Source organism: Vicugna pacos, chromosome 3 (assembly GCF_048564905.1).
Source record: "Vicugna pacos chromosome 3, VicPac4, whole genome shotgun sequence".
In the NCBI taxonomy this organism is placed as follows: Eukaryota; Metazoa; Chordata; class Mammalia; order Artiodactyla; family Camelidae; genus Vicugna; species Vicugna pacos.
The window spans coordinates 113,360,089-113,648,446 of NC_132989.1; the positions used below are offsets into that span (position 1 = coordinate 113,360,089).

General features: G+C 44.5%; 5 protein-coding genes and 1 non-coding gene across 16 annotated transcripts; 2 read left to right on the top strand and 4 right to left on the bottom strand.

Annotated features, from left to right (window-relative positions):
- Nucleotides 1-70,308: 70,308 nt before the first annotated feature.
- ROPN1L (rhophilin associated tail protein 1 like) lies at nucleotides 70,309-86,837 on the bottom strand. Of its 2 annotated transcripts, none has more exons than XM_072958851.1 (6): nucleotides 86,729-86,837; nucleotides 86,213-86,387; nucleotides 82,540-82,663; nucleotides 81,242-81,403; nucleotides 74,296-74,499; nucleotides 70,309-70,491 (listed from the first exon to the last, which is right to left on the bottom strand). In XM_072958851.1, exons 2-5 carry the CDS (start codon nucleotides 86,341-86,343, stop codon nucleotides 74,320-74,322), a joined length of 597 nt encoding a protein of 198 aa, XP_072814952.1. In that variant the 5' UTR covers nucleotides 86,344-86,387; nucleotides 86,729-86,837; the 3' UTR covers nucleotides 70,309-70,491; nucleotides 74,296-74,319. The 2 variants fall into 2 exon arrangements, with proteins under 2 accessions (XP_072814952.1, XP_006198366.2); XM_006198304.4 differs by having other exon boundaries at nucleotides 74,324-74,499; nucleotides 86,729-86,836.
- Nucleotides 86,838-91,443: 4,606 nt separating this feature from the next.
- Nucleotides 91,444-174,200, bottom strand: MARCHF6 (membrane associated ring-CH-type finger 6). 4 transcript variants are annotated; one of them, XM_072958853.1, is made up of 26 exons: nucleotides 174,110-174,200; nucleotides 143,410-143,506; nucleotides 142,564-142,637; nucleotides 139,325-139,468; nucleotides 137,341-137,413; nucleotides 133,208-133,376; nucleotides 131,534-131,723; nucleotides 130,014-130,075; nucleotides 129,378-129,410; nucleotides 127,193-127,244; nucleotides 123,401-123,459; nucleotides 121,655-121,735; nucleotides 121,327-121,395; nucleotides 121,172-121,246; nucleotides 120,205-120,339; nucleotides 118,251-118,370; nucleotides 117,395-117,495; nucleotides 114,762-114,899; nucleotides 113,265-113,469; nucleotides 111,294-111,363; nucleotides 108,372-108,553; nucleotides 106,589-106,723; nucleotides 101,096-101,185; nucleotides 98,939-99,071; nucleotides 97,864-97,999; nucleotides 91,444-95,126 (listed from the first exon to the last, which is right to left on the bottom strand). In XM_072958853.1, exons 1-26 carry the CDS (start codon nucleotides 174,183-174,185, stop codon nucleotides 95,036-95,038), a joined length of 2,790 nt encoding a protein of 929 aa, XP_072814954.1. In that variant the 5' UTR covers nucleotides 174,186-174,200; the 3' UTR covers nucleotides 91,444-95,035. The 4 variants fall into 4 exon arrangements, with proteins under 4 accessions (XP_072814954.1, XP_072814953.1, XP_072814956.1 ...); XM_072958852.1 differs by having other exon boundaries at nucleotides 131,528-131,723; XM_072958855.1 differs by lacking the exon at nucleotides 174,110-174,200 and adding an exon at nucleotides 161,704-161,950.
- Nucleotides 174,201-174,457: 257 nt separating this feature from the next.
- Nucleotides 174,458-219,310, top strand: CMBL (carboxymethylenebutenolidase homolog). Of its 5 annotated transcripts, XM_072958857.1 has the most exons (8): nucleotides 174,458-174,543; nucleotides 184,676-184,766; nucleotides 194,360-194,561; nucleotides 209,419-209,652; nucleotides 212,036-212,143; nucleotides 215,578-215,720; nucleotides 217,739-217,830; nucleotides 218,555-219,310. In XM_072958857.1, exons 4-8 carry the CDS (start codon nucleotides 209,438-209,440, stop codon nucleotides 218,732-218,734), a joined length of 738 nt encoding a protein of 245 aa, XP_072814958.1. In that variant the 5' UTR covers nucleotides 174,458-174,543; nucleotides 184,676-184,766; nucleotides 194,360-194,561; nucleotides 209,419-209,437; the 3' UTR covers nucleotides 218,735-219,310. The 5 variants fall into 5 exon arrangements, with proteins under 5 accessions (XP_072814958.1, XP_072814960.1, XP_015107187.2 ...); XM_072958859.1 differs by lacking the exon at nucleotides 194,360-194,561; XM_015251701.3 differs by lacking the exons at nucleotides 174,458-174,543; nucleotides 184,676-184,766; nucleotides 194,360-194,561 and adding an exon at nucleotides 197,714-197,916 and having other exon boundaries at nucleotides 209,376-209,652.
- A 5,268-nt stretch (nucleotides 219,311-224,578) lies between these two features.
- Nucleotides 224,579-236,265, bottom strand: CCT5 (chaperonin containing TCP1 subunit 5). The gene is made up of 11 exons (XM_006198299.4): nucleotides 235,938-236,265; nucleotides 233,528-233,588; nucleotides 233,158-233,322; nucleotides 232,152-232,350; nucleotides 230,333-230,525; nucleotides 230,108-230,257; nucleotides 227,925-228,044; nucleotides 227,169-227,354; nucleotides 226,435-226,572; nucleotides 225,831-226,011; nucleotides 224,579-224,777 (listed from the first exon to the last, which is right to left on the bottom strand). The coding sequence occupies exons 1-11, from the start codon at nucleotides 236,040-236,042 to the stop codon at nucleotides 224,650-224,652; spliced, it is 1,626 nt and encodes a 541-aa protein (XP_006198361.1). The 5' UTR covers nucleotides 236,043-236,265; the 3' UTR covers nucleotides 224,579-224,649.
- Nucleotides 236,266-236,272: 7 nt separating this feature from the next.
- ATPSCKMT (ATP synthase c subunit lysine N-methyltransferase) lies at nucleotides 236,273-251,464 on the top strand. Of its 3 annotated transcripts, none has more exons than XM_031676890.2 (5): nucleotides 236,273-236,487; nucleotides 240,649-240,935; nucleotides 242,999-243,136; nucleotides 244,456-244,506; nucleotides 251,014-251,464. In XM_031676890.2, exons 1-5 carry the CDS (start codon nucleotides 236,427-236,429, stop codon nucleotides 251,344-251,346), a joined length of 870 nt encoding a protein of 289 aa, XP_031532750.2. In that variant the 5' UTR covers nucleotides 236,273-236,426; the 3' UTR covers nucleotides 251,347-251,464. The 3 variants fall into 3 exon arrangements, with proteins under 3 accessions (XP_031532750.2, XP_015107200.3, XP_072814961.1); XM_015251714.3 differs by having other exon boundaries at nucleotides 251,094-251,464; XM_072958860.1 differs by lacking the exon at nucleotides 251,014-251,464 and adding an exon at nucleotides 249,171-250,065.
- A 15,452-nt stretch (nucleotides 251,465-266,916) lies between these two features.
- Nucleotides 266,917-266,992, bottom strand: TRNAV-AAC (transfer RNA valine (anticodon AAC)). Its single transcript has one exon. It is a non-coding gene; the product is annotated as a tRNA-Val (tRNA).
- Between the last annotated feature and the right edge of the window lie 21,366 nt (nucleotides 266,993-288,358).

The following is a 288,358-nucleotide window of genomic DNA, read 5'->3' on the forward strand; positions in this document are numbered from 1 at the left end:
CGGAGCCCGTTTTTTCACCCCCCAGGGAGCCTGGGCTCTGGGGCCGACTTCACTCCAGTCTTAAGACCCCGGGATCCTCGGGGCACACCGGGCACGAGGACAAGTGGATGCATGGAAGATGGTGTCCACCTAGGGGACTTGGACCAGGGCTGCGCTGCGGACCCTGCCCCTCTGAACTGAGCCCTCTGGGCTGCCACGGGAAAGTCCCAACCCGGGACGCAGAGTCCCCAGGTCACTCAAACCCGGGCCAACTGTGGCTTGCTGGTTGCTCCTAGAAAAGCGACCCCGGGGAGGTGTCCAGGAGCCTCGGGGTAGACGGGGTGGACATTAGACTGGGAAAGGACGGCTCCAGGCCAGAGTGGTGAAGGGTTTCCTCCTCCCCCACGCTTGGCCAATGTCACCGTGCCTGGATCTGCGGAGCCGAGACGGATTAACGGGGTGAAGCCGCGATGGGGCGCTGACTCTGCAGCTGGCTGCCAAACCCAGAGAGTAGACATGCAGGCGATGGCCGTGGTCCGGTCCCCGAACCCACCCGGGCCGAAACTGGGCCTCTCTCCGTCTGTCCCGGTTCGCGTGTGAGAATCTGCTGCGGGGAGCCCCTCACCTCCGGGAAGAGGGCGCACTGTGGGCCAAATCCTCGTGGAAAAGGCTTTGCATGGAGGCGCAGTGTGAGGACGCGCCCCGAGCCTGGATTAGGGGTGTAGCATCTTTGACAGAAAGCGTGGCCGGTCCAGGGGCGGATGTGGAAACCAGGAGGGAGACACTACCTCTTTCTGTCCCCTCTCCCTCCTTTCCCTCTTTTCTCCGCGCCCCCCCCCCCACCCCCAACCTTTACAGCGTGTCTACCAGGTACCAGCCTGTGAGAGGTCCTCGGAGTACAAAGGTGAACAAAACTGGGTGGACGCAGGCACTGGGGACAAGCTTGAAGACCCCAGGACTAGGCGGACAAGCTGAGGGGCACAGTGAGGAACACGGTCCAAAATACCCGGTGAGGGCGGTGGAGGCCAGAGCGAGGTTTGAACTGCAGAGGCCTCTGGATCTTGGGCCTCAGGTGTTACACTGCGCTGAGCCGACCCACTGTGGTGACCACCCGGGCCTCCAATGCCTTCTGGGCCCGCTGGGATGTCGGCATCCCGGGGGCTGAGAGGGCAGGGGCCAGAGAACAGCGACTTCTGGTAAAGAACGATGGATGCCTGAGCGAGCCCTTGAGCAGAAGTGAACTTGAGCACACTGGCCCCTCCTGTAGTCCGGGGCTTTCTCTCTGAAGGCAAAAATACCCCAAATCAGGGTTTGATTTTAACTTTTTCCTCTAACTGGTCCCATTTACATAAATTCCCACTGGAAATTTCCCCCTTTCAAGGTTGTTGGTCGTTTTGGTGTTTCCAGAGGCCTGTTGATGAAGTCAGGGGATTTACAAATGGAAGTGACCTTCCCCCACACCCCTGCCTTTCTGATGGCTCAGGACAGTGTTGGGTTTGCTAGCTCTCCTTTTCTCCCAGCCAGAACCGGCACTGTGTTGTATTAAAGAAAGAACCCCAGCGGCCAGCAGGTGACAGGGTCCCCTGGGGGGGTTGGGGGGGGGCTTGGGGCTGCAATCCTGGAGTGGAGCACCACTTACCCTCTTCTGGAGTCCTTAGGTCCTCATCCCTGGTCACTTAGCAGCAAAATTCAAGCTCTGTCTTAAGAGTTCACCACTTCCTCCTTTCCTTCCTCAGTAATTTGGGTCCAAATAGCACTAAATGGTTTCACCTTTAAAGATAAACTTTGGGAACAGCCCTTCTCCAAAGAAGAGCTAGCTGTTTGTGAGTGGTTAGACTCCAAACCCACGCTGATTAATTTCACTTTTAGAAATGCACCCCTTTTTCCACAAAGACTAGACTCTCAATGTAAACCAGTCACATTTTGCAAAATTGTATTTTATCCGTGACTTGTTCTGTTTCAATGAACTATTTTAATTTATGACTTTTTAAAGTTTACATATGTATGGTGATTAAACAACTTGTTGATTTAGTTGAATAATTTGTCTTCAAGCCATTAAAATTCACACTTTAGTTATGTTTCTCAAATAGGCCACCTAACTGTAACACCTACAACAGGAAGATCTTTTAAAATTACAAGCAGTGTATTTAAAGACTGAAAACCAAGTGCACCTGTAGTGATTTCCACCCCCACCCCTACCCCCACCGCCCAACTTTGTTTGGAAGGGAAATTGAGTGGAGGGGAACCTAACGGTGAAGCAAATGGTGAACCCACCCCACTGCTCATAAAATAACCAGGGTCCCACCTCCCCTGGTAGACTGAATGCCAGAGTGATTTTAAACATTTCACGTTGTCTGGAATTTAGCACACAATAAGTGTGAACTTTCATTATTATTAAAATGAAGTATCCATTGGCCTTATGATATAAACTGCTCTACAGAAGCTGCTTCTCCAAATGTGTTGCCCTGTTTGCCGAGAGAATAGCCCACGTGGGGTGAATGAGAAATGCATTTTATTTTTTTCTTTTCGGAGGCAGTGTAGCTTGGGATAAAGAGCGGTTGTGATATCAGATAGAACCATCTCCCAATTAGGGCTCCTCCACTGTTGGGTTGCAACCATAATAGTTCTAGATTTTGGCTCTGTTACTGGGTACACCAGTGTTTATTTGACCAATCCCCTAGTCTTGATATTTAAGATATTTATAGCATTTTCTCACTTTATCTGTAAAGGGGGAAAAAATGTTGCCTGCCTGCCCTTCCAGTCCTACAAGAATCAAGTCAGTCATAAGCTACTGCAGTCACCCAGCAACAGAGGAATTAAGGATGGGGAGAAAAAAAGGGGGGAGGATTCAGTGCTTTGGATACTGGCCCCTAGATGATTAAGATACACATCCAAGGAAAAATTTCAATGATCCAGATTCTTGCTTCTTCCCAAACATAGAAAAGCACAAAAATCACGAACTCTGGGTGTCTGTTCTCCGTGACTAGCAGTGATCTTTTGATGTTTGACTCCATGTTTTTTCCAGCAAAAAAATTGATATATATCCTGTCTCTTCCCCTTACCTCTTTCAGAGAAGTCCTTCAGAGCTGTCTGAGAGGCCGTCTCCCAGAGGCTGGGAGCAGAGGTTTTCCTACCTCTCAGGAAGTTCCCCGAAGAAAAGTCAACTCACAACTTTTATATTGTGCATTTTTATTTTAGTCGACATATCCAAATGTACCCTTGCCTGGTATTTCCTTAAAAGAACCTCTCACATCAGGTGGCTTGAGCGTCTTTAACTCCAATATTTTCTTCATGGCTGTATTCAAAATGGTAACCCAAAGTCGAGGCACCTGGGAAAGAAACTCAAGAAATGTGCTTCTGAGCTACCCCCCACCCCTGCCCAATGATCTCAAACAGGAAGTCTTGGCAGAAAACATTTCTTGTCTCTTGCTGTTCTACAAATAACCAAATTCCAGTGGAAAACCCATAGGGTGGGGCGGTGTAGACATGGCAAAATGAAAGCAAATTTCCTGAGATAATACACATCTAATAATTTCCTTTGTTTCTTTTTTTTCAATAGAGGTACTGGGGATTGAACCCAGGACCTCGTGCATGCTGCCCACACTACCACTGAGCTAGACCCACCCCTGCCCCCAATAGTTTCCTCTGCTGTTGTTCTTCAAGCTTCCCAGAGTTGGTTTCCTTATTAGCAACTAAAAGAGCTTTAATTCTGGGGGAGAAAAAAGCATTTTTAAAAACGACACCAATACAAGCCAATGGGGAAAAAAAACAATCGGAAAAGAAATAGGAAAAACATTCATTGTGCTGTCTGTTACAAGTGGTTGATGGCCAGAATATACAGAGATTGCTTGCAAATTGAGAAGAAAAAGCTGAGCATATTTATCCATTTTGTTAACCCTGTTGTCCCCTGGTGAGTGGCAATAGAGCTCACCAGGGGACAAAAGCCCATCAAGATGAAAAGAGCTGTTTGCTTGCCTGGGTAGCTGCGGAGGAGGGCACCCCAGGCAGGCTTGGGTCCTGCCTTCTTGGAATCTAGACTGAGTGATGGCCGTAGTTAAAAGGTAAGGAAAGTAGCCCAGAGCCTAGGGCTGGTGTCAAAGAAAAAATGGGGGCTCAAGGAGACCCTCAGCATGGCTTGTGAAGGCTGAGACCATCTTCCCCACTTCCTCTGAGAAAACATCCTCAAGGATGGAGTTTGGAGAAGCTCGTAACCTCCCGAAGTTGGCCGCAGGCTCCTCCAGCTCTCTGGCTGCCCATGTGAGACATAGACGTGTGTGGGGGTTGGGACATCTCTTAGTCACTCACTGAAAAACAAAAAAAAACGAAGAAACCAGTTTAAACAAACCAAAATTATCTGGTCTGAAATTTTTGGAGATTTCCCTTAGTTAACTGTAATAAACAGAAACAACCTAGAGTGTCCTGAAGTCCATCTACAAAACGGCTGGGCCAGATTACTCTTCTGATCCACTTAGAAACACAAGGAAAAGTCTCTTGTGTATTTCTGGAGCTCCCTATTAAAGAGATTAGCGGCTCTTCAGCCCTTCAGCTCCGCTCAGTTGACAGCCGCGAGATCCCTCCCAATGTCACCTGGATCTGTGCAACCATTTAAGAACTTCTCTCTCTTTTAGGGAGGATTTTCTGCCTTTGTGGTTGAGTATTTGGCAGGAGTACATGCATGTGTGCACCTAACTGCCAGTGCTTCTGCCTTTTTCCTGCTCTTGATGGGAAGTAACAGTAAAAGGCTAAAACTAGAAAAGTCACGTTTACTCCAGGGACAAAAAGGCCTTGGATCCTCATCTGAATAAAAGTGGTTGGATTTTTAAGGCCAGTGTAGGGAGCCTCATGTGATATGAACAGCTATTAAAAGATCTACTCAACAGAAGGCTTCTCCCTGACCCACCCGGGCCCCCCTCACCCCAGGTGCAGGGCAAACTCCCCCTACTTTCCCCATCCCACCCCTTTGTTCATGACCCTGAAATAGCTCTTATTACCCTGTTTCCAACAACTTTTTGCAAGACTGTCTTCCTTCTTATAACCTGAGAGTTTACCAAGTTCAAGGACCACTTCTTCTTAGTGTATTTTAATCCCCAGCACCTAAGAAGCTGTCTTACCATTTTGGTAGATGCTCAATAAATCCTTGTTGAATGGAAGTAAAGGCAGGGCCTGCTGGACCAGGCCCCAGCTGTCTCCGAGGACCTTCTGAATTTAGATCCAATCAGGCACAGAGCAAGAATCTGAACTTTCTTTAGCCAGCGGTACTTCCAAGTCTTTGGACCTTCAGGAATTAAACAACACACCATCCAAGGCAGGAAGACCTAGGACGCTGGAGTATGTCTGGATTCTGTACCAGCTCCTGACCATCACTGGTTCCCTATAAAGCCGGAGCATTACCCTGCCGTGTGTAACCACCATATGCAGACTGCTGGGGCCACGCACCAAGGAGACTTGGGGTTCACCCAGGGCTGGAGGTGCTGTTTCTAGATGTCCCTCTTGTGAAATAGGGGGGATGGAGCAACACACACAGCTCTGAGCCTGGACTCACATGTGCTTAGGGCAAGGTGTCCGGCTTGTGGCCCCATCACTTTCCCTAACTGAGCATAAATTCAGTAATCAAAGCAAAGACTAAATCAGAAATTTTAAATTACTATGATGAATCATAAAGTTTGGCTTACACCTACCACTTGGCCTAATTCGCCTAGGTGGATTTCATGTCAAAAATACTCCCAGGGGGACAAAGCTAAGGGCAGAGAGAACCAGAGCCGCACATGCAGTGCATGATGGGAGAATCATGGGGCAGATATTCTAAAAATGAAGTGAAAGTTAATTCCCTGCCACATTAGCTTACTAGTATTTTTGTAACAAAACATCACAAAGTGGGTGGCTTAACCACTAAAGATTTATTCTCTCCCAGTTCTGGAGGCTAGAAGCCTGAGATCAAGGTGTCAGAAGGGTCAGTTTCTTCTAAGGCTGTGAGAGAGAGAATCTGGTCCATGCTCCTCCCAGACTCCTGGAGGCTTGCTGGCCATCCTTGGCGTTGATGCTTGTAGAAGCATCACCCCATTTCTGCCTCCATATGTATGTCTGTCTCTGTATCCAAATCTCCCCTCTTTTTAGGGACACCAGGCATACTGGATAAGAGCCCATCCTCATGACCTCATCAGAACTAATTACATCTGCCACAACCCTACTTTTAAATAAAGTGACATTATGAGGTACTGGGGCTTAGGACTTCCAACATATGAATTTTAGGGGTACACATTTCAACCCATAACCCCTGCCCTTGCAGTGCTTCCATTCTGCTGGGGAGACACATACTGAACAACATACATGGAATGCATAGCGTGTGAAATAGTATTACGTGCCAAGAGAAAAATAAAGCGGGGAAAGGATGCAGGGGTTACAGTTTCAGTTGAGAGGGCTGACACCGTCCAGCTGAGGAAGGGGCCTGTGAACAAAGAGCTAAAGAAAGAGGGGAGCGAGCTATGCAGGTAGTGGGGTCCCTATCCATCCCGGCCTCCTGTCCTCATCTCGGTCCCCCTCTGGGGGGTGTGCTGTAATCCCTGTCCCACCAGCCCCAGGAGCTGGGAGCCTCAACCTCTTCCTGTCCCAAGCCCGGCTCAGCAATGCGGGCTCCCCAGGGTGCTGGACCTGCCACCCTGTCCATCTTCCAGTCTCCACAGTGGCCTCAAATTCCCCCACTCCCCTCAAACCTAACCCACCGCCCTCCTCAAAAGCCTTCACCTCCCGCTCTACAGAGAAATGGGACCAGTCTCCTCCAGAGGGTGTGCCCGGGACCCCCTCTCCGCCAGCTGAGATTCACTTGCATCCCTGACCTTTCTCACTTCGTCTCCAGGGGAAGAGGGCCCCTTCCCTACAGCTAAACCTGGATTCCTCCTCCCTGAGGACTCTGGATACCATCCCCCGAGGTGCTCGTGTCATCACGTGACAAGCGTGCTCTGCCATCCACAGCCCAATTCAGCACTGCATCTTACACCAGATCTGCTTTCCCCTCCACCCTTCTCCACCTCCCCGCAGCCCCACCTCGCCTTCACAGCCAAAACTTCTGCAAGAAACATCTCCTTCCACAAGCTCTACTTTTCATCTTTTATTTACTCATTAAAAACTAATTGTTCCTTTAAAATTGCAAAAGTAATAACGTGCTTTTTGGAAATGGCCCTCCTCTCATTTTGAGTCTATAAAGTAAGAAGACAATGGCTCCCACCCCCGTTCTCCCTGTTAGTCTGAATCGCTGTCATCTGCTTCTCCCTCCTCCCCTAGTTGTCTGAGGGTCTGGCAGGGGCTTCTTTTCTTTTGAATTCAGTGCACAATTCCAGCTTGACCCAAATTTGACATCAGCACCAACCCCGTACTCTGTCTAAACAGTGACACAGATGCATCGTCTGGACTCACTGTGGCCACCCGCATTGTAGCCACCCAGCTGTCCAGTGCAGGGATGGGAAGAGCCACCCACCACCGTATTCCATGTCCCCTGGCCTTCCTGAGGCTCCAGGAAGAGGAAGGAGGTGGGAGTTCTGCCCACGAGGGACTGCAGAGGGCAAGGCTGAAGGCTTGTGATCCACATTGCGATTTTCAAGAAGAGACACAGGTTCAGCTGTATCCTAAGACAGCAAGCTGCCCAGACGATACTCAAGAAACATTCCCAAATGAATAAATGGAAGAGATGGCTGAGCAATCCCAGCTTCCTCGTGATCCTAAACCTGAAAAAAACAACCCATCCTGTCCAGCATGGAAGTGATTAGCTCATCTGTTCCAAAGACCAAACAACCCAGCACAAAGTTGGTAGTAATTACATCCACCCCTTACAACATTAAGTGTGGTGGAGCTCACAGTTACGACTCTTTATTGGCACATTTTTGCACTTAAATACCTGAATAGTCTCTGGCATTGACTCTCTCAAGAATTCACCAGAACATTTTGGCATTTTATTCCTGGCCAAAAAATATCCCCAGTTTATGATGATGAAACTCCCATAGTTCTATTCTTCCCTCTCCTGCTCTGGAGTTATCCAGTCAACTGGTTTCCTGAAGGAAGCAGATGCACAATCAGGCTCTCAATATGCACATTTCATTACAGGTCCTCCCCTCTAGTGACTCATGCCCACGTTCCCGGTGGCAACAGTTGGCTCCTGAGTCCCCCTCACCAGTCTGCAAGGATGCTTTGGGGAGCAGCTCCCCTTTGAGACCTGGCTTCTGGTTTCTTGTTTTATTAGCACAGAACTCTTCCCCTCCCACTCCTCACAAACACCTTCTTGACAGAATTTATTAAGTGTTGATGGAATAGGAGGGGTAGAGCAGCAATCCAGCCTGGGTCTGCTCTGAAAAACTTGTCATGATTCTGATGATAAGATACCTGCCACCTGCCGATGTGCCCACGACCTACGTAGCCAGTGTCCCCTGACAGACACCAACCACTGGGGCTGCAGCTGACTTGGATTGGAAGAGTCAAACAATGTCACAAAGAGAGCAGGACCTCGATATATTTCTTAAATTTATTTGGGAGTGGAGTGAGTACCCAAATCCTTTATTTGAAGGGCTGGTATAAGGAAAGAATTTAAGTAGATGTTTTGGTATAGCTTATAGAAAAGATTAAGGTAACCTCAACACGCATGCACTGCCTTGGTGACCAGGAAGTCACCCTCGTGGCTACGGGAAGCCAGCCTGAGGCTTAGCTCTTGTCATCACATCTCCCAGGATGTGCTGTCCAAATGGCACTCTCCTGTGCCAGGTTCAGGACCCCCATCTTGCTCAGGTGGGTTACGTGGTCACCTCCTTCTTAGATGGATTTCACCTGCTCGTTCAGGTAATGAGTCTCAGTGAAGTCACACAAATGGGGGTCATGTTTGTCAGCAGCCAGTTTGTGCAGTTCCGGTAGTAACTGATTCATGCTTTTTTCACTTAAATTCTTCTCTTATCAGACTCTGCCTCCAGATCTTATGTTTGACTTTCCACCATCCAGATAACTCCTCCCCCAGGATCATGCCTACCACCTCCCTTCTGTGACCATCACCCAGGCTGCTGAGTCCCGCCCACCAGAGGTCCTGCAAATGTGAGTGTGGTTTCTACACTGAGGTTGGGGGGAGGGGGATGTGCATTCTTGGTTCTTGCCATTTTAGACCTTCACCACTTTCTCCCCCTCCCACCCCACCTGGTCTTAGCAGGCAACCTGACCCTCCAATGTCAGTGGTCCACAGGCTCTTCACTCTGTGACCATCCTCCTTGGGGAATCTCATCTTATTGCCAGCTTTCCCCATACACAGGGACCCTGAGTTAAGCTTTCACAGAAGCTCCCTTCATCATGGGAAAGAGGAGGAGGAGGAGAAGGAGGATGGGAACAAAACAAGAACCAGAAGAAGAAGAGAAAACAAATGGTCAGCAACAGGAGATTGAATAAGTGAGTTGTGGTACATCCATACAGTGGAACACTACACTGCAGTAAAAATGGATGAACTATGCCACTCTCAACAATGTGGACAAATGTCACAGACATGATGCTGGCCAAAAGAAGCCACACACAAAAGAGCATGGGCCATATGATTCCATTTATAGAAAGTTGAAAATCAGGCATAACTAATCTCTGTTGTTGGAAACGTGGATAGTGTTGACCTTTGTGGAAGAGGAGGGCAGTGGCTGGGACGGGGACAGGCAGGTGTTTGGGGGCACTTAGAATGTAATGTCCTATCTATTATCCTGAGAGTTGGTCGCATAGATGGGTTCACTTTGAGATCATTCATCAATCCATACACTTGGGATTTTTCTGAATGTATACTATACCTCAATAGATTTTCTAAAAGCTCTTTTTGGCTTGGGCAAGTTATTTAATCTGTATGGGGCTAAATATCCCTCTAAAGGGATAGTAACACCTGCCTTATAAGGTTGCAAGAGAAGGTTGAGAAAAACAATACAGGAGAAGGGTTTAACATGGAAACCGTAACTGAGTAAGCACTGCATCAGACTAATCACACTCGGTAAAGCTTGTGAAAGGAACGATCAACCCAGAGCCCCAGCTCGCTCCCCACCCCAGAAATTCCTTTAATCCCTGTAGCTGGAGGCTGTGACCCTACAGAGGCTTCCTGGGAACCCTCTGGAGTGGAGCCCACCCCCTCCCTGACTTCCCACTGAGAGTGGAATTCCACCCTCCTCCATGGTGTGAAGAGGGACTATCTCAGCTCCAGATCTTCTTGAGATCTCGAATTCAGAGCTGTTTCTAGTACCACTCATGGTTCAGGCATTTCTCTTTGGCTCAGAACCTTAACCATTACTCATATCATTGTTTACCCCAAGTTCCCCATGGCCGCATCACCCACAGGGGGACGCTCGTTCCGCGTCCTGCTGACCTACTGCTGCACATTTTAACCTGAAGAAGGACACTGAAGATTGAAGAGTGTGCTCTGTAGCTCCCCATCCCCAACATGCTAGCCAGAAGTAAACACTGTTCTTGGAGATCAGCCTTGTTGGGGGGACGTTATGAACCCCAGCCCTGACCCCAGCTGAGGGAGCAGTGAGCTTCCCTTGGCAAGTAGATAATCTATCAGCTACTGTTTAACCTCCTTATGCTTCAGTTTCTCTGTCTGTAAAGATGGGACTAGTAATAGTGCCTTCTTCACAGTTTTGTGAATGAGGATTAAATGAGCTAATTTATGGAAAATGCTTAAAACAGCGCCTGACACTGCAGAAGCATTACATGTGCCAGTATCGGCATGAGTGCTGGTCTTTAGGACATGGGCACATCATTCCTTCAGTTTAACTGCCCTGAAGGATGAGTTGTGGTCCTCCTCTGCTCCAAATAGCCTCCAGTCACACCAGATTCCAGAAGAAGAGACTGGAGCAGGAGAGGGGAGCTTGGCCAGAGGACCAGCCGCCTAAGACCCAAGGACAATTTGGGAAGATTAAATGTTGAAGCAGTGAAAGATGGTGAAGAGATTCAGCAGGAAGGTCCTCTCCAAGCCTCCAGTGCCATAAGGTGCCACAGAACAGAGGTGGACCCATCTTGGGCCACCTCCAGGGAGCCCATGGCCACTGCCCAGCCTCCCAGCAGCTGTGTCACAACGTCACTTTCTTTAAGCAGGGTCCCCTTTTACGTAACCACCAGTAGCCCTGCCACACCTGGCTCAGCCGTGCAGTGGGGCACGGTCACCTCCAATCTGCCTGCCTTCTCTCCTTGAGGCCCAGGACAGAAGCACAGAAATGCATGGAAAAGCTTCCAGAACCTGACAGACTTCTGCAACCACAGGCTGATGCGGAGTCGCCAGCTCGCTCCCTCTGTGGAATGTGGAAGCCCCACTGGCTTTGAATGGGGCAAGTTGAAACTTCCTATAATTCAATACATGTGCATAGGACATTGGTGAGGCACCATTTATGACATTTTGTTTGATGGAGACATGATTCTACATGCCCCAAAATATGACTGACAAATAGCATTTCAATGCAAATCTTGGTTCATAAGCTGAGGGCTGCCTATTTTATTCTAGCTTTATTTTCGTTGAAGTATAGTTGATTCACAATGTTGTGTTAGTTCTGGTGTACAGCACAGTGATTCAGTTACACATGTATGTATTCTTTTTCATATGCTTTTTATTATAGGTTATGACAAAATATTGAATGCAGTTCCTGTGCTATACAGTAGGACTTTGTTGTTTATCTATTTTATATACAGTAGTTTGCATCTATAAATCCCAAACTCCTAATTTATCTCTCCCCCCGCCTTTCCCCTTTGGTAACCGTAAGTTTCTTGTCTGTGTCTGTGAGTCTACTTCTAGTTTGTAAATAAGTTACCTGTGTCATTTTTTTTTTAGATTTCACATATAAGCAACATCATGTAGTATCTGTCTTTCTCTTTCTGACTTAATTTATTTAGTATGATAATCTCTATGTCCATCCATGTTGCTGCAAGTGACATTATTTTATTATTCTTATGGCTGAATAGTACTTCATTGTGTAAATATACCGCAACTTCTTTATCCAGTCATCTGTCAATGGACATTTAGATTACTTCCATGTCTTGGCTATCGTAAATAGTGCTGTTGTGAACACTGGGGTGCAGGTATCTTTTTGAATTAAAGTTTTCTCCAAATATATGCCCAGGAGTCGGATTGTTGGAGCATATGGTAAGTCTATTTTTAGTTTTTTGAGGAGTCTCCATCCTATGGTCCATAACGGCTGCACCAAATTACATTCCCACCACACCCTCCCCAGCACTTATTGTCTGCGGACTTTTGAATGATGGCCATCCTGACTGGTGTGAGGGGATACCTGTTGTAGTTTTGATTTGCATTTCTCTGATAGTAGCAATGTTGAGCATCTTTTCACATGCCTATTACCCAGCTGTAAGTCTCCATTGGAGAAATGTCTGTTTAGGTCTTCTGTCCATTTCTTGGTTGGGTTGTTTTTTTTTTTGTTATTGAGTGGTATGAGCTGTTTGTATATTCTGGAAATTAAGCTGAGGGCTGCCTATTTTAATATTTTTGTTTTTCATCCATTTAAGAAAATCAGAGTAGTTGAGAATCACAAAATAATTCTTGCTTCTCTCAGATTCATTGTTGGCTCATTCCATGTTAAGTATTCTTTCTTCGGAAGTATTTGGTGGGCGTGGAGGGAGGAACGTCAGAACATGGATGGCAGGGGTGTGAAATTTGGGGAGACATATTATCTTAGTCTAATGTTCTATTTGGAAAATTAAAATCATGTTTATTTCATAGTACAAACTACAGAGAATAAATAAAGTCTCCTGAGTGGTGCGGATAAGCAGACAGTGAAGCAAGAAAGGCTTTAGAGGATACTCATGTATGAACACAACGTGTTATATTGTAAAATCCAACTTGTTCTGCTGCTTTCTACTGCACAGTATATGCGCTTGCTCTTTAAATATAAATGTGCATATATTTGAAAAATATCATTGGATTTTATAGATACTGTAATAAAGGATAAAAATAGATTCTGGGACAGTCCTCTGTTTGTGTAAGTTAGTGGTTGTCCTTGACCTTGTGCGGACAACTTTAGACTATCGTCCAGAAAAATTATTTAAATCTTGCCATGGTGCCATGAAAGGACCCAGTGCTCAGAAACACTGGGTGTCTCAGCATTCCCAAGTTTAGACATGCCTGGGTGTCTGGACCACACCCCTCACCCCTCCAGAGCTGTGGGACCAGGTGTTTATGTCAAAATCTTTCATTTTTGCTTACTCTTCTTTTTTCTTTGGGTAGTTGAAGATGGCATCATAATCTTTTGGCAATGTTTCTTGTCATATAGGGATTCAAGCAAAAGGACTGAGTATTTTTTCCCCAGAATGTTGGAGTTCCAGAAATGCTTGATTTAAATGCTATTTTGGTCAAAATATTTTAAGAGGACATTTACGTTTATACATTTGTTTTTCCTGCAAAGGAGAATTTTCGGCTGCGTGAGATCGGACAGAAGTAGAATGTAATATCAGGCATCTACAAAGTGCTGAAGGTTTTGTATGATTCAGCTTTTTCCATCACTAAGATTAAAACAACAATAACAACAGAAGCCAACCTTTCATGGTGAAGAAGCACTTGTGAAAATTTGCTTGCTGACAGCTGCCCAAGTTTCCTTTGGAGAAGAATCCAAGAAAAAAATTCAGACGACTGTTTCAGCTAGTCCAAATTTTCAATCAGATAATCATTAGCTGAATTAGCCTAGGACATCAAACTTCAAGTTTTGCAAAAGATCGATTTAATGCCCCTTTTCCCTATTACTTGTGATGAATAAACCAATCGAAGAAATTGGGCTTAATAATTTGGTTAGGCACAATGACTCAAGATACTGTTGGAAAAGAAATGTGGTTTTCTCAGGTCTTAGAGACTATCATGAAAGCTGATGATGGTTTTGAGGCCGTGTGAAAATTCTTCAAAGTAAATTAGTCAAATAGAAAAAAAAGCACTAATGGGGTTCTGCCCCGATGGTGCTCTCGAAATGCTGGGCTTTGCAGATAGTGAGTGAAAAACCAAAGGAAAACGCTCATTTCTGGAAAGTGCTGTATTCTGCATCATCAGAGTTATGTTTCAAAACTCTGCCCCGGAATTGCTAAGAAAGCCTCAACTAATGGTAATCAGTTTACATGAAAGGCTTTATATCAACCCTCAGATGATTCTCTTTGCTCGGTATGAAGATCTGAATGCCAATCAGAAAGTTCTCCACAGAGGTTTGGCGCGTGGCAAAAGGAAATAAACATTTTTTACCTACTGGAAGGGACAGGTGTCCTATTTTTGGAATCCTAGGGTGAAAACATACAGCTGTAAAGTTCTGAAAATGGTCTTTCAGCAAATCTTGTCGTATATGACAGCTACACTTAAAAGCTGGAACATAAACTTCCTCTTATTAAAACACTTAGAGCCCAAACTGAGTCATGGGTGCTGAGAATCATTGCTAAAACTGTCTTTTTACACATTTTTTTCAATCTAAAACTTTCAAAGACAAGGTTTTTGAGAAGTATTTCATAGAAAAAATAAATGTGTATTTTCTGTGTGTATAGGTTGAATTCAAGAACTATTTTCTAGATGTCATGGCTGAAAAATCTCATTTCAGAGCTTATCAAGAAATTCTCTTTCTCCTAAAATTTCATCTGAGCTGGAAAAACATCCCCAGGAAGAAATTTTGAAGTTCCACCTTTTGCCAAAGGTAACTTCCAGAAAATGACAACAGAGGTCCTTGTACGGGGCTGGCTGAGAGCAGCTGTTGACCTTCACCCTTCCCTAGGGTAAGCAGATTTCATTTGGGTGCACACCTTCTGCCCTAGGGAAGCCCAGTGTTGGGGGTGGGGATACCATTTTGAGTTGCCTGGGTTGGGCTGCAGTTGACTTCTGCCCATGAGCTCAGCACAGCATCCTGGTCACATCATAGGTCCATCAATGATTATCTAATGAAATCTCTCCAATCAAGTGGCCTTCTGATTTCATAAGGATTTGCAGACAAACCCACTTGCTGGATGTGAAGGACGAAGTAGATGGCTGTGACTTCTGCAGGCCCACAAGGGAAACAGGTCTCAGGATAAAACCGTCTCTATAAGAGGACGATAGCTGGGCTCGCACATCACACAACTGAGTCATCACGTCAGCCTTCTGGGAACTCTGCCCACCTCCAAACTTCACCATGGGAGCCACAGAATCCTCTTTGCCACTTAAGTTGAATTTTGAATTACTTGCCACATAAGAAACATTTGCCAAATCTGAATTTCTTGCGGAGAGGAAGTCGTGGTAAGTTAAGAAACCCTAAGACGCTGAACTGCCCAGAGAGAGAAGAGTAATGTTGACTTTAACCCAGTTTGGAAACTGGCATCTCTTGCTAGATGTTTGCAAAATGGTTAAACTGCCTCCAATTACATCTTGGGAAATAGGCCATGTGTCTACCAAGATCGTTTTGGGGAACCTGACAGGCAATGTTCTGGAATGTGTTGGCCAATTTTTGGAGCCTCTTGTAAGGTTTTAAAAGAAAAAACGAAAACAAAAAAACACAATTTGGGTCGAAGGTGGCCCAAAAGGAATGAGAGCCAATCATCCCTGTTAATCATGAATCTTCATTAATATGATGACTTTGAAGATTTGGAAGGAAAATTCCTCTCCTTAAAACAAGGAGAAAGGTGGGGGCGGGTTAGCTCAGTGGGAGAGCGCGTGCTTAGCGTGCATGAGGTCCTGGGTTCCATCTCCAGAACCTCCAATAAAAAAAAAAATAAAAGAGAAAGCATTTTTATTGTGATGTTGTTTTTCACTCACATGTATCTGATTTTTTCCCTTACTATGGGCTTTGGAAAAAAACAGCCCAACAGAACTGACGTGGGAAGGGCCATGATGAACTCGCTTCCCTCCCCTGCAGGAGGGACAAATACAAACTCTTATTTTATATCAGCTAATAATTTTTAAAAAGTATCTTTAGAGAGAAAAATGTCATTTTCTTCTACTATTACCATGTATTGGGTTTTATTTATCATGTTCTTTGTTTTGAAATTTCCAATGACGTTAAAGGAAAGCATATACTTTTTTCCCCCTCAAAACGGGAGTCAATTTTGAAATTTGAGAATATTTTGCTGGAAAATCTGGAAGCAGAGAAAGGAAAGCTGCTCAGATAGACTGTCATAGGGAGCCTAACCAAAAATAATCGAACGATCACAGAACAACCATGTTTGACAGAGGAAGTAAGGGAGAATTTGATGTACCAGAAAAAAAAATCACTTATCTTAAACTTTTATAGAACTTGTCTCTTTTGAAAGGAGAGAGTAATTGAACTGATTTCCACTTACATCCGCCTTCCTGCCAAAGTTTTCAAAGCTTGTTTTTTCTCTCATGATGATGATACCTACAGCTTGCCTTTCAGTAGCTCCAGGGAGCTCAGTGTTCTGCAGATAGTATCTCATTAGTCCCGATTCTGTCCCCGGATCCTTCACGCACATTATGCTGCCTTTGTGAAGTGATTGTAACTCAAAGTGGAAAATGGCACCAAATCTCCTGCAGCTCTTTTCTTAAACGCTGTACGTAAATGTATGTATTAGTCTAGGTTCTTGGTTGCAAACAACAGAACTCCCACTGCAGCTGGTTTAAGCAGAAAAGGGCTTTGTTAAAAAAGATACTGAAGAGCTTGTCAAAATACCTGGAGAGCAGAGATCCTGGTTCACAGACTGGTCATCCCAAACCTCATTCCCGCAGGGTTTTCCAGGTTTTGAGTTTTAATATTTTATATTTTAGAACAGTTTTAGATGTATAGTGATGTTGAGCAGAAAGTTCCTATAAGCCTTGTACCCAGTTTCCCCTATTAGTATAGAAATTAGCAAGGTACATTTGTTACAAATAATGAACCAATATTGATACATTATTATTAACTGACAACCACAGATTATTCAAATTTTTTCAATTATTTTACCCATATTCATTTTCTGTTGAAGGAGCCCACCCAAGGACCCCACACTGCCCTGAGCTGTCACGTCTCTTTAGGCTCCTCTTTGGCTGTGACAGTTTCTCAGACTCTCCTTGTTTCCAATGACCTTGACAGTTTTGAGGAATTCATCAGGTATACTGTTGGACACTCTCCTATCAGAATTTACCTGATGTTTTTTGATGAGTAGACAAGGATGATAGGTTTGGGGGAGGAAGGCTATAGAGGTAAATTCCGTTTTCATCACATCTTATCAAAGGTCCTCACTATCAACATGACTTATCGCTGTTGATGGTGACCTTGGTTGTTGGGCCGAGGAAGCATCTGTCGGGCTTTTCCACTGTAATGTTACTCTTCCCTTGTCCACCTTCCCACTGTGCACTGCGGGGTTCTTACTTAGTCTCTTTGCTGAGATCAGAGAACTGTAAGCAGTAATGTGCCACCATCACTAATGCAGCCTTTGGGGACTCCAGGATGCCTGCATCCCCTACTGTCTCCTTCCTGTGTTTCTCCTGATGGAAGCTGGGTACCACACCTATCATCCTGGCATCCTCCACAGGTCCCACCTGCACACAGTAGGCACTTGAGAAATCTGTAAAGACTTGGAATAGAGTTGGGTTTCACCTGAGAGTTAATAGAATTACTCGTGGGATGCCGGTAGGTGTGTAAGGTTGAGAGCTGCAGGAGCCAAGATGAGTACCCACCCCCAGGAGCCACCAGGCACCAGGGCTCTGATCTTGATTGACTCTGTTCCATTCTGCATTTTAAAAACCTTGGCAGAGGCTGATTTTTCTTTTTACTGCCCCCTCCAGGGGGCAGAGGCTCTCTCAGGCCCCTCAGGTTCAGGCGTAGAGTGTATAGTCATAGAGGTAATAGGATCTTCCAAAAGTCAAGGCAGTACTGCAACTGACCTAGGGTTGTCTGTCACAGGTCAGGCCATCTCTGTCCTGTCTCCTGTAGCCGTCCCCAGGGCTGGTTTTCTTACCCTGTAACCCCCATCCTTCTCTGGTCATACCAACTCCCCACTCACTCTGATGGGCCAGGGATCTGTGGCCCCTGCTCCCCTAGGGGACGATGCCTTTAGCTCCTGCCTGATGAATTCCAGGAACCAGGAAGCTGATCGGTTCAGTGATCTCCTCACTGGTCAAGGCACTCTGTGCCAGTTCCTTTGCAGGCCACGCAGGGATCTCTCCTGGGTTGGCTGCCCACTCACCCTTGGCCAACTCAGCTGAGGCCCAGAAGGCGACCATCAGGGTGTGGGAGTGGGGCAAGTTCCCCAAGACACAGCAGGGGCACGCCCAGCAGCAGGGCTTGGAAACAGGCTGGCCTAATTTGCAGCTGAAACAGGGCCAGGAAAGTTTCAGAGTCAACTGGAGAAGTAGAAATGGTGGGGACCAACCAGCACAGTGGTCCCGGATGACCTGCAAATGCCTCAGCTCCAGGTACGTGCCTACTCAATTTTCCACAGTGCAAAAGTGAGACGCCTCATTCAACCTGTTTCACCAGACTCAGCTTTTATAAACTCTCCCTAACCTAACTGTCAAGTGCGTGCTTCTCCAGACTGAATTGTATCAGTCTGTTTTTATTATTTTTTTCTTTTTAAATTTTATTTATTTTATATGTGTATGTATTTTATTGAAATATAGTCAGTTTACAATGTTGTGTCAGTTTCTGATGTACAGCATAAGCTTCAGTCATACATGAACATACATATATTCGTTTTCATATTCTTTTTCACCATAAGTTACTACAAGATACTGAATAGAGTTCCCTGTGCTATACAGTATGAATTTGTTGTTTATCTACTTATCAGTCTATTTTTAAAGGAACTGGTTCGCATGTTTGTGTGTAGAAGGGGGAGGAGGACACAAAGCAGTCCTAACGCTAATGTTTATCCTGACTCCCTGGAAGCAGCACAACATGAAAAGTAATAAGCAATAACTTTAACGATGAGCGAGGGAAGCGTGGACCGGGCTCTCCGCGGCTCCGCGCCTGCGCTCTGCCTGAAGCCGCGGGGGCGGAGCGGGGGCGGGCCCGTTTGTTCCCGTCCGACTCACATAGCGTGTTCTCCTATCAGGTACTTTATTCCCATCTTAGAATCAGCGCTTCATCGGGGGCAGGGGTCGGAGACCCTGCGCTCCCGGCCTGCGCCCTCCCAATGGGGAGAGGAGACGCGCTCCCAAGCCCACCCCTTTCCTGCGGGACTGGCCCTGCAACCCCCTCACCTCCTACAATCTTCATTTAGTTATTAGGCAGGAAGAATAAAAAGGGGTCGGTGCAGGGGGCACACGTGGTCCACATCTCAGCTCCTCAGCTGGGCCTCAGAGCTCCTCCAACTCGGCCTGTTCCCAGCCCCTCTTACCGTTCCCTCCCTTTCCCCCCTCCCCTTCCCTCCCTTTTCCCCTCCCCCCCCCGCTCTCCTCCGTTTTCATCCTTCTCCCCTCCCTCTCCCCTCTCTACCCTTCTCCTTACCTCCTCTCTCCCCGTCCCTCTCCACCACTCCCCCTTCCCCCACTACTCCCCTTTCGCCCTCCTAACCTCGCCTCTCCCCCACTCCTTCCCTCGGCTTTCTCCATCCTCCCCCCTACTCCTCTTCCCCCCAACTCCCGTTTCCTTCTCGGGAGGTTGCTGCAGCCAAACTTCCTGAGTCACAAGGATCTGAACACATCGTGTCTTTCTTCCTCCTGCCTCTGTGTTTGCCACTCCCCCCACCTTGAATTTGCTCCTTCTAGGCTTTGCTGTCCCAAATCCCAGCCTCCTCGGAGCCCAGCCCACATGCCCCAGGCCCGACCGGCAGGTAGGGGGCAGAGCAGAGGAGGCTGAGCTCAGTTAGGCATGTATTTTACGGCAAATGACAATAGGACTCTAGGAAGGATGGAGGGGTAGTGCTGTGGGAGGGGCTCGGGGGACAATCCGCATGATGTGAGTGTCCCCATCTAGAGCAGCAGCACTGAGTCAGAGACTGGGTCGCGCGGGACCCCGCTCTGTGCCCTGCTGGTTTCAGGACCCCTGGGAATGTAGCCTGGGCTGGTCCCTCCTTGAGGGGATGGAGTTGGATTCCCCCTTGCAGGCAACTCCCCCAGGCCTTGGCGGGGGGGGGGGGGCAGAAAGGAGGGTCCCCAGGAGAAGACTATCACCGGACTAGAAAGAGAACTTCCCGCTGGGACCTTTGTACACGACCACTAGGCGTACAGGCGTCCCTCCGGAGGTGTTTGCTTCCCTCTGTCACTCGTGGCCCCAGGGAGATGTCACCCTGCTCCTCTGATGGGGGCTGTGAGTGAGCAGGGCCGGCACCGAGCCAGCTCTGCATTATATAAGCGCTTGCTTTAAAAAGTCCAGGAGAGAAGCACCAGCAGGAATGATGTGCCGCGCTTTCCGGTTACAGTTTGGTGGAACATGTGAAATCTTTAATTAGCAGTAATGAGAGCCTCATTCCCTCCCGACGCCGCCATCGGCTGTGGGGCTGAGGGGCCCTTCTCCCGGGAGGGGGCCGCTCAGTGCAGTCGTGGTGACCGTCCAATCCGGGATGAAAAGACCTTAGATACGGCAGGAATTTTGCTTAGAACCACCTGATCTAAATTTGGAAGTGGACTTTGATGTTTGGGGGTTTGTATGTTTATTGTAATCATACCAGCCCCAGGGAGGCCCTGTAAAGCACATTTCGGGAGGCTGAAGTGAATTCAAAAGGACTCAAGACCATCTCCAGGTCTTGACTGGCTGTCAAATACAGCAATTTTCCCAGTTGAAAATGAGATAAACTAGGAAGTATATTTTCAAATATTATGGCTGAGTTTGCTTCTCTTAAAGCCTGGAAAGCAAAATTAAAATAAAGTCTGGTTTGGGTATAAATAATATCTTTAAGCTTAAAAAAATACTAGAGGAAGGATAGGAATCCTGAGAAAGCTGCTCGCCAGCGACGCAGTGACTGCGACAACGTCCCTGAGAGAAGCCAGGCTGGGGTGGGGGGGACTTCAAGATGGGGGTTGCAGGTTGGGGAGGGCCACCTTCCAAAGAGGCGTAATTATGCAGGGAGGGGTGGGCCTGCTCTGTGTCTTGATTATGATGGTAATTCCATAATTGTACATTTTTGTCAAAAATTATAGACCAGTATATGGTATAAACTACATAATCCTACAAATTACATTATACTGTTTGAAATACTATATATAAATATGTATTATATATTTATAAATTTTATCTCTTTTTTAAATATAAATTTTATCTCTTAATACTATATATAAATATATATTTATAAATGATACTAGATAATTATTATCCTGTATATAAAACCAAATTATAGTATTATAAAATGCTATTAATTCTATTATGTAAAGTATAAATGGTATTACACTTCAAGGGACTGAGTTAGAAAAAGAAGACATCAGAGGTGGAGGGAGGATTGTTTGTGGGGGCGCCACTGTCCCTCCACCCCACCCACGGGACACTGGGTTAGCACTGGATTTGCCTCAGGACACTCTGACCCCTCTAGTTGCTGAGGAAGGGTAGGCTGTTGGAATAGAAGCCTACCCTCAAATGTCTCCCTGGCTGAGCTGTCCTGGTTCTGTCCCCTCCTGTCCCCCACTGGCTCGGCACCCTCCCAGGCCTGTGTCTGAGAGGACAGGGTGGCCTCAAGGCTCGTCTGGCCAGGGCAGGGCTGTCCTGAGGCTGTCCTTCCACCACAAGGAGGTCTTTGGGCCAAGAGGCTCCCCCAGCCCAGGAGTCCCTGTTCCTAATTTCAGTGGTGACGACTGATCATCGTAGAGTCTGTGGGCAATTCTGCACCTCTGCTGCCCTCACTGCATTCCTGTTTCCTCTGCCCCAGGGACTTTCGTAGCATCACGATTTCATTTGGTAGCTACACAGCAGGTTTTACCCCCCCAAGTGAATGTCCTGGAATTTACCACCAAGAAAGAGGAGGCCTCCTCACAGGGAGAGAGGTTTCCAGGGAGGAACAGCGTGGCTGATGCATTAAAAGGCTTCTATGATGGGGCAGAAAAACAAGTTTGGGGTGAATCTCCAAAACAAAAAGCCAAAAAAAAAAATACTCTACCTCTTTTCTGCCCCCAGAGTGGAGCTGAAATCGGTTCCCTCAGGCTCCTGAATTCTGCATACCTTATTCACTCTGGAGCTGAGAAAACCAGAAATTTCTTCTTCAAGGCATGCATGCCTGTGTGTGTGTCTGTGTGTGTGTTCACACGGCTGCTCTACAAAATTACTTCGCTGCCCAGTTGCTCTCTCACGCATAGAGATAAGAAAGTAAGTGGAGTTCCTTTTCCTAGCCAGCTTCAGCATTAATTTTTGCACCACAGAGCTGCCTCCTCTTTGGAGTCCGGTTGCATGCGGAGTGAGGGAAGGCGGGTGTCTCCCAGGCCTGCTCACCCCGGCAGTCGCCCACCCCTCCGGGGCACCCTCTGTCACTGTCCACCTAAGGATCCCTGGGCCCCCACCGCAGGACGGTCAGGGGTCCTCTCCTCCCGTTTCCCTCTCTGACCCTAGACTCCTAGAAGGATGGGGCGCATCTCTTTAAAGGCGGTGACCCGTTTGGAGGGGCCTGGGTGTGGCAGCCGTGTCCTCTGTGCCCTGAGGTTGGGTGAAGGGGTTAGAGAAGCTGGAAAAGAGGGGGCACAAGAGAAGAAGCGTGTGCGGAAAGAGGACAGATGCCACTGACTTCATCATTTTTGTGTAGGAAGAGTTTCTAAAATGGCTTACTTTTAAAAAACTAAACAGATCTCAAAGCCTCTGCTTTTAATAGAACATCAGTCCCTGGTTCCAAATTAGCAGCCCTTAATCTTCCACCATCTAGTTCTGAAGTGACTATTAAGCTGCTGGGTTAGGACGATCATCCCTGATGAGCGAGCTGCGGGAGGAAGGGAAGCGGCGGGGTGTGGGCGAGAGCTTAGGGAGGCGACCCAGCCCCCGAGGCGCACGTGGGAGCCAAGAGGCACAGCCGGAGAGGGTGGCTGCGGCCCCGGGTGCCGCCTGCTGCCAGCCTGGGCTCCAGCCCCTCCGCACCCCGGCCCCCACCGGCCCCCCACCGGCCAAGGGAAAGGCCTGCTGAGTCAGCATCATGCTTCTCACCTTGAGGCATCTTTACTTCCTCTCTCTTTCTCTTTTGTGCATTGTTGGGGGCCAACTCGGATCGTGCAGGCAGGGCATCACGTAGGTCAGGAAGGATTCATTTTCCATGCAAATCGGAAGGTTTGTGAAGAAAGGAACGATGTTCTCAGAAAGCTGCGCTCCGCCCCTGCCCGGGGCTCAGGTGCACTCAAGGGGCTGCTTTGTCTCCTTCAGGGCAGCCGTGACTGGGGCCACTCTCCCCAGAGCCTTCCTGGGGGCCGGGCAGGGACCAGTGCCCATGGTGGGGAGCTCTGCTGGCCTCAGCCCAGCGGCCTCGGACCGTGTATTCCTTTCTCAAGTGCTGTAACGAAGTGCCAAAAAATTGGGTGGTTTAAAAGAAAAGAAATGAATGAATTCTCATAGTTCTGGGGGCCAGGAGTCCCACATCAAGGTGTCCACAGGGTTGATTCCCTCTGGAGGCTCTGAGGGAGTACCTGCTCCCGGCCTCCCTCCCCGCCTCCGGTGGCTGCTGGCCATCCCTGAGCCTCCCTGGCCTACAGCCGCACCACCCCAACCTCTGCCTCCGTCATCCCCTGGCCTCCTCTGTGTGGCTCTGTCTTCACAAGGGCGCATCCTGCTGGGTTAGGGGCACACCCTACCCCAGCGTGATCTCATCTTAGTTACACCTGCAAAGACTGTATTTCCAAATAAGGTCACATTCTGAGCTTCCAGGTAGACGTGAACTGGGCAGGGGTGGGCGGGACACTGTTCAACCCCATACACCCAACAGCAACACCTACAGCCCCAGGCCAAAAGGTGGCTGGCTTCCTTTCGCAGGATGTGTCCAAGAGGCAGGATATGCCCAGAGAAGTTCTCCCCTTTAGATCGCAGTGGATGGAGGTGTCCTGAAAACCCAGCCACCTAACGGCCAGGGTGAGAGGCCGGGCCCTGCAGTAGCCAAGGTGCCTCCACCCTGGGCTCCCTCCTCTGGCCAGGCCTCCCCCAACACCCTCAGGGCTCTACTCCTTGTTCCCGCTCCAAAGAGATGACATCCCCATCTTCAGAACTCCTCCCTCTTTTAAATTGAGTGAAATGATTACATCATATGTGTTCATTGTGCAAACCTTGGAGAGAGTCTCAGACTGCCACAGGCTGCCCACGATCCCTCGCTCGGCCCTGTGATGAACTCCACCTTAGCCACACACGTATTTAAAAATTATATTTTGGAACTCGGATGTACAGAGTTGGGTTCACCACCACCCTCAGTTCATCACACATCATCATCATTGGCACTTGCATTGCTTTTTCTACTTTATGTTTGTCATGCGTCTCAAAGTATAATAGCTTGGCAATATGGCTCATGTTTATCTTTCTTGCTCGGCGCTGCTCAGAGTGTTGTATGCACATGTTCATTTACTCTTCACAGTAACCCCGGCGTGGTGTGTTCAACCAGCATCCCCTCACCCCTACTAGCTTGTGAAGGTGATTATTAAGTTCTCAGAAATTTTGTGAGTCAATTATTAAACCATTGGGAGTTTGACATTGGTTGTGATGGAAATATTATCTCCATGGAAATCAGCAAATTCCACAAATCAGAGCTCTTCGTATCGAGAGCTCCTTTGACATCACACCATGGCCCACAGGGTTGGCACTCTGGCTGTTCCACGTTACAGATGAAGAAGCCAAGGTAGGAAGGAGGGTGGGCACCCACACAAGGTCATGCAGCCAGCAAATGGTGAGTCTGAATTTGAACCCAGGAAGGTGGCCAGGCTCCCAAGTCTCAGGACACCACAGGCACTGTTTGAATCCCAGTATTTCCCACCCATCACAGGCAGCCTCCCCAGGCATTAAAAATCCCTCAGAATGTAACTTCCAATGGCTACATAATATTCTGTTATGTGGACATACAGCAATCAATTAAAGTATCCTCAACTGTGAAACAATGAGGTCTTTTCTGACATTTTTCTTGTAAAAATGCTTTGACCATAAGTTTGTTTTCTTTGTCTGTGAGTCTGTTTTTGTTTTGTAAATAAGTTCATTTGTATCATTTTTTAGATTCCATTTATAAGTGACATCATATGATATTTGTCTCTGACTTACTTCACTTAGTATGATCATCTCTAGGTCCATCCATGTTGCTGCAAATGGCATGATTTCATTCTTTTTTATGGCTGAGTAGTATTCCATGGTGGATATATACCTAGATAAACAACAAGGTCCTACTGTAGAGCACAGGGAACTATATTCAATGTCTTGTAATAACCTGTAATGAAAAAGAGTATGTATATGTATGTGTAACTGAATTGCTACGCTGTGCACCAGAAACTAACACAATATTGTAAATCAACTACACTTCAATTTTTTTAAAAATGCCTTGACCACCCTCTCCCCTGTCTCACAATGCATGTTCCCAGAAATCTATCCCCAAGGACCACCCCCATCAGCAGGCCCCAGGGGTCAGGTTGCAGAGGACTTAGAAACGCTTGGCCCCTCTGCAGGCCCAAACCTTCTCCAGAGACAGCAAGACCAGCAAGACCCCCGCCCCGGCAGGGCGTAGCCAAGAGACACTTCAGCGAGTTTCTTTTCCTCTCTCCTTCAGCCTCTCCTTCTAGAGTGACAGGGACAAAACCTGTGACAGATTTACTGAGAGAACCCCCACATGACTCGCACACACACACACGCTTCTGCAGTCCCCCAGCACTAAGCATGGAGACAGCCTTAATGACATATCAGGTTTGGGGGCTCTTTCTCTCCCCAAGAATAAGGACTCCTGGGGGCAGGGAAGCTGTGATCAGTTTCCTAAAGGGCTTAGCAAGCTCCCCAACTTGTATCAAGGGCCCAAAAACTGTTCTTTAAATGAAGGCAGAAATCGGGAAGAAAGGATCAAACATTCCGACTTGGAAAACTCCTTGTAACGTCCTGGATATTATCAGAATCTGTTTCTCTGTGGGGTGTATAGGTTTACTCGAGCTGCTGTAACAAAACATCACAGACTGAATGACTCAAACAACAGAAATGTATCATCTCCTAGTTCTGGAGGCAGAAGCCCGAGATCCAGGCGTGGGCAAAGCTGGTTCCTTCTGAGGCTGTGAAGGACAATCTGGTCCAGGTCTCGCCTGGCCTCCGAGGGCTTTCTAGCCATCTTGGTGTTCTTTGGCTTGTGGACACTTCACCCCAGATTCTGTCTTCATGTTCACATGACATTCTCCCCATGTGTGTCCAAATTTCCCCTTTTTGTAAGGATACCAATCTTACTGGATAAGAAACACACCTTACTTAGTATCAGGTCATCTTAACGAATCACATCGGCAACAACTCTATCTGGATAAAGGCACGTTCTTAGGCACTGGGGGTTAGGACTCAACATACAAATATGGGACGGGGGGAGGCAATGCAACCCATAACATGGAGCACCTCACCTTCTGCCTCCCCCCTGCCCCCTCCAGGGGTGGGCCATTTGAGACAATGACACAGAAGACACCTGTTTGGGGGAGCTCAGTGGTAGAACTCATGCTTGGCCTGCACAAGGTCCTGGGTTCAATTCCCAGTACCTCCATGAAAAAATATTTTTTTTTACAAAAAGGAAAATGCCTGTTTAGAATTGTTCACCTCTTATCTGTTCACCAGCTTTCCTACACATATCCTGAATCCACCCACTGGGCCACAGTGCAGCTTCCAGGATTCTTTTGGTAGAAACGAAGCTAATTAAAGACTTCAGGGTAATGGATATTTCTGTACTATGCCTGAGACTCCGACCTTGAGCTCTCTCTCCACCCATCTGACATGAGAAAGACTACGGTGTAACTGTCTTCGGGGTTACTTAGTCATAATTCTGCTAAATCCTCTCAAGAAGAGAGGAGGATTAAACAGATGCCCCTTCAGTCTGTTCCTTATGAACACAGCCTTAGTTTAATCATGACAAAAATTTCACATCTATTAATGTCTCTTTCAACAGTTCATAATTCACATTCTCTGTAAATATTCCAGAGAGCAACAGAGCAATTTTCTTAAGCTAATACATCAAAGGAAAAAGTTCAGGAGCCTCTAAAGTCATACCTTTTCCCCCCACGCCACCCCCAGAAGAAATCGTATGCTTCTAAGGTTGGGACTAGGCTCTTCTCTGCTTTTTTCCATCAAAAATTTGTGACTCAAATCTAGTTGTGTACGAGGAATGAGGTTGGGGCTATGGCAGAGATCTGTTCCACCAGCTCTGTGACTTTGAGCAAATGACTCAACCTCTCTGAGACTTGTGTTCAACATGTGTAAAGGAGAGCGAGTAAGACCTTGTCATGGTGAGGGTGAGAATTAAATGAAGTGATGTCAGTGGTGTCTCCCGTCAGCGTGGGCACAGAGCCGGCACATGCTGAACACCAGATTCCTTTCGTCCCTCCCCTGGGCATCTTAACCAGCATCCCAGCCCCTCCCCGCCACCCTCAAGAAGATTATGGCTTCCTAAGCACATGAGTCACTTGCAAATACAAAATGATAATATACAACTGCCTTAATGCATTTTAAAGAAGAAAGTCGTAATTATTTTAGAACTATTGGTTCCAGAATTCTACCAAGGCGAGAACTACCAGCCTCGAAGATCTGTGGTTCCTCCCACCCCTCCTCTAAACAAACAGACTCAGCTCAGGTTGGGAAACGCTTCTGCTGCCCATGTCTTCCTGCCTGCCTGCCGCACAGCCGTGCTTGTCATGTGTTCGTTATGTAAAAAAGTGACCGGTGTGTGAGTCTGGGCCAGGTCTGCCTGCAGGAAGCAGAGAGGCTGACCACTGGACCAGACGGCCTTGTGGTTCCTGTGTGCTGAGAAGCCCAGAGATGTAAGACTGCTGGCCTTGCTGCCACTGTTGGACAATACCATCAGGGACCCAGGCTTATCCTCATCCTGTCTGGCTATTCATCCTCAGTCTTGTCTCCTCTTGGTTTCAAAAGGGCTGCTGCAGCTCTAGACATCATGTCTTCCTTCAGAGACAGCAAGAAGGGGAAGAAGAGGAGGTTCTGGCCATGCTTGTGTCTTTTATCAGGAAAGCCAAAGATTTTGCAAAAGCCAGGTGACTTTTGCTTTTTTTCAGTGGACCTCCAGCTGCAAGGGCATATACTTAGCTGGATCAAACAGTGGTTATCAGCTAACAAGGTGGAGGGGAGGCATGGATTTTGTATGGATTTCTAATGGGTCGGCCATAGAGACTCAGAATGCTCTGAATGCATCCGTTTAGGAGAGAGGCTGGTAAATACCCTAATTCGGTACTTTTCTGAGATGCCAGGAACCAGGGCTGATCCTGTACAAGAAGCCTTGTGACTCAGGGCCTCTTATTTCTGTGAGGACAGAAAGAAAAGGAAGTGGGAAATGGTCAACACATACACGAATCTGTTACTTTCTCAAGCAAGGACACTTTTAAAGAATGGTGGGCGCTACCTTGATCATTCTGGTATGTTCATGTCTGTTTTGTAAACAGTACTTGCTGTGAATAAATCATTGACTAGGTTTTCAAAAACATGCCTCGATTTGCCCATCTGAATAAAGGTCGTCATGGGCTCTCTGGGGAAGTCATACTTTTAAGTAACACAGCCGCCTTTGCCAAGACATCTGCGTGGTGCTTACAAAATTCAGGTCGAGTCACATATGAAAACTAGTTTGATTGCTTTCAAAGCAGTCCTCATTTTTCACCTAAAAATGCCTTCTTTATCCAAATTTAATCACTCCCCCTGCGCCCCAGACTCAGCTTTGAGTGACTTGGCTTTTTCTGGAATTCAAAGCAACCCTCAGGTTGTGTGGTTGTGTGTGTGTGTGTGTTGTTATTGTTGTTAATGCAAATACTGGGGACTGAACCCAGGACCTTTGCATGCTAAGCACACACTCTACCACTGAGCTATAACCCCTGCCCCCTGTGTGGTTGTTTTTAACAAGAATATATAGTAAACAATTTGCCACCAGATTTGAAAGCAGTTTAAGTGTCAGGGACACTGAAATATGCACCTTGCTTCTCCAGGTGGCTCCTGTTGGGGTCCCCTGCTTCTGCAGGTAAACTTGACGGGTACCCCTGGGCTGAGGGGGAGGCTCGAAGCACCTGCCTGGGGCTGGGCCTTCTGGTGGAGGCCTGCACTCCCATGGGAGAAGCATTCCGAGGATGAATCAGTGCCTTGAGGCTTAAAAGAATTTCCAAATGAAAACTGGAAGAAGGGAGTGGCAGGCTGGGCCCTGGAACAGCTGAGGTGGAGAATGATGCACTTCCCTGCTTAACTGGACAAGCCATCAGGCTGGGTGCCGAGGCCCACCTGGCGTCAGGAGCTACCAGCGCAGGGGCCAGGCACAGGGTAAGGTCAAGTGTACTAGCCCCCTCAGGCCAAGTCTGCCACTCCTGTGCTGTTTCCAGGGAAACAAGTTATTCCACTATTGCGTTCTGAGACATCAGAGCCCCTGGCCCACACCTGGGGGACCTGGCAGGAGTGATGCTGAACAGGGCCCGAGTGGCGGATGCCGCCAGGACGGGCCAGACCAGTTGCTGAGGGGACAGGCAGAATTCCTCTGTCCCTCAGTCTCATCTTTGCCCCTCTGTTTGTAAAACCTGGGCCCTGAGCTACATGCCCCTCTCATGGGTGGTGTTGGAAATCACAGCTGCTCCAGGCTGGGATTTTTAAATTAGCAAGATTTTAATTAGGTCATCATCACTGCTGGTGCCTTTTATTCAGTTACTCATCCACTCTCATCCCACAAGCATTTATTATGTACCCACTACATGCCAACTACTGGCACAATGACGCTTAACTGTTTGGGAACCAGAAGTGACTGTAACCTAAATCTTCTCTGGCTGAGCCTGAGAGCAGTGACGGGGGTCCTTTGTGGGAAAACCATCAAATCATCGTCTTTAATAAAGGCAGATGGTGCACACAGATTTACGGGTGTGATGGGAGTTTATTATAAGTATCACTTCATCAAAGTACTTTCAAAGTCTTTAAAACTATTATAGCAGCCCCCTGGGGTTGGAGTTTCACAAGCCTGAAAAACGTTCGCTTGGCGTTCAATGCTGGCGGCTCTCGGCAGGTGTCACAGCAACCTGGTGACAAGGGGACGGTTGTTATTTGGTAACCAGGAAAAGTGAAGCCGACTCACTCACCCAGGAAGAGAGGCCAAGAGAAAAATTAACCTGGGAACCAAGTTCCGTGTGTGTGTATATTCATGGGCAGGGAACTGGGTTGGAGCGCTCCGCCTTGGAAGACGTGAGACAGGGTTCTCCCACCGCGGGCAGAGGACGTATAAGGCACCGCGCTCTTGGGAACCCTCGTGGGTGTCCTGCCTCTGCTTGGTTCTATGCCCTTCCCGGTCCTCCTCCAGCCTGCCAGAGACGCTTTACACACCTGCCATCACAATCCCTACCACAGCCTCGCTTAAAATCCCTTTACTCACAGACTCCAGGGCACATCCCTAATACCTAACATGCCCTACAGGGCCCTTCAATGTCCACACCTGGCCCACATCTCCAGGGGCATCTCCCACCCTTCCCTGGGGTCACCCTAACACACACACACACACACACACACACACACACACACACCCCAACTAAAACGCCACCACCCACTGGCCCAGGCCCCGGTCTCTTTCTCTCCAACTTTTTCACCTGCCTCTCTCCTGCCTGATTTTACTCTGTTCTACCAGTGTGCTTGTCCCTTGAAACCCTCCAGCCCCTCTTTGTCAGTATACAGCATCTTTCATTTTTGTGTATATTTTAATATGTGACGGGGAGAGGTAACTAGGTTTATGTAATTATTTTTTAATGGAGGTAGTGGGGATTGAACCTGGGATCTCGTGCAGGCTGAGCACTCGCTGTACCACTGAGCTATGCCCTCCCCACAACCCCATCTTGCAAAGACTGTTGGCTTGTCTCCCGGCATGAGAAGGACGCCCTCAGGGGCCCCTTAGAGCTGCTTCCTATAGGTGACTCAACGTACATCCCAGGACAGGCTCAAAACAGAGCGAGATGTGTGTTTACCTACTAGGCTTTGACTCAGAGGCTCAGGTCCCAGCAGCAGCTGTCATGGTGGAGTGGCCTTGGGAGAGTCACTTGACCTTTCACTTATAAATAGGAAATGATGGAGAATCTTCCTCCCCGGGGTGGTTGTGAGTGTTAGGGGTTAATGCTGGTGAAATATTTGGCACAGAGTAAGTAAGCGCTCTGAAGTGTTAACCATCAGCCCACTGTTTTGAAATGGTTTCTGCAGAGGAACTAGGTTGCATGCCCCCTCCCCCCATCCCAATGAGTAATAACCCATAGCATTGCTGCAAAGCTCTGCGGAGTTTGCACACACCTCAAACACACACACACACAAACACACACACACACATACACACACACACATGCTTCCCAAGTGGCCTTCTCACTTCCACAGACTTCTACACACAGTAGGTGCTCAACCTACACACCTTGACTTGAGGTCACATGGATCTCATTACCTGGAGCCGGAAGGGGCAGGTATGGGAAGCCATGGCCAGTCTCTAATGCAGAGGGCACATTCAGTGTGTCATCTAGAATCTCACTTCGCTGCAGAAGTGATTTTTCTCCTCCTCCTCATCTTCTGCCAGGAAACCATCCTCTTGTCTCCCAGGCAAACTCCAGGCCTCAGGGACTCTTAAGTCAGTGTCGGTGACAAGTGGAATTTGCTCTGTTCGTAGCCCCCCTGGCCAGGGTAAGTGACATCGGGGTGGGGGGCTGCACTGCCTCCTGTGGGCTGGGGGTGATCTCATCCTAAAGTTTTTACGGCAGAAACTCTTGTTTTTCTAACTTATAGACATATTTTATTTTTATTAAAAAAATTTTACTTACTTTTATTATAATCTTTATTATAATTACTTTATATTGTATAAATATTTATATTATTATGTTATAAAAGGATATAAAATACTATAATTATTTTAACTTTTTATTTTTAAGTAATAGCAAGCTTACAGAAGAATTGCACGAATAGAAGAAAAAAACCCCACAGACCCTTCACCCAGATGCACACCCATTGTTAACACTTTGCCCTGTTTTGCCACATCAGCTCTCTTCCTCTCAGTAAATATATATATTACTTTCTTCCTGGTCCATTTAAGAGTGGGTTGCAGACATCATGCTCCTTCATCCCTAAACAGTCCCACATATGCCTGCTAAGAACAAGGGCAGTCTCTCCTGCAACCACAGTGCAGTTACCTGAGTCGGGAAATTTACCATTGATGGAATACTATTACTAATTACCAAGTGCCCCAGTGACGTCTCCATAGCGTTTTTCTCCCAGTCCAGGATCCAAACCAGGATCACACGTTATATTTAGTCTCCAATTTTCTTTGATCTGTTTTCATCTGACATCCTTGTTTGCCTTCTTTTTGTCTTGAATAACAATGATATTTTTGAAGGGGATATAAAAGTTGTTACCTAGGAGATTAGCATTAAAAAAAATTCTCATATACCTTCAACAAATCCCCTGAAATTGGGGTTTATCTGAGGTTTTGGATTTTTGGTAAGAATGTATACTACAGAGACTTCCTCAGTGCCCGCCCCCAACCTGAAGACCCATGATGCAATTTTGTCCAGTTGTTGGTCACGTTGACTTAAGCTTAAGTCATATCTTTGTATGGGCTTGTTGTCCATTCGTACATTATGTTTGGGAAAATGTCTATGCAAGTTCTTTGCTCATTTTTAAACTGGGTGGTCTTGTTGAGTTGTAAGAGTTTCATATATTTGGGATACTGGACTCTCCTCAGATCTATGGCTTGCCAATATTTTCTCCAGTTCTGTCAGCTGTTTTCCCACTTTTTCTAGATGAGCATCATTTTCATCACGATAATGTGCAGCTTATCTGCTTTTTTCCTTTGTTGCTTGTACTTTTGGTGTCACAGCTGAGAAAACATCGCCAATTCCAATATCATGAAGGTTTGCTCACATTTTCCTCTAAGCTTTATAGTTTTAGCTCTTACATATAAATCTTTGACCAGTTTTAAGTTAAATTTTGTATAGGTGTGAGATAAGAGTCAAAATTCATTATTTTGCATGTGGCTGTTCCATTTGTTGAAAAGACATTCTTTCTCCCATTGAATGCTCTTGGCACCCTTGTTGAAGATCAGTTGACCACAGACTCATGAGTTTGTTTCTGAACTCTGTACTTCTCTTTTGTCAGTCCATATGTTCATCCTATGCAAGTACCACACTGTCTTATTGCCATTGCTTTGAAGTATATTTTGTAATCAGGATGCACGAGTCCTCTTACTTTATTTTTCTTTTACAAGATTGGTTTGGTTATTCCAGATTAGCTTTCATTTCTGATGCAAAAAAAAATTATGATTGGATATTTTTTTGGAAAGCAAATATACTTGTAATTGTTCAGATATCTCACTTTTTGAATGTTTAATTGGTATTTATGTCTATGATTGAGCTCAGACATTTATACAAATAAAAATGTTATAGGTAAACAACCAGAAAAATAGATATAGATAGACAAATAAATAAAAAAGAGAGAATGGATTTGAAATTTGACTATTCAGAGATGATAGATAGATAGGTAGGTAGGTAGATAGACAGATAGATAGATAGGTAGATAAAGGGAGACAGAATGGATTTGCAATGTGCTCCTGGACTGTGAGACACAGGTATGCACACATAGAGAGGGATTTGCAGGGCTGGAAGCTATTTTGACCCAAAGTACTTGCCTGGCTGGACCAGTAATGTGTAACAGAGGTCTAGGGGAGTCCTTGTGGCTTTGACTCCAGTTATGGAAATTAACTTGAGTCCAAAAATCGCAGAGATTCCAAAAGGCAATAAGCCCTGAAATTTGCCCCCTAAGGAACTTCACCCTCCCTAATCCTTCTGCCATCACACTTTCTGGCAGCATTTTCCAGGTGGGTAAACCCTGGGGCTTTGAGCGAAAAGGAACCTGCCTCCAAAGGGATTATCTTTTGAGCTCCTGCTCTGCCTGTTCTGTTCTAGCCCTGGTTCTCCCAGCCTGCATTCAAACGTGGAAGGTGAGGGGCTGGGTGAGAGTGTGCGTGGCCCGGATCTCAGGTCAGGCAGTGTCCAGCAGAATAAAGAGGAGCCAGGCTTCCTTGTCTCCTCTCCTGTGTTGGAGGGTCCACATCTCCCTAAGTCTGGGGATTTGCTAGAAAGATTGACAGGACTCCACTATGTGAGTTGAACTTGGGGTTGAGATTTATTACAGCAAAGCAGAAGTGACTGGAAAAGATGGGTGTTGGCGAAATAAATCCACAGAAATCCAGCACGGGCTCCCCTGCCATGCCTCCTCATCTGAGCCCCCTCGGAACGTGCTTTTTCTCTGGCAGAGAACTACAGGGTCATGAGTGGAAGGCCCCTGGCCAGGGAAAGCCACACAGGTCTGCAGGTCCATGGCATTTATGGGGGGTTGGTCACATGGACACATCCTGCTATCAATCACCCATGGCAACGGAAACTCAGGACTCCGACGATGAAACCAGGTATGCATCATCAGTCTTGGTGTTTGTGCAAAGCCATCCTGACAAGCTTACAGGGCACGGTCCACCGTTCCAGGTGTATACAACATCATCAATCACTGACTCACAAACCTCCCAAGGGCCACGTTCCCAAGGCTGGGCCAAGGGTATGTCACAGCTCCAGGTTTCCTTGGAGACATGCAAGGAGCAAGCAACCAGATGGGCTGTGCTGGCTCTTTCCAACATTTTAACATCATTACATGGTAATCAGCCTACAGTTACGGAAACATCAGAAGGCTTGGAGCTTAGACAGCCTCAGGAAACCAGCGGGCTGTTGGGTTCCATCACTGTGTCCCCAGTAAAGGTGAAGTGGGAGCATGTGCTATAAAACCACACAAAGTGGCCAAGATTCAACTCCAAGCCTATGATCTTATGCACCCCACCCAAAGGAATGGTTGTGAAGTTGCTGTGTTACGTGACCTGCCATGTAATCAGTTCTTACTTTTTCTAATTGTCGCATTTGTCCAACATCTGTCTTTCCTGCTTCGGTCCCTCATATCTGAGAGGATCTGGAAATCCATAATCCTCACTTAAGACTGATTCAAGAAATCAAGCCTCTGGAGGTCATTTGCTGATCTGTTTTAGAGGATTTAGCTCTGCTAAACTTGCCCCCTTAGCACTCTCTACTTGCACAAAAATCTCTATTCCTTTTTGAACAAGTCTGTAAATCCAGTTTGTCCCACTTACTGGTAATGTATTATAATACCAAAAACAACTCGTTTACTGGCAGGGGGGCATTCGTTTAGCAAATATTTACAGAGCCTTTCCAGTCATCATAATAATTTTTGTTCAGTGAGTATTTATTGGATGCACACTCTGTGCAAGACACTATGTCTGAGCAGAGATGCAACAGAAAGAGCAGATTCCAGACCCAGGGGCCCTGCTCACAGAGACTCCCATCTGTCTGCTAAGTAGGGGGACCGGCTGTCCTGGTTTGCCCACGACTGAGGGGTCCCCCAGATGCAGTATTTTCAGTGCTAAAATTGGGGAAATCTGGGACAAACTAGACAGGTCAGTTACCCTATTCAGCAGACAACTGGTCACCCTATTGCTGAGCCATACTAAACAAGGAACTTCACAGAGAATTGCTCTTTGGAATTGTTGTCGGTGCTGTGAGGGTGAAGCAGAGGTGCTGTGAGGCTTCCAACGGCCCCATTGAAGCCACTGCCTCCTGTGCCCCCATAGAACCACCACTGGGACAGACCCTTCCTTTCGTGGCCACCAGAGCCTGGGACCCCAAAGCCTGCTGCTGTTGAAGCTGAGGCCAGAGCCTCGGTGTATCAAAGCTGAGCGATAATCAAGAATCACAAATCTCTCCACTGAGGCCACTGCCACCATGAGCACTGCCCTGACTCCCACCAACTCGTGGGACAGTCCCCCCAGGTTGCTTTCCACCACCCAGAGCAGAAAAACCTCTTGTGATGGTGTCTGCCTGCCCCTGCTCTAGACTCAGCGAGTTCCCTGCTGCTCCAACAGCAGAGAGAGTAAGGACCAGGCTTCTGTACAAGGCTCTCTTCCCTGGGGTGTGCTCCTTCCCCGGGGACCCCCCCCAACCACCCTGCTGGGCCCACTGGACAGGACCTCACAGAGGTGGGTGCCAGGAGAGCCTGACCACTCACCCACTTCCCAAGCCTCAGCCCTGCGCAAACTTACATTCACCCATAAATGGACTTGTCTGTTTCTAATCAGAAGAAAGTTTTATTTTAAATGAACAAAACGGAGATTTTTGTTTTCCCAAAATATACTCCAATTTCCAATTCCCACTCCTCCTGTGGCTGTAGCCACCGAGAAGAAATAACATTGTTGTCTAACCAGTTCCCTCCGTCTTGAATTATTTATTGATATTAAGATGAACTATGAAATAAAATTAAGATGAGTTTGAGAAATAAACTCCGGACTTCCTTTTTTCCTTCTTTTTTGTCACCCGAGGCTGTGTCCTAGCTGACTTTCCCAGACTCAGCCTGTGCTGAGCCGGGCAATCCGCTCTCCGCGCGGCTTCACAGCTGCGCCACCCCCGGCGCCTGGCTTACCCGGGCTTTTCCGCTCTAATCCTGAGTTGAGGACGGAAAACACTGGCTGTTGCGGCTTCATTAGGCCAGCAGACTGTGTCTGCAAATCACCTAGACAGTCTCTTGAAGGTTCCTGTGATATAAAAGCCGTTCAACGTGTTTGAAATGACCCACGATTCGTTCTGATGGATCAGGTTCCGTGTTCCGGAACAGAAAGGCAGGAATGGCCCCGAGGAAGCCTATGACTTGGCGACAGGTGCCTTGGAGCTCTTCTAGTTCATCCACTCAATAGTCACGTGAGGTGTGGTGTGTGCCTGGCCTCTGGCCACCAGCTGGGGATGAAGACAGGATGATACACGGTCTTTATATTAGTGAAAGCTTCTGGCTGATGGTGAAAGAAACCCAAGGGAAGGCTCCTGTCACCCAGGAAGGGCACAGGGCGTAGCTGGGCCTCGGAGGTGTCTGGGACTACACTACTCTCTGCAGGGTTTATCTCTGCCTCTGAGTTCCCTGTCTCCCACCCCAGACCACAGTCTTCCTCACCACCAGAGGGCAGCCGCATCTGCTGCTCCCATCGAGGTCCCGAATCTCAGGGAAGGGCTCTGATTGGCTCTGCCGGGGTCAGGGGCTCAGCTCTACCAATCAGTGGTGGCCATGTGGGTGGGGGCTGCGTGCAAATCACGGCGGCTTCCGTCGGCATCTTGCGGTTATGGCGGAAAGAAAGCGCATATCCCAGAAGAGGGTTGGATCCATGCCCACCACAGCCCTGCTCCAGCACCCGCCCAGCCTGCCGGTGGAGGGTCGGATGCAACGGGAGGCATGCTGTGACAGCCTCGTGCGCGGGCCCTCTGTTGTGGGAAGCGGGCATGCTTCTCTTTACCACCACATGGCTGCCTGGAAGGCTTCATCCAGGATTTGAGAGCCCAGCTGAGCAGTGAAGATAGTGATGAAGAGCTGGCCTTCCAGGAGGCACCTGGGGGAAGAGGATTCCAACTTATAGGACGATTTGGTGGATGTGAGAGGGGTGGGGTGGGGGTATTAAAGACCCTTTTATCCTGGTCAAGGGCCCGTCTTTTCCCTGAAATAAGCAGGACTGGAACAGCTCCAAGCCTACAGAGCTAACCCTCCACTATGCCAGGGGAAAAAAGGGTGAAGTCCAAGCAAGGCTACAGCTTAGCTAATCGCCTTGGACCGAGGCTGATTTCCTGGGTTTGAGCGTTGTGCTGCAGCATGTAAACGAGTAACGTTACAGGAAGTGGTGTTGGATATCAGTTATACTATTTTTCCAAACACCACTGTCTAAAATTATTTCAGAATAAAATGGTAAGGGGGAGGGTCTAGCTCAGCGATATGGTGTGTGCTTAGCATGCACAGAGGTCCTGGGTTCAATCTCCAAGACCTACATTTAAAAAAAACATAAACAAACAAAACAAAACAAAATAAAATAAAATGTTAAAAACATCCGTGGGGACATGAATCTCTGCATAGATAATGAAAGAAATTAGGAAATAGATTACCTATGTATATCTTGCTCCCAACCAATTACTGATACCAGCTCAGGTGTTTACAGCATAATTCAGCATTTATCATGCATCTCTTGTATACTGAGGACTCTGATGGTTTTCTTAAGGAACCAGTAAATAAGCATTATTCCTGCAGACAGTCAAATAATCAAGTAATCTTTCGGTGTCTCAGTCACCTTCTTACAAATGGGGATGAAAATATTTTGTAAACTAATGAAGTGTGCCACCAGTGGTAGATTGCTGTTAGGAAGGTCTGTTGACTCAAGTGTCCAGCCCTGCTCTCACCGGTTGCAGTATCCTTCCCATGTGTTTCACTTCCATGACTCTGCTTTTCTTATCCCCCCAAATAAGGATGTCACCAATAATCTATATTTCGATAAGAAAGATAAAGCTGAACAGAGGGTTGGATTCTGCCCTGGAATTCAAGTTGCAAATCTTTCCTTCATTCTTAGAAGGGCATTCTGTACCTCTTTAGGTTTGTTTTTCCACTTGCCCCCCCCCCCCACTGAAATACAAGCATAATGGAAACAGAGAGTCTATTGTCTTGTGTGCTGTTGTGACACCTATGGCTGGAACAGTGCCTGGCACTCAGTAAATACATGGTGACTGACTGAATGAGTGTCTCTCGGCCACTGAGCCTTTATATTGGTATGGCTTCTTATAGCTCTGGAGTGTTGTGTCAGAATTTATACATTCCTGCGTTGGAGGAATGCTCTGTGGAGATTTTTTGAAATTAATATAGATGTCTATACTCAAATCCTATTGGTAATATAGTAGCTCAGAGAGGGCAAAAATAGGTACTTTGTGTGTGGGTCACATAACCAGCTATAAAGCAGGAGTTACAGCTTCTGTCCAAGGCCAAACAAGGGTGTGAACACTGGAAGAAATGAAAGTTCTCCCAGAAAGCCCTGCCATCGCAGACTGAATGACCAAGATAAACTGATAATACTAACAATGGGCGGTTAATTGCTTTCTTAAACCAATTTACAATTAAAATTATTCATCCTGGGTAGTTATACATGAATGCCTTGTTAAGCACTGTAAGACCTCAGTAGAAATTGACCAATACATTGCTAGAGCTGAATAAAGAGTCTTGAAACAGATTCATGGAGGAAGGACATATTGTTCAATAGATGGCATTGGGACAATTAGGTAAGCATTGGGAAAAGAAATGAAGCTAGATCCTGACATTACACCATAATTGTGGTTTGAATTATGTTTCAAAACATATGTTGAGTCCTAACCCCTGGAACTTGTAAATGTGACCTTATTTGGGAATAGGGTCTTTGCAGATGGAATCAAGTTAAGATGAGGTCATTAGGGTGAGCTCTAATCCAATGGGTCTGATGTCCTTGTAAGAAGAGAAGAGACACAGACAGAAACATGCAGGAAGAAGGCTACAGGAAGATGGAGGCAAAGACTGGAGCAATATGTTGAGAAGCCATGGGAGGCGAAATGTTGCCCACAACGTCAGAAGCTGGGAGGGTGGATGGAACAGATTCTCTCCGAGAGCCTTCAGAAAAAGCACAGCCCTGCCAACACCTTGATTCACACTCCTAGCATCCAGAACTGTGAAAGGATAAATTTTTTAATTGTTTTATGCCACCTAGTCTGTGGTAATTTATTACAGCAGCCCTGGGAAATTAATACTATATACAATAAAAGATTCCAAAAGGTCAAATAATTAAGTGTTTAAAAATAAAGCATGAGTAGAAATAATGGAGAGGGTATAGTTTGGAGACAAGAAAGACTTTCATCCTACCACTAATGTCTAAAATTATGAAAGAAAAGATGGACCAACCAACTACATAAAAATTACATATTTCTGTAGAGTTCACCAAAAAAAAATTGAAAGAAAAATATCTCTTTTCAACATGTGAAAAAAAAGCTTATATGCACAATGCATAAAGGCTTCTATAAATCAGGGAAAATGTAAATGACCCAACATGTACATAAACAAATTAAATGACTAAGCAAACTATAGAAGAAATCCGAATGGCAATGAAGCCTGTAGCAAGCTGTCCTGATTCACTGAATCAAATAAGTTAAAAGTAGGCTAAAAACATGTAATTTCCCCTAAAGCATCCTGGCAAAAATGAATCAGGTTGATGACCTCTGGCACTGACAGTAGCAGCTCCTAAACTTCCCAGCCAGAGGGATTTAGGCAGGCTGGTTGTGCCATGAAGGAGTAACTCAGCAGACTCAACTTGCCCAAACCCCACACATGGTTCTTGGTTGGCTACTGGGAGATGAGCTCTGAGCCCTTGGACTATCCTTCCTGCTAACAGTGCCTTTGCACGTCTGAGGCCCTGGGCCGCGCCAAATAATTAATGTTAATGATGGGACTTGCAGTGAGCACATGTTATTTTATGCCTGAGGCTGTGGGCTACGCAGTGTCATTTTGACTTCTGGAGGGCTGGGGTTTGAGTAGCTGTGGTTGGCCATGGAGCACAGCATGGCCCTGTGACTGAGCCCAGCAAAAGCCCTAGACCCTAAGGCTCGGGTGAGCTTCTCTGATTGACAGCACTTGGTGAGTGTTGTCACACTGCACTGCTGGGAGAATTAAGCGCTGTGGCTGCCAGTCCCAGGGAGAGGACGGCTACTTACTTGTCCTGCTCGCTCCTGGATTCTGTCCCATGTGCCTTTTCCCTTTGCTACTTGTAATCTGTGAATTTGCTGCTATAAACCACAAGCATAAATACAATAGCTCTTCTGAGCTCTGTGAGCCCTTCCACTGAATATTGAACCTGAGGGTGGACTTGGGGACCACCCCCCCAACACAGTGGTCTCTTTAGAAGAAGTTAGAAACTGAGTTTGCTGAGCACTTTACATGAGAATTATCCATATGAAAGAACGGAGGGGAAAGGTTGGGGGGGTGCTGTCAGAGATGGGGGAAGACGGGGCGGATGGCCCACACCTGGGCATGGCGGTGAGCCCCTGGGGCATCGGGGGTGGCACCCAAGCCGCCAGCTCTGGCCAGCCCAGGGCGAGGTGGGGGCTGATCTGGTAAAGCAGCAGTGCCAGGAGCGAAGCTGTCTTGAGGCTCCACCTGGTGATAGATGTGTTCCTTCCGCGCCTCCTTATTTAAATGGATTGTGACACTTCATGTGCCTGGTAGCAAGCAACAAGAGTTCAGACATTCTACCCAAAACACAGCCTTGGTGAGCCACTTGGAAGTTATTTTCCTCTTGTTATGGACTGAAGTGTGTGTCTCCAAAATTCATGTGTGGAAGCCCCTAGTGTGACCGCGTCTGGAGGTGGGGCCTTTCAGGTCATAAGGTCATTACGGTTAAGTGAGATCATAAGGGCGGGGCCCTAATCCAGCTTGACTTGTGTCTTTATCAGAAGAAGAGACACCAGAGGGGCACATGCAGAGGAAAGACCGCGTGAGGACACACAGAGAGAAGGCGGCTGCCTGCAAGTCAGAGAGGAAGGCCTCAGGGAGCACCACCCCTGCCAACACCTTGATCTTGGACGTCCAGCCTCCAGGCTGTGCGAAACAAACATCTGCTGTTTAAGCCCCCGGTCTGTGGAATTCTGTTACAGCGGCCCGAGCGAGCTGATGCAGCTCTGAAATGGATGAAAAGTCCTCAGGTATCATGTGGCCCCGCAGCCTCGTCCTCTGTTCTTATCTCGCTCCCTGAGGGCCTAAGGCACTGGCTTTGAGCAGCACTGCCCGAGGACGTGGGGAGCCACCCGGTCCAGGCACGGGGACTTCGTCGCCCAGGGATGCAGGGTGGTGGGAAGAGCTCCTTCTGCTCAGGCTCTGCCCCATCTGAGGGTAGAGGAGGCTGACGGTCTCAGCCAGGACGGGGTGTCACCCCAGTGAGCAGTCAGGGAGACCTTGTGTCCCTGCAGTCTTCACCCAGCCTGGGCCCCTCTGATCTGCCCCCCGTGGAGCCTGCCTGCTCCCCTCAGAGACGAGAGTGCCCACTGCCACCCCACATTCTGGGGAGCCTGGGCCCCAAACCCACCCATGAGGTCTGGCGCCGTTGGGCCTCTGCAGCCTGTCCACCTGGGCACCCGGGCTGGGAGTACGCCTGCTCGAGTCCGGGTGCGGAGAGGATGCGGGGCCTCGGGTCCAACACCTCGGAGCACCCCTCCCCTGGGATGCGGGCTCCAGGTGCACATGGGGGGGCTCTTTGATTTCTCCTCCCCAGACCCAGCCTCTGCCTCCACCTGCCCTGAGGACCAGACTGTAATTTTCACAGCGATACCATGTCCAGGTCAACTGGGGAGGCAGCCCTCTCAAGACAGGCGTACCCACTGGAGTGTCTCCACCAGCGTGACGGGAGATGGAAGAAAGTTCTCCAACAAGGTAGCTCCGATCTTACTATTTTCATTATTATATAATTACGTATATCATTAAAGTGATCTTTTTATCCCACATTCATTTCATGCCCAGTAGTGTGCTGGGCACTGTGCAAAGGGTAAATGATTGCATTTTATTGATGAAACCACACCAAGTCATGGGTTCCATAAAAACAGCTATGTTGAAACAGGCATGAAGTACTTTATGTAATAAAGAGGATATAGAAAGACGATTTGGAACAAGTCAATGTTGGAACAGGCCAAGGAGGGGCCGCTTGGAGTGGAAGCATCTCGCTGGGTGACGTTCCTTCCAGAATCGTGGATGAAGCACTTCCACTCTGACTTAATATGACCCTGTTTTTGTTTTCAGAGCAAATGTCTCGGTGCCCCTGGGGCAGTGTGATGCAACCCTCTGTTCACTCTCTGTTTACAGTTTCTGAGAAACAAAGATGTAATTGAGTCTTGCAGTTTGGGCTAATTACTTATCTAATGCCCATGGAGGGACTCACCTCTCCTGTCCCCTGGAGGTGGTGGCGATGGGGAGGCAGGACCCTCTGAAGCTGCGTTTGGATTGCAAGATTTTTCTTAGAGGCAGTGCTGATTTCAGGTGACGGGTAGGGAGTAGGGCTGGGAGTTCCTGGGTCTGTAAGCCTTAACAATCTGCAATAAACCACTTACTGGCATCATTACCTTCCTTCTAGGGGCCACTGCTGAGTCTTCTAAGGGCCAGAGAGGAGGGCCCCTCCTCCCAATTCTCCCCCTGGTCCTTCTGATGCTGAAAAGTCAGCTTCCCCACGGGGCGGCAGGGACCCAGCCCTCCTGCCCCCGCAGCCGTTGTTTCAGAGGCCCTCCCACGGGGTCTAACCTCGCACCTCCACTTTCTGGAAGTTTCTGGCCAGCATTTCACACTGCCTTCCACGAGCTTGTCCATCTCCCTCTATTTAAGGATCTTTTAAAGCATTTAAAACAAAATTAACAGTAAGGAAATTGGAACTTGTTCCTAACATTGTGCCAAGCACTGTATCAGGCGCTTTCGTGTTCGGCAACTCACTTGGGCAAGTTACTTGGCCTCTCTGTGCCTCAGTGTCCTTGTCTGTACAAGTGAATCTCATGGTACCTGTCCTTAGTCACAGGGCTATTGTAAAGGAGGGCGGATGTTATACACGTAAGATGCTCAGAACAAGGGACGGAAAGTGCTCAATAAAGGTGAGCAGTTGTTTCACTTACCATCCCCCTCCGCATCCAGATGGTTATTTAGCCCATTATGCAGATGAGAAAATGGAGGCTCATGGAAATAAAGCAATCCTCGTGAATCCCTCCTGGGGGAAGGGGTCCGGCCACAATTCAAACCAGGCCAGGCTCCTCCTCCACATCCCACATCCCTCCTGCCAGGCTGCAAAAGCGTTTCTGCAACCTAGACAGTGGTTATCACCTCCCTGGTGTGTTTTCATCACCTCCTTTCAAATCCTCCTACACAGACCCGGGGCTTGCAAATAGTTTTGATTGCAACCCTTGGTAAGGATTGTTTTACATTACAACCCGGAACAGATATGTATGAAAGTTTCCTGAAGTGATGCTTTCTCATTCCGTGTTCTGAGCAGCCCACCCAGTATTTTTCTATTCGGTTCGGCTTTGTTTTGTGTTTAAAAGCTAGCTTCAACTCAGCCTCACGTGGCAGTTTGAAAACCACCAGTGGGGAAAGTATGAGAGAGTTTAACCAAAGCACCTCTGCCAGGTGAGGTCCTGAGTGCTCCCTCTGGCTCCCTCAGCCGGCCTCTCCCCGCCAGACCCCAGTCCCAAGATACAGGGTCCCGGCGCTCCTGGTGGGCACCTGCAGGTACGTGACGCTCATCTCCAGGCCCACGTGTGCCTGCCGGCCTGGGCCATCTGGATTCACTTGGGCAACATCCAAGAACACGTTTCTTTAGGATTTTATCCATTCGGAGCCCCCTTTACACAGGAGATGATCCTTTGCTGTTTGCATCTTGGTGTCAAAGGGGCTGGTACTAAAGGCTAGGGAGACTTGAACCTCTGAATAGAAACCATCCAGGGCTTAGCAAGGTGGAGAGAAGAACGAGGGAAGACGCTAAAGGAAAGCTCCACCCGGGAGGAGCGGCCCCCGGGCGCCGTCTTGACTTGCCAGTCCAGCTGTGGTCCCTGCCAGCCCTGCCCCTCCCTCCCGACCCACGGCCGCGCCGCCCTTCCCAGCTTCCTGTGCTCCTCGGTGCGGCCCGTGCCCACAGGATGTACATGGACAGGGTGGGCGACATGCCCAGGCCTGGCCCAGGAAAGCTGCCCTCCGTGCCCCTCCCTCTGCAGCTTGGAGCAGATAAACACAGGGACCTTGGAACCCTGCATGGACGGGGAAGGAACTTGGATCCCCACAGCCTGCTCAGGCGGACACCCTCTGCTCACCGGGGTCACTCATTCTGAGCGTCACATGAGTTAGAAATCAATGTACACCATGTAAAGCCACTAATGTAAAGCCATCACTCCAATACACAGATGTTCTTGGAATTTCAAAACTATCCAAGTTCAAGGCAGTGGAGCAAGAGATTCTTAAATATACCAAATTTTATTGAGCAGAAAATTTACTTTGCAACGTACAGGGTTGAATGGTGTCTCCCCCAAATCCATTAGGAAATACGGTTTTTGCAGATGGAATTAAGCTGAGATGAGGTCATCCTGGAGGAGGGTGAGACCTGACTCTAACATGACTGTCCTCATGAAAAGAGAAAAATCTGGACACAGAGACACAGACGCAAGAGAAGGCCTTGTAAAAACAGAGGCAGAGATTGGAGAGATGTGGCTTAAATCAAGAACACGAAGGACCGCTGGCGCCCCCAGAGTTCGAAGAGGGAAGGGAGGCGCCTTCCCGAGAGCCTTCGAAGGGGACGTGGCTCTGTCGGTTTGCGGCTTCTCACCTCCAGAACTCTGCCAGAATCAAATTCTGCTGTTTTAAGGCCCCCAGCCTGTGGCACTGTTGCGGCAGCCCCGGGGAAGCTAACATGGTCTGTAATCAAAGCTTCGTGTAATTTTAAGAAAATGCTCTATTTTTAGCCCAGTTCTAGGCAGTGTGCGCCTACAAAGACAGACAGCATGCTCAGTCTATGCTTCCAGCTGGAGGATGTGAGCACAGACTCCAGGGGAGACCCCGCCTCCTCTCAACCTTCCGGAGAAGTCCCCTTGGGGTCCGGATGCCTGGAGGCTTCTGGGCAGCCAAGCTCTCCACCAGCAGAAAACACTGTTCTTCAGGCTACCAGTCGAGGCTTAACTGCCCTTGAATGTGGTTTGTCCCACCCTCCGCGGTAGTCTGTGCCGTGTGGTGACAGGGAGGCGGCGGCGGCCTGGAAGATAAACACCTTGAAAGGCCAGACACACCCACCTGCCATTCCTAGAACCTGACCCAGTTGGTGGACGCCCACTTATCAGCCCGGGCCACGTATATCGAGGTTTGCTGACCAGAGTCACCCCCCTTTATTATCATCCTAGTCACGTTTTAACTTCACTTCAGTTATTCAGAAAAATAACAACTTATGCATTCCGTGGCTTCCTGAATCAAAGGCAAAGTGTACTGCGAGCACAATGGCTAATCAGGCCACCTCCAGGATGCTGTGATGAGCATTCCTTAGCAAACGGGCATCTTTCTAAAACCGGACAATCACTCCACGTGCTAGTTTGCTGGGGCTGCAGTGATAAAGTACCATTAACTGAGGGGCTGGTGTCAGCAGGGTTGATTCCTTCCGAGGGCATGGGCGAGAGTGTGGCCCACTTTCCTACTGGCCATCTTTGGCCTTCTTTGGCTTGTGGGCATATCAGCCCAGCCTTTGTGTGGCGTCCTCCCTGTCTGCGTGTCTGTGTCCACATTTCCACTTGTACAAGGGCACCAGTCGTACTTATCAAGGCCCACTGTATTGGTATGAACTTAGGTTAACTCACCACATCTGCAATGACCCTACTGACACGGTCACATCCTGGGATTTCAACATATGAATCCTCAGGGTGGCCGGGAACGTAATTCAACCCAAAACACTCCATTTCAATTATTTTCGTTCGAACCTGTACCTTAATGTATCAGGTTTGCTTTCAGTGGGTGTAACCTCCGAAATGGCAACGTAGGGGTTTAAAGCATCACTTGGTACCATTTTGGAAAACTGTTCAAAATTTTTTACAAAGCCAAATAGAGACTCTCTGATCCCTAAATTCACTCCAAGACACACGGTGAAGAGGAATGTGTGTGTGTTCACCGAACGCAGGTGCCGGGATTTACAGAGCAGCGCTGTTGCTAATTGCCAAGACCGGTGACTGTCCCAGGTCCCACCAGCGGGGGGGCTGGTGGTTAAATGCTGGTGGGCCCCTCGGAGGAATTTCACGAGGCAGTGGAAAGGAGCACACGCCAGCCTCACGTAGCAATACAGACGGACCTAGCGACTGTCATGTCAGCCGGAAAAGTCAGACACCAAAGAGAACAGAGTTTCATTCTGTTTACTTGCACTTCAAAACCAGACGAGGACGTCAGGGTCAAGCAGGCGGTTACCCTTGGGTGGGTAACCAGTGGCCCATGGGACTAGGGGAGCCGTTTCTCTGCTGTTGATAGTGTTCTGTTTCTCCATCTCAGTGCTGGTTGCTAATATGGTCAGTTTGTGAAATTCACTGAGCTGGATTTACAAGAAATGCACTCTTTCTGAGACGTGCACTTGTTTTATAGGTATATTGTGCTCATTGGAAGCTTTAATTAAGAAAAATGTACCCTGTCCTATTAACTACAAGCACAGTGATTTAGGGTCAAACGTCTCTAAGCTCGATTTCTTTTCACTTGTAAAATGAGATTATAAGAGTTACTCCCATTCCGATAGAATCACTATGAAGAATAGTGTAAGTATTGCTCCTGGCTCATAGTCATTGCTCAATAAATGTCAGCATTTTTTTAACTCGGCATAAAAATCTTTGGTGATGGACAGATGGTGGTCCCCTTTGGGGGGCTATGACTGGGGTGGGGAGTGAGGGCCTCTGGGGGGCAGGTGATGGGTGGAACTGAGCCGTGGTCACAGGCATTGCTCACTTGGTAATCATTCTCCCAGCTGTGTGCTTGATGTGTGGGCTTTTCTGGGCATACGTTTTACTTTAATTTTAAAATAGTTTGCCAAAGGTGAAAAGAAAGGTCTCCATTTTGTAGATGGTGAGGATTGGATGAGCTAGGATACATAAAGCACTGAGCACGGTGCTCAGTCACTGTCTGCTGGTAAACTTGCACAATTCCTCATCCAGCAGCATTCTTTGGGTTTGGGCATTCAATCTGGGGGGCCTTAGGCAGATGGGGCACATCCTGAATATCATGCACCGCCCCCAGCAGCCTGAGATCGTGCCTTACGATAAACACGGTGTTGCTACTCACACCACGGGGGATACACTGCCCTGCACTGGTTCAGATCAGGCTTGCTGCCGGATACGGGTTTTGTCTCCAAACTCACCAAAAAGTGTCTTTCTCGGGCTTTTTGGATTTCAGAATTGTGGATAAGGGACTAGACACCTGTGTCATCATTATATGATGATGTGTTTTTTTCTGCAGCTGGAAATCAGATCATTTGTGCCCCAGGCTTGTCCTTATCAATGTTAAGCCATGTTTCCCACTTGCAGAGACTTGGAAACTGGAAAGGAAACAGGAAGTACTTCCCAAAAGGTACAAACATCCTTGGACATTTGTCACCTGGGAGCTGATCAGACTTCCAGAACCTCAGGTCCTGCCCAGGACCTACAAATCTGAATGCATTTTAACCAGGCCCAGGTGAGTCAAGTGCATATTCAAGTTTGAGACTCTCTGCTCCAACCCAAAGCCTTTGTTTGCTGATGGGAGGTGAGGTCTGGAGAGGACAAAGGCAGAGCCCAGGACCCCCACAGCTACTTAATGCGAGAAGCTCTAGGAACTTGTGCTTGGCTGCTGTCCAAATGTCTTCTTTGCACCATTTGATGATCTCAGTAAAGACCGTTTATTTCTCTGATAATTATGACTGCGGGTAGTGTGTAAAATGTCCCTCTCCTATTACATTTAATTCAGGCACCAAACCAAACAAAACATGAAAAGGTAGGAAAGAAAGGAGCAGAAAGAGGGATTAGTAAAATGTAAAAATTGGACAGACACAAGGTGCATTTTTCTCTGACCCTTTGGTGAAAAAGATCAGATAACAGGACACCTGTAGGTGAGGGGCCTCCAGAAACACAGCGAGGGAGAGGCTCAGCGGGGAATTTTGGATCATTCCTGTTGGAAGAATAATTGAGAATTTAGCCCATCCCAGGGAATGAAACTTCCCTGGCCTCTCTCAGGATAGGCGACTTTCAGCCTCGTGGTGAGACCGTAAAATAAGACAGAGGCGTTAACCCAAAGGAAATGCTGTTTCCTCTGTTTCTGAGCCACAAGCTGCTGTGTCACAAAGCAGACCAGGGAAGCGGGGGCCCTGACGTGAGCCACCAGGGGAACGTGACCACTTTTTAAATGTTTTCTTAAAGGTCAGTCTCCACCTTTCCAGCCTGGAGTTGATTTTTGGAAATGGTAAAAAATTCATCAGAATCAAGTCAGGTGATTGAAGTGGTGACCAAACTGAGTTCCATTTTAGGAAGCAAATCCAAACTGTGGCCACAATGTGACATTCTTGGTTTCTTTGTGTGCATTGTCATGTGGGTCTAAAGGCAACTCCTTAGGAAAGTCCCAAGACAGGTTTACGTAAGGCAGCAGCATTGGGAAAAGCTTGGAGCTTCTCAGAAGTGGTTCTGTCAAACCTACGGATAGGAGAAAATATAAGCAAATGATATGACCAGTAAGGAGTTAATATTCAGCACACATAAACAGCTCATACAACTCAACACCAAAAAAAAAAAATCAACCTAATTAAAAAATGAGCAGAAGAACTGAATAGACATTTCTCCCAAAGGAGATATACAGATGGCCACCAGGCACATGAAAAGATGCTCAGCATCACCAGTCCTCAGAGAAATGCAAATCAAAACCGCAACGAGGTACCACCTCACACCTGTCAGAATGGCCATCATCAAAAAGACCACAAATAGCAAACGTTGGCGAGGATGTGGAGAAAGGGAACCCTCGTACACTGTAAGCAGGAATGTAAATTGGCGCAGCCACTGTGGAAAACAGTATGGAGGGTCCTCAAAAAACTAAAAACAGAACTACCGTATGAACCAGCAATTCCACTCTTGGGTATTTATCTGAAAAAACCAAAAACACTAATTTCAAAAGATACATGCACCCCAGTGTTTATAGCAGCATTATTTACAATAACCAAGATATGGAAGAATCCTAAATGTCCACCAATAGATGAATGGGTAAAGGTGTGGTATACATGTAAGTGGAATACTACTCAGCCATAAAAAAGGATGAAATTTTGCCATTTACAGCAACGTGGATGGACCAGGAGGGTATTATGCTTAGTGACATAAATCAGGCAAAGAAAGACAAATACTGTATGATATCACTTATATGTGGAGTCTAAAAAGTAAAACTAGTGAATATAACAAGAAACTGACTCACAGATATAGAGAACAAACTAGTGGTTACCACTGGGGAGAGGAAAGAGGGGAGGGGCAGGAAGGGGGAAGGGGATTAAGAAGTACAAACTATTATGTGTAAACTAAATAAGCTACAAGGATATATTGTACAGCACAGGGAAAAGGCCAGTATTTTATAATAACTATAAATGGAGCATAACCTTTAAAAATTGTGAATCACTGTGTCATACACCTGAAACTGTAAGATTGTAAATCCACTGTACCTCAATAAAATAAAATAATAAAATCAAAAGTATCACCAAAAAACAGTGGTTCTGTCAAAAAAGCAGTTTCCTCATCACGTTCCCTTTGTCAAATTTTACCTTCACCCCATTTCCAGTTTCAGACACAGGACACCCATTTTCAGACACAGGACAGGGAGGGTGTTGCTGGTGTCGAGGAGGAAAATAGGGTCACCACCGGGGGGCCAGGCCACGGCAGGTGGCAGAGGGCCAGGCAGAAGAAGGGACCAGACACAGCTGTGTACCTCTCCTCTGGCCGCCACGACAAAGTACCACAGAATGGGGGCTTAAACAACAGAAAGGCACCGTCACAGTCCTGGGGGCTGGGAGTCCGAGATCCAGGTGTTGGCAGGGCGTGCTCCCCCTGAGATCCCGTTAGAACCCTTCCTTGCCTCCTCCTGGCTTCTGGTGGTTGACCAGCTGCCTTTGGCATTTCCTGGCCTACAGCTGCATCACTGTGACCTCTGTTTCCAACGTCACATGGTGTTCTCCCTGTGTCTCTGTCTTCACATGGCTGTCTCCTTATAAAGGACACCAGTCATGCTGAATGAGGGCTCACCTGACTTCAGTAGCACCGTCGCTCAGCTGCTTGCATCTGCAGTGACCCAAATTCCAAATAAGGTCATGTTTTGCGGTGCTGGAGGTTAAGACTTCAACATATTCCTTTTGGGGGAGACACAACTCACCCCATAACACCACCTTTGTCACAGTTGCTTCTGGGATGGTGTTAATTAGACTTGTTCACCCAATCTTCCCATTGGGTCCTGTTTTTACTTCTGTTGCCTTCCATTAGCCATAGGAATCCCAAAGGCACGAACAGATAGGGTTTTTAATTCACACACCAAGCTCTTGAGAATCAGAAGGAAAGGCTGTAAGGCCATGGAGCAGCTGGTTTAAATCCTAATAAAGACCCCGGAGGGGGAGGGACACCCATGGCCCTGCCCATCGCGGACTGCATGGGAATCATGGGGGTGCAGTGGGCTGAGGCCACACCGTGGAGGAGGTTAGGGTCTAGGCGAGTGGGGTGGAGGGGGTTAGGGAGAGAAGGAAGGGTGTGTTCAGTCTGGCCAGAGGCTGAGTGGGAGCCAGAGGGAGCCAAGCCATCTTCCCAGCACAGATATCATTCTTTGGGGGCTGGGGTCAGCTTCCTGCACAGTCTTTTCATTTCCAGCTGCCTGGACCACCTGCAGCTCATCCCCTGAACATTCTCCACGCCTTGAGCCTTGGCTGCCCCACGTGGACACCCCTGTTGTCAACAGGTCAGGACACCCAAAAGCATGAAGGTGAGCCTTGGCTCGGGAGAGACAGTGATGGAGAGGAGGGGGGTCTTCACCAGCCCCAGGGAGGGTGCATTCACCTCCTGTGGCCACTGCAACAAGTACCACAAACTGGGTGGCTTAAAACAACAGAAATATATTCTCTCCCCATTCTGGAGAAGCCAGAAGTCTGAAATGAAGTGTCAGAGGAAGGGACTCTATCTGAAGTCTCTGAGAGAGAGCCTGTCCTTGCCTCCTCCAGCTTCAGGAAGCAGCCCACATTCCTTGGTTTGTGGCTGCATCATTCTGATCTCTGCCTCTGTGGTCACATCACCTTTTTCTCCTCCACGTCAAACCTCCCTCTACTTTCCTCTTCTAAAAATGCATGTGATGGCATGTAGGGCCCACCTGGATAGTCTAGGCTAATCCCCCCCCTCAAGATCCTTAATTTAATTGCATCTGCAAAGACAGCTTTATACAGTCAGAGTCACATTTACAGTTTCCAGGGTTTAAAGCCGATCTCTCTGGGGGTCATTCTTCACCCCACAATAGCAGCAAGTGTGGGAACTGGGCCACCCATCCTTTTGACAGGTAGCAGCTCAGGCTCATCGGCCCCTCCACCTCTCACCCCTGAGGGGTGCCTGAGGGGGTCCTCCTGAGGCTCTAACCCTCCTTCCCCACTGGCTTTCCCCAGGTTCTCCATCTCTCCATGAGTGGGTCTGAGTGTCCTGGGAAGGAGACTGGTACAGGCAGAGAAGGTCCATTCACCTGCCTGGCTCGGGCACATCAACTCTGCCTGCCCTAAGTAAACCATGAGTTGGCCATCTTGGTGGTTTCCATAATAACCAGCTTGAGCATCATCCAATTCTCATCCCATCCCCAAGATTCTATGCTTTAAATCCTCACGGGTCTAACTCGGGGGTAGGGACCAGAGCATCACCATCACCTGGGAGCTTGATGGAAAAGCTGGCTCTCAGGCCCTGCTCCAGGCCTCCTGGATCAGAATCTGCATGTTAACTCGATTCCTAGGAGATTCCGGGGGCCACTACAGTGAGAGAAGTGCGGGTCTAAACACCTCTAGGATGGGCCTTCTCACCAGCACAGCAGCTGCGTGTCTCCCCAGGGGAGGGGAGCGGTTTGGCAGCAAAGCAGTGCTCATTAGTCTATTCATCTTCTTGAGACAATCTATTTTGAATTTCAAATAACATTCTAAACCTTGGCTTGGGTCGTTATTCTTACCCAGGGGCGGGGTAGGTGCCCTTTCTCCTGACCAGCTCTTAAACAGCAGTCCCCGCCCCCACATGGCTGCCTGCCCAGTCATCTCCAAAACCAATCTGATCCAGGCCCTTCCTGCCAGAACATCTGTTGTTTGTCCACAAGCATCCTTTCCCTTTCCTTCAGAGAAGGTCTCCTCCTGTGGGAAGGGCTGCCAATCACAGCATGCTCATCTCCCTCCCTTCAGCTGTCACATGACCCAGGTCCCAGGGGAATCACAGGACTCATAATTGCTTACATAAAGTACTCTGTGCCCCCGGCCACAGAGATTGGGCCAGCATTGGTCATGTGACTGGAGCTAGACCAATCAGAGTTCTTCCCAGGGGCTTTTCATACTGCGCTAGGAAACAGTCTCTCTTCTTCAGGGATCTCTAACGGCCACACCAAGGTACTCCCTCCGGCCGCCTGCCACACGGAGGTACAGTCGTCCCTCAGTACCTGCTGGGGGTTGGTTCCAGGCCCCACCGCAGACACCGACTTCGGGGGTTGCTCAAGTCCCTCATGTCAAATGACGTGGTGATACCGAGCAGGACCCTGTGCCCTCCCCCGCAACCCCTGCCTCTTGTTTACAGAAAAGCTGGTCTCCGAGGCCTCCCCACGTCACAGAAGAGCAGGCTCAGTTGATGAGGACAAGCCTGCAGGCACTGCGGGACAGCAATGACTCCGACCGCCTATCTCAACAATTAACTGGGATTAGTCCTTCATCTCCCTTTGGAAATTTCATGGCTGAACAGAGTCTTTGGAGTTTGTTTTTGTTCGTTTTTGAGGGAAGGATGCTGGGTCCACCAGATTGCAGTTATGGCTGATTAAAAACAACTTTCCTTTTTGTTACCAAGGCTGTTGCCCCCAGGATCATAACCCTGCCCCTCCCTCGACTAGAAACCAATTACTCTTTTCTAAAGTCTCCAGAGGCAGCAGCAGAGAAGAAACAAGAACTGATTAGAACCCCCAGAGTTGAAGATGGTGGGAATTTGACTTCCAGCGAACCTTTAGCCTCATTATACGCTCACTGTAATATACTAACATGCTGAATGACACACCCACCAGCGCCGTGACACTTGACAATTGCCATGACAACAAGTGGAAAAGCCCATGGGAGGACTGAGAAGCCCATACAAGGCCTGATTGGCTCCATCACACTTGAAAGGAGGCCATGATGGCGGGAGCCTCCCATAAACGTTCGCGCGGCCCGACCTGGGCTGGAGCTGTCCCTACCGGTCCTCTCGGCTGGTGGCTCCCCACCCGGGCACTTCTTCTCCATTCACGTGCTTTTTGTTCATTCTCCCTGCTCAAGCACTTTCCTTCCTTTTCCTCTTTTGAGAGATGAAAACAGTTTTCACTCTGTCCCTCTGTCCCTCAGCTATGAATTCTTTCCAGCCAGCAGGCAAGGACCCTCTCTTTGCTGGGCCTCCTAATTCAGGGGCCTCACTATTGGCGAACAGTAGTCTTTGCGTATAACCTACACACATCCTCCTTTATACTTTACATCATCTCTAGACTACTTATCACACTTAATACAATGTCAGGGCTGTGTCAGTAGCTGCCAATTCACAGCAAATTTAAGTTTTTCTTTCTGGAACTTTCAGGAATTTTTTTAAAAATATTTTTTGATCCAAGGTTGGTTGAATCCATGAATGCAGAACCCATGTATTCGAGGGCTGACAGTACCCTGTGGATATGATTGCCTTGTGGCGCCCTGCCCCACAGAGGTGCCCTGCCCCATGGGGAGTGCCCACCTGCAGGGGGAGGACTTGCACCTGGCAGAGAAGCCTAGATCAGAGTCAGAACAGAAGGATTCCTGGCTCCCCTCAGAAGCCCTCTTCTAGTCCTGAGGTCATTAGAGCCACTTCCCCCAGAGCCCGTCTACCACATTCCTTTTCCTACCTGAACTAGTTTGAATTTGGTTTCTGTCCTTTGCAAATGAAAAAATCCTAACTTACACATCCCCTTCTTGAAACCTTTCCATGGCTGCCATGCAGAGGGATAGGGTCATTCTCCTCATGTTGGCATCAAGAGACCCTCCCTATCAAGCTCCAAGTCCGTGATTTATTCCCACAGAAACGAGGCCCTTGCACTCAGAACTCTTCAAATGTGCAGGTGCCTGCTGCGAAATTCCAGGCCCTTTGTTTCCTCCCGGTGTGTCAGAGTCTGCACCTGGACAACCACAGCATCGCATTGCATTGCAATAACTTGCATCTGTGTTTCCCCTCGCTAGGCTGTGAGCATCCCAGAGGGGTCCAGTGGATTCCAGAATCAAAGAACTCGCTTAGCAAATACCGTGGACAGACATCCAAACTCCATGTGTGGCTTCTGAGCACTGTGTCCGTGAACACGTTGTGCTTCTGTGAATATTCACGAACAGAGTTCATTCCCCCTTATCTGAGGTTTCATTTTCTGCAGTTTTGTTCCCTGTGTTCAACTACAGTCCAAAAACATTAAATGGAAAATTCCAGAAATAAGCAATCTGTAAGTTTTCAATTCTGTGCCATCTGAGTAGCATGATGAAGTCTCCAGCCGTCCACTCCATCCTGCCCAGGATGTGAATCACTTTGTCCAGCACGTCCCACCCGCTAAGACCCTTAGTAGCTGTCTCGGACATCAGCTCCACCGCTGTGGTATGGCCGTGCTTGTGTTAAAAATAACCCTTATTTTACTTCATAATGGCCCCAGAACACAAAGGCAGTGATGCTGGCAGTGTGGACAAGCCAAAAAGAAACATCAAGTGCTTCCTTGAAATGAGAAAGAGAAACTTCTTGATTTAATTAGGAAAAAAAAATCATACACTGAGGTTGATACGATCTACAGTAAGAATGTAGCTTCTATCCATGAAATTGTGAGGAGAAAAAAATTCCTGTTAGTTTTGCCGTGGAATCTCAGACTACAAATTTACAGCCACGGTGCATGATAAATGCTTAGTTAAGATGGAAAAAGTATTAAATTTGTGCAATAAGATATTTTTGAGAGAGAGGGAGAGACCACATTCATACAACTCTCATTACATTATATTATTATGATTGTTCTGTTTTATTGTTAGTTATCATTGTTAATCTCTTACTGTGCATAATTTACAAATTAAACTCTATCACAGATATATATGTATAGACAAAAACTTAGTACCTATAGGGTTTGGTACTGTCTGCAGTTTCAGGCATCCCCTGGGCGGGGGGTGGGTTCTTGGAATGGGTCTTAGAACTTGTCCCCGCAGATAAGGGGGGACAAGCATACTGTCAGAAAGGCCACAAACTGCCTCTGTGCCGCAGACTCCGCATCTATGAAAAGGGCAAGATCAACGCTCCCACGCCATGGGCTTGTCAGAGGCTCCTGTATCACAGTGCCCATGAGGCGTCTGGGACGGCGTCTGGCCTCCAGGAAGTATCCAGAGGATTAATTTGTATTATTTACACTTTCTCTCCCCCTACCCACTTCCTCTTCCTTTCTCTCCCCTTCCCCGTGTCATCTTCTCCTGTCACTTCCTCACCCCTTCCCTGTCTGTCAGCAGAGGGGTTACTGGGTACCACGTGTACCCACTTCCACTATGGGAAGTGCTTGGGGCTGGTTCTAAGGCAGCTGAGATCTGCTAAGATCTAAATAGAAAAAAGGGCCCCCTGTGAGTCCATTTCGTTGGCTCCACTCCATCCCACCTGCTGCCCCCACTTTAGAGCCTGTTTCCGGCCAGGTGCCCCAGGGCGCGGATGTCCTCATCCTCTAGACGTGATCCTCGGTTTATCCCCAGCTTGGCAGACCTGCAACAGCCACGATGCCCGAGCCCATCAGCTCAGCTCCAGGGTGCTCTCCCCACTCCAGAGAACGGTCCCTTGAAAGGTGGAAAGATGTGTTTCCTTCTGCACGATAACTTTTCCCTCTGATATCTTATTCCCCTCAGCCAGATTCACTTCGTAAATTTACCATTTGAATAATCAGTTCTGAGCATCTGGATTTACTCTCTGAGACGCCAGGCGGGTCATTAAATTGTCCTCCAGGTCGACAGCCCCCGACACCAGAGTCGGGGCGTTCAGGCAGGGAGGGGCCGCTGGGACGGACCCTGAGATCAGCAGCAGACAGCACATCTGGGAAGTTGCTTCTCCACAGCGGGATCATTCAGCTGACTCCCGCCGTGCTGCGCACTCAAAGCTGCACCGTGTCGTCATCGTGGGTGAAAGAGCTGCCATCAGGAGGGACACGGCGGCAGAGATGCAGAGGACAGCTCGGTCGCATCCTTCTGTTACTTTTTGCTTGTCTGTATCCCTGTCTGCTCCCTAACGTCCTTGGGGAGGCCCCCTGTCCCTTTGTCAGTCTTGGGGTGTGAGAGGGACCCAGGTCTGGCTGCTCAAAAGGCCCCCCTCCCTGCTGCTATGATTCGCCAGGATGGGGTGCGGGTCCCCAAAGCGGCTCCTGTGCTTACCAAAACCTCCACTGAGTCTACAGATGAAGGAAGGAAAGTTCTAGATGGCTTCCTCTGAATGACCCGATTTAACCACTTCTGAAGCTGATGCTGGCTCGTTATTTCAAGAACAGGAACTAAAGAATTCTCTTTTTTGGGCAACTGGTTAGACTGAGATTCCTGACTTTTCAACAAGGAGACCCTGACTGCTTCCCTCTCACTTCTTCACTTGTTCCTGTTCCCCCAGGATCCTAGCCTTCAGTCCAGACCTTTGCCTGCAGCCCTCTGTTAGTGTCCTGTGGGCTGCCCCAGCAAGTTACCACCCACCGGGCGGCTTAAAACAGCAGGAGTCTAGTCTCCAGCAGCTCTGGAAGCCAGAAGCCCAGTCCGTGTTGGCCACACCCCCCGGAAGGCTTTAGCGGAGCATCCTTCCTGCCTCTCCCAGCTCCTGGAGGCTCCCGGCATTCCTTGGATTGTGGCTGCACTTCCCCCAATCTCTGCCTCTGTCTTCACATGGCCTTCTCCCCTGTGTGTCTCTGTCTCTGGCCTCTCTTCTTCTAAGAACATGATTTTAAATCTAGATTCTTCGCTAATTACGTCTGCAAAGACCTTATTTCCAAATAAGGTCACATTGACAGGTTCCAGGTGGACTTGAATTTTGAGGGGAAACAAACCCACTACGGTGCCCCATTCCTTCTGGTGCCCGCAAGGATCTGGATCCCACCATCCCCAGACTGCTTTCATGACTCTAGGGCCTTGGCAGTTAAGCCGGTTAGTTCCAGGGTCCCCGTCCCTCAAAAATTGATCTCCCATTCCAAGGGCCCCTGTATACCACTAAAAAATTCCCAGAATTTCTGGAAAAGAAGTGTACGCAATATTGATGTTATCCAAAGGTCCATGAAATGACACCAGCTGCATTTTTTAATTTTCCTTTGGATCTGGTCTTTAAAACACCAGAAAGACCTGGGAAGGCATAATTGTTTATAGTAAATAAAAGAAGCATTTAAAAAAAGTCTGTCTTTTGGGGTTTTTTGGCTTGGTTTGGTTTGGTTTTTATTTTTAGTTGTGGTAAAATACATGTAACATAAAATTTACCATTTTAACCATTTTTAAGTGTACAGTTTATTCAGTAGCATTAAGTTCATTCACACTGTTTTACAGTCATCACCACCACCCATCTCCAGAACTTTTCCATCATCCCAAACTGAAATTCTATACCCATTAAACAAGAACTTCCCATCCCCCACTCTCTCCCTTCCGACCCCTGGCAACCACCACTCTACCTTCTATGATTTTGGCTTCTCTACGTACCTTATGTAAGTGGAACCATATAATATCTGCCTTTTGTGACTGGCCTATTTCGCTTAGAATAATGTCGTCTAGGTTCATCTATGTTGGATCCTGTGTTAAAATGTGCTTCCTTTTTAAGGCTGACCTTCCGTTGTGTGCAGAGACCATATTTTGCTTATTCATTCATCTGCTGATAGGCAGTTGGGTTGCTTCCACCTACTGGCTGTTGTTAATAATGTTGGAAAGAACATGGGGGTACAAATATCTCTTGGAGATCCTGCTTTCAGTGCTCCTGGGTGTATAACCAGAAGTAAGATTGCTGGATCATATAGTCATTCTATGTTTAATTTTTTGAGAAACAACGAAACTATTTTCCACAGTGCCTGCACCATTTTACACTCCCAGCAGTGCCCAAGGGTTCCAATTTCTCCACACCCTCGACAGTACTTATTTTCTGCCTTTTCACAGTGGCCAGGGACGGGAGGGGCACCTGCTGCTTCTGGGTGGCCGGCCCCCCAGGAATGCCACTAGGGGGAGTCCTGCAACCCAAGCTCCAGCTTCTCCAAAAGGTGGAGGGAGGTTTGAGGCCAGAGAGGATTTGTCAGTCACAGCGGTGGAGTTCTAGAGCGAGTCCTCCCAAACTCTAGTCTTGCAGGTGGCTCGTGAAAAGGCAGATCTGGTCCTCGAGGTCTGGGCTGGGCCTGAGAGTCTGCAAGCTCCCAGGGGTGCCCAAGCTGCTGGTCCTGGGACAACACTTGGAGCAGGGCTCAGGGACGCACTCAACACAAGGCCTGCCTTTACAGGTGCGCCTGGAGGGTCGGGCCCGGAGGACTTCCTCACCCCGCCACCTGCCCCATGTTGAATCCCGAGGTCCCCAGCCCAGCACACACAGCTTCAATTCCAAAGTGTGGATTAATTCAGCAACCAAAATGGGGCACTGGAGGCCGTGACTCCCACAGGATCTTAGAAATTTTCTGGAACGGAAGAGGGGGTTCTCAGAATGGCCCTGACTCCATCCCCTCCTAACATCCGCAGGAGGATTTGCCTCAAGCTACCTCGAGCCTCTCAAGAATCTGGCTGTTACATCTATTGCCCTGCGCAGAGATGAGGTCCAGAAATGCTTTCTGAATTAATGAAAAATCTATTAATCTGTATTTGTGTGTTTTGTAGCTCTAGGGGATAATTGAAAGAAAAGAAAACTGGCAGAAATAGCTACATTTGTTTATGGGGTATTTATTCATTGATCTGCTCTTGCAGAAGTTAAGAAGTTCCTATTTTTGGCACCTCCCAGGCTCAAGTGTGGATTTTTCTTTTTCCGTCAAGTCTCTTAAAAAGTTGACCTTTCCCAGCCTGTAAACTGCAGTCATGTCACGCATTCAATAGGGGGGCAGCAGCTCAGGGGAGACCCCCCTCCCCAGGAAAGAGTCACAGGGCAGGAAAGGTGGACAAGAGTGGCCCGGAAGTCACAGGGCTGGCCCTGGAGCAGTCTTCCAGCGAAAGTGCCAGCTCCTCTGGCCTTTGGGGACACTCTCTGCTGTCTGTGGCTTCCAGGGAGCCAGGTACGAGGGGCCCACCTCTGCCCACCTGTTCTGTTCCCACTTCCTGAGAGAAGGTGTCAACTCCGGGGCCACCTCCCTGCATTTGCATCTCTGCCAAGTGCACTGGACCAAACGGGAGTTTATAAGCCGCTCACTGAAAAATGAGGGATGTGTGAGCCGTGCATGAACCCCGATGATAAGCCTGTAAAAAATTTGAAACAGGGTCGTCCTTGCAGGGGGTGCGGGGCTCCAGAGTTTTCTAACGCTGGCTCACTCCAAGGACTTGGGCAAGTCTTTGAATTCTCTGGGTCTCAATTTCTCCGTGAATGACATGTGGATCATAATTTTAGCTCCCTCGCCTCCACCAGCACCCAGTTACACTCCTGGAACTTGAAAGAGCTACTGCACACTCCAAGTGACTGACTTAACAGCTTAATCATTCGTGAAATCGTTCTAATGTGTCCACACCAATTACTGTAGTTACAGCCGCCACCCCAAAGTGGGAGCATCAGAATAATCACAGTAATAACAGTAATAACACAGCCCTGGAATATCGAAGATGTCCGAGGCATTCGTCTTCCTGACGCCTCTGTGAAGACGGGAGGCGGCTCATCCACAGAAACATTGCCATTGCCATTGTCGTCAGCATGCGTCTTTGCAGGGCATGGCAAATTCTTTCCAACACCAACAGTCATTTTACCATCTTTCCTCACTCCTGAGATAAGGAGAAAACCTGTTCTTATTTTCTCCAGTTAATACTTTTTTTGACACGAGAATCTAGCAATATTTGGGTAACGAAATGTATGAATGGAATCACGTCTCCTCCCAAAAGGCACGTCCTGCCAGAACCTCTGATTGTGACCTTATTTGGAAATAGGGTCTTTTCAGATGTGATTAGTTAAGATGAGGTCACCCCGGAGTAGGGCTGCCAGTGACTGGTGTCCTTAGAAGAAGAGGAGAGGACACTCATACACACAGAAGAGGAGGCCATGCGCAGAGGGAGGCAGAGATGGGAGGGAGGCGGCCACAAGCCAGTGAACACTAAGGATTGCTGGCAGCCACCAGGGCCTGGAAGAGACAAAGAAAGATTCTTCCCTGGAGTCTTGGGAGCACAGCCTACAGACGCCTTGATTAGGACCTTCTACCTCCAGAACTGCTAGAGAATCCATGTTTGTTGTTTTAAGTCCTCCGGTCTGTGGTACTTTGTTATGTCAACCCTAGGAAACCCATACAGCGGGGCACTAGGGCCTGGGAGCCAGAAAGTCCACAAGGGAGCTCCCACAGGCTTCAGGAACGCTCCGGGGCTGCCACTCAGGCACGTGGAGAAGGCTCAGGGCTCCTCTGGTCCCAGCTGATCCATCCCAGGAGTCAAATGCTATGGGGACCAGCAGAACACAGTCAGCGTGATGCCAGTCCTCTCTGCTCGCCCATCCCGACCAGCCAGCCCCGCCCCACACACATCTCTGCTTGTACCCGTGGGGGAGAAGCATCATCTGACGAGTCGGTGGAAGGCCCGTGTGTTCTCCACGCGCTCACTTTGGACCAAAGCTTCCTCCAGCTGTGCGTTCTTCCCACGGGAAATCATCGAGACGACTAGGCACGCATCCTTTCCTCCCACTCTGCTGTACCACGAGCCCTCCCTTTCCTCTTGTTTCTACAAGACCGATCAAGAGAAATTTTTACCGTTTTTTCCAGATCCCTGATTGCCATCAGCTGTGGCTGATGGAATGGCAGAGACATGGCTGTGCTTCTGTGCTGGAAGAATTTGCAGAAACTTGCCCTGTGGGGTGTGGGGAAAGCTCTTGGTGGGGAGACCTGCCACTGGAGGTGCTCTGCTCGGAAACCACCTGGGGGCTTTTGGGGGAAGCTCCCGCCACAGAGGACGACAAGCCGGCACCTGCCACGGGTCCTTAGCGCGTGCTCATGAGTGAGAGATGATCAGCTTCTGCTTATCCTTTTTCCGCGTTCTTCAGAGACGTTCAAACTTTTTTTAACTCATGTGTGATGCATCTAAAAATACAACTTAAAAATATATATCCGTTTTCAAGATGAGATCATGAAAATACTCCCACGAAGTCAAGGCTCGGGCTCAGCACCGTCCATTCACTCATGATTTGGGAGAAAGTTTGGGAAGCTGCATTTATTTTCTGTCATTGCATCACCCACCATCACAAAGTTAGCTGCTTAAAACGGTCCACGTTCATGATCTCGCTGTGTCCCTGGGTCAGGAGTCCCAACGTGGGCTGGCTGAGTCCTCGCTTACCCGGCAGAGACACCTCGCCAAGGCAGGGCTCACCTCCAAACCATCCCGGGCATTGACAGAATTCAGTTCCTGGCGGTTACAGGGCCGAGGTCACCGTTCCTTGCTGGCTGTTGGCTGGAGGTAGCTCTCGGTTCCTGGACACCTGGCCCTCTCCTAGCGAAAGCTAAGTTCTCAAAGCCAGCAGGAAAATCTCCTCTAGCTGGCACCCCCGAGCCGTACATGGTGTAACATTAGCAGGGGAGTAGCCATCCCTCTGTATTCGCAGGGCTGCCCACACTCAAGGACAGGAGATTCTACAGGGCAGACGTTCCACGGGGAGGGATCTCAGAAGCCAACTCAGAATTCTGCCTGCCACAGAGACTCATAGAAAGTCTGTGACAATTAGAAAATTATCTGGAGCAAGGCTAGCTTCTTCCCATTCTAGAAGTCTCTCTGACCATCTACACAAGCCAAGGCGCCCTCACTGCTCTTCAGCCTCCGCTGTCCTCAACCCCTCCCCGCCTCTGGAACCCTCAAAGGGCTTTTGTCTTAGGGGTCAGCGGAAAACCCTAGAATCCAGACCTCACTCGGAACCAGCCCGGAGCTCTGCTCCATTTCTGAAGCCCCCTCTGCACACAACTGGCAAGAAAGGAGGAAATGGGGCGTGTGAGTTTCCCAAGGCTGCTGTATCAAATTGCCACAGCCCGAGGGACTTCAAACAACAATTTGTTCTCACAGTTCTGGAGGCCAGAGGCCTAAAGCCACGTGTCGACAGGGCCGTGCTCCCCCAGAGTCTCTAGAGGAGGGTCCTTCCTGCCTCTTCCAGCAGGTGTTCCTTGACCTATGGCTGCTCCCTCCAGTCTCTGCCTCCGTCTTCACATGGCCTTCTCCCTGTGTCTCAAATCTCCCTCCATCTTCTTGTATAAAAACCCCAGTCATTGGATTTAGGGTCCACCCTAAATCCGGGATGAGCTCAAGATTCTTAGATTAAATACGTGTGCAAAGGCCCTTTTTCCAAACAAGGCCCCACTCCCATCTTCCAGGGTTAAGACAAGGACATGTCCTTTTGGAGGGCCACTACTCAACTGCTTACATGAGGAAACTGATCTAGGAGTCTGGTTTTATCAGTTGCAAAGACTGGACATTCCCATTGATCTTGCTTGCGCATGGGGGGCCTTGATTGGCAAGTATCACTAAACAGAGAGCCCGGCGTGGGTGGGGGGGTGCCTCAAGAGAGATGTGAGGCCAGGATCTTCGCCCCTCAGGACACCGCCTGTCCTCTGCACCGCAGCCCCGCAGTGCAGGGAGACTCTCACACACGACAGCCCCAGGGGCAGGGGGCAGGGGGGCACGGGGGACCCTGGAGCCCCACATGAGAGGTTCAGCCTCTCTCCTCCTCAGTTGTCACATCCATAGTATGAGGTTAATAACAGCAATGCCCACTTTACGGGGTATTGTTACAAAGCTTAAATGAGTTACAAAAGGGATTAAAGACCTAAATATAAGACCAGATACTGTAAAACTCCTAGAGGAAAACACAGGCAGAACACGCTCTGACATAAATCGCAATATATTTTTGGAGCTGCCTCTTAAAGGAAAGGAAATAAAAGCAAAAATAAACAAATGTGACCCCAGGACTGAAGTCGGACTGCCAGGGTTTTGTCACAGCCCTGCCACCTTCTGCCTAAGTCACTCTGGGCAAGGTACTGCTCTCATCTGCGAAACATGAGTGATGGTGGTACCCGCCTCCTGCGGTTGGTGTGAGAACTTACTGAGCTGTTAAACCCTTAGCACACGGCCCAGACCTCGTAAGTGCTGGATAAATGCTTTCTCATCTACGCTGGATGTTATCCCAGCCCAAACGTCCCTGAGACCCCACTGGACAGCCTGTGCCAGGACACTTCCTGTCCTGCCTGGCCATCCTGGTCACACCGCTGCTGATTTCACATCACGTTAGATTCAGACATGAGTTGGGGTTTGAGGTGGTGACAGAGTGGAACGTGCATGACCCATCACGGGTCAGTGGTGCCATCTCAGCGCTGGAAAGTATGGGACCCCTGCTCCATCTTAGTGGAGTTACATACTGGACATCCACGAGGCCTCTGGAAGGACCCAGCTGTTCTGGGGAAAGTTGCACGTGAACACATCAAAGTGAAGCTATTTTGTTTACTTTACTGGTTGGGTCTTCTGACGTCATGGAAAGCCTGCGCCAGGGAAATGGGGTGGATCCTGGAAGTGCTGGTTGATGTGGGAAACGTCAATATGGACAGAAGTGTGAGGTTAGGTGGGCGTGGCTGAGCCCGGGGCAGGAAGAGGACCCGGGATGCCCCCAGCCTCTTACAGCTAGCGTTCAGTCCCCTAGAAAAGGGGTTAATCATACTTCTGCAGTCCACTTCATGGGCTTCTGAAGAAATCCACTTTGATAACCAAGGAGAACTAATTCTGTAGGGTGACATCATGAAGCTGGAATTTTCCTTAGGGAGCGTCCCAACTCCTTTCATTCTGGAAGCTGAGGCAGAGTCTCAGGCCTTACGAGTGTTTCAAGGACCTTTGAAAATGTTTAAGCCTTGGAAAAAATTATAGGCTGCAAATTACAGTAAGAGCAAAATCAAACTCAACAGATGATTTATTTATATAGTCATTCTTCATTAATTGTTCAATTGAGTATACCGAAAAATCTCACTACATTTGAAAGCGATTTGTAAAGGTAGATTTTTGTCATGTTACAAGAACTCACAAGGATGCCAGTGACTGGCAGGTGAAATGAGAGACCTGTAGCCAAATCATTTTAAGAACAAAATCGCTGGCTGCGCCCAGCCACCCGGGAGCTCCATCCCGCCGGGTGATGGCATATTTCCAGAAACAGCGCTACTTCCGCCTTTTCTTTTTCTTACACACCACAAACACTAACCAAAAACAAAACAAGCCCAGTTTCTTTAAAGGTGAAAATTACAGAAGATGCCAAATAGAGTCAGGTTGAAAATCAAGTGACTCGCTGGCGGCCCTGCAGGGCCGAGGACTTCGGACGTGCGTCTCAACGGGACAGGCAGTTCTGAAGTCCTCAGGCTACAGTCACCTTCGGCTGGTTTGCATCTTGTGGCTTTTCCCGTCTTGTTTTCCCCCAAACCACTCACCTGCAATCAAGGGAGAGCAGGCATTTTCTAAACCCACAGCTCACAAATGCCAGGGGTTGTTGTTTTTTTCATGCTGAGTCTCCATCATTGTCAAAGTCTCTTCTCTAAGTGACGTTAACTGGAAACATCTTCTGTGGCTCTCTAGGGGCCAAGTCCAGGTGGGGCCATCTGCCCCCTCTGCGTGCGAGCCGATCGCGGCTCCTCATCCCTCAGCCCCTCGAGGTCCGCGGCCTCCTGGACCCCACCCCAACCTCCTGCAGAAAGGGGGTGGTTTGTGCTGGTCTCCATCTAAGCTCCTTTGTGCAACAATTCCAGTCACTTGAATGGTTTATTTCACCCACCACGTTGATTAGTTAATGGTACTTGAAACAAAGCTTGTCGTGATTAATTAAACCGTTTGAGCGAGCTCCCCAAGCACAGCTGACAATCTGATGGAAAGCCAGCCTCCCAGCGGCTATTTTAAAAAGAAGTGACTGCAGGGCTTGAAGGCGAATAACAAGGACTCAGCTGTGTCACGGGAACATTCCAGATCTGCACGCGAACAGGAAGTTTCCCCTTGAATGAGAGGAAGCCCGCGTCTGGACACTAGGAAGTCAGTCACTGAGCAGCAGGCCGTCCGCTATGGGCACTCGGCAGCATGGTGCCTGGATTAGGTGCCGGAACACCGTGCTTGAGGCTCTCGGGCAAAAACGAGACAGAAAAGTGCTTTCCCGTTATGCCCTGTTAATGACAAAGTCAGTGCCTGCTCCACCTTGCCCAGCCCAGCCTCTCTGGCCCCGTAGGACCCCAGTGCTGGCACTCAGCGCCCCAGGGGTGGCCGTCAACTGAGGGGCACAGCCTCTGTGGGGCGGGAGCTGAGCTGAGAAGGACCCAGAGGAAGACCCCACGGTGCACGGGGGAGGGATGGGGACAGAGCACTGAGGTCGGGGGCTGCTTCAGGATCCTTTGCTGGGATGTCCTACGGGTCAGCATTAAGGAGACATCCAGAGTCAACTCTAAAGAACGTTCTGGAAACCCAGCTTGAATCTGGCTGATGAGACGTGCCTCTACCCTCAGAAACAACTTGCATTTTGGTCGCAGACCTCCCCTCCCGCCGACAGATGACATGTGTATTCAGGTGGCCTCAACTAGAGAGAGGCAAGTTCATGCTTCCGGCTCAAGTTCCCTTTGTCTGAACTTTAGAGCCTTACATCAGACCAAAACAATTTCGGGGACTGGAGATTTTTAAGGGAACGCCATTCGCAGTTCCCTGACAAAGTCACTCTTAAAAAAGATCGGCCTTTTAAGACCAGGGACGGACCCCAGAGCCCGCTGGCCGGCAGGGTGGTCATGGGCACCCGTGCTGCAGCCAGGTGTCAGCGCTTCGTCCCGCGTGACCCCTGCACAGACGCTCGCATAGCCTCCCTCCACCACCGTCCCCACCAGAAGGTGCATTTGTTGCAATCACTCAACCTGCATCGACACACCACTGTCAGCCAGAGGCCACAGCTTACCCCAGCGTTCACGCTCCATGTTGCGCAGTCGTGGGTTTGGATACGTACCCATCGTTACAATGTCATAGAGTAGTTTCACTGCCCTAAAAGCCCCCTGTGCTCTACCTGTGCGTATCCCCCAGCCCCACCCCGACGACCACCGATAGTTTCACTGTCTCCACAGTTTGCCTTTTCTAGAAAGTCACGCACACACGAAGTGTCCTTTTCAGCTTGGCTTCTTCCCCTTAGTGAAGTGCGTTTAATGTTCATCCGTGTCTCTTCGTGGCTTGACAGCTCGTTTCTTTTCAGAGCTGAATCTTGTCCCATCGTGAACAGTCCTCCACTGTCTGGATGCACCCGAGTTTATTTACCCCTCTACCTCCTCCATTCTCTTTCATTACTGACATACATGATTTTTTGATAGAGTGAAACTGGTCTGTGCTTTTTTGAGCTCAGATGTCCACATTAGCAAGTGTATTTACGACAATACTCATCCATTCTCAGTCTTACAAAACTCCATCCAAATTTCTCTCCTTGACCTAACCAGTTTGGCTGGTCAGTGATTCGATGAGGTTCTTTTGGTAAATGGGGGTGGTCCCCAGAGACAAGAGGAGGCGGGGGCCCCGTGTCCCTCTCCTACAAGACGGTCGCAGGGACAGCAAGTCTCCTCCCAAGTTCTGCCGAAGGGACAGACACTTGTCAGTAAGCAGGCCCCACAGCTGTCGCGGGCCCTGTCCCTGCAGGCTCGGTGGGGGGCGCTGTTGGTTCTCAGGCCCCTAGACCGCACGCCCTCTGGGAAGCAGCAGGCCCGGGCAGGAACCAGGGCGTAACGGGCAGAAGCCCGGCTCCTGGGGCAGGATGACGCGGGAGGGGCGTGCTCCTCTCTGCAGGGGAGTCCGTTAGACACTAGCGGCCCTCCCTGGAGAGCACATTTTTAGAGGGAAATGGAGAAGAGGGAGGAAACCCAGGGAGCCAGCCAAGTGGCTGGAATCTTCTAGAGCAGGGCAAGTGGAAGTTCATTCAACTAGACCCCAGGTCTTTCTGACATGAACCTAGAAGCCTGTCACCACTTGTTGCCGGGGTGACACGCTGCTCCGGGTCGCCCCGCGTACACTCCCCGCCCGCGAGCCGGGATCAGCCCTGCCGCCAGGCGTCCTGCTCCTTTCCGCGAACAGAGCCATCGGGGACCGCCTCCTGGCCGCTGGGTGCTCCCCCGGTGCGGGCTGCGCCGCTGCATCTAGGCCTTTCCAGGGCGCAGGGATGATGATTTCCCAGCGATGCTCCAGTGGTAACTCAGGACCACAGGATTCTGACTTTACCTTCTCTTTCTTCACTCCTCCATGACGCAAACCTAGGTTCTCCCTGACACCAAAACACTCACTCACTCGCCCCATTACCACCGTCACTGGTTACTGAAAAGAGCCTGGGACTTTCAACTTGGCTTCTGTCTATTCCACCAGGAACATTCAGATGACTGAGCTGTAAAGCCCCTTGGAATAGTTCCTGTGATTATGCTGACTGGATACACAGTTCATCGGTTTCATTTTACTTTCAGTTCTCAGGGACTTTTCAATGTAATTTTGTTCTGCAATTATGTAAAATACATGGAGGATTCCAGTCAACAGAGAGGTCGGTGCAGAGGAGTCCGGGTCCAGCTCTGCCTCCTCCATCCTGTTTCCTCCCCCCGATAAACACTTTCTTTTTTGGTTCAGCTGTCAGCGCTCTTTACCTCCTACCGGTCTGTTTCTGTCGGTGTCTAGGAAGGTCCACGTTTCTGCTGTAGCGGTTGCCCTCCGTGTCTCTGTGCGACACCCTCCGTCCTCTCTGGTGCTGGTTGTCTGCTACGGTCAACACTGAAACTGCCTGGAAAACTCTTCCCTCTCCACCCTCTGTATGTCTGATATGAACGTCATTTCACCTCCAGTTAATAATGTACACAAGTAGCAAACAGACGCTTTTCATGTGGACCTCTGGGTCTCTGATACTCGTTAGATGTCACGCACCTCGTCGTCAGAGCACGGGCATTACATACAACAGCCTGGCAGGATCACCATCTCGTGGTTCAGCCCTCCGGATAAATTATGCATTCGATGCTCCATACTGGTCCTTATGCTGACCTCTCCGACCTCTCTGGTGGTCTGAAACCCTCTAGCTGCTTCCCCAGGAAGGGTTCACTGGAACAACATCCCCGAGGATGCCTCTCTGGGCCTTTATACCTCCAAGTCCCTCATGAGCTAGCTCCACGCCCGACTTTGACAACAGCCTAGCAGCCTGTTCACCCGGGTGCCCGGCCACATCCGACAGGCCCACCGACACTCCGGGCAACTCAGCCCTGCAGACCCCGCGGGCCACTCTCCAGAGCTGCGCCCCAACCGCGGGCAGGAGGCCCTCCCAAGTCCTTGTGGTGCCCTTGCAGGAGTGGCTGCGAATCCCTTATGTTAAATTGTCCCTTTTCTGTTTCCCAAATGATGGGCAGGCCAGCGTCTCTTTGTCACATGCACACGTCCTGTGCTCCCCACCAGTGAGCCCCCTGAGGTGGCTGATCATCTGGCTTAAAAAAACACAAAACTCTCTGTGTCTGTCATCAGGTCAGTGTCATATTCACGGGGATGTCCCAACGTTCGTGTGTCTTCCTTTGCACACCCTTCCTTTGCACACCTTTCCTTTGCACACCCTTCCTTTGCACGCTGCTTCTTGCTGCAGTGCTTCCCCTGCACACACCCAGTGACTCCACACGACTTACCACTGCTCTTATGCAAAACCTAAGGTGTCTTCTTTCTTATCCCCGTGTATAGTAGTATCATAGAAGGATAAAATACTAAAACTTTAGGGGGAAGTGAGTTTTGAGAAGGTTTAAAGCAACTCAAAAATTATAAAAGCTTTTAAAACTCCGACTCTGAAAAGTTACTTGTAATTTGATGAAGAGTCTCCACTGTCCATTCCCGGGGCGAAGGCTCGGCCATGAGCCCAGGCAAATGATCACCTCAAGTACCGCAGTTTCATGTTCAGATGAAAACTATACCCCATGCCTCAGTGCAAAACCTGAAATGCATTTTAGGATAACTGCCAATGCGCCTCCTAACTCTGGGTTTTCAAGGTATTTGAAAACCTGTATCATTTATCAGCACGGTGTGTGATAAATGTGCAGAGAACCAGTAAGACAACCATTCCCACGTTCTCAGAAAAACAGTCTGAGATGTACTAATTGGCCTTGTCAGTTTGAGACTTCATATATAAAGAAAGCAAGGAAGGGTCTCGGATGCTTGCCTCCGTCCCGCAGACCACGTGCTGGTCCAAGCTGCTTGTCCAGTTTGCTTCCCAGCCCTGCTGCTCATCCAGCCAGCGAGCCCCAGGCCCTCCTGTCACAGAAGATCCGGCTTTGGCAGGAGCAGGGAGCAGAGGGCATCGGCCTTCCTGCTGGTCAGACTTTCAAAGGAAGAGGAGAAACAGCTGGTTTTGAACTGCTCACCCCACCTCCGCACTCTGCCGTGGCCAAAGACTGTTCTACTCAAAAAGATCACTCTGCTGCTGAGGATGTTTTGCATTTCAGGCTCTCAGAAGGACTCGGTGAAGAATAATCGTTCAATAGGCCCCCAGGACGCATCGGCCACATTCTGCTACGAGAAAAAACTCACACTTCGTATGTATGTGGTTAATGACAAACTGTATTTGGTGCCAAGGTTTTAAAAAGCACTATTTTGACATTAAATTGTGTTCCTGTCTTTATTAATGGCCTATGTCTTCTGAGTTTTCTTTTTGAGGTTTTCTAAATTTTCCTCTGTAGAACGAAGAAATCTGAAAGTCCTATCATGCCATTCTTTTTAGAGTCTCTAAATTGGAAACAGATAAAGGCACGTATTAGTAACTTCTTATAGCACACAATACAACTTCTATGGAACACCGTATAATTTGTAAGTTTTACCTTAAAATTTTGATTATTTATGGGCTCCAATCGTAAGTCTTACCTCTAAAAATAAAGTATTCTGTTTTCTTATATTAAAAAAAATGGGTGTTTATTCCTAGGCAAAAAAAGCAGTACTATGTTATGGATTTTTCTTTATTGACGACTCAAATTTTAGTCACTAGTATAACAAAAATATCCTTCTGTTTAAAAAATTGGTCCAGTAAAACTCAAAGGACTGTCTCGAGTCTGTGAAACTTTGGCATTGACAACACTATCTCTTTTGATTTTTCTCTTTGTCTATAGATAGTTGTACCTCTTAAAAGATGGTGAACATTAGTAAATTTCTACTGACAACATCAGCAGATGTAAAAACATGGAACCATAACAACGTTCATTTTCAATGTCAGTGGGAAAATGAGAACTGCCTTGAGGTCTCATTTTTAAAAGTAAAAGGAATACAAGTTAGTGATTCTAAAAGATATTTTACCATAAAAAGCAACCTCCTCTTACAGGCCCAGGGGAATTAACACCTGTGGAATAGCCCCCAACTGTGGCCGCCGGGAGGTGGAGGGGGTCTCGGAGGAACCACACCGGTAGCCCCGAGCACCTGCGCTCCTGGGTGTGAGGACTCCCAGCCTCTGCTCAGGCAGCAGGAGGACCCGCTTACAGTCCCTGTTGTGCTGATACTGAAGGAAAGCCAACCGGAGCTCCCCACAGGCGGGGAAGAGCCACTGACCACGTAACGAAAGAAAACCATGGAGTAAAACTTTGCTTGGCCTTTTCCTGCAAAATACAGTAACTCCTCCCCTTAGGTACCATCCGTGGCTTGAGAACAACCACATCAGCATCCTTCTGCTGACAGCAGAGGTCACTCTAACCTGCTGGGGCCTCCCCAGCCTCCCAGGCTAGGTCAGCCCGGGCGCCCCCAGCCCAGAGCTTCTGCCCCCCAGCTCGGCCTGCCTCTCCACGGGCCACCGCCAGGGCTCTCGCCACCTGAGTGGCCGTGAAGGCAGTGCAGGGCAGGGTCCAGCATCACCCGCTAAGGAGATGTTGAGGGCTCTGAAACGCTTTGGGAACCAAGGAATGAATGAGTCATGGAATGAATAAAGGATTGTTGAATCGGCCGAGACAAAGAGGAAATCACTCCTGCTGCACAAAGCAGCCGAGTTAACAAGTCTACGTTGGTGGAGTGGGCGGGGGGTCTGACCCAGTGACCCAGGCCGGGGCATCGGGGCGGGGCGCTCCCCACTCAGCTCGCGGCCTCCATCCGGCACGCAGGCCAGGCGCTTGCGGGTGGTGGGGAGCGGGTGGATTTGCTCTCAAAGGATGACTCAGAAAGCCCAGCTCACGCACCCTGCCCGCTCTGAGGACTTAACCAGGGTGCCCAGGTCCATTCAGGTGCTTCCTGGGAGCCTTGTGGGGGGCTGTCCTCAGCTGGGGTGCACAAGGCACCTGGTTATAGACCAGGGCCTCCCACCTGGCAGGTAAGTGTGCTTCTTTACCTTCAGCCCTCCTCCTGGAGGTCAAGCCGACCTCCCCCTTCCCAGGGGTCTGTAGCCAGACCCCGGCAGCTGGAGGCCACACTTCATCTCCTCTGTCCCCTGAAGTCCTCTGAAATCACTGCTGCCAGGGACACAGTGACCACCGTAGCCAGCGTAAGGGACAGTTTTGGGGTCTGCCACACTGGACAAGGCCCTCCTGCTCTCTCCTGCCCAGGCCCTTCCGGGCCTCACTTTCCCCAGCTTTCCTCTTCCTGCTCCAGCCCCTCCTCACTCACTGCCCCCTCCCCAAAGGCTGTGGTCTCCTCACACTGGGATGTCCAGCCCAGACCTGAGCTCCCTGACCCACCCTGGGCCTCCCAAGTCCTGCCTCTCCCAGGTCCTTCCTGGGAGAAACACAAATGTCCACTCAGGAGGCCACGACAGCCATCTGGGGCATTCCTGGATGTCTCTCTCCTCACTCCTCACATCCAGTCAACCACCGCAATCCAAGCAGCACTGAAAAACCTCTCCCTTCTTTGTCATTTCTTGTCTGGACCTCTGCAGAAGCCTCCTAACTAGTCTCCTTACATCTGCGACTCAAGGAGAATTCTAACCAAAAATAACCACTATGTTCCCTCTCTAAGACCTTCTATGGCTCCCTAGTGCCACTAGGCATAAGCCAAACTCCTCAGGGGCTCCCACGCCCCTCCACCTCAACCACCTGTGGGGTCCATCCACACATGTCCCCCCAGCACCGCTCAGCGTGCAGACCCTACCCCAGGCTGGTGGAGCAGCCCACGTGGCTGTGCTCTGTACACAGCAGGGAAGATGACTTCACGGACAGACAGAAGGAGGAAGGCGCTGCTTTATGGCAGAGCCCTTTAGGGGAGGCCTCCCTGAGCAGAGGACACTTGGTGATGGTGCAGGCAGGGGGAGTGGGTTGCATGTGGGGATGACACTGGAGGGCTCAGGAGAGAGGAGGGTGATGCCCTGAGCTCAAGGAGTGGAGATGGCTGAGTGGGGGGGCAGATTCCCCCAGGGTGAGGAGGGGCCTGAGGGTGGGATGTGGGTGGGAGATAGGCATGAGCTGAGGGGGCCCAGGAGAATGAGGGAATGGTGGCCAAGAGATGGGGGTCAGAGAGGGCAGAGTGTGGGGCCAGCCGAGGTTTGATGGTGTCCAGAGGGAGTGACCGAGGAGTCATAGCTTCGTGGTGGGGAGGGATAAGGAGAGGGTTAACATGTCAGTGGACAGGAAAGAAAGACTGGATCACTGAGTCTGGGGGCATAGCTCAGTGGTGGGGGTCTCCAAGAGGGTGCAATTTTGAAGGGAGGAGAGGAAGTGGTTTGGAGGGACAGGAAGGCTGGAGCATGAGGGGAGAGGCCACGGAGGCAAGGGCTGCTGGTGGCCAGGGTCCCGAAAGGAGGAAGTGAGGTGGGGGCTCATGCCGCATCCCAGATGGGGCAATGGGGGAGGCCGAGGGGACAGGAGTCTGGGCTCAGGCTCTCAGGGGCCAGGGGAGCGCAGCTGATACAGCCCCATCACCTTCACTGTCACTGTCACCGTCACCATCACCGTCCCTCAGGCCCTAGCTCTCTTATGATCCAACCCACCCCCTACATCCCTGCACAGAGGCAGCACTCTGTAAAGGTCTTGGGCTTAAGATGGGAAGTGTGCGGCTCGGACGACTGTTGAGGGCACTTGGGGTGTGGCCGGGAGGGGCTGGGAGGCCCCGGGGGCCTGGGGGAGTCACCTGCTAATAATCGCAAGCCTTCCTCTAGCCTGACCTCTGGGCGGCACCGTCATCACACTCAGAGCCGCCTCGCCAGGCGGGGCCCCAGCCGCCCCCACCTGCTGGGCCGCTCTTCCTCCGTGCCCCCTCCTCCAGGCAGCACGGCCCGGGGGCTGGGGGCACGGGGTGGCTCCACACTCACTCCCTCCACTCATTTCCATGTTTCATTGTTGAGAAATGAATTCTATCTTACTTTTGAACATGCCCTGGTTTTAAACCATCCGTTATCCTGTACTTAAGAATCAAGACACATTTCCCATAACGTTTCTTAACGGCAGATAACGTTTCCTCCCTCTGAAGTTACCCCTCCTGCGGCCCAGCTTTGTCCAGCACCACTGAGCCACATCTCGGAGCCCAGAGGAAGCTACGTTCCTTCTGCGGGAGGCTGGGTTCGCTGGAACAAAGTCGTCTGAAGACAGAGGAGAGTGGGAGGAAGGGAGCCCCCGACCCCCCGCACACCTGAGCTGCAGGGCGCGCTCACACTCACACGTTCTCCTTCAGAGAGGCCAGGTAGGTCTCCGTGTCCGAGGCAGGTATGTCCGAGTCGAGTCCCGACAGGTAACGGTAGACGTAGGAGAAGGTCTCGAACGGGATGCAAGCGGGGCCGCCCTCGGGGTCGCTGGTCAGGATCTCACACAGGTGCTTCATCGCGGTCGTCAGCGACTAGGGACACGGCAAACCGGGTGCGAACACGGTTATTACCGGGCTTCGCTAGCGAGCAAAGCCGGCAGCAGGAGAAACACTTGTTGACGTTTTACGGAAATTTTCCCCAAATTCAGAACCAGGGGAATTTATAATTGTCATAAAGAGAAAGGAAAGGTTTGATCAAGATGCGATTAATTCCCAGATTTTATTTTATGAGGAGGAAGCAGCTACCCTGTTGACAACGGACCTCTCAAGCCAATGCAGACCCTCCAGCCCCTTCGGCCCCATGACATACCTACAGGGACGGAGCGGACTGTCCCCAGTCAGAGACCACCTGTAGAGGGTGGGGACTGGCAGGGCAGGGCCCACTGTGCCCCGGCTCTGTGCAGGCTTCAGGTGGGGCTCAGCCTGGCTCTGGGCCTTGTCGCAGGTCCGGAAGGCAGAAGGCCTGGGTCAGCCACCACCCCCACCCCCGCCAACATGCCTGACTTTCAGCAGAACGCTCGTCCTCAGAGAAGCCTTCCCATCTCCACATGGCACAAGCTTCCAGAACATGCTGACCACCCCCACCGTCAAGCCACAAGGGTGCGAGGAACTGTGCTCAGGGTAGGGGGAGCCACCGCCTGGGTCAGACACACCGGGAAGGCCCACGAAGCTGAGGGGGCTGGTCTCAGTGTTAGCTCTCATGCTGACCTCACAGAGCATCTTGGACGAGTGTTAGGATCCATCACTTGCACACATGCAACAGAGGAGCGGGGAGCAGCCCCCGCGAGCTGGGTTACGTTTCCAGGAATGTTGTGAGGTGGCTGATCTCACGGCTTGACCTAAGGAGGAAGAACCTAAGGGAAGACGAGGAGCCCAGACTGCGAGCCTGTAGGACAGACTCAGACCCCCCACGAGAAGCTCCTGAGGGAATGAATCTGGGCTGCACTCACAGGAGGAAAGAGCAAGGAGGGCTACAGAGGACAGTCCCCAGGGAAAGCCGCAGACTTAGGGAAGGTCGCACACAGCCCTGCTTGACTGGGACAGAGACCGGGGGGAGGTAAATCCAGCGTCCCTGAGGACACGTACAGGGCCGGAGCCAGATCTTTTTTTTTTTTTTTTTTTTGGAACACATTTATTATTTCGCAGTTTCTGTGGGCCAGGAGCCTGAGCACTGTCAGCCTCCAGTCAGGTGGTGGCCAGGGTTCAGTTCTCATCCTGAGGCAGGACTGGTGGTGGAGCTACTTCCAACCTGCCTCAGGGTATTGGCAGAACTCACTTCCTGTAAGACCGGTCCGGGGCACTGGCTTCTTGCCGGCTGTTGGCCGAAGTCCCCCCTGAGCCCTTGAAGGCCACCTGCAGCTCCCTCTCTGAGGTCCTCTTAGAACACAGCAGCTTGCTTCTTCAAAGCCCCAGGACTTTGGCCAGGTTCTCACAGTAAATATCAGAGAAAAATCACCTGTGCTTCCGGCAGGGGGAGGGGAAAGGCAGCTGGACTGAAACAAGGTTCACGTCCCAGGCACGAACGGGCCTCTCATCTACTGGTTAGAGTAACTTTGTGAGATGAGGTCAGCGGGGCCCAGAGAAGCTGAATCACTTGCCCCAGGTAAGCCAGCTGGGACCCAGTGCAGGCGGTCGGCCTCCTGAGCCCAGTGGTGACCACACATTCCACCACCGCTAACGGCCACTGGGCTGGCTCAGGGAGTGAGTGACGGGCAGACTGGTGCCTGGATTCCAGGCGTTCAGCCGGAGGATGTGAAGCCACCTCCCCCATCACCATCAGCCCAGGGCTTTGGGCGTCTGCAAAGCCACTTCCCACCTGCCCTGGCCGGGACTCGTGCCCCTGCTGTGCTGGAATTCCGGGCCGGGGACAACACAGTTCCGACGTTAGCCTGACACTGGGGGCAGAAGGATGCTCTAATTAGAAAAATGATGGCATTCATTTCTCCAAGGACCACCGTGCACACCGATGCCCCTGAAAGGCTGTCCTGAAGGAGGACTTGGAGAAGACAAAGTTGTGTCTTTCACAGGTTCCTTGCTCGAGATGTCAGAGATGGGTTTTTTATTAGACTTTGCTGTTTTACCCAACATGATGGTGGAACGTCGTCATGTGTGTGGAACTGCGGGGCCTCACTGAGGGAGGAGAGGAGGCAGCAGCTGGTGAGGAGCCCACAGATGAAATCTGAGTGACGTGATGTTCAAATGCTTCCGAGGAAGAGGTATTTAAGGAAGAAATCCATCCAAACATCCTGGCATCACTCTGCAAAGGCGCAATGACGCTACCGGTGTTAACACTTCTGACAAAAAGATTTGCAGCAATTTTTAAACCCAAAAGGATTCACAAAGCAACTTGCTTGGTTTGGAGAGTTTCTTTCCCTGAAACAGACTTCTCAATTCCAGGGGGTCGTGGGTCCTAAGGCTACAGCTCGCCAGCCACAAGGACCCCCCCCTTGGCAGACGTCCCTTTTGACCTCCTGCAGATTTTTCCTCTGGTTTGTAATCCATCCAGGAGGAGGGGACTGCACTGTTGTCAGGCAAGTGTTCACTCCTGAGCCGCATGTGAACCTGGAGACGCATGAGAAACACGAGCATGGAGGTCCTGTGGCTTCCTGAGCATCCTCGGCGCCTGTCCTGTGGGTCTGTCATTTCAGAATTTCAGCGGTTCTCATGACGATGAGCGCCTCACAGCGCCCACAGTGTCCCATTTAGCTGCAGAGAATGACAACACGGGTGATACCCTGGCTGACCCTTTGATGAGAGTAGGAACAGATAGGGACTCGCTCCTGTGGTGTGGCCTGAGCTCGAGGGAGACCGGACTCTGCAGCCTGCAGTGCCATTGACCCCAAATCTCCGTTTTAACAGCCCTTCTCATTTCCTTACCCTCACAGATTTCCTAGTTCACAACGCGGTCGTGGGCTTTGTGACCGATGCAGGTGGGAGACCCACACTCTTAGGGGGTGGGGGAGCGGTGTGGGCCTGGAGTGAAGCCAGTCCATCAGGCTGAAGGGATGGACGGGCCACCACGTCCAGCATCCGCCGCTGCCACCTCCCCCTTCCCCACGGAGGAGACGCTCAGCTCAGGGGAGGGGGGTGGGATGTGAGCCCAGGGGCCCACGAGCAGCTGCTTCCTCTCGGTGGGAGGCAGGTACTAAACGTGCCCATGGCCGGAGGCTCACTCTCACGGCTGCACCGGCTGCAGGGGCGACAGAGAGCCACGTGGGCATCTCAGAACCGGCTCTAGGTGCTCAGCGGGGGAACCTGACGGGGCGGAAAGAGGCTGGGGAGTGAGCGAGACGTCGCCGCCACCCCTAGGACAGGGGCTGCCACCCCCAGCCCACCGGGCACCTCGGTGGGTCAGGGACACCAGACCCAGCACGCAGAAGCACAGCTGTGGGCGGATGAGGGTCCGAGAACCGCAGGATGAGTGCAGCTGGGAGGCTGACACCTAGCGCTTTTTAGGGTTGGGACCACTTTAGGAGTCCTGCTCCCTGAGGCCACATCCCAGCCTGTGGGCGGCACGCTCACCAGAGGGGCCCCTCCACCCCAAGCCCGTACTCCGCTAGTGGCGGCCCTGGAGTCCGCGGTCTGAGTTCAGATCCCCCCTGACCACTTCCACCTGCCGCACCTCCCTCTCCATAGCGCCCTATCCCACGATTCGGAGAACAGGACTTTCCTCAAAGCATTGCTGGGAGGACTGAGGAGAAAGCAAAGGGCTCCAAACACGCCCGCACCTGGGGAGAACCCTGGAAACAATGGCCATTCGTAAGCAATCCGCTCGGATGGAAAAGTATGTTACGCGCGTGTACATTTGCCACTGTACACGCAGAGGGATGCTCTTGGGAAGGATAAAGTGCAGGTGCTTTCCAAAGCCTAATCCGAGTCAGGCCCGTAGTTTGCCATTACGTACTTTCTCCGTAAGTGTGTGTGGAGCCGGGGAGGAGGACTTGGTTCATACATTTTTCATGTTATGAAAAAGATCTCCATGCTTAAAAAACAAAATGAAAAGTGTTGATCCACCTCTTTAATGTTTAGTATCGCTGATGGTGCTGCAGGAACGTAAGGTGGAGGTCACAGCATAGACCTGTGATTGCTTCCCCGGGGCAACACCACACAGCCAACCTGCCTGGGGCCCCTTCGCCCTGCGCTTCAGCCCAATTTGTGGCTTTCGATGTGAGAACCAGAGCAGCGCTCAGGGCTTCGGGGATGTCACAATGTCGGCCACACAGGCACGGGCTGCCTCCCCGTCTTGCTTGCTCAGAACCCCCAGCACCCAGAGCGAGGCCCCCCAGAACAGGGCTCGACAGACATCCATGGGAGGAACGAAGGATGAACGATGCGTGTGGCTCAGAAATTTGAGCAGGGGTTCGAGTCTCTGCAGAGAACTTAATTCATCCAACTGGAGTGACCTGGAAGAGAAACCGAAGAGCTCAGACAGCATGTCTGCCACGAGCCGGGAGACGCCGCAGCCTGAGCAGCAGGACTCACTCCGTCACATCGACGCAGAGCAACTGGATGCCAACCTGACAGCATCCTACGTGCAGAGAAGCCACTGTAAATTACTCCTGCCCACCTCGCTTCACTTCTTCATTGGCTCCTTTCTGGAGGTTGGGGTTTTTTTGTTTTCTTTTGTTTTTACGCATAGATGCTAAGATGCCAAACTGCATGAAGCACCGTACCCCAGAAATCACAGCGCCAGGTAAGAACCTCCTGGCTATTCCCCAAACGTGGGCACACAGCACAGCACCAAAGCAAGCCCCAACATCGCGCCTGGTGCCCTCCGGCCCCTGCGGCCCCAGAGCATGGCTGTTTGCTCTGCACTTGGTGGGGGCGGGGGACGGGCCAGGGCGGAGGTGGCATCCCAGGCTGTGAGCTTGACCTGGCAGAGGAGCAGGAGGCTTTCACACTTGAACCTCCTCCCAGAGGTTCCCACAGCGGGAAGGGGCCCCGGGCCCAGGAAGGAGTCAAAGGCCAACAGCAGAGACCACAGGCAGAGAAGGCTCAGTTAGGGGACAGGGTGGGATCCCACATTGGCTGATGGGGATAAGCGACAGGTGTGCACTGTTTATCCATCCCTTCCCGGGTATTCAGTTTAGAGGAGGCTCCACCCTTAACAAATGTCTCCATCTAGCGTCACATACTGCCCGTGCATAAGAGGCCTTATCTTGCAAAACAGAGTTGGTTTGGTTTTAAATTTAGTGCCTAATTCTCCTGATTAGGGAGGTAGAAATTACAAAGATGGATCTCCCAAATGTGAAATATTCTGATTTTTTCATCACTTATAAAAGTCTAAACTTCACAACAAAGTTTAGAGGCACAAATCATAAAATAAAATATTAGTTATTAATTTTGTATTATTAAAATCACGCTTTCACAGAGTTCCAGATGAACAAAGCAACATACAATTTTCTCCAATAACTAAATTTGCCTTTGCCCTTCTCAGTAACACCCCCTGGGGTGCTCCCCGTGACTTCTGAGCCCACAGGAGGGCACCTGGTGGGCGGTGACCACCTCTCTGGCACAGCCAGCCCAGGGCTGACTGGAAACACCCGCGGGCAGTTACACAACAAAAGTCATCGCAGCGCTCAGCCTAACGCCTGGCTTTACCGGGGTCTCCGCGCTTCTCCCCGGGGCCATGAATGGCACCGCTGAATTGCAGTGAAGTCACACAGCGGATACTGCACAGCAGAGGAAATGAATGCAGTACAGCGGTCAATAATGATCCAGATGAATAAACAGAGAACTCTAATTGGGAATGAAGAAAGCTCCAGGAGATTAGTAACAACATGATTACCTTTCCATAAAGTTAAAGCCAACTACAATTAAATACTGTATTTCTTGGAGGACGTGTGTGATCCCGGAAGCATGAGCCCGGGGCTGAGGGCAGTGGGGTCTGGGGCGCAGGTCAGTTGCAGGTACTAGCTGTGTTAGCGGTCATGGTAGGTAGCATTACAGAAGGTAATTCTGGAAAGTTAAAATGGAATTAAGGAGGTTTAGGCATGGACCTGGGATGAGGGCATCCAGTGAAGCAAGGACTGTGAACTGTTCAGTTATGTGCTCTGGGCCAGAGACTGAAGGGCGGGGGCAGGAAAGTGTGCTGTGTCTGCAGTGAAGGGAGCTAGCTCTCTTTTCTCAACCCCTTTCTTTACAAACTTAAAGTGGTAACTCTCCCCGCACTTGACCCCATGTCTCACAGGGCAACTCAAACACTTGAGCTAAAGAGAGATTCCAGATTCCAGATTCCTGAAGGAAGTCTTGCCAAAGTCCTCCCAGCCCCATCCGTTCCCTCCCACCCCACCCGCTCAATTCACGCCGGCAGGGACGCCTGCGCCTTCATTCTGAAGTCGGATGGGTTGTACTTGAACATCAGCAAGGTGGCACCTTATCTGTTAGTTACTAATAACACATTTTAATTAAAAACCAAAATAACTGTACAAAATAACTTTGCACAAGATGAGGAAACAGGTATGACCAAAATGATGTGTCATTTAATAAAAATCATTGATGCATTCTCTTCTAAGACCTAAATGTATTTTAACAGCATCTATATATTTTGTCTACTGTTAATATCTTTTAAATTGAAGCATTCCTATGTATTGAACTTCTGTAAATAAAGTAACTATAAGCCTAAAATACAATAAACATCTGGGAAAAAAATGGTCTTTGGAAGACAAAATTACTAAAGTAATGAAAGTATTCCTTCGGTTTCTTAAACACCTGTTATTTTAAGCTGAGCCTATGATTACACAGAATTATCAATATGCCATTTATAGGTACGTACCCCACCAAGCATGCTACATCCAAGCGCTAAAAATTTTATCCATTCGATTTTGTTTTTGCAAGGATCCAACTCCAAGACAGCTCTGAATTTTTCCCCTGGCAGGCACAGATTTTTCCATTTCTGCTCAAGATCTGCTAATTCCACATATTCCTTGTGGCTACACTGTTGAGAAAACAGAGCATGACAATCTAGGTAAGTTTAAAAGATCCACAAAGTAATATAACGCTTGTGAATATTTGAACAGAGTTGGAGCACCCATCCCTGTCCAGGGAAGAACTCTGAATCCACTGCACCGTTAGTCCAGGGGAGGAGGGGTGGAGAGAGGCAGCGGGGGAGGGGTGCGCGGGGAGGGAGGGGGGTTGGGAAGTAGAGATCAGCAACAAGTTACTTCTTAAAAGACAAAAGGGCTGTGAAGCAAATACGGCCTCGTGTTATGACTTAATAACATTGCGGGCGACCAGGCATTAGGTACATGATTCTCTATGGTCTGAAACACTTCACAATAAAAATAAACTTCAGGAAATCAAATGAAATCCAATCCCTCAACATGTGAACAGTTAAATGGGAGTAATCTTAAACCTGAAAATCAATGTATTCCTCCTATTTTAGACAACCTATGAAAATTAGTAACTTCTGTGATCTGCTAGCGCTCTCCTGTGTGAGAGAGCTTTGAGCAATTTCATCATGTCTTTTCCCAAACTACCCCTTTTCAGTGGTTACTCATTTTCCCTTAAAATAGGGAGCCATGGGAAAATCCTGTTTTCAAAAGTCACTGTATCCTGGACAGGAACACAGGACCTCAGGACGTATCATGGGGACGAGTCACTTTAAAAACCAGGGCTGTTCCCCTGACGTTGCTTTTAGCAATGCGGCCCAACCATTCTGATAAAATACACTTCCTATTAACCCTCCACGTGAGAAGGTGGGTCCCCAGGGCCCTCAGGAGGGCAGTCGGACCTTCAGATGAAGAAAGTGGCAGATTATCCCCTTAGCACTGTTTTTATATTTCAAGAACGATCTTAGCAACAACCCCCATGCCTGGAATTCCATGTTTTCAGAGCTTTTTTTTTAAGTCCCGCAGCACCTAGCGTCTTAATTTGGTATTTAAAAGAAACTATATTTCTATATAACAAGGAACAACTATTTTGAGTTCCTTAAACCAGAGAAAGGCCACTGAACGCAAAATTCCTTCTTTGAATAAACCGTGAAGTTTTATCGGTGGGCTTGTGTGGAGATGGTGGAGGTTTCTGCCAGCCTTTGCCTTAAGTTCAGCTGGCTGGTAACAAAGACCCTCATACCTGCTTGTGCAGAACTTTGAGGAGTCCTTGCGTCAGGCCTGTGTCTGTTTTCTGAGTGGCCACCGGCATTTCGATTCTGTCCTTTACAGGAAGCGGGTCTCCTCTTGACAAAGCTGAGAAATACCTAACAACAACAGACATTGCTGAAGCGCCACAACAAGCCGTTGAAGTCACCCGCTTTCATCAACAACTCCAGAGGGAGACGGTGATCAGGGAGGAGCGCGCTGGGTGCGCTCCCCCAGCTGGGGTCGGGCTCCTCCACACAGCCCTTCGCCCTTCCTGTCTCTGCGGGCCTCAGGTCCTCTGCACAGCGGGGGTGACAGCCCCAGTCTTAGGGACCCCGCCCGGCACTCCTGGGGCTCCCGTAACATGTGGTCCTCTTACCCAGCAAATGCCACATGGGGTCTGAGATGCTTCCAGAGGTGGTGGAAGTCAGGGCCCCACATGCCCCAAGTGCAAGGTCGTGGTCTAATCATGCCACTTTGACAGTTGGCGTCTCAGCCCTGCGTTTCGAGGGGTTTGATTTCAAGCATCTCTGCCTACTCAGCTCCAAGTCGCCCAGAGCAGGAAATCTCCTGATTGGCTAAATCAGGTGTCGCCCTCCCCAACCCTTCACTTTTCCTGCCTGTTTTTTCTTTGTTTGTTTGTTTGTTTTTAGTGCTTTTTCCCCTTGATCATTCCTTTCTGGGACATGAACAGCTAACAGTGGGACAAGTGGGGCATGGAGACAGCTTGGGGCAATAAGTCAGGATGGGGCAACGACCAGGGGGCACCGGTTAGGGTAGGGCTGGGAGTGCCAGCAGCGTCTTCTGCAAAACTCACCCCCTTGGGCACATGCCAGTGGACGCAGGCCGCTAAGTCACATCATCTGCCACCCTCGTGACTTTACCACCACCAAAGAAATGACATACCCAGGAAAATCAAACACTGAATCGTCCAGGGCCACAGGTGACCACTGAAGATAAGAGTAATTAGAAACATCTCTGAATAGGTAACAAAATGTAGATAAATAGGTGTCTGATAGGCTAAAAGAAATTTTACATCCCATTCCTTTTTTTTCTCTCCATCCCTCAAATTCAGCTTTGCTTTCCTGCTGTTAAGACAGTCCAGTCATATTTTGTTAACTTAATGGTTCGAGGGAAAGTCAAAAGGAAGGCAGCAGGTGGACCTGAGGATCGAGAGGGCCAGGGTCAGGGACGGGTGCCTAGTTTCGCCACGTTCCTAATTAGAGTTTTCACCTATTTCGTGGACTTTACTCCCCATAATCCATCAAACCCATCACCCGGCTGACGCAGCCTCTCGAGCCGTGCTTCTCAAGAGGGGGCGATCTTGGTCCTGCCCCCACCCCCAGGAGGCACTGGCAGCGTCTGGAGACCATTTTGGTTGTTCACAACTGGGGGTGGATGGTGTTACGGGCATCTCATAGGCTGCTGAGGATCCACAATGCACAAGACACCACACACCCCGCAAAGAGCTGTCCAGTCCAAAGCGTCAATAGTGTTGAGGCGGGGAAGCTGGCCTGAGTGGCCAGGCCAACTAGGGCCACATGCTCTCGAGTGTGTTGTTTCTCAAGGTGTAGGTGAGCAAAAGCCTTTAGGACCTGACTGGTTCCTGCTGCCATCACAGCATCAGATCCACAATGGCATTATGTCACAATGATGACAAAATAAGGTCCCGCCTATTAGTTGCTGTGACACAGCAGAGGCTAGGGGCCCAGCCTGACTCAGTTCTGCCTCCTGCCAACCTCACCTGGAAAGAACCCTCCCCCGAAAGCCTGCCTGGGCCTTCCAGGTGGAGTCACTTCCACATGCACCCTGCTTTCCTGCTTTGTTTTCAATTGTTTTTTCCTTGCCATGGCCCCTATGTTCATAAGCTGTTTCCTCTTCTGCCTGGTCTTAACCCCAATCTCTGCCTACGAAATCTTTCAAAGACCAATTTACCTTCTTCTGAACAGCATCTCTCCGTGACACATTCTACTCTGAGAGCATCGGGACACAGGGAGCCCACTATGCACACACTGCACAAAAATAATGCTTTAAATATATTTTAATGCTTTGGATATATTTAAAGACAAAGCATTAAATAATGCTTGCTTTTTCTCCTAAACTCCAAAATTGTTCTTGAGAGAAATCAGTTGCATGGAACATTCAGAAAGTTCTCGATTAAGCCTTTTAACGTGAAGCTTAAAATAGTTTTCTCTAAAGCGTTACCAAATATAATGTTCCAAGAAAAAATGATTACATCTTGGAATGTTTTGTAGAGTACGCCTAAACTCTTCTGAGCCGTATCTTTCATTTAGGCTTGAATAATGGTTAAAACCAGAAGCCAAAATTTTGGGCAAGAACCTTGAGTCTTTCAGAAGCAATTAACAGAAGCACTTGTCCCAAGGCAAAGTGCTGGATTAACCAGTAGCCTCGCATGGTAGGTACAATAAGATATCCTGGTCCAAGATATACCAAAGACATCTTGGTCTTAATCCTGGAAGCTGGTGGATCCTCTTTTACATTGTAACAGGGAGTTTGCCAATGTGAGTGAAGATTTTGAGATGGGAAGATTATCTTGGGTCATCTGTGTGGTTCCTAAAAGCAATCGCAAATGTCCCTAGAAGAGGGAGGCAGAAGATGTCACGGTACTTCTAAAGATCGAGGAAGGGGTCAGGAGCCAAACAATACAAGAAATGCAGCTCTAGGAGCTGGAAAAGGCCAAGAGAGGGACGGGTTCTCCCGGGAGCCTCCAGAGAGAGCACAGCCCCACCGGCACCTTGACTGTAAGCTGGTGAAACTGACTTTGGCTTTTTGGCTTCCAGACTGTAGGAGAATAAACTGCTGGTTTCAGCCATTGTGTTTGGTGGTTATTTGTTACCGTAGTCACAGGAAACTGATTCACTTTAGTCGTACAGTATAAAGAAGGTCAGCAGAATACAACATGCTAGTTACAAAAAAAATTAAGTTAAATTTATACTGATTCTTGTGATTACAGAATTGTCTAAGTCTGCTTACTGAAAAAGGGCAAGGAGCTTTCCTGTAAAATCAACAGGGTTTATTTTAATCGTTCTAAGGTCTGTGGACTTGTGACTTTAAAAAGGTTAGTGTCTGTTCCTGGAAATGGTTAGAATGTTTTACTGCAAGAAACTGTGGAGCCTCACATGCTGTGAACTAAGCTGGGCAGAGTTTAACCTTATAGTAGCCTTGGGATGATTACCCCAGCATGACCTCCGTCCCTCTGGTTCCAATAAGCTCAACTGGCACCTAGTCCTGGGACGATTCTCTGAAGACAAGGAATATAATCGTAAGATTCCTCCTTGTAAAAATCATTTTACAAATAAAATAAACGGACAGTGATAGATTTTATATGATGCTGAAACTTTTCACCCAGTGTAACCTTTATAAATTTTAGGCTCCTTGAGTAAATACCACTCTCCAACGACGGAGTTGTCATTGCTTTGTACATAAATGAACATTTTGCAGTACTTTCTGGTCTCGTGGTCAGTAAACCACGATGCTTCCTAGATAGATACTTAGGTTGTAGATACCATCAATGCTAAAGTGAAAGTTTCGCCGGTACTCTAAGTGTCCTGAGCGTTGGACCACTGGCCCAGGAAGGAGGATTCACTAGGCAGGACTGGGCACGGGGACCGGCCGGCTCTCCCAGGCGCTGGCCCCGGGGCGCTTACCCCGCGGACCACTGCAGCACGTCGGCGGGCTGGGTGCGGATCGCAGCCTTGGTGAACTGCTTCAGGATGTCCGGCAGTTCCGGGGGAATGTGGATCTGCTGCGCGCAGAACATGGTGTCGGGAAGCGGCATCGCTCTCCGCAGGCCAGGACTGGGCTGGGAAGAATCTAGGTGTGCTGCGGAGGGAGGAAGGGCGGTTCGGTCAGCCTGGGGCGCCCGGACAGCCGCGACGGCCAACGGGTTCAGAGGCCGGCCCGCTGGCTCTCCTTTGGGTTTGGGGCCAGGCCGGGGTCTGGGCTCCCGATTTTGGAGCCTAGTCGGGGACGGTGGTCAGGGATGGGGCCCGGGCCTGGGACCCGGAACCAGGCTGCGGTCCTGGGTTTAAACGGCGCCAGGCCCGGCTACCCGCCTTTCCCCGGGTTTGGGGTGGGGACGGGGGCCAGGCAGGAGTCTTAGGTTTGGCGGCGACCCAAGAGGCCGGCTTCACGAGGCATGGGCGACTGGCGAGGACTCTTACCCGCGCCTCCTCGGGCTCCTCGGAAATGAGGGCCAACCGCCCGCTCTAGCTATAAGCTCAGACCGGCAACTGGAGCGCAAGCCGCGGTTGTTTCGCAGCGGTATCCAGGCAACCGAGACGCGCGCGGGCCCCGCCCCCTGGAGCCGCACACGCGCACAAACCCCGGGTCGAGGCTGGTCTCCCTCCAGCGCGGGTTGGGAGGGGCAATGCGTTTGCGCAGTTTGGCTTTGCTCCCACCCCGGCTTAGCATTAATAGTTTACAGCTTCACAAGGGGAACGTTTCACTTACGAAAGGTCCATTTGATCGATTTTCCATTGCCAAATGTGAGCAGCGAATTCACAAAGGACCCTCCCCCGCCCCTTTCCTTTGCTCAGTCTCCGCGAAGCTTTGAAACAAGATATACCTCGTGTCCTCCAAAGTAGGAAGAAAATGGTGGAGGCCTGTCTGTGCACGCGGCACGAGCCTCCCTAAAGGAATTTGGCCCCTGCCTTCCCGGCGGGCTTGGTTCATCCTGCAAGTGCCCCTGCAGTTTGTCCAAGATGTGTGCGACCTCAGTGCCTTCGCACGTGCTGTTCCCACTGCCCAATCGGTACCCCTTAGTGTACTCATTTTTCAGATCGCTATTTAAAAGCCACTTAGTGGGCAGTTTCCAGCCAAAAAGAGGATTCTATTTAACTTGTTTTCCTAAGTAAGATAGGTGGTTTAGCCAATCTAATTGGGTCTAGGAGAAAATAAGCCACCTTTTCCCAAACGGTTACTTTGGGTAGGAGAAACTGTTCCATTCTGACCAGGACAGCATACAAGGTGTGAACCTAGCCTGGCCAGCTGCTGCAGCTGCCCTTAACACTCACACTAAATGAAACAAGCCCTGAGACCCACTTCCGCTTGACAAGAGATAACTAGAATGAGCTATTTCCAGGAGGGGCCAAGATGACAAGCCCACGTTCCTTTCCTAGAGACATCAAGCTCTAAACACAACTCCTCTGTCTGGGCAACTTACCTACCAAATGAAGACACACACATTTCCAAATTAACGGTTATTTGCAAAACTGAACACAGGCACTATTTAATGTTGATGATGATATGGGAAAACGAGGAACCTCATACACTGAGAAGAGAGGAGTGTTAACTGGTATATTTGGGGGCCATGTGGCACTTTAAACATGTTTAATGATTTAGCAGCCTTACTTCTAGGAAGTTATCCTACAGGAATACTAGCCTACAGAAATACTAGTAAAGTAATATGGACAACAATGTTTACTGTAGCGTATAATAAAATGAGTTAACTTTCAGAAAACTTAAATCATAATCTTACCCGCACAATGGAACACAATACAGCCAAAATTTTTAATGGAGTAGCTACTTATGTACTGACACAAACAGATGTTCAGAAACGGTGAAAGAAAACTCCGTGCAGTGCAGCCCAGGGCGTGTGCACCTGTGTGGATAAAAGGGTCCGTGAACCTATGCTTATGGAGAGCACAGCCTGGAAGCAGACACCACACTACCGACAGTGCTCACCTCTGGAGGATGGCTTTCAGATTTTATTTTAATCATATATACATTATTTTGGTTCTGATTCATTCATTTATTTACTCAACAATATTTATTGAATGCCAAATATATCCCAAGACTGCCTGGAATACAGTAGTAATCCCCAAATAATTAAGGGAAAACGGGGAAAAAAAAAAAAAAAACCTCTGGAGCCTACATTCCAAGTGAGGGAAAACATGCAAATGTAAACAAGATAAATAAACTGTACAGCATGTTGATAAATATGAAAGAGAAAAATAGAGTAGAACAGAGGAATGGCCCAGTAGCTACAATTTTAAATAAGCCTCCCTTAAAGACATTTTAGTAAAGAAATGAGGATGGGGAGACATTAAGGCATGGCAAATAGAAGTGCAAAGGCCCTGATGTTTGAAAAGGAGAGGCTGCCTGGAGCAAAGTAAACACCGCGCCTGATGGGCCAGACAATGTGAACTTGTGAAAAGTTCTGCTGTGATTGCTTCTAAGTGAAGTATGAATAAAAATCATCAGCCAAAAGTGAGAAAGGAGATGGCACTCTTGAGGTAAGAGAAAGGGTAGGTTGGAGAGAATGTATGAACATATTACTTTAAAAATTGAGGTGTAATTAAAATGCATGAATTGCACGAGTATAAACTCTACAATTCTGTGAGTTCTGGGATGTATATACATGTCAAACCAGAACACCGTCAAGATGGTGAACGCGTCCATCACACACATGCATCCTTCCGCCCCGCTTATGTGCCTTTGAAACCCCTCCGAGTCCCTCCTTGCCAAGCCCCACCCGCACTGATCTGCTTTCTAGATTTCCGTAGGTTACTTTGTATTTTCTAGAATTTTATATAAATGAAAGCATACTATACATTTTTAGTATACCTTCACTCAGCACAATCATTTTGAGATCTGTTCATGTTGCATATACCAATAGTGATTTCCTTTTTGTTGCTGAGCAACATCCCACTGTATGGATAATCATTTATCCATTCACCTGTTGATGAGCACGTGGGTTGTTTCCAGCTTTGGGTTATTACAAATAAAGCTACTTTGAACACTCATGTCTAAGTCCTCATAAGGACTTACGTCTTCTTTTCTTTTGGTAAATAACTAATAGTAGTAAGTACATATTTTAACCTTTAAAGAACTGCCCAACTCTCTTCCGTAGTTGTACCACTTTACATTCCCTCTAGCAGGTTATGAGCGTTCCAGTCTCTCCAGGTCCTCACCATCACATGGTATGTATGGTATTTTTAATTTTAGCCATTCAAATATACATGTAGTGGTCATCTCACTGTAGTTTTCATGTGCATTTTCTTTATGGCTAATTATGTTGAACATTTTCTCATGTGTTTACTTGCCATCTATTTTTCGTTTGCAGTGAAGTACATTTAAATATTTTGTCCATTTTTTTAAAATAGGAAAATAGGTTTTCCTACTACCAAGTTTAGAGACTCCTTTACTTCAAATGCGTTTCCTTTATCAGAAATGTTTTGTAAACATTTTCTGCCACTCCATGACTTGTCTTTTTGTTTTCTAAACCGTGCATTTCAAAGAGCAGAGGTTCTCAATATTGATAAAGCCCAATTCGTCAAATTCTTCTTCTATGGATGGTGCTTTAGGGGTTGTAACCCAGGATTATTTTCCGCTTTGTCTTCTTCACATATAGTTACGGATCTTACATTTAGGACTACAGTCCATTTGGAGTTAATTTTTGCAAATTTGAGATATGGATCAATTTTTAATTTTGCATCTGGATGTTCAATTATTCCAGCACCATTTATTGGACTTCTGCACCTCTGTGAAAAAGCAGCTCTCCATGTATGTGTAAGTCTATTTCTGGACTGTCTATTATGCTCCATCAAACCAATGCATCTGTGAGGCTAGCAGAAGGGACTGATTCAGATAAGCAAAGAACAAAGGAGGGAATGAATTGGGGTTCCCAGATATAAAGCTTCTTGTCCTTAAGAAAAGTTACTAAACAAACACGGAAAAGCAGAAAGACAGTGCACTGTTACTCATGTAAAGGAAATTTCACAAAGATGATGATTAAACAACGTGAAGTGCTATAGAAAGGGGCCTCATCAGGTTACTGACTGTTGACATATGAAGTTTTAGTGCCACATGGGACTGGCAGAAGCAGACTGCAGGGGGTGACAGAGGACATGTGGGGTGTGGGACGAGGGGTGACGACATATACAAAACAGTAATCAAGGATACAGCCAGGTTAACACAGACTCCACAGGTGGATCCTTTCTCTGTGTTCCTCGTGGCATTTTATCCCTACCGACAATAGTATCTTTGGCTCATTTTCCTGTTCTTTTCCATTCTAACTGGGCTCCCTGAAGGCAGACCCCATACTTCGCTCAACTACAGTACTAAGTACAGCGCTAGAAACAAGACACAAAACAAAACAAAAACGGGGTGGATGGGGGAATGCTACCTCCTCAGAGCCTTATTTCACTTGTCATGTTGGTTCTGTCTGCAAGAGCGGCTGCACACTGCACAGTGGGCGGAGGGAATTAATGACCACTTTCTGAGATTCACTGTACAATTCCCTTTGCTGTAAAATTTCAACTTCACAGATTACAAACGCTCTAGGTTCAAACAGCATTTCGCCTACCACCACTGCATTTAAAGGAAATAAAATAGCACTTGATATTTTAAAAATCATAGAAGAAAGTTTTGAACCTAGAAACAAAGAAAAATCAGAAACAAAAGACCTCTTCACAAAGGGCACTCAGGAGGAAAAGATCTCACACGAGCCTCTCCTTTTTCTCTGACACACGTGTATGATCAGCATGTAAAATGGGCTTGATTGGTTTTACCCTAACCAAGTCTCCATCTAAGACACAACCCGGTGAAGCCTGACACTTGGACCGCACAGCGGAGGCGCAGAGGTGAGTGGCACCTCGCCTGCAGCACAGGAAGACAGGTCTCACTCTGCTCAGTGAGGATGGTCTCCAGGCACAGCAGATGGAGGGAGGGGGATGGTGTGTCTTCTGCAACTGCACTTTCAAATTCATACTTAGAACAGAGGGGCTATAATCATATGTAACTTGAGTTCTTTTTCTTATATAATTATTATTTTTTTAACAATCTGGATTATCTACCTATGCCAGCTAATAATGCACATTTCTGTAATTCTGAAGCAATCTTGCAACAAAGCAAAAATAAACAAACCAAAAAAAACTAGGCTACAACTAACATTTTTATTCAATTTTTTTCTCTCAACTTGGAAAGAAACAAACGACCACATAAAAAAGGGAGCACTTTAGAATATATACACATGAGGTTGGTCTGGGTATCTAAGGTGCTTAGAAAACTGACATCTAAATAAGTAAGTGTTCTATTTTTTTAGCTTCTACAACGGTCATTTCTAGGCCTTATGGTCATTACATTTTCAGTTAAGGTACTATATTAATTTCACGACTACAAAATGAAGCACTCAAACAAAATAGATGGGAATGAAAACATGTATCCTGTCTTACCTTTATGTTGTATTAAATGCCAAAGATATTGTTGGGGGTTATCTGAAAGAAACCCTTACTCCTGATGGCTGTTCTAAAAATGACAAAAGGCGGTAAAGCATTGAAAGGAAAACATCCAACTAAGAGGCAAATAAATGAAGGAAATACAAGGAAGTTAGACAATCTATACAAATGAGGCCTCTAATAACACTTTAGTGGTAAGACATTTGTTTTCCTCTTGGCAGCGACTGAATAGGTGACATTCTGAAGGGGTACTTTAAACATAACCATTTAATTTACAATATAAAAAACATCACAGTAAGTAGAGAGCGCAGTCCTGAAAATGAGAATAAGCAGCTCACTTGCAATGTTCAAAAAAGTGCCCACGTTCCTGACTGGTGCTACCTTCTCCACAGCGCGTGAGGGAGGGAGGGAGGGAGGGTGTGTGTTTGCAAACACAATACAATGTAAAAATGTCCAGGTTCCTATTTGTTTTGTTTTAAAAAGGTCATCAATTCAACCTAAATTCAACAATTACACTTTAAGAGTAGCATTTTGACAATACAGAAGTGATATCTAAGATCAAATCATTTGAGAAAACGTTATTCTCTATTATTTGAACAAGGGAAAGAAAAAACACAAGACAAGAATCCACAGTAATAACAGTTATATTAAATGTTGAAATAAAAATTACTTTTCATTTACATCTGGAATTGAGATGTCCAATCTCCATTGTTTCTCCAGAAAACAGGAAAAAAAATTACCTAAAAACACGGAACTTTTTTAAGGCTAGCTATAGACAAACTTCACATTGGCATTTTCTTCAGTTTTCATCTCAACTATTAGTACTTAATAGTTTAAAAATCAAACATAATTTGCTAGTAATGCACAACTGCACACTTCATACTATGACCATTTGATAACTGGTCATGTAAAACTAACCCCAAATGTTGATTTGTCTTCAATTTATAAACAGTAAAAATAAAGCAAAAAGGTCTTTTTTCCTAACTTACTTCCTTGAAGACAGTTTTAGCCCAATGTAACATGAAGCAAAGCTACACTATTATTTTTTAAAAATTCTACATGAAGAAGGGCAGCAATACTAGCACTTTCTGAACTAGAGATTTTAAATATTTATAAGACTACTGGTTAATAATAAAACCTTGATGCTACCCAAGTAAATAGTATGCCAGCAAATGCTTTCCTTATGAAAGTATTCACCTTATTGAAAACAACAGGACAAAGTACAACTGGAAAACCAGGGGAAATCCTTAAGACAAGATAAAGTTATCTGCCAGTGAAATGGAGGGCAACTTTTTGGCCATTCTTTTTTTTTTCCTTTTTCTTTTTTTTTTTTTTTTTTTTACAAAATATCTGATAAGATTCATTTAAAATTTTGTAGAATAACAATTTTTAATCTTTTGTGGTATCTGCTTAGATCTCTTTCTGGTAAAACAGATAAATGTGTTTCAATGACTTTATATCAAGATCTACAAATTCTCTGAAAAATTAAAAAAAAACTTAAAATTGACATAATCAATTTAGATGCCCAATTTGGTAACATTTTTCTCCCAAGGAGAACAATTTATATAGACATACGCCATGACAGGTGGCATTATGTTTAAAACGCTCCTAATTTTTACAATAGGACTAAATTTCTAAGTAAAGGTAGGGCTAGCAAAGACCTTATTTCAAATATGAGAAAGGGGCACTACAAAGTGCCAAAACCTGTAACACTGAATCCTGTATCAGACTTTTTTTTTGATACTGGTGTTTTAAAATATGTTTTAAAGTAATCGCTTACCACTTTAGAAAAAACTGTTGAAATATAAAGCAACTAGAACACGTTGCTTTTGATTTTGGTAGCTTATGCTTGACTGACTCTTGTATTTTAAAAATCCCTAGACTTAAGCCTAAGGGTTTTAATACTATATGGAAATTCCTTTATGGTTTCTTAAGACCTATGCTGTCCCTTTTTTTCTGAGAACTTCTAAATTATCACTCAAAAGCAAACACTACGCTTACAACATACCAGTACCATTAAACACTCGGATCACATGCCCATTCTATTCCCCTACACTTCTAATTTGAAGCTCTGGTTATAAGAGAAAACCAAGTTTGTAAGTGTTTAGTTTTCTGAGATTTTACAGCATGTTTCCAATGAAATACACTCTGTACTCCTATGTAAAAAGGCCAGCTCAGCCAGCTTCCTTCTGGTCAAATAAAATCAAGTTGGTTTTATTTGTAGTTTTATTCTGTAAACAAAAAGCTTTGGAACCTTTGGAGAAATGCACTGCCCTAATCCTCACCTAATGATGCACGAACCAGCAGGACCAAGGGTTCTAACCAGTCTTCTCTAATGCTGTCAATCTAAGATCACAAACCTCATCTACAATTAACAAACATTTCAGTACATCCCTATCCCAGGCAGATGCAGTATCACTGATGGAGTTATTCAAAATTTATGATCTTGCATGAAAGACAGCTGTGTGTGGAAAAAAACGGGGCTGGGGAACCTAAAGAAAAATCTTCTTTTGGACTTTTTTTTTCTCTAAGTACAGACATGCCCCTAACAAGCACAAAAACCCAACTCCCAATGCTGATCACTAGGAATATTAAATTATCAAAATTAAAAATAATTTCCTCACCTAGCACAAGATACTATACAATATTACAAACACAGACACATGAAAAAAAATCAGGCAATAGAAAATGTACAACAGCTTTGGTGTTACACAGAACAACCTCCAAAAACGACTGACAGTGAAGCCCAAGCTCGTGTTTTCTTACCACAGACACTCCGCTGCTGACTTCTACTTGTTTCCTTTTACGTCCTTGGTAAGGTCTGAACAGCCAAGAGAGACAGAATGTACAGTTTACTTAATAAGAACTGCTAATAACACCGTGACAATGTGTTCCAAAAGACATCATGGAAGTCTTGCCTCTGCCCTATGGCTCTGTGGCACATTTCCTGTCAAGATCACAGCAGGTCCAAAATAAAGTGACAACTAGATTTAATAAATTAATATACATTTTGTTTAAAGATGTACAATGCACATTCTGTTTAATCCCAGGTTTCAGGGTATCCAGGAACTTCTATTTACACATATACAGACCTCAGACAGCAGTGATGTCAGGAGACACGGGAGGGGCAGCAGCCCTGGTACTGCTGCTCTCTGAATGCTGGGAACGCAAGTCAAATACATTTAACTTAAAACAATGCTGAGAGATCACTGGGAAAATCTCCAAAGAGAGAAGTCCACAAAAAAGGACACGTGAAGGCAAGGGGAAGGTCAAGGCAGCCGAGACACCGCTTTATTCTTGGGACGACTGTGGAGGTGGCGGAGATGTGCCCTGTTTGCCAGACTTCCGTTCGTAGTTAACGAGGCGCTGGCCCACAAGGTACCTGGGTTGGAAAGACAGGGTGGTTACTCTCTGACATGATCTTACTTAAACATTCTTCCGGTACATTTTTTACAATGTAAATTAAATCACTTCACTCCCACTTAAAACCCTTTAACAGTTTCGCAGGTAGAAAGGAGTCTAGAATGAACACCTGTAAAAGGCACAGAAGCAGGCTCCGCACAGCAAGGTGCGGCTTACGGGAAGACAGGAGAGCAGCGGCGGTCAGGAGGCCCCAGATGCAGTGCGGTAGCCGCAGTGCGGGCTCTGGGCCCGGGTCAAGGGCTCCCAGAAACTCGGGTACTCAGAGGCCAGAGTGAGGCTAAGGCAGTATCAACTTATTTAAGGGACTTATCTGTGTGGATCATGTTTTATAAAACAGCTTAGTGGACAGGGCTGAAGAAATGGACTGGAAATATGATAATTAGGAAGCGGGGCAGGGAGGAGAGGAAATCCTGAAGAGCTCCAGTTCTGGAGAAAAGGAAGAATCAAAGGACAAGGTTTCACGGGGATCAAAGGGAGATGGCAGAGAAGTGAGTGAGTGCGAGCAGCTGACACAGGGTAGGTGGTTATGGTCCAAGCAAGAGTATTAATAAGTTGACAGGTAGATCAGCCGGTGGACCAAGTTCTGCATTTCCACATTTCCAAACTTAAGTGATGTGGTTACAGGGAGGTTATGGCAAAAGGCACGGGACTGTATAAACAGAGACAAGGCTGGAGGCCCCCCCATCAGGATTCTCATCCCCATGATGATGGCAGGAGTGGGGAAGGAAAAGCAGTGATGTGAATCCCTAACTTCAGGGGAATGGCCTGGAGGACAGTGGGTGACAAAAATGATGCCAACAAACTGGAAGGGGCTGGGGTACACGTAGGCACTGGGTCCAGCAATGCAGATCAAGGAGTGCCCAGTAAGACTTTACACATCTGCGTGAGAGGAGAGAATGAAGCCAGCGCGTGACAGGGCTGCCAGGGAGCTGAGGGCTCTGAGACGCGGGCTGCTCCACAGTATGATGAGAACCGCAGCCCTGTGTCCTGCGGCTGCTCTCGGGAGCAGAAGACTCGCCAAAGCTCTGGTAACAAAGGCCTGGCAAGTGCTGAGGGCTCGGTGTGCCAACTTTCACTTTTCACCATGATGTTCTCCACCCTGGCTCTCAGCTATCACTTTTCTGTCAACACATAAAAGCCTAATGAGGTGCTTTGGCAGTTTATGCCAAGTAGCTTAACATCTCACCTTTTAAAAACATTCCACTAATCCCACTGCTTCTATATCCATGATCCCACTGTTTAATCCCTTTTCTTTTTGTCTTCCTGATTCTATTCCTGAAGCAAACTGTTCCTTACCCTACTGTTCCCCAATCAACCAGTTTTTTTTCAAAGTGTGAGAATTCTGTAAATGTTTTGAACAATGACTACTCAGCAGTATCTGACATAATACACTTGGCACTACTTTCACACACACACAATCACAAATCGTATCAAAATATCAAGTGTAGAGAAAAGCAAAGTAAACTTGCCCAGGACCAAGAAGTAACTCAGTGGCAGAAAAAGGAGACTCTACTCACACCTAGCTCTATTCCCTAGCCCCTTCTCGTGCCCCCCACCCCACACACATGCACGCTCGGTGCCCCTGGCGATCAAGCACTGTGAGAGAGTGGACAGCCAGGGGCAAGAAAGACAGACCCCTGATGGAGCCTGCAGTTCAACCGCTTTCTGCAGGAAGACAGAGATGGGGAAACAGAGCGTATTGGGCTTCAGGAAGCTGCCGAGGGTGTGTCTCTTTTGCATTACTGCAGTATTTACTGCTGCGCCAAAACAAGCGAAGTGAGAAAAACTGACTTTCATCACTGAAATCCCCCTCCCCATTCTTTCATGGTTGACAGAACTCAGCACTCTAAGTGTTCCAGCGTTTATTACCATCAGTACAAGTGCTAGAGAAGCCCTGAACACTCTAAATTTCATTCTCAAAAATACTACTCTTTAGAGTCCTCAGAGTAAACAAGGTGACCGTGTAATTCGCTGTCCAAAGCCGGCACTCAGGGGTAAAAGAGGGCGCTGTTAACAGTGACAGGAAGGCGGCATGCGTACACTGGGGCTCTCCTGGGCAAACCAGGATGGATGGTCACAACTTCCTTTCTCTGTGAGACACCATCTAAAGCAGAAGAGGATCCAGCCTCCCATCAGGACATGGAGAGTCAAATGGCTGTTATCCCCAGAAGGTGCTCTCTTTGGCTGTTCTCAATTTCTCCCTGAGGTCAGGCAGCAGTTTCCTCAGAACAGGGGCACCATGACACTTCTGCAGTAACTTTACAGCCTCTCTGGGCAATGGTCAGAGTGAGCCTATGGCCCTTGGTTGTAAGAAGGGCTTGCAAGAAGGCAGGCGCCGCTAATTCCTAACGCAGCCTTCTTGTTTTTACCTAGAACTAATATACTGTCAAGACAAAACATCTGAAAACAGACTGAAAATTATTTGAAATGGATATTAAAAATTCTTCTTCTCTAGTTTTTCCCAGTCTTTTTCATCTCCATAAATGACAACTCATATTGCCAGCTGCCTGACACAGCCAAGCCCTTGATAATCCTCGTTCACATCCTACATCCAACCTGTTAGCAAATCTGTTTACCTCAGAACATATCCAGAATCTGAGCACTTTTCCCTCCTGTGATTTATTACTTTAGACACAAAAATTAAGAAATAAGACATCTTAACAAGAGCAGCCAGATGAGGAGAAGTCCAGACTTACTTGTCATTTTTAATATGTTCATAAAGGCGCTTAAACTGGCGGACCTGAAAGGACAGGATTCCCATCAGTACCACGACCATCAGTAAAAATGGGTAGATCCGCCGGTGGACCAAGTTTTGCATTTCCGCAGTAACACCTGTAAAACCAAAGAAGGAAAACTCTTAAGTGTATACAGAACAACAGTGAAATGAAAACATGTCCTTCCATAAGTAGAGGGTACTGGTGGTGCTTAACTGAACTCGTCCTGTATGAAACGGGGTGCGGCAAGGGGCACAGTGGAACCTGAGACGGCCACAGCGAAGAGGAGCCCTGTGAACTACGTGCGGAGCTGGGCTGAGTTTTAAAGGCCACAGAGGAACCAACAAAAGGAGGTTCACCAGAGAGGTCTGAACAGTGAGACTCATGCTTTTGAAGGTCATCGTGGCCACAGTGTGGAGAATGAATTAGTGTGGAGAGTTCAAAGCAGGGAAACCAGATGGGGGGCAGCTGAGGTTAAGGAGAGAGCCACCGTTCACCTCAACGTGGGCCACGAGCAAGGGCTCCAGGTCAGATCAGTGGGACTCGGAGACCACGGAGAGCAAAGAGCCTGAGGTGACGCAGATGACCTTCAAGGTTTCTGACTTATGCAACTTACTAGTGACCTACAGAGGGAATTCAGTAGAAGAAAAAGATCTGCAAGAGAAAACTTTGTGCTTGTAACTGTGAACGTACGTTGGCTGTAAGGTCTTGTCAGGATTCCTCGGTACACAAGTGATGAGGTAATGTCTACATGTTGATGTGTCACAAATGAGCGTCTCTTTAGCATAAAATGTTTCTTTATGCTAAAGAACATTTTTAAAATGTGAATATTTTTCTCACCTGCCTAGAGAAAAAAAACTGTAGCAAAAAGCTTAATGATCCTCATCTTGCCCTGAGTAGTGAAATCTAAGAAAAAGTCTTTTAAAATCATTCTTTTAGTGGATTTATATTTACAAACAAAGCATTTGGAGCCAAGTAGCCTTTGATACCGGAAGTGACAAGAACATAACAACGTTAGTAAAGGTGCTCACTTGAGCTCCCAGCCAGCATCACCCACCTAGTAGAGGAACAACGCCTGACGCAATGACGTACGGGACACACAGGGAGAGCAGCAGCACAGAGATCACTGGCGCTGCCAGTCTCCGGATGATGTAGTGAAGGTCAATGTTGCGGATGCCATTTGCGTAAACCTGAAACACAGGAGGAAAATCAGAACCAGAATACAAGATGAATTCCTCCAGGTTAACAGAGCAATCTCTACTGAATTCAAGACACAGGGAGCTGCATCCACCAGCCCAAAAGGATTCAAATGGTTCAAGGGGAAAAAAATGATTACTTTTTTTTTGGAACTCAAGGTAAATTCTGGAACACAAACTAAGTATGGTATCTGTAAGTTTTTAAAGAAATGCATTTACTTCCTTACACTTTGCAGTTAACTCTGCTAAGAATGAAATAGTAAGACATTAATCTAGAATAATAATTACATTAGCCTTGCACTATATAATACCAGATGGCATCCTATAATTTTAATTGAAGATCACATAACTTGAAGTAACTTCATGTATAAACTGTATAAGAGTGATCTGTATTATTACTCAAGACTGCATTCATTTTATCTGAATATAAGGAAACATTATAAGGGGAAGCATGTTTTTAAAAAGCTTATATAAATCAAGTTTCAACACGTCAAAAGGATTTTATGTAATGATTTACTATGAAAGAATTCTATAGTGGACTTCTTTTTAATTCAAGAATTTCTAAAATATGTCCATCATCTTATCCAGAAAGTTCTACTAGATAGTAATGCAGAGGAAAGAATGGATAGAAGTGGGGAAATCTTGGGGATAATGGAAAGTGAAGATGGCATGCAAAAGGGGACAAAAACAGAAGAGCACTACTCGTGTCTTCTCCCCAGCACCGAAGCCTCTCCTGGCCCAGTCACACAGTGTGGTGTCACTCATTCCAATCCCTCGAGCCCTCATAAGTGGGCCAGAGCATCTGGATATGAATGAAAAACAGGCTTACTGTTCCAAAGGCCCACTTCTGATCCCCACAAAATCCTTTTAACTCAAATGCATTTAAATGAATGCATTTGAGTTAAAGGCATCCCAGTGTTTCCAAACCATTTCATTTAAACTTATACACATGTAGGAGAAAGAATGCGTCAGAGAGTAAGGTATTATAGAGATCAACAGTGCTCCACAGCTTCCACCTCTAAACAAACCCTTTCTTTCCACAGGGGCCAGTCTCACCTGGCAACTCGAACCTAGGCTGGCCTGTACTCCCAGCCTGAATGGGTGGACTGCCCTTCACCCCACAACCGACCTCCCTTCAGAATGTGCCTGTACTTGAGAGATGCAGGCAAACATACACCAATCCCCTGGCTCTCCCTGGCCCCAAGCAGCTCCAGGTACAGGAATTTCTGGATGATTTTCTTGTGCATATTGGGCTGAGAACTGCTGTCTTTATTTCATATACATAGAGGAGGCGTACCTTCAGTGCTACATAACCGTAACACTGCATTCATTTGGTGCTACCCTTTAGGGATGAGAGGGCTGCCCACAGTACATTCTCCAGGTAACTAACATTCTCTAGGCACATTCTCTAGGTCACTAAAACATCAGTAAATACTACTACGCTGGTTATTTTGGAAGCAATCTTCCTAAAGTGAATTATCCTACTGCTCTAGCCTTATAATCAGAGTACAGAAACACAATCTATCTTTTTCAAGGTTATCACCACAATGACCAAATTATCTGATGGTTCAATAATACAAAATAGTCTTAGATGCCATGTAGCTAGAATATTCCCAAATAGCTCTGCTTTTTAAATCTATTATCTTTTTCTTTATCTATTGCCTTGAACAATAACCTCTTTTCTCTACTACAGGCTCACAAACCTGAATATCAAGCCTTCATCAGAACTCCTGCTTAAAAAAAAGCACACATGCTAAATTTTGCCTTTACTTTGGACAGGGTTCTATGTATTTTAAGATACTGGTTAACTTTCAGATAAGGGAAGTTTTAAGAGTGGCTGATGAAAATTCATGGTGATAAAAAAGCAAACTGCCTTTCTTCTTTAAAAAAAAAGTTACATATGTTCACTAAAGAAAATGTAGGAAAATCAGAAAAATGGGAAAATGGAAAACAAGAGCCCCATAAGCCAAACTTAATCACTGTCACTTTGACTTTTTCCGAAAACTGATTTTGCTTACCTGCTCAATTACAGTTTTCAGCCACCACTGAGGACCCATCAATGTTATAGCTGCAATGATTTTGGCGTGCAGGACTCCAAGCGCCCAGTCCTGGGGTAATAAAAACCACTTTGATTTTTTGTTTGCTTTTAGCAATAAACCAGAACAGAGGCTATACCATCTTCTTGCATTAGTTACAATACATTTCAAAACAGAAGTTCTGCTGGGTAAGTAACAATCTTACAGAAGACTAACATATGTTGGGAAACCCAGGGAATTTTTTCCAACAGCTCAAGTTCAATGTTTCTATCAAAATTCATTCTTGTATCTTTCAAAAATCTGCATTATTTTACCAACAGAATCCAGAAAAAGTGTTTACATTAATAGTGATTTCAACAATCAAATAAAACAGTGCCCTGATTTTATTTCACTGAACCTTCCTTAGGCTGTTTTATTGGCTTTGACTGAGCTACTTATGTCAAAAGAACAGTGGAGCCACGTCTGATTTACAGAAATTATCCCAAAGGTGCAGAGCTTCCACGTGGGTGCACTCACTGTGCTGCTCAACTGCTGTGAGAACCTCCAGTCACACCGAGCTCCTCACTGTGCCTCCGGCCTGCCCACCCCCGTTCTCACCAGGCAGTCAAAGTGACCCTCACCCGCACCCACCACCAAGAGGTCTCTTAAAGTGCAACTCAATTCATTTAAGGAGACCTCCCTGCTTACAACCCTGAACGTGGCACACCAAGTCCTTCATAACCTATTCTCTGTTTATCTTTTTAAAAAAAACACAAGTATTTTTTTTAAGTATCACATAACATTTAAATCTATTCTTGTTTTTTGTTTTTTTTAATTTAGTGGAAGGACTGGGGATTGAACCCAGGACCTCATGTATGCTAAGCATGCTCTCTACCACTGAGCTATACTAACCTCTCTAAATCTATTCTTACATAAAACTGAACCCTTTCTAGAGAAGGCTGGAGTCCTCTGTGACCCCCGGCACAAATCCTAACCCCTCCCCAGCAACAACCACTGTGGACATTAAGTGTGTACCCTCCACACTTTCCCCTACACACTTCCTATGCTTACACACGTATGTCCCACAGGAATTACACAGTATCAGTTTTACATGGATTTTGCTCATACTGTTTTCCCTCCTCTTCACTGCCCATTATCTTGAGCCTGATGTTTTGATTTTCTGGTTTGGTTGGTTGGTTGGTCTTCTAAAAGATCTTCAAGTTGAGTCAGAGGCTGATGCACTGAACTCTTGCATATTCCCAAATATCCCTCTTCATCCTGACAGATGAACAGCTGGATGACATTTGGTCTGGGTACAGAAAGCTTAGTTTTTGTCTGTTTTATCTAAATGGCCTCTAATTGCCCTTCTACTTACGGTTTTCAGTGCTACAAAGTTCACTGCCAGTGTGCTTTTTTTTTTTCTTTGAAGCTTATGATTTCTCTTTCAGAAATCATAAATTCAGAAATTTTACTAAGATATGCCCAAATATGTGTTTTTCTCACCAATTTCCATTTCACCAAATAGGATGAACCCTTTCAACCTACAGAATCAGTTCTTTCTTCAATTCAGCTAAAACTGTCTCCTATTTTTGTTTCAGTGGTGCCTCATACTTTTGCATTGTAGAATCCTTATTATGGGTATATTAAATCTCCTAGATGTAGCCTCCAAGACACTTCCTTTCCCCTTAATTTCCTATTCTTCAGTTTTGCCCTGTGCATTAGTCATCCAGGTCTCCAACCTGAGCCTCAGTGGTGACTATTCACCCAGAATCTGTTTGAAATCCACGCTGTGTGACACCACACCAACCTCACCTCGCTTGACGGCTGCTGTTGTGCCTGCATGCACACACACCTCAATCGCCTGTGTTTCTATTCTTCTATTTGGATGCTTGTGGCTCCACAAGAGTTCTCTGTCACTGGGCATGTGTTCTGATGGTTCTGCCTGATCTTTCTTTCTGTGGCTGCTGGAAACCCCTTACACAAAGCATTTCTTATTTTTCTCTGTAGGCTCAGTGTGTCTCAGAAGCTCAGACAGAATATCCCATAGGGCTGCAAAAGGATCTGTTACTCGTTAGACCTCCGGGATAGCAAGCCAACAGTCCCCCAGGAAGAACATGGAGAAAGCCTCCTCATACTTTCTGTATCCTTTCAAGGCTCACAGGCAGGGAAGATTCAATCCTCCCAACTCAGCCTTCTCTTGGCCTTTGGGAGTCCAAAAGGCACCCAAGTGAGGTTAATGTTCACCTGAGGAGGTCCACAAATCACTGAGGTTCCAGCTCTTTCAAGATCCACTGCTTTCCAGTCCTTTCCCACAGGACACACCACAGTAGTTCCCCTGCTAGAATTCCAAAAGAGCCCAGACTCCCATAGATCTGCAGTCGTTCGATGCAAGAAAGGCAAGTAGCTTCGAGTCAGGGATGGAGGAAAAGCAAGATATTCTTCCAAACCTTGGGATTTTATCCAGAACATTATGGCTACCATGCTACATGTGCTATCTACAACTTGTGTTTTTCCCCTACTCAAAAACATGTCTAAGTGCTATCTATATCAAAACATACAGCTTTACTTCCTTCTTTTTAATTGCTGCACTGGATTCCAAAAAAAGATACACCATATTTTATTCAGTCATGATGGGCATCCGGTTTGCTTCTAATTTTTTTGACATTATAAAAAATGATACATATTAGAACAGCCTTGTTCATGCCTCCTGCACACAGGTAAATGTTGCTTTGCAGGAGATTCTGAAAAGTGAAACTGATAGGTCATAATATATAAGCATTCTTAAAACTGAGTAATTTCAAATAATTCTCCAAGGACGTGAAATTGGGTACTGTCAAGACCACCGGAAACACAGGTCTAACTGAACAAGCTGCAATGATACTGAGTACAGTGAGGGAGACCACACAGTACGGGGTATGTGGAACCCTCAGCAAGGAGAGTGTTAGAAAAGGCTTGATTTCAGTTCTTCAGCTTGTGTGAGGTCATCTGGGGGGGATTTAAGGAAGCAGAGCTTTGCTCCATACCACATGCTATTTAGAAAGTATAGATAATCTGTAGTTGGGTCCCTTAAATCTTACCCAGAGGGGACAGACTCGGGGTAATAAATCTGTAGTTGGAAATGAAGGAGCAACCAATCATGTCAGCCAGGGCAGGGTGTGTTTGGTCATTTTTGTGGTTTAGACAAGCTCATGTTTTGCCTGTGTTCACACATGATTAGACAGGGGTCTTGCTTTTGTCTCAATCAACTGTGGTCAGAGTGGCCTTGTGTAATGATGATGTTCTGTGAGTTGTTTACATCCAACAGGGAACACCAAGGCCTAAGGGGTAAGGCCAAGCCAGCTCCCCGATGCCAGGGGCTGCTCTGCCCTCTTCCATGCTGCATACCACACGATGTCAGGAGGCATGTACTGTCTGCCTGCTGCATTTGCAGCGACCACTGGGTTAAGGCAGCATCTGCCTAAGCCCTCCACTACAAAGCTGTGCGTTTCTCTTTGAGGTATCAAGAAATCTGTGACACTTTCCCCGTATGCAAACAACTCCTTCTGCATTGTAGTGGCATCAAAACATGCCAGCAAATTCTTATCCCATGGAGTGGAAGGGGTCTATGTCCCCTTCCCTTACATCTGGGCCAACCTTTGTGACTTGCTCACGTCTAGTAGAATGTAGTAGAGACAGTGCTGTAGGACTTCTGAGATGAGGTCATAAAAGGCGTTGTAGCTCCTGCCTTGTTTGTTGGGACACTCATTTCCCTGAAGAGCAATGTGAGAAAGCCCAAGTATCCTGAGGTTACCAAGCTGAAAGGGTATCCAGCTGACAAGCCCAGATGAGGCGCAATCAACAACCAGCATCAACCCTCACACGAGTGATGGAGTCTTCAGATATTCCAGCTGATGCTGTCAAATCGAACAGCCACTGTGTCTTCCCAGATGGGATCCCAGACAACAGGAAACAAACACAAGTGGATACCCCTGCCTTAATTTCTGACCCACAGACTCTGTGGACAAAACAAATGTTTGTTTTAAGCCAGTAAGCTGTAGCTGGGAGGTAACTTGTTATTGCAGCAACAGTAACTAAAGACCCATCAACCTTCACCTGACGGCTTCAGCATCCACTGACAACCCTTCTCAGAATCAATTACTTTATTAATTATTGCAAAATAGGGATTTTTCTAATTCTATTAATTCTTCTACCTTTATTAGTTGGCACTATCCTGTAAAAACAGCTTTCCTTCAATCACCGATACCGTTAGACCACACTGCAATACAGCTCCCACAGAGACGCATCCTATATGCTTTTTAAAAAATTTTTCTATTTAGGTTTTATTTACTTATTTTATTTAAATGGAGGTAGTGGGGATTGAACCCAGGACCTCGGGCATGCTAAGTATGCGCTCCACCACTGAGCTGCAGCCCCCCCCCAATATGCTCTTTGACTCCTGCCCACTCCTGCTCACTTCCGCTCCAGTTCTAACCTAGGAGCACACCTCACCTGCGAATAAGAGGCAGCTCCCCCCGTACGTGTGCTGTCTCACTTCAAGGTCTGTCCACTCGATCCTTCCGGAATATGCTTTTTCCTTTCTTACCACCCCTCTGCTCTCTACTAGCCTGTCCTAGACATTCTCTCCTACGAAAGACCGCATCTGAAATCCCCCAAGATTGGGAACACCGCTCCTACACGGCCTGCAGCTCCTCCTGCCTGCCCGCATCACAGCACAGTCTCCTTATCTTTCTGACCCGCCGGTAAGTCCTCAAGATGTTCCTGCATTAGCCTTACTTCCATCTAAGTCAAACAGTACAGGGCTTTGGCACGCATTAAAGCATTCAAGCAAATATTTGCTATTAAATGAAGTTTATGGAGGTTCTTCTTCTGGAAAGTAGAGGGTAATTTTCATTTCTGGAAAATTCATAATACACTAAGGGGAAATTTTTTAAACAGGCTGAAAAGCCTTTGAATGATTGAAGTTAATACCTACGTCTTTTCCCTAACACCTCTTAAAAACCCAAGGTCTATAACGTTAACCTCAGGCTCTAAGCACTACAAAAAAGTTAAATTTCCTTTTCCATGAACTTTCGGTCGTTGGTTGTGACCTGCATAGGTTCCCTCAGAATGTTCTTTTTAATAAGTCTGTGATTTTGTGGGAAAACATTCTGTAACTACCCAAAAAGTAAGTTACTGCTTAAAGTCTCAAAGCCAAAAGGAACAAGATATCTCACCCTAACTAAAGGTGAAAAGATCAACACATTAGTTTGTATCTTTAAATACTGGTGAAGCCTAAATAAATAGTGACATCCTATAAAGTAAGGTCTTTTAAAGGAGTTATATGCATTATTTTGAAAGCAATAGATTAAAATCCATTATCTAACTGATTTTACAAGGGCTCCTAGAATAGAAAAAATTAAGGAGTCCTTCTAAACAACCCTCTTGAAATCACTTTAAAAAATTAAGGATTTTTCTGATTCCAAATACATAAAGAAATACCATGAGACACACACTTACCTGCCACGGGTAAAAAAGAGGAGTCTGATCCAAGGGGACCCTCAGGGGAGCAACAATAACCAGCTCAAACAGCAGCCCCAGGAGAAGCGGGACAACCCCAGCCAGCAGCACCGCAACAATCAAAGTCTTCATTATCTATCAGGAAACAAAAGGCCACGTCATTAGAAAGTCTGTCCGACTTTTAGCCAAACTTTTTATCTCATATGGAGATTTATTCTTCTTTGACCTGATGCCTAACGGAACAAATACATTACCCTTAAACAACTGACATTTTATGTTACATGTTTAAATGAAATTTGAATGCATAACTATAAAAACTCTAGCTATGACAAAAACATGAAATTATTATGCATTGTTGCTACAAAATTATAGGAAATTCATTTTATGACATATATTAACCAGGTGGCTGTGCTGTTTTTCTCAATCTCATTCTCAGAAAGAAGCTTTTGTCTGTCCAAGAAAAGCTACTGATTGTCCCAGGCCCCTGACCCAATGGTGGCCCACCCACAGGCTGGCCTGTGACCCCTGAGACGGACTGGAATAGTGGAAGGGCTGTACATAACCCTAGTTAAAAGTAATTAACTAAGTTGATCCTGAGAACAGTGCAGTCCAACAGAACTCACTGATGATAGAAATGTCCTTTTTATCTGTATTATGCAATATGGTAGCCATTAGCCACATGGCTACTCTACTGGCACAGCTCTAGAATCTGGACAGAGTGACAAAATGAAAATAAAGTAGACACAGGAGAAAAGAAGAATACTATTCAAGAGCCAGTCTTCAGAGTGGCCTTGATGTCCCTTTGTCTTAAGGCAGCCTTAGTGAGTACATTTGTTTCAACAGCAAGAGACTAAAATGGTGTTAAGATGCAGTACTTACTTATTTACAAGGCAATATAATATGGAAGAATATCAAATGAAAGCTGGTATTAGCCAGTTTCTGCATTTTAAATATAGTTAAGTGTCTCATTATCTTATGGATTACACAGCAATTAAACCCCTCCATTCTTAATATACAATGAATCTTTTGTTTTTCTTTCAACACTAATATTAAATGGATATTAAACTTTCAATGAAATCAAAATATAAATTCAGACACAAAACTAGAGTTGATTATACAAATGAAAAGGCATAAGCAGTTACCTAAACATGCTTATCAGACACAGCCAACATTACAATCAATAAACTGCCATACTTGGACAATCAACGTCCAGGGACGTTTTTCCCCCACCTTTGTGGCAACTGAGTTCTTTATTGAGAGTAGTAATTTCCACTACTTACTACACTTTCACATTAGGCAAGACACTCTTGAATTAGCAACAAACTATAATTAAAGGAATTCCATTTATATGAAAAACATCGACTCAATTCTGAAGTCAAGATTTTATGTATTTAAAAAAAATTTTTAATCAGATTTTAGGGAAAAAAATGTCATGAAAGGAAATTTCTACTTAAACAAATTGACTTTAAATTCTACAAAACATCTTATTCCTTAAAAATGTAAAACATCTCCAAAATAAGCTTTCTAATTACATTATTACTCAAGAACCTTACTGGATCACTTAAAAGCATGATTCTCTTTTAACCCTCAAATACATCTGACTATGTTTCTCAGGATGAACCTGAAAACTACTGTCTTAAAGGAACACTCTTCTTAATTCAAAAAATCAACTCTCTTGACACTATCAACAAAGTGAAGAAACAAAAGTGAGAAGATTCAAAGTTACCGGGAAACTATTTACTACTCCTGTCAGACAAGGTCAGTCTTTATTAGAAAAACCTACCATGAGGGACCACTCCTTAACCTTCTGGAAGATCACTCTGCGTCCCTGTGGCATCCATGCCACCAGCACCGTTACCGCCCGGATGGTTAGCCAGCAAACGTACAGACCACAAGCAGCTGTGTAGAGCTCATGGATTTTGGCAGTCCCCGTCCAAAATGACATTAACCAACGGCCAGCAAATACTGAAAATAGAAAGGCTGATAAATGAGACATGTGGTCATGTAAAGAGAACTCTAATCCTGGTGTCAATATTGTACGATCAGTATTTTCAATCATTTTAAGCGATCAGTAGAAAGATACCACATTTTGATATGTCAGTGTCTTCATTAAAAGCAAACAAACATTAAAAAATGTTAAAAAAAAAAGCAAACAAACAAAAACAAAACCCCCCAAACTCTAAAGAATGCAGTCATTTGAGACACAAGCAAACCACAGTAAGTCAATGGGGACAAGCTCTCCTGTGATGTGTGCTCCGACTTGCCAGGCCAACTGCTTGTTGTCTGGGGACTGAAAAAGCCTGAGGAGGATGTTTTTGCTGTTTGTCTCATTAAATGGTATCATTATACACATAATAGGACAAAAATGGATAATTTATTTCCTATTATTTGTGCTGTCAATATTTTTAATGTTTAGGAACATTACAAATAATTTACAGTAACTTTCCTTACACTGGCTCATTCATCAAGATAAAAAAGCTAAGCTTATTTTAGTAACTGGGCACAACAAAGTTCAATAACAAAGAATATCCTATTAATTTCCTTAGGAAAAAATTAAGATCTAAATATACTGAAACTTGGGAAACATGTAAAAGTTGTCTAAAGGACAGCCTCACACAGAGTTATAAATAAATTCTACAATGTACCCACAAAAATCTATCAGGCAAAATCATCTATATAGTAACTTTCTTTACATGGCTACCTCTTACTAAGGCTGCACAGAAGAGCAAGACCCAAATTTCCAGTGTATTTTTCTATGGACTGATTTCTCCCTAATACAGTCTGTTATTTTTGAATACCTAAAATGCTGTGCCAAGCATTTTTCATACATTTTTCTTATTTATCCTCCCAACAACCCTGCAAGTAGCAACTATTTCCATTTTGAAGACTAAAAAACCAAAGCGCAGCAACAGAACCTTGCCCAACCAAGGTCACACAAGGGTGGAAGCTGAATTTGACTTCATGTCAAAATGACAAAGCTCATGCTCTTGACCACTGACCCACACTGCCTCCAACCAAGCCAAACCAACAGTCAAGTCTTGTAACAGTCAAGTCTTATGAGCCATAATGCTGATAACCACAGAGTGTTCCACAACCTTACAAACCAGTTTTCGAGTGAAGATAACTCATTTTTACAAATACATATAAATGTTACATGAAATAAACACATATGCATGTTCATTTAAAGATACTAAAGTATCCCTGATACTTCTGTAGAAATGCCTTCTGTTCTATATATATATTTCTACTTCAAGGTTGTTTTGTTGTTGTTGGTTGGCCAGTTTTTAAAAAATGTAAAGGCCATTTTTTATTCTATGCTTCACATACTTCTGATCAAAAGTGTGTCTGAGAGGACAGGTTAGTTTCCAGTCTGTAGAAACTTAAATCAGTTAAAATGTAGATACAGGACAGTAACCTATGGGGGGAAAAGCAGCCTCACCACCTTGTGTGTGTCTGACAAGAAGCATTCCTACGGTTAAACGTAACTGCATTCTTTCCACTAGATGGTGGGACAGGAGTAAGAGGGAAATAGTTACTTACGCACCAATGAAATTAAAGTAGTTATATTGCCAAATTCAAGTACTAAAACTAGGTTTCCTTCTTTTCTTAACTATTTAATATTTCATGAAGAAAACATGAAAATAGAACATAAAAACCACAAATATAAAGCTGTCCAAAGTTCAAAAACTAAGTTTTCTCAGCAATCCATTTACCACACAGCACCCAAGAGTTTAACTAGACTTTGTCATTTTAAGAGCTGAGATGTGAGTAGTGAACTTAAGAGCGAAGTTCTAAAGGTCAAAAATAACTGTGCAGAAATAGAAAAAAAAAACAAACTTTATTTTTACCAGTTTAAGGGAAATCACAATTCTTATCAATTAGAAAGTATTCTTTTTTTTAATTACTTGAAATTAAATTGACTAGCTGATCCTCCTCAATCTTAGCCTGCATGGGAAAACTCAAGTATTTAATATAAATTTGATTTATAAAGTTGTATGAGTTAGTGCTATAATCAAGACACTAACTCAATATACATTTACATGCCGCTAAGACCTGAAAATTACCTTTTGCTATAAACACTAACTGGGAGAGGAGGGACAGCTGTGTCTACCACTCTGTCACTGGCTTTGGACTCCACCTCCATTTACCCCTGAGCTCTACAGAAGATGGTAAGCCACTAAATTCATCCGTAGCGTCTTACTTGTTAGATGAAGAAATGCTATTTAGCTAAAATTTACAGATTTACAGATTTATAATTACTAGGTGACAAAGGGAACAGTCTGGCTTCATAAGGGTCTCTAGCAACAACACGCAGTGTATTGAAAAGATAATTACATAATGAGGCAAACATAATTAACATCAAAACACTGGTTTGAAAAAATGACTTAAGCCACAGAGAAGACTTTTTGAGAACCCATACTGCAATAAGACAATGTCCATAAAAAACTGAGTGACCATGAATACTCTACTTCCAAAAATGAATCATAAATTGTATCTTGACTCTGTCCCCCTCTGCTCCAATGCAAATGAGTCCAATGAGATGGAGAGCCCTACACAGAACAACACCCCATAGTCAATAAAGAAATGAGGGGAAAACTACTTCAAATTTATATTTGATTAAAGATCACATCTCAGCAAGATACACCTTTTAAAACAAAGCATCTTTTCATGATGTCATTAGCAGAGAGCTAGCATAAGCTCATACCTGGTAGAGTAAGGCAGATGAGGCTGGCGATCAGTAAGGTTATACACATGAAGACAATCAACAAAAATATCTGCAAGGCAAAACATAAGAGTCATAAACAGTGTTCACATGTGCTCAGTGCGTTTCATGACACCCCTCAAAGGATCAACACTATCCTCCCAGTAAAAAGAAACTGCCTCTATTTGAAATCCTTCCATTTTACACAAAAAGGAAATTTTTATTATAGGTAAAATTACCCGTAATTTTGGTCAAAAGAAAATTAAGTGTCCACTTCCATATAATCGATGCATCAGCAAGTAACAAATATATTTTAAATCAGAGAACACAACAATAAAACATAATCAGCTTAAATTTTCCCTCATTATTTATTAAAACTAAAAATATTCACTTTTTAAATCAAATTCACAAAATTAACTTCTCACAAAATGAGGACTTATTTTCTAGCAGTACTGTCCGATTAGAACTTTCTGTGATGTCTACACCCACACCGCCTGACACAGGAGCCACCTGCACATGCGGCCACTGAGCACTTAACATGGGGTCAGTGTGTATGAGTAAAGGAATGTTAAACTGTATTTACTTTGAATGTGTGTTGTCTACCAGGAACGTACTTTTTCTTTTTTCGGCTTTACTGAGGTATATAAAATTGTATATAGACTTAAAAATATAAATTGTAATGTACTTAAAGTGTATCATATGATCTGATACACACAGACACTATGAAGGGATTCCCACCACTGAGGTAATCAACACATCACTCCACACCGTTATAAACTGTGTTTATTTTTAATTAAGTTTACATGTAAACAGCTACATGCAGCTGTAGCTGGTGGCTCCAATATTGAGAACTGCAGATAAAAAGGAAACACACAGAGACAAGAGAGAAGCAGCTACCCTGGACAGAAAGGCAGAGACTGCTGCCTGCCTCTACCTGAACAAACCCCAGAGAGCCGAGCTCCAGCAGGAAGACTGAAAAGGACAGATGGCAGCACTCCAAGAGGGGCCTGGAGCCTTCGCCAGCTTTCCCTGCCCAAGAAACCCCTTAGTGATTTTCTCTCTAACCTGGACCAGAAAGTACCTTTTGCTTAGAAAATAACCTTTGCTGATCCAAGAGCCTCATCTCTCAGAGTTCCCCTCATCTCTGACGGCCCCCTCCCCATCTCTCTCAGCTTGCCTGCGTATCCCGCCCCTCTGGACACATTCACTCCCCTGCAATTCCACCCCTATGTCTAAACCGCCTCGGTCCTGACACAGGCCTGGAATGCCCTTCCCACTTTCCTTTTTTAAAAATCTGCCTGACCTCTTAACTTTAAAGACTTAAAGTTAACAACTCCTCCATGAAGATTCCTAAATGACTTTGAAAAAAATGTTTTGTAGGGCAAGGAGTGACCAATCATACTATGTGCTATTAATATAGCAAGTGAGGTGAGGACCAAGACCTGACCATCGAATTTGATACCATGAAGGTCACTGGTGACCCTTGACAGGAACAGTTCCGGAGGAGTCTGGGGGGAAAGTCTTACTGAGGCAGGTACTTCCTTAATCAATCTGGTCTTCAGTTTTATCAGATGGAAACAAGAGATTAGTGCTCGTATCTTGCAGTACTGGGATTAACACTATAAGGATTGAAGAGAGAAAAGCACTAAAAAGCCCATTCAAGTTCCTGACACAGTTGAAATGAATGAAGAATGTCAGTATCTCACTTGATCTAGGGTCTTCCATGTTGTTCCTTTCAAACAGCAGAGAGCTACAGCACATGGAATCCCAACTCCATGGCCCACCTCTGAAATCTGATAAACTTATCTGACATTTACAGTCTATGCTGCACAATGAGAGGACTGAAATCTGGGATCTTATCAGGACTATGAGGTATGTCTCAAAGAGAACTACATACCAACAGCACCAGTAACAGCAGCAAAACTTCTCAGCAGAACTCTGACTCGACTTCTGGTAAGTCTGTACAGTACCTACCCTGAGTGGAAAATGTAAAGGCCGGCGGTAAGGCTGAAAGCCGACAGGCCCGCCCTGCTGGAGTATGGCTTGGTGGGCTGCGTGCAGGCCTTCCCCCACCACGGGAATTGCGTTGTTATTTCGAGCATGCTGGTTGTTGTTAACTTGTTGGTTCGCACTGTTCTCATTTTCTTCCTGGTCTCCCAACAAATAGGAATGAAGATCCCTGCGTAAAAATTGCATCAGTGAAAATTCTCACCTCAGATCAGAATAAAGCAGCAGATATCAGACTTACTTTCTTGGTAATTATTACTTAGGGTAGAAGATGTCCAAGTAGAATCCATATACAGCACCACTACCTCGATCTACTCTAAATGCTGGTGCTTGCTTTTAATAAAATCTTCCCAAGTTTAATGGTAATTAACATTCAGAATACCCCTCAATTTTATGTTTTCTTCAGCCAATATCTGAGAAGAAATCAAAAACTGAAAAAAAAAATGTACAAGATACTCTATGTGAAGAATTTTAGGGGGAAAATATTCCTTCTCTTTTCTGTAGATGACCGCTGTGTCTGCTGTGACATGCAGCTCAACCAACACATCCAAGCCACAAATCAGTTGAAGCAAAAATGAGACGGGGAAGAAGGTGGCTCATGGTAGGGCACAGGGTGGTCAGAGAAGGCTAAGTGCTCAATCAAGCACAACCAGATGCATACAGACATCTCTCAGAGATACTGTGGGCTCAGTTCCAGATCACTGCAATAAAGCAAATATTGTAGTAAAATGATCACTTTTTTGGTTCCCGAGTGCATATAAAAGTTATGTTTACACTATACTGTAATCTATTAAGTGTGCAATAGCATTATGTGTTAAAAAAAATGTACGCGCCTTAATTTAAACAGACTTTATTGTTAAAAAATGCAAATCATCATCTGACAATGCAGGGTTACCACAAACCTTCAATTTATAAAAAAATGCAGTATCTGTGAAGCAAAATGAAACAAAGTATGCCTGTACTTCACATTAAGGAATCTACAAGATGTCACGTATTTTCTGAAAAAAATGTTTAAACTACCAAGATTCAACTTCTAAATAAACATGGAATATATAAAGCCTGAAAAAAATAAATGCAACATGCTGGCTAAGTGACTAGGAAACCAAATCTGAGAAGAGCTCTTTTACCAGGTCAGGACTTCTAAAATAAAGGTAACTTGGCTTGTTTTTAATGCACTAAAAAGTATTTTATTTTTACCTTGTGTAATGAAGTGAAAGAACCTAGGCCAGCAGCAAACCCTCTATAGAAAGGTAAACATGCATATATTCTCCATAAAAGGATACAAAAGAATTTAAAAAATTAGAAAAGTTTAAAGCTTTTATAAATGAATATTATACATACCTGTAGATATTAAACTCTCTTATTAAAATTAACTTTTTCTGGCAGGGCATGGGACACACTTTTTCAGGAAAGTTATTAAACTGACACATACGCCACGCCTACAAGTCATCTGCCTGTACTTACAGCAAGTATCCAGCAGTGACAGTCCACGCTCGCACAAGCCCCTTCAGCCACTGCCGCGTGTGTCCCTGTTCAAGTAATGCTGGTAAGACCACCTGAAGGAGAAGCAGCTCAAGGGACAGTTCACTCACTGGAGCATCACTGAAACAATTACAAAAAGCCGTAATTCACAGTATGAATTCAATTTTCCATTATAATTGTTATCATATTAACTAAACACCCAATGGAATGACAGCAAAACTCCTTAAAGAGTGGAATGAACTCACTGTCTTCATCACCTCACGTCCAATCTCTCCTGAAGCTAGCAAGGCTTCCTTCTCAACCACCACCCGAACTGTTCCCAAAAAGGGTTGCCACGACCTTCATGTTGTTTAAATCCAAAAGTTAGGTCTTGGTCTTCACCTAACTTGCTATATTACACAACTGGTCACTCCTTGCTCCTCAAAACACTTTCTTCTTGAACACCTTTCCAAGACCTGCTGGTTCCTCTTCAAGTCCCCGCCCGACCTGGAAACAATAAAGGGTTCATGTTCTGTCCTCTCTCCCTATTATCTACATGTGCCCTCTGGATGAATGCATCCTCCTGTGGCTTAAAACAGCACCTTTCTGTAAATTTCTGTGTACTATTCAGACACCTTTCCTAGTTCCTAACTTATATATCCAAAACGCCAACTCAATGTTTCATGCAGAAATGAGACATCTTAAATTGGTCATGTTCAATATCAAATTCCCACTCTTCCCCTTAAATCCTGCTCCTCCACAAAACTCATCTTAGTAAATGGCAACTCCATCCTTCCAGGTGCTCAAGACAGAAGCTTAGATCCTTGACTACCTTTTTTCACCCCATATTCAAACAGCCAGAGAACCCTAGTGACTACCCTAACAATACCCTAATCTAACCACTTCTCATTACCTCCACTACTACTTCCTTCATCTCAGCCACCCTCACCTCCCACCAGGATGGTTGCGTTATCCTCCCAGCTGGTGTCCTGCTTCTGCCCTGGCCATCCTAACCTAGTCTCTTCTCATCACAGCACCTGGAGCGATCTCTGTTAAACCTAGGTCAAATCACTCCTCTGCACTAACCTTCCCAAGATCCTCCTACATCATTCAAGTTAAAGCCAAAGTGCTTACAATGGCTCCCAAAGTTCTCTAGGACCTGGCTTTCCATGACCTCTCCAACCTCACAGCCGACTACTTCCTTCCTCCTTCTACTGCAGCCAAACTGGCCTCCCTGCTGCTCTTCAAACTGACCTTGATGCCCAACCCCCTGCAAGGAAGCTCTCCCTTCAGGGACCCACATGGTTCACTCCCTCATCACCTCCTTCAGGGCCTTTCTCAACTGTCACCTCCTCAGGTCCTCACCAGTCACTTCTTTGTTTCATTTTTCCCCACAGCACTTATGACCCTCTGACATACTATATATTTTATGTTTTATTGGTTGTCTCCCCTACTGAAATATAAGCACAAGTGCAGAGATTTTTTCTTGCTTCTGCTCTGTTCATCGTTATATCCCTAGTACAGAGAAAAGTGCCTGGTGGATAACGGGCCCTCAGTTTTGCTCAATGAAAGAACGGATGAAACACTGCTATACTTTGCTAGACTCCTAGGTATAACTGACTACCAAAATGGGTCTATTTCAACAACAAATAAAGCCGGAAACTATGCTTCCTGGTTCTATGACGACCCAAATACATAAGGAAGGAGGAATGACTTACTCTAGTTAAGGAAAAATTCAAAGAATAAAACCTCAGTTTGGATTTTGAGGAAAGGCAGCAAAGCATGCCAGGCAAACAAGGGAAGACGGTCATTCCAAACAAAGAGGGAAAGCCCAGGAACAGCCAGGCATTTACGGGGAGCCTCAGTGGAAGCTGAGCATGGCTGGAGAGCAGAACTCAAAGTCTGACAACGCAAGATAAGGAGCTCGGAAGGCAGTGTGAGACTATGCCAGCCTCGTGTATCATTCTAGATGACCCAGTATTACCGTGTACATTATGAAGGAAGAGACAGGTGTGTTAAGGATGGATCATAAATAAAGAACAAGAGGAAGGCCTAAACTAAGTTATTAAGTAGTAAATCAAGTTGGAATAGATAAAGAGATCATAAAGAATTACAACTGACAAGATTTAAAGACTAATTACAAGTAAATTTGAGGAAGAAATCTAATTCTCCGGTATATTTGGTGACTGAAGGGATGATGCAAATCTCTGAAAAAGGGAGAATGGGAGGAGTGAAAGAGACTGTTTCCAAGTGATGTGAGATTTAAATTAAAAAAAAAGACTGTCCATTTATAAGCCTTACATCCTAATTTTAATCTATAACTAAATGCGTAACTACGGCTGCATTACTAATGATGTGCTTCTCATTTAAAGATGACGCGACCAACACACTCTTATTAGGTACGTTAAACATTTCAATGCTAATAAGCAAGGGCACACTTTGTTTGCAAAAAATAAATCTTCCTTTGGAAAATAAAACTGCTAAACTAATGTTTATGTGATTCAGAACATAGCAAAATTTAGTTATCAGATGATTTCTAATATCTGTAAGAAATGAATGTTTTAAATGTATGTGCTCTGAATACCAAATCCGTAACAGAGTTAAATTGGTAAAGCTTTTGAATTTTAAAAACTTACCTATAAAGCATGACATTGTATGGAAGAAAATTAGGCAGCAGACTCTTAATTATCCGTATAGGTAGCCAAAGCATCAGCAGGACAATGGAGCCAAAGACGATCTGCAGTAAGAAAATGGGCATGGCATCACTATAAATCACTCCCATGAGACAGGCTGACTTCCCAACACACTCGATACACAATCCGTATCTATATGCACCCAGGCACCAAGGGTCCTCACCCAACACTGTACTTGGGTCACTCTATGTAAAGACGGCATTTCTGGGACACTGCTGCTCCCTCTCTCTCTCAAAGGACAGAAGGGCTCAAAGAGGAGCCACAAAGGATAATCACTGCATGGTATGTGAGGAGAGAGTTAGAAACTCACAATGAAGGATCAGAATTATCTGCAATGCAATAAACCACCTGTAACAAGTATAAGACATGAGCCATATTAATGGCTACAAAAGCTTCTAAAGGGCACACAATACTGCTTTTAGAATTTTATTTTGGAAAAACTTAGATTTAACTAGGCAATTTCGTCTTCCAGGCAGGGAAGAAACTTTGAGATGCTTCTGTTAAGAGTTTAATTTAAAAGCTATTAACAGGTTTCCACTGCTTCAATGTAAATTAAAGGTAATTCAGAAACCCGTAATTTGACAATCAATTATACTAGTAAAGAACCAGAAGGCATTTTTGGTTACTAACATTTTTTTTTAAATCAAAGTAACCAATTAAAACAGCTACTTGATAACCAACTTCCAAAGGTTTAGATAAACCTAAATTATTCAGTCCACACTACCAGTGCCCAAGACTGAAAAAAAAAAAAAAAAACGAAAAATCATTTTACTTCAAAAACAATAAAAGTTATGCTTACCACTGACAAAATGAATCTTCGGAGATGCCTATAAATAGGCAAGTGAATCATTTCTTGTACTGGATTAAAATCTGGATCATTCAAATTCCTTAGAAACCACAAGACACCAGGTCGAAGTACCTGCAAATATATTTTAAATGCTATAAATACTCACCAATGTCTTCAGGCTGTGTATATGAGCTAAAACATTAACAGAAAAATAAGCTCTTAAAATTATTACGGCATCTTATAAAATGGGCCCTACAAAATTCACATAGCATTCCTGGGAAAAGAAGTTCCTAACCAGAACTTTATGAATCAGAATCTTTATGAAAATATCCCATGTTTGATGTCCATTAATGTTTTTAATCACTCAAAGAAAAAAAATTTAAGTATATAATCTATCAAGAAATCTAGATCTCCAAGATGAAAAACAAATATTTTTATAAAAATTATCTCTATATATTGTACGATCTGGAAAGGATTAGGCTGCAATTTATAAATGTTCTAAGCAGAAGATGTGATTTCACTCTCAAACTTCCCAAGAAGGGTTATCTTAATTAAGAAACCCTTCAGCTTCTCAGTATCTTCATTTTACTACCTACTTCTTTTTCTCGTCGCTCAGGAGAAATCATCAACCCTAGAGGCTGTGGGTAATGGGGCAATGAATGAGTCTGGGGATTATTCTGGGCGGTCCAAACTCACTGAGTTGCCCTGTGTAAAGCATCTCATCTACCCGAACTCTCTCACTCCATCTTCCAAACAAAGGGGTTATACAATACATGACCTCTAAGGTTCCACCTAACTCCAAAATGTCAGGATTCTGTTATCAACAAAAACACACTACACTATAAAACGAAAAAACTCAGTATAAAATGTTATCACTGAACAATGTAATTTAGTGGTCATATATAATTATAATTTAAAAACAGATTAATTTAGTCTTAATCACTAGTTTCAAAACAAGGTTTGCAAACTTTATTTGCAAGTAGAACTTACTGAATTTACACTATATGATTCAAGAGAACATTCTGGCCCCCAGCCCCATCTCCAACCCCTCAAATCTCCCGAACAGCAAAGTTCACCAAGAACAGCATTGAGCCTTTGTGCTTCTGTATTCTGTCCACACTGGACTCGCGTCGGCCCACTCCTTTAGGCCCTGCACGGTTCCATTACCACTCTCAGGAGTAAGCAGACCTGTCCTATGGCTGCAATTCTTTCCCAGGATGTAAAATCAAGGAGAATGAGAACTGTATCTTTGTTTCCCACTGTCACCTCAGCATACAGCACAGTGTCTGCCACGGAGTGAGCATGCAGTAATATTTAAGGAAAGAATGCACACCAGCAAGTACACTTAGCAGAATTACTCAAGTTTTATACTTGCTTTTGCACCAGAATGAGTAAGCATGAGATGTATACTAGTCAAATACTGACCCTGCTTTCACTGTCTTCAAATCAGTAAGGACTCTATTCTGAAAACAGGATTAGCACAAGTACCCATCTGGCAAGTGAACCAGAGTCATAAAGGCCCCTCACTGTAATTCTACACTCCTAAGCGCCTGCTTCAAGACCATCTTACATATTTAATCTTGCAAAACCCTACCCTTTGGGTATTTCCAGCATTAAATGTTCTTCAAGTCCAAGACAGGCTTACACCACATAAAATTCCAAGAATATGTATTTGAGGATGGTTCTGATATATACCAAGTAAAACAAGAGCTTTTAATCTTTTCCCTCCATCTACTCATCTTTTGAACTCATAACAGAATAAAACTTGTCAATTTTTGAGACAAATGCCTAAAAACTATTTAAAGCAATTGAGCCAAACTAGTCAATACCTGTTCCTTCTTAGAATAAAATAACAGAAAAAATGATTTAGTTAGGAAATCATCACAGCCTTTAAGGCATGACTTGTGGTTAAAACAAAAGTCCTTTTTATAAACGTATAGTGTTGACACTTCCCTATAGAACTCACCTCTCTCAGTAACAGAATGAAGGAGGCGAAGTAGAACACATACACCATCCCCACCAGCCAATGCAGAAACATGGTAGTGCCTGGAGCTGACTGAAAGCTCAATTCTCGATCTTTCAGAGTAGCATCAAACATTTCCTAAATCAGAACAGGTGAGAGAGGTCTGTACCACTTACATCTGTCGAATTAACATCTTCTAGGAAGTGAGTAAATCACTATGCATGTAGGTTCTGATATTTCTAGGACTACAATTCTCTTAAAGCCATTTCATGATATCTCAGAAATACAAATGATATAAGGTTGGATACTATTTCAAAGATGTACATGACACTTTAAAAATTTTAAAGAGGCAAGACTGATAAAGCAATTGGTGAATAAGAACTTTACCAATATTGCTATTGTAAAAAGAACCATTTTTGGTTAATACATTCTCTTCTTGGTTACAGGTCTGAATTCATGACAAGTTTTATAGTAAAGTATGGAAGAAAATGCTCTCTCAGAACCAAAAGCAGCTTTCCTACATTTAAATTTTTTGAAAAGTCAAAAACTGATTATCACTGACAGTCATTAAAGATTTTACTCAAGACTGATCATCTTAGTTAAAACAAATGGTGAGGGTTGAATTTATTACTACAAAGGCAGCCTTTCTACCAGATTATTCTTTTTACGTATATACTGTCTTGGCATCTTCAGAAAATTTAGAAGAACAAATGAGTAAGAAAATTCTCCACTGGTTATTAGAAAGGTTTCAGTCAAAAATACTCTGACATCAAAAATGTTCACAAAGCCTCAAAAAAATCAAGTGCTTAAGAAAAATTAGCAATATTAAGACTCTACAATGATACACTCAAAAAAAAAAAACCAAATTATTATCAAGTACTGACTTTCCATTAAAAGGAACCCATCCCAAAGCCCACTTTTTTTAAGCTTTAAAATTATTAGATTGCATGATAATGAATAATAAACTCACCAGGGAACAGATATCCAGCCACCAGCCACAAATGAGAGGGAACACTCCAATTTCTACCACCACTAACAAAGAAACCTTCAAGTAAAAATAAAGGTCATCAATATCACCCAAATGGGGAGAAATCGTTTCCAGTTTTAACTCATAATAGGAATTACCTTAACGACAATATAGCAGACTCCGAGCAAGCGACGAGACCTATGAAATTTAACAAGAGTGGCCAAGCCCTACAGCATCTAGTCAAGGAAAAACTGAGCATTTAAAGAAAGATACAATGAAACAGGTGACTATTTAGGCAACACTTAATATGATCTGACAGACAGAATTAATTTATTCCATATTTTTTCTGCTGTCATCCTCACTATAAATATCTACAACTTTTACTAAAAGGATAAGTGGAGAAAAACAGTTTTGTCATTAACAGGAACAACTCTTGGGTATGAACAATAACATTGCTGATCACCAAGCTGGTTCACTAAAGGATACATGACAAATTATCAATGTTATTGCTAAAAGTATATACCCAACTATGGTTGTGATTAGGCCTTCAAAATGAGATGCCTGGACCTAGAAATAGGAAAAAGAAAAAGAAATTTAATTTTACCACATGGCCTATACCCCAGTTTAACAATATTTATCAAACAATCCAAACAGACTAAAAGTGAACTATCTAGGGAATTTATAACTAAAAAACAACCAAATAAATCCCCTCTGGATGACATCTCTACAAACCAGGACCTCCCACTGCCTACTACATATTACAAAAAGATGAGGGAAAATTTTAAAATAACATTTACTCAAGAAGAAAAAATAAGAGTAAAATGAATTAAATTTTACAAAAATAAGGGAAAAGCTGTAATAGTCTGCACTCTATTCTATTCTGAAGTGGACTTGCTAAAAACTGAGCGCTGAAAGCAGTTGCAAACTGCCCACGCGGTCCAGCGGCCAGATGCATCCTAGCCACCCTATCACCCACCACCATGTTTCAGTTTCCCCTGTTCTCCAAATGTGTTCCATTCCCAACTTACAGAAAGTAAGAATTTAAATAGCGACAAATACTCCCTAACTTTTTGGTTCCTGAATTTCAAATTGTAAGTGCTGAGAGTCTAGAAAGTCAAAATTTATCAAAGAATTTATCTGAGCCTTTCAAGTTCTTGCATTCAACCAGTGAGAATTCGGAGAGTTGTATTAAACATTTGAATGTGTCTCTTTGGCATTTCAGAATACTTCAGAATGTGATCATGTGATCTCCCAGGATTCACACGTACAAATTGACCAGAATATTTCAGATGTCAGCTTGTCTTAAAAGACTAAATACTTCTGGAGACCCCCCCAAAATAGTAGTAGTTGTCCATCCAAATACTTAACTACCTCAGAAAGACAACAAAATGTCAAAATTAAAGCAAATTCTTTAGAAAATACCACAGCCCATCATTCCAACACAGATCAACATTTCTAAAAATCGATTCATATATCACTACTTTCCAAAATTCACTATGGGACAACTAGGGAAAAGGGAAAGGAGCACCCAAGCTATTAGAACAGGTCAAAAACCAGCCTATAAGAGTGGAATTGCTGGGCCATATGGTGGTTCTATTTTAGGTTTTTGAGAAACCTCTATATTGTTTTCCATAGTGGCCGCACCAATTTACATTTCCATGAACAGTGTATAATGGTTCCCTTTTCTCCATATCCTTGCCAACATTTGTTATTTGTGTTCTTTTTGATGATGGCCATTCTGACATGTGTGAGATGATATCTCACTGCGATTTTGATTTGCATTTTCCTGATATTAGTGATGTTGAGCAACTTTTCATGTTCCTGTTGGCCATTTGCATTTCCTCTTTTGGAAAAATGACTGTTCAGTTCTTTTGCCCATATTTTAAATGGCTTGGTTGGTAGGTTGCTTACTTTTTAACTTAAGTACAGTTGATTAAAAAAAAAAAATCAGCTTGTAAGAAAACTTTCCCATAATATGTCTCTGGCCTGCCCAACAGTAAGGAAGGCAGTGCGTCATGAGATTCAGGGCATCTTCCTTAGCCAGCAACGTCTCCTACTACATCTTGAGCCATTTTTAGTTTAAAAGAAATGAGCAAAATGGCGTAGACAACTATTCTTTTATATAAGACAGGCTGAAAAATGAAGTAACTCTTTACAACATTATAACTTACTCAACAAATATCAAATTTGGGGAAATCAATGTAATTAAGTTTGTAAAGATATTATACTCACATGTTCTTCAAATCCCAAACCAACAAGGGAGAAATGACCAATGTGGTAAGGGCAAAATGCTAAAAGGGGAGGAAAAAAACTCAATGAAAAGTTCAAAATCAAAACAGTAAACACTCCTACTACCCACCCCACTAAAAAGAATAAAGGCTTCTTGGAGAAATGGAGAATTTTAGAACTGACACCAAAAATATACCTATCACCTATGATACTCTCTATAACCAGAGAACAAAAAAGTTACCAACCTCTAATAAGTTCATGGTGAAAGGACACAAGAACCATTGTGAAAAAGGCCTCACAGTCAGAGAAGAAGATATGAGCATTAAAAAAAAATGATCAAAACTCATGGAAACACACTGAATACATGCAAATCCATCAGTTCATAATACACAAAAAAAAGAGAAAGCCAAAAAAAAAAAAAACACAAAAGGAAAAAAAGCAACATAACAGAAACTACTTTTATTACCAAAGGAAGTAGTCAGCATATCAATTCCTTACCCTGAAAACTAGTAATTAAAGGAAAAGAACTATACATCTGCCCTGCTTCTTCTGAACAAACAAATGCAGGTTAACTAAATAGTTCTAGAACAAGCTCTTTTTTATAGAAAAGCCAGCCAATAACTGTTTAAAAAGAAATGATGGAATCTGAAAATCACCATTTTGCAATGCCTAATAAACAATAAATTACTTCAGGCAAGTATCAAGGGATAATAAAATGATTTAGTAAAAGGCTGATGAAGCACTAGGTATTCGCACAATACTAAAATATCACCTCCCACAGATTACTTTCTGACAGTTAACAGAAAAATGAAATCTAACAACAGAAGCTTCAAGATACCATCACCTGAAGCACAGATAAAGCTGGATTAACCAGGTTTCTTCCACTTCTTCATATGTCATATTAATAGGCAAAGCATGACCAGTGAAGGTTCTGTCCCAGAAGCACTGCACCTGAATCTAATCAGGCCCTCAGATGTAACTTCCAGTTTAAAGGAAATATGGAGATAAAGGAGCGAGGGAGCGGACATCATCAGGAAGTATTCAGACAAACACAGAAGTGAGGTACTTAGGAGACAGCTGACCTAGTCTCTTAGACAAATCAATGGCAAAATAGGGTGGGGACAAATGAGGGGAGCAAACAGAAGACTACTCTAGATCAACGAGAACTTAAGACTTAACAACCAAAAGTAACAGTAAACTGCTGATGTAAGATGTCTCAAGGATGCACTGTATGTATGACACGGGGAATAGAGCCAGTATTCCGTAACAACTGTAAATGGACAGTAACCTTTAAAAATTGTACAAAAATTTTTAATTACTATAGCTTAAAAAAATTTCAGTATCTGGGCAATGCAAGCCTCCCTCAGTACACTTTCCTCAAAATCTTTTTGACTGTTCTCTCCTATGTTTTAAAAACAGATGGACTTTAGTGTAATTTAATAAATTTTTGTCCAAAACTTAAAAAAAACAAAAGTTATGCATAGACCTTATCTGAATCCTCATTCAAACAAAGCAACTATAAAATGACATTTAAGGAGACAATCTAGAATTTTTTATATGATCTATTGATAGGTAACATTAAATTCTGTTAATTTTGTAAAATTTGATGATACTATGGTTAGATTAAAAACTAGCCTTAAAATTTTCACACTGAAAATTCTTAGAGTCTCTTTTCCTCAAGTCTTTCTTGCCATGTTAATAAAATTATAATTCATTCTTAATAAGATTTAATTATCTTCCCTTTATGGCAAAAACAACTGAACAGTATAGATTCAAAGGGGGAAGAAAGAATCATGAAGACAAAATCAGAATCAATCTATAGATCTGGTTGCCAAACCTTCGTGACCAAGTATTTATAAGCAGAAATCTTCTTTTGAACAGGTATTCCTAATATTTTTACATTTGTTTATAAATTACACATATTTATTATTTTACTAATATATTATGTGTACTATAAAGCATAAGAAATTTTTTAAGGGTAAGAAAAAACAATATGTAGAATTTTTCCTATTTTGTTCTCACACCCAACTCTCAGGATGACTCAAGCAGGCCCCAGGGAAAGGTAAACTTTCAAATTCAACTCTATTTATATATGTAAACATTAACTTGAAGCACCAATTTTAACAATCTATTCCTGTCCATTATGCAGCAACTACTAGATACTCGTCCTGAAATTAAGGTCAGTCTTTCAGGATCATTCCCTTCTACTGGAAGACAGCAGCATTGTAAGGTCTTATTGCTGCAAAGCACATGACCACAAAGGTCTAAAAATGCTAGTGAAAACTGCAACAAAGCAATGCCAAGTAGGAAAGAAACGAGTGTTGCTTAATCCCAAGGACTATGTCCACCTAAAAGAAAAAGTCTATTCCTAAAAAGAGGAAAACTTCCTGCTTCATTTCAAAAGATCCTAAGTATAATGTATGTAAGTTTACTAAGGTGAAATTTTTTCCATAGTATAAGCTTAGGAGATTGGATTAGAAAAAATTTATTTAGTTGAGATTTGCTTCGTATTAACGAGTTCTTACTTCTATAATTCATGCTTTAAAGGTGACTTGTTCCTCCAGACATTAATTCAGCATTAAGTTTTTCTTGTAAGAACAAACACTGAAATCTAAAGATCATTTCTTCTCTCAAAGAAAACTCGGTCATGATCAAAACGGTTTCACATTCTATAAATCAATTATTTTATATAATGGAAAATAAATGCAGAATTACCTGCAGACACATTTTTATACCCATATGCATGGAAAAACAAAGAATGGGCTTCCTGTTAATTTGTACTATCTTAAATACCTATTGAAAATTAAGAATCAATGGAACTTTTTTTAAAAGATAGTCTGTTTCAATAAGATGAATGTAAATTTCTTTTGCTCTTTTATAGAAAATATTCAGAAAATAATTATTTTTTGTCTCATCCTCAATGTACTTATCCAGTGTCTTTTTGACCACACAGCCTATTGAAGACACCGCTTTCTGCTCTCCAACAGAGCAAATAACCAGGAGTTTAGCAGAAGGAACTTGGGAAATCTTCGCCTGTCCTCAGCAGAGGTGAGGGTAACTCACATGCACTAGGGAAGGGATTTCTAAAAGATCCTCCCTATACAGCGATCTGTAGCCTGAAGTCTCTCTAAGAGAAATAAATCACAGCACAGTCTAACAGTAACCCAATTCGATCAGGCTTCACCTTGAGAAATGCAGGAACTGAACTCTAAAGCGCTGGTTTACCTGCCTCAGTCTCCTTTAAGCAGAAAAACCTGTCAGCTGCATTTCAACCCTTTCTCTCATGACTCCCAATGGAGCCCTCACAGCTGCAGCTGTGAAAAGTGTCTGGAAGTGACCATATTCCTGGAAGCTGGTTCTGAGGGGAATTACACTTGCGGAAAGTTCAGTCTTCTCTCAAGCCTGCATCCATCTCTGTGACAGCTCCCGAGCCAAGGTCTCTGTAAGACTATGGTCAGGATTTTAAGAAATGAAAACAAGATCTTCTGCCATAGGGAAGAACACACAGATAATTATTACAAATTTAATTTCGGAGTGGGATACTGTATATTTTCAAGTCAGTGTAAAATCAGCTTCTATAAAAAGGAGATAGAAATGCCCAACAGAAGCAAAGGTGGTAAGTACCTGCCGTCAGCGCTGCTTAGGAAAGAAACTGTATACCTGGGGCCATACTATACCAGGTGACTGTCTAAAACTGTTTCACACATTCCTATGAAATAAAATCTTTTTAACAAGGCTCCTAGAAAACTAAACTTCTACCATAATATCATAAATTAAAGCATAAACACCACTTACCAAAAACAAGAATGAACAGTGTGTTTAAAGACACCACCCAGAAGACATGTTCCTAAAGGAGAAGAGCATTAATAAAACATATTCATCTCCTATTTGATTTATGTTTACATTCAACCCATTTATTTAGTTACAAGATTGAAACTTTCACTATAATTTTGAGAATTCATTCAGAAATCATGTCCAACTTTTCATTTTTCATTAGAGAGCTCATAAAACTAAACTTAATAAAACTCGAAGTTCATAATGTTATGTATAGAAAAAAAAAAAAACCAAAGAAATCAATCCATACATATTTCCTCTTCAGAAATCAATACTCTACACCACAAACTACAAAGATTCTCATAATCATCAGACTTCATTTAAGTCAAATGACACTAAAAAATTCCAAATAAAGAAAAATTTGAAAACCACACTATTTCTGAACAACATATTCATGTAAACTGTACAGCACCTCTTTCAGTGTGCTCTCACTTCTTCCGCAAGGTCACCTGATCTTCTCTGGTCCCTCTCTCCCCTTGGCCACTGATTAACTACACAGTTGTGCATTATCATCTCCAAGAGGACTCCTACCCAACTACCCCCCAACATGTACTTTTGTCATGCTCCACACTGACAATCACCAGAACATCCAAGCCCACTGGTCCAGACCCACCACCTCGCCTCCACCATCAAGTTAAATGATCCTTCCAAGGGGGCGATGGAAGATTTTCATGAATCTTAACATGGTAAGATTTTCTTTTTAGAAACATTATTGTAACCAGGCCCCCAAAATGCCACAAATCCAAGTGGCAAGAAGGGTGATCAGTTTGTCTAAGAGAAGAATACTACATTCCTTACCATGTGAGCTCCTATCACTTGAATTTTTCAGCTTCTCTGCCTTAAGGGCTCCCAAACTGTCCTTATCCCCAACACCTTTTGTGCCTCAATCTCTAATTATCTTCTATAAAATTCCCTGCTGACAAACTCCCCTCTGCTAAGAAAGACCTGACTAAGCCCTCTTCTGCACCTCTTGTGTCCTATGCACACTTTTTGTCACTGAGTCTTTACCTAAAGTTCCTTGTTTATGTGTTCATTTCTCTCTACTAAACTGCAAAGCATCTCTGAAAACAGGTGTGCTCTATTTCATTCACCTCTGACTCTCCCAGGAACTATCATAAGAGCTGGCACATAGCATATGCTAAATAATGTTCAACAACTGCAGGAAGTCATCCTGTGGTTTTTTTCTAATAATTAGAATGGGTTTGAGTCAACACCACTACCTCAGCGACCTCTATCACTCACCTATGAGGGACTGACAAAGTACAAGACAGACACGAGGATACGGACAGGTAAGACCTCCTACACTGACTGTGAGCAAGCCTTGAATAGGAGCTCACGAATATCACATTCTCACTAATCTATGAATTATCATCAGATATGTTCCTTAAAAACCTCACACTACTAACCTCAACTTCCTATTCTGGCTGCCATCCAGAGCCAGCCTGAAGAGGAAGCCAACACTGTGGACAGCAGAGGAGATTGAAGGAAATTATCTGGGTCTTCAATAACACTGCTGGGCCCCTGGATCAAGCACACCTGAAGCCCATCCTTTCTCTGGACTTCCTCTTATGTTACTGTTTTGGTCAGTTGGGGTTTGGCTATCTGCAGCCAAAGTCATCTTGATTCCCAAAGCTACTTAAAAATCCCAAATGGCAAGTCATTTTATATTCCAGAACCTGAAAACAGCATCATTGCTCCTTAAAGAACAGGTTCTTTGAAGAACTATTCTTCACCTTACAGTTGCACTCTTTACTAATAAGGTAAGGACAGGTGAGGTTCAGCAAACAGTGGGGCCTCTCTGTGAACACTGAAGAGCTGCTCTATTTTCACTAGTTCAGGAATCACTGCAAGGTGAGACTTTAAAAGAAAGCCCAAGTTTTCTTAACTACCATCAACTTTGTATTTTTCTTTTCTAAAAATCAAGTATTTTTAATAATTTCCTTTTTAAATAGCATTACCTTTATGCTTTGCCAATATTTTCAATACACAAAATGGACTTTCTCCTACATATCAGTAATCAAAAATCAAAGGACATTTTGACCTTTAGGATAAAAAGCCAGCATATACTGTAAATTTGAAATCACCGAATCACTAAGACAAGTAATTGAGTCACAACTCTATTATTAAAAAGATCAGCTTTACTTACTAGAAAAACTAGTGATCCATCAAGTCCTAGCATCTAAAATAAATAACATGCATTAGTTCAAGATGCAACAGAATTTTTTACTGTTTATTAAAAAAACCTCATTTTTCTTTCAACATCTTTAAACATAATATGTACCCAATATCTTCCAATATGGTCTATCATTTTCAGAGAGTGAAAAACTTCTGTTCATGGGAGTTTTATAATTTGGATCTCCTTTTATTCCAAATCATACAATTATAAAGTTAAAAAAACTCCATCTTGGGTTTAATTCTTACATTAGATATGGAGCCAGTAAAGATTTCATGATACAACTGTATTATTTTGTCAACTGAAGCATCAGAATAACACTTCATTTTTGAAAGTCCACAATTTCAAGTTAAACACTCCCTATGTGGAGCAAGGTGTGTATTAAAGGCAGAAGACAGAGAAAGTCTTCAGTAGATCTTCATCATGTATTTTTAATATTTTCATCCCAAATAATACATCGCTTAATTTTCCCTAGAAATTAAAGTTCTGGTAACTGTTTTCATCCAATGTAACTGCAAAATTAGTGTATACACTGAACATACAGCCAACTTTAAGATACATATTAGGATTAAAACTCTAGGATGCTTAATAGAAAGAAGTCTTACTCACTCTTTCCCATGTAAGCTCTTCTGCAGCTCGGTCCCATTCTAAAGCATTCCAGTTCATGTCATCTGCAAATATAATTGTTAGTTTAAAGATTACTGATGGAACTTGAATTACAAATATAAAACATACTCTTTTAATTTGGTGTTTTATAACTGTTTTTGAGAAGTTAAACCACATTTAAAACTTTTCCATACTGAGTATTTACTTACTTGTTAGGTAATAAAGAACAGATATAAATAAATACAACATTTAAAATAAATTGGATGATTCTCGAGTGTGATAGTGTGAGAAAGGAAATAATGTGAAACAGGAATTCAACAGCTCTGAATCAAGAATGAATCTGGTGGCTTTGAGAAAAGTAAGGAAGCCAGGGGACCAGAATTCTCTGGGCAGAAGATGTGGTATGAAAGGCAAACAGGGAGCAGATCACACAAGAGGAATGTGAAACCTGGATTTTATTTCATTCTTTAGTATAACGGGTAAATCACTGACAGATTTTAAGGGCAAAAGAGCAATCCAAATACCATGTGGAGCAAGAATACAGTGCAGCAAGAATACAAGAAGGAAGACCAGTTAGGACCTACTGCATTAGACTAACAGAAGGAAATGACGGCCAGCACTAGGGTAGCAGCAGTCCACATTCTCAGCGCCTAAAACACATCCCTGCCTCTCCTGCAAAGGCCTCTTGCTCCCATTACACAACAAGCTTCTTCTCATCCTTCAAGTCTCAGCTCAAAGATTACTCTAAGGTACCTGGGGAATCCTGCTTAAAATAGGTATCTCCCCAGTAGCATCCTCAGAGCAACCTGCACATTTATTCCAGTATGTAACAACAAGTTTGTTCACTTGGATACTCCTGCTTCGTCACTAGATCAGAAACTCCATGAAGGCAGGGACCTGGCGTTTTGAGTGCATGGGACACATGAAACACTCAGGTACCAGCAATGATAAGTGGACCCAGAGACAGTGCAACACTTAACAGGAAAACTCTAGTGCAGGAGGAGAGAAAAGAAGGCGGTGAGCTACTGACAGCTGACTGCCAGGCTGGTCTCAGTATTCTTTTATATTCCGGAGTTTTACTCCAGAAAGTGAGAAATTACTCAGAAAATGAGAAATTGGTTTCTCTGGGTGGTATCTGGCCTGTAGTATACACTTCAATTCTTCTTCCTTGGTATTAAAAGTTGCACTGACTCAATAAAAATGGCCAAGAAGTAAGATAAATCTGGATCAAATTTTTTAAAAAACAGAATCCATTCCAACTTACAAATAATTTCTTCCTATCCATCCTATAAAAAGATCTGTGTGAAGTAGAATTTTAAAACACAAAACATGCCCTGCTTCATAGGAAAAAAAATATATGCGTATTCACACCCATAAATGCAAGTTTGCCAAAATACAGTCAATACAGGTTAGAGACAGAATTTCAAACCCATTAAACTTTGAAAACTCCAGTCCTCCCCAAGGTAAGCTGGGAATGGACTCATGGTCACGAAGGAAGGGTGAGGACAGGCCAGCACCGTTACCCTGCGCCCCGTTGTTGGCATCGGCTGCATCCTCCCCGCCTGCGTCATCTTCTTCCTCGTTCTCCTCTTCCTCCTCCTCCGCCTGGTCATCCTGGGCATCGGGGTTCTCCCCCACCACCGCGTTCTCCGCTGGTGGGTTTGCAGGCTGCTCGGGGGCCACATTTTCAGCACCATTGCCTCCTGCGGGAGCCTAAATGACAGAGGAGCACAGAAACTGCCTACCTTGTCTCAGTTGTACTCTGTTTCCAAATTGCACTCTCCCTGCTAAAGAAACAAACTAGCAGATACAAATTTTATTAAAAATCCAAAAATCAACTCTCAAGGGCATCTCTTCTTAATGTATGTGAACTTGGATCAACTTCATATATGAGAATTCAATAGCGTACATATTCATTCAGCATAATTCAGAGATTAACATTTCGCAGAGTATTACAGAAAATGGGTTAACAAATCTGGCTATCCTGAACACGTCATTTCATAATCCTTCTTTATAAGGCATCTCTTGTCTTTACTGACCACTTCAGGCCTGAAAATATATTTGTGTGTCTATTTATTTGTTTGCACACAAACTGATATATAACTTAATTCGCAGTTATCAGTGAACACTTGAGGAAAGGTTTCTAACTTCTGCTCAGTGGGGAAGCCTGTCCATATGGACCTTATCAGTTCCCACATGTACACTTCCCTGGCTCTTCCTGGGTTATGCTACCTACCAAACACAAAGACCTAGCTGCAATTAATTAAAACACTGAATGCCTATGGGGTCAATGAAGATTCTAAAAGAACTGCATTAAATGCTTAAAAATATGAGGTACAATGATAAAAGTATTAATACTAGGTAAGAACAGCATCCTTTCTTTATGGTCCCTTTTTTCATACACGTGGTTTTCAAAGGAGAAGCTGTACTCTTAATTCTGTAGAGAAAAGGTATAGCGGAATTTGATGAAATTAATCTTCACATTAAGAAAAGCAGAGAAGGTCCTCAAATGAAAAATTAAGTCATTATCATTTGAGTTAACTTTATAGTCAATTTTTCCATAATAAAATTTTATGTAGTGCAAATTCTTTTTGTAAATAGCCAATTCTTTTTTTCTTTTTTACATTTTCAGCCCTATAATTTCTCAGCAAGCAAGATACTAAAACTCATTTATCATATCCTCTTCTCAACACCTCTTGCAAATGCTCTTACATCTAAGCATGTCATCTCTCATGCAGGAAAAGTAAAACTGTAGAAGACTGTTATCAACAGTGTTTTAATTTTTCTATTTTTAGTAAAGTTTCTACTAAAAGCAACAAAGGTGAAGCATTTTACACATGAAGAAACTAATGAACAAAGAGGGTAGGGACCCTCCTTGATATAATGCAGCATGTCAGAAGCATCTGTAAGGAGGTGTGTCTCTCAACTTCCAAGCCAGCATGAAGCAGTTAACCCAGGCAAAGGCAATGAAAGAGCACTCCAGTACACTCCCTAACACTAGTCCCAATCTCGCTAGAAAACTAAGCCACAATAGCATTCTTTTGATTTTCCACATCTTCCTTACTCTTCTCCCAAACCTTGTCACTGTCCTGCTTTGCAATGAGGGACATGGGAGTCAAGGGTTTGGGTCTCAGAGGGTGCCAATAATTCTTATGTCTTACCCAAATTAAGACAAACTCAGGGATGCAGGGGGTTACCTCATTCTGGTGATGCCCAGCAGCGTTGAAGGGTGGGGCAGCATGCTCCAGCCAAATCGGGGCTCCCCCGTGGACTATCTGCTCTCGCAGCCACACAAGACTGATGAATGCGCACAGTGTGCACGTCACCACAAAACAACCCTGCAAACAATCTGCCAATAAATTGTCCCTATTTAAAAAAAAAAAGTACGTAGAATTATTCCAAAGAATATTTAAAAATTAAGAAACCAAAGATAGCAACATTTCATTTTACATAAAAATCCCAGAAAGAACAGCCAGAAAAGTCAGTCACACTTTCTGGTAAAAATCAGTCTTTCAAAACAGAGTTATTTCTGAGGATGGTGACATTTTATCTATCTTATAAGATGGACAAATGTTTATTTATACATTTGTATTATATGTGTTTATATTATAGAAGGTAAAGAATAACATCAGATCTACATAAATCAGCTATCCAGCCTCTATTTGAGCATGACTGAGAAAAAAGAAGGCAGCAAGCAAAAAACTGAAAGTAGCCAAACACTGGACAAAAGCCAAGCATTAAATATATGTAATTTACTAACAGTAAATGACTTTGTCCAACCCTGACTAAGAATTTCCTTGTCCTTATTTTACACACGAGTTTAACAAACTTGACTAGCTGATACCTAAGCCCAAGAAAATGAACAGAATCAGCAACTCAGAAAGATGCAGAAGGGCCTCTAGAAAGGCCCGAGGACAAAGGCAAAGGAATCTGAGAGACAAGCAGCACACGATGCATGAGGCAAAGAAGCCTGTGGCACCTCTTACAAATGTCTCAGAAAGCAGATTAAATTTTGATGCTAACTGCAAATATACCAAAAGTGTATTAGTTCCTCAACAAATTCAGACAGATCAAGTATGGTTCCTTTATGACGATAGATGAAAATACACGGAGTATTGTAATACTGAAGATTTCTCTCTTTTCCTGTCTGAAGGCATATCCTTCCCTGGTCTATGGTTTCAGAATAATTCAAAGGTAACTCAGGAATCTTTGCAGCCTTCAGAAAATTCAGTATCATAATGGAATGACTTTTTTCCTCCACGGAGAACCTGAGGAAGGGTAGACCTCAGCCTAATAGCTCCAAACTGAACTGATGTTGCCCTCAGATATTATCTGGAATATACCTTAATCAAAAGAGGAACAGTAATTATCCCCTTATTAAAGAACCCTCCAGACCATTAAAATTTTGACAGGTCTGGACTAAAACACCCTCTTCCCTACTCCTTCCCTTGTCATCAGTAGTAAGAATAGCAATTGCTTGTTACAGATTTTAAATGGTGACAAACTTTGTAAAATCCTTTTCCTTTCCCTCACACCTTGAATCTGGGCTAGTTTGTGAACTGTCTGGACCAGAAGTGATATTTCCTAGGTTCTAGCTTTTGAGCTTCCACCCTCACCCTTTCGGAATTCTGCCAAGACTACCATGTAAAGAAGCCCCACTAGCCTTCTGAAGATGAGAGGCCATGTGAAAGAACGAAGGCACCCCATCTTAGACCATCCAACCTCAGTGAAACCCATGTCGAACTGAGGCAAGTCCAACAGATGAACTGATCAGCTGAGCCCAGCCCAAACTGCTAAGTCCCAGAATTAGGAGTAAATAAAATGGCTGTTGTTTTAAGCCACTACGTTTTGGGGACAGCAATCGTTTTAATAGCAATAGCACATGTTTTGCAGCAATAGTTAACTGATGTACTGTGCCAACAAGTGACCAGAAGAACTGAGCTACAGGATATGTAGGAGCTGCTGAGATATTAAGAAATTTTAAGTAAAACTTCAGAATAAAAAGTATTCTATAGAGAAAATAAAACACTACTCAGAAAAAATTAACGATTTTGTTATAAGTGCTTTCAGAAAAACTGGCTCAATTCTTCAAATTCTAAAAGGAAGCATGAGATTATAAAATCAACTTATGTTTACAGTTTCTTTCAACTATCCCCACCAAGCCTCCAGCATTCTTCCCATGTCAATGAGTAAGCGCATGAAGGCAATTCAGGTGTGTTCCAATAACCAATCACGTCAGAGAGAAAAGCGCATCCTGCCAACATAAGGCAAACACCACCTCTCAGTTCTGGTGATAATTCTGCTATATGTTAACATAGTGCTCAAAATTCACATACAGTTTTTACATATATTTGTGAATTTAGTCTTGGAACAGCCCACCTACAACCCTGAGGCATGAGCTTCCTCATTTTATAGATGAGGAAACAGGGTTCAGAACTATTCAATGATTTGCTCAAGGTCCCCAAAACCTGGCAAATGCAGGAACTTTTTTATTCCATTATCAGGGTTCCCCCCCACTTTACAACAAGCTACCTCGCTGCATCACCTAAGTGATCACATCTGTCAAACAACCAGATGTTTAATGATTCCACCAACAAGAAGTGAAAGTGGTAGGTAAGTGGAATACGGCCTGTTTATCTGGCATTTTCACTGACATAAGTGTTTTTCACAAAGCCAAAGCATACCAATTTAAGTGCTGGTAAAATTATCATATTCAACGATTTAAAACAGAAACCATTAAAGAATTAACATATCTCCACTTTACTGAACAGCACAGATGGGACTTTGAGTCACCTTTTCTAAACAACTGAGATACTTACTGACTGGCTGCTACACTGTTCTCTCAAAAACTACAATGATAAAATACAACTTCAGCCTCGAGCTGAACGGAAAAAGACTGCCTATTTGAAATGGTTCTTTTATGAGTTCATAAATGCTAAAATATAGTTTCCATCACTCTTAGCAGTCACCCCTTGCTTCCTTCTGACCTCCCTCGCCCATTCTTTCATGTACTTTTATTTCCTATGCAATTCCTAAATGGAAGCCAGGGCTAAGCTATGTCACATACACAGAGATGGTACTTCACCCATTTAAGACTGATTCTCCTTGCCAATATACTAAGACTGTGTTCTGGATGGCTGAAATAAAAACCTGATGTCCAGAAATAGGACTACTGTCTTATGTGTTTCCACTGAATCACTTCAGAGGTCAGTATTTTCATACAAAGCGTTATCTTATTACATCATTTCCAAACTCTCAAGTGTGTCAAATTACTGCTTCTCCTTTTTGTCACAGCCACAGCCATTAGTGCCCTATTCTCAAGATCCTTGTCTGCTTCTAAATATTACTTCAAAAGCTGTTCTAATATAAGTAAGGTTCAAGTTCAAAATCTTTTATCTTATCTATTCCCTTTACTGTCAAAGAAACAGAGATAAATTAAATAACTTGCCTGCTCTATCCAAAAAGGTGTAACCAGCAAATAGGAAAACCAAGTTACAGACACGCATAATGTTTCTAAGTATTTTCAACCATGACTAAAAATAATGATGCAGACACAAGGCACTTAAAGAACTCCTTCTTGATTTCTTTTCTGTCAGAAATGCAACATGCTCTCCTGCTCTCTTCTATTGCCATCTGACTTATTTTTACGGTAACATACTCTGAATGTTTCTGTTCTGCAAGAGGGTCTTATATTGTTCTTTGCCTTCACTGACATGGAGATCAGAAACCTGAAGTCAGTTGGGTACAAAAGAAGATTTAGCAGAGACGCAATCTTTTACAAGCTTAATATTCTAACGATTTTGATACAGTTAATCATTTACAGCATTTCTAATTCTAACATCAATAATAAATGAAATACATATGTCTTCCCCAAGAAACTGCAATTACAATGCTTCACATCAAAGTAAGATACAGTAAAACAACTACAGTGAACAAGTTTTTAGAGTACATATTCTAATAATAATCACAAAAAAAAAAACCACTTAAAGAAATTTGAATTCAAATGTCTGTGCTGTTAGAAACACATGTTTAAATGAACTGCCAGCACATGACTATGTGGAATACAACACTTCTCACACTGCACGACAGCTTTTCTAACTAGCTGTCCCACCATTACCAAACAGTCCTTTAAAAGACAGGTATGTTTTAAAACATCATTTATGGATGCCAGCTACTTCCACTGTAGCTGTAACTGCTGGAATAGGTAACAAATTATATTTGTCCTTGCAACAGAAGGACTTCTCACATTACAACAAAAACAAGTATGGGAAGAAAAAACGAGCACCCTTTACACTGCACCGCCTTCCACCAGCACAAGGTCAATACTCACGTGGACAGCATGTCTAGTGGCAGTGTCAGGAGTGAGCTCACAGAGCCAGTAAACAAGCACTTGTAGATACGGCCTACCAAAAAAGGGCAAGACAGCATACAATCACAACTCTCGTCATGAATTCGTACAGCTGCTCAGTTAAACAGAGGTAAAGTGGGACACCATGAATGCCACTGAAATAAACAGCCTTTTCAAGTTTGAGTCTCAAAATACTAAACTAAAACACAGTCAAGCATTAAAAATAGTGACAGTAAAGAATAAATGTTACACAATAATGCTAAGGTTTAGATTCTTTCCAAATTTATTTGTTTTTATTAAATGAGCTTAAACATTTGGGGGGGGGGGACTCAAGAAAAGATCTCCAAAACTGCAATATGGAGAATTTTTTTTAACCTAGAATTCTAAAATTCATTAAGCCTGCTCATGAAAACAAAGTTTTGGGGGTACACATTTTTGAAATTAAGAGGACTTTTCAGTAGAGTACATGCCTCAATGCTATGATTACCAAACTAACAATGAATTTTTTTAAAAAGACAGATTCAAGGGTCCTCAAAAGGACAAAATCTTAAATCTGGCCCTGAAGGGAAAAGACAAAGTATGGCTGAATACACAGCCATCCCCTTATCCCCTCAGTCAGAAAAAGTAGGAACAGATTTGGATTTGGTCTTGCACCCAAAATTTAGTGACTTTAATGGCTATCTTCAAAAGCCAAGTCAAAATGGAAAGATAGGAAAAGATTTTCTCTAACAATTACTTACATATGTGTGTAAAATAGTGAAAGCAAGAATGTCTGTAACAAAGTAAAACTGACAACAAGTCAACTGTCTGCAGATAATAACATTTACAGTCATAGTGGAAGGCTAACAGACTTCTCTGAAATCACTAGATCAAATATTGAAAACTAAGTCAAAAATTAAATAACAGTTAACAAGCTTGATTTCTCTTCTGACTAGTTTACATACACACTCATCCACAATTAAAATCTAAATTATATCACACAGTACACATTCTGTAACCTTTTTCCTTAAGTTAGCAATGTACCCATGGTGTCTTTTCATGTAAGATGTTGAGCTACCTTATTTTTAAGCACTCTAGTAAGGAGGCCTCTAATTTATCAATCTGTTTTCTTGTCTACACAAAAGCTCCCTCTCTTTCAATCTCTTTTACCTTCTGGAACCACTTATAGACAGATACTAAAACATATGATGTAGTCTCCAGCTCTCAATTTTTTTCTCTCAGACTTGCAACATCCTTTCTCCGAGCTACATCCTAGAGAGGCACTTGCTCAATCTTCTAGCTCACTAATTCACTCTTCAACAGTACCTATTCTGCTATTTGGTGTATCTCCCAAGATATTCATTTTCATAAATGACTGAGTTTATTCTAAGAAGACATGAGGATATTAATTATACTTATTCAAAAACCTTGTTTGTGTTTAACTCTAAAGAATCATATCTATCTACTCTGGCACCTAATTCGATCGATCCCTCCCCATGACCTCAAGAACAACAAAGAACCTAAAAGGAATCTACTAATTGTGAGCATACCAATCTCCCAGGGAGCCTCCTATGTTTCCCAATTATTCAGGATCATTAGATAGCTGTTTTTTAAAAGAGGATAAAACAAATCTGAAAAAGAATCCATCTTTTGCCATCTTTGAAAGCTCTAATAAACTTTGAGGAATAAAATTCAATTTCCATCCAATTATGGTTTCATTTTGCTTTTCCAATTCTTTCATGAACCCTAATTTTTAGCCTCTGTATGCTGTTTTCCTTTTCCACATTCATTCAAGAAACTGACTAGTTAAAAAAGTTCTTAATTCAGGTTAATAATGTTCTCTAAGTGAGGCTTTCCTCATATATGACATTATAATATCAAATTATTAAATGTCATTCAAACAAGTATGTGATACATTATCACTTTATAATATTAAATAGTTTTGCAATGTTTAAACAACTCCAACCACAGAGGAACAAATACTCACATGCTGTAAGAGGAACGACTCCCAACCATGCGAAGGCCACAAGTGTATAATGAAACCAATATCGTATTGCAGTGCCAATACTGGTAACCAGTCCAGCAAATATATCTTGGATTGGAAGCCGTGAAGGCATATCTGGGGAATAAACTATAAGGGGGAAAAAGGTCATATAATTTCATGAAGATTAAAAGACAGCTTATATGCTAGGCACCTAGAGCTATCTTAGCTTTCAGTATTTGTTTGGCACTGAAATATTTTTCCTATAAGAAAAGTGAATCAAATAATTACAATACAGGGGGAGGGTACAGCTCAGTGGTAGAGTGCACACACAGCATGCACGAGGTCTGGGGTTCAATCCCCAGTACCCCCATAATAAATAAGCAAACCCAATTACCTCCCCCACACTCACAAAACAACAACAACACATATATACATATGTATATAATACCACATTTACCCAGAAGTCATTTAAGAGAGCAAATCACGTAAGAAATGTGGAAGTCAACAAAAAAGGCCTCTGAGCAGGCAAAAAGATTCAAGAGAAGTACGCATCCCTCACTCACAGCCAGGAGCCTTATGCAGGGCTGATTTACACGTATTTTAGAATTCAAACATAATAATTATCTGGTTTCCCAAATTATAAAAGATCACATAAAGTGACTAGGACCAAAAGGTTGATAGCATGTCATCAAGAAAGAACACTGCCTCCAATTCCAGCCTTAGAAATAGCACTGAAAACACGCAGCCATCTGCAGCACGGCTATTTCCTGTAGGAGCAAACTGACGTTTGTGAGCCAATCGTCCTCACAATTTCAGCACAACAATTAACATTCCAAATGGTAAATGCAGGTCTTCCCATGCCTCTGCAAAGGTGTGGTTCAACACTCAGAAAAAGTTTCTGCCACAGGTAATATTGTGATTTATAAGAAATATATATTTAGTCTTTGTCCGGTAGTTCCTAGCTCACAGCACCTAAAACCCTAGGAATGTCCTAAGCAACAAAAAGGTGTCTTTTGTTATGTTAATTAGGTGTCTTTTGGGGTGTGGGGAGAGCTTGGAGTGGGTTCTCCAGGAGGAACCTACCAAGTAATTAGAGGGCTGGGACTTTAAGCCCCACCCTCCAGACCTCCAGGGAGGAGGGGAGCTGAAGGTAGAAACAATTGTCAATAGTCAATAATTTAATCAATTATGGCTATGTGACGAGGCCTTCATAAAAACCCAAAAACCCACGGGATTCAGAGACCGTCCAAGTTGGTGAATACATGGAGTTTTGGGGATAATGGTGTGCTTCCCCTTCCTACATAGCTTACCTTATGCATCTCTTCAATCTGGCTGTTCCTGAATTATATCCTTTTATAATAAACTAGTGATCTAGTAAGTAAAATGTTTCTGTAAGTTCTATGACCTGTACTAGCAAATTAACTGAACCCAAGGAAGGGGTCATTTGGGAATCTTTTAAATTTAAAGTCGGTGGGTCAGAAGGTCAGAAGCACAGGAAACAGCCTGGGTTTGTGACTAGCATCTGAAAGAAGTTCGGGGACTGAGCCCTCAGCTGGGGGAACCCAGCGCTATCGAGGGACTGACGGTGTCAGAATGGAGTAAAGCTGCAGGATCCCCAGTTAGCGTCCTGAAGAATTGCTTGCTGATGTAGGGACACCCACTCCCACACACACGTTGGAATTGTGTGTGAACCTATTTACCCCATTTCAGAAAGATTTCCTTTTTAAATGGTGTCAATGAAAACCACTTCTCTACCAACAGGTACCTCAGAAACAATATACAGAAGGAACAAACGTTTCTTTCTCCAGTGAGGCCAGAACAAAGAACTATGATAAAGTTTTAAAATCAGTGATCTAAAATTTATGAGCATACTATTACAAAACTATTCACAGCTATAAACATTAAGGAATAAACAACTAACAAACAGTAACTTTTACAACACGCCCACAAAGACCACTTACTTTAAGAGGATATTTGATAAACAGTAGCAAGTCATTAAACCAGTAAATAGAATTTTTGAGAAAGATAAAACAGAGCACATGACTGCTGAATGAAAACTAAAATAGTACAAACACAAACTTTTACTGGCCTAACAACAAAAAAGCTCACATGATTATTTCCCATCAATCAAACTTCATGAAGATACTCAACTATTTAGTCTTGCAGTTTGCAATCAACTTTTAAGCCGTAGTTTTTATGCCCTACAGAAAAGACTACAAAATAACACAACTGGCATTTTTTTTAGCACAATGAATATAAAGCTTCAGAAGTAAAATTGTAATAATTTTAAACATATATACTTTTCACATAAAAAACAAAGTAAAACTAACACTAATTTAAAGAATTCACATGCAGCAATTCAAAATGCTTTTAAGGAAAAAAAGAAAGAAGATAAAACACAAAAAACCTTTGAGGGGAGGGGAAAGGAGAGGACAATGTACTATGATCCCAGAATGAAAATATGCCTGAAATTCTTGATAACTTGCCAGTATAAACCTCTACTTATTTAAGATAAACAACATTAAATATCAATCAATAGATAAAGGAACTGTAAAATATAATCATTATTTTAAAGACTTGCAAAATATTTATCATAGGCTAACAAAATATTGAGCTTAAAATTAAGTCTTATTTCTAAAAAGTGAATTAAATCTTTGTCTTTATTATTATTGTTAGTCCAGCTTACACAATTTTAACTCAAAAGACAACCCAAATTTGAACAGGGATGGGGTACTTGATAAATTCAAGGCATCATTAATTTTTCACAGTGAATAATGGTATTATAGCTATGTTTTTAAAAAAGAACCCTTACTTTTTAGGCATACATGCTAAAATATGTACAGAAATCATAAATGATGGGGTTTATTTTAAAAAGGATGGAGAGGTGGAACAAGAACATAGGCAATGACAGGTACAGGCCATGAGTTGAAAACGGGTGAAACTGAGTGATAGAAACATATGGGCTCATTATACCTTTGTATACATTTGAACTAGTCTAAATAAAAAGTTTTTTTAAATCCCCAAAATTAAATCACTCTCTCTCATACACACACACACGTAGGTATGTATGTGTTATAAGCTGACATGTAGTTTTTAAAAATATTTTCCAAAATGTTACAGCAATACTTTCTATTACTATTAAAGAAAAATGAACTTGAAAATAGTTGCCTTAGAATTGTTTAAACATCTTTATGCCGCCAGTTATAACCTAGAAATGCAGTGAAAACTTCTAAAGAACTTACTTGGTGTGAAAGCAAATCTGTGCTTGCATAATTCACAGTATTCTTTTCGACTGTGTTTCAGCCACTGAACTAAGCTGCAATTACAAATGCATTCATAAGTACAGCGTTTATGACAAGGAAACTTTAACATTATGTTGAAAATTAATACTGCTTTATTAAAATATTACATATCACAGAACTTTCACAATTTTAAATTTAGAATATCCTTAACATTTTACCACTGATGCCCTCTAACAGTACAGAATCATACCAAAGATACAACCAACATGTATTTCTACTATTAAAAAGCAATTTAGATTAACTGGACTAAATTAATCAATTAATGTAAACTGTAATCTCCTCAAAGTTAACTGAATGTGAAAGAATCTCCAAGCATCAACATCAGTTCTAATACTGATCCGATAATACTGCTACCTGGTGGCTAGGTCTGTCAGTAACCAGCTGTCAGTTTCCTCACCTGCATAATAATAATACTCCACCTCACAGTTTTGTCGTAAGGATTAAATGAGTTAAGACGTATAAAAGCACTAGGTATTATATGACACAACGCATTTCATAAATGTAAGCTATAATCATGCCAAGCAAAACTAGAAAGTCGTTAACACTTCCCATGAACAAAGTAAGCTCTCCATGGTAAAATTAACAAATAGGTACTCACATGCACCTAGAAGACAACATACAAAATGACATGGCATGGTAATAAGGAATATGGGTAATTTCCAAACTTTCACAATAAATTTTTTAAAATAATTAATTACAGAGAAAGTTCACTGAAAACCACCCCCCAATTACACAGATTACAAAAGTGAGGCTCAGACATAAAAATTTTCTAAAGGGATAACTCACCATTCTTGATGGATAAACTTAATACTGCCGGTACATACACAAGGATGATAAAGAGGTTTCTCAGGTGTTCCTTCTGACCGACACACTCTACATATGTCTATTAATGAAAAAGAAAAATTGAATTATCCTCAGTTGTAACTTTTTTAAAAATAACAAACCACCAAAAACTGAACTACTACATGTTAAAGAAGAATCTATCACTAGGTAAAACATCAATCAACATCATGGAGAACTGAAAAGTGTGGAAAGGATGATCATCAAGTATATAACTGAAATTTAAAATTCTGTTATTATATAAGTAGGCCAATTGTTCCTTTGTGTGATCTTGTAAATAAATCCAAACTGAAAACAACAGAAACAGTGGTTTTATTTAAAACTGCACTCTCATAACTAACAAATAATAAATAGAAATGTGCAAAATCAGGTCACCATTCATGTCCTAAGTTTAAAGTCCTAAGTTGGGTCCTAAGTTTAAATTCCACAAAAACTCATCGCAGGACTTAACGCAGAAACAGCAGTGAGCGGCCCTGGAGACATCCCTCCACTAGAGGGAGAGAGACGCACCATGCACAGTGGGGCACCCCAAGACCAGGAAGGTGCAAGGCTCGGAGAGGCAAGCCAAAGACTGCCTTAAGCACAAACTACCGGAGTCCAGGGCTAGTGGGTCCACCGCCAAAGGGCAGCAGCTCTTCCCTCACTTCCTCCACCAGCGCCCCAAGTGGTTCTCAGGAAACATCTGTCCGTCTTGCCCAGGGTGGCATGTGACATAGTGACATATAGACGACTGAAACGGACCCACGTGCTCACTCGTGCCTTAATGCCATCTTCCCACAGGACAACCTACCAAAACCTGGTCTCAACTTTCATTCACACCAACTTCTCAGCAATCCACCAAAGCCAAGTACCAACCCCACACAGGCAATCTGAGGGGCAACAGGCAGTGTGAACAAGGGGGAGGGACTTAACACAAGCTTCTGATCTACTCTCTCACAGGGAACTCCTCATTAGTGAGGAATAATTACAACCCAGAGCTTATCATTTATGGATTTAAAACTAAATCCCTGGCACCCACCAAAATAGGATACACACATGCTGAGCAGTGTGGCGTGATCCCAGACACTTAAGAGCATCACAGACTTGTGACTGCTCAATCTTTGGTGGCTAAACAACACTTGTTGAAGTTAGGATTATCGAGCACTTGGGGTGACCTAGGTGTTTAGCATGCTAGTCTCCCTGGTTATTATCAATAAACTAGACAAATCATTTCAGGATTGCAGAAAGGCCATGCACCAGCACCCATGGAAGAGCTATATTAACGTGCCAATCCTGTTCACGATGGGAGTCGCGTAGAGTTGTTCAAGGCTGAGTCAAATTAAACGAAGATTACAATGCTGTGCCTTTCAATTTCAGCTTTGGAACAGACCCTCCAGCTACTACCATCCAAAAAACTTTGATTTCCCAGAAATTGCAGGCACGTTACTGGGAATAACGCTGGTGGGTCGGCATGGTTTACCATCAGAACTACAAGGGAACTGAACCTTTCCAAACCTCCCATTTTCACCTTCATTCTTAATTAATGAAAACACCCTTGGCAAAAGCTTCCACTCTGGTCGGTCTTGCAAGTATCTAAGACTTTAAGCTCTAGAAGTGCAATACAAACTTCCCAGTTGTCTCATCTAATTGGCATCTGCAATCAAAGTTCCAACACAAAAAAAATAGAACCACGCTCCCATTCCATGACTCCCAGCAGCAATGTGCATGCAGCTTGCATCAGCTTTGAGTACCCTAATATCCTCAAGCGCACGCTTCAGTCTAGGGAAACTCGGCTAGAAGGCACGAGGGCTCCGAGAAGCAGTGGGTGGGGATGCAGACAGAGGTTCCCTGGCGTGGACCCAATGCTGCACGGCAGATCACACATTTTAATGGCACCAAACTCAATACCCTGCTACAGAAGCCGGGGATTACCGCAGGTGCTAACACCAGGTTTGCCCTGCAAGGATCCGCCTTGAAGGATTTTAAGTGGACTCATTCCAATTACAGGACCTTGAAAGAGTCTAGTATTGTTTTTCGATCACTGCCCTCCGGGGTCACAGACTGCTATCTTCCTTGGTTGTGACAGTCAATTACCAGATTCCCTCTGTGGAACCAAATCTGTATTCTCAGTCATGGTGGTCACCAAGGTAGGCACAACTACTTCTTGACAGGGCCACAGGACGTGCAATCTAGGTTATCTAGAACCATCACAGCAATAGCAACCGATGCCCATGGGCATTGATTAGTTCCAGAATTACCACAGCTCTGCAGGTAGGAGCCGAATGACCAAAGTCCTTCGTTACATCATGGTACCAGCCGTGAGAGCTTACACACCTGTGGATTAACTTTAGGGAGAGGCACGTGCTACTGCAGGATCAACCACTTTGGGTGGGCTGGGTGCAAGAGCAAGTGGGCTGGTGCAATCATAGGGCAAAGTGGTCCCACTTTATCCTGTCTCCCCAGCCAGCTCTCAGATGGCTGTGGGAGTAGAGAGCAGGGCACATTAGTGACAGCATGGCTAGGAGTGTCCAGTAGTCAGAACACAGTGCAAAGGGAGGCAGCAGAGACACTGCTGCACTTATACAAACGAGGACCATCACACTGCCCTCCAGAAACACCGTGACTGGTCAGCCATCATTATGTGACAATGGACTGGGGTTGGGCCAGGATAGCCCTCACTGGCAAACCTCAGCTAGCAGGGATGCAGAGACAAACACCAGGAACAATACCAATGTCGGTGTGAACGGCTGATCACCAGGTGGGCTCCTCCTGTGGTATGGACCAGCCTCTCAAGGGCGACCTAGACCCCAGTGGCTTGAGGGAGCCTCAGGGAGGACCACACAGTGGGTAGCTAAGGGGTGTGCCCACTGCAAGAGGCACCACATCTCCCCATACACTGCAGGAGGCCTGGGGTGGGGGGAGGGCGAGTGGCAGATGAGACTGGGGACACCAGATCTCCACTTAGCAGGACATAGAAACATACCTAAATAACACCAGACACTGATTTTCAGTAGACTCACCCTTTTGAAGAGCAAACCAACAACAACTAAGCAAACGAAACAAAGCAAACAAAACAAATCTGAATCAAGCCCCAGAGCTCTGTTCAACCAAGTCTAGACTAGAGAACTGAAACTCACTGGGCAAGGTCAAAACTATTTTCGTTGTAACACTTAAGACATTCTTTTACTCTTATTGTCTTGCCAGTGTACACTGGAGTTTTCCAGAGACTACATGAGACAGCTGTCTGAATGCAGCTGCCTCCCATTAAACCAGACATTCAAGAGATATGCAAATATAAAACAAATTCACTCTTCTCAACAAAACTTGGGGATTGGAATAGTTATTTACATGAAAAATTATATTAACATATAATGGCTGTGTTAAGTGAGCAAATATTTCTAAATTTTGTTTTATTATACAGCAAATAAAAGCTCTCCTGAGTCTTTTCTAAGAGTGTACAGGGATCCTGAGAGCAAAAAAAGTTGAGAGCCAGTGCTCTATCATACTGATTCCTACACATACACACACACACACACATACACACACACACACACATAAGCTCAGGGAACACCTGAAAAAAATCAGAACAACTACGGCTCTCTCAAAATACACACATACACAAAATAATCATTAATTTTTATCAGGGACTTCACAAGTTACACTGATTATATAAAAAGAAAGGGAAGGGGACATTAGACTTTGGAAACACCTTGTTTTAGAACTATGGAAATCTTTTACATAACAATAAAAAACAAAAGTATATCAAAATGGAAAGTAAACCAAAAACAAATCAAACAAATGAACCTATGTATATCAAGCTGAATAACAAAACAGAGACTTTAAAACATGATCATACATCCTAAGACAGAAGGAAGCACAAAGAAATCCTGGCAGAGTCCAGTAATTATCATGTTAGTAGCAATAATACCAACAGTCATTTTAAAACTTGGCAGATAAAGCCAGTAAGTAGTATGACGGTGGTATTGTGGTCATTTGTTTAAAAGAAGGTATTATCTCTTAGAACATATAAGTATTTACATGAAAAGAAAGTGTATCTAAGATTTCTTTTAAAACAATCTGGCAGATGTGTGGGGAGGTTAGAGGGAAAGGATAGAGATTAAAAAAATATTATCAGCCACATGCTAGTATCTGTTACATCTAGATGCTGGTTATTTGGAAGTTTATTACATTAATCTGTTTGTAAGAGTTTGAAATTTTACATAATGAAACTTTGGAAAAATAATCAAAGGTTAAACATGCAATTTGTAAATACCATAGATGAACTTTTATTTTACTAACACTACCAAGTCCAATTTTATCAATGAAGTTCTTTAGTAGGAAGTCTTAGATTCTGATTTATTTAATATAGACACACAAATATGAAAACTCATGTTAGCGATTTTCTTTTTCATTGACCATGCTTTTAAAAACCTGTTAAAACTTTCACTGGCTATATCTTCATCAGAGAAAGAAAGCAGAGTAAGATTCAAATAATAACTCTCTCAACAATCCTAAAAACCTACTTTTGTGCAATCAACAACCCAATTTTAATTTAAAACCATTTACTCTAAATGACTAATACAAGATTTTGTCCAAGAAACAGTATCACAAATCTCTTCTGCAGTAATGACTGTTTACTCCCACATGATGAAGTTGTGACTAAATGAGTTTTGTTCAAGAGTACCTTATGTATAAATATTTCCCTAAATGGAAATGCAAAGAGAGTCGGTATAAGTCAACCAGAAAGCAAGCTCTAGCTACAAAACTCTTGTTAAGGCAAACATTCACCTGTTTAGCTGGCCCCGACCCACACCGTCACACCTTATTCACACTTTATCAGGGAACTGGGGGCCAGGAAAAGCTGTTTAAGAGACAGGCTGCACCTGCCACTGTTCCACATCCTCACCTAAGTTTCCTTAGCTAGTCTGTGTGTAGAAGGAATGGAAGCTTTTTCCCTGCCAATCCATGTTCCAGCAGAAAAATCTGAAACAAGGCATAGGTATATAGAGGTCATGACTAAACACTCTGGAAAACATAAGAAACTATTAACAGTTGCTACTTTTGAGGCATTAGGGTTGGGGGGAAAGTTCTTTCCTTATTTAATATGGGTATGTCACCTATAGTACAGCTGACCCTCGATATCCATGGACTGATTGCTTCCAGGTGCCCCCACGTACACCAAAAATTCAGGGTGCTCCAGTTCTGTAGTTGACCTTCCATTTCCTCAAGTTCCCTCCACATCTGCGGATTCAAGTAACTGCAGCTGAAAATTTCAATCTAAGGTTGGTTGAATTTACAGATGTGAAACCTACGAATGTGCAGACCGACTACTTAATTACTGGAAAAAACCCGCATGTAAGTGGACCCAAGTAGTTCATTCAAACCAGTGTTGTTCAATGATCAACTGTATGTATTTGTGTACCATTCTGCTAGTATCTTACTTTTAAAATTGTAGTTTCCTATATACTTATGTTCAAAGACATGTGCAAGAATGTTCATAGAAGCTCCATTCATAACACTACCTCCAAAATGGAAACTACCATTTTGCCTAAATTTGGCAAATAAATCTGAATAAAAAAATTTTGGTATATTCACACAATTTAATACTACATAACAAAGAGAATAAACCAACCAAAATTGCCAACCACAATTTAGATTTATCTCACAAAGTGATATTGAGAGATAAAGATACACAAAGAGTATCTACAGCTACACAAATGTGTAAAAATTCAAAACCACGAAAAACATACATTTAAAAATCAGGATAAAGGTTAGCTCTAGAGAAAGGCAGCAGTAAGGACTAGCAGAGGCCTGACGAGAACCAAAGGTTCCAGGTCAAGATGAAACAGTCCCTATTCCTCCCGCCAAAGCCGGGACATCACATACAAAACAAATGTAAGGCGACTCTAAAAGGTGACGAGAAAGCAGACCAGCAGAAGGAGCTGCAACCTCAAGGAACTACGAGGCAGCGAGTCCTCTGGGTCTGTGTTTTGCCTATGTATCCTGGATTGCTGACTGAGGTGGAGAAGCTGGCCACCTAGAAACACCAATGAGAACAGACCAAAAAATTTCCCCCAAAAGCCTGTTCTTTCTAGTCAAGACCAGGAAAGGGACAACCCAGCAAGACAAAAAAGTTTTAGATAATAATTGCTGCTGTACCCCAGCAAAAAAGCACAAGAAAAAAATCTGACCCCACCACCTGTGACAGTCAAGGACAAGTGGGCAGTATACTTAAATTAGCTAACCCTATTTCAGTTCCTCAGGCCCAACTAAATTATCAAGCAAGTTAATGAGAAAACGAGGATTAAAACCTAACTTCAATTCCAAAAGACATCTTTTGACTTTATTATGCACCTTGTGTATAACATATGCATATGTCAAGTTTTCTTGAATGTTTGTTTTTCAAAATTTAATGTCAATATCCTATATATCTCTACCATCTACTCCTCCAGCTTTATTATATTCTTCTGTTTGCACAATAGATTGCCCCTCTGATAAAACACATTACATTATTGAAATATAAGGGTAAAAATGACTAGGGAGTACAGCAGCTAATGAAGAAGCAGTTTCATTACTAGTGGACACTTCTACATTTTGCCAAGTTCTCTCTCTTTGTAAACTGTTTGAGTCCTTTGCCCACCTTACTAATTGGAGTCTTAACAATAAGAAAATAGTCCCCCAAAAAATTTTCAGCAAAAGCTGAACAGATACACTTCACCAAAGAAGTTATACAAATGAAAACAACGCTAACATCATTAGGGAAATGCAAATTAAAATCACAATTAAAAATGCTGATGGCTGCACAGCAATGTGCCTATATTTAATGTCACTGAATTACACTTAAAAATGCTTACATTGGTAAATTTTACCATCAATGTTTTAATTAAAAACATTTAAAAAAAGTTTAAATCACAGTAAGATACCACTATATAACTATTAAAACAACAAAAAGAAAAACACATAACCCCTTACCACACATTCAGCAATCCTATTTCTAGGCATTTAAGCTAGTAAAATGACAACTTATGTTCACACAAAAACCTATGTGAATACATATAATGATTTTATTCATAATTCCCCAAAACTGGAAACAATTGACCAAAGCATTCACAATTGGGAAATTTATAAACAAACTATGGTACATCCCTGCAATAGACTACTATTCAGCAATAAAAAGGAACAAATTGCTGATACATGCAACAATGTGAATGAATCTCAAATGCATTATGTTAAGTGAAAGAAGTGAGACTCAAAAAGCTACATACTGTTTAATTCCATTTATAACATTCTTGAAAATACATGTATGTATATGCATGACTGAGATATTATGCTGTACACCAGAGACAGACACATTATAATATACTTCAATAAAATAATAAAATAATAATAATAAAAATAATATTAACATTCTTGAAAAGGTAAAACTATAGAGACAGAAACAGTTCAGTGATTGCCAGGGTCTGGGGGTGGAGCTGACCATAAAAGGGCACGGAGATACTTTGGGGAGTGAAAGAACTATTCTACACCTTTGATTGTGGTGGCTAAATGACTATGTCCATTTCCAAAAAATTTAAAGACATTAAATAATGATACTTCAATTTTGAAAAATCAAAAGACCTTCTGCAGTAGTGTCTAAGTAGATGTGGGAAGAAAGAACAAATGACAAAAGGTAGTAATATGAAAAAAAAATACTGTTCCCTCTCTAAAATATGGTCTAATGAAGTTGTAGACTGAAATGCATCCCAATGAGCACACCTACTTCATCCAACCAGGCAGGAATTAATGTTGTTAGGGACTACAGAAACCAGCAGCATTAGTCATCAAACATTTTTGACTTCCACTTTCTGGTTATATGGCAGGACTGCACTTTCCTGCCACCTCTGAAATAATACATGGACATGTGACTTGCTTTGGTCAATGAAATATGAGCTATAATGATGTGTATCATTTCTAGGTAGAAGTTCTGGGCACTGATGAACACAATTCATCATACCGAACGTTCTTGCCTCAATGATTATGGAATCACGTGCCAAGACATAGTCTCCAATCTAAATCTCCAGGTGACCAGAGTTAGCATCTCTCCCCACCCACACTGGGCATGATAGGTCAGTGAGGAACTAACCTTTTGTTGCTTTAAGCTGCTCAGGTTTGGGGGTCATTTGAGACTAAGACATACATTAGGTCTCAGCAGCTTCACACACACCTTCACACACACACACACACACACACACACACACAAGTCAGGAGTTAGGGTGAAAAGGAAAAGGGGAGGTGATGTTCAAAGGTTAGAAAGTTCCCATTGCATAAGATAAGAAAGCTCTGGAGATGTATTATTCAGCATAATGTCTACAGCTAACAATGCTTTGTATTATACACTTCACAGAGGATCTACTCTCAGAAAATTTTAAGTGTTCTTACTACACAGACAAGTAACAAAGGGGACAGGAGGAAATTTCAGGAGGTGATAGATATGTCTATGGCCTTGGTTTGATGAATGTACACTTATCTCCAAACTTATTAAGATGTATACATAATATATACATACATATCTTTTTTATATGTCAATCATACCTCAATAAAATGATTTAAAACAACAAAAAACAAATAACAATTTAAAAAAAAAAAAGCACAACTATCACTAACATAGAAAGTCAAAGAAAACTCTTTCCACCATCTTTCCATGCTGCTGTTAATACTGATGGAATGATGTGCCGGATGCTCTCAAGAGCATTAACAATGCTGAAAAGAGAGGCAAATGCCAGGTTCTTACCAAGCCATGCTCCAAAGTCATCATCTGCTTTCTAACTGTAATGATGAAACATGGTTACACTGGTCAATTTCAAATCATGGATGATCACAGAGCTGGGAAAATTATTATGAACCTCATAGGCAAGTTAAAAACCATGGAGTGATCAGTCCCAGATTTGAAGGGCAACTCAACAATCTAGAAAAATGGCAAAGTAACCTGCTTCCCTTCTGTTAGTTTGGTTTCATTGTATTGACAACCTGAGCTGGCATCAAGGACCAGGAAGAAACAAGACCAAAACATATAGGAGAGAAAATCCTGGAATTCTTTTTCTAGGGATGTATAAATATATGCCAATACAATGCCTCAATGGGAAAAAGAAAACAAAAACGTCAAAGAAAGAATAATGTTTTGTTTACTAGGATAAATCCAAACACTGAAAACCTCAGAACAACAAGGCTAAGGGTACAAAAGGAGAGTGAAGGCTATAAAAGGCACAGCCCCAGGCTCTGCACTAAAAATGAAAAAACGTTCTGTGGTGGAGTAAGGCTCCCACCAAATTCACATGCAGTAAAATTACAAATCTTACTCAGGCCAAAGTAAAATCAATGCACTTTGCTGGTTATGAACGCAAACCTACCTAGAACAGTAAGGCAAAGCTCTTCCTGGTTTTCAAAGACAAATTTCTTCTGTTAAATCCTGCGGCAACTTTTGTTGTTTTATGTGACTACTTAGTATCTTCACAAAGCATATCTTTTAAAAGTTTCTAGCACAGGGCCCAGCTCAGTGAAGTTTTCTGAATGAAAAATCTTAGTGAGTGAAGTAAGGAGACAGTCCAAAAGGTGAGAGAGAGGGGGAAAAACCCACCAGTGTGAGGGGTTATCAAGCTGGTGCTAGCTGTGGAAATCAGCACCCCTTTAGGGCTAGCCCATCCCATCAGGATTTTAAGGCAACAATACAGTTCACCAAATATATTCTAAGTATCTAATATGAGAAAAAATGAAAAATAACTCTAAAAGCTTTGGGTACATCCTAATGCTGAAGCCAATGTCTATCTTGAAAGTTCTTTCACATAAGATTTCAAAATGTTTCCTTTTTCCCTCTGGTGATAAACCAGTGATAATTTAACAAGCAAAGGGTTTAATGCATTTTATTTTTTAGAGCAGATTACATTTACGTAAAGTGTGAGAAGACAGTACGGTGCTCCCAGGTCCACAAGCACCATCTTACATGAGCTGGTACTTGTGTTATACTTAATGAACCCATACTGACACATTATCAGTAACCAAAGCCAACAGTTTATTCAGATTTCCTTGACCTTTACCTAGTGTCATTCTTTTGTTTCAGAATCCACATTACATTTAGTTGTCATGTCTCCTTAGGCTCCTCTTGGCTCTGGCAGTTTCTCAGACTTTCCTGGTTTCTGATGACTTTGATCATTTCAAGTAGTATTGCAGGATGCCGTTCTACCAAAATTTGATGGTTTTGCTCATGATTAGAGTGGGGCTATGGGTTTTAGGGAGGAAAATCACCTAGGTAAGTGCCATTTCATCACATACTATCAACGGTACATACTACCAACATGATTTGACTGTTAATGTTGACTTCGATTCACCTGGTTGAAGTAACAAGGGATTTTTAATATCTGATTATCAACAAAAATTTTATAATTAGTAGCTATGATTACAGAGGGCAAATATTAAAAAATGTATTATTGAAAAGTACTACTCAAAATACCAGTGGATAACCTGCCTAGCCAAAACCAGGAAAGTGGCTACATAAACTGTGGTACATTCACCACATGGAATTTATATAGTCCCTTAAAAATAGCAAATATGGGGGGAAAGTATAGCTCAAGTGGTAGAGCACATGCTTAGCATGCATGAGGTCCTGGGTTCAATCCTTAGCACCTCCTCTAAAAATAAATAAATAAATCTAATTACCTCCCCCCTCCAAACAAACAAAAAAGCAAATGTAACACCTATATGGCAATATGGAAAAATGCATAATGTTAAGTAAACAAAGCAGAAATAAAAAATGAACACGCACTGTACTTCCAACTATTTCAGTAAAAACCCCAAAATAGCCTAAAAGCAAAAGCACAAAAAATGATAGCTGTTGTAATTGGTTAGATGAGAATATGGGTGATTTTCCTCCACTCTTTTTCCAAAGTTCCTAGTGTTTCTACTACTTTTACAACTACCAGATAAAAAAATTTTAACTGCTAAAATTTTGTGGAAAATACTTCCTTTTTGACTGTAAAAGTATACCTGTTTTTTTTAAATGTGGATTTGGTAATTAGGCCTTGCAAAATAGATTTAAAGTTCCAATTCTCCATGTATCCCAAATGTTAGTTATTTCTTCTCTCCCAGGATTACTGACCATTACAAAACCAACATTCATCTGTACTATTGCTTCTGGAAGCCTGAAAACTACAAGTTCCTTCCTCACTGGGCTTGAGTTACATTCTGTCAAAGAGAAGCATTTCTGTGGAATTAGAAGATGGAGGGAACATGTAAAGCCATTTTCTACTTCTGGCTCTAAAAACAGCAGCGGCAGCTAGCTGCAGGTACCGCAGACCCCTGCAGTGGTTACAGAGTTCACAGCAGGGATCCTGCCAGCAGCCCTGGGCAAATGCAGGTTCAGCAGCAGGGGCAGCAGCTCCAAGTTTCAGCAGGAGTGTGCCAAGTATCAGTGCTTTTCCTCTCAGCTCCAAATGTATCCCTCAGCATCACATGATCAGTGATAAAAGACTAAACTCTTTTAAACAGTTTTCAAAAACACATTTGTCAGTAGAGGGTGCTGGAGGGACAACGCAGGAGTGACTGGAGCTTTCCTGCTCCTGCTGCTGTCACCCACAGCCCTACAGATAAGACCCCAACAAACTCCAGGCCCTGCACCCACAGCGGCACTCCGACTCTCTCTGTAGGGCCACCACCAACCCTGGCTCTCCTGCACACACCCTGGAGGGCTGTCTCCTGCTCACCCACAAACTGTGGACCACCTCTGGCTTGGACAATTCCATGCCTCTCCAATGAAGTCTGAACCACAGCTGCAGGAGGGCCCCAGCCCTTCCAAGTTTGTCCCCACCTGGATACTTTCCTTCCTGCCCAGGGTACCCTTGACAGTAGTCTTTACATCTTTATAACTATTCTCTTATCATAGCTTAGTAATTCTTCCTCCAGTTAAATTCCTGTGTGTTTTCTGCCTCCTCACTGGATGCAGAGTGCAAAGGAAAAAAATATCTGAAGAACCAAGTGGAAATTTTAGAACTGAAAAACACAGGGAGTGTGGGCTCACTCCTGGACTCAGGCTCAACAGCAATAGCTGTCTCAAGAAAAAGGACTCGTTTTATTCTTCGGAGTGATTAGCTGAGCTACCTGCTTTTTTCCCCTATGAACCACCATTTTTACTATGGAAAAAAAAAATTGACAAACTGCAGTTATTTAGACAGATTTGGGTACTTGGCAGACATTTTGTCATGAAAGAATGAAGTAAGCCTGAGAACCAAGGAAAACAACTGACACTATTTGCTACCAACGATGAAAATAAAAACTTCAAGCAAAAATTAGGATTTTAGGAAACTTGTATCCACCACAATACGCATGAGAGCTGCCCCAATACCTAAAGCCTTTCTGAAACAAGTGGTGATGTTAATGAACGTGAGGTTTTATGTCACCCAGGAAAACGTGTCAATGTTTGGAAGATCTGGATAACTTGATCCAATAGCTACCAAATGATCGATATATTATGTTACAAAACCATGCAAGAGTAAAAGATAGTGGACTTTTAAAAAACAGCTTTACTGAGGAATAACTGACATAAAATAAAACACTTACTTAAAAGGATTAGCACTTACTAAGCTTGACATTGGTAAAACCGTCACCACAATCAAAATAATGAACATTTCCATCACCACCAAAATTAACTCATGCCTCTCTGTAATTCTCCTTCATCCCCTCCTTCCCTTACCCATCTCCTTCTTCCCTCCCCACTGACTGTTCTCCACACACTGATAACCGCCTAGTCACGCCATATAATTTATTACATTTATTTTCTGTCTTCCCTTCCTCCTCTACCGAGCCAAAAATAAAAATGTAGGCTAATGAAAGAAGGGATTTTGTCTATTTTGTTACCAGCCTAGTCTAAGTGTATAAAATAGTGCCTGGCTCATAACAGGTGCTCAATAAACACGTGTCAAATAAGTGCATGTACACTTGGCCGTAAGCATGCCAAAGCAGTGAAAGTTGATATGTGGTAAGAAGAATGAAGCAGACATTACTGGAAGCAGAAATGAAAGACAATGTGGTTCTAGAAAGATAGGAGCTAGCTGCCTGGTTCTGCAACTTCCCATCCTTTTAACTCCAAATCTAAATCACCTCAAGGTTTTGCCATAATAGATACAGAACATGATCAACTGCAATACACTTAGGCTTCATCCCTTCCCAATGAGTATGATTCATAAAGCATAAAGAACAACTACTTTTGCAGTCCATAAAAAAATGCTGATAAAATGTTATATTATGTTCTGCTAGTGTGAGCAGTAATTTAGAAAAATGGAAGAGAAAAAAGCTCTATGTATCACTAGGTTGAAATTAGAGCACTCTACTACGGCAAAATGGTTAATATCTTAGTGAGGGCTTCATACAACAAAACTTGCTTGCAACATCTATTCCAACAGAGCAGTGCTTTTAGTTTTTAAAAAAATGTATATCCCTGAACAAAGGACAGATTTTTTTTTTAACTGAAAAATTTCAGTGTACTGCAGGATCGGATGAGGAAGCTGCATATCCAAGATCTCCTCAGGCTCTTAAAGTTTAAAGATTTGGTAAGGAATCACATAACAGAACTTCTTTCAAAATTGGAGTTAATCCTCTCAAACTCTGCTTTATCAACTAAATTTACATAATATTCTAAATGCTTCGTTGTCATCTCAACATCCTTCACAGAATCTTCACCAGGAGTAGATTCGGTCTCAAAAAACCACTTTCTTTGTTTACCCATAACCCCATCTGTTACAGTTTTATAGTGAGATTACAGAATTCAGTCTTATCTTCAGGCTCCACTACTAATTCTAGTTTTCTTGCTGTTTGCACCACATCTGCAGTTGCTTCCTCCACTGAAGTCTTGAATCCCTCAAAGTCATCCAGGAGGGTTGGAATCAACTTCTCCCAAACTCCCGTTAATGTTGATATTTTTACCTCTTTCCATGAATCACAAATGTTCTTAATGGCATCTGGAATGGTGAATCCTTTCTAGAATGTTTTCAATTTACTTTCTCTAGATCTCTCAGAGGAATTATTATCTATGGCAGCTATAGTCTTACGGAATGTATTTCTTAAATAGTAAGACTTGAAAATCAAAATTACTTCTTGATCCATGGGCTACAGAATGTATGTTGTGTTAGCAGCCATGAAAACAACATTTATCTCGTACCACCTCGATCAGAGCTCTTGGGTGACCAGGGACATTGTCAATAAGCAGTAATATTTTGAAAGGAATGTTTTCTTCTGAGCTGTAGGCCTCAGCAATGGGCTTAAAATATTCAACAAACCATGCTGTCATCTAGGCTTTGTTGTTCCATATATAGAACACAGGCATAATTAATTAGGATAATTCTTAAGAGCCCTAGGATTTTCAGAATGGTAAATGAGCAGTGATATCAATTTCAAGTCACCACCTACATTAGCCCCAACAAGAGTCAGCCTGTCCTTTGAAGCTCTGAAGCCAGGCACTGACTTCTCCTCTCTAGCTATGGAAGTCCTAGATGGCATCTTCCTCCCATACAAGGCTGTTCCATCCATCCACACTGAAAATCTGTTGTTCAGTGTAGCCACCTTCATTATCTTAGCTACATCTTCTGGATAACTTGATTCAATTTCCACATCAGTACTTGCTGCTTCACTTTGTACTCTGGTATTACGGAGACAACTCCTTTCCTTAAACCTCATGAACCAACCTCTGCTAGCTTCAAACTCTTCCGCAGCTTCCTCAATTTTCTCAGCCTTCACAGAACTGAAGAGTCAGACCCCAGCTCTGAATTAGACTTTGGCTTTAGGGAGTGCTGTGGCTGGTGGGAGCTTCTCTCCAGACCACTAAAACTTTCTCCCCATCAGCACCGAGGCTGTTTCTCTTTCTTATCATCGTGGGTTCACTGAAATAGCACTTACATTTTCTTCAGTAACTTTTCCTTTGCATCCACAACCTGGCTAACTGGCGCAAGAGGCCTAGCTTTCAGCCTATCTCGAATTTCAACGTGCATTCCTCACTAAGCTTAATTTCTAGTTTATGATTAAAAGTGAGAGACACATGACTCCTCCTTTCACTTGAACACTCAGAGACCACTGTAGAGTTATTAAATGGCCTAATTTCAATATTGTTGTGTTTCAAGGCCTGACGGGGAGGGGGCTGGCCAAGGAAAGAGAAAAAGATGGGAACAGGGGTTAGTGGAGGAGTCAGAATACACAGATTTATCTGTCAAGTCTTCTGTCTTTGTGGGCAAAGTTCAGGTGCCCCAAAACAATTACAATAGTAACATCACAGATTATCGTAACAAATATAATAATAATGAAAAAGTTTGAAATATCAAGAGAATTACCAAAATGTGACACTGAGAATGAAGTGAGCAAATGCTTTTGGAAAAATGCCACCTACAGACTTGCTTGATACAAGGTTGCCACAAACTCAATTTGTAAACAATCAATACCAGCAAAGCTCAATAAAGTGAAGCACAATAAAACAAGGTATGCCTGTACTGAGGACAGATTATCTGGTAACTTTACAAAAATAAAATTTAATACACTGAACACTTTAGAGATCTTTAATATCTAGCAAACACAACATGAAAAGTCAAAATTCATCTGGCAAGTAACCATTTTCTAACAAATCAGTATTGTCTATTATAAATGTGAAACATTCTAAGCACTATACCATCATATATGGTAACATTAGAGGAAAGAAACACGCTATTTTTAAGGAGATGGAAATGTTAACACTATTTGCAGGTTGGTATTTTAGTAACACTTTAAAAAAATTTTTTTAAATGTTTCTTTCATAACCAGATAAAAACCCAATTGCATTTTTTTTAATTTAAGATATTATCTGGAATAGCTCATTTAACAAACAGAAGTTGTTTCCAAGTTTTTTGGTATTTTCACTGTATCATTTTTATCATTAAATCTTTAATCCTCCCTTTCCTTCCAGCATTTTTTCAAGCTAAATTTACATTAATTTTGAAAATTTCAGGAGACTTCCAATTTGGAATTATGCAAAATTAGGCATGAGAAGTTTTAAAATCCACTTTCATTTCATGACTAATAGTGTCATAAAACAAACGAAAAATAAAGTTTTGTCGAATTATATAAATGATTCATCTTATAAAATGAGTGAGAAAAATATAGTTATCTCAATATTGGACACAGGTATCTACTTATAAAAATCTAATTTAACAATGGAAGTCTGACAGACCTGAGTTTGAATCTTGCCTCTGACATGTTACCTGTATGACCTTGGGTAAGTTACTTAATCATACTAACCCTCAGTTTCCTCATCTGTAAAAAAGGAATACTGCCCACCTAAGTGTTAGGAGAATTAAATGAGATGTGAATGAAGTGTTTAGTAGTACTTGCCATACATCAAGTCCTCAGTGAATGTCAGTTACTTCAATAAAGAATAGTGTTCAAGTCAACAAAGAAATATCATTTATATCTCACATTGATTGTAATTTTACAAGGAAAAAAATGAACTAGAAGCACACTGAAAATACTTCTTTAATGATTCCACATAACTTTGAGATCCTGCAATTTCTGAATTACCACTATCACACCATAAATGTATGCAAGCACTAAGTGCCCAGGCTCAGAGAACAGGAATTTAATAAAACATAACAGTACATATCAAGTGATAAATAAATGAATGCATGCCTTACTAGAGTAAGTCATTAAAATCTGAATCCACCCACGTAGATGGAAATTTACACACTAGGGCCATCTGTCAAAAGAAAGTAATTCCTAACCTCCTCAGCAGCTTCACTTTATTATTTTTTCCAAAGGAGTGTCTGTTGGCGATTATCTTCACTCACTGTATATAATAAAAACAACTGAGACATAATGAAAGGAAAACTATTTGTTATCCGAATACCCAGGTTCAAATCTGTCTTTTACTCGGGTGTGAAACTTGGACAAGCCATTGAAATAACTAAGCCTGAACTTCCACATCTGTAAAATAATACCCACCTATTCCATAGGGCTTTTAGTAAGGTCAAGGTGAAGACATGTAAATATGCTTTGTGAACTGTCAAGTATAACATGCAAATGCCATTACAGCTGGTTATTATAGAAGGCAAAACTTCTTCAAAAAAATAATTGATTCTTTCCACTCATTATATATATATACACATCAAATTTTTTATCACTCGTTATTACATGCCACGACAGTCCCCAATTGTCTTCATCTAAAAATCACCACAATCACAACGCATAAGGCTGAAAGACGCTTATCATATCCCCACATAATATACCCAAAGCATAAACGTATCTTCACTGATAACCAAACACATCAAGAAACAGAATAGTAATTTCCTCTAGACTTACTAAATTAAGCGGCAGTCTCTAAAAAGATAAAACTGCTTAAAAACAACCCAACTACCTCCACTGGATAAGCAAATGCATTTCAATAGTCATAGATGTTCAGTTATGTATTAAAGTATATATTCAGTTTACAAGAGCTTGTTTCAAAACAGCCATATCCAAAACATAACGCACTCAAAGAACAAAACAAACACACAAAACTCTGCTTTTTATTGTCAGGGATTAAGCACAAAATAAACCACTAGAGCAAAACAAAAGAATTCTAAAGAGCCTCCCTTCTTCGAATAACCTCGTTGGATCTTCCTCTTCCTCGTTCAGTAAATAAATTATTTGGGGGCACGCAAGCAGAGGGCAAGTTTTTAAACAGGGGTCAGTTCACTCCACTCGGTCGTCACCTGGCGGGGTATTTTTCGCGAAGTTTCAGAGTCAACAAAGAAGTTTTGTCGTGAAATCGTAGGGCCTGGGTAGCGATGGGCAAAACGACATACAGACAGACAAAACCGAGTGGGGGAAGGGTGGGGAAAACGCCCCCAGACTTCGTGCAGCTACGACGGCACCGTCCCCCTCCCCGGGACTGGCGGGATGGAGGGGGCGGGGAGCCCCGCCGGCCGCGGCCACCGCAGCCCCTGCCGCCCCCTGCCCAACCCGCGCGCGGGCGGGAAACGGCGCGGGGTGCCGAGGGGTCACCTTCTGCTCCCCGCCGCCCCTCGCGCCGGCGGCTCGGGGGGCAAACGGCCCGGGAGCCGACCCCGCCGCGATACCCCCCGCCGCCGAGTCCCGCCGCTGTCACCGCGCGCCCCCGCACCGAGCAGGGGCGCCCCCGCCGCACCACCCCGGCTCCGCCGCCCGCCTCGAGCGCCGCGGACCCGGCGCGGGCCCGGCCCGAACCCCGGCGCCGGAGCAAGGGCGCGGGCGCCGCCGACTTACCTTCCTCGGCGGTGTCCATCTTGTCTGGGGGGGCGGCGGTGACGCAGCCGCGAGGCTCCCGCGGCCGGAGCCGGAGCCTTCCGGCCGGGGCGGGGAGGGAGGGAGGGAAGGGGAGGAGGGAGGAGGGAGCGGAGCCGGGCCCAGGCAGGTGCGTGAGCTCAGGTGCGAGAGAGGAAGCGACAGGAAGGAGAGAGGGGGAGAGGGAGAGGGAGAGAGGCTGACAGAAAGCGGGCGGGGGGAGGGGCGGGGAGAGCGGTGGGGAGAGGCCTGGGCGGGGCGCGGAGGCGGAAGGGGTGGAACGACCCAACGACAGGTGCCGTCACTTCCGGCAGCGGCAGCGGCGCGCACGCTCAGGAGACGGCGGCCGCGGGGGGCGGTGTGGGCCCTTCCTGGAACCCGGGTGGGTACCCCTGTGGACGTCGCGCCACCTGGACCTTGTCCCGAGGGCTGCACGAGGCAGCGAGGCTGAAACCTTAGTAGGAGCTGAACTCTGGTGATACCGAGGGAGGCCAGAAAGAAGGCTCAGAGCCGAGGGAGGCGAGCAGCGTGAGCGAGCGCCTGACGGCGGGGCGGCGGTGCACTGCAAAGGCGGGTCTCAGGGCCGAAGAATTACCTGGGCGCCTGTGAAAATACGAGTTCTGCACCCACCTCCCCCCGCCCCGACATTCCGTGGCCGCGTGTCGAGGAATGTGCATTTTTGTTCCGCACGCGGGCAGTTGTGATGCACATTTTGAGAAAGGACTAATTTATCACTGAAATTGAAAAGGCAAGCCCTAACTTCACCAAAATTACACCTAGGGAGACTTACGCAGTTGGTTGGAAGGACTACTTCAGTAAACTGCTTAGGCTGGAGGTTGAAACATCCGCCTCTACGGGAAATCGGTTCAGATACTGACACGGGTTGATATACTGAGTTACAGACGCTTACCTGGCCAAAGCTAAATTGCCTTGGCCTGATGAGAGCTCTGCCTCCATCAGTACACCACCTTTCCTCACCATCATCCCTGGCTTTTTCTCTAAATGAACTGTTTAATACAGGCCAGAAGGCCGCTACTTTAGAATCGCCTGAGTAGAATTTAAGATGTCTCTAATCCCAATGACAGATTTTAAAGAATATGCAGATGACTTGCAGAAATAGATTCAAGAATGCTAGCGATCTTTTTTCCATCTGTGTGAGTGAAGGAATTGGGAAGAACAACTCCCCCAAGCCTCGTCAATCTAGAAAGAGACAAAAATACTGGCATGGAATACTCCAGAAAGAGAGCAGCCCTTGAAGACTAATGTGAGTCATTTGACCAATATCACTCCTGTTACCCAAGACAGGAAAGAATTCAAATTCTTGTCATAATAACGGAAACCCATGGATGTCTAGGGATGACCTTGAGAACTGAGCGTATTTACGCTTTTCCTCAAGTATGTTTATATTATCTCCCAAGAAATTGAATCTGAAGGAGGCTCACTCTCTGAACCCCATCCCTTCCACTCAGCAGGACACCACTCAAATCCCCCGTAAGGCCTGTGGCAGACCACTTCTCACTAAGCTCAGACCAGGGGCACAGTTTTCAGGACCACCAAACTCAGTCTTAGGTGTCGTACAGCAAAAGGGAGAAGGATTCTGAGAGAGGTAGACTTTGAGATTTGTAGAAGGGAGTGCTAGTTGAATTTCAGGGCAGGTATGCGAGCCTCCAGACAGTAGAACTGGGCTAGGATTGGATGGATGTGGTGTATGTGGTGGGGGTGGAGGACTCCATCTTTTTCTCTTCACATGTCTTCCCTTGTGATGCTCAAAGGAATGTTACTTCTAGAATTGAGATTTGCCGCACCTTTTTTTCATTTCAGCCTTTGGAGGTTAAATATGAGTAATCAACCAACATTTATTGAGTCCCTGCTATGTGTCAGGCCTCCCAACAAGCCCTTTAAGATACATAAGTCAGTCAGACCTCTCTTGGTTACCAAGACAGGAACCCAACTAAGGTGGTAGGCAAAAGGGAGTAATATACAGTTGACATGAACAAACTGTGACAAGGGTGGTGGTCCAGTGGACCTCAGGGATTGCTAGAACCAGAGTCCCCTGTCTGCCCACATCCTTCAGCTCTGCTTTTCCCTGCCCATCAGTTTCATTCTGTCAGACCAGCTTCTTCCACATGGCTGGAGACAAGGCCACTAATAGCTCCCAAGGTCATATCTTCAGCTTCATCATCAGGCAGACTGAGGGTGATGATCTCTGGCCTCAAGTGAACAATTTATAAGGAAGAATGGTTAATTGGTCCAGATAGGTGCCTGTCCCTAAACCAAATGACTATGCTGAAGAATCAGGATCTGTAAGAACATGTACACTGCCATTAAACTACACTACTGAAGTGCAGAAAGAACATCTTCCACGGGCACCAGGAGGACAAAACAATAGATATGCATTATGATTAGAATTCTCATTAATTTCAAACAAGGACACCAAGATTGTCAAGAAATATTTTCGTTTGCCTCACTTTTATCCAAGGAAACCTATGTTAGAATTCCTACATAATTTCAATCTGAGAAAAAGTTATTTGGGTCAAAAGAAACATTTAAAGGTATAGCACACATGTGGTTCCAGTGTCTGTGTGTGTGTGTGTGTGTTTATTGTGCCAAGAGGGTACAATAGTTTAGTAATTCTGAGTTTCCATGTAGCAATAATATGAGCAACAGGAGATGTGTAGGAGGACACACTATAATTTTCTGAGCACTAAGTTTAACAACAACAATAATTAACCCAAATCCCTATGACATCCAGTGAACATTAATAGCAATCTTGTGAAGTAAATACTATACCCATTTTACAGATGAGGCATCTGAAACTCACAGCTGATAAGTAACTTGCTTTTGGCCATTTGTAGAAGAGGAACTAAATTAGAGCACAAGTCTGTCCGACTCCAGGCCTCCAAGTTTTAAACCTCACCTGTTTGCCATTAGCAGCCACACTATTAACATTACCATTAAACCTTCAACTTTTTACTGTGAGCTTTGTTTATGCAGAAACCCATGACTTTGGAACAGATACACAGAATTGCTGTGGACCAAGTATAAATATGATAATTAGGCAAAGTGCCTTACTGTAAGCGTAACATTATTAATGTTAACAAATTATTGAAGGCAGTTTATGGCATTATCTTAACACTAAACTCTTCCCTGCATATCCCCCCTTCCCTCTCATCTTCCCTTCCCTTCCACTTCTCTATTCCATTTCTCTTGTATTCCTGTGGTGAGGCAACAGTAATGTGGGCAAGAACATGGGGGCTGAAGGGAGAGGCATGCATGTGGCAGAGAGAGTAGACTGGTGTGGTTGGACAATTGATTATGTTGAAGAATGATGATCAGATTTCCCACTGTTGGAGAAAATACTAACATGGAAAGGGGAGAGGCTAGAAAGAACCCTGAGGTGTTTGATTGGAAATATAGGTATCATTATGAACTCATTTTTTAAAGTATAAACAGAAATAAAAATATATACAGTTGACCCACGAACAATGCAGGGGTTAGGGGCAGCTGGAAATCCGAGTACAACTTTATAATCAGCCCTCCTATCTACAGTTCGACATCCTTAGATTCAACCAACCTCAGACCATGTAGTACTGTAGTACCTATTTATTGAAAAAATGTCAAGTATAAGTGGGCCCATGCAGTTCAAACCCATGTCGTTCAAGTGTCAATTTTATATATATACACATATAAAATATATATACCTATATATAATATATATCATATTAAATGTATATACTAGGAAATATGTATTTGTTATATATTTTTTTTCTTGTTTTTTACTCTGAAAGATCCCGAGAGGAGCTACGTGCAGTGATACCCCAGTAGCTCTGAGCATACTGAATACACAGATTTTGGTTTCTAATTCCATGCTCCACTGAAAGGAGCCAAGACTGTTTGATACCATAATGATAGACATATGTCATTATACATTTGTATACAAATCCACAGAATGAACAACACCAAATGAACTGTAATGCAAACTATGGACTTCAGGTGATTATGAGGTGTCAATTCTATCAGTTGTAACAAAGGTACCATGGGGGGATGTTGACAGTGGGGGAGGCTGTGCAGGAGTATATGGAAATATTTGTCCCTTCCTCTCACTTTTGCCCCGAATCTTAAACTGCTCTAAAAAGAAGTTCAATAATTTTCAAAAATTACTTATAAGAGGGGGAAAAAAAGAGGAACCAAGATTCTCTGAAGAAATGTCAGATTTTAGAGCTGGAGTGGGAAAACTACAAGATGAGCCTAGAACGTCTTGTGCTGGAAATTAAGAAAGTGCTCAAAAAACAATAGAGCCATGTTACAAGGATAAAGAAACTGGCTCATGGGACTCCCATTGGCCAAAGTGGGGACAATTTGAGCATCAAAATAAGTATTTACAGTAACAGATTACAATCTATTGAATAAAAGAGGAATCCATGAGCTCATCATGACATAAATCAGTAGGGAGAAAGAAAAGCTCTTCCTTTGCAGTATAACGCCAACCAATAAATGTAAAAGGAATGATATGAGCAGAAAATCACTTACCAACCTGGTAGTGGTTCAGACTGCAGTTGTCAGTGGAGGCTAAGAATGGGTGTAGTTTCGAGGAGGAACCAGATTTTAGCGTAACATTGGAGCATTGTCCAACAATCAGGAAGGAAAATAGTAACTTTACAGTGAAGACATCAACATGACTAGATGACCAAGGTCAGCATTACTGGTGATGGGACAGACTGACATATTAAGAAAAATCAAAGTCTGTCAGAAATGCATGCCTGAGTCTGGGCATGAAGAAATATCAAATGGAATCACGTTGAGTGACAGCCTACAAAATATAAGGTCTGTGTGCTTTCAAATTCTCAAGGGCATGATAGACAGAATGACTAGGGAACATTCCAGACTGGAAGAGGCCAAAGAGACCTGATAACTAAATGCAATGTATGAAGGAATCCTGGACCTGAGAACTAAAAAAGACATTTTTGGCAAAATTGAAATTTGGATAGGTTCTTTGAATGGTAGGCTTGAATCTGTTGATTCCTGAGATTTCTTTGGAGGTCCTTATTTAGGGAAATACACACAGGAGTATTTAGGGGTGATATAGGATCAGGTCTGAAGCTCGTAGTCAAATGGTTCAGGAAAAAACGTGTGTGTGTGTGTGAATGACTGAGAGAGAGATGTTTAAAGCTGGTGAATCTGGGTGAAGACAATATGGGAGGGTTTTTTGTACTATACTTGCAACTTTTTCATGAGTTTGAAATTCTTCTGAAATCATTTCTTTTTTAGTTAAAATTTCTAAGTGCTGACAGAACTCTAAGGCAGTGGGTCTCAAATTGGGGGAATCTCGGTCAAAAATACCTTTGACAATCTGATAAAATCTATCGAATTTTTTTCCCCAGAAAAATTGCATAAACACAGAATGTTGCATACAGTTTCCAGGACCTCATGGATGCCTTCAAGGCCACACACAAACCTCAGAGTAAAAGAGCTTCTCTTTTGAAATACTGAGAAAAATGATGTTCACTTCCCTTAAGCACATAGCAGACTACGTTTTTTCAAACAGCAGTTGAAAATACTTGATAAAATATTAAAAACGTATTTTTTAAACCACTGAAGAGTTGACAAAAATAGTAAAGCAACTACCAGGCCGAATCTAAGGACAGGTTGTAAGTGGAACATGGCAGTCACTTTTGCTCTGCTGATACAGGCAAACTTTGAACTTGTGTTTTGACAGTTTCCGGTGGCAAGAAGAATAAGTGTCACTGCCCAGAGCATGCCCAAGGTGAAAGATCTGCTAAGAACCCTTCCATCAGGATCCTCCTCCAAGGCCCACAAGGCTGCTAGCTTAGAGGAAATAGCGAACCAAAAGTAAATCTGACCCCAAAACGTCTAGGAAAAATTGTTTCTGCTGAGCCTTGTTAAATTGTACCCACGAACCAACCCTGGCATGGACTGCACCTCAAACTCGTGACACTCCAGTGACCCAGTAATCTCAAGGAGTAAACTTAGTTGAAAAGGATCTTGAACTGCTGGGACCCCTAAGTACCTGGCAAAGGCAAACGCCAATTATCTCCAGAGGTATGCACTTGCTCCGTAGCCACCTTAGTCTGGTAGGGCTGGCATAAAAGCAGACCACAGACTGGATGGCTTAAACAACAGACACTTATTTCTCACAGTTATGGAGGCTAGAAGTCCAAGAGCAAGGTGCCGTAAGGGTTGGTTGCTCCTGAGGCCTCTTTTCTAGACCTGTGGATGGCCGCCTTCCCTCTGCGTCCTCACATGGCCTTGTCTGTGTTTGTGCATGCCTGGTGTCTCTTTCTCTTCCTCTTAGGACACCAGTCCTATTGGATGAGGGCCCTACCCTTATGACCTCATTTAACCTTAATTACATTTTTAAAGGTTCCATCTCCAAATACAGTCACACTGAGGGCTAGGGCTTCAGCAAATGAACTTTAGGGGGTCAGTTCAGTCCATGACACTAGCCCTCAAAGAATTTCCACAAATAAATTTACAAGGATGATGAGCTGCACATTAAGCATAATCAAATACATATATAAACAAGGACTAACAAACAGATAACAGAAACCAGCCCACAAAGACTTCAGATACGGATATTACCAGACCGAGATTACAAAGAAATTATACTTACTGGGATCTTTTTTTTAAGTGATGAAACAATTTAAAAATATCCATTTTATGCCAGAATTACATCTTTGCTGCTATTTAAACATACCATAAAATAGTTTATTTATCAAGAAATGAAGGTGTACCTAATTTTTTAGGATGTGCAGAAGCAAAATCTTTAGAGAATGTTGCACTTGAGTATGAATGAGGTCACACCTGTCCTGGTGCATTTGGAATTCTGTGGCCTTGAGTCTTCAGCAGCAGTGGCCACCTTTCATTTACCAAAGTTTCCCTTAGGCCAACACGGGCCTGGACAGGTAGCAGTATGTCAGTAAGTATCGGCTGAATAAACAAATACTTTTCCCAGAGATACTTTTTGCTGCTGAAATAGCACCCTGTGTATGAGTGCCTTTCTTAGGAAGAGACACATTCAGGTGGCAACTGAAATATCAATTGAGCAACAGTGATACACGACGTTTGATGTGTCTGAACTGTTATATCTGCACTTCTCCTTGTAATGACTTTAACTTCAATGCTATGGGCAGATATTCTCAACAAAGAAGTACATTGAGTCAAATCAAATCATCAAACCAAAGTTCCAAGTGTTTCTTATTCCTAATATATTCAGATACAATATTCACAGAAAAATTACTTGAAATTTAAGCCAAACTGTTTCTAAGATGAAGGCCTTCAAGACCACAATTTTTAAAAAAATTTTTTTATTAAAATATAGTTGATTTCCAACCGTATACAGCAAAGTGATTCAGTTATACGTATACATACATTTTTTTTCAGATTCTTTTCCATTATAGGTTATTGCAAGAAATTCAAAGCAGTTCCCTGTGCTGTACAGTAGGTTCTTGTTGTTTATCTGTTTTATATATAGTAGTGTGTATCTGTTAATCCCAGACTCCTAATTTATCCCTTCCCCCCTTTCCCTTTGGTAACCACAGTTTGTTTTCTATGTCAAGACCACAGTCTTTTTTTCCCTAAAAACTTTATTATGAATGTTTTCAAATATTCAGAAAAGATGAAGGGATAGTACAATGAACATCTATACGCCCTCAACCTAGATTCAATGATTATTAACATTTACCCATATGTATTTTAACTATAGTTTTTATTTCTTTTTCTTCTGTGTCTTTTGAAAGTATGTGTCTGAACAATTTTCCCCCAAGCACTTTAGCATGTACCTCCTAAAGTTAGAATAATGTCCTTTAAAACCATTACCACACCATAATAATATCTAGAATCTAAAGTTTTTGTAATTGTCCCAAGAAGGTCTTTTATAGCTTTGTTTTGAGTTTGTTTGAACAAGCATCCGATTGATCTTCGTGCCTTGCCACTGATTCAAGCCTATCTAGTCTCCCTTAACCTAAAACAGTCTTTGTGCCTCTCATTTTCCGAAGACAATGCCTGTCGGCGGATCACAGGACAGTTTGTTTTATACAATATCTTTCATTCTAAATTTGTCTGATTGATTCCTCCTGCTGACATTTAACTGTTCCTTTAGCCCCTGTATTTCCTGTAAACTGAAAGTTAGCCTAGAGGCTTGATATGATTCAAGCTAAACATTTTTTTAGCAAGAATATTTCATCGATGTTGTGTTTTTCATGTGGTAGCCCATCAGGAGGCCAGAATGCCAGGTTGGACCACGATGATCGTTGCTGAGTTTGATCACTCGGTTAAAGTGATGGCTGCAGATTCTCAGCATTTATTAATAATCTGTGGAGTAACACATGAAAGCCACAGTCCTTCATATTCTCTCATTCATATCTTTTCCATTAAGTAGGACAGCCAAATTTTAAAATTATTCTTAAATTTGAAAGTGCCTGTTATCATTAAAAACATTCCTGTTGATACTCATAATGACAAGTGTATTTTACAAAAACTTTTCAGCCTTTTATGACAAACTTCTCCTGTAATTTTTCCAATGAAATAAAACCTTGTTCTGTTTGTGTCATTCTCCTAATTCTTGCCCCCAGAAAAGGAAGAAAGAAAGAGAGAGACAGGTAAATCATAGTTGACCCCCTTCAGATCTTTCCGGGTGACGGTGTCCTGACTGTCTGTCCATGTGATGTAAGCTGGGCCTTGAGCGTTCCTTCTGAAGAGACAAAGGAAGAAGAAGAGAAGCTGAGCTTGAGCCACACACAATCATATTGAGTTGCCACATTTCTGACCTCATTACTCAATGAAGCAGATGAAGGAGATGCTTTATTTGGTGCCACATACACAAAAGCTCACCCACATGCCCCTTAACTATTATAAAAGAGCAGGATGTGGGGAGGGCCTCAGAGGACTCGGCACAACGGACGATTCTGTGCTCTCTGCTGCAACGTGAAGCCAGTCAGCAAGTCCTGGGCAAACACGCTCGAGTCCGCAGGTGAGCTGGTACCTAATAGACCAGAGCCCTTTAGAGTCAGCAGTTGGCACAAGCTCTGAGGTGGCAAATGGGGTCAGAAAGGAGGCATAATCTGACATTTCCTCGTTCTGCCAACGCAGAAGACACAGTGCAAACACATGCGTGTACATTTCCTTTTCAGTAGGTCTCCCTTCCAAAGCAAAGTGTGACTTATGAATTGTAAAGCGTTGCAGGCCAGTGGGGAAATACTGGTATTCTCTACTATAGGATTTCTGGGTGCCTTTAAGCTATTAAATTGTACTGAGGATCCTCAGAGGGGAATATGGTTGTCAGGGCTGTCTGCTTGGCCTTGGCCACTGAACCCTTTTCTAAGAGGCCATCTCACACAGCTAGAGTGCCTGAGCATGCACTCTGCAAATTGCTGAGCCATACAAGCCCCAAGGACCTCAAGGACCCCAAGGATACATGGACCAAGAGGTCTACCCTTGAGAGTAGAAAAGCATCTAAGTTAACCATGGAAACTTCCACATCCAGAGGATCCTTTAGACCAGGAATTTCTTAAATATCCCAGGCTATGTCAGATTACCACAGGCTAGCAATAAATCCGATCTCCAAGGGTGGTTGGATGTGGGTTGTTCCATGTGAATTCATGGGTTCAACTCCAGAACATCTTGGGAGCTCCATGGCAGTCAACAAGCATTTTCAAGGGAGGAAGGCATAGCTCAGTGGTACAGTGTGGGCATAGCATGCATGAGGTCCAAGGTTCAATCCTCAATACCTCCACTTAATAAATAAATAAACGTAATTACCACCCCCCAAACAAAAAAACAAGCATTTTCAGGAATGAACTATGAACTTCTTAATGTTACTGTCTTGGGAGATGTTGTCATCGACTGAATGGTGGCCTCCAAAATTTGTCCACACCCTAATCCCTGGAACCTGTGAATGTTACCTTATTTAGAAAAAGTTTTTGTAGATATAATTAAATTAAGGATTTTGACATGAGATCATCTTGGATTATCCAGGTGGACCATAAATCCAGTGACAGGTGTCCTTATAAGAGTGAGGCAGAGGAAGATTTGAGACACACAGAAGAGGTGGCCACGAGAAGATGAAAGCAGAGATTGGATTGATGCAGCCACAGGTCAAGGAACACTGGCAAACTCTAGAAACTGAAAGAGGCAAGGAATGGATTCTCCTCAGACCCTCTGTAGGAAGTCTTGCCCTGCTAACACTTTGATCTCAGACTTCTGGTCTCTAGAAGTGTGAGAGATAAATTTCTGTTGTCTTAAGCCATCTAGTTTGTGGTCATTTGTTACAGCAGCCACAGGAAGCTAATACTCATGCCTCACTGCTAGCCCGAACTTCAGTATTGACTTGCTAGCTCCAGAGGCTGTAGCCAAAATCCCCAGTGTCAACCGCCTCTGCCACACATGGTTACATGCAGTGTCCAGAGGCAGCCCCCAGGGCCCCAAGGGAGTCCCTCTCTAACTGATTAGTCTCTTGACATACACATTTTCATCTGGTATTTGGGCTTCTAACTTGAAATTGTGCAGTTGCTCTTAAACAAAGTTCTTCCTAGAGATTTTATCTTAGATGTGTGAAGTCCAAAGGAACCTTTAGGGATTCTCTTGGCACTCCTCACTTCTATATTTATGGACACCACTAAGCTCTGAAGCTGAATTTCTTTTGTTATCTGTATATCTTCATTATCACCAAATATTTACTAAGTGCTTATTTTGTGCACTATGCTGTTAGACCCTGAAGATAAGCAAGTCAGGCATGCCTCAGACCTGCTTCCTGTCTTCCAAGATTACCTTTGAATTAGGGACTTTCCAGTTTTCCTCAGAAAGAATCTTTTTTACAACCTCACTTGGGGAACTCATGGAATGATTCGCATTCTGACTGCTTAGAGTCTAACTAGAATTTCTACATTTTTTAGGGTTTTTTTTTAACCACAAACTTCAAGTATATGAATAAACATACATGTTATTATTGTTTGTAAAGTTCTCCACCTCCCCTTCTCCTGGCTACAATATCTACCTCTCTTTCAGAGAACTGCTCCTCTCTCACTCCAAACACAGTTCTAGGGGTCCTGCCAGTCTCCCCACTGGCCTATAACCATCTTCCTCCTCTGCCCCTGGGGAGGGTATGCAGTCTAGGCTGGAACACACATGTACTCTCTTGGTGCCCACGAGTGATGTTCCTACTGCTGGCCCCTTCAAGCCACTCACCAGCCTTCTCCACCCCACTTTGAGGCCAGGTTTCTAATGCTTTTGTTGACAGTTACATTAACACAGTTTGACTCTGATCCTAACAATATACTTAATTTCAGTTTTGACCAATTATTCAGAAGCTCTAAAATATTATCTAACATTGACCAAGCACTTGCCAAGTGCCGGGCACTGTACAATGAACTTGATGCATATTAGCTCATTCAATTTTCAAAGCTCTGATGAGGCAGGCAGGAGCTGGAAAAAACACTCAGGGTCAGTGAGTTAGGCAGGTCCCACACCTCCCAAGTGTCCTCACTCAGCATCTAGCCCTGGGGCCTGTGCCGGGAACACGTCCCGGACTCACAAGAGACTCTGTGAGTCCCCATCAGAGGTGCCCCTGCTCCCTGCTTTTCTGAGGTCAGATAGTGTTTAACCTCACCCACTTCCCTTACTTTCCTCCCGGTGATGCTCAGAGCCCCACTTCTCCTGAGGTGCTCCTCACAGCTGTGCCCCTACGCTGCACAGTGCCTCACTCCCTTGTTAATAGGACCGTGAGGACTACTCTCTTGACTAACTTCTGGGTATCCATTGAGAGACAGAATATACAGACAACATCCAGACCATTTGTGACAATAGAACTCTGATCCACAATCTGCTGCCACCAGTCCAGAAAGCCAAACCACCACCCCTGCAGCAGTCAACCCAGACTCATCAGCACTTAATCAGTAACTGTCAGCTTCCCTAATTTTTGGCCCCGCTTCCAATTTAGGGCCAATCAGAGAAAGCCAAATAAGCAACCCTAACCAATCACACAGGGTGCTCCGCCCCCTTCTAGTTAGCCCGCCTCCAGCTTCCCCATGACAACAGCCTGGCTTCCGGACACACCTGCAGCTCTTTCTGTTATAAAGCTTCCCCACTCCTCCCCCTGTCTCTGAGTCTCTGCCAAACGCAGGAGGGTGGCTGACTCCTTGCACAGCGAGCTCTGAAGCAACAGCCTTTGTTTTTCTCATTTGGGTGGTCTTTGTTTATTTCCACCTCTTTTAGTTTTAGCTGGTCCTTAGGTCTTTCTGTTGATACCCATACCACCCCTGCCCTTCAGAAAACCTTCACCACTCTCTCTGAGGCCTGCCTTCCAGCCTCAAATCTGTCCCATTTCTGCACGAGTGACTCTAACAAGCGTCAGGCTTTCCCCGCAGTGACTCACCAATTTCCTCATCAGGCCACACAACTCTAAGGCAGGTGAGACCTCCAATCACGAAGCGACACCTACAGAGCCTCATTTTAGCCCCAGTACTGAGGAAGCAGTTGCCATAGCGATAGATGCTGGCCGGCGGGAGAGCGGCTCACCGCAGCCAGCCCACGCCGGAGGGGCCGGGGCTTCCGCTGCGCCTGAGCTGCTCACCTCCCACTCTCACCTCCCACCGCCGCACAAAGGGGCTGTGAGCTGGGATTGTCGGCGCCCATCACTCTGGGCTTAGCACATCCCCTAGGTTGGCTGTTGAAGTCTGGGATCGCTCGGTTATGCAATTTAGGCTGTGTTGCTTAGCAACGAAATAACAAACAACGTAAATCGAATCTCCATTGAGTCTAAGGGAATGCCTTGTTTACGGGGACGCAATCTCAGTGCGCAGTGTCAAGGTAGGGGTGGGAGCAGTCTAAATCTTTTTAAATGGGGGATTAACACATGCAGTAAAAAGTGCACAGAGCTTAAGTGCACATCTTGGTAACTTGTAACTAGCACCCAGATTAAGACAGAATATTTCCAGGACTGCACAGAATTCCTTCCTGCCCTTCCCAGTCAGTACTCACTTCCCCACACATGGATGTGATGTCTGTCACCACTAATTTGTTCTGCACGTTTTATGATGATGATCGGTAGTAGTAGTATGTTTCAGGAATACAGCATTATAATTCGACATTTTATTTTTGCCATTTTTAATGGAGGTACTGGGTATTGAACCCAGCACCTCGTGCATGCTAAGCACCACTGAGCTATACCCCACCCCCAAATTCGACGCTTTATAATTTGTATACACTACAGGGTGATCACCACAAGCCTGGTTACCATCGGTCACCATACAGTTGACCCCCTTCATCCATTTCACCCACCCTCAACCCACTTTCCCTCTGGTTACCACTAATCTGATCTCTGTATCTGTGAGTTTGCTTTTGTTTTATTTTGTTTGTTTGGTTGGTTTTTTTAAGATTGCATATATGAGTGAAATCATACAGTATTCGTCTTTCTTGATCTGACTAATTTCTTCCCCACCAGTCAGTGCGGTGAAATCCTGTAACCCTTGATCCTGATCCGCCAGGGTTAGGGCATCCCAGAGCTGTGGAGGCCCAGACAGTTTGCTGCAAGGGAATCTCAGGCACTAGAATTCTGTTTCCCCCAAGCAGCGTCTCCTTTCTTTCCAGTCAGTTTCCTCTTCCAATTTTAAAAACTGCTTATTTTGAAATAATTTTAGATTTACCAAAAAGCTGCAATAATAGTACAAATTCTCCTATACATTACACCCACATTCCCCATTTCCTTTACCATTCTGTCTAGCATACATGAATAATTTGTACACATTAATTTTTCTGAACCGTTTGAGAGTAGATTGCAACATATTGCCTCTTTGCCCCTAAATACTTCATATATATTTCTCTTTTTAAAAAAAGGACATTTTCTTGGATAACCAGTACATTTACCAAAGTGATAAAATTAACATTGGCACACCATTGTTACATAATCTACACACCTTATAGAAATTTTGCCATTTACAAGTGTCCTTTTTTTAAATTGCAGTTTTCAAAAATTAGCTTTTATTGCAGTAAAACATATATAACATTAAATTTACCATTTTAGCCATTTTTAAGTGTACAATTCGTGACATTAAGAACATTCGCAATGTTGTGCAACCATCACCACTGTCTTAGTCCTTCTGGGACGCTATAACAAAAATACCATAGGCTGGCTGGGTGGCTGTAAACAGAAATTTACTTCTCACCATTCTAGCATGCTGGAAGTCCAAGAACAAGGAGCTGGCAGATTAGACGTCTGGTAAGAACTTGCTTTCTGTTTCACAGCCAGCCATCTTTTCACTGTGTCCTCTTAGGTTGGAGGGAGCTGAGAGCTCTCTGGGGTTTCTTCTATAAGAACACTAACCCCTCTCATAACCTAATCACCCCTCAAAGGCCCCATCTCCAAATATCATGACATTAGGATGAGGTTTTTTTTTTCCTCCATAGATATCTCGTTTTTTTGTTTTTTAATTGAAGCACAGTCAGTTACAATGTGTCAATTTCTGGTGTACAGCACAGTGTCCCAGTCATGCATATACTCATTTTAATATTCTTTCTCATTAAAGGTTATTACAAGATATTAAACATAGCTCCCTGTGCTATACAGCAGAAAAAATTTTTTAAATCTATTTTTATATACAGTGGCTAACATTTGTAAATCTTAAACTTCCAAATGTATCCCTTCCCACCCCCTTTCCCCAGTAACCAAAAGATTGTTTACTATGTCTGCTGGTCTGTTTCTGTTTTGTAGATGAGTTCATAGTGTCCTTGGTCTTCTTTCTTTTTCTTTTTAGAGTCTACATATGAGTGATATCACATGGTATTTTTCTTTCTCTTTCTGGCTTACTTCACTTAGAATGACCATCTCTAGGTCCATCCATGTTGCTGCAAATGGCATTATTTTATTCTTTTTTATGGCTGATTAGTATTCCATTGTACAAATATACCACACCTTTATCCAGTCATCTGTCGATGGATATTTAGTTTGCTTCCATGTCTTGGCTATTGTATATAGTGCTGCCATGAAAATTGGGGTGCATGTATCTTTTCACATTAGAGTTCCCTTCAGATATATGCCCAGGAGTGGGATTGCTGGATCATAGGGTAAGTCTATTTTTAGTTTTTGAAGACTGTCCATACTGTTTTCCACAATGGCTACACCAAACTACATTCCCACCAGCAGTGTAGGAGGGTTCCCTTTTCTCCACCCCCTCTCCAGCATTTATCGTTTGTGGACTTTTGAATGATGGCCATTCTGACTAGTGTGAGGTGATACCATATTACAGGTTTGATTTGCATTTCAGGATGAGGTTTTAATACGTGAATTTGGGGGGACACACCATTCAGTCCACAGCAACCACTATCCATTTCTAGTTGATTCTCATAATCTCAGACTGAAAGTCTGTACTCATTAAACAATAACTCTGCATTCCTCCTCTCCCTCAGCCCCCATAACCACTATTTTTTCTGTCTCTATGAATTTGACTATTCAGGTACTTCATAAAAGTAGAATCACACAATACGTTTCCTTTTTTGACTGGATAATTTCACTTTCCCCAAGTTTCATCCTTGCTGTAGTATGACTAATTTCCTTTATAAGGAAAGGAGGAAAAAATATTTTTTCCTGGTCCAGAATCCAATCCAGAATCCATACTGCATTTAGTTGTCACATCTCTTTAGTTCCCTTCAGTAAAGAACAAATCCTTAGTCTTTGTTGCTCATGAGATGGACTTTTTTTGTAGGATGCAGGCCAGTTATTTTGTGAAAGGTCTTTCAGTTTGATTTGTTTGATATTCCCTCACCGTGAAATTCAGGTGATGCAATTGAGGCTGGAGCAGCATCGAAGCGATGTTGTGCCCTTCCATTGCATCATGTTAGAGCCAAATATTGTCAACTTGTCCCGTTACGGTGACATTAACTTTGATCCCTTGGTTAAGATGGTGGCCAAGTTACTATTTTCCCTTTTGTAGTTGGTGTCCTGTGCAGAAAGGGTTCGAGACCATATGCAAATCCTGTTTCTCATTAAAGTTTCACCCACCGTTTTAGCATCCATTGATAAATCTCCCTGACTCAATTATTATACATGATTATTACTCTGGTGGCTCCAAACAGCATTTTCTAATTCCATTATTCCTTCTACATTCATTGGTTGATATTCTATCATAAAGAAGACCTTTCCTGTCTCCCTGTATATTTATTTTTTTATGTGTATAATTATATCTGCATGCACTTGTGGATTCTTACTTCAGGCTATGATTCTAATAGCATCAAGTAAGAATAGTTATAATTAAGTAACATCATTATCTCAGATTTGTCCAATGGGAGCCTATGCAAGTTAACGATCTTTGGTCCTTTTGAGATGCTCCTTTCTTTGAGCACTTCCTCGCTGTCTGGCAGAATAATAGGTTTGGGGCACATATTGTCTTTTTCCCACCTGAATCCTGAAATTGGTCATTTCTCCATGGAGCTCTGGTTCCTTTTAGTGGAGAATGGTACTCGGAACCCCCAGATCTGGGCACTAGGTGAGCATCAAGTCCCTCTTAGCAGGCAGAATTGGCCACGCCAGCGTTAGCTGTGTGGCACTTCAGCCTTTACAAATGCCTTCTCACATGAGTTCCGGTTCTCAGTTGACTGCGAAGTTAGATACTAAAAATCACGAGTTCATCCTGGGAGTGGATTACGTGGGGCTCATTTTCTTCATTTTTAAGATATATGTATCCATGTCCCCCGGCTGCTGTAGCAAATTACCACAAACGTGGTGGCTTAAAACAATACATGTTTATGATGTTACAGTTTGGGGGTCGAAAGTCTGAAATAGGTTTGTTTCATGGGCCTGATTCCTTCTGGAGGCTCTAGAGGAGAACCTGTCTCCTTGCCTTTTCCACCTTCTAGAAGCTGTTCGCTCTCCCAGCTGTTTCCTTCCCCCACCTTCAAAGCCAGCAATTGCATCATTCCAATCTCTGCTTCTGTCCTCACATTTCCTCTGACGCTAACTCTCCAGTTTCTCTCTTCTAGGGACCCCCGTAGTTACACTGTACCCTCTGGATAATCCAGCCTAATCACCCATCGCAAATTCCTTAACTTGCTCATCTGTGCAAAGTCCTTTACTTCTTTCTTTCTTTCTTCTACTTCTTCTTTTTTTTTTTTTTTTTTTTGCCTTTAACATATTTACAGGTTCTGGGAATTAGGAGGTGGATATCTTCGGAAGGCCATTATTCTATTCAACGTATTTTATATATTGTTAAATAATGAATGTAAATTATTATGGCAATGAAAAAATAGTTACAAGAAAGAAGGGTCAAATGGACAGTTGCCCTCTTGCTCACCCCTGCAACTCTAGATGACATCTACCACCAGCTCCTGAAGCATCCTGTCACTTCGGCCGGAGGGTGGCAGAGACAGAAGCTTGTGAGCTGGCCCCAAAGGCGAAGGTCCAGGGCCCCCGCCCAGGTGAATAGCTCCGGCTCTCCTTCCAACCCCCAGCTCCCCAGGCGAGACGTCCCCTCTTTTCTGTCTCTGAGATTCCTCCAGCTGGCATGCATTTTAGAGGCAGACTCAGGAGACTGTGGGGCGCCTGGGACGCGGTGTCCATTTGCGTGGCTAGATTGCAAGTACACAGGGGTGATGTTAAACCCGTCTCCGTGCATCTGATGCACGAAGCGTCTACACCCCTGTCTCCCTTCGCACCCCCTCCGCTTGCTCGCGGGGGCCCGGCCTGTCCTGTGCACGGTGCCCACACGGCCGGGCAGGGTTCCGCGTGACCCCGGAGCCCCCGCCCCCGCACTGGCTCCCGGCCGCCGCGCTTCTGCTTTCTCCGCGACCCCCAACCCCACCGCTCCACGCTCCTATTTGCCTTTCTCCCTAATACAAACATTGCCTTTTGACCAACCTCCAGTCCCCTGCCGTCCCTTTGATTCGGAGCCAGGTCTCGCTGGGAGAGTCAGGACGGGTTCTGCTGACTCGGCGCCAGTGACCAGGTCCGCCCTCCCGCCCCCGACTCTCGGGCGGCCCTCGGGGGACATCGCGCCCACCCAAGGGCACCAGGCCTCTCTGTCCCGCCGGCGCCCGCAGTTCTCCTTTCTCCCCCCGCTGCCTGAGGTCGGCAGCCTCCCTGGGGGGACAATCCAGCGGTGCCGCCGCCACCCGGGCCCTTTGAAAAGCCCGTTCTCTCGGCTGCCAGACGGGTTGTGGTTGGTTTCGGGGTCTCCAGGATGCCTGGGATGCGCTTGGGCCCGAAACCTTGTTTAGTGCCGCGTGCCCCACTTTCCCAGGACCACGGCCCCTGGGGCTGGGCGGGGGTGGAGGGTCCCTGCATTGGGCAGGCTGGGCGGGCGACCCTCCCGGCACCGCGTGCGCGCCCGCAGGCCGGCCTGGCGGGCAGCCCGCCCCCTGGGGGCGCGGCTAGAGGCGCCTCGCCCACCCTCTGCTGTCCCCAACCCTACCCCACCCATCCGGGCGGCAAGAGGGAGAAGGGAAAACGGAGACTTGAAGAAAAAGTGACAAAGACCAAAGCCAGAGGCTGTTTCCGAGGCGATTTTCTTGCACTTTGAACAGAAAAGATACACGGTGTACATTCCTCTGAGAATACTCATCCTCAGTGCTCCATTTTTAACCTCTTTATTGAGATCTGACTCGCATAAACCAAACCATTCATCCAATGTGCAATTCAGTGGTTTTTACATTCACGGGGTGGTGCAATCCTCACCGCAATCAATTTTGGACCGTTTTCCTTTCTGTAAAAAGAAATCTAAACACATTAGCAGTTGCTCTCCACTTCTCCTCTCCCCTCCCCTCAGCTCCTGGCAACCTCTAATCTACTTTGTGTCTGTAGAGATTTGACTATTTTGGACGTTTCATGTGAAGGAAATCGTGTATCATGTGGGCTTTCGCGGCCGACGTCTGTCACTTAGCACGATATCTAGGTCCGTCTATATTTTAGCATGCGTTGGTACCGTCATTTCTTTTTATCACCGAATAATATTCCATTGTGTGGATACAACACATTTTATTTCTCTGTTCATTAGCTGATAGACCCTTGGATTGTTCCCACTTTTTGGCTGGTATGAACAATGCTGCTATGAACATTTATGTATAAGTTTCTGTGTGGACATATGTTTTCAATTCTCTTGGCTATATTCCTGGGAGTGGATTACTGGACTATATGATAACTCTAAGAGTTCAAGGAACCGTCCAAGACCTAATCTGAGATATTTGGGGAAGAGGGAGGCTGGACCAGTTCAAAAAGCGATTGAATAGATCTGCTGAAGCCCAGGATACATTACCTCCCAGGTGTTGACAGAGAATCTTTTATACAGAAAGCCTGCTATACGGTGACCTAAGAGAGGAATTCCTCGCTATATTGAGAGGAATAAGACAAAGTTCAAGGAGGGCTCGGTCCAGTGAGGACATCCTCCTGCCAGTGAGAGGGACACAGACATCCCAGCTCCCAGCACTAACCCTTTCACAGAGAGGGCAGAAGTCCACAGCGGGGGCCGGTTGCAGTGGGGGTTCTGGTGAGTGCTTGCAGAGAGCGCGGCTTTGCAGCTGAAATAATATTTGCCTCCACCTCCAAGAGAATTTGCAGCAGCCAGCAGGGGGGATCAGCATGGGTTCAAGGCCAGCCATGTGAATGCCTGATCACTTGGCAGTGGTGGCAGGGGAACAGGAGTGGGGGAGACAGGCCTGAGAACAAACTGAGGCTGGACTTTGATGCCATGCTAGGAAGTCTGGACTTGACCCTTTAGGCCCTGGCAGCCACCCCAGGACTTGGGGCTGGGCAGGTTGGTCAGCCCGTGTACTGGAGCCATGCCCTTGAAAGAGGGGAGGCAGGGAGGCCTGAAGATGGAGGTTTGGGTGGAGGCTACCACCAGAAGAGAGACTGGAAAACCTGGAGGCAAAGAGCCAGAAAAGAAGGTGGGGAAAGCGTGGAGGAGGCAGGTGGGGAACAATCACAGGACCATGAAAAGCGGGAGGTAGTGAGGGAGATGGAGAGCCCCCTGGAGTCAGAAACATTTTAGTCATTTTTTCCTAGGGAGAAAGAATGGCAGTGACATTGGTAGTACCCAGGGCACATCCAGATGCTGAAGATTTACCTGTGTGTTTCTTCCAACTGAGCTACAATAAGGAAATAGCTTCACATGAAAACTCAGATTCTTTTGGTTCAGGACAAAGCCTTCACTCTCCATCTCTGTGGAGTCGGGGTGCGGTGGGGGTGCCCAGTCTCTAATGGTAGCCCAGTACACAGGATGCCCCCTTAAGTGGCACACATCACCCCAACCCCACGCCCAGCCCCACATTTGCAACCTCTCCAGGCTCTTCCCAGATGGCTACTTAAGGGCCACCCTCAGTCAGCAGAAGTGTGAAAAGGAGTTACTTATCTCCAAGAAGCTGATTTTTTTCTTCCTTTTTTTTCTTGTTTCTCTGTTCCTGTGCCTCTTCCCTCCATCCCCTGTTCTGTAAGAACTCAGAATTCCAGCCACCCAGTGTCTCTGTAGGACCCGTTCCCAGGGTGGTGTCATTTCTCCTCAAGCATTAAGACCCTGTGTCGGAGCCAGCCGACAATCAATCAGGTCCAGAAACCTGTGCTGCAGGACTGAGAAAAGAAAGACAAGACTAAAAGATGGGGTTGAGAGGGTCTCACTCTAAGCCCGCAAGACGCTAAGCCAAGAATGGACCTTGAGTTTATTTTCAGCAGTTAATTTATACAATTTCAACTAGCTATCTTGTGCATTCCTGCACGTAGGCATAGATATTGTTTTAGGGCTCATTATCTCGTATATTGTTCTATAGATTAACATTGTTTATAGTACTCATACACTAAAGTTAATGTTCCCGCATATCAAGATCACTAACTAAGATAATTATTCAAGTAAACTGAGACCACTAACTTGTATGCTGATTGTATCTCTCTGTTCTAAGGTCATCAGTGACTTAATAGCTCTGGATGTTCCTAGAGCTTTAGAACACCTGGTGCATTCTTCTTCAAAGGGGTGGCGGGACAGAGATTGTCTTTGCTAGATCAATCTCAGAGCCTGATGCCAGCACTTTGGGATTTTCCGTCCCATTCTATGCTTGGCAGTCCTCAGGTCATGAGTGGCTCCCCGCACCCTGGGCTCTGGCACAGGTTGGGGGGTGTTGCAGAAAAGGCCCTTGACTCAAGTTTTCAAAGAAAAAAACATTCCGTAAAGATGGTTGGAGACAGAAAATCTGGGCTAAGGGCAACAGAGGAGCAAGCCAAAGAGCTTCCAGGATGCTGAAGCTCTTGCTTCAATTCACAGCACATTCCTTACTTGCCCTTGAGGAATCAAGTTCAAGGTCAGGGAGGACTGCTAGTGCAAAGGCTCTGAAGTGAAAAAGAGCACGATGAATTTCAAAAGCATGGATAATTGGGGCAGGTGTGGGGGCGGTTTCAGACTTTGATATTTTTTCATGTCACCGTCTTCCCAAGGAATTCTTGGAATTAGCCCAGACTGCAGAGGTGGTCAGATGTCGGAGTGGCCCTGGTTCCCATCCAGGCATTGTTCCATATTGCCAGAGTGTGACAAGCTTGGCAGCCTGCAGTGACAAGAAAGCCAAGTTCTGAGCTGCGTGTACAAGGGCTATCCTGGCTGCCTCTGTGCGTTCTACTCTGACGACCTTCCCCGCAGTTCACATTTATGTTCAGCTTTGTCTGCAGCCTCTTGGGAATTGGATCATTTCATAATACTACAACATTATGAAATGTTTAGGCCTCAGGAAACCTAAGGGATTTGACATACAATTAGATAATAACAGTGGTTTTAAAAATAGCTAATGGATTTGCATTACTCTTCTCTTAGTTGATGGTTAAAATACCCGTAAAAACCACAGGGTCAGATTTCTCTGACTCATCTATAAGTGGTTCCTGATAGTTTTCAATAAAGATTAACTACATCAAAGCTGCAATGAACGCAAGTTTCTGATCCAAAATAGATCTTTTGTCTAATTTCATCCAGTTTAGTTTCAGAACCAAAAGCTAATTTAATTAATGTTTATATGAGCTTTAAAAGTTATTAACAATAGTGCGGTGCATTGTGATGGTCATGGCCCCCACAAACGGTGTCCTGCGTCCTCGCCCCTTTACAGTGTGACTTTGCTGCTCTTCCCTAAATCAAGAGGTGGGACCTCATTCTCCACCCCTTGACTCTGCGCTGACCTCTTGACTTGCTTTGGTGGATAGAGTGCGCCAGAAGTGACATTGTGCAATCTTGGACACTAGGCCTTAAGAGGTATTGTAAATTCCATTTTCAATGTCTTGGAACAGCCAGAGACTGTGTGGAGAGAGAAGCCCCACCAGCAGCCCAGCCAAGGCCCCAGGATGTGAATGAGGCCATCTTCTACTCAGCATCTCCACCAGCGGTCTGACCCCGGGTAGACCAGCAGAAACTGGAAAAACAGTATCTCGTTGCTTTAAGCCTCGAAGTTTTAGGGACATTGGTTATGCACAAGAGATAACTAATACCACTGGTATCCTAAATGGTGATAGAATGGAGTCCTTTTCCTATAAAAACAGACCTCACTCCTAAAAATGAGATGTTTCCTCACTTTCCAGAATTTAAAAATAGCTAATGGATTTGCATGGTAAGGTAGAGTTTTCACCTTTGAAAGAAAGAAAGCAGAGTTGCTCAAAAAAGCCTGTGAATTTAGGTTTGAATGCCAAAATCTAATCATGTTTATCCATATTTTAAACTTAAGTTTTATTATTCAGGCTAAGAGCTAGTTAGGGGGAAAGAAAAATACACTGATAAATGGGTTTCATGATGCCCTCTCATTTGTCTTGGCCAGTGCTTTGCTGACTTCCAACTCGAAGGAATTGGAACCTGCCCTCTGTGCATTTGGCTTTGAATTAGCAAAATCGTGCTCTTTCTGCCCTCTTTCCATGCTGATACCTCCTTCACAGCAGCTCTCACTGCACTAGTAGACACTGCGTTTCTCAACCTGACATCATGACCTTTCTCTCTTGCAGGAATTTAAATTAAAATCTATCACCAGATACGAGGTTCATTTGCCAGATGTGGAGACAGAGGCTGAGATGCGGAGGTTTGCAGCAAAGAAAGGTTTGTTCAGAAGACAGTCAAGCGAGGAGACTGGAGAACAAGTCTCAAATCTGCATCCTCGAAGGCTAAGGGCTTAAAACATCTGTGGGATAAAAAGTCAGGATGTCCTGGGCTGTGGGGAAAGATATGGGAGACAAGAGAAAGGTCAAGGAATCGGTGTTCTGAGAAGGAGTGTTTTGAGTTCCATGCTTCTTCTCACTGCCTGACAATCTTGTGTGGCCTTTCTACAACAGTTCTATCAGCAATGCAATACAACTGACCCCTGAAATATGAGGAGGTTAGGGGTGCCAGCCCCACTCCCACCCCACCCTGCTGTCAAAAATCCGCACATTGAGAAACAACTCACCCAAGGGCAGGAAGCTGAAACTGTGGATAGCATCAGGACTGGAGTCCTAGCTCTTTTGATTCCACATGCTGTGATCTCTAATCAAACACAGACTTTTTCCCAGACTAAGTTGTACCACATGGTACAAGAGTTTCAGTGAAGGAACCAAGTAATCAAATATAACACCACTCATGGTGGAACATCTAACATTATGTACCTGCTGATGAACTAGAACATGAAGTTCTTCAAACAACCTATAAACACTCTTGTCAAAAATGTTGAAGTTCATCAACCCTCTAAACTTTCCTGTAAACTTCGAGTTCACAGGAAATACAGGGGAGTGTAATTAAATGGGCACTGTATCAGTTAGCTATTGCTGAGTAACAAATTACCCCAGAACTGAGCTACTTAAACAACCATGAACAGTAATTCACACAGTGGTCCAAGAGAAAGCTAGGAGAAAGCCACCATGCCTTGTGTGACCTGGTCTCAGAAGGCACAAGTTGTAAATTTTGCCACATTCTCTTTATTGAAAGGGAGTCAGTAAGTACAGCCCACACTCAAAGGGAGGTTCCACCACTTGACATGGGAGAATTCAACAATTTGTGAACATATTTAAAAATCACTGCTGGGGTTATTTGAGTTTAAAAGAGATAAAGAAACCAAAAGCACTATGTGAATCTTGATTGGATCCTAGATTTTTTTCAAAAGTCATGTAAGTGTGTTAGCATTACTCAAGTAGACTTCAGGACAAAGAATATTGTCAGAGGTAAAGGGAACTATTTTATTATGATAAAAAGATTCTCAATAGAAAAATATAAAAATCTTAAGTGTGCATCTCGTGAAAAGAGCTTCAAATACAAGAAGGAAACATTGACAGGACTGAAAGGAGAAATAAACAAGTCTACAATTATAGGTGGTGAGATTTAGATGAACATTGCTCTCTCAGGATGTTTATTTACTGATAAGAAAAAGTAAACAAAAATTAGTAAAGGTATAGACAACTTAAATAGCATTATCAACAAATTTTATCTAACAGACATTTACAGATTGCAAGAAAGAAAGAGAGAGAAAGGAAAGAAAGAAAGAAAGAAAGAAAGAAAGAAAGAAAGAAAGAAAGAAAGAAAGAAAGAAAGAAAGAAAAGAAAAAGAAAGCCAGCCAGCCAGCCAGCCAACCAGCCAGCCAGCCATATAGGCCATTTTGAGGACAATTGGAAAAACTTGAATATGAAATAAATATTAGATGAATTAGAGAGTTATTAACACTTTCCATAGCCGTGACAGTGGCATTGTGGTGATGTGGAAGAAGGTTTTTATTGTTAGAGGAGCACACAAGAGTATTGAGCGATGACATGTCATGATGTCTGCAACTTAGTTTTAAACAGGTCAGAATAAAAAGAGATAAAACAAATGAGACAAAATATTAGAACTTGAATCTTAGTAGAGTATAAATGTATTCCTTATATTAATTCTTGATTTTTTCACACTTTCAAAAATTTTCACAATAAAATTAGATAAATATATTAGGATAGTTTGGTGTCAAATTAGGGGTGAGGTCAGATTCAAGGCTGAGGAATTAGATTGTCATCCTTCGTTTGCCCAGAAGGAAAATTGGAACATCTACTTTTAAATAAACACTTTTCCTTTGTCTCGTATTCCTGGCAAGTGAGTACCACATTAGCTTCAAGGAACTCTCTTCCTGAAGAAGACACAGGAAGAAATACCTGACATATATTGTGAGGCTCCCTCTGCTAAACCAGACAACAAGGCCGCTTTGAAGACACTCAAGAACGTAGGAGAAGTGGAGCAAATCAGAAATGGGTGTCAAGGAGAAAAGCTAGTGTAACTTACAAAAAGAAGAAATTCCAGGGCCTTCGGTGAAAGTCTCAGAAGGAAGAAGGGCGGAGAGATGCAGGTGGAGAAGGAGAGCCCCTCAGACTTCCAGCCTAGGATTTCAGGAAAACCACCAAGAAGCCTGGAAGAAAAGCAAGGGAGTATTGTGTTTGATGTCAACAAACAAAAGATCTCAGGACGATGCCGTTGTAGGCAGAAGGAGAGGGCATCCGGAGGGAAAGAACCAGACTTGGGTTTCTACCATAAGAGAAGCCAGTCGAAGCCTAAGCCATTTTGTGATCTAAGCCTGGCTAATGTCTGCCCCTGAGGAGGCCAGGGAATTCACTCCATCATATTGGAAACAATGCATCAGTGGTAAAGACTCCCGGTTCTGTTCAAAGATAAAGATTAGTCATAACACACATTCTTGAGCCCTCTTGCAGGATCCAGACCCCCTCCAGCACTCCACCACCAGACTAACTGGAACCTAGGGAATGATGATGCTGACCTCTGCTGACCTTCAAGACTGAATCAACTAGAGCCTGGACTCTGTCAGTCTTTGCCCCAGTTCTATGCTGAATTCTCCCCTGCTCAAGCCCCTTCATGAATATGCACACACCACCCAAGCTCCTTCATGAATATGCATGCACCCTTGGCTTAAAACTTCCCCAATGTTGCTGTTCAGGGAGACATTGCTTTGGGCAGTATCCCCATGTTCTTCTTGCTGCAAATGATAAATCCTATGCTTCCCTGCTCCTTGGCTTGGTTGTGTCTTTTGACTTGACATTTTCCAAGAGGAGAACCCACTTTGTGGGTAATACCTTCAAAACAAGCCTACCTCCTCTACTTTAGAGTACCCAAAGGAAATCCTGCATATTAGAATCTGAGATTAATGATAAAATAAGTTAATAAGCATTATTTCAACATCCCATAATGATTTAATAAATGAGTGACACCAAAACATTTCATCCATTTGATAACATGTGGTGTTATTTTTAGCAACTAGATATTGATCTAAAAGTCACCTTTTATTGAAGTACATTAGAAGCAAGCAGATAAAGTCAGCATACGGGATTACAATCCAATGGCAAGACTATTCTGGATAAAAGAATGTTAAGAAAAAAGAGAATCTCAAAACTTGGAAATAGAAAAGGGAGGACTTAGTGGCCTGTTTTTTCAGCATCATGCTGGGGGGCTTTGTCTAACATGCTATGACCATGTGTGCTCCTTCATTTCAGGCTATTTAAGATTAATTAAAATGCTTTACAACTCCATGAGAAAAGGTGATAACATATACAAAACAGATAGTGATGCAAATGATTCTTATCTGCTAGTAACTGAGATTAATTTTGTCTGGTAAAGATGCAAATGATTTCTGCCTGGCAGCAAAGATCATCAAAAAGGTTTTGATTATAAGTTTTATTTTCTTGGAGGTTATTAACTAGTTTCTTAAAAATCTAACTTAGCAATCATTTTCTAATGCCTATAAATACTCAGTTTCTCAAAGTTTCTTTTAACCAGCCATCTTGTTTCTTCCCTCATTACTGTGTTAATTAAATATTTAATATCTAGATCCTTATGTTTATAGGAGACTCAGGTTTTGCCTTTTAAAAAATCCTACTTTGAAAACAAACTTGAAAAACATAAATCAAATGCAATATATGGACCTTGTTTAGATCCTGTTCTCCAACAAACCAGCTGTAAAGACATTTTTAGGGAAATGGAGGACATTTATAAGTTGGTCTAAGTATTAGATAATATGAAGGAATAATTGTTAATTTTGTTAGATGTTAAGATGTCATTGTGTATGAAGGAAAAGATTATATATGTGTATATATTTAAGTTATTAGTTATCTAGTGCTGCATAACAAATTAGCCCAAATTATTCTATTTTAAATGTAGGTTTTATTATTATTTAGGTATGTCAAGTCTAGTAAGTCAGATGACTATCATTTAAAAAATATATGTTTTATACACATACATCCTAAGAGAAGGGAGTTCACCAAACCACACCACACCACAGGTGGGCTACATGGGGAAGCACCTGGATCAGTCAGGAGGCAGAAGGACTGAGGGGAACATGTGGACAGGAGCCTTTATTGTGGTTTCTATGGGAAGGAACAGACAAGGCAGGGAAAGCTGGCTTAGAATCGGCTGGTCTGGATAATTGTGGTGGGTTCTGGGGCATAGGGACTATCTCCAGTTGTCTGGTACCTGGCCACATGGTGACTAGTGCAGGTAGACAGTGGCCCAGAGTGTCAGAGCCCGATAGAGCAGGTGGCTGGGGTGTGGGCTCTGGGGTAGTTGGTTTGCTTGTGAAAGGCATGTTCTTTTTTGTTGTTGTTAATTTTTAATTTTTATACAATTTACAGTTATTACAAAATATTGGCTATATTCCCCGTATTGTACAGTACACCCTTGTAGCCTACCTTATACCCAATAGCTCGTACCTCCCACCTCCCCATCCCTGTATTCTCCCTCCTCCCCTCCCCACTGGTAACCACTAGTTTGTTCTCTATATCTGTGACTCTGCTTCTTTTTTGTTATATGCACTAGTTTATTGTATTTTTTAGATTCCATATATAAGTGGTATAATACACTATTTGTCTTTCTCTGTCTGACTTATTTCACTTAGCATAATGCCCTCCAAGTCCATCCATGTTGCTGCAAATGGCAAAATTTTGTTCTTTTATATGGCTGAGTAGTATTCCATTGTGTGTGTGTGTGTGTGTGTGTGTGTGTGTGTCTATGTGTGTATCACATCTTTTAAAAAATATTTTTATAGACGTATAGTCAGTTTACAATGTTGTGTCAGTTTCTGGTGCACAGCACAATACTTCAGTCATATAGGAACATACATATATTTGTTTTCATATTCTCTTTCACTATTAGTTACTACAAGATTTTGAATATAGTTCCCTGTGCTATACAGAATAAACCTGCTCATCTATTTTATATATAGTAGTTAGTATCTGCAAATCTCAAACTCCCAATTTATCCCTTCCCACACCTTTCCACGTCTGGTAACCATAAGTTTGTTGAGTTTGTTTCTGCTTTGTAAATAAGTTCATTAGTCTTTTTTTTTTCTTTTAGAGTCCACATTATACGACATCTTCTTTATCCATTCATCCATTGATGGACACTTAGGTTTTTTCCATATCTTGGCAGTTGTAAATAATGCATTGGGAGGCATGCATCTTTTCAAATTAGTGTTTTTGTTTCCTTCAGATATATACTCAGGAGTGGAATTGCTGGGTCATATGTTAGTTCTATTTTTAGTTTTCTGAGAAACCTCCATACTGTTTTCCTCAGTGGCTGCACCAGCTTACATTTCCACCAACGGTGTAAGAGAGTTCCCTTTTCTCCACATCCTCACCAACATTTGTTATTTGTGTTCTTTTTGATGATGGCCGTTTTGACAGGTGTGAGATGATATCTCATTGTGTTTTTGATTTGCATTTCCCTGATGACTAGTGACGGGGAGCATCTTTTCACGTGTGCAAGAAAGGCACATTCTTTCCCTGGGAATTGGTAACCGTGGGAGAGACAGTCTTTCCAGGGTCAGCAAGGCCCCAGAGATCAAAACATCAGAAACACATGGTTAATACACATAGTGACTTTAAAAAAATGTAGTATTTCATACAGCTTCTGCGAGTCAGGCATCTGGGAGTGGCTGTGCCAGGTGATTCTGGTTCAGGGCCTCTCAGGAGGTTACCATCCGGATGCCGGCCAGACCGCAGTCATCTGAAACTTGACTGGGCTAGAGGATCTGTGTCCAAGATGGCCCAGGCGGCTTGTTTTCCCTTTGTTGGAAAGAAGCCTCTGTTCATTGCTGACTTTGGCCAACAGCCTCAGTTCTTCACCACATGGGCCTCTTCATAGGGCTGTTGGCTTCTCCCAGAGAAAATGATCTAACAGTGCGAAAGAGAGATAGGGCACACCTAGAAAAATACATTAATATCAGAAGTGACCTACCACCGCTCCCCCGGTGTGCCTCTGCTCAGGCAGACTCACTGTGGTCCGCTGTGGGGGAAGGACTACAGAGAGTGCACACCCCAGGAGGTGGGACTCACTGGAGGCCAACTTGCAGACCGCCACAGTCCCCCAAAGATTCATACCCTTTCTACACACGGAGTATAGTCCACCCCTTCCTCAGTCCCCGGGAATTTCATCCTATTATAACATCTGCTCAGTATGCAGAATCTCATAATGTAAATCAGGTCTGGGTCTTATTGTAGTTCCTTAAATCCAGTTCTTCCAGTACTGTTCTTCTTGACAAATTATCTGCCCACCAACCCTGACCAAATCAGTCAGCTCGGGCTGCTGTAACAAAATACCACAGGCTAGGGGCTTACACAACAGACATTTATGCCTCGCAGTGCTGCAGGCTGGAAGTCGAAGATCAGGGCACCAGTGTGACTGAGTTCTGGTGAGGACGCTCCCCCTGGCTTGGAGCTAGCTGCCTTTTACTGTATACTTACATGACAGAGAGAGCGAGAACTAGTTCTCTGGTCCCCTTATAATGGTCCTAATTGCATCATGAGAACTCCACCTTCATGACCGCATCTAAACCTAACTACCTCCAAAGACTCCACCCCCAAATACCATCACGTTGGGGGTTAGGGCTCCAACATGAACTTGCAGGAGACACAAATAGTCAGTTCGTAGCACCCTCCTCCACTGAACACACAATGGGACAGGCGTGGAATAACCACTCTGGGCCCTTCTGATCAAAAAGGGAGAATGTGAGAGCAGGAGGAAGTCGCTGGTCCGAATCGACCCAAGCAAACGCCATTAAGTTCCTTAATTAGGGCTCGAGGCTTGGAAGCCCTGCTCCAAGGCTCCCAGCTGCCCTCTGGGCTCCTGCTTCTTCCCTCTGAGTCATCCTTCCTTTTTCATGAAAGGTATCATGTGTTAGCAGCTGAGTAATATTCTCAGCCTGCTTCCTGCTCGGAGAATTCTGAGGGTCCAAAGCCCTCTTTTAACTTTGTACTGTCTCTGTCTCTTTCAGCCCAAGTAAGTGCTGATTCTGTACGTATCATTCTGATTAAACTTGTATGAATTTTCTGCGAATCTCTCTGGGATGTACCCCATTAAACAAGGGCGACACCCACAAATCTCTCTGAGATCAGCCCTTCCGCAGAGAGCGGAGGGGCGATGGGCCAAGCTTCCTGGGAGCACTAACCTTCGATCTGAGAGCGTCTCAGTCCATCCAGGCTGCTACAATAAAACATCGCAGACTGAGTAGTTTAAAAACAACAGAAATTTATTTCTCACAGTTCTGGAAGCTGGAAGTCTTGCCAGAGTGGTTGGGTTCTGGTGAGGGTCCTCCTCCAGGTCGTTGACTTCTCCTGTGTCCTTACGTGGTGGGAAGGGCTAGCCAGCTCTTCGGGGTCTTTTACAAGAGCACTAATCCCATTCAGGGGGGCTCTACCCTTATGATCTAGGCATTTCCCAAGCACCCCACCACTTAATACTACCATGTTGGGGGTTAGGATTTCGACATGTGAATCTGGGGGACACACAAACATTCAGACCACGGCAGTGAGGCACACGTTAAATCTCTTTAGAGGGCCGTATGTCTGACAATAGTACTCTGGGGTATGGCTTTATAGCTTTCTGAAATCTTTTAAAACTGATTTACAGGCACACTCTAGGGTTTATCTGTGGACCACAGTTTTCCTGGCAGGGCCCTGAATTTGGATTTTTGCTTGGAAGCCATTCCCTAATACCAGCACGATTTGTCATCTGGCCGTCGGGTCCTAGCTCCTTTGTGCTTAACCGCCCTTCCGTTCATTCCTCGCTCTGCTCTGACATCTTAACAGCTGGAAGAAACCAGGCTGCCCTGGCGACCTCCTGGCTCTGCATCTCCTTGATTAGATCCCGCATTTACTGAGGCATCTTCTTCCACCCACATCACTTCCAGCAACGGATTACCAGAACCCCCTTCCTCCAGTTTCCAACAGCACTGCCCTCACTTTCCTGCAAGCTTTTACCTGACTCTTCAAAAACCTTGCCTCTTTTATTAACAGCCTCCTCAAGGTACTTTCAGCTTTGACCAATACACTCCACAAAGCCCACCGCCCAGAGCCAAAGCCATTTCCACATTTTCGGTTTCTGTCACAGCCCCCCGTCTGCAGGTGTCAAAGTGCGGACTACTGTAATGACTGTACTCTCCGCTTAGCCCCAGACTTGGCTGCTTAACAATAGAAATTAGTATTTTGCACAGTTTCTGAGGATTGGGAATCTGGGAGTGGCTTAGCCTGTGGTTCTGACGTGGGGTCTCTCAGGAAGCTGCCGTTGAAATATTCCTGGGGGGTTGTGGTCATCTGACATTTGACTGGGGCTGGAGGGCCTGGGTCCACGAGGCTTTCTTTGCCACATGGGCCTCTCCGTGACCTGGCACCTGACTTCCCCCAGAGTGAGTGATGAGAGGGAGAGGGAGAGAGAGAACACAAGATGAAAGCAGCCACGATGTCTTTTGTAACTTAATTCCAGACAAGACAGACCATCACTATTTCTGTATTAGACTGATCACACAGACCAACCCTGTACAATGTGGGAGGGGACTCTCATAGCTGTGAAAGCCCAGAGACAGGGCATATTAGGGGTCATCTTGGAGGCTGACGACCACACAATTATTTAAGGGTGAAATGTCATGTAGTCTATAATTTACACACTTCAGCAAAAACAGAAATGAATGCACTCCAATGTTCAAAGAAACACTATATACAATAGCCAAGACATGGAAGCAACATAAATGTCCACTGACAGATGACTGGATAAAGAAGTTGTGGTATATTTATACAATGGAATACTACACAGCCATACAAAAGAATAAAATAATGCCATTTGCAGCACATAGTTGGACATAGAGATTGTCATTCTAAGTGAAGTAAGCCAGAAAGAGAAAGAAAAATACCATATGATATCACTCATAGGTGGAATCTAAAAAAAAAAGGACACTATGAATTCATCTACAAAACAGAAACAGACTCACAGACATCGTAAACAATCTTTTGGTTACCAGGGAAAGTGGGTAGGAAGGGATAAATTTGGGAGTTTGAGATTTACAAATGTTAGCCACTATATATAAAAATAAATTTTAAAAGTTTCTTCTGTATACCACAGGGAACTATATTCAATATCATGTAATAACCTTTAATAAAAATATGAAAATGAATATATGTATGTATATGCATGGCTGGGAAGTTATGCTGTACATCAGAAATTGACACATTGTAACTGACTGTACTTCAATTTTAAAAAAACAGAAATGAATGAAGCAAATTTAGCAAAATAGTAACAATAATTCTACCTAGGTTTGGCATATGTGGGAATCTACTGTGCTTTTCTTTCTATTTGTCCACATATTTGTAAGTTTTCATAGTAAAGAGTGGAAAAAGAAAGCTAATTTAGGCATTCTGTCTTGGAGGGGTACAAGATGGCTCCCTGGCTGAAGAATCTTCTGGAAACCAGCTGTCTTTTCTACCCAGCCCTCTGACCTGCCTCCAGCAGCAACGCCCGCTCTGCACCCAGAGCTCAGTGCTTTCCCAGATGACTGCCTGCAGCGCATTCACGGGGTAGGGCGTGAGCAAGCAAGCCCGACAGAAGACCTGCAATCTGTTCTCCCTCAGGTATCGCTGGGAGATGTTCTCAAACACACCAGAACTTTTTCTGATTTTGTTCCAAAATTTCTTTAGAGGAACAGTTCCATGGGATACTTTTCCTGACCTTGCCTTCAAGGTCAGGGTTAATCACAGGGCTTGAGCTGAGTCAGCAGTCTTGTTTAACTTTGCCTTTGCCCCGTTTGTTAATTCAGCTTGGGTTCACTCAGTCCCTGGAACTGAGTTCCTTATTTCATAATAAAAAAATAAAACTACCTTGGAGGGATAACCAGCTGTCATCCTGCTGAGTCACAGCTCTTTAATTTATTAAGGAACTCTGTGAAACCCTAGTATTCATTTACGCTGAGTTTCTACAAAAATGGAACTTAAAAAAATTTTTTTTTTAGAGCCAGGGTTAAGTATTAACTTGTGTGATGAATTTTCCAGAAGAGTTTGGAACTAAAATTGGTGAAGGTGAAAACTGCCATTTTGTGCGTTGCAAGCAGTTTGTGCCTTTTAAGATTGAATCAAGAATTTATGTTTAGAGCTGGTCGTCAATTTGTTCTGGGAGATAACACTTTCAGTGACTTCTTTTACTTATTCAGATATTTTAAAAAATATCTACCCATTATTTTGGAGAAATCCCAAGGCAGTGAAATAATTCAACTGCAGATGTTTCAGACTGGCACGTGAAGGACTCTTTTTAATGTGGAACCAACATATCTCTAGCGGGATAACCTTTGCACCTTTGCAGTGGGGAGGACTGGAGGGTATCCAGGTACGGTGGGGTGGTTTGTTGATGTGCCCACTTGGCTAGGCTGAGCTATACTTCCTAGGATTCCCTTTTATTGTATGTTTCCACTTTGATTGAGCTACTAGGGATATTTTATCCTGAGAGTTGCACCTGCCCTCCTCCAGCCAGGCTTTTCTTGCTGAAACTATAACATAAATTTATGGAAGATTGACACTGACATGGCCTCTGTAAATTATCTAATTCAACTGGGTCCTAAAATTGTTCCATCCTAAGAGTCATCTAAGGAGATTTCTTGAAATATGAATTCCGCAGTGCCACCCCTAAAGATTCTGGTTCAGTAGGTCTTAGGCCAGGACATCTGAATTTTACAAGTTCCTTAAGCGGTTTTGATGGTCAGCAAAGAGGGTTTGCTAGTCACTGTGATTCTGGTCTGGTGATTCCCAAAATATGGACCAAGAGCATCAGCTTCATCACCCAGGATCTTGTCAGACACATAAATTCCTAAGGTCCCCCATGGACCTCCTGAATCAGAGGCTCTGTGTTTGGGGTCCAGCACTCTATGGTTTAACAGACTCTTCAGGGAATTCTGATGCACACTGAAGTTTCAGAGCCAAATCTAGTGTAATCCCTCATTTTACAGTTAAGGAAACCTGAGTCTCAAGAGAAGAGATACATCTTCCATTTAGTGTAAGGAGTTAGGAATAGGAGGTATCCACGCATTGGCTCAGGTGTTTTAAGGGCAAAACAGTCACAGCCTCTGCCTTGAGAAATTTCAGGTTACTACACTTGTGAAAGCAACGTTTTCATCAACTAGAAGATAACACATGATCCAGTGACCCTGTTTGTAGTACAAAATGCCAAAGGAATCTTTTTTAGGAGCACAGATTAGGGAAAATCAAGAGTTGTGGCACTTAAGCAATCTTCATGGAGAGGAATTCTAAAAGCTGGAAAGGATTTGCATAAATGGAAAGAGAGAGGGCAGCCCTCTTCCCCCAAGTGGGAAAACCCGCAGGGAGGAAGGGGAAGGGCAAGGAAGATTCCAGCCAGGCTCCTGGGGAAGGTGCAAGTTAAGACGAAGTGTAGACTGTGGACTGTAGGAGGGATGTGCGAGATAGTTTTAGGAAAACAGTTATAAATTGTTTTTGATTGCTGTGGCAGGGTGCATTTCATCATCTAGGGCTGCCTCATAAAGTGCGAATCCACAGCACAGCTCTGCCAGTTGAGACTGATCCCGAGGCAACTTTAAAAAAACTTATTTTAAGTACATACATAAATTTAACACCAGGCTAGCAAACTTTGGCAAGGCATAGAGTTGTGAATATGAAATCCCTCATATTAATGTGTTAATAAATAACTTAGTAATGATGCTTGGGGATATAAATTTAGCAAATAGAGAAAATGATGTATAATCAGTCACATCTAGTCTTTCCATGTAAGTGGTACTTCCACGATGCTGGAAGATGCTTCGGAACAAACAGTCTTATAGAAACAAGTTGTGTTTAATGGAAACTTAGAGGTCACCCCTCCACCCACAAGGCTATCTAATTCTTGTCTTTCAATATTTTGGAGCTATTTTACAACCTGTAAGTCGTAGATGATAGACAAGCAAATTCTGTTCTGGCTGATGAGGTTTAATTGCCCTCCTTCCCCATCCTGTGAAAATATGCCTATTTTGCCTCCATCTGCATTTTCATTTCAACACTCCTTTACTCCATACCTGCAAGCGCTTTTTAGAAAAGCTTTCTTTTGAACCGGTTTTAACACCTGCCTGGCTTTCTCATTAATTAATGAGTATTATAAAATCCATAACAACTGTCATTTTTACATCTGTGTGAGCATCAGGATTTTACCTTTTCCTGAAAAATCACCCTTTAACAGATTAAGTCTCACAAACCTTACCACCCTGGTCTTTTTTATATTATGGATTTGCCATCTCTCTGCAGAAAAGATCTCTTTAGAAAAAGGTCACCTTCAGTCTGAAGTCACACATTTTCCAATTAGAAATGTCTTAATTAATAAGGTTCTGTCTCTCCGGTCATAAGAATTTTGCTTTAATTATCGTGGCATCAGGACACTGCGGGTCCTTTTCTTGCTGTCAGTTCTTTTCCTAATCAACATTTCTTCCTGTTGCCTTTCTTAAACTTCCTCTGTAGCCAACTGAATTGGTTATCACAATCTTAGGTGACCAAAATATGTAGAGGGGATGAGGGGGAGGTGAAGTATGACTATGGAATCATTTCTTATTTTTTTTAAATAGCCTCATTTTGATTTACAATAATAAGCTACAGATCTCAGGAGCCAGGCACACATGTACATTTCACAGGCGGGCTGTCTCCATCCTCCGGACCTCCCTCCCCCCCTTCCTCCTCCCTCCTCCCTCCCCTCCCTCCTGGCCTCCCTCCCCGCCCCTCCCTGCGGCTCCAGCCTTCCCGGAGGCTGGGAATCCGGGACCGCCACTGGCCCGCGCGATCCCGCCGCCCTCCGTCACCGCGTCCACTTCCGTCCCGGAAGGAGGCGCCTCCCACTCGGACGCCCCTGACGGTCTGCCCCGGGTCCCGCGGGGCTGCGGCGCTGCCTCTCCGGCCCGGCCTCCTGCGCGCAAGGACGGCGGTCTTCCGGCGGCGGGACGAGGTACGTGCGCCTCGCGCGCCCGCAGGCGCGCCGCAGCCCGGCTCTGCTCGCGTTTGCGCGTGCGTTTGCAGGAGGCGAAGGCGGCCTTCGCCATGTGCACAGGCAGTGAACCTGTCAAAGTCCATGTTCTACGCCTGCTTTTCTCAAAGTAGCACATTGTCGTGGCAGAAAAGCCACCCCCGCCATCCCACTTCGGCATATTGTTTACCAGTATATTTTTAAAACATAGTTGAAATCATACTGTATATAAAGTTGTATTCCTTTTCCCCACGCAACACCATGTCACAAACCTTTCCTCCGTGTCATTGCTCTTTGTGACTGTTTTCCTACAGCTGAGCATTTCGGTTGTATGGTTTTTACCACTAATATGCAAGTGTGGGTGCAGGGGCGGTGAACGTATTGCGTCCAGAGCATTATCCCCATTTTGCAGCACATATCACGGATGGACATGAAGAGACGAGGTGCCGGGTCTAGGAGTATGACGTCCTGGGTGGTGGATACGGGCTTCCAGGAAAGACTGAACAGTCCCTTCTCAGCCATGTGGGTCAGGAGGCGACTCTGTGGCCTCTCCCAGGCCTTGCTAACACGGGGCACTGCGATTTAGGGTTACTTGCTGATGGAAATGCCACCTGTTGTTTTCAAAGCCCATTTAAAGTAAGGTGGTGAGAAGTAAGCCCTGTGGATATCCAGGGAAATGCCATCTAGGCCTCGCAACAGTCCAAGAAAAGGCCAAAGGCAGCAGCATGATGGGCAAGTTGGCGGGCCAATCCGGCCTCATCACGCTTAGCTTTCTAATTAATTAATGCTGTCAAGACCGGGTGCCCTATGGAAAATACAAGCATGATTACTGAAAAATAAAAATAATTGGAGGTGTTGATGTTCATAGAACCATCTAAGGATAAGGAGGACCCTGCCTTCCCCGCTGACCAATTGCCATGCAAGTTATGGTGTTTACCCAGAAAAGGAAAGCCCCCAGCCTTGGCCTGTAGCCACCGTCGTGGTCCTGTACTATCTCCCAGTGTCACTTTCCATGTCCTTGCAGGTGGTTTCCATTTCTAAATCTCTGAGGCTGCCAGCACTTCATTCCTAGATTTCTTTGCTTGTTACAATCCCTTTGCTTGTCAAAATCTGTTTCTCTGGAAAAAAAAAATCTGTTTCTCTGTTTCTGTTGGAAAATTTCCTTGCCTTGGGAAGTCTGACTTCCGAGTTATTTCAATGCTTGGGGGCATGGGAGCAGGAAACCATGATAGCTCAGCCGTACTTTACCACCTGTTTTTCACCTTCTGCCCTCAAGTGAGAAAGGGGAATGTTGTTCAGTTACACAGTTAAAAGAAAAGTTTGAGCCAAAGGCAAAATCATGACTCTAATGCAGATGTAAAAATGAACATGTGAAATTAACACAACATTGTAAACCAACTATAAAAAATTAAAAAAAAAAAGGCAAGGATAGGTATAGCTCAGTGGTAGAGCGCATGCTTAGCATGCACGAGGTCCTGGGTTCAATCCCCAGTACCTCCATTAAAAATTGTTTTATAAAATAAAAAAATGGGCATGTGTTAAAGATTCTATTTTATTCATTAAAGAGGAAACCAGGCAGATGTTTTAACTTGTTCAAAAAGAGAAGTCAAGAGGCACAAATTTGTATGCAGTAAAAGAATGCCCTCAGGAAGGTACATCTTTGGAGAGGAAGGAGGGTGCGGTAGCCCCTTGGAATCTGCAGATGAAACATGCACCAGTGATCCCCAGGGCCTTGACTTGTAATTTTGTGGAGGCATTTGCTGTGTGAAGCAAGGCTGGGGGGTGTTAAAGGAAAAATTATTCATTTGTGACCCTTGTTAAAAAACAGTCAGGCAGACCTTACTCAGGACCACTGTGACCACTCCAGTGGGATTTTGCAGTAGGAGAGAGACAGTGGCATCCACTCTGAATACAACAAGGAAAAGTGGGAGTTTCTAGCCAAGGAAAAGAGGGGGTCAGTGGATGGGAAAACGGGGGTCTGGCTAAGCCGACCTAACAGGATTCTTGTGGCAGACAAGCCAGGGCGATCCGACATCACCTGGGGGTGGAGGAGGATGAGGAACTGGGTCAGATATGGAGGGTGGGGGGGTTCTGCTAAACTAACTTAGCAAGAGTCTTACTAAAACTGGATGAAACTCAAGAGTCAGGGCTTAGCTGCAAAGAGAGTGCAGAGGATCCTGACTAGAATTCGGTAGGTCAAAGAGAGAATCTTTGTCAAGAGACCGTAAAAGTCAGTCTGTGGGGGATGGGGCTCACAGTCATTCACAGCGTGTGGGGTCTTGCATGCATGTTGTGGGGGAACCGTGTGCTTTAGTGCTGCATTCAGGGTGGCATCGCCAAGAGGGTCTCCTCTGCTGGAGCATGTCCTGACCATCGCTGATGTCATGAAGAGGACCCTGACTTCTGGAGGTGTCACTGGTGGTGACACAGATCTGATCTCAGGGTGGCTGGGATGTGTTGCCAAGCCCACCGGCCATGATACAGAAAAGCCCTTCTTGGTACATTTTATGAGGACCCCACCGTACATGTCAGAGCGGCACTCGCATCCCCTTATAGGAGGACACCTTACCATTCACAGTGACTTATAATGTCATAGAAGAAACTCTGTATTTCAGTGGAAAAGTATCCCTTCCGGGCTGTCTGATTCTAGCCCTGTTCATTGTATTGGAGCTGCTTTGCAGCTTTATGAAAGTCGGAGGTAACTAATAGGTTTGTGAATCCTGTCCTGTCTGGTAGAGAATTGATTGGCTTCCTCCCCTCCTGTGGAAAATTCTGTTTTGTCACTGTTTACAATTCATCTCAACATTGATGCACTCCATGTAAATTTGTGCTCTTTTCTTTTCTTCTTAGAACCGGTTGTAACATCTGCCTTATTTCCTCCTATCATATGAGTAAAATACAGTCCTGACCATGAATTCATTTTTATAACTGCATGAGTGTCATAATTTTACTTCAGAAAACTAGGTTTTAACAAGTGTGTTGTTTGGGAGAGAAAAAGAGCCCAAATCCAGAAACCTAGATACAGAAAACTGACGTATGGTACAGTCGGTAGTGTCCAGGGTATGTCTGCCAAGGCTCTTGCCCACCAGGGGCTAAAGTCCACACGCAGGCTGGGCTTGGCTGCCCTGTTGTGCGAAAGCTCTGGCAGGGGTCCAGCCTTCGTATGTGGCACCGCCAGGCCTCCCCTGCCACCACCCCTTTCTGCGGGAGAAAAACCTTTCCGGGTCAGTCCAGGGAGTGGCTGTCTTGGCTGCAAACGTTCCTTTTGGAAGTGGGTATCCATTGAAGGTGAAGTGGAAAGAGTCTGATTCAGGGCTGCTTATTTCCCATGGTCTGGCATCCTCACAGGACAGCCCAGGTAAGGGCCCGGCCTGAGGAATCTGTTCTCAACAAACAGTGGGCGGCCGGGGGGTGGGGGGTGCCTGGAATGTACTGCTGCTGACACCAGACTGTGCTGACTAACTGACGGTAGTTCTATAACGTGGCCGATGGAAGCGAAACCATGAACAACAGAGTCAGATTTTCTTTGATCAAATGACTAGCTCTTAATCTCTTTATTGAAAATTTCATCATTTTATTTCTAGTTTTGAACATTTAGAATATTCTGGAAAGTCTGAAATACAATGTAACAGCCACCCATAATTACATGATTTTACAAGCTATTAATCCAGATTTACCCAGATTAATGATATTAACCCAGATTTACAGGATATTAACATTTTGTCCTATGTACTTCAAATCAAAACTTTTTAAGGAGATAAAATGTAACAAATACAATTAAAGCCAGCAATCTCTATCCCCTTTACCTGCCAGTGACCACTGTCTCATGGCTTTGTGTTTTATTCCCGTGTATTAGACTTTTCCTACAGTGTATTTGTTAACAAAATATATATTATTGGCGGGGTTGTATTTACTTAGCATTAAAAAGCCATCATTGTTTATACAGCATTATGGTTTGGAGATTTATCGTATTGATAAAGATATATGTAGTTCGTTCATTGAACTGCTCTGCAATATTCTTTTCAGGAGTGTGTTAGTTTCCTATGGCTGCTGTAACAAATTACCACAAACTGGGTGACTTCAGACAACAGAAATTTATTCTCTCACTGTCTGGAGGCCAGAAATCTGAAGTGAAGGTGTTGGCAGAGCCTTGCTTTTCCTGAAACCTGTAGAGGAGAATCTTTCCTGGTCTCTCTCCCAGCTTCTGGCGGTGGCTTGTAGCAGCATGACTCCAACCTCTGCCTGTGTCTTCACATGGCTGTCTCTCCTGTGTGTCTAGCCTGTGTCTGTATCCAACTTTCTGTCTTATAAGGACATCAGTCATTAATTAGATTAGCACCTACCCTCATCCAGGATGGCCTCGTCTTTACCTGATTACTTCTGCAAAAACCCAATTTCCAAATAAGGGTGCAGTCGCAGTTTCTGTGGGTTAGGACGTGAATCTTTTTAGGGGACACAGTTCAACCCACAACAATGAATAAATGACAGTGTATCCCATTTCCACCCTCCCCCACCCCCACCATGGGCAGGTAGATTGCTTGCAATTGTTGCCACATCTTGGCAAGAACACCCTTCCATACCCACTGCAAGTGCGCGCGCACACACACACACGCACAGGCACGGGTGTGAATTTCTCTAGGGAACACACCCAGTTGCAAAGTGTGTTCATCATTGCCTTTGCCTGGCTGTTTCCCAGAATGTGTATCAGTTTACACTCCCGTTTCCCTACCTGGGCACCAACTCCTGGTGTTAACAGACTTATTGCCAGTCTGCGAGAGGTAAAATGGCAACTTGTTATTCTTAGTATCATTTCCTTAAATACCAGTGAGGTTGAGTATCTTTTCCTATGTTTATGGACCATTCAGGCCTACCCTTTTGTGAATTGCCTGTCTGTATCTTTGGAGCGTTTTCCTATTGGGGTTGTCTTTTTCTTGTTAATCTCTAGTACTTCTTCATATATTTTATCTAGATACTAAAGCCTCTGTGTTGAGACTAGTGTCTTCTTTTAGTCCCTATCTTTTCTGACTTTGTTAATGGAAACTTTTACATTGTGAAAAATTTTAATGAAAGTTTGAAAGCTTTTTATTGTGTAAAACCTCAAGCATGTGTAAAAGTTGAAAGACTAGTACAAAAGACACTCCGGAACCACCCAATTCCAACACTGTCAACACTTGGACACTCTCCCCCCACCTCCACCACCACCCACTAGGAAAGTCCCAGACATCTGGTCCTTTTAGCTGTAGGAACGTCAGCATGTAGCTATGAAAGATAAGGACTTGTTAGGAAAAAAAATCACTGAGGGGAGGGCATAGCTCAGTGGTACAGTGCGTGCTTAACTTGCACAAAGTCCTGGGTTCAATCCCCAGTACCTCCATGAAAATAAATAAATAAATAAACCTAATTACCAACCCCCCCAAACAAAACAAAACCCCATCACTGCAGGAACATTATTTCTCCTTCCCTGCCCCTCTATCTCCAGTAACAATGATTCTCCATATCATCAAATATCCAGTCAGTTCAATTTTCAGTTTATACGTTGAAGCAGTAACTGCCCCCCACCCTGCATGTGATGGTATTAGGAGATCAGACCTTTGGGAGGTAGTTAGGGTTAGATGAGGCTGTGAGGTTGGGGCCCCCGTAATGGGATTAGTGCCCTTAGAAGAGCTTACTCTCTCTCCGTCTCTCCCCACCCCCTGCCCCAAATCTGACCATGCTGACACCCTGATCTTAGACTTCCAGCCTCTGCAACTGTGAGAAATACATTTCTGCTGTTTAAATCCCCACCCAGTCTATCGTTTTGTTATGGCAACCCAAGCAGACACATACATATTTAATGAAATGAAATTTATTCATCTTTTCCTTTGTCATTCATGTTTTTTGGGTCTAATGTAAGAAATTCTGCCTGACTCCAAGGCTCAGGAAAAAGGTATTCTTTTGTTTTCTTCAAATAGTTTACTTTTCCTGCTTATGCTTCTCACACTGGACAGGATGTGTGTGGTAGGTCATGACTCAGTGCTGTGTTTTCCCACCTGGGTTGCTTGGTGTCCATCCCCCGCCAGCCTCCAGGAACCACAGTGCCCTCCTGCCCGGGTAATGACCTCACAGAGCCCAGTCTGATCTGACTGCGTCTTTCTGCCTGCACCCTGCAGCTGGACCTGGCTGGGGGACATGGTCTTGATGACCCCAACCTTGTCCCTGGTCCTTCGTCTTCCACTTCTCTTGTCCCCTCCAACCTCCTTGTTGCTCTCACTCACTCTCATTTGTTGACTCTGCTTAGTTCTCTGAGGAAACAGATGCAAACAGGAGCATCCACAGTCTCCAGCCAGGCTTCACCACCCACCGATGTTTGTGTCCACGCCCTGCGCCTTCCCTCCTGGGGCTGTGGGGGATCTGCCATTGGCCTCCCCCTCTGTGCTGATCCCACCCACCCTCACTAGAGACAGTCCCCCCCGCCAAGAGTGGTTTGATTTGCTTTCCTCTCTGTGGTGCCATTCTCATCCACATGCAAATCTGCTGACATTTCTTAAAAAAAACCAACAAACAACTTGTTTCCGTATCTTCCTTCCATTTTTCTCACTTTTTTTTTTTTTTAAGACTGGCTACAGTCCAGAGAGAGTTTTCTGTACTTTCTGTCTCCCAGGCTCTCCTCTCTCTTGGCCTGTCCTGTTCACCCTGCTCCTCCAAACCCGTTCTGGCCTCAGCAAGACTCACATTGTGCAGAGCCCCGTGGGCACCCTCAATGTGCAGCCCTCGGGTCTCCCCGCGGAATGGTGCGGATCTACATGCTTCCTTCCTTCCTTTTTTTTTTTTTTGAAGTTCATTTTTTGTGGTGCATATGCATTTTTTCCCCATGTTTCTTTTTTTTAAATTCAAGTGTAGTTGATTTCCAATGTTGTGTTAGTTTCGGGTGCACTGGGAAGTGATTTGGGTATACGTTACACTCTCCCTGGCTTGAAGCCCTTCCTTCGCTAGGCTCCTGGACACCACACCTGGGTTTTCTTCTCCTCTCACTGGCCAATCCTCAGACTCATTCCCTCATCACTTCTTACCTCCCTGAAGTCTCAAATGTTGAAGGACCCCAGGACTCAATCTTCTGGATTCTTCTCTTTATCTCTTCTTACCCCTAGATGATGTCATTCACTCTCAAGGCTATAAATACTGTGTCCAGCTGATTCTCATCATTCACCGGAGTTTTGTCCTGTAAAATCTCTGTGAATGCTGAACGAGCAGCTACTGGACCCCTGCTCCGCAGAGAAATACATCAGATTCCTGCGAGCCTCATGTCATGTTTCCCTCAATTGAACTGTGTTTCATTTGTGTTTCTGTAGGAAGAAACACAGTATATGTTTATTCTATGTTGTTGATTCGTGAACATTGAACTCATGGCCAGCAGCACTGTGACTCGTGCCTGAACAAAGCGTGTCTGACAGGTGTATTTCCTCCATAAGGTACATCACCACCTCCTTCTTGTGCTTAGAACACCGGACAGCACTTCGGCACTGCCCGTGGCAGCCGTTTTTAAACAATGAAATCAACAAAAAGTACAAAATTGCAAACGATGTGGCACTCAATAGACCACAAAAAGGACACTTGTTTACAGCATGAGAGCCAAAACAAGACAGGGCACAGCCTTGTTGGACCGTGGCTGAGAACGTGCACACCAGTGACTCAGATTTTTTTGCTGCTTTACACAGACCCACGTGTGATGCAAAAGCACCGCAAGTATTGATTTTAGAGTTAAAATACAGTTAGCAAGTAGGCAGATTCATGAACACAGAGTCTGCAAAAAGTGAGGTTCAGCTGTGTAGGCTACTAACTCTCAAATTCACATCTTCAGCTTGGACCCCTCCCCTGTCCACCTGGCTCATCTAATAGATTTCAAACTTCTTGAGCCCAGATTGAAGTCCCGGTCTCCTCAAACCTGCTCTTCTGGCAGTTTCCCTTTTCATTTAAAGACTCTCCATCCACCTCCAGTTGTTCAAGCAAAAGACCTTCTAGTCACCACTGGCGCCTTTTTGTCCAATACCCTATGCTGCCATCTGTCAGCAAAACCAGTTGGCTGCACCTGCAAAATCTATTCAGACCCTGACTGTTCTCTTTTCACCACTACCATTCTTGTTACAAGAATTTTAGAGGGAGGGTGTAGCTCAGTGGTAGAGCATGTGCTTAGCATGCACCAGGCCCTGGATTCAATCCCCAGTGCCTCCATTAAAATAAATAAACAAACATAATTACCACGCCCCGCCCCCGCAGGAAAGAAAAGATTTGGTTTTCCCTCGGTAGAAGGCTTCTGGGCAGAGGAATATTCCCCACTACTCTCTCTCCCTGATCTTTCTGTTCCAGCTACCCTGTTCCATGTTGTTCCCCCAAAACTGAAAGAAAGGAACGCTTATACTGATCACCTAGATTCAACAATTGCTTGCAATTTGCCGTAATTGCTTTCTGTTTCTATATGTGTGTCTGTGCATGAGTGTTTTATGAATGATTGGAGGGGAGACTGAAGATCCTGATACTTCAACCCTGACATGAGCACACATCTTCTAAAAATAAGGACTTTCTTCTGCATGACTACTCTCATCCCACCTTAGAAAATTAGTAATAATTCATATTATCAACTATCATCCATATTTACATTTTCTGTGGTTCCCCAGTTATCTCTTGTAGCCATTCTTAATTTGGAACCAGAATGGAGTCAAGTTTAACACGGTGCATTTTGTTTATTTCTCTTTCGTCTTGAGCTGTCTCACCACCTTTTTTTTTTTTTCTTTTCCATTGATTTTTGAAGTCAGGAATGTTTCCCTCTCTTTTATTCTGCATGTATTTTTCTGTTTCCAAATTTATTAGCATAAAGTTGTTCATACTAATTTTTCATGATCTTTAAAGGGAAAAATCTGTACTTTTATCGCCTTTCTCATCGCACATCTTGTTTGTTATATGTATGTTTATCATTCTTTCCTTTTTATTGATCAGGTTTGCTAAAGATACACCTGTTTTATAATTCTTCAAAAACTCAGATTTTACTATTGAGATGATTACATGTTTTTACCTTTATTCTTTGTTAATATGAAATTATTTTGATTGACATTCAAATTCTAAATCAACATTTCATTCTTGGACTAATAAAAGTTTTTTTGTGATGTCTTTACCTTTTTAGATATTACTGGATTCTATTATTCTATTTGCCTGTGTTTTTGCTTACTAAGACTCTTCAAAAAGACTTGATTTATATTGTTTAGAGATATTGGCTTGAATTTTTTTCTTATGATATATATCTGGCTTTACTATCAAGGTTATGCTGATTCTATACAATGAACTTGGAAATGCCAGTATAAGATTGATGTTATTTCTTTCTTAAATATTTGGAAAGATTAACTGATAAAGCTATTTTGTAAGTTTTAAATTATGAATTCAATTTATTAAATAGATATACACTTTAAAAAATCTGACTAAAAGATCAGATTTTAATCTTTTTCTGTTTTCTCTATTGTTTATTTTCATCTCATTATTTTCTCCTTTTGGGTTTATTCTGTATTTTCACCCTCACTTCTTTATTTGTATGTTTAGTTTTATTTCCATTCTTTCTTCTTGTCTGATACATGCAGTTGAGGAAGATCAGAAATGCCATCCCCAAAATACGGCACTTTGGATGTTGATTATTTTGAGCTGAAGGCAACTGGCAAACAGCAGATGCAGGAAAGGCTTTTTCCCTCCCCCTTTCTGCCTTTCTGCCTAAAACTAGGGCATGGGTCCCCCTCCCTCACGAGCAACTGTACTCACCAGAGATGGAGCTGTCGTGAGACGGGTCTGTGTGGACCAACTGCTGAGACAACCCTCATCTTCCTCATGTCCCCTTGTCTGTGTCCTCCTCGCTTCTCCACAACTTTCACCCTTTTTTACAGTGATACATAAGCCCCTAGTCTAACTGCTTCTTGGGTTTTCACTACATTTCTGCAAAGCTCCTGTGTACGTAAAATTAAAAACATCAGTAACAGCAGTGGGTTTTTTCTCCTGCTCATCTGACTTTTGTCAGTTAAATTCGCAGGCTCTCAGCCGCTGCACTGGGAGGGTAGGGGACAAGTGCTTTCCTCCGACACTGTCTGGGATGTCACTGTTTCTCTAGGTAACAGCACACTATTTCAACTTCTGGTACATAGTGTTTTCAGTGTGATTTGGTTTAGAACCTGTTGAATTTTTATCATCATTTCTTCACTGCACTAATTTGGCATGTCATATATAAAATCTTTGTTGGCTTGTGTTGTGGGTTAATCTGCGGGCAGTTTGGGTAGCTGTTCACCAAACAGCTTTTCCATCTGCTGGAAAAGGCTGTGTATTTTCTAACTGCTCATGAAGAGGTGTTAATCTTTGGGTTCAACTTTTCCATTTTTCCTTTCCCGGGGAAACTTTTTAGATTAAAAAAAAATTTTTTTAATTTGAGAAGCTGTCTCAAAGAATGAATTTACTCGATTTCCATTTACGTGGATTGATTTCAGCCGCATTACTTCTTGCTTTATGGTTGGTTGGTTTACACGTTCTGTTTCTTCTCCTTTCCTGCTTTCTGTTCCTTTGGTCGCGCTTGTCTGGGTCTCTTCCCTTTCCCTCCCCCTCCCCCTACCACCCCAGGAGTGTTTATTTGGAGCACTTCCTCTCTTTGGTGGGATGTGTTTTCAGCCTGGATTGTGAGTCTTGCTATGAAGGAGACCTGCGCCTGCTTCTGCCAGGTGCCCGGGGACTTCACTGCCCGGAGTCCGCTCTTAAGCCAATTTCTCAGCCCAGGTTTTCCTACTTCAGACGGATGGTGCATATTTGGGGCATTGTTTGTTTTTGTTGGTTTTTTTTTTTTAAGATTTTATGTTAAAATCTTAACATTACTTATTTCCCAGTTTTATCTTATTTTTATGGTTTCTTTCTTCCTTTCCTGATCTTCCTTACCATGTTCCTAGACCTGGTCGACAGAGTTTTTCTTTATCATTGTTTCTTTTCTTGTTTGTTTATTATTTTCTCCACTAAATAGGAACTTTTAAGGGACCAGATGTTGTGGAGGGAGATCTCAGTTACAAATCCCTGTCTCATGGGGTCCCAAGGCCTCACTGGACATGGAATCCTAAGCACCGGCTGTGCGAGGGCCTGTCCTGGGTCTGGTCCTGCCCCAGCATCCTGGCTCCCCCCCATCTGCTCCTGCCACCCTGGCCTGGCCGTGCTTCCTCTCTAGCCCAGGCTTGGGGGCTGCGCCACCATTTTCACGTTTATTTGTTGGTTCCACGCACTCCTGTATTTCTCACGTTTGTGGTGGGAATGGATTCTTACTGGCCTTAATCTTGGTCTTATTACCCAGAAGCCGATATTGTCACTGATTTCTTGCATGCATACACTAGGAGCATAATTAAGATTAATTTTTTTTCTGTGCTCTTGATTTTAGTTTACTTACTGTTTCTTACCTTCAGATTTGCACCGCTCGGAGTCTCAGGCCTGTGTCTCTCTCTACAGCCCAACTAAGATCTCTGCAATGGCCAACGAAGCTCATCCTTGTCCGTGTGACATTGGCCACAGACTTGAGTATGGGGGGATGGGACGTGAAGTTCAAGTCGAGCACATCAAGGCTTATCTCACCAAGTGCCCAGTCGACACGGGCAAAGCCGTGATTGTCATTCAGGATATATTCGGCTGGCGGTTGCCAAACACCAGGTACATGGCCGACATGATCGCAGGAAATGGATACACGTATGTATAAAATTCTTTTTCGTTGCTTAAATTCGTGTACATTTCTGTGGTCTCTTTTGTTCCCTTCAAAGGAAATGAACCCAAAAAACCCTGTGTATATTCTGATGTACGTTATCTATTTTCTTACCTTCTGGGGTGCAGGTCAATGGGGAATGTCACATGGCAGCCAGTGCCCACTGGTGGCCAGCTGCTCCCAGCCCAACCCCTGGGCTTCTGAGTGGCTGGCCCTGTAGACTCACTGGACACAGAGAGAGTTATTTCCCGATGTCCAGGACACCTGGGGCAGAACTCCCCAGCCCTGAAATGCACCCATTATTCGGCCCTTGAGGCATCTCTGTCTGAGGTCAGCTTTCACCTGCAGGGCGCTCATGTCATCCTGGTCTGAACGCGAACTGTCATGGCCCGGTCCAAATTAGACTGGATTCCAGAACCCTAACAGTGAGACCTCGCTCATCTCGCACAGTTATCTCTTTGTCCCACTGTGTGGCCATGGCCACCTTTGGTGAATATTGTCACCTGTTTGCTTCTCCCCGCCCTGGTGTTGGTAGCGGGTTCAGTAAAGCATGGAGGATAGAGGGGAGGGACTGTTTCTTCCTGTCCAGCTTCAGAAAGCATAACACCCAGCAAGCTCTGTGTGTGTTGCACCCCGATTTCCTTTATTTACTCAAAAAGAGAAGCTGGAAATCAAAGGATGCACCTACACCTCGTTTTCCTGCAAAGAGAAACCCGTTTAAAGGCGGCACACCCACTGCCGCGTGGTGCGGGTTTAGCATTGACCCGAGGGAGGACGACCTCCACTTGACATTTCACTTTTTCATGTCCTCATGTTTCTTCTCGAAGATGAGGCTCCTGACCTTTCCAGGGGCAAGACCAGTAATAAAAACACTGGCCGGCCCCTGACTGCCTCCTGGCTCGGCCAGACCCTGCGCTGGGGCGTCAGGGGGGCAATTGCCCTGAATCCTGGCAGCAGCGCCGCTGAGGTGGGACTGTCGTTGCCCAGGGCATGAAGGCAGAGGGTGCAGTCGCCCCAGACCAGCCGGCTGCAACCAGCAGATTGAATGGTCCCTTCTCTTGTCTTAGGTGGGTCCTTAGCTGGAGACGGAACATAAAAGAATGAGTCAAAACGCTCGTTTACAAAGCCCTCTCACACTTACCTGTTTTGCCTTCAGAATAATCCTCTGAGACTGGATGGTGTGTGGTGCCGTCTCCTTCAGATCAAGAAAAGAGGCTAAAGGAGGAAGGGGATGGGGAGGGATAGATTAGGAGTTTGGGGTTAACAGATACACACTACCATACATAAAATAGATAAATGACAAGGACCTACTGTACAGCATAGGGAACCACACTTAATATCTTGGAGTAACCCATAGTGGAAAAGAATCTGAAAAAGAACTTATATACGTGTATAACTGAATCACTTTGCTGTACACCTGAAACTAACACAATATTGTAAATCAACTACACTTCAATTGAAAAAAAAGAAGTGGGGAGGGTATAGCTCAGAGGTAGAGCCTGTGCTGGGCGTGCTTGAGGTCCTGGGTTCCATCCCCAGTACCTCCATTAAATAAATAAATAAACCTACTTACCCCTCCCCCGCAAAGGAATGAAAGGAAAGAAAGAAAAAGAGGCTAAAAGTGATTAAACGACTTGTTACGGTTTCAGGCCAGAACGAGGCAGTGCTGGGGCCCAAACTTAGATTCTTCTGACCCAGATTTCAGTGTTCTTTCCACCCCTGCAGGAGGAGCTGTGCTCATCCATCCACGGCTGTGACCTTTATTTCAGGAACCGGGTCTCTGGCAGGAGCGTGTGGCCCCACACCTCGGGTGGACACGCATGGCGTTTGACACAGACCCCACAGGCTGGCTTGCCGCCTCCCCTTTTAGAACCTGCATTAGACCATACCCTCTGGGCAGAACATTGTGCCCTGCTGGCACCCTGGGCGGAGGCTGGAGAAAACTGCTTAGTCATGGTGACTGGCGGCGCTCACCAGGTGTGCCCTTCTGGCCTGAGGCTAACGTGAAAGGCCAGCCGAGAGGTGTAACTCCTCAGGGGCAGGAGGGGGACCTGTTTACACCCGCCCTGCCCTCGCTACCCAGGAACCTTTGTCCTGGGTGTCGTATCTAGTGGAGAATGCACGGCCCGATGGCATGTCAGATGGGCTGGGCTCTGAGCAGGCTGCCAGAGGCCGTGCACCTTTGGTTGTGAAATCCAAGATACTGTGGCCTGAAGCCCGTTGGCCTCTTTGCCGTGATCACAATTGACTACTTCTCTGTTCCTGTGGTCCAAAATTGTCAACCTAGCGAGTTTCTTAAAGAATGTAAGCAAACACCGAGCCCCAACAGCTCCGAAACGAGGAAGAGCAGCTCGTGCCCTTGTTTTACAGAACCATCGTTCCAGACTTCTTTGTAGGGCAGGAGCCCTGGGACCCCTCCTGGGACAGGTCCACTTTCTCGGAGTGGTTGAAGACAAAAGATGCCAGAAAGATTGATAGGTAAGTTACAAATACATTTCCAGCGGGGCTGTGTTAGTGGTGCCCCGGGCACCGGGGAGCGGGGGCGGAGGGAGAGGAGGGGCGGGCTTTGGAGTTCAGACACCCACCCCACCCTCCCTGCACGTAGGACTTTGAGGTCACAGCTAATGGAGTCCTCCCTGAGACATAAAGGAAACATGTTTTATTTACTTAGCTCAGTTTTTGTACCAACAAGCGTCCTGCTGGCCAGCAAGCTCATTTGTTTCCCTCCCTGGGAAAGTCTTTGTGGCACTGATGTGGAGGAGCTTCGTAGAAGTACCAGCTGGGCCTGATTTTCCTTGAAATTGGGCCCCAGGGTCCAGAGATCAACAGTCCTTCCTTCCCCTCCTGGCTGCAGGGCCAGCTGAGACAGTGGACAGAGAAGCGACAGTAAAGAAGATGCCAGCCCCACCTGCATGCCACTGAGTGGAAACTGTGGCTTTTGTTCTGCGGCCCCAAGGGCCACTCCCTACCCCAGCCCCCTTCCCCCTGGGAAGCCATGGGTCTTTAGACCAGACCCACCAGACCAGGACTGCTGTTTTGCCAGGGGTCGGGGAATGGTGGGAAGAAAAGGCAGGAATCCCCTAGGATTGCAGCCTTTTATTAAATTGGCTGCACCCAGTCTGGAAGCAAGGACCAGCGCTCTCAGCTGCCACTCAGATCCCCTCTTTGTCTGGAGGATTAAGGATGGAGCAGGGAGGCGGCAGGAGTGTTCTCTCATGCCAAACTCCTCCTCAGCAAGAAAACCTGAGCCCAGAGCAGAGGTGCCCCCCAGCACCAGCCCCTGACTTCCCTTGACCACGTGCCCTTCCAGACGCCGTCCTCCCCCGTGTTCTGACTTTCTCCCACCATGTGCTTGAGCCTTGTGCTTGGTAAGCTGTGCCCCAAGCCCAGGTGGGGCAACTGCCAATAACCTGCCCCCTGTCTGTGGCGCCTCAGTCCCTGGACCTCTGCTCCTTTAGGGCTGACTCCAGGGCTGCTGGCCCTTTGTCTCCTGGGCCGGTGGACCCCGGGCCGACCTCTGCCCACAGCCCGCAGGGGCCTCTGCTCCCTAGCTCCTCAGCCCCGCCTCGGTCTCCACACTCACGGGTGGCCAGACTCTCCCGTGTCCTGGCCACCCTTTCTCCAGGGGCCTGTGTGGAGCAGCAGTGCTTCGTGGCTCAGGCCAGGGTCTCCCTCTGGTCTCTGTGTGGTCCATCAGTCTGGGAGATGCTACGAGCCGCCCTGGGAGCTTGCAGCTTGTCAAGTACCCTGGACTGTGAGTAACCTTAGGGTCTCGCCGCTGGAGACCAGGGCCAGTGGCTGACTTTGGGATCACTGCTAGGACGTGAAGCACCTTGTCTTAAGTTTGTCCCATCCTGTGGAGTCTCACTGCAGGGGTAGGAAGGCCTGGCTCCTTCACCCCAAGTCAGGGCTCCCTCAAGGGCCACCCCAGCTCTGAGCTCCCCCAGGAGCTGGTTGGGACTTGTGTGGGATGGCACCACAGCCCAGGTTCTCTCTCCATCCTGCCTCCTCCCTCCTCTTCCCCAGGGTTGACCCTGAGATTACTGGGGCCCCAACCTCCTGCACGTTTATCCATGTCCAGGGCCCCCTCCCAGGGACTCAACCTGCAAGCCCAAGAAAAACCAAATGAAACAAGATGTTAGGAGTAAATTAGAAGTAGAAACACAAGAGAACCAGAGAGATTGTGATGTGAATACAAAATCCAGCTCTTATGTAGGACTGGGGTGGGGACAATAGTTAGGACATTCAGAGGAAAGGCCATGTGAGCACAAGTCAGGGTGATCGTTTCAGGCATCAGTGCAGCCCAGGGGCCCCCTCCATGGGTATAAGGAGAGCCACACATTTTAAATCAGAATGAGACGTAAGGTGGAAATACTAACTTGGAAAGTAGACTGAAATCCTTGCTCCTGATCAAGTGTCTTTTGTTTGAAAGAAGACCTGTCTTGAATGCTTACTGCTTAAGCAGTCATGGATTTGTTGGTTTATAGAACTGAAAAGAGGTAGTTTCTGGCTTCAAGCAGAGGTTGGTCTATGGCTCAGAAGGTATCCCCAAGATTTAACCTTCCAGCATCTCTCAGCTCCCTTATCTGATGCTGGCTCCGTTCTCAGGCAGCGTTTGCCTCTGGGAGGCAAGATGGCTGCAGCAGCTCCAGCCTCCCATTGGCTCTTTTCCCTGCAACCCAGCAAAATTCTCATTTGGCCCTGATGGTTATGACTGGGTCACAAATCCATCCTTGAACCAATCATCGTGGTCAGAGATTACTAGGCTCTGATTGGCCAGGCCTGAGCCACATACTCCACTCCTGGAATTGAGCCCCCCAAAGTATATGGACCCAGCATGGGGAAGGGAGGTTCAGCCGAAGCTCATCCCTGGCGTTCCCAGGAAAGCAGGGAACATACCCAGCCAGAAAAGTGAAGATAAGTTCACTTGAGTCAATTAAAGAATTTTTATAGAAGTGCCCTCTTCCTGTTGGTCCTCTGCAATTAAGGCAGTTATTCTTAAGATGAAAGCATTCGAGAAACATTGGAAAGTCCAAATGACCCAAACTACTGCTTATTCCATTTTATTTTGCAGAATGACTTAATTACTGCTCTTCTAACATTGTGAAATAACTACTTGCACACAGAATGGTCTGACACATATGTTTAAATGTGTTCAAAAACATCTTATTATTAAAAGGAAAAGAAAGTGCAATAGAATTTCTCTCTCTCTCTCTCTTTTTTAATAATTGCAAACAGATAGCGTTTCTTCCTTATCAGATCAAACAAGAACCTTCTGAGCTGGGCTTGGAGCCCCACCTCCACTTTGGCGTCTTGCTCCCAGTTGAAAAAGCTTTCTGAGTTCCAAACAACCAATTTGCAGATGAACCATTTGCAGAACAAGGGCCACTGCTCTCAGTCCCCTCGTGGCTGGCGTCATCCTCGAGGCTTTCCAAATATTGCTTTGCCTTTTGGACACGGAGGGGCTAAGCAATGCAGAGTTAGGGTGTGAGGCAGAGGGAATGCCAAGTCAGGCGGAGCTGGGGAGCTGGTTGTGGCCCATCGAGAGGAGAGAGTGGAGGCTGGGGGCGCTCACTGGGGCAGATCTCGGGATCAGGTCCTAGTCATGCTGTGGCCTTTGGTCTTTATCCTGAGGCCGTGGAAGGCTGTTGCTCAAGCTGGTCAGATCTGTGTTTTAGAGAAAACCTGCTGCAGCCCTGGGCTGGAGGGGGCTGAGCTTGGCAGAGACCTGCCGGGGAGGTCTGTCACTCATCACTCGTCATTGCGCAGGCTGTGGTGTGGATGGAGCTCTGAAAGCAGGAATCTCAGAATCTCCAGGAACGCTGTTGAGAAAGCCCCGTTACCATTGGCACTTGCTGCTCAGCACAAAACTTATCTCTTGATTTCTTTAGTAACTTTTCTTTCTATTCTAGAGAGGTTGATGCCGTCTTAAAGTATCTGAAACAGCAGTGTCACGCCAGGAAAATTGGCATCGTGGGATTCTGCTGGGGTGGAATTGCTGTCCATCACATAATGATGAAATACCCAGAAGTCAGGGCAGGCGTGTCGGTCTACGGTAAAGCTGCCTTGTACATTTTTCCACAATGAAAGCTGGGGGAGTGGTAGAGTGACAGTGGCCAGAAGCTTCTTCCAAAGCTAAAGGTCCCAGGTGTGCCACAAAACTCAGACTTGCAGAGATGGCCCCTCTTAAGGAAATGGTTTTAAAAATCTGAAGGTAGAGGTGGAGGTGTGTAACATCCTAACCAGAGGGAACCTGGGTCCCCTAACCCGAGGTCTCAATTCTTCATCCAGGATGAAGGGGGTAACATTTCTTTCCTTGATAATGGTTAATGGTTAATACCAAGCAATATTTTAATTAGCAACAGCTATGAAAAGATTTTTCCAAAATATAAATTATTCTTAACTGCTCATGCGTGCACATGTGCGCACACAATATAAAGTGGGGAAGAAAGGGAAGACCCACTCTAAAATATAAATAGCAACATAAACACTTCAGCCAAACAAACCAAAGGTGTCATAGCAATGACATAAGAACATTGTGTCTGCATATTGGAACGGGATACTTAATGATACGGAAGCATTTGACCTTGGCTTTCTTTCATAATTTTATATTCCACAATTATACTAATAATTCTTATTTGAATTAATGGTTCCTCACTTAATTTTACCATTAAAAAAGAAAACTAAATATTTACTTACACAAAGAAAACAAGCTGCCAGCTGCCACTGTGTGCAATGGGGCCGACCCATTATTGGCCGCCTGCTTAGCGCCTTTGTGTGAACGAGCAGAAGGCGCTCTGGAGTGGATGCCTCGCGCACGTCCCCTGGTGGCCGCCGCTGTGCAGTGCAGGCTGCAGCTCTGGGCGGTGAGACTCGGAGCCAGGCCTGAGGCATCAAACCGCTGTCCAGCCTCTAATGTGGCCATAACACAATAGGGCAGGGAGCGTCGCCATCTTTCCTGTGGCTCCCTGCCTTCTAGAGTGGCGTTACAGGTAAGGGGAGGCTCCCTGGGTTACCTAGCTTTGCTGTACTGCCAACAGGAAATGGAAAACCTTTTTTTGTCCTACCTACTGACAAGGACTCTCTATGATCACCTTTGAGCCAGACTCTTCTGTGAGTCTTTTTTCTGAGTGGGCCCCAACCGTGGGCTGTGTCCTTAGGCCACTGGGTCAGTTTAGCGAGAACCCCCCTCCCCTGGTATGTGATCAGATCCTGCACGCCCCACCCTCAATGGCTTGTCTCCCCTCCTGCCTTCAGCAAGAGCCCTGTCAAGTCATCTGGCTAGAATCCCCGGTACCTTGATGATTCCTTTTTAGTGATTTTCCATCCACTGGCCTCCACCCTGCTCCTTGGCCTTGGATTTGGGGTTGAGTCCCCTTCAGTTGTCCCCTCGAATAAAATCTTCCTCACTATCTTTAACAAGTGCCAGAATACGCTTTCCTTTAACACTCCTCTTATCTCAAAATGACAACAGATTTCAAAAAACTTTTACTTATTTTCCAATAGGACTGGGCACACCCACAGTTGTCCGAATCCCCAAGGCTGAACACACTTGATTAAATGCTCTCTAAAATTCTGAAGGCATTTTAGAAGGATGAAAGCTGAGTGTTATGAGTGACTAGCTAGGACCAGGGGCTGTGCCCAGGGACTTCACACGAGTGGTCTCATCTGAGCACAAACAACCCGTCACATGGCGGCTCCGCCCTTTGCCTGAAAACCCTTGGCACAGAGCCTGTGGGGCTTGAGTAGACCGTGAGAAACTTCCAGGACAGCACTGGTCCAGATCTGAGTTACCACGTCTTGGTAACCAAAGGCATGTGTCCAGAGGGAACATGCATCTTTACCTGCCAAGCAGCCAGCACGGTCTAAAGCCATCATTTAATGGCCTGATTCCTAGTGAGTGACGGGGAGAGGAGGGTGATCTGAGTAAATAGCTTCCTCTTTGAGCCCAGTTTTATAAGGCCAGGGCACTTGTGTGAAATTGCTAAAAAGAAAACTAACAAAACCCCCAAAGCACATGTTGTCATTTGAAAAATCAAACTCAGATCCTTGTGTCCCTCTCTGGTTCCCCAGGCATCGTCAAAGACTCTGAGGATGTGCACAGTTTAAAGAACCCCACGTTGTTCATTTTTGCTGAAAATGATGCTGTGATTCCTCTTGAGCAGGTAAGTTGGCATCTTTCCTCTTTTCGTCTCTGCGTTTAATAAGATGACTTAATAGTTCGGGGAAAACAGCCCAAAGGGTTCATTTTTTGCTCCAAATATTTTTCAACATTGAAGTTTGAAAGATGAGTTTCATTGGGGACTTTAAGGGGGATTGTAACCCCGAAGTGCCCCTGGTGTGGCTGGTTACTGGGCTTAGAAGTAGGCCCTGCCTCCCTGTCCCCCACCGCCCCCCAGTGTAACCCACCAGTTATCATAAGGGCTCTAGCCTTAAAGGCATGGCTTTGTTAAATCCAGCACAATTGATAAGGAAAAAACAGAAAGAAACTGGTTCAAAAGCAGTTGTTTGGAAATAACTCTTGTTATTCCTAACCAATACATTATATTAATATAAATTCCAAACGACCTATATTTGAATACATTGAAATGTGTATTGAATACATTGAATATTGTATATTTGAATAGATTGAAGTATAGACTAATAGACAAATATATTAATACAATTTCAAATACTTGATGTTGTATCACTTTTCTGTCGCTCTGAATTCTCTCCTTCGCCAAAGGTAGGGACTGTTAGTTATAAAATTATAAGTGAAAAATTCATTGTAGCTGGAACTTAGAACATTGATGTTAAAGCTCTTTGATGAGCATTCAGAGAAGATGCAGCGGACGGAAAATATTGCTAGAGGGTTAAAATCACAGCATCATGAAATCTTTTGCAAACCAGGTCTCTTTGCTGACTCAGAAGTTGAAAGACCACTGCAGAGTGGAATATCAAATTAAAACGTTCTCCGGGCAAACGCATGGGTTCGTACATCGCAAGAGAGAAGATTGTTCGCCTGAAGACAAGCCCTATATTGACGAGGCGAGAAGGAACTTACTCGAGTGGCTGAACAAGTACGTCTAGCCACGGCCAAGTGCAAGCCTTCTCTAAATAGCTCTCAGCCAGAAGTTTGCTTGGATCTAATTTTCACTTTATATAAAAAATAAATCAAGGAATCCTGAAATTCATGATGTCATCTGAAACACAAATTCAGTAGGCAAAGTCAGTGAAGTCCTTTCATTTTTATCATGGGCATAAATAAAAATTTTAACAGCAGGTCAGTACCGGAAGAATTTGGATGAGGGAGTCATATCTTAACTTTTAGTAAAAGCCTAGGTCTACCCAGGGACCAGCTGATGGCTCAAGTATGGTCTTCCTGGCCTTGAATGAAACCCTTTAAATCGACTAACTTGGCAAAACCGTGAAGCGCATGAACTGTAAAATCAGGTAGATTAAAAGCCCAACTTGACTGGACATTCATCTCCGCCTTAACACAGGTGGATTTGTCATGTTCGTATGTTGCACCATGAGTAATACTGAGATTAAAATAGGGTTCCGTTGACCTAATTATATCAAGCTAATAAACTTACTTTCTGAGTTTTTGAATTTGTGGCTTTTTCTAAAAGCTAATAAAACACGATGGATTAGAGTCATCATCCAGCTGACTCCTAGCAGTGGTTTTTTTAAACACTGATGTTCAGGTCCCTCGGGCTGGGGCTGCATCAGAAATCTCTCCTGTGTTCAGCCAGAAGGGTATGGGGTCTAGGGTTAAGTTGTAGTTTTTACATTTATTTATTAATTTTTCTTCTTTTTTTTTGATGGAGGTATTGGGGGTTGAACCCAGTACCCAGCCCATGCTAAGTCTGCGCTCTACCATTGAGCTATACCCAGCCCCCTCGACTTTTACATATAAATTAATTAAAAGTAAATCAGATCAAGGACCCAGCTCCTTGGTAGAACCTCCTGAGTCAAGCCCTCAGGAGCCACAGGTGGCTTATGGGAACTGTGCTGGACGGTGCTCGTCTACACTGGTGAAGCCACTTCACCTCCTCCAGCTGCATCCTGTTTGATTCTCCGTTAATCCTGTCATTCCCCCAGGTGACAGCCTCAGTTCCAGCCCAGAGAATTTCTTTCCCTGGCGAACTCCTCACGACTAGGCCAGCTGGCCGTCAGTCCCGCCGGCCCTGCGGTGTCCGCAGACACCCTGCAGCGGCTCCCTCCCCCTGGTGGGGCTGTGGGGTTGAGGGTGGACTTTCAGCCCAGTGTGCGTGGCCAGCTGGGGGCCATTTCTTGTCGGTGCTGGGGTTCCGGGAGGGAAACTCGGGTACTTCCCTTCTGGAAGAAGGGGAGCAGGAAGGATCTTGTCGCCTCGGGGACCCACACCCTCTTCCAGCGCTGGGCCTACAGGGGCCCCTGGGCTGCTCTTCTTGTGAGAGCAGCAGGGGGGCCGAGATGGGCAACCCCTCTCCTGGCAGGAGGGAGCCAGGGGCCTGACCAGGTAGGGGCGGAGAGGGGAGGAGGGGTCCTGGGGCACTTAGGAGTGGGCTGGGTAGACGCAGGGACCCGGCTGACGTCCCTGGAGGGGGAACACGGGAGAGAAGCAGGCTGTGGGCAAGAGTTTTGTTTTGGTCCAGCTGGAATATCGGTTGGGTTTTCTTGGGCTGCAAATGACAAAGTCCCGCTAATAAATAGTGTCTAAGAGAGTAACATTGAAGTCTCTCCCAAACACCCTTGAGTGGAGCCTGGAGGGGTTCAGGGCCTTACTGGTGTCAGGACGAGGGAGGTGCCTGCCCTCCTGGGTGTGCTTGGCCTCACTAACCACCAGCCCCGCAGGAAGGGAGGGAAGGGCTTTTTCTGTTCCTACTTCTGTTAGGGAGGGACTTCCCAGATACCCCCAGCTGGCTTCTCCGTGCAGGTCAAGGAGGCTGAGCGAGCATTGGGCAAAGGGGAGTCTGTGGCCAGGACTCATCGGGCCACAACTCACCCTGGGGCTGGACACAGTGAAGGAGGGAAGTGTGGAGGCCCGTCTAGGGGGCTGTGGTAGAAGCAGCCCCACGTGGACCTATAGATTTGGAAGATTTGGAAGCCACCTGCTGGGTGTGGGCCAAGGGAGGCATGGAGTAAGGAGAGGGCGGGGTGGGGGAGAACCGGGAGGCAGGAGGGGAGGGTTCCAAGTGTCCAGGCCTCCTGGGTGGCTTTGGGGAACTTGAGTAAATTCTCTGACCCTCAGTTTTTTACAATGTGAAATCTACAAAATGAAGCAAGTGACATTATTTTGCAGAGTAAACAGTCTCGTGTGGGCATGCCATCCGTGTGCCTGTGCTCAGGGACTGTGGGCCCGTGAGATGCAGCTGTTTCTGAACGTAGGTGTCAGCCTTATGTGGGGGGAGCTGGCTGCGGGGAGGACTAGGGAGGAGTGAGGCGGAGGGGCCAGAGGACAACTGGAAGAACTTTCATGACAGTTGAGGGAGGAGTTTCAAAAAGGAGGCAAAAATTATAAGTAAAAAAAACAAAAGAAAAGTCCAAGGTGTGTGTGAAACAGGACAGATTCCATCACAGAGCATCCTGGGGAGTCGGCTGAGGCCGATGGGTGGCAGCCGGAGTGGCCCTGCGAAGGGCTGGGGTGGCGGTGGGTGAGGAGGGGGCGGGAGAGAGCGCAGGGCACTGGCAGGCGTGAGGGAAGAGCCCAGGGGCCAGGGCGGAGGGGGTTGCTTTGTTTTGCTTTTTGCTTTTTGCTTTCTGAGGGGAGGTACTTGGTGGGAGGCGCTAAGGGGCTTTGAGGTCGCAGGCAGAGCCCAGTCCTGGGTGAACCCGTTGGATGCTCTGACTCCCTGGTGCTCCGTGCCCAGGGCGGCTGGAGGGGACCCTCATCACTGCCCTCTCCAGGGACCAGGCTGACCAGCCGCCTCCGCCGTGGAATCGCGCTCATGGCTGTGCCAGGAGGGGAGCCCTGGAGGGTACTGCATTGGCGAGTAAATGCTTTGGCCTGGGAATTAGGCTTCTCATGGCTCACTGGCCTGAGCTGGCCCCGTGCCCTACCGACCACGAGAGTCCACAAGTGCGATCCTCTCAGGTGCCCAGAAAGCTGCCCATTGGTGAGGGTCACTAATGAGCACCCCAGATGTGGAATTAAGGAAACCAGCTTGAGAGGAGACAGAATCCGAGGGGTGCTGGGTGAGAAGAAACCCATCTTGAGCAGGGAGGACACCCCCCGCCACAATCACTGAGGCAAAACAGGAGGGTGTGTTTCCTGGCGCTGCTGTGACCAATGATCACTAAGTTTACTATCCCGCAGCTCTGTAGACCAGAAGCCCAGGTGCACTCAGCTGGTTCCTCAACTCTGGGTTTCACAAGGCCACTGTCAAGGTGTTGGCTGGCTATTCTCACAGCCCAAGGCCCTGGAATGGATCCATTTCCAAATTAAGTACAGCTGACCTTGAACGCGTGGGTCCACTCACATGCGGACATCTTCCTAAACACTACTGTACGACACGATTCACCGTTGGCTGAATCCTTGCAGGTGGAACTGAGTATACAGAGGTCCCATGGATGCGAGGGGCCGGCTATAAACTACTCTCGGATTTTCACACACAGATGGTTGGCGCTGACACCTGCCAACTGTACCTCCCAGCTTTTGGGACAGTTGTTCCTTGCCGTTGTAGGACCAAGGCCCGGTTTCCTTCCTGTCCGCTGGGGGCCGCCCTCAGCTCCCAGAGGCCTGTCTTCGGTGCCTGCACAGGGTCCCTGCGTGTCAGAGCCGGTATGGGTACTCAATCCTCAGGCTACCCCTCCCTTTTGCCGTGCCCTGAGGGCTCCTGCGATCACACTGGGTCCACCTGCATCACCTCCCGCTCTTACCGTCAGCCACTGAGTCCTTAATTCCACCTGCAAAGTCCCAGCACAGCAGCACCTAGTTAGCGTCTGAGCGATGTATAACCAGGCCGGTGGGGGGACAGCTTTAGAAGGCCGCCCGCCACGAGGAGCGGGGTTGGGTGGGCGGCCGAGACCAGGTGGGAGCACGGAAGCTGCAAGTTCACTGTCAGCTTCAATTGTCTTTGAACCAGGAGTCAAGACCCTCAGGTAAGACTTGGTTAAGTGCAGATTTTCAGTGCTTGTATTAAAAATATCTACTGTATAAACTTGAGTTTATTTTAGTGAGTGAATGGTGCAGATTATGCAGCGTCTCTTGGACTTGACAACAACCAGGATTATCGTGAGGTACTAATTTAGCAGTTCTCAAATATTTTGGTCTCAACATCCCTGTGTCGCTGAAAAATGTAATTCAGGACCTCCCTCCCCACACCTGTTGCAAGAGCTTACGCTTCTGTCGGTTATACTCATTGGTATTTAACCTGATGGAAATTAAGACTAAAAAATAAAGCAAATCTTTATTTTAAAATAGTAACAAACACACCAAATGTTAATGTAAGTGATTTTTCATATTTCCCCAAACCACAAAGGTGAACAGTGGCATTGTTTTCCACTTTTGCAAATCTCAACGTCCCTCTAACAGGACAGTGAACTGACCTGCTAACAGCACACTCAGCGCGACGCAGTCTGGCTGGAGTGGAAGCACGTGAAGACTCCCCACAGGCACACGTACGGTGGGTGGGAAAGTATATTGTCTTCCGCAAAACTGGGGATATTCCTTTTTAATCTATTCCCAAACTCGGCAAGTGGTAGTTTCAGTAAACTTATCACCGTTACGTCGACCCACCCCCCACTTAGAGGAGATCTGCTCGCGCACGGGACCATGCTAGCCCGACACCTGGCCAGGCCTCGTTTACTGGCCTGTCAGCACCTGGAGCTTGGGCTTCCAGCCTCCAGAACTGCGGGAAGCACTTGTGGACTCAGCCCCCAGTCGATACTTTCTCTGAAGGAGCCTGAACTAAGCCAGTTGTCCTACTGAAGTGACAGGGTCACTATGTTCATTTTTAAGCCACCGTCTGTCATACACCCAAGTGTCAGTCACCCTCTAAGGTGGGGCCAGCGCGCCATGAGGGCCTGGTCCAACCAGACAACCGCCCCGCCTGGGATGTGAGTGCCAGGCCTCACGCCCGCACTGCATCAGGGCGCAGGGAGACCTCAGGACACAGCGACGTGCACTGATCAAGGCCACCCTTCAGTGGGAGCAGCTTCTTAAGTAGGGGGAGGCGTTGAGGAACAGACTAGCTGACTCGGGCTCGGGTGAGCTTTACCCTCACTGCTTCTGCACCATCAGTGCAACTGTCAACACAGCGAAAAAGGCAAATCAGCTCAGTGAAACTACCCCTGACCTCATGGCCCCTTGAAAGCCACCGCTGTCATCTACCCACATAAACACAACAGCTCTCAGGACATGCCCCACGTTCAATGGGCGGGGCCTCCCGGGACGGAGCCAGAACAGGGACAACGCACGGGGCCTCCGTGACAAGCACACTTAGGACGCTGGTCTCGTCAGCACTGCACTCACACCGCAGCTTGTGCCGGTGTGACCTCCCGGCAACGAGGACGTCCCACAATCCTGTGGTGGGAACAGGCGACTCTGACGGTGCCTACAATCAAAGATCCACCCACCAAGGCTGATGCAACACTTAAATACGTTTAATAGGACCAAGCCCATATTCCTCTCAATGTTAAAATAAATCTTAAGAACGCAACATTTAAAGCAGTTAAAAATAGTTCCTACAGCTTATTAAAAAAAAATCAACTCAAACCCCTCCAATTAAGGCATTTGATGAATGTTACAGTGAATGTTTCTTAAACTCGAAGAGCAGAATATAAAGGTTGTTCAAAGAGCTCCCTTTAATATAACGAATACAAAACCTGCGAGCCTGTACCTCTGCAGCATCACGTCTCTGAATAAGTGAAACCACGGAAACCAAACAGCTATTAATGTTTTAGCATCTACAGTGTCTGAAAACAAACGGGATAATAAATAACTGTAGATGCACACGAGACACCATTTATTTAATCACAGTAGTGGATCTTACTCCTACATTTCATCCTAAAGTTTTTCTTTATTCTTCAGATTCTCCAGGCTTACGGATGTCATCAATCTTCAAGATCATTCTAACCATTTGTGTTGCAAGAGATATCTGTTGCTTTTTGCCAATCAAGGTTTCTATGACATGTTGTTGCTTCATATCTGAAAAATACAAATTAATTATCCTAAAACAGCATACACATTTTCTGTCAACACCTTGCTCTGATTTATGGAATCACAGTAAAACTTCATAAATACGAATTTGGGATTCATTAGACCCAGTTATATTTTCAGAGAAATCTACTTTCATCACTTCCCAGGACATTCTGGAATGTGGGGGGAAGGGTACCCCTCTCCAACAACAGGCTGAGTTTCTCACGGAGTTGCCAAAGGGAGAGTGGTTCAGCGACATCTCACCCAGTGTGCTCAACACCGTACCGCAGTAAGCCTGAAGTGAGCAAAACCTGACTGTGCCTGAAATGTAAAGTAACTCCAAGAAAGACCTAAGAATGGTGTATTTTAGCAAACCAAGCATTCACATCAAAGCAGTTTAAGTATCTGCTTGAGTCACTGCTGTTATTAAAATCTTTGGCCTGTTAACCTGAAAACCAGAACATACCTTTAAGAGTTCTAGATTTCTAAAAACAAAACCCAAAACCACGCGTTGGGAGACTGTGGTCAGGACTGACTGCGGAGCCCCGGACACGCCTGGCGAGCACAGGAAGCACCGGGACCAGCTTCCCAACGCGCTCAGGCCGCACGCCCTGCCCAGCAGATGGGCTGGTGAGAGCCACGGAGTCACAGGGCCCCTCGTGCACACACCCTGTAATTGCGGGCACAACCACTGAACCAGCTGTCAACCAGCAGTCAGTCTCAGAGCTGTTTTACACGACGTACAGGATCCACACTGACAAGCGTGCATGAAAAAGTAAGATGGGGATTCTTTTCTAAAACTTGGGATTAAAATGGAAGCCACCTGTGGAATAACCACGCTGTAGTCTGTTATTACTAAAACTGGTTTCAGCTTGCCAAGACCAGCAGTGCAACAACTCCCAAGGTAATTAAATCAACCCTACAATCCAGGGCCTGAACACCTGAAGTGTGTACTAAGGACCCGGTGCTCAGGGCAGACACCTCCCACCACATGGCCACACAGCATGTGACCGCTCACTTTAAATCACACCACAGCCCCGTGGAGCGGCGACAGCGCCTCACCGTTTGTTCCCTTGTGCAGACAGTCAACCCCAAGGGCAGGGTTCATCTCCTTCACTTGTCTGGCTCGGACTTCGGTCATGGTCTGGATGGGGTTCATGCCGCTGTTCTCAGAGAGGGCCATGGGGATGACCTCCAGGGCGTCGGCGAAGGCTCGCATGGCGTACTGCTCCAGGGTCGGGCACTGAGGGGACACGGGGTTGTTCACAGTCAGTGTACTTGAAAAAAACCCCAGCAGCTGTTTGGAGTCATAATTAAATTACATGCTTTTAAAAGCTAACTTGTGAAGAATTCCAAGAACAGGCTGTCAATACAGGATCAGGCTGAAGAAGGTGTATGTGTGAGAGCAAAGTCCAAACAACCAGCACTTACTGCTTTATTCTCAGTTACAACGTTTAATTCTGAATTTCAAGTAACATTAAAAGTGTAGAGATTTACTGTCGAGGCCAGAGTGTCTGAGAAGGGCTGGGCTGTGCTGGTTCACAGTAACCTGCAGTGGCACACGGGCATGACACAGCACACGAGCGCTTGCTCCCTGGGGGCCCTACAGCCCACCGGCCGGACACCCCGCACGGCCCAGAGAGGGGAGCCCACAAGTGCACCTCACCTTGTCTGCCTCCTGGCTGACGGCCAGAGCACAAGCGATCTCAGCAGCGCCGCCGCCGTACACCACGCGGTTGTCCCGGACGAGGTTCCGGATGACACACAGAGCGTCATGAAGGGACCGTTTTGCTTCCTCAATGATCTAGGGAATAACAATTTTGCCTAAATTGACGTGGCCACACTTCAATCATTTCAGAGCCAAACACCAGGCACCTCTGGTTTAATCTCAGTGTTAGCTGGGTACTGGGAGTATTCCTACCCCATCCCAGGAAAACCAAAACCCTTGGTTACAACAGAGGGCGAGGGCGTGCCGGAATACTTGTCAGACTGTTTCTTTATCTTCCTTTTCTTCCCTATGAAGCAGTTAGAAAAAAATACAAAGACGCAGCCTCAACTCATTCGGGCACACGAGCAAGTGAAGGGGTCAAACAAAACTGAAGGAGAATCCTCATGAGTCTCACCCACCACCACGCACTACACCCATCCTGGAGAAGGACGGGCGTCCAAGGTTACTGCCCGGGTTCCACTTCTACCCAGGGACTGAGGAGAGGCAAGTGGGCCGTGCAGAACTGACGGTGGGCCGTGGTCTTCAGTCACTTCCACCACCATGTCCCTGATCCTCCAAAAAAGACGGCCCTGTCTCTTATGGTAACCATCTCTCAGTTAAATACACTATGGGAAAATCCAAATCACGTTCCTAAATCGGACAAAATGTAGGACAAACAGCTGAGTCCTCACCATCTTATTTCCTCCTCTGATGAAGATGGTGACCGCCCTGGAGTTCTTACACTGCTCGATGACCAGCATCTTGTCTTTAGTTGTCCCGAACGAGATCTCCTTCACTAGACCCGCGAAGCCCAGCTTCTCGGGCGTCAGCTCTGAGAACCGTGGGACGATACGCCCCCCGGTGGCGATGGCAATCAGCTGCGCGGAAGGCCGGGAAAGAGGCTAGTGAGTGCAGCCCAAGTTCCCACCATGATCAAGCCAAACCTGCCCTATAACCCGGTGTTCACTAGGACTGCTGCCCACTCTGGCCCAGAAGTTCCTGGGTCCACCCCAGAGGCCTTGTCCCATGACCCAGGTTCTGAAGAGCTGGGCATCCTGGTCCCGCTCCAGTGGGCCTGGCACCCCACTCTGCCCACCCGTCCTGGGCCGGGCCGCAGGGCAGAGCAGCGAGGCCGGGACCCTGGGGGACAGACCACGCATGCAAAGGCTGTTAGTGTTTCTGTGGCTGACAGAGGTGGGCAACTAGCCTTCTTGCCTCAGAGAGCCACGGAGACAGCCAGTGAGGACACAAGACAGGACTTCAAAATGCAATCAAACAGCAGAAATACATACAAAAACCTAAGAAAGGTCCCGTATCCCCCCTCCCTAGCGCACCCTCCCGCCCCAGCAGCCTGGGCACAATGCGGTGATGCGCTCTGCCAGCACGCGGGCCCAGGAGCGCACCCCAGGCTCAGCCTGCGTTCAGTCTCTTCCCCGGGAGCTTCCTACCTCGATTTCAGGTCCTCCTACCCAACGAACCGCAGGCAGGTTGTTCTGAAGAAGTAAATGGTTCGCTTCATCATCGAAGCCCCACTGGCAAATAGCCAGATTGGCGCCAGTTTCTTTAATCTGGGAAGACAAATGCCAGTCATGTTAATAAATAGTAAGTATTCTTTGTGCTCTAATGTTTGAAAAAAATTGAAAAAAAGGCGTGAAACATAGTTGAGTGTGTAGGGCAGTGCGTTAAATAAAGCACAGGAAAGAAAAGGAAGCACCCACGTGTCTGCTCTCCGTCAGCTCTGAACGTAAACATGAACATGCATCGCTGGAAATCATCTCGTTTTTAAACAAGGCTTTAAAAGTTAGCAGTTTGCGCGGAACGCCCACCGCTGTCCCAGTGAAGCAACGCAGGACGTGCCAACAGGGCTAGCGCCCTGCTCTGGGGAGACCAAGGTCAACAGCGCTGTCCCTCACAAAAACCTGTGAAGCAGCTATTTTTGTGTTTAACCAAAAACTGAATCTTACTTTTCTGCAACTTGCTTTTCTCACCTGAGTGGACTATCCTCTGTGGGTCAAGACACAGGCTAATTCAGAGGCTGGCAGAGGCCCTCCTGCTTCCAGTCAGAACCCACCCCGGCAAACGGCTAAGCGACTTGTCCCAGGAGGGCGGCAGTGATCAGAACGGTCCATCCCTCCTCGGTGGCGATGACCACTGTACTCCTGTCTCTGCCCTCCACACCCGGCTCTCTACCTCCTCCCTTCCTTCCTGACCCTCTGGAACCTTCCAGGGGCCCCTGGAGCTCAGTCCATTATCAAACTCCTTCTGGGCAATGTTTCCTTTACATTCCTGCTGTCAACAAATGCTGGCTGTTCCCTGAAACACCAGCCTGCACTGGCATTCTCTCCAAGGGGCTGTTCTCCTCCCACAAGCTCAAAGTAGGAGGGGCCCTTCCTGCTCCTCTTGGTCACCCCGTGTGTCTCTGGGTCTGCCTCATTCTTTAAAACGTGAGCATCCATCCCCAGCACCACCCCTGTTACCATTCCTGGCAACCTGCACATCTATTGACACAATCCATCCAACCCTGTGAGCATCTGAATCCCTGTCATCTTTGCCTCCAGTGCACCTTGGTCAGCGATCCCGAAGCCCAGATGACAAGCTTTTATTTATACCACTCTTGCCAGCCCACTCAACCCCCCCGCCTTGCTGTTCTCTGCCTATGCCAACCATGTTCTGGCCTCAGGGCCTTAGCACATGCTGCCCATGTCCCCTTCACCTCAGCCTGGAGTGCTCCTCGCCCAAATATGCTGCTGTCACTTCTATGAGGCCTCTGCTCACATGTCACCTCCTTAGAGGCCTCTGTCCAGTGTCTTTAACACAGTCCTCACCCACTTGCCCCTTATTCTGCACCCCAAGATCAAGAGTTCTGCTTTATTTACTGCTGTATATCCAGTGTCTACAACAGGGCCTGGTATAGTTGGCCACAGACAAGTATACCCGTGAAACCACAAATGAAAACTCAACAACCCCCCTCCCCTCAAACACACTGAAGGAGCTTCCGGTTTGTTCACTGTGATAACGTTCTAACAGATGTCCACGTTCATGATCCTTGAGTCCTGGTGTTCTAAGCTCCCAAGAAGAGAGTCCCTGAAAGAGGAACTGCTCCTTCGGGGAGCAGGCACACGTGAAATATTAACAGCCAGAGAAAGAGTTAATACGGTATTTATAAAATAATACTCTTGACCTGTTTAAGCAAAGAAGTGGGATTACTATGACTGCATCCTGTTTGATTTCAGTTATGCAGTAACTCTTGTCTAACCATTTTATTTATAAATCTCAAACCTGTGCTAAGCCACATTAAACTTGTTCAAACCTTGAACGTACTGGCTTAGACGTGTTCAGAGCAAGTAAAATCAAAAGCACAGCTCCAGGTACCAAGCAACGCTCGGGCACCCCACACATGCTGCCATTTGAAGACACTCCTTCTCACGCCTTTCTGTGCCATCTGATTTTTCTGTTTATCAATTTTATTATGTAAAAGTGAAGGAAAGAAGTATACATTGTTAATACTTTATTTGTAGCTACAAAAAATGTCAAGATAACACAGGTCGGCACCATGTGTATTCACTACCCACAGCTAACTACCGCACCCTCTGAGAGCTTAAACTTCACCAAGAGCCATGGTAAGACTTACTTGCCGAATCATCTCTTCAAACTTCTCCTTTTCATATTTCTGAAGGGCTTTAAAATCTTCTACAGAGGTCACATCCAGCTTATGCTTCGTCTTTGGTTTTGGTGGTTCAAAGGGACACGTGAGAATCGCAATCTTGGCGTCTTCCACTTGCTGTGGAGAGAAACAGAGCCCTGAAGTGCTGGGCCAACGAGTTAAAGGCCTGAAGCTGCGGGAGCCCCGACTTACTTTTGGCATCTGTGGGTGGCTGAAGTCCTTGTCCACGATCACGCCCTTGATCAGCTTAGTGTCCTCCAACCTCCCGCCCACTTTGCCTTCTACTTTGATGAGCTCAAAGTCAACGTCTCGGCGCTGCATGTCAGCCACAGTGAGGACAGCATTCACGGCAATCTCGGCCATCTGTCGGTGGCAGCTGTTAACCCTGAGGAAACACGAAACAAACCTTTTCCACTCTCCTTCAATGACCACCGCAGTCAGAAGACTTACATGCTAACTCGAACACGACCCAACATCCTGGAAATCACAGATGTACGAAACCACGTTCAGGGTCCTAGAGAAGAATGCCACCAAACCTGCAGCTTCAATAGTCTGGGGAGGGATTACCAACAGTAACTGAAATGTACTATTTGTATCTATTATGAATGTTTCTAAGAGAACACTGAAGTACAGCAAGAACCAAAATTTTTCCAAGATTCGGTTACTTTTTAATACTATTAGCATTTCCAAGTCTAAAATAGAATGGGAAAGACAGGAAACCTCCGGGGAGAAGCCAACCTTACCTACAGGAGGTGCTGCACTTAATGATACACAGAAGGCCTGACCACATCAGTTATAGGGGGCACTGGTACCTTTTTTCGAAAGTTTTGAAACCTTTGAAAAGATTGCTCAATAACTTTACTTTTGATTCTGGAAAAACCACAAGGGAACTCTAGTACCTGAAATACAGTGCCTGAAATCTTGAGTCACCTGGAAAAGATAACCATGAAACTAAAATATTGTGTCCTAAGTGGCTGATTTATGTTTTATGCTGAATTTATTTGGCTCTTGTCAACCCATCTGAACATTTTCTACGGTAAAGATCTACACATAATGGGGTTTTATAAAGACTTGCAAATAAAGCAGGGTCAACGTACAAAGTCATTATAACATAGGATTTGTGCATCTCAGTGAAGTGTGATGCCCTCCTTCCAATAGCAAAACAGTGCTGTCCCTCTGTTGGAGGCCACCCGGGGGTCACCCTTGCACAGGAGCTAGTTTCAACTCAGACCTGCAACAAGGGGACAGCTGGCATCACTGAAGACCTCCTGGTTTAACACAGCACTGCGGGGGGCGTCCTTGCCTGGGGGAGAAGGCAGCAGACATTTCTGTTGTACCTCCCCTAACCTCTACGTTGAGACCACACCTTCCTTTTTGGCACAAATTAAAAAATTTCTCAAATTGATATGGGTTAAGAAATAGTGTAAAAAGGCTTGTTTTGGATTGTTATGCCTCATTATAACAAGAGTCCATAAGTCTATTGTTCAAAGGGTGTCCCCTGGCAGAAGTTGCTTTGAGTTTCTAGGGGGCAAGAGCCTTGTGTCAAGACTTGGCCACAGGCCTGGCAAACAGTAGGTACTATGTAAGCATTGAAAATACCTGATGTAAGTCAATTTCAAAATTGACCTTCTACACAAATTAAAATTCTGATCATTAAGTTGCTTGTTAAATGGATAAGAACCCCCCCCAACTGAGTGGATTCCTAGGAAAGAAATGGTAGAAGGAATTTTATGAAAAATTAACATATCCCACAAGTAGGACCTTCTTCTAACCCAGCCTATCCTGCTAAATTAAAGAACTATACAGTTTACAAATATTGTCAAGAAAACTTAATACTCAAAACTAGAAATTCAGCTCCCAACTAAAAACCAAGACACAAATGTCTACACTTGCAGTCTTCTCATCAAATCAATACAAAAGCACCACCGATAACTTCGAGGTGCCTTCCGAACAAGCACACGAACCCTGCCTCCCTGCAAACACCAATCGCAGCCCTGCACTGCACACGCACACTTTGGAGCCCAGCGTGGTCTTTGCGGTCTGGATCAGGGGCTCAGTGTCCTTTATGTCGACAAGGACGCTGTCACTGATCTTGTCTAGGTGCTCGATGGCGATGCGGGCAGCCTGCTCATAGCCGTCGGCGATCCTGATGGGGTGAATGCCACGGTCCAGCAGCTGCTCGGCCTCTTCCAACAGGGCGCCAGCCAGAACTGCGGACGAGACAGCACAGAACTGGTTGAGGAAACTGCTAAAATGCAAAAACAATTAGATGCTGTCCTGGAAACATGAAGGTTCCAGAATTAAGCTGGAAGCATCTCAGAGGCTGAGGCCATCTAATCTATCTTTAAAAAGGGAGCCTCTTGTTTTGGTTCTAACAAACTTCTAACTGGTACCACATATAGATAGATGTTCAATTCTCAGTGATGTGCAGGATGTAACTAAAAAAAAAAAAGTATAAAAAGCATATAAAAAATTCCTCACAAGGGGGAAAAAAACTTGTTTTCTGGACCAGGGACTTCTAGTCAATGAAATTTATGTTGGTGATAAGAGGATTAAAAAAATTAGTTTATCACTTCTCTCTCTCTGCCCCTCAACCTTCCCTTCTCCTCTCATTTCAGCATCACGACCCCAGAGTTTGTTTTAATACTGCTGTACTCCAAGCACATCCAGAGCAGTGAGAACAGAGCTTGGTACCCAACGAATACCTGGCTGAATAAATGAATTCAAATCTCACCTACAAGAAAAGTAACATTACAGACACTAATCTCATCAACCTCCCTGGAACTTTTAATCTAGAACAGCTGCCTAACTCTACCCCAACCTGCTTCCTCTTCTTTCATGATGGCGACAGTTCTGAAGAGTCTGGGCCACTTGTCTTGCATCGTGTCCTCCAGTTTGGATTTGCCCCACTGTCTCCTAATGACCTGATCCAGAGTAAATGTTCTGAGCAGAAGTGTCAGACCTTTAATAGTTAATAACACCTCCTAAATGAGAAAGGGTACTGTGCTCTTCCTTACCAACCACTCCAGTGGTCCCATCTCCGATTTCATCATCCTGTGACTTGGATAGCTCCACCATCAGCTTGGCGATCTGGTGATCGACATCCATCATACTTAAAATGGTGGCCCCATCATTGGTTACAGTCACGTCGCCATCCTTATCCACCATCATTTTATCCAGCCCTAAAAGATAGCAATGTTTAAAACGGCTCTGGGCAAAAAAAAAAAAAAAAAAAAAAAAAGGAACCTATAAGAAAAAGTTACCTTGACCTCTTGACCCAGTTCCTATCTGGGAATTTATTATAAATAAAAGTCAAGAATACACCAAAAAGGACACTCCCCTTTCATTTCTTAACTTCTGTTAAAAAGTAGAATGTTAGTCTCTTACCATTTGGTCCAAGTGATGTTTTCATTGTATTTGCTACGGCCTTTGCTGCCATTATATGAGACTAAATGAAACAAACACAAATATATATAATTGTAAGTTACATATATTTATAAGTTAAGAACATAGAGCTGATACATTATAAAAATCACTTATGACAGACTCCATTCTCTAGAAGCTTCTACATTTAAGCAGCAGCAGACAGGTCCATATCTAACTGTGACAACTTCACAATTTTCCCTCCAAATGTCTGGTTTCCTGTCTTCCTATGTTACCATCTTCATCCCAACCCAGAGCAGGTCCACAGCACCTTACATATTTCCAGGGTCTCTTACCTCATCAATCCTTCAGATTCATCCTCCGTCCAGCTAAGCCATCCATTTTTCTCAAACGTGTTGCCAACCAGTCCCCAGACCTTAAATGACTCCCCAGTACCCCAACACTCAAGTCCGAAGCAGTTCTTCAAAGCCCTCCCCGATCTGAGATCAAGCTCCCTCCCACTGAGGACAGTCTATGCCTGTTGCCCTAACACACCCTCTGATCCCTGAAGCGCTGATGCACAGGAGACCCTCCTCTACCCATCGAAGCCCTGACCAACTTCCAAAGCAGTTCAAATCCACATGTTCTCTGAAGCCTCCCTTCCCTTATAACCCCATCTAGCAGGTAACAAGACAAAGTCCCCTAGATTTGCGAAAGTATTGATAACCCTTAAAACACACTTTGTTAAGTCTGTATAATGGAATTTTTAAAGGCTAATAACCATAGGAAGGTGGTTTTTAACCAGGGGCAGTTTTGACCCCTAGGAGAATCTGACAACGCCTGGAGACATCCTTGGCTGTCACCCTGAGAGAGGGGATCGTACTAGGGAGAGGGCAGGGACGCTGCCACACATCTTGCACAGGACAGACTCCACAACAAAGAAGGATCCAGCCCCATGTATCAGCAGTGCCAAGGCTAAGAGGTGGGCTTCAGACCACTGGCTGCCAAGTCAGACAGAGGTGGTCCTGGACCACGGCCCTGTTCTGTGACCTCAAGCAATTATTTAACTGCTCTGGGACCAAGCTTCCAATTCCATAAAATAATATCTGCCTCAGAATGTGAGGACTACATGAGATGTGGCTGATGAAAAATAACCTGTAGCTTCGGTTACCTGGTTATTCTGGGTACAACCTTCTCTGCTGGTCCCGTTAGTACGCAAGTGGCTTGAATGCCTACCATGGATCAAAGACTGGGTGGACACTCCCTAAGTTACCCCATTTAATTCTCATCCTCAGCTGATGGGGGTGTACTGCCCTCACTGAAAAGAGAGTCAGAGAGGTTGTGTTACTTGTCCTAAGTCAAACAAACAGCCCGGGGGAGAACTGAACTGCTTCTTAATTTAAGTAAAACCCCAAGACACTAAGCAAAGAGGGACACCTCAGATCAGGGAACATGGTCTGTACACATCATGTCATAGATTCCACCCCAAATGCTACTTCCTCTGGTATAGCTCTACTTAAATTGTGAGTCTGTTCAAAACCCCTTCAAATGCGTGCCTCCCCTCCTATCCCTTAGGATAACATCTTGATTGTGGGGCATTCAAGAACTTCCACCTTTGGGAACTACTGTAAGGTAAGGTAGACTGTGCTCTGTTAAAACCAGGCGGTTCCACTACATGCCATGCATTCTCCTGCCCAGGTCTTTGCTTTTGCTGTTTTCTCTCCCTAAAATGCTAGCTCTCTCCCATTCAAAACCTTACTCCATCTCTGAACAAACGTCAACCTCTAGCGAAGGTCTGAAGGACACCCTTCAGCTTTTATCTGCATCCCATGACTGGTGATTCCGGTCACACACTGCCTTGTATTGTGGTTATTAGTGACCAATTCTCACTCTTTTCTTCCTCAAAGGTGTACGTTTTCAATTTTTAAGATACTACATCCAGGAAAACGCCATGTAGAAAGATACTAAAAAAAAATGAAACGCTGTAAATGACTAAGCCTTTAGGAAATGACAAAGAAAATGAACCTTATTTCTTCTGGGACTGTTGCAGGTACACCAACGGAAGATTAAGAATCAAGAGTCCTAACCCGCCAAGAGACCTGAGAATACCCTCTCCGCGTCTTACTGATGAAAACACTGTACGGAATGACTGCAGGCTGGAGCAATCAGCCGGGACGCGGGTGAACTGAAGCTGCCCCACCCAACTCTGTGAAGGGCGCTTGTGGCTCCAGCCTCACCCCAAATTGGGCCTAAAGGCTTGAACGGTGGCCTCTGCGGGCCCAAAGCGTCGGGTGCAGGACTGGAGACTGGGGGGGGGGTCCCCCGACCTTTCCCGGGAGCACATGGCAGAAGCGCTCGTAAGTTTGCGCAGGCGCAGTCACTGGGTTCGGCCGCCTCCCCTCATCCCGCGGCCAGTGTGTCCCGGTCCCGTTACCTTGAGGGCCTCAAGTCCCATAAGACGAGACTTGCGGTCCTGATCCTTGATGATGAGGAAAGGCCGGCCATATTCATCAAAGGCGAGGGTCCCCACAGACGTCATGGTGCAGCAGCAGGCGTTACACTCCCTCAACTGCCGGCGTCCACTCCGGAACTGAGAACACACCTTCCTCTCGCGGGACGGAGCGAGGGCTCGCGCATGCGCAGTACAGGCCGCATGAGACTTATTTCTCACTTGGGACTAGTTTAACGCCAGACAGTCTCTTCTGGAATCAGCGGCCATCGGGAACGTCTATCATCCAGGAAGCTGTGGGGGGAAGTTTGAAGACATGGACGGGAACGTTAGAACCCACAAGTCAGGAGCAGATCGAGTCGAGACATTTATTAAAGCTACAAAATGGAGAGTTTCTGTACAGTGGTCCCAATGAATAACTAATTTATTTAGAGCATTATTTTCTCGCTCCTTCCCACCCCCAGCTCCGAGGAGATGGTAGAATCCACTGCCTTTTTTTTAACTGCGGGAAATCTCGCGATGGAGGGAGGAAGAGGTGAGGCCGGCGGCTCGCGGCGGGCTCTTTGGGCCTCGGCGTGTGTGTGTGTGTGTGTGTAGCGTGGGGCTCGCGGCCGGTGTCCGCTGTGCAGCCGGTCCGTGTGGGGTGTCGGGAGGGGCGCCGCGGGTCGCTGCCCGGGCTCGAGGTCTGGCGTTCGGTGCCTCAGGGCTGCTGCCCATCGCGCCCCGACCCTTAGGCGCCTGCCGCAGGTGCGTGTGTTGCTCTTGGGATCCAGCCATTTTCACTGATAAAAAAAAATACATACTTTATTGAATGGTGGTAGCAGTATAGCCATATTTTGGACTTACATAGCAGCTTGAAAAGCTCGGACACATTTTTGTGAAGTTGGAAGCCTTGCAGGTGTAGAAATTTGGGGCAGAAATGTGTGTGGTAGCGTCAGGGAACACTGCTGCTGGTGTTGCCTTTCTTAAACACAAATAATGTCGTGACTTCTCAAAAAGTTTCGTCTCCGTGCACAGGAGTAAAATGCGTATTTAACCTGGCCCGCGAGGACTCCCTCCCTCCTTCCTGCTTTTCTGTCACCCTGAACGCAGCAAATGCTTCCCCTGCCTCCTGTGCCTGGGTTCCCAGGAGTCCTTCTGAGAATGCTCCTTTTCCAGTACCGGTGTTATCAGCAAAAGGAAAATAAGAATTACCTCGGTTCTTAGTCACCCGAAAAAAAATTTTTGATGAGAGACAGAAAGCATGATACAAGCAAGTTTTTTATTAGTGAAGTTAAAAAAAAATAATGAAAGATGGTACACTTCCAAGAGTTGAGAGAAGGCCAATCCAAGAGAGGAAAAATGGCGAAGCTCCTTTGTTTTTCCTATTTTTATATCCTGGCTTCATGATTGATTGATTGATTGGTTGATTGACAATTCAGGTTGCCTACGCTCAGGCGCATCCATCCCCTTTTGGGTAGGTTCACGGAGTCAAGTTATACTGGGTCCTTCTCTTATGGGCAGCTGCAGCGTTTTGATTTTGGCTGGCTTCTTTTGCTGGCCCTCATTTAGAGAAGATGTAAGTTTCTTATCCTGAGTGCAGATGTACTGTTATTTTCTTGGTGGTTCCTTTGCCCTTCCTCTCCTGCCGAATGCTCATTTCTATCTAAACTGCCTAACATCCCAGGGGTCCTTCTGAGAATGCTCTTTTTCCAGTACAGGTATCCTCATGTTTTTTGAAAGTTCACTTTATACCACTTTGCTTTTATAAAAGACCTGCGTTAGAACCTGTTTTCACAAACTGAGAGAAATCCAAAGAGGATTTTTAGGACAAAGAGAAGCTGTCCGTCAACAGACACATGGATAAGCAAAATGTAGGCTATCTCCCTGATGGAATATTAGGCCATAAAAAAGAATAAAGTACTGATACATTGGACAGCATGGATGCGTCTTGAGAACATTATGCTGGGAGAGAGAAGCCAGTCACACAAAAACCACGTGCTAAGTGATTCCACCCATGAAAGTCTGCTGTCTGAACGGACAGAAAGTAGATTAGTGGTTGCTTAGGGCTGGATGGGGAGGAGAAGGATGGGAGGGTGATAGCTAAAGCAAAAGGGGTTTCTTCTGGAAGTAATGAGAAAATTCTAAAGTTGACTGTGATGATGGTGTGTCTGAATATACTAAAGGCCTTTGAAGTGTACGTATTAGATGGGACATACGAATTACGTCTCAATAAAGTTGCTAAAAATAATATCCTGCCTCCGTGATAGTCTTGAAAATAACAGTAGTGGCTAATAGTCATCACTTACTCTCTCAGGCCTGTGCTAAGGGCTTTGTATGCATTATTTGTTTAATGTCCCAATAACCCTATGAAGATGTTATTTCTAAATCTTTTAGGTGAGGAAAGCGAGCCTTAGAAACAACTTACCTAGTGTTACACCACTATATATATACAACTGTATGCATATAGTTACACATAACTATATTGCTACCTCTGTTCCACAGAAATGTATTGCTTTTCTTCTTTTACCAGTTCTGAGTCTTCAGAGCTGTGAGACTGAAATCTTCCTGACCACTGTATGGCACAGTTGGAATGCCTGCGGGGTGATTTTACTCAAGGCATGAAAGACGTACCTTAACCTTTAAAAACAATTGATCAGATGCATGACTACTACTGTAGCCTGTATATTCCTCCGTACTACGCTGAAGTGTATAAATGAACATGTATCGAAAACTTTCTTTTTTGGGGGGGAGAAAGAAGTAATTTAGTTTATTTAATATTATTATTGTTTTTCTAATGGAGTTACTGGGGTTTGAACTGAGGACCTTGTGCATGCTAAGCACTGCACTCTACCACTGAGCTATACCCTCCCTCCTGAAAACTCTTGCTTTCTATCAAACACCATCACCTTCCTAAACGACTTTTGTTTTACTCCCATCACCAGCAGTAGACTTTCACTGTTGTTTCTGACTTGGTTTTCCACCATGCAGCTAGTTTTAAAACTCACTTTAGAGGACCTTGGGCATCAGGAAGTACAAAGCCTCATGGAACAGGAAATGCTGGGGTTGGTCAGCTGCCCTGGAGCAGTGACTCTCCACCGTGGGCCAGCTTCTGGTGTGCCCAGTGTTCACATTTGTGTCTTACCACAGTTGTAACGGATTACCATGTTCCATGAGTGTGGTAGGCAGAAATAAGTCCATGCCCTGATCCCTGGAACCTGTGAGGACGTTACCTGAGCAACATTGCAGATGTGATTAAGGACTTTGAGATGGGGAAATTATCCTGGCTTGTCTGGGTGGCCAGTGTGCTCACAGGGACAGGATTCCTTTCCTGTAAAGGAAAGAGTGGGATAGGGGTGTCAGGTGTTAGGATGGAAGCAGAGGTTGGAGGTATGTGGGGCCAAAGAATGCCTCTCAAAGTGGGAAAAGGCAGCAAACCCATCCTAGAGCTTCCAGAAGGAGCACAGCCTACACTTTCAGACCTCTGATCCCCCGAACTGTATGTTAATAAGTGTGTATTGTTTTAACTCACTAAGTTTGTGGTAATTTCTTAAGGCAGCAAAAGGAAACTAATACAGTGGGCCTTTTGAATGGCTTACAAATGCTGAAACTCTGAACACCAGTGTCTTCGTGTGATAAGAATCTCTTGTCCTCTCTCCTCTTACTCTCCTTTTTCCTACAGATTGCTGTGGTTTTGGTGTTAGCCCCTCAGCTAGACTGTGAGCTAGTTCAGGGCGGGGTGGTCTTGTTCCTTGCGGGGTTCACGTGCTGGGCACCAAGTGCTCTACCTTCTTCCCCTTGTTTCATCCTCACAACAACCCCATGGTCCCCACTTTGCAGCGGAGGAGCCAAGGTTTGGAGAGGTGAAGGGTCACACACGGTTATGAGGCATGGTGCCAGAGTCCTGACCTTGGCAGCCTCTGTGCTGTAGTCATCATTAATCAGTTTCAAAATTAATTTCAAATCAGTTTCAACCTAAAAAACTTGAGATCCTATTAGGAATATATTCCAAATAAATAAATCTCAAGGGGAGGGTCTTTAAGGTACCACTCATACCCTCTGTAATCAGTTGTTTGGAGTTTGCTCACTTTATTCTGTATGTGTGGTAGGTAGCATTGAAATGATTATTTTATTTTTTTGTTCTTTGTTGATCTGCTTTAAAAATCTCCTTATTACCACGATTATTTAAGATTTTTAGTAAAACCTGAATTTTGTCTCCTCTTTTACTTCAGAATTTGAATATATACAACTAGGGTATCGATGCCTGACCAATTTTGGACTAGAATACTTTCATCCTGTTTGAAATAGGGTAATAGCTAGACATTTTCATGCTTATTTGTTTGTGGGGCTCTATTGGGAACCATAAAAATATGGAATACGTGGTTCACATTTGTGTTAATGGATACTGCTTCATAAAATACCAAATAGATTTGAACAGGTTTTTTAAGGGTGACTCCTAGAGAAAAAAAATCGTTGGAAAGAGAAGATTTTAGTCTTCCATCAGTATTGGGTAATTTTCTATAAAACACTTTAATTTAGTTGATGAAATTTAGAACTTATTTTGGGATTATACATTTGTAATTTAGCCTGTACTGAGCTAAACCATGCTTCTTTAAAAAGCATGAGTTTATTTGTCAATAAGAATTGTAGGAAAAAACACTACTTTGGGTTTCAGCTTTGGGGCTATATGTATCTTTTCTGCTTACTCTCAATCCAGGGACACCCCCAGAAGCATTGAAAGAAAGGCAGTCGGGGTATACTCTACCTGCAAGTCTTGAAGCCAACAGCCTGAAGAAAAGCAACTGGGGCTTCTTACTCACTGGCATCGTTGGCGGGACGCTGGTGGCCGTGTATGCTGTGGCCACACCGTTTATCACCCCAGCCCTCCGGCGCGTTTGTTTGCCTTTTGTACCTGCAACTACAAAGCAGATTGAAAACGTCATGAAAGCGCTGCGGTGCAGAAGAGGATCCCTGGTGGACGTCGGCAGCGGCGACGGGCGCATTGTGAGTTATGCTGAGACTGTTTTTTTAAAGGAAGAGATTTTCCATGGTTTATTAATTTTATTCCAAATAGTGTAGTGTTTTGTTTTGCAGCATTCTTGTAGTTTGTAATAGCTTCCATAACCTCATTCATCTGTTGAGGAAACCAGGTTGTATTTCTTTTGGTGACTTTTCATCCCACGACTATTTTTAGTCATATCTTGTCAACAAGGTAGGGGAAACCAGAATAGAAAGTCATCCAAAATATATTGAGGTCTTAGTCAATTTAAGCTTAAGCCCAAAGAAGTTCCAAAGATGCAATGCTGGGAATTTCTTTCTTCACATGTTCACACCATGGTGACCATGTTACTGGCAGCCCGGTGGCATTAGGTATAAATGGACTTCTAGGCTCTAAATTTTTTCTAAATTGGAATATGTTGGAATATATATGTGCATGTTAGAATATATATATATAATATACATTTATGCTGATATATTTTGAGGTTTACGTTTTTTAGGTTTCAAGGTTTAAAATTTCTGTTTCACATTTCTTATGAGGCTTGTGCAAAGACTTGCTAAATCTGACAGTTTAATAAAGTAGTCAGTTTGTTTCTTTGGCTGAACTATCAAGCCCTCCAGCAGGACTTTGGAATTTATTTTTTCTCAGATTTAATTTTTCTTAAAGGAGAAAGTGCTGTGTGGATCTACCAGGTAGAAAGGAAGAATAATTGGTAATTATGAGACTGTTGATTAAAAAACTTGGGCCAATAAAGGTGGCATATCCAGAGGAAACAACATATTAAGTCATAGTTTGACTGTTTTATATGTTTTGTACCATAAATATTAGCTTCTAAATTTACCTGTATTTATATAAGTATGTCATGTATATATAAAGTATTGTAATTTCTGTGGGGTAATCTAGAGTGAAGATAGGGAAGGGCCAATGCATTAACCCCCACTTATCCAAAGGTCAGACTTTTGGTGGCCTCAGCTCACTTTGACCCCAGCTGGGAGCCTATAAACAAAGACTCACAGCCTCTGACTGGCCACCAGGGTCCCAGAGCAGGTTCCTCGCTGGGCAGGTGGCACCACCCTTAGACCTCCACCTGGAAGATGAGCGAAAAGTGAGGACAGCAGTAGTGAAGGCTCGCGTTCTGGAAACATTTCGTGTGAGACCAGCAGGGCACAGCACCTTTCACCAGCCCGCTGCAGACGTGGACCGTGCAGTATCGTGGTGGTGACCCGGGATAATCAGGAAGAGATTAAAAAGCGACTTGTTTTTGCTCTTAAGAAACCAGGAGATGTGTATGTTAACAAGGAGGATGTTTTAAAATCCAGATGTGGATGCTTTACATCTCTGGATGGTAGCTTTATGATTTCTAAGAAAATGGTTCCCTTCTCAAAGGGACGACGCTACAGTTAATCGGGAAGTTGCATAGATGGGACAGTTCCTTCAGGGGTGCTCGCTTGGAGAGTAGGGGCAGGACAGGCGAGCAGAGATCCTGGAGCAGCCCACCATCCCTGTCACCTTGGGAGGTGAGATGACAGTGCGGTAGTTGACTTTATTCTGACCCGTTCCATCGTACCTGTACCTGTTGTCAAGTTGGAGTGAGCGGTCTTTAAATACTGAGAAATACGTAATTAATGGCAGGTTATTCACACACTGGTTGTTTTTTTATTACAATTACAACTGGTTCACAAAAATGTCTTCCCAGGCACACTCGCTTCCTCTGAGGCTGTGTGTCTCAGTGGAGAGAGAACGCAGGTTTTCCGAAGCTTTTTGTTAGAGCTTCTGGGGGGTTGACCCATCCAGACTTAATTATGCAGTTGTCCAAAGCAAACCTGATCGTCTGTTCTGATGCTCAAGGTGAAATCTTTGACAAAAATGAGAAAACTGAACTTAAATGGACTGGCATTATCTTGTCCACAAAGCCAGGTGACTTGAGAGCTCCACCTTTAAATGATGTTTGAACAAACACCTTCTGATTAGATATTTTCTGTTTACAGACCACAAATAGGGAGTTTTCATATCACTTGACCATGTGAGTTGGTGTTTTTCTGATTTTGAGTACGGCCTCTCCCCACAGGTGATAGCAGCTGCAAAGGAGGGGTTCACTGCTGTCGGTTATGAATTAAACCCGTGGCTGGTCTGGTACTCCAGGTACCGCGCGTGGCGAGAAGGCGTGCAGGGCTCCGCCAGGTTTTACATCTCGGACCTGTGGAAGGTATGTGAGGCAGAGAGTGGGCCTAGAAAGCTCCAACCCCCAAGCCTTTGTAATTCATAATTAGCATGACTGAAAACTGAATAACATATGAAAAGAAAAAGATAATTAAATACAAGTGTATATTTCAGCACAGTGAAATGTGAACAGCTTTTAAATGGATAGATTTTACAAATCAACTCTACGTTAGAAACTTAAGGTTTGTAACTTTTGGCTATGTGAATTCTAAGGATTTATTTGCTCAATTAAAAAAGTTCTCATTTCTATTTATTACACAGTGATAAGATTTTTATCTCATTTGAAAGTCTTATACATTGTAATATAGGCATTAACTTGCTAATGCCATTCCTGGTGAATAGTAGACTTTTGTGTGTACGTGTAAATATGTGTGTGAGTGTGTGAATGTGTGTATGTGTGTATGAATGTGTGTGAGTGAATGTGTATGTGTGTGTGTGTGTGTATGTATCTAGAGGGAGACAGAGATGAGTGCAGGAGAAAAGAAACCGTCCACCAACTAGGCTGTCGTGGTTCCTTCACATCCTCATAAAGTACGAGATGTTTCCAAGTTTATTTGTTCTCTAAAAAATGTTCTGTAATTTTGCTTTAGGAATGCTTCATAAAATGCTTTTTCTTAAATAAGAATTTCCCGTTGTAATATTGTCATCAGTAGCTTATAAAAATTCACTTGAGTTTGCCTGCATTGTTTTTTATTCCATATATACATAAACGATCTCTCTCTAGAGTAAATAAGACTTTTATTGGATAATAAGAATTTTGACTGGCAAAGCACTCCCCCCCCCCCCCCCCGTTTTCCAACTAAAGACCATTTTATTGCAATTTTTACTTAGTATTTTAGAGGAGAGGAGGGGGACTAGAATTTTAAGGATGGCGCAACATAAAAAACAGGTGGTTCCGAAATCCCTTGAGTTCTCGCTGAGCTGGTGGTGTGTGCAGCAGTGTAGGAAGTGTGGACCCGCAGTGCGCATGGCCCGCGGCCTGCTGGCCTTACCGCCCGCTGCCGCTGGATCAGTCGCTGCCTTTCTGATTGATGCTCCCCGGGGCGGGCCCTGCGTGGAGTGGCTGTGAGGATGAGATGGGATAACTTGTGAGGAAACTTCTGGAAAACTGTGACAGACTGAACTCACACAGATGAAGGTGTGAACATGATGTTCTTTTCCTTGGGAAATCTTAAAAAGGGCCACTCTTTGTGAAAACCTACCATTTGGTGAAAGGGAAAATTGCCCCTCATTTTGAAATAAAAGTCAAGCTCATGTTTGGCTTTCAAAAATTAATCCATGCATGGTTTTCTCCCTCCCCTTTAGGTTACTTTTTCTGAATACTCAAACGTCGTGATTTTTGGGGTACCGCAGATGGTGAGTAGGCACCTCCCGTCCGCTGCTTGTTTGGGTTCGGTTGTGAGGGCACCTCCAGCCCTGACAGGCCGCTGCTCTCTCGCCTGCTCCCCCATGTGCGCAACGACAGCCTCCCGGAGATTCTGGGGGAACGTTGGACTTCAGATTATTGGTTTAACAAAATACCTCAGGGCCTTAAAAGTTTAACTGTAAAAGGTTCAGTCACATTGTAGAACTTTTGCTTCACATAGGTAGTCTCAATTGGCTACCTAAGCCCTAAAAATTCCAGTCTGAAAACTGCCTTCTGAGCTCCTGGTGTCTCGGGTAGTTGGAGACTTTCCCGCACAGTCGCTCGCATCCTGTAGGAATCACTTGGGAAGGTTAATGGGATGTTCCCTTTGAAGTGGTCATTCCTCGGATTTTGCAGTGAGATGATTTTCAGGGTGGACGAGCGCTAACTAGTTTCAGTTGACCTCAGTTGACTGATTTGTGTTGAACTTTGATTCCGTACCTTCAAAAGTGAAAATGCTGCAGCGTCGTTCTGAAAATGGTCCTATATTCAGCCTTTGGAAAGATGACTGGAATGGGATGCTTTCGTTGTAATTGCTGGTTTACAGACCATGGAAGGAAATCCCCCTTCACTTTTCAAAGTCTGTAATTGTAACCATAATAATCTTGGCAAAATTGGATGTTTGCTGAAATGCCACTATATAACTGATATGGTTTTTTTATTTAAAAAAAAGAGAAATTTACTTTTTTATTGTTATGTTTTGTTACTTGTACTTGTCGAAGATGTCTCAGTACTTGAGAAATATATTCTTACTATTAGGACTTTCAATGCAATGCCATTTTCTTTCTTTTGTTTAAGTCTATTTAGGAATGCTTTTGTTAGATATTCTTGAATGTGACAGGATTCTGTACATTCATAATTCTCAGTAAGCCTAAAATTAAGATGAAACCTGGGTGTCTACACTTTTGTTATAGAAATTAAGAGAGATAGAAAGCCATCATCTCTGGTCATTAAAAAAAACCAATTTGGAATCATAGAATTGCTGTGGAGTTTGATGATTATTTACTACTTATTATGAAGTCTGGGCATTCTTTTGTAATAATTAGCATTTTAGGGCAAGTAACTTTAATTAGAAACCCATGTTTTATAAAAATAGAAAGTTGGTATTTATTCCAGCTGTCTGGAGGGTGGGTGTCTGTGCGAGGCTGCAGCAGCTCTGCCCCAGCAGGGGGCAGCAGTGGTCTTTGCTGAGACCCAGGTCCTTGAGCTTCTAAGCAGTCTGAAGTATAGTCAGTTCGTGGCACTGTTCGCTCTAGGGAAATAAGTGTCCTGTGATTTTGATGAATGCTTTTGTGATCGTTGTCCATTCCTCTGCACACAGAGGCATCTAAATAAGGAACTTGCAGCATTTCGCTGTTTCCAGCAAGAAGGGAAGCAGCTGAAATACACAGAGCACCCGCGTTCTCAGAATAAGAGGGGTTCAGCCAACTTGGAGTTTTCCACGCTGGTGGATGGATCGGGGCGGGGATGGCCCAGATGGCTTCTGTTGGTCTGGAAGAGGCCAGGTTTCATGGATGGGGAGCCTGCCTTCCCCCTCATCAAGCTTCGCCTGCGTGGAGGCAGGGAGGGGAGAGAAGGTGCTGTCTGGGGGGTGAGGGGTCGAGTCTGCCCTCGGCGGGTTGCACGAGTCCTGGGAAGTCCTTTAGCCTGTCTGGGTGCAGTCCTGTGGTCTCCTGTTACGACTCCTGGCCCTTCTCCGAGCACTGGCCAGTATTCCGGCAGCGGCGGGGTGGCAAGAACCATTTCCCGCAGCAGCTGGAGCACACGCAGGCCGTGGGGGAGCCCAGGGGCACTCAGGGAACTTCAGCGGTAGAGACCCTGGTGTTGTCAGTCCTCTCTCTGCTTCTGGTACTGGGTTCCTGACTCCTAACAGCTCTGTGCAGGGATAGCTCGGAACTAGAGCTGCCCTAGCATTTCAGACAGGTGTGTGTCCAGTGGGGGAGGAATCAGGAGTCCCGCTGGGACCTGGTTGGTCTAGGGCGAGGATGGCAAATGTCCACGTCGAACACGAGCCTGTGCACCAAGAATGTCTTTTCAGGGTGTGGGACAGATGAGTTGTGTCCTCGTTTAGGACCCCTCTGTGACCTCTTGCTGCTATAGTGCAGGGAGGTTGCTCCCAGCCCTTGCCATGGCCCTGAGCGGCCCTGCTTCGCTCAGCTGTCTGCGCACCAGCTCTGTCCTCTCCGCCCCTGGACTGCACCGCGTGGGGCCGCGCCCTTCCCTGCGACCTCGGTCCCCCAGCTCTCGGCCTGGTTAGTGAAATCTTGACCACTCCCAGGTCAGGTGTCTCTTCCTCTGAGAAGCTGTCCCTGATTGCCCCGTGAGACAAGCCCCAATAGCCCGAGCCCGTCCCCTTCTCTGGGGATGAGTGACTGCACTTCTCCTTGTGTGATGGCTTTGGTGGCGTCTGCCGTGTACGCTGCACTGTGAGCTCAACAATGAGGGCAGACCCGTCGTCTCTGCAGCCAGGCCTGCGGCTCGGCATGCCCAGCAGAGTGATGGCCCAGGAAGTATTTGTTAGTGAGTGAGCTAGTGCGGCATAAGCGTACCCGTTAAGTGCACTGTTCCCAGTGGGGAACTAAGTTTCATAACTTCAGAGAATGACTGATTTCATTTTCGTTACAAATCCTGTAATGAATTGATGAACAGAAACATTACCGTCATGGGCTGATAAAGAAACATGACTCACAACCAAATCACTTATCCTTCCTTCATTTATTCAACAAGTGTTTTTTCAGGGCCCACTAAGTGCCAGACCCTGTTCTAATCAGTTGGAATACATTAGTGAATAAAAGAAAAAGCCCCTGCCCTGAGGTACTTAATGCTAGTGGGGAGAGCAGACATTAAATGAGATATCTGTGTAAATTACATCATACAGTGAAAGGGGCTGAGTGCTGTGGGGCCAACTAAAGCCAGAGCGGGATGGGGCAGAGACAGTGTCCCTGAGAAGGAGACATGTGGAGGTGAGGGAGGGAGCTGTGTTGGGCAGAGTGGTCCAGGCAGGGGAACAGCCACTGCAAAGGCAGAGGTGCTGAGGGTTTCCAGAGCAGCAAGGAGGTGGGCATGGTGGGAGCGGGTTGAGGAGGAGAGTGGAGGAGAGCTGACATCAGAGAGGAAATAGGGCTGGGCGGGAAGGACACTGTGTCCCTGTGAGGTGGGAGCCCTTGTAATTGGGGCAGAGGAGTGGGGGACCCAGCTGGACGGGGAAGGCTTCCAGGCTGCTGTGTTGAGAGGAGGTGGGTGGAGTAGGGTGGGAGGGTCGGGGAGGGAGAGGGGGTAGAAGATGGGATGGAGCTCTTGCAGGCATACAGGTCATCGGTGTGGGAGGTTTGCCTCAGGCTGGAGAAGCTGGTGAGAAGTGATCAAATTCTGGAGGCATCATGAAGAGGGAACCAACACGGTGAGCCGCAGATCCAGTGTCGGCAGGAGAGGAAGAGGAGCCCAGGGCACCCCAGAGTGTTTGGCTTGAGCTGCTGGAAGTTGGGAGCTGCCGCTGCTGAGCTGGGGAAGCTGCAGGCAGAGCCGCCTGGGGGAAGATGAGGAATTCCACTGGCATGTGAATTCTGAGGCTTGTGGACGTGTCAGGTTGGAGGTGGTGGACTGAGGGAGTCTGGGGCTCAGGAGGGAGGGCGGGCGGGCGCAGGTGGAGTTTTTGGGCATCAGTGCCCAAGTTGAAGTCGAGGAGTGGCTGAGGTCACCTGGGGAGGGAGCGAGATGGGCTCCGGCCTCCAGCAAATGAGGGGCCCCCAGCAGAGAACTCTGAGAGGAGGAGCTGGGGAGAAGGAAAGTGGGGTTTGGGTGGGGGTTACCCCACGAGCTGAGTGAAGCCAGTGTCTGGGGGAGGGGGTGATCCAGTGGCCCCAAGCTGCTGATGGGCATGGCTAGTCTGTCTTATGCCTTTGAGCTGGTTTCAACGTCTATTTAAAAGCTTTGAAGATGTAATTAGAATGTGATGAGTTCAGTCACTTTGAAACATATAATTGTATGAATAATTTTGAATTTCATTAGGCAGACATGACACATCACTGCTTCTCTTTGTGTATAATATCAAGACCCAGGCTTGTTGCATATTTATGTGTAGTCAGTTAATTTCTTATGATTGAAATAGCGTCTTTCATTTGTAGGTTTATCTTGACTTAGCATATGACAGTCATTAGGAAATAAAAGATCTGAAAAAGAGAAAAGAATGGTAATATGAATAAGTTTACAATTACCCTTCTTATGAGCCAAATTACTGTAAGGAACCTGTGATATTTTGGGAAAACATATACTGTTTCATTCTTCGCTTATTTAATTTTTCCCTCAAGGAGCAAAACTTTACCTTTTTTAAAAATAGTAATCTTTTACCAGCTGTTAAAAGAAAGGAATATCCCATCCTTAATGGAATTTATTCTTTGTCATCTTGGTATTGATTCTAACGAAGAAGCAGAATTTTGGCTCATTCCAGCCAAAGGTCATGTAGAGGAGTTTTTCTAAACCACTTTTCAAAGATGCAGGTGAGGAGTAAAATCTTCATAAAAGCGCTATTGGTTTGTTCACCTTGATTTAACTGATTACTTTTAAAGGGGGTAGGTTTTGCTCAGATCTTGGCTTCTAAATATCATTTCTCGCTCAGAGGAACCAGGAATGTTTGAGAAATGACTTATCTGGGGCCGAGGAAGGGAAGATTCAAAAGCCTGGAACGACTTGTTGAACCCACATTTAAGGAAGTGCTCAGAATGTTTGATGGGGCACATACACAGGAGAGAGAAGCCAGCCTGTGGAGGCTCCCAGCGGCCAAACCGGGCAATTAGAGTGTGAGAAGAAAGATGGACAATCATGGATTATAATCCATTGAATGAAATAAGTCTCCAGGAGTTCACACTTCCAGTGGTAGAGACGGAAAGTGCTTCCTTGAAGCTGAATGCTGACCACCAGTCTAGAAGGAATGATGGAAGTAGCGAATTGCCACATTGCAATGCTTATTGTAAAAATCGAGTCCAGCAGAGCGACCAAGAATGCTACTTCTAGTGGGGAGACAGTTTGCTGAGTAACAGGATTGTTTACATCTTCTCAAGCTCTCTCCCCACAATTACTTGTTCATTATAAAGAAGAAATGTAACCACATTGTGGAGAGACCAGATCCCCTTTAACCAAGTGGTACATCCCCCTCAAAGCAGAAAACCCCATGGGGCTCAGGACTGTGGAGCCCTGCGAAGTCCCCGGCCCACTGCTGGGGGTTACCGGAGACGCACAAGCCGAGTCCTCGTGACGAGACATCAGCGAGACCCCTGGTAAAGTAGCTGGCCTGTGTTCTTAAAGGATGTTCTTGTCATGAGAGACAAAGAAGGATCGAAGAACTGTTCCAGATTGAAGGAGACGGAGGAAACATTACAGCTAAATGCAGTGTGGGATTCTGATCTGGGGGACAATGGAAAGAACATTACTGGGACATTTGACTGAAGTGGGATGCTGCTGGAATTTTTGTTGTTGGAATACAGTATTAAATTTCCTGAATTTGATTTGGTTGATACGGTTGTGCTGGGGCTCTTTCTTAGAAAACACTGAAGTACTAAGGAGTAAAAGGGGCATGTTGTATGCAGTCTATTCTTAGATGGTTTAGAAAAAATATTCTTAGAGGAGGAGAGCGAGTTAGATAAAGCAAGTGTGACAAACTTAAAAAAATTTGTGAACGTGGGTAGAGGAATATGGGAATTATTTGCTCTATTCTTGCAACTTTTCTGTAAATTTGAAACTATTTCAAAACAACAAAGGAAGGAAGTAGAAAAATATTTTTAGGAGGTAAAGGTAGTAATATGTTTTTAGGACCGGAAGATAAAATTTTAAGCAGCTGTTAATTTGCCGATGTAATTACAGTATCAATACTTTTAGCGAAAAGTAAAACTCTTCATGGGTAGATGGGTAATAAAATTATGCAAAAGTGATAAATAAGAGGATTTTACTTTTTATGTCATGTTGACTGTCAGATTAATTATCAGTATATTCTGGATATGCTTTTAAAAAGCTATGAAACATTTTATGTTTCAAGGTGGTAGAAGTGTATGTTTTTCATGGTCTAATTATACCGTATTTAATTGACTCTAGGTGCTAGTGATTTTAAGATGTACCATTGTAATTGGGAAAGAAACATTGCCAATTATAGTTCTAAGACCATGTCAGTTGTAAGATGTATCCCGATTTCAGGGATATTAAGAATGTGGACAAATCTGTGTTAGGGAGTTGAGGCGGGGGAGACTGAAGTGTTTAGTTTGGTAAGTAAGGCAAAACTGCGCCTCATTTTAATGACTGCCACATCATGACTTTAGTCAGAAAACCGGAAATGTGACACACCCCTGCTGAGAATGGCGCACTTTATAATTGATACCAGAAGGTATTCTTGTAACTGTGGTTCACGTGACTTCTGTATCTTAATGGATTGTGTGATGATGTGTTTGTGCCCTGGGGTGGTCTTTTTACAGTCAGTGGCTCTGCAGGTATTCTCAGGGCCCCCTTGCCTCCGACTGCCCGCTCACCGAGGTGCTGCTGTCGCTCCCCGCAGATGCCGCAGCTGGAGAGGAAGCTCGAGCTGGAACTCCAGGACCACGCTAGAGTCATCGCCTGCCGGTTCCCCTTCCCGCACTGGAGCCCGGCCCAGGTCACCGGGGAGGGGGGTGACACCGTGTGGGCCTACGATGCCAGCTCTTTCCGGGCCATGGAGAGAGGCCCTGAGGGTCGGTGTGCTTCAGTCGGTCACTCACGTAGAGACTTTATCGAGGAGGGTTTCTGAAGCGTTGGGGTCTTTGATTTTATAGAGACTTAAGGCTGTGTCTTCAGCAAAGCATGTGTTTTTCCTTGCTGTGGAATGAGAAATTCTGATTGCTTTCCTTAACTTTTGGAGACAATAAACAGAAGTAAAAAACAGCAGGGAGATTTAAAGCCCCACTGTGCTGCGTTCTGACAGACGTGCGTACGTGTTGGGAGCCCGCGGATGTGTGGAGGTACCAGTGAGCGGCGGTCATGTCCATGGGTGGGAGGGACGTCAGCCGCCCTTCACATTGTGAAGAATACGATTTGATGCCAAGATGAGAAGAGACAGATTTAAAGAGGGAATGCTTTTGTGCATGTTTGCAGCTTCCTGAAACTTTATTCATGCTTAAGATTTCTCTTTCTTTTCTGGACTTCATGGCAAAATTAATTTTCTAAAGGAGTTAGAGACACAGTTATAACATTTATTAGGAATAATTTGTTCTGAGGCTAGTGGATTATTTTATTTTATTTTATTTTACTTTGTTTTGTTTTATTTTATTTGTTGTTTTGCTTTTTGGGAGGTGGGGAAGGAGGAAGTAATTTGGTTTATTTGCTTATTTTTAATGGCGGTACTGGGGATTGAATCCAGGACCGTGTGCATGCTAAGCGTGCACTTTTACCGCTGAGCTCTACCCTCTCCCCCGATGACTGTATTTTATTGAATCTAAGACATAGAGTTTGTGTAAATGTGTGGGAATAAACAGACACATTTTAACATTTCTGACACTGCGAGCTGCCTTCCAGCTGATGGTGTTTTATGACTGGAATTGGCAGTGCCGTGCCTCATGATGTCCTAGCACATCAGCCGCCGTTGGTGGACCTCAGATCTGATGAACTGTGGTATTCAGAGAAGATGCATGGTGCAGTGGAGTAGTTGGTATTGATTTAATAGTTAAACAGTCATGAGCTTTGGAGTAAGCCAGACCTGGGTCCACATCCCTACAGGAGGCTTTGGGCCAGTGGCTGACCCTCTCGAAGCCTTAGTTTCCTGAGCCTCCCTGTCACTGGGGTAATGAGACACTAAACAGGGGGCTGGGGACTGATTTGTAAAACTCACGGCACGAAGTCCTTGGTCTGTAAGCTGTGTTTATTATTTCAGGCACTAAAGAGAAGCTTGTTCGCAGAAGTTAAAGATTATTTCTGCTAGTCACTTCTTTATTTTTATGAAAGCAGCCATTTATTTAATATTTCTCACTTATGAGAAGAGACTTGACTGATTCAGATAAAGACAAGTTAAGGAAAACCTTTAAATGTCAATAGACAAGCTCCATATATCTGAAAAATTAATATTGAGTGGTGGCTCGAATAATCCCTGCATATCATTCAGCAAATGCTGAAGAGAATTAAACTCCCGATCATACGCCTGGAACCGAAATACCAAACCATTGTAGCAGAGATGTGATGAAGGGAGATGGTTTGCGTCTTTAACTACACTGATAAAAGTGTGATCAATTTGCTAATCTTCATTTAAATGAGAAGCAACTGGGGACTCATTCATTCATTCAGCAAATACTTATTGAGTGTCTGCTGTGTAACAAGCTTTCCTGATTCAGTGTGAATGATGTGCAAGGCCCCTAATCTTACGGGATTTATATTCTAGAAGAGCGACAAACAGGCGACTGAACATCACTGTGTGTGAAGTTCTCTGGGAGAGATAAACAGAGTGATAGTAGAGAGAGAAACTGTGTGTGTTTGGGTGAGGGGATGGCATGCTGTGACATCAGTCAGGTTTCTGGCTGTCACCACTGATCCCCTTCCCCAAAGTCCCTGATTTCCTTATGAAGAGTGAGTTCTCTCCCACTGTGTGGATTCTTGGTGCCTGCCCTTCGCTGCCTCCTTCCACCCCAGCCAGCCCTGGAATGTGGCTGAGCACGCCTGCAGAGGGACCCCTCCTATGTAGCTCCCTGCCCAGAGGCGGGGTGGGCAGAGGCCGAGTTTTGTGGAACCTTGGAGGTATTCCCTAATTTCCTAGATGTATTCCTGCCAGACTTGCAGAGACATCAGGCTGACTGCAGAGTCGCGTGCGACTTGCTGTGTTGAGGGGATGATGCTTGGTCCTGCAACCTCAGGAAAGAGCAGCCCGTTTCGTGGACGTTCTGTGATTCCTACAGCCTGCAGGTTCTGTAGTTACATTTTAAAACCGTGCCTATAAGTGAAATGTACAGTGTGAGTTTTCCTGTAGAGGTTATTGTGGCTTCTCTGACTGACTGGCTTAAATTTTCATCAGTTACTAGGTTAGGGGACATTGATCAAATGTGCACACAGCACACAGCACACAACAGGGAATGAGAGCTACTATGGTTAAGTCAAAAACAGGATTCAAGAACGTCTATACAGATTGAAGTCAGGGGCAGCTTCTAACTTGATATAACTTAAAGTTGAAAAAAACAGGAATAGAAATACAGCTTAGGGGTATTGTAGCCTCATAGGTGCCGTTGTGAACAGACCTGGAAATTCCATAGACACTCAGGTCAGTGACTTGAGCACGTTTCCACCTGAAAGCGTGGCCCCAGGATTGCAATCCTTGCATTCCCCAGATGTGCCAGGTGGGCACCTCGTCAGACCCTCGGCCAGCTGTGGCGTGGACTCCTTGAAACGCTTAGCTCCACCGAGTGCACGTGAAACCAAGTTTAGACGATGTTGGAAATGAGACTCTTCCACATACGCTGGTCAGCATTGCTGGGAGATAGCGTGCAGCGTGACAGGTTATGGGCAGAATAGGAAGCACGCAGGGTTCCTGATCCTTACCCCACACAGCTGGCACCACCCCACTGCCGAAGTGCTCTCCGTGAAGACCAAGGTATGAAGGACCTGACGTGAAGAGGCAAATGTTCTCAAGCCCAGGTCTTCTGAGCTTGTGCGTAGCATGTATTTCCTGGCTTAGCCCTGGCTGAATGCATTCTGGGAAAGACCTCAAATTCATTGCAGAGCACACTGCAGGAGTCTACTTAGTCTCAGCAGACTGACAGACGGACAGACAGACAAGAAGCACATCCCTTGGTTGTGTCTTGCTACTTATTGGTGCCATAGTGTGGTCAGCGGTTTGTTAAGATGTTGGAGTCCCCTGGGCCACAGTGGAGTGCTCCTGACCTGGCCTAGGCAGCAAAATGTGCAGGTCTCTGATCTGGGCAGCAGGGGGCACCAGTGGGCCAGCCAAGGACGTGCGCAGACTCATCTCAGTCCTGCCCAGCAGCCATCCCCCCTCTTCCTGGTGACACAGCCATAGGTCTTCAAGGTGTCAGGTGTCGATGTGTTGAGGCATAGTGGGCCCTGCCAGTTGTCTGATCCCATCCCCTGGGCATCAGGGTGGGCTGTGAGCAGGTAATCCAGGTCCCATCAGTGAGGTTGGAGGGGATGTGTGCTGGGAACTTTGGAAAAGGTTTTGTTGCAGTAATACTTGAAGTTTTAGCAGCCGTTTTGCAACCAGCAGGGGAAAAATGAAGATGAAACCCAAGATGCTGAGATTGGAGGAGCAGAAAGAAGGAAAGACGCTGGGTCTTTGGTGATACACTAAGTTGCTGAACTGACCCAGAGCCTCTGACATCAAGACGTAATAAACTTATGTTGTTTTTAAGCTACTTTTATGTGGGTGTTGTATTACTTGCACTTTCAACAGCCTGACGGAGATGGGAGGGTGGAGGCTGCACTGGGGTAGGGTGCCCAGCAGTGTGGAATGGCAGACCCGTGAGCCCACTCTCCACATCTGGAGGGCGCTAGAGGAGGGAGCACTTTCTAGCAAGGTTGGGCTCCCAGGGGCGGGGGCCCCACTCCCAGAGTAGCTCCCGGAGTGATGTTTGGGAATTGTACCAAGGCATGAGGGCTGTGAACTTGGACCTGGCCTTCACGGCTGACATCCCAGGAGAGCATCCTGTTCTTGGGGACATGGGTAGGGGTGAGTAACAGCAGAGCCTCAGCTGTATCTGCACCAAGGGAGTCCTATAGAGGGAGAGATGGTTTCTCAGGATTAGAGAGGAATTAGGAAAAGGAAGGGAGGAGATCACCTCAGACTGCCCTCCTTGGCAGGTAGGGTTAACAAGTAGAGGACTGTGTTATGGGCAAAATTCCCATGTTGAATTCCTAACCCCCAGTGTGATGGTATCAGGAGGTGGGGCCTTGGCTTTAGGTCATGATGAGGGGGGCCCTCATCAGTGAGATTAGCGCCCTGATGAAAGAGATTCCAGGGAGCTCCCTTGCCCCTTCCACCACGTGAGGACATGTGAGGAGAGGGCCATCTATGAACCAGGAAGCCCTTACCAGACACTAGAGCTGCCAGCACCTTGATCTTGGACTCCCCAGCCTTCAGAATTGTGAGAAATAAGTACTTGGTGCATGAGCCCCCCAGGCCGTGGTGTTCTGCTCCGCTGACCGAGACAAGCTAGTAACTTAGGAGGGCCACACCCTGCACTACCCAGACCTATCCGGGCTCTCGCCAGCACTTCCTTAGCCCTGGTGAGGAGAGGAAGTTAAAGGGGAGCCAAGCTCCTAGAAAATTCTCCCATGTGCTGGCCGGCAAGTGCAGGGAACCATCCCACTGACCTGATGGTTGGGGCTGAAGAGGCTCCAGAAGTTCCCCTGGGCCTTTGGAGGGTGTGGTTGGCACCAGCCTCCCGTAGGGAGGGGTCTCCTCGCCAGGTACTCCCCACCCTCTGCTCACACAGAGGACACTTTTGGCATGGCCTGTCCCTAAACTAACATGGGTGATGTAAAAACCTAGAACTGGAAAAAGGAACAGAAGAAACCGCATTGATAAGCAGAATGAATTCTAGATGGCAAAGGCTCTTGAAAGCATACCCTGAGAGTCACAGTTAAAGAGGTAGTGATGTTTACCCTGGATGAGAGAAGGTTTGGAGGAAACAGAACAGAACTTTCAAATGTTGAAGAGTTGCCGAGCAGCAGCAGAAAGGAAAGTGATGACATGGCTGTGTGCCAGGGCTTCTGTGCGCTGGGGTCGTGTTCTCATCCTTAGGGGCGTGGCACCTGGCATCACTTATTTTTCTGTTTTAACAACGGGAGCCATCATGAACTTGCTCAGTTAATGGCATAAACTGACCCTGGAGCACGAGGTTTTTACTACACTCAGTTGCTTCCCTGCAATTCAGCCTGTTCTGTGGCTCTGGGGTGTGAGCGTGGGTCACGGGGTGGCTGCTAGAGAGACGTGGAGTTGACGCTCAGGATGAAGGACAGTCCTAATAAAGTTGTTTAAAGTCAAAGTGTGTTGCCTCTGGACATGGTGAGTCCCTTGTCACTGGAGACATTGGACCGAAGCTGGACGGCCACTTGGTGGGGCTGTTGCAGAAGGGATCCTTCCACAAGCAGGCTGGGTCCTAAAGGGACCTAAAATGACGATGAGTTTTCCAATCCCAGCAGGGCTGCTGCCTCCTCTCGGCTGATCCCCGGCTGATCCCCGTGGGTCTGTGAGGCATCAGAACAGCCTTCAGCGGTGAGGGCGTGTCACACAGCGAGCTCTGCATCCCCAAACACGGGAGGCTGTGATTCGCGGAACAAAGTAGCTAAGGAGAATTGGGGAGCTGATGAAATCAGAGAGGCAGTATCAGGACTTCAGCTGAGAAATGTGAATCATCGGAGAGGGAGGATGGAGTCTGTGAAACCCCAGAGGGCTCAGCTGCAGGGAACACAGCTGTGTTCACCAGGTACTGACTAACCCAGGGGACCTTGAAGCGTCTGGTGGAAATAGGTCCCTAGTGATGCCTCCTCCCCTTCTGACACCACCTCACTCATCACTTTGTCAAGGGAGCAGCCTCATGAGGACCAGAAGCCCCTTGATCCTTCTCCGGTTTGTTGGATCACGGATGGGCATCTGAAGCAACTGGCAAATAGACCTGAGCTGAGCTATGTGATTCTATGTTGAGAATTTTAATTGGGGAACAGAAGGATTGGGGACAGTTAAGTGGGAGTTCAGGTCAGGAAGCTGAGGCCAGAGAAACTTGGAGGGTTGTGAGAGACCAGAGAGTGACAGGTTTCTCTCTGGGTCAAGGGCTCAGTGCTGGGAGCAGGCCACGGTACTAGAGGGTAAGACCCTGCCAGGCGCCTGTCCCCACCCACTGGGTGGCTAGAGCAGAGCTGTCACTGTCCCTGGAACATCTTAGCTGCCTCCTCATCAGATTCTGTTGAGTGTCCTATTTCTTGAAGATCTCCACTTAGGAACTAGGTTATTTTGTGATGAATGAAAAGACTTGTTATGGCAGGTATTAAATACGAGGACCTCATTTTTCCCAAAGATGGCACAGGCCATATACTTAAATATAAAAATGAATATTGATATAAAGACATCTCCATCTAAATAACACAGTACAATTGTTTAGCTAATGTTGATAGTATTTTGTTAATAGACTTTCAGTCTTTTTTCTAACATCAAATTACATTAGTAAACTTTTGTGTCTAAAATTATTATGTGGGGGGAGGGTATAGCTCAAGTGGTAGAGTGCATGCTTAGCATACACGAGGTCCCAGGTTCAGTCCCCAGTACCTCCTCCAAAAGATAAATAAGTAAACCTAATTACCTCCCCCCCAAATTTTTTTAAATTAAAAAAAATAAAAATAAATCAGTAAATAACACAAAAGTTTCTCACTTAGATAGAAAACTTCGGTCATCTGGAATCCTCTTAGACAGAACTCCCCCCACTCGGAGTGAAGTGTTCCTGTAATAACGACGCATTATGGTTATACTGGGATTGGCACACTTGTGACCCAGTGGATGGATGCAAATTGAACATGAACAAAAAAGCACATAAATTTTATAGATGAGGGGAATTAGATGTCTTGCTTTTCTGAATTTAATATTGTGTGAACGTTATCCGAGAAGGGTTGATAAAACAGTAGCTCGTCGATCCCTAGGTTTATTTCAAGGATACAGGGGAGGAATCAAGTTAGTTTTCCTCTCTGGGATATCATAGGATGAAAAATTGGGCAGCCAAATTTTTTTTCTAAGAACGAATCCAGATGTCAGAATAATTTCACAAAATTCCATCTATAGCCCAAACCTGGTGGAGACATTCGCATGGTGAGGTCTTACAGGGTTTGCTCTAAATATAGCTTTGCGGTGTTGTTTGTGGGGAACGTAACAGCTGAAGAAGGCACAGTGTGTCACAAGACATTAGGCTGAATGCTGGTATCCAATAGCTAGTAGTCAGCACGGTTGTAAGGCAAGTGAAGCTGCTACTGACTCAGTGATCTTCCCTTTCCACTCCTCCCGCACCTGCCTTGTCCCTAGTTCTCACCCTTTACCGTTTGATCTCATAGCCCTTTTATTCACTCTTCTTGTTCATTCATCTCTGCTCATCTTTCAGTGTGATATTTTCAAAGGCATTTGCATCTTATTAAGGAGTGTGTTAATATGAATTTGAATGGACTGAAAGAGATGGATTTGTCCTGAAGAAGTGTGAGATTCCTTGTCTCCACCTGCCCTTACCCCAGTCCAAACTGCCCAGGTGGTGTGTTCATGCCAGCTCAGGAAGGCAAACTGCAGTCACCGGGAGTTTCTCTTGACCTGAACAGGTCAATTATGAATGGAAATCCAAAGACCAGAAACTATGACGGTAAGATGCTGCTCTATTGACTGTCTACCATGTCATGGACCTTTTATATGTTATTTTAAATTCTCATATTAGCTCTGCAGTGTGGATATGATATTTTTTAGTGGGGTAAGCAGAGGCACTTAGTAATTTGTTTGCTAAGATCTGCACACTAGTAAGCAAGCAAGGGAGCTGGTGCTCAGGCACAGGCCTGCCTGATGCTGAAACTGTGCAACTTTCCCCACTGCGCTTGCTGGCTGGGCGTGGGGAAGGCTCCGCTGCTCCGGAATCCATCCCGTCTACCCAGATGGCTCAGGTGTCAGCACCGTCTGAGTAACTCTGAAGCTTGGGTTCCGTATCTTTCTGAATCACAATAACTTCTTCCGTTGGCACAGGGTGGTCCTTGAGTAATAATACCTTCTAAGCAGAGCTGAATTACCTCCTGCCTGCCCCACCTACAGGTAGGCTGGTGCAGACATACTACCTATGTTTATGAATAAACAGCTTGTGAAAGTACACATTTGCCCTGGGCCACCATCACAGAAGACTGCAGACTGAGTGGCTGGAACAACAGACATTTATTTCGAGGTTGAAAGTCCAAGATCAAGGTGCTGGCAGGGCGGGTGTCTCCTGAGGCCTCCCTCCTTGACTTGCAGTTGGATGTGTTCCCCCTGTGTCCGCACGTGGCCTTTCCTCTGTGCACGTGTGTCCTTGGTGTCTCTTCTTCTTATAAGGACTCAGTCTTGTTGGATTAGGGCCCCACCCTAACAGCCTCATTTTAACTGAGCCATCTCTTTAGAGGCCCTGTCTCTGAGGTCCTGGAAGTTAAGACTTCAACATGTGAATTTGGGGAGGGCACAATTCAGTCCATAAGAACATCTTACCAAATTAATTACAGCATCATTTTTGTAAGTAAATAACTGGGCCCAGCCTAAACGTGCATGAGTCATTTTTGGTATATTTGTACGGAGCAGCTGTGAAGCAGACTGCGGCAGAGTGACAGGTACCAATGCACATGTGATTTCCAGATTAGAGGTTCCAGCGCTATATAACACACGTTCTGCAATGGTGAACATTAAATGTAACCTGCCTGATGGAAAAGTAGGGTTAACGGGAGACCATTCAAAGTGGATGCAACTTTGAAATAGAGCATTAACAGAATCACTGGTACCTGGGGAGATTACCTGGACTGTCCAGACAGGCAGCTCAGTGGTGCTGGAGGCTGCCCCAGGGGATAATAATGTATAAAAATGGCATGGGAATGCTGGTTTGGGGAAACAACACAGCCTCAATGAGTCCCGGAGGGCTGATACCTGCCCAGGACTGTGCGAGGTGAGGGTGCCCCCTCAGGAGGTTTCTTAAAATACACAGAGAGCCAAATCCCTTCCAGCTGAAGCTACCAATTATATTATCATTCAAAGCTTAGCTTCCTCCCCTTGCAGGAAAAATCACATATGAACCAATGAGACTTCCAGGTTATTCCTTCCTCTTTGACCAATGGTATGCGAGCTAACTGGTGTTATAGCAACAGGTGTTGCCGACGGGACTGTTGTCAGGTATAAAGAGCAAGGGGCGGAATGGTGATGTTTGCTTCTATTTATGTCAACAAGGGGCAGACACGTGCTCACACATGCGTTCTCTCTCTCTCACGTACACACACACTCACACACACGCTCACACACATACCCTACCCAAAATAATCTGTGAATACATACCTGAAATAATCTATGAATACACAAGAAACTGGTAATAGCTTTTGGATCTTGGGAGGGTGGCATTTGCGACTTAAGGTGAGAGGAAGACAACTTTCATTACATAGTCTAGAATTTTTTTTTTGCATTTTTTTACCCTTCATAATGACTTTTCAATGAGAAGTTTAACTTTTAAAAGTTCACATGCACAGATAGAAGATTAACTTTGACTCACATGAAATGCCCCTTTTTAAAGCACATTCAGGAGAGAGAACTGCTCAGCGATAATCTGTGTGCTGGGCTGTCGCGACCGTGCACGCTGGTAAATGAGAGTGGGAGATCGAGCGCTGGGCGTTTCAGCAGTCAGAGCGGAGCTCTGGTGAAGTTGGAGAGCTGAAATTCAATGATCTGTATTGGATAAATATTATTTGTGATTTTTTTTTCACCTTCAAGTCTTTCCCTCTTTTCCCCAATATATATCTTTATCATAAAATGAGAGAGAGAAACACATGATTTGTGAGGTTTAACTTGACAGCTTAAAGAGCCCCAAAGTCTGAGGCTGGAATACAGGAGGTTGGGGGGGTGTGAGGTGGTGCATTCAGTGGGTGGGGGGATAGGAGGGCAGCTCTGGGCAGAGCATCCCTCCCTGGGTGAGACCTTGCTCTCCGCCCTCTTTCCTGGCCTCTGAGGGTCAGGGCCAGCCCCCGTCCCTCGCTCTCTCCCTCATTATCCTTTCTTGCCTTCTTTGGGAGATTGCCGCTAATTTTTAGAACTGGTTATGCCCAACACCAAATTTTGACAGCGAGTTAAAAGCCAAGATGCTTTCTCTTGCTTTTTGTACTTTCTAAAAAAGGACGCATTGGATAGATTAGCAAGTGATGTACATGAAGCAGTGCTGATGGAGCTGTTCGGTTATTGATCCTAAATAACCATCAATCCTGCCTGAAACATTCCTTTGTGTCTAGGGAGCCCCTGGGCGAATGCTTCCAGGGACTGGCAGTTCACTCCCCGCCCTGCAGGCAGCGTGCCTACCTTGGGCACCCCTGTGAGAAATGCCTTCTGTAAACCCAGCTCACACCTGGCTCCCTAGTGCTTCTCACCTACTGGCCTAATTTTACCCCCTGAGAACCCCCTGAACAAATCTAATGCTCCCTCCATGGCCTGGAACTTCAGAGATTTGAGGGGCTATCCCCTGTCCCCAGTGAAACTTCTGTTCTCGAAGTTCTTCATATAAACGAAAATCCTGAGGCTAACTTCTCCTCTTAACAGAAGCTAGATCTTGTATAATCTTTCTAAAGTGTGGCTCCTGGACCTGGACACACCCCAGGTATGGCCCCACCAGCACAGAGGAGAATGGACCCCTCCCTCATCTTCAGGTTAGACTGACACATGACACTCTCTCACGTGGAATTTTTAGTTAAGCTTGTAAGTCATCTGTTCCATATTATAATCTTAAATAAACCACTTGTGTGAATTTTTTTTGACCTAAGTAGGTTTTAGGTTTTTGAAACAAATAAAGAAACTTAAATATATTCCTTTTGAAATTTATCGTGTTTAATTTACCCCACTGCCAGGGGTTTTGAAAGGACTGCTGGATCCTAATCTCATCATCCAATCACTTGGTTGTCCCTGTGGACTTGATGCCACCCACAGCTATAACAACCATGCTGTTAGTGTTCTCATCCACGTCGTTTGAAGGAACCAGCCGCAACCTTTGAATCAGGTGGAGCCCTGAGACTTCCCCACCTGTTATTTTGGGGGGAGGTACTTAGGTAATTAGGTACTGGGGATTGAGCCCAGGACCTTGTGCCTGCTGAGCAAGAACTGTCAACTGAGCCGTTCCCTTCCCTTGAGATCTTCCCACTGTAACCCATGTCTTTGCTCTTCCGGCCACACTCTTGGAGGCTGTTGGTCACTGAGTTTATTTTTTTATTTTTTATTTTCTTCTTCCCTTCCTTCCTTTCTCCCTTCCTTCCTTCCTCTCTCCCTCCCTCCCTTTCTTTCTTTATTTTTTATTGAAGTGTAGTTGATTTACAATGTTGTGTCAGTTTCAGGTGTACAGCAAAGTGATTCAATTATACATATACATACATATAGATTTTCTTTTCAGATTCTTTTCCATTATATGTTATTACAAGATATTGAAACTAATTCCCTGTGCTATGCAGAAGATCCTTGTTGTTTATCTATTTTACATACAGTACTGTGTGTCTGTTAATCCCCAGTGCCTAATTTATCCCTCTCTGCCCTTTCCCCTTTGGTAACTATAGTTTGTTTTCTGTGTCTGTGAGTCTGTTTTTGGTTTGTAAATAGAATTCGTATCATTTTTTTTTAAGATTCCACACATAAATGATACCATATGGTATTTGTCTTTCTTTGTCTGACTTACTTCACTCAGTGTGGTAGTGTCTAGGTCCATCCATGTTGCTGCAAATGCCATTATTTCATTCTTTTTTTATCCACTATAGGTTATTACAAGATATTGAATATAGTTCCCTGTGCTATACAGTAGGACCTTGTTGTTTATCTATTTTATATATAGTAATGTATATCTGTTAATCCCAAACTCCTAATTTACCCCTCCTCTCTTTCTCCTTTGGTAACCATGAGTTTGTTTTCTATGTCTGTGCATCTCTTTCTGTTTTGTGAATAAGTTCATTTGCATCATTTAAAAAATTCCACATATAGGTAATATGTGATATTTGTCTTTCTCTGTCCGACTTATTTCACTTAGTATGATCATCTCTAGGTCCATTTCATGTTGCTGCAAATGGCACGATTTCATTCTTTTTCATGGCCGAGTAATATTCCATTGTATAACTATACCACAACTTTTTTACCCAGTCATCTGTCGATGGACATTTAGGTTGCTCCCGTGTCTTGGCTATTGTAAATAGTGCTGCTATGGACATTGGGGTTGTTCACTGAGTTTATACTCTCTCTACTCAGTGACACTCTCTTACAGCTCGTGTTTCTCTGTCTTGACTATAGGGACACGTAGATGAGCATGTAGCCAGATTGTCACCTCCATGTGGACTTTGTCACTGTATCCCAGCTTGGAGGACAGGGCCTGTATATCTTGGGAAGTCCTTAAGTATTTGTTGAATAAATGGGTGAAGGAAGGGTGTCGGGGGAGAGTTGGTCACATGTCTTACCTGAGTGCAGCTACACTACATTTTCCCTTTATTCCACACCCCGTGATGTTGGCTCTCTAGTTAAAAAAGAAAACTGTCCATCCTGCCACGATTCATTCCTAGCCATCCATACTATCTCCTGTAGTCTCTGTTTTTTTTTTTTTTTGACTCATTATTTTTTATTACTTGCTTTCTCACTTTATTTTTCCTTTTAAAAACAGGTTTATTGAGGTCTAATTGAAATACAACCCCCAAAACCCTGGGCATATTTAATGTACAGTTTGATGAGTCTGGACACGTCCACACACCTGTGAGACAACCACCACCGTCTAGGTAATAAACATATCCATTACCTCCAAAGTTTCCTCCTGCTGTTTTGTTTTTTCCATTGCTGTTGTTGTTTTGGTGGAAAGAGAACTTAATGTAAGGTCTCCCCTCTTAACAAGCTGCGAAGTGTACAACCCTGAATTGTTCTCTACAGGCACTACAAGGGGCAGTAGATCTCTAGAAGTTACTCTTCCCACACAACTGAAACTTTGCACCCATTGAACACAGCTCCCCATCCCCCTCCACCCAGCCCTGGGCAGCCCCCGTTCCACTCTCTGCTTCCGTGGGTTTGACTGTTTTTGACTCCTCGTGACAGTGGAATCACACAGTACGTGTTCCTCTGTGACTGGTTTACCTCAGCGCAGTGTCCCCAGGTCCATCTCTGCTGTCACGTATGGCGGGAGTCTGTTCCGTTCTGTGGGTGTGCAGAAACCTTCCGGGCCCAACTCCCTTGCTCGCCCGCAGTTTCCAGAACTGCCCTTCTTCCTCTCTCCAGGACCAATATTTGCCACCACTTATAGCTCTCTGGCACCTCTCCTGTTCTACATGATTTCTTCAACATCCTCAGTAATCATCGCTGTCTCATTTACACAATAGCTCAACCTTCTGGACAGCATTTTATTCCGATGTGGATTCATTAAGAGCAGTTAACTGTCTCCCTGTAGATTCAAAAAGCCCAAAGCTGAATACACTTCTGCTATCCGTTCTGTTTTTTAAAATGACTATGAGATGCTCACAATGCTGGTTCCTTCCTGAGTAAATGAGTCTAAATTTGAAATTTCTAATGCAAAAGTTTTTCTTAGCATAATCACTAATTGAGATACCATTTTCTCTACTAACAGTTTTTCATTTATAATATTTTGATTAAAATCTAAGTATTTTGGGGTGATGCATTCTAAAAAATAGACCAATGGATTTCATATTTACCATGTGTTTCTGCTTTTATTTACAATCTACAAATCATTTTCTATTTAATAGTTTTTTCCGTCCATCACTTCAGCTGAGCTGACTTCTCCCCCCTCTGACATTCACCTTCATATTATTTTCCATCCTGTCCCTCTTGCATCTTGGGTCCTGGCATGTCCTGTGCATTCTTTCTGTCCTTGATGGGGTCTCAGGTCTTTTCCTTGTACATTTTAATTTTTTCCAAATATAATTTTCAGTTGGAAAATTCATGCCCTAATGAAGCCTCTTGTCATTTTGTCTTATTCACGTTTAACTAGGCTTCATCTTGGTTTTTTTTTTTTTTTAAGTTTTAGTTTGTAGCCTATCTGCTGATGCAGCATCACTTTTGTTTCCAGTAAATGAAAGGAAAACATTCCCATCCACTTAGTAGTTGGGCAAAAGGAAGAAAACAAGCTTGAGTGCCCAGCAATCCTCTGAGATGAGATAAGTTTGTGATGGATTTACATTTTACTGTGTTTCACAATTTGGTTCTCAGGTTGATGTTTTGAATCTTCAGTAGTTTGGTGACTATTTGTTAAGATTTTTACTTGATGTTTTTTAAGCCCTGAATTTTGATCCGATATAGAGTTTCCATTAAAATAAGGTTCTGGGTTTTTTTCAGGTGTAAAGAGTTTCTTTGCTACAAAACACAGTGGGTTACACTCAGACTGATAAAAACAAACAAATGTTTCATATTGTCCATATGACTATTGGTCAAACCCTACAAACTGCTAGGAAACATGAAAATTGTTCAGACTGATTAGGATGAATTCTGTCCCAGAAGCAAGCGAACTATTGCTGGAATTAAAACAAGAAAGAGGATCTTACTGCTCAATCTGTACATGGAGGGAAATGATGATGAAGGACAATGATTTGCTATTTAGTTTTTCCCCCACAGCAGGAGAAAGTTTCAAAGGTCCAAAGTGGGCTTAATGTGTTTTTCTTTTGGTTTTCAATCCTTTGTTCAGAAAAACCAATATTCTGGCTTAAGGAAATAGAAATATCTTCCAAGTGTAGGCCGATAATGATACCACATGTAAGTACCACGTAGAATGTTTTAACCGAGTGTTTTAAAGTGTTAATGGTAAAGTATGACAGCTATACGCTGTAAGAAAAGTTGAGGTATAGTTTACATACAGAAAAATAAATCCCTTTTTAGTTTACAAGGCTGTGAGTTTGGACAAGTGCATGCAGTCACTTAACTACCACACCGTCCAGATATGGAACAATCCTGTTAGCCACAAAATTCCCTTGTGCCCCTTTGTGGTCAGACCTTCCCCAGCTCCTACTCCCTGGCAGCTACTGACCTGTCTCATGTCCCTAGATTTTCCAGAATATCATATAGATGGAGCATACACAATGTTAACCTTTGAGTCTGGTTTTTCAGTTAGCGTAATACATTTGAGATTCAACCGTGTTGTGTGTTTATTACTTTTCATTGTTGAGTGGGAGTCCATTGTATGGCTATTCCTGACTGTGTTTCACCAGTAGAAAAACATTTGAATTTTCACCAGTAGAAGAACATTTGGATTTTTTTCCCAGTTCTTGATGGTTATGAATGAAGTCACTGTAAACATTTGCAAAGTGTTTTTTTGTTTGTTTTTGTGAACACAAGTGTTTGCTGAAGTTGGGTAAACACCTAGAAATAGAATTGCTGGGTGTATGTTAATGTTATAAGAAACTGGTTTTCAGCATACCCACCAGCAGGGTATGAGAGTTCCCATTGCTGGACATCCTCGTCAGCACTTGGTTTTCTGAGTTTTCTCCCCTCATTCTAATAGGTTTGTACTGATTTCTTTTTTAAGGCATCATTTTGCGTTTTCCTAATGATGTAATGGGGAACATCTTTTCATAATTTTATTTGCTACCCATAGCAAATCACTTCTTTAGTGCCTGTTTTTAAAATTTTGTTAGCAGGGAAGGTAATTAGGTTTATTTATTTTTAATGGAGGTACTGGGGTTTGAACCCAGGACCTCATGCGTGTTAGGCATGCACTCTACCACTGAACTATACACTCTTCCATCTTTTGGCTGTTTTTAAAATTGGGTTGTTTGTTTACTTATTATTGAATTTTGATAGTTCTTTATATATTTAGTTTACAAATATGTATCAGGCATGTTTTGCCAATATTTTCTTCCAGTCTGTGGCTTTCTTTTTCCTTCATTAGCAGTATATTTTGCAAAGCTGAAGTTTTTAATTTTGATGAAGTCCAGCTTAATCAGTCTTTTACAAGTTGTACTTTCATGTCATGTCTAAGAAATCTTTGCCAAAGTCACCAAGATATTCTCCTACGTTTACTTTTAAATGTGTTATAGTTTTAGGTTTTACATTAAGGCCTATGATCCATTTTGGGTTACATTTTATGGGGATGGGTATGGATTAAGTTTATTTCTTTTTGCATATGGTCATCCAATTATTCCTGCAGCATTTGTTGAAAAACCTGTCCTTTCTCTTTTGAATTGCCATCACATTTGTGTTGAAAATCAATAGACAAAATGTATGTGAGTCTACTTCTGGATGATATATTTTGTTCCACAGATCTATGTGTCTATCTTTTTTCAGTTCCTTACAGTCTCAAGTACTACAGCTTGATGTAAGTCTTAGCTTTGTTCTTTGTAAAAATTATTTTGGCTTTTGCAGTTCTTTTGCTTTTCCATGTATATTTTAGAATAAGCTGACCAATTTCTACAAAAATGAAGAGGTTTACATTAAGTCTATAGATTAATTAGCTTAGCAATACTGAGTCTTCCAATCCATGAACACAGTATATCTCACATATAACTCAAGTGTTTACATTTTTTCATCAGTATTTTGTAGCTTTCAGTATACAGATCTTACACATATTTTGTTGGATTTGTACCTAAGTATTTCATTTTTGGGGTCCTATTGTAAATAGTACTTTAAAAAACAGTACTTTTAAAAATCAATTTCCAATTTTTTTTGCTGGTGTATAGAAGTATAACTGATTTCTATGTATTGACCATGAACTTGCTAAACCCACTTATTAGTCCTTGTAGCTCCTTGTAAGATTCTTCGGGATTTTAATGTGCAGAATCTTGTTGGTTGCATTTCATTTTTCACTTTCTCTTAAATACATGAAATGGACATATTAAAAATATGAAATGGAGATATTAATTTCTGATATCTGCCTCCTTTTTATGGATTAGTGAGAGAATTCTGAAAAGCAAGCTTCCCATAAGAAAGATGTCATAACCATTATAATTGTAATGTATTTTAATTAAGAACTCTATTAAGATAGCAGTTAATATATTTGATAATTATAATTCAAATCCAATATGGTCAGTGCCCTCTAAGATCTATTGCATATCCACAGTATCAGTGCCAGAATGATGTTAAGCATAATGGAAATTTTATCCTCCAGTGTTTTAAACCTTCAGGAGCCTCTCTAGTTTTTAACATTACCATTTTATAAAGAATAATGGATTGATCTTTAGATTTGTGGGCCAATTTTCATCAGCTGAGGTTATGAGATAATTGTCATAATTCTATAATTATCTTTTAAGAGTGATTTTTGTCTTAATGAGATTAGATTATGGTTAATTTCCTTGGCCTAGTTGCCATTTCTTTTCCAAAAATAAAAACACACATGCACATACTGTTTTGCAAGGGACAATGGTGAAAATTTTGATGAATCAATGAGTTGTAAATGCAAAGTGGAAAAACTGGAGAATAAACCTCAGTGGTTGGAAATACCAGCCTTAACTTTGTGCTTTATTAAACTTCATTGATAAATTTTTTTGTAAAATGGTAAACATATTGAGGAAAGGGAGAAAGTGGAGCATTATCAGTGAATGAATGTGATTTACCTCCTGAAAAATAATTGTTGCAGAATATTTAATGACACTTATCCCAACAAAAGAAAGAGTGGGTGATTTTTGGTCATTTTATTAGCTATTATCCAATAGAAATATAGCTTTGATGTGATGTATTTTTACCTCTATGCTATATAACATATAAAATTAATGACAAAATTATTTGTGTATTTAAGGAAAATAGATGCAACTTAAAGAAAAATATTATGATTTTTAGTGTTTTCATTTTTGTCTTAATTTCAGTAACTTTAATATAGTTTTTGAACATAATCAGATTTTCACATACCTTAGTATTTTATCTGATGCTTTTTTTTTTTAAAGGAACTAGTACTTTACTGTTAGGACAGATTTTTATAAAGGTATACAATTCAGGGGGTTTTAGTATAATCACAGAGTTGTGCAATCATTGCCACTATCTAAAGTCAGAACGTTTCCTACATCCCAGAAATAAACCCAATACCCACTAGCAGTAACCCCCTCTTCTACTTCCCCAGCCCTTGGAAACCATTAATCTATTCTGGAAACTTCATCTAAATGGACTCATACAGTAGGTGGCCCTTTGTGCCTGCCTTCTTTCACTTAGCATGTTTTCAGTGTTCATCTATGCTGTGTTATGGCTAAATAATATTCCACTGAATGGATATGTCAAATTTTATTATCCACTCATCAGTTGATGGACATCTAGACTGTTTCTGCTTTCTGGCTGTTATGAATAATACTGTTATAAACATTTGTGTAGAAGTTTTTTGAGGAACTGCCAAACTGTGTTCCAAAGTGGTTGCACTGTTTTCCATTCTCACCAATGATGTTTGAGGGTTCCAGTTTCTCTACATCTTTGTCAACACTTGTTATTGTCTATCTTTTTTTTTTAATAGCCATTCTAATGAGTATGAAGTGGTATCTCATGGTGGCTTTGATCTGCATTTCTCTAACGATGAATGATGTTGAGTTTCTTGTCATGTGCATATTGGCCACATATATATTCTTTGGATAAATGTCCATTCAGATCATTTGCCCATTTAATGCATTAGGTGAGTTGTAAGAGTTCTTTAATTATTCTGGATACTAGACTTTTATCAGATATATGATTTATAAACATTTCCTCCCATTCTGTGGGCTATCTTTTCACTTTCTTGATAGTATCCTTTGAAGCCCAAATGATTTTAGCTTTGAAGAAGTCAAATTTATCTTTCATTGTCTTGTAGTTTTGGTGTCATATCTTAGAAACCACTGTCTAATTCATGGTCATGAATATTTACATTTATGTTTTCTTGTAGGAGTTTCATAGTTTTAGTTCTTACATTTGGGTCTTTAATTTCTTTGAAATAAATTTTTGTATATGGTGTGAGGTATATTTGCAACTTCATTCTGTTGTAGACAGATATCCAGTTGTCCCAGCATCATTTGTTGAAAAGGCTTACTCTTTCCCTATTAAATTGTCATGGCACCTTTGTCAAAACTCAACTGACCATACCATAAATGGCTTAATTTCTGGACTCTCAATTCTATTTCATTGATCTGTAAGTCTGTTTTTATGCCAGTACCACATAGTCTTTTTTGCTTTTAATTTATTTTTGTTTTTTTTCAGTACCACACAGTCTCGATTGCTTTAGCTTTGTAGTAAGTTCTGAAATGGAGAAGTATGAGTCTTCCAACTTTCTTCTTTTTCAAGACTGTCTTGGCGATTTCAGAGTCTTTTGCATTTCCACATGAATTTTAGGATCAGCTTGTCAATTTCTGTTAAAAAATAGTCATCTGGGGTTTTGATAAATATTTCACCAAATCTGAAGACCAGTTTGTGGAATATTGCCATCTTAACAATATTAAGTTTTTCTTCATGAAAATGAGATATCATTCTATGTATTTAGATCTTTAATTTCTTTTAACTATGTTTTATAGTTTCCCATGTTCAAATCTTGCACTTCTTTTGTTAAGACTATGTCTAAATATTTCATTCTTTTCTATGCTATTGTAAGTGATATTGTTTGCTTAATTTCCTTTCCAGATTGTTCATTATTAGTGTATAGAAGTGCAGTTGATCCTTGTGTACTGATCTTGTATCTTGCAACCTTTCTGAACTCGTCTATTAGCTCCAATAGTGTATTTGTGAATCCCTTAGGTTTCTCTATGCACAATATCATATCCTCTAATTTGGGTATTTCAATTTCTTTTTCTTGTCTAAGTGCCCTCCAGTACAGAAATGGTGAGAGTGAGCATCCTTGTCTTGTTCCTTAGGGGGAAAACTTTCAGTCTTTCAGCATTAAGTATGGTGTTATCTGTGGGCTTTTTTCATAGCTACCCTTTGTCAGAATGAGAAAGTTTCCTTCTATTCCTAGTTTATTGAGTGTTATGATGAAAGATGTTAGGGTTTGTCAAATGCTTTTTCTGTATCTGTTCAGATGATCATGTGGTGTTTGTTTTTAATTCTATTAGTATGTTGTATTACTTTGATTGATTTTCATGTATTGAATCAACCTTGCGTTCCTGGGATAAATCTCATTTGGTTATGGTGAATGACTTTTTCAAATATATGTTCCTGGATTCAGTTTGCTGGTATTTTGTTGATGATTTTTGTGCCTATAGTCATAAGGAATGGCTTGGGGTTTTCTTTTCTTGTGAGGTCTTTATTTGGTTTCTGTATCAGGGTAATACTAAACTCATAGAATGAGTTGGGAAAAGTTCCCTCCTCTCTCTCTCTCTTTTTTGTAAACTTTGTGAAGGAGTGATGTTAATCCTTCTTTAAACGTTTGGTAGAATTCATCAGTGAAGCCATATGGTTACCAGATGCTTTTGAAGAAAGCATCTGTTTATTTTTACATATATAGTGTATTTTTTATTTTTATTTTTATTATTTTTTTATTTATTTTTATTTATTATTTTTTATTTATTTTTATTTATTATTATTTATATTTATTTTTATTATTACATATATAGTGTATTTAGTTTTACATATGTCAAGCACCAACGTATTAATAGTTTGTGTCATAGTTAGGTTGTCACCTTAATAGTTTGCTTATTTAAATCTCTTTAGAAATAACTCATCTCCTCAAAAGAATTGTTAAAAAATCAGATCCACCATTACTTGATTAGTTGCAAATTTTACATGTTAGTCAGACCAGGGAGTTATGTTGGATAGACATAATTTTCTTTTAACTGATTAAAACCGTTAATTGAACATTCATTCAGTGGACATTTATTGCACACGTATTACATGTTAGATTTAGAAGAGAGACTTTGACATGAGGATAATGTTCTAATTTGCTGCTGCTCATAATCAGCTGTAAAAGTGGAAGTTTGTGATCACCCAAAATAATTGTTTATTTGGTAATGATCTTTTTTAAACTATGATTTTAATTTGCTCAACTCTTAATCCTGTTATTGGGCATTTAATTATTTATTCCTGTTTGAAAACCTGGCCACTGATTTCCACTTGATAGCCTCCTTGTTTGCCAAGATCTAATAAAAAACTACTTAAAATTTCTATTCTTTCCAAGACTGTTACATATGACATTTTGTTCTTTCAGAAATTAATTATGAAATTATGATTCAACAAGGGTGAGTTGACCTCAGGACTTTAACTAAGAGACACTTGTTTTTAAGAGATTTGCTACCACCATGAATCAAGGAAGAGGAACATGAAAACAAGATCCTAAGAAAACTTGCTAATTTGATAGTTTCTTGTAGTTCACCTTATCATTGTCTCTCCTTTAAACAAAGCCAGCTACAAGAAAATATTCTTAGGTGAATAAAAACATGTCCTTTCATGTACTTAAAAAAATCAACTGATGTTTAAAAAGTTTAATTTTAATTACCCCCAGTTCAGAGAATTTCAAAGCATTCCTCAGTATGAAGGATATTCTTAGAGGTGGAAAAAAAAAAAAGAAATTGTGTTACAGCAAAGCAAATGAAAGTCTCAAAGTGAAAAATCTGTAGTGAGATGAATCGTCAATCACTCTTCAAGGTCTAATTCTTCCTATTGAATTTTCTTCTTTTGGCCCGGTGACACATTCAGTGAAGGATCATGATTTTACATAATTAATTCCATGACTATAAGTACTGAAAAAAGAGAGGTTATTAAAACTTGGGAGACTTCTGAGTCCTAGTAAAACCATTAAGAAGGAACTAATGTGATAATAAAATGAAAAGCAATTCAAAACTTATCAGCCTAATAAAGAATATTACCAAATATCGTATCATAATAAAAATCTTTGAAAATGAAACAAAGGAAAAAAAGCCCCACCAGCTCAGATTAACAATCTGTTATGATGGGTTTGGCCAGCATTAAACCAGCCATGGTACCTTGAAGAGGGTATTTAATTACCAAGTGATTTGCAGCCAGATTCACAGGAGAGTCATAGGGGGGCTTATAAGCATCTTTTTTTTTTCCAGTTTAATTATGTAGAATTATTACAGTTCGACTGCACATAACATTATATTGCATGTAAATACATATGAACAGTATACTGCACATTTTTTTAGTTTTCATATATGTACTAATTATTGTTTCTAAGAACAGTTTAGATCTTTAGCTTTTTAAACTTACATAGTTATCAAAGGAATAAAGCCAACTACAAAATAAGAATCAATAGAATGTAGTAATCCAATCATAAAGGACAGTCAAATGTACTCACACATATTCAAGAAATCAAAGTAATAATTAGTTCATTTGTGTCCTTATTATTAATGTTATTATTTTTTAGATTTTTCATATAAATGATGTCATATGGCATTTTCTTTCTCTTTCCGGCCCAGGACTTGTAAGCATCTTGACATCAACATCATACATGCAAAGTCTAGCCACAAATACTGTCTCTCCTCTGGTACTCACCTGCCTTTTCTGTGATGCAGTTAGAAGCAATTCTTTCCTCTGCAAGGCAGTGAGTTACCCATACAATGCATTGAAATAACACCATTCTGCCAAGAAGCACAGAATATTTCCTCTCTGTGAAGGGAGCTGGACATCAAGAAATGCTTTGTTGCAGTTGGCAATACATAAGGTCTGCCGCCCTCCATCTTTACAGTCCTGAAGGGAAGAGAGCATCGTGTCCAGCCTGGCCTCTAACTCCTTACTACAGAAGAAAGGCTGGCTTTCCCCTGAGGGGACCTGTGCACATTCCAACTTGTTTCCACGTGGGAGCACACAGCGATTCCATTTCATATGCACCAGAAAGCAGAAGATGAGACACTGAGCAAATTCAGTGAATCAGAATCACAGAAACGTCAGGTGCTCTTTCCTACTCCGAGTGCCCACTCTCACCATAACATCCCTCATCCATTCCTCTTCACACTCTTCCATTCCTGTTTTGCTTCCCTCTCCCTCATCTCCTTTCTTCAAGGCTCTCCTCCTCCCAGTGCCCATAAGTTACTTCTGGGTGCTGTCGACGGGAGAGAAATGCACAGCCCAAAAGTTGAGAGTTATGTTTTATTCAGGGACCTTACTGAGAATGATAGCCCGGGAGACCGGCTCTCAGATCGCTGTGGAACTGCTCCAAAGAGGTGAGGGGAGAGCCAGAATTTGTAGGAGATTTTGCTGAAAAACAAAAAACAAACAAAAAACCCCACGTAGTTGAACATCAAAATATTACTACTAATCACAAAAAACCCAGACATCTCAAGTTGATGATTTTAGTGCTTCACTATATATGGGAAGATGCAAGAGTCTGGGCTCACTGAAATCACTCCTTTGCCCTGCATCTTAGCTGTCTAGGGCCAGCCTCCTTTTTTCTCCATCCTGAGTTCCCCCGGGGCTCACCATTGGGATGGCATCAGGGGCTGCTGGTTTGATGGCTGACAGACATTCTTCATTTACTGAAATGGCAGGTGACATTCGTTGTCTACAGCACCCAACAAAGTCTTATAAATCTCACTGTTTTTGACTCCCTTCTCACAAAAACCGTGCTTATGAGGTTTCCCAGGATAATCTCCAGTAATTATAAGACTGGAATGGACTTTGAGAAAATTTAATCGAACTCCCTCAGGTTGGAAAAGCAGTGACTGAGAAAGTAACGTGCCCCAGGTCATGCAGGAGGCGGCTGGGCTGGCATGGGAACGCGGGTCCTTGGACCTTGCTCGATGCCTGATTAGTTAATTCACACCAGGCTGGTTAATAGCCAATGGTGGCAAGTTGTCAAATCTCTAAAATGTCTTTCAGAATTGTATAGAGCCATTGGATGAATCAGTATGGTACATCTTCTTGAGCATCAATTCAGCTAGAGCTGATTTTGGAAAAAAAATTGTACTGTGTTGATTAAGCTATTGTGTCTCAGCTCCCCCCACCTTTCCATGTTCAGGGTGGCAGTGTTGGGCTGAGACTCAGTGCTGCTTTGCAGCGGCTCCTTTTAAGGTTCTGCCAAAAAGGGGGCGCTAGAGGGTATCTGTGGGCTGGAGGAGGAAGAAGGGACCTCCTTCTTCCTGTTTGCTTCCTGTTAGGGGCCACCCAGGGACTGACTGCCTGGTGACAGTTCCTTACCTTGCAGCATCAGGTGTTTCAGTAGCAACAGTTGCTCTCAGTTTACGGGTTTTCCCGCATGCCCAGAACTCGTCTCTTTGGTCCCTTAGAAACACCCCCACTGCTGTTCATGTCTCTGTGGCAGTGACCCGGATCCCCTTGGAGACTCTTCCTCTCCGCTTCTGGGTTTAATGATCCCAGCCTCTTCCTTTGTTCCTCAGCCCTGGGGTGTTAGTTGCTTTCTGCATTACAACCTCTGTGAACCTCAGTGCCCCCTATTTGCATTTTTTAGGTCACCAATGCTTGGTTATCAATGTTTTATGTTAAATTCTCAGTTAAAATATGGGTGTGGTTTCTGTTTTCTGACCATACTCTGACTGATACAAGTACTTTAATCAGTATTAACTATTATATTAAAATAATCATGAATATGTATGGGATAGAGCATAAAATTAATTTACATTTAAAAGACAAAACAGGAACTGCTTCAGAGGAATTTGACACCTCTTAAGAAATGCCTCCCGCCTTCCCTTCCAAACACCTCCATTGTCTTCTGTTGGTATACCTTAGTGTGGAAGTTTAAGAAGCATGAGTTTGGGTTTAATGAGTTACTGCTGAGGATATAATAACACTGGAGTAGGGACTTCCAGAGACTAATGCCTTCATTTAAAAAGATGGAGACGGCAGTATGGTTGGGAGGATAACTTTTGGCAGCTCTCCACAAACTTTACGTGTGAGCAAGTCAGAGATTAAAAGTGTGTAACTTTAAATGACACTATTCAAGTAATGATCAGAAAATGGCATTGGGTCTGTATCAGCAGCACTGTTTTCCTGAACTCTATAAAATTCTAACAGAAAGTTTCAGCTCGAGCTGAGTTGCCCACTCCATATGGACTGAGTAGTTCATGCATGAATCAGAGCTTTAACCAGCCCCTGGAGATGGCATAAGTTACAACTTGTGATTCGAGCTAGAGCTAAACCAGCAGCTGTGGTTTGTTCTGTTCACTGATCAGTGAAGCTTCTGTTTCACATTGAAACACCCGTGCATATGCTTGGCAGGCTGATGGAGTCTTGTTTGCAACTCCCAGAGAAGACATAACCACGGAGCATCACCCTTCTTGAGCAGGCTCCCAATGTTCTTCTTGAAGTAAACAAGGCAAGAGAACAGCAAGAGAGGAAACTCATTCTTGAGAGCATATCAAACACTAATTCATGCATGATGCAGTTTAGTGTCAGGAGATAAGTCAATCTTGCATTTCTAAAGTTGTAAACACAGTGGTAACAGTATAAACAGGTACACAGCCTCCTTGTCCTCCAAATAGAAAACCAGGGCATGGAAGTTATGCTGTGGTCAAAAGCAAAGAACCCTCCAGTAACAGTTGGCTAAGACATGTGCAATAGGTTGGAATCAGTGAAGCTGCACATGTGAGTTTGGGTCAGACCCATGGAGGTTATGGGATGTAGGAGTACTTTCTTCTACTGTTAAATGAGTGAAATTGCAGTAATATGAATGACAAGATAATCTTTATGAGAAGGGAACTCCTGAAAGAGTGACCTGAGCCTAGAAGAGGACCCACCCTATCTTTTTGCCTGATTGATGGTCAGCAGTAGAGAGCAGAGAGAATCTGTGATAGGAGAATTACCTATAAGAAAACATCTTCTTTCCATTCTAGCTGGCAGAAGCTTCCTTAAGTCATGGAAACACAGAATAGGAAATTCCAGCACACTGGAGCTGGTTCCATGGCAGAGATACTCTTACCTAATTACAGGTAACTTTTTGGATTCCATAGCTCATATCCTCAAAAATAACCAAGACTAATAGAGTTAATTCACTTGAGAAACAAAAACTTAAACACAACACAGAAATAATTCACTTACTGGGTTGTATTTTTAGAAATGAAAGCCATTTCTCCCCCAAAATGTATTTCAATGTAGCCTAGTTCCATGAGATGCTCCTGAGAAGTTCTGCAGTGAAGAAACCTGTTTAGCTCATGAAAAGATGCTCAACATCACTAATTATCAGAGAAATGCAAATCAAAACTACGATGAGGTATCACCTCACACCAGTCAGAATGACCATCATTAAAAGGTCCACCAACAGTAAATGCTGAGGAGGGTGTGGAGAAAAGGGAACCCTCCTACACTGTTGGTGGGAATGTAAATTGGTGCAGCCACTATGGAAAACAGTATGGAGTTTCCTTAAAAAACTAAAAATAGACTTACCATATGATCCACCAATCCCACTCCTGGGCATATTTCTGGAAGAGATGAAAACTAACTTGAAAAGATACACACATGTAATGTTCATAGCAGCACTATTTACAATAGCCAAGACAAGAAAGCAACCTAAATGTTCATCAATGGATGATTGGATAAAGAAGATGCAGTATACACACACACACACACACACACACACACACACACTTACACAATGGAATATTACTCACCTATAAAAAAGAATGAAATAATGCCATTTGCAGCAACATGGATGGACCTAGAGATGATCATACTAAGTGAAGTAAGAATATAACTTGTCTTGTTTTTTCATAAGCCTCTATAACAAGAAAAGCCACATTCAGGACCAGTTTAGTCACTGAGCACCACCACCTGCATGGACTGAATTGTGTCCACTGAAATCAAATGTTGGAGCCTTAACCCCCCAGGAGGCTACACCTGGAGGCTGGACCTTTAGAGAGAAGGTTAAGGCTAAACAGGATTATAAAGGTGAGGTGCTAATCCAACAGGATGGGTCTCCAGGGAAACTGTCTCTGCTGACACCTTGATCTTGGCCTCCCAGCCTTCAGAACTGTGTGAAAGCAACTTCGGCTGTTTAAGCCACTCCATCTGTGGTATTTTGTTACACCAGCCTGAGGAGACTAACACACCTCTGGATGAAGAGGCTAACATGCATACTGGAGCAGTGACTGACTGGGGTTTTTAAGTTACATTTCTTGGGGAGGGAATAAGTGAATTTTGTTTAAAGGAAGAAAACTGAGCTGACTGGCCGCTAGAGAGGTGGATTGCAGCCTTATGGTTAGGACTCTTTAGAGCTGTTAAGATAGATTGTATTTCCATGGCCTCTCAGAGATCACATAGTCACGTGGCTCCTTTGGCCAATGAAACATGAGCAGAAGTGACAGGTGTTTTGTCCCTTAGGAGCTCATGCAGGATTTGTCATCTCGCCTTCCCTCTGCCACAGCATGTGACATTCCAGATGGTAGAGTGTCTGTCAACCTGTGTCCCTGAGTGCAGGTGACATGGAGCAGCGTCCCAGCCAATCTACAATAGTCACAAGCAGGGTGAGAGATAACATTTACAGCCATTGAGATTTTTGGGACCGTTTATTATCGTGACACAACCTGGTCTATCTCGATTGATCTAACCAATAATAAGGGCATGGAAAATTTCCAAAATTCTCATAGAAAGTTTGATTGTGAATATGATTAATTCAGTGTACTGGAGTTTGTCCTTCATGAGATGAAGTAGAGCATGTATCGGAAGATGTGGATCAATCACTGAGCTGTCCTTTGTACTCAAAGCTAATGCTATTGAATCATTGTGGGAAGACCTTGTTTTAAGTTAATTTGTCAGTAGTGGTAATGGAGTCTCAAAACCATTCACTCTCCTCCACTCCACTGCATCTAGTAAGGTGAGGGTTATACGTAATCATCCACCAGAGCCATCCTTGGCCTCAGACCCACAATGTCAGTTCTGTTCACTTTGTGCTGCAACAGATGGGCACGAACAGTTGAGAGCACCGAGGCAGAGTCATCAGTGCATCTTCAGGTCATGCTAGTTTCAACGTGAGCCACACACCAGGAGCAAGGAGTGGCCACCCACAGACTGCACGTTTGTAAGATCAAGGTATGGCGACCTGAGGAACACGTGTTGTGTACCTTCGTGAATAATGAGACTGGCAAGGAAGTTTTACCGTGTGCAATTTCAGTAACTCATTGATAAAATTCTAAGAATGTGGTCTGGTACACTGTTATAATAGGGAGCTAAGATGCTTGAAACATTCTATGGAATAGAATGCATGCTTGTCTGTTGTATAGTTGCATCTTTGTTCTTTAACAAGGTCTCAGAAAGCAGAAAATATCAAGGCTGTGTGTGTGTGTGTGTGTGAGAGAGACAGAGAGAGAGAGAGAGAGAGAGAAATCACGAAGAGGAAACTCTAGGGAAAGACTGCAGATGAGAGAGAAGGTGGAGTTTCAGTGTTAAATCAAAGCAGGGTCCCTTTCTTCAGAAACTGTCTTCTGCCACATTTGCTTAGGAAGTCATTTTGTGCAGTGTGGCCCTGGTTTCCCTGCCACAACTGATTGCCCAAGGGGGCTCTTGACCCAAACCGGGCTCTTCTCTGGGCTTTTTTTTTTTAAACATTTTTTTATTGAGTTATAGTCATTTTATAATGTTGTGTCAAATTCCAGTGTAGAGCACAATTTTTCAGTTGTACATGAACATACATATATTCATTGTCACATTTTTTTTCACGGTGAGCTACCACAGGGTCTTGTATATATTTCCCTGTGCTATACTGTGTAATCTTGTTAATCTATTCTGCATATGCCTGTCAGTATCTACAAATTTTGAACTCCCAGTCTATCCCTTCCTACCCCCAACCTTGGCAACCACAAGTTTGTATTCTATGTCTATGAGTCTGTTTCTGTTTTGTATTTATGTTTTTTTTTTTTTTAGATTCCACATATGAGCAATCTCATATGGTATTATTCTTTCTCTTTCTGGCTTACTTCACTTAGAATGACATTCTCCAGGGACATCCATGTTGCTGCAAATGGCGTTATGTTGTCATTTTTTATGGCTGAATACTATTCCATTGTATAAATATACCACAACTTCTTTATCCAGTCATCTGTTGATGGACATTTAGACTGTTTCCATATCTTGGCTATTGTAAATAGTGCCACTATGAACACTGGGGTGCAGGTATCTTTTTGAAGTAGGGTTCCTTCTGGATATATGCCCTTCCCTGGGCTTTTTGACCAAGGGCCTAGAGTCTCTCTAGTGGCAGAAGTTGTAAGAGACAAAGCTTGGAGTTGCTGACAGGGTGGTCTTGCCCCTCTGGAAAGTCTGTGGTGAGAGAGGGAAGAGTAAAGCAGAGTGTGGAGGGGACAGGCTGGAGACAAAGACCCGCAGGGCTCGAGGGCCTGGCTTCACGTGGTCCTGTCCTTGACTAGCACAAGACAATTCAGCATCCTTGTATTAGTTCCTCGTGGCTGCTGTAACAAAGTACCACAAACTAGGGGGGTGGAAACTATGGAAATTTATTCTCTCAAAGTTCTGGAGGCCAGAAGACCAAGGTCAAGGTGTTGGCACGATTGGTTCCTTTTGAGGGCTCTGAGGGAGGGAATCCGTCCAGACCCCTCTGCTTGCTTCTGGTGATGGTTGGCAGTTCCTGGCATGCCTGCTGTGTGGCTGCGTCACCCCCTCTCTGCCTCTGTTGTTGCATGCATACTCTCACGTTGTCTCTGTGTGTGTCAGTCTCTGTCTCTTCTCCCTGTTTCATAAGGACATCAGTCATTTTGGACGAGGGCCACCCTAATGACCTCGTCTTAACTTGACCACATCTGCCAAAACCCCATTTTCAAACAAGGTCACATTTACGGGTACTGCGGTGAAGACTTGGACTCATCTTTTTTTGGTGGGGGACATAATTCAACCCGTAACACCTTGTAATATGTCTTTTCCCTAAGCTTCCCGAAAGTGATCACTGTCTCTTGCAATTTCACTTGGATATGCAGGGGGGCCACCTGAGGCAGAACTCGAGGGCCTGAAGGCAGAGTGAGTAGGAGGGAAGGAATGCTGAAGTGAGTTAAAGAAGGATTGATTCGTGTTGGGAGGGGATATTTGATTAGGATCTGAATTTGTAGAATGACTCAAAGGAGAGGTGTATGAGGCTGCATATATTATATTATTGGCTCAACAGAGGAGGTCAGACAGGATTAGAGCTGTTGGGAATCTTGCCTTTGGAAGAGAGAGAAACCCGGTTCAAAACTGCTTAAGTGAAAAAAAAAAAGAGAAGTGGAATTAGTAACACATGTAACTGGGAAGACAGGAGATAATCTATGTAAAGCAGAGTAGAACATAACCATTGCTCTTTTATGTGGAAATAACAGAAAGAACAAGGAAATATCTTGTTACTTTGTTTAGAAATTAACAATAGCAATAAGAATATTTTAAAAAAAAGAGCACCCAACTATATTTGAATCTACGGGCGAATGGGTAACTTTTAAACTAAATAATTACTTAAATTATACATAATGTTACAGGAGTCTAAAAGAAAGAAGAAAGCTTTTTACTGAAATAGTTAGAAGAGGTTTCATGGAAGAGTTAAAATATCAACTATATTTGTCTGATGAATCACAGAAGATGTTTATCACAGGTCTGGGGTTGTAAATAAGTGATTGAAGGCTGGAATTTTTTTAGGGCTCATGATTTGAACTCCAGTTTCCGTAGTGCTATTGGAATTCAGATAATCACCATTCAATGGGAGGGCATCCATTCAGACTTTTGATTTCTAGACAAAGATGAGAATGGTGAAAAAACTTAAAGAATGTGGATTCTATTCCTAGGTAGGCAAGGTACCTCGTTTGTTTATTCTTCTTTGATGAGAGGTAAGATATGAGAACAATCAAACCAGTCTCTTAAATTCCTCAACCGAAAGACAGTAGGCACTTCAGCTCAATCAGATAAAGTATATAGATTTGAAATTTAATTACTAATCCTACATTAGAATAAGATAAGGAAGCATTTAAGTACCTTGGTTTAGTTTCTACCTAATTTTTTGGGGATAAGGAGAAAGCGTTAGAACGTGTGAATGGATGCAGAAAATTAATCTCCTAAAAGGCAAATGGACATTATTCCAGAATAACAGGAAAGTCAAGTCCCCAGTTTGTTTTAAATTTCAAGGTAAAACCAAAAAACAGAGAAGGGAAGAAGGCACACTGTCCTGTTTGTTGGTGCCTCACTAGCATTTCATGATGATTATGTCACCTGATTAATTAGTAGTTCGTTTTTTGAAATACATGCACATGATAGAACATTTTAGAGTAAAAAGGTAGTTGGGGTAATGTAGCTCTCCCTCCCACTCCTGATTCTTCAATGTTTCCTCAAAGGTACCCTTGGTCACTGGTTTCTTATGTATACACCTGGCAATCTACTTTGTATCTATTACACAAATGGTAGCATACAGTGTAAACTAATTTGAATTTTTCTTATACTGAAGATCAGTCCAAAAGGATCCGTGAAGCACTGTGCTTTTTAAAATTTTTTGTTTTTTACAGGAAACGGCACTTGATCATATAGATGTATCATGATATTTTTAATTATCCACTGTTGATATACTTTCAGGTTGTTTACAATCTTTTGCTATTAGAAATAATGACTTTTTTTTTGTATATACATGATTTCATACATGTGTGAGTTTACCTGTAGGATAAATTCGCAAAGATAAATGTGTCGGATGGGGGTTGGTCAGGACAGCAGAAGCTGGTCCACGTAGTTCTAGGGTAAAGATTTTAATGAAGGGAATGAGGCAGATCCAGGTCAGCGAAGGTTAGGAAGATGCAAACACCAGTCTCAGGTCAAAACCCCTGAGTGGGTGGTCCTTGCAAACTCACTGCAAAACTGCTCTGGTTCCCAGGATGCTCTCACCAAGATCTCACGGAGCAGTGCAATGTGGCAGCTCTCAAGGGCTTGCTGGGAGCAAGCGTCAAACTCATCCTCCACGCTTGGCTCCCCTGTTGTGGGAGGCAATGGCGGCGTTTCTCCTGTCTCTCATCTGCAGGGGCTTCTCATTGGAGGACGAGCTCAGAACCAACCTGGGAAGGGGTTCTGCGAATGTACCCCCTCCCTTTTCTTTTACAATTCAGAGACTTTAGAAGGGAGTGGGTGGTGATGAAGACAATGCAGTGCAAGCAATATGTAGGAAAGGGCTGGGTTGATGGGTATGTGAACTTCAAATTTTAATCACTGCTGGCTAATTGCTGCTCAGAGAGGCTGTACCAATTTACACCTCCAGCCAAGAGTGTAAGAGAGTATTTATAAGAATGCCTCTTTCCTTATACTCTTGCCAAGACAATGGATTATAAAAAAGTTTAACTTTGTTAACCAAACATGGAAAATAATATTCTGTTGTAGTTTCTAATTTGTATTTTTAAATGATGCGATTATTTTTCATAGTTTTAACAGCCATTTTTCTCCCTGTGACTAGTCTGTTCATGTCCTTTGCCCATTTTTATATTACATTGCTGCACTTTTTCTTATTGATTTATAGCGCCCTTTGTCATAGTGCCGCAAACATCTACCGGCTCTGGCCTTTTGTTGGCCATGCATAACATTTTAATGTTTTTTACTCAGATTTAAAAAATCTTCCATTTATAGCTTTGGATTTTGTGTCATATATCAGAGTCTTTCCCTACTTTGAGAACATGAGGAAATTTGAGAACATGGGCAAATTTGAAATGTCTTCAACAATATTTGTGGATTTTTAAAAATGTAAATGACCCATTTGTGATTTATTTTGATAGGATGAGTGTGGTAGGTATTCAACTTGGTATTTTCCACCTGAGTTCAAGGAAAGCAGAGAGTTCTAGATTAAACTATTCTTTCTAGAAGTTACAACTTGCAGACACTCCACCTGTAGGCTTGAGTAGCCTCAGGTCAGGTTGGGCAGGCAGAGGACTGGGAAGGGCTTTCCAGGCTGGGGCGAAGCTGGAGACGAAATGAGCTTGGCACCTTCACAGCTGGGATTAAGACTAGCGTAGGACGGAGAAGAGGGAGGGATAGGGTCGGTCCGCCCGGAGGCAGCCAGACTGTGGAAACCCCTCAGGACCAGGCCCAGGTGGTGAGGAATCAGGCTGTGAGCAAGAATGGCAGTCACTGCATTTTGGGAAGCCTGGCCCCGCAGAGGACTGGGGAGGGCAGGTGACCCAGCGGGGAGCCCGAGAGGAGGCGGCTGTCCCAGCCCCAGGCTGAGCCGACTCAGGGCTCCTTCCTCAGCGCTGAGTGAGCGGCCGAGGCAGAGGAGCTGCTTACTTGTCTGTTTCAAACCAGAATGCACAGGAGTATCCCTGGGGTCCGAACAGAGCATCCTCAGGAGGCCTGGGGTTCCATTCTGCTCCAGCTCCAACCCTGAGAACTTCACATCAGACCAGGCATCCTTGTGGGATCCATGGCTCAGTGATGAGACTTAACATTTGCACATGTCATCTCATTTAATCCTCACCTGCGATCATCCCCATTCTATAGATTAGGAAACTGAGGCTTAAATAAATCAGCCAACTCACTCAAAGTCACAGGGATTGAAAGTGGTGATGCCCGGCTTGAGAAGAGTTTTTCTGACTCCAGGACTGAGCTCTTCACTGCTCTGAAGTTCCCTCTGCGACTCAGGGTCAGCAAAAGGTTTTCTCTGCTGTTGGTTATGAGCAAAGGGCAAAGATTTCTGTACATGTGTAAACTGTTCCATTGTAATTAAAAACATACCTAGACATTGGGATGTACAAGAAAGTAATTCTGAATTGTTGACGTACTTTCTGGTCTGAGCAGGTGGATGCCTACATAGATTTTTAGAAACTGCTTTGGGGAAGACATCCCCTGCCTCCCAAATTTCCTGTCCTGGCTTCTCACAGATGCCTGGCGTTCTTTCAAAAGGAGACAAGGGCTTTCATGGGAGATAAGGTTTGAACTAAAGCCCGGGCTGCTGTCTGTTCCTCTGTGCCCTTTACGTTCTCTGCAGGGCACAGGAGGCAGAGATTTGATTATTTTTTCTGGAACATGGGAGGACAAAAGGTGGTTTTTAAAATAATGTTTGTCCTTCACATTCACTTGCTATTTTTGTGCAATTATTTGATAAGAAAACCAAAGTTATGGGGTTGGTTGTGTTTATATGAAAGGGAGGGAACTAAGTCTCTAAGCACAGGCTCTAAGCACTAAGCAGACAATGACGAAATCAGGGCTGGCTGCAGGGGCACCCCAGCTGGGCAGTGGTTCAGGGTCCTGCACCTAGAAAGGCCACGTGCTTCATTTAACGCTCCACTGTCGTTGTCTTAGAATTCTTAAGAGTTTTTGAACAAGGAAACTTGCATTTTTGTTTTGTACTGAGTCCCACCAACTAGGTATGTGTTCCTGCCTGAAATAGTGTGGTGAGGAGCACTTGTAGAAACTTGGGAGAGAATACTTTATTGACCCCCAGTAACGTCCTGCATCTCAAGGGTAGGTGATGAACTATCGGAGGCCCAGGTGCCGGAGCAAACTGGTGAGGTTTTATATAGGGTTGCCACCCGCATCTCTCTGCAGGCGCCTCTGTAACGTTTCTGCGCTCTTCCTTGCTGTAACGATCCACAGCCCATAATTAAAGCAGCAGAGCTGTTATTGAGAGAAATGCGAGAACCAAGCTCGCAACAAGGACCTTTGCTCCAAACTCACGATTGCTTATCCTCCAAGATTCTGTGAGCCTGTCTCCTTGGGGCTCTTCGTATCTTGTGATATATGGTACCTGTCTATTAACATTGGAAGAATTTCCAGGTGGATCCTGTTTCTCCTGTCAGCCTGGTACCAAACAAAGCACTTAGGTGAGTGGGTTTTGAACCTGGTTCATATTAAATCACTTGCTGAAGTCCAGGAAAGAAAACAAAATAAACATGTGGTTGTTGAAGCAAAGATGTCTCAACGGCTGCATCCGCTTCCTCCCACCCTCCTTCCCTCCCACCTCTAGGGTCCTGTGGAGCAAAGGTTTAAAAACTCCTGGCTTAGATCCATATATGGTTCTACCAATGTTGGTCCAGATCTAAGCTTACTTAAATCTGAAGCATTGCAGCTGAGAGCACAAAAATTACAAAAAGAGTGAAACTTCTCTATGGTAAAAGGTACTGCTGAGTATTAAAGTAGTTTAGAGGCACTGTTCAGCGGAACAAAGGAAGTGGAGAGAAGAGGGCAGAGCAGGCTGGCTGTGTCCTTGGGTGTTGCAGCTTAAATACCCATTACAGATTCCTCAGTTCTTCGTGAGTATCTGCTTTTTCAATCTTGTCATTGTATTGCTTCATTCAGTTCTTTTTTTTTTTTAATTTGAGGTAGTGGGGATTGAGCCCAGGACCTCGTGCATGCCAAGTTGCCCTACACCCTCTCCTATTTCATTCAATTCTTGCAACAACCCTAGAAAGCAGGGTAGTGGGGTAGGTTGATCACATGAACGGGCTCAGTGAATGGCCCCGCCCCCTAACTTTTTAGACTCCTCCCACTCTGAGGCTGGGCTTGGCCACATGACTTGCTTTGACCAATGGGATGTATATGTAGATAGAGACAGAGATATAGAAGAGGAAATTTATTATAGAAATTGGCTCACATGGTTACAGAGGCTGAGAAATCCCCCAGTGTCTCTACAAACTGGAAACCCAGGAAAGCTGATGGTGTAATTCAGCCGCTGCCTGAAGGCCTGAGGTTGCGGTGGTGGCAGCGGTTTAAGTCCCAGCCTGAGTCTGAAAGCCCAAGCGTCAGGAGTGCCTTCGTCCCAGGGCAGGAGAAGGTGGCTGTGTCTGCTCAGGCAGAGCGTGAGGTCACCTTTCCTCCACCTGTTCGTTTCATTCAGGACCTCAGTGGCTTGGATGAAGGCCGCTGGCAGTGGTGAGGGCATCTTCCCTGCTCGGTCTGCTGATCCAAGTGCTGGTCTCTCCTGGAGACACCCTGACCGGAGCATCAGAGACCGTGTGTAACCAGCTCTCTGGACATTCCTTAGCCCAGCCAGGTCGATACAGACGCCAAGAATCACAGCCTGGAACGGAAATTCTAGCCCTTTCCCCAGCCTTCCCATCTTCTGTCAGCACTTTCCACCCTTTTTGTCATTTTCTCATGGATTTCTCTCCATAACTCTAAATACAACACTTATACTGCGATTTCTTGACTTTCAGTTTTAGATTACAGTTTTATTACTGTTGAATTTATATTATGAAAAATCAGGATTTACCTGTAGTTCTCATGCGAATGTATTACCCTCACATCTCCCCTTAAAATGCCAAACATATATAATCTGTGTGTGTGTGTGTGTGTGTGTATGTAATTCCCCTTTCTCCACATTCAAGGATGGATGGGTTTACCTGTCTAGTGTTTTCATTATTTTAGGTCTGAAATCTCGTTTACAGATGAGACGAATTCCATTCTAGTGACTATATTTCATTTCCTGAGCATTTTTCGGTTCCTTCTATTGAAATTTGTTTTCTTCTTCTCCTCTTTCTCTCTTCATCCCTCTCTTTGGCATTTTCTTTCCACACTGTCAACCAGCCATTTCTACCCCCAACTTTTATTCCAAGTTTCCACAAGGTCAAACCTCTCAGATAACCTCTCAGATGTCTGTTTGGATAAGCTACTGAGATTTTGTGTTTTTCCTCCCAGCTTTATTGAGATATAATTGACATATCACATTGTGTAAATTTAAGGTGTGCAGTGTGATGAGTTGATACACTTATATTTTGTAAAATGATACCACAAGGGGGTTCATTAATACCTCCATCACCTCACATAGTTACTATCTTGTTGTGGTGAGAATGTTTAAGATCTTCTTTCTTAGCAAATGTCACGTGTACATAGTATCAGCTGTATTTGACTACAGTCATCATGCTGTACGTTAGGTCCCCAGAACTGATTCATCTTACAACCGGACATTTGTATCCTTTAGTCAACATCTCCTCATTTCCCCAACCCCACCCCTGGCAACCACCATTCTACTCTTTGTTTCTGTGAGTTCAGATTCCACATATAAGTGAGATCATACAGTATTTATTTTTCTCTGTCTGACTTATCTCATTTAGCATAATGCCTTCAAGGTCCATCCATCCATCCATCCATCCATTTTATAGCAAAAGGCACGCTTTTCTTCTTTTTTAAGGGTGACTAACATTCCACTGTATGTGTGTGTGTATATATCTCACATCTTCTTTATCCATTCATCCAGAGATGGGCATTTAGGTTATTTCCATATCTTGGCTATTGTGAATAATGTTGCAATGAACATGAGGGTGCAGATATCTCTTTAAGATACTGATTTCATTTCCTAAATATACACCCAGAAGTAGGATTGCTGGATCATATGGTAGTTC

Bases quoted from the DNA above. Each gene is read 5' to 3' on its own strand.
- CMBL (XM_072958856.1), top strand. From the start codon at position 208,623: ATGAAGGAGACCTGCGCCTGCTTCTGCCAGGTGCCCGGGGACTTCACT. The intron at 208,730-209,418 runs GTGCATATTTGG...CTCTCTCTACAG, and splicing joins TTTCCTACTTCAGACGGATG to CCCAACTAAGATCTCTGCAA. The intron at 212,144-215,577 runs GTAAGTTACAAA...TTTCTATTCTAG, and splicing joins GATGCCAGAAAGATTGATAG to AGAGGTTGATGCCGTCTTAA.
- ROPN1L (XM_006198304.4), bottom strand. From the start codon at position 86,343: ATGCCGCTTCCCGACACCATGTTCTGCGCGCAGCAGATCCACATTCCC. The intron at 82,664-86,212 runs GTAAGCGCCCCG...TGTTGTTGTTAG, and splicing joins GTGCTGCAGTGGTCCGCGGG to GTATTTCTCAGCTTTGTCAA. The intron at 70,492-74,323 runs GTGAGTGTGAGC...TTTCCAATTTAG, and splicing joins GCCTCTCTGAAGGAGAACGT to AGACTCTAAAAAGAATGGCA.
- CCT5 (XM_006198299.4), bottom strand. From the start codon at position 236,042: ATGACGTCTGTGGGGACCCTCGCCTTTGATGAATATGGCCGGCCTTTC. The intron at 232,351-233,157 runs GTAAGGAAGAGC...TCTCGTCCGCAG, and splicing joins TGGGACCACTGGAGTGGTTG to TTCTGGCTGGCGCCCTGTTG. The intron at 230,526-232,151 runs GTGCGTGTGCAG...GTGTTTCCTCAG, and splicing joins ACCACGCTGGGCTCCAAAGT to GGTTAACAGCTGCCACCGAC.
- MARCHF6 (XM_072958852.1), bottom strand. From the start codon at position 174,185: ATGAGGCTCTGTAGGTGTCGCTTCGTGATTGGAGGTCTCACCTGCCTT. The intron at 121,736-123,400 runs GTGAGTATAATA...TCCTATTTCTAG, and splicing joins GTTTGGGATTTGAAGAACAT to GTCCAGGCATCTCATTTTGA. The intron at 95,127-97,863 runs GTAAGTCTGGAC...TTTCCAACCCAG, and splicing joins GAACATATTAAAAATGACAA to GTACCTTGTGGGCCAGCGCC.
- ATPSCKMT (XM_031676890.2), top strand. From the start codon at position 236,427: ATGGTAGAATCCACTGCCTTTTTTTTAACTGCGGGAAATCTCGCGATG. The intron at 243,137-244,455 runs GTATGTGAGGCA...CCTCCCCTTTAG, and splicing joins ACATCTCGGACCTGTGGAAG to GTTACTTTTTCTGAATACTC. The intron at 244,507-251,013 runs GTGAGTAGGCAC...GTCTTTTTACAG, and splicing joins TTTTTGGGGTACCGCAGATG to TCAGTGGCTCTGCAGGTATT.